The sequence below is a fragment of the Aulonocara stuartgranti genome (assembly GCF_965226115.1).
Source record: "Aulonocara stuartgranti genome assembly, chromosome: 5".
In the NCBI taxonomy this organism is placed as follows: domain Eukaryota; kingdom Metazoa; phylum Chordata; class Actinopteri; order Cichliformes; family Cichlidae; genus Aulonocara; species Aulonocara stuartgranti.
Window position 1 is genome coordinate 20,206,954 of NC_138943.1, and position 271,710 is coordinate 20,478,663.

Consider the following 271,710-nt stretch of genomic DNA (forward strand, 5'->3'; position numbering starts at 1 on the left):
ATAACGGGTATGGCGGTCCATTCTCCCTGCAGCACGGACTACACTGCCCATGAGGCAACATTCTTTAGGGCGATACCTGTAACACTCTGCCCATTAGCTTAGCACAACAACAACAACAACAAAAAGGCCTCTCTCACCCAGGAAACACACACTCGCAGAGAGAGCGGCACCCTGTAACCATGGCAACCATAACGTTGCCGCAGAACATAGCTGTCAAACAAAACCCAAACAGTCCTGACCCGCGACAATATAAAACAGGAAAATACCGCTGTGTAATCCATTTATTTCAACAATGTAACTGTATTCTAAATACCACATTTTTAAACGGTAACTGTAACGGAATACAGTTACTCATATTTTGTATTTTAAACACATTATCCCCCAACACTGACCAGTGATCTGTTGTAATAAAGGCTACCTTTAAAATAATTTTGTTACTATGTATTATATGATAACTTCCACAGACTTTGTTTATTTCTCAACATTTTTATTATTTACAAAAAAATATTATTTATAATATTATAGGGTATAATCAAATTTATCAATTTTCCATTTAAAATCTACAACTTTATTTATAGTTATTATTATCATGGTACATGTGGTGTTATCTTCTCAGCATTTTGAGTTAGAAGTCTCAGACCAACCCTAACCCTTATGTAACTTGAAATTTAGAAATTCTAAGTCCATTTTGACTTACGGGCACAAAAGACAGATATACAAACAAATATGTGTTTTTCTAAATAAAGAAAAGAAAACGTCAGTGGCAGAAGCAAACTTCTATGGCTGTTATTTCTTAGCTTTTTTTTTTTAATTGCACCTGCAGTGTTAAAAGATTAAAACTAACTAATTATAACATTAAAAAAAGAATCAAAACGAAAACTAAATCCTGCAAACGTGACAGCAAACAATGAGGCCATTTAACAGCGCCCAGCTCGTTGCGGTTCCGATGCAATTCATCCCGTTTAGTTAAGAGTTGAGAGGGTCTTTTACATCTTATTTTGAAAGGTTTGGCGGAAGTTGTGCTTATTGACGGAGCCCGACGCAGAGGTGGCCAGCAGCGGGCGGCTCTTGCGTCCCTGCGGGCGCTGAAACACAAAACCTTTCTTGGAAACAGATTCCGGGAACCTCTGTCCGGCTGAACAGAGCTGCTGTCTCCTCTGCGCCTCACTCAGTGAGGGGAGCGCTTCAGTCGCACATCCAGCGCTCAGCACGCTTATATATATTTGAATCATTTTGAAGGACTGAACCGAAAACTTTGGAGGACCGTTTATTATTATTTTATAAATAATATTATAAATATTCACTGCAGGGCTGTTTTTACACTGGTTTCAATCCTTATGGTTTTTCCTGATTTGAGGTAAGAACATTTCTAATATGATTTGGGTAATTATGGGTATTTTATTGCAGTATGCATGATTCAAAGTAAGGTACAAAATAAGCTGAAGAGACGAGTTATTATGAACTGGCGCAGTATAAATAAAGCTGGATTCAGCGTAACTGAATTGGCACATTTACTTGAGTTGTGCGTGTGTGTGTAAATATAGATGGGTGTCTTTTTAAAGGTGCTCTTTAACAGAGGTGTGGACTCGAGTCACATGACTTGGACTCAAGTCAGACTCGAGTCATTACTTTTATGACTTTAGACTTGACTTGAAAAAATGTTCTAAGACTTGTGACTTGACTTGGACTTTTACACCAATGACCTGGGACTTGAATTGGACTTGAACCGGTTTACTTGAAAAGACTTGATATTTCACCCCAAATATAAAATTTAACATGCATATTATATAGAGATTGAAAATGTGACGTCATTCAGGGGTAAAACCGCAAAGGATTCTGGGAACTCGTGGCAAGAGGTACTAGCGCACGCAGGCTTTCAATTGAAATCAGTCACACAGCGATAAAAAGAAACACAAAAATGTCAAGAAGCCGTTGTATTATTAACTGCAATAGCCGGTCGCATGACAGCCACGGGAAGCCGACGGGTAAAGAGATCGGTTGTTATCGGATTACGTCGTTGAAGAGAAATTGTTCGAGCCATGTTTCCGAAGTAACAAAGACGCGACGGATGGCCTGGATTGCAGCCATTCAAAGACCAAATATAACGTCCCAGAACACTCCAGCTCACATGTTAGTCTGCTCCAAGCATTTCCACAAAGGTCAGAGTTTTGTAGTAGTTAATACGTCATTTTCTTAACATAATTGGTGATATAGGTTACAAGCAAGTCTGGCGCTGAACAGAAATGGTCGCGCTATGCTCCTTTATTTATTGTGCATAAATAGTGAATTGTCCTGACACAATATTGCGTTTCTCCTCTGCTATTATGGTACATTGACAAAAACATATACTTTTATTCACAGGATAAAACAGTTGTTTTGTATCACTAATTGCCCAGTGCGATTACAACATACAGTACTATTGTCACTGCTACATTTCTGTAACGCGTACCAGAAATTATTTCCACTACTAATTAATTACCCTTGAGCTCAAAGGTCCTATTAATAAACGGTTAACGAATGTGTATTTATGACGACAATTTGTGAGACTGGTAAACTTATGATACGTACGATGGTCTTTCGTTCTACACGGTGCATTTCAAGGTCCTGCACCCATCCGTCGGTAAACTGTACCTGGGCTTGTTGCAGTGACCTGAAGTTACTAAACTTTCATGAGTGTGTGCACTCACTCCAAGAAGCGTATAATTATAAATATGCATATAAATATGCTACAATGAGATAGCTGACTTCATCTAACTAGCAAATGTTGTCCAGGCTACGTTGGTGATACAGTTTTTTTTAATGTGTATGATATTTTTTGTCATGCGATTTTAAAGCTGGTCCTACAACCACATCCAAGAATAACATGCAGCTTATCTCAGAACCGTCGGTGAAAATTATCCTTGGAGCTAGGTTTAATTGAGCTGCATTTAATAGAGGTGCAATTTCACAATTTGTGTATATTTTCTAAGTTCACTATTTTGTCATGTGTTGAGAAAAACACAGATTTAAAAATTACATGGTCTAATATTTACATTTAGCATAACTGCAACATTCTTTTTTCGTTTTTTTTTTTTAAAGACTCGAAAGTACTTGAAATTCAAAATTTCAGACTTGTGACTTTACTCGGACTTTTACACCAGTGACTTGAGACTCGACTCTGACTTGCCTGACATTACTTGAGACTTGACTTGAGACTTGAGGATAAAGACTTGAGACTTACTTGAGACTTGCAAAACAATGACTTGGTCCCACCTCTGCTCTTTAACCCTGTGGTGAGGGGACTCTGTTTGTAACCTTAGCGGCAGGCTTCACTGTAAATAAGCACAAAGGTTTTCTGACTGATCACTTTTCCCGTTGTCCTGATGGGAATGGTCACTTTCATGATTATAATGCTTCCATCAGTAGGGTGGTGGAGTGTCGACAGATCTCCAACCAGCTAACACTACGGGGAGATTTGGGACAGACATATTTGACATAAGCAACTCAATTCGCATTAATTAAGGGAATATAGTTCAGATGATCTCTTAGTTCCTACATGGTCATCGTCGTCTCCACAGGTGTGCTGTCAAGTCAGCAATGGTTGTACAGGCGGTGACCATTTTCCATCATGAGGAACAAAGAAAGTCATCCTGCTCGGATCCTGCCCCTTCATCCTGGGACCCAGCAGATGACCTCCGCTGCATCACCACCACCTTCCAGTATCTGCAGACTTCTGGTACGCCAGCCACATTTAAACACTTCTAGTGTCAGTGTCCATGTGGCTATTAAAAAACAAAAAACAAAAACACTAATAACTGAACTGTCTTCTTCCACAGGTTGGTACTGGGGTCCCATCTCAGCAAGTAAAGCTCGGGAAGCTCTCCTCACAAAGTCTGAAGGCACATTCCTGGTACGGGACAGCAGCCATCCACAGTACATGCTGGCTCTGTCAGTGAAGACTCGCTGTGGACCTACCAGCGTGCGTATAGAGTACAGCAAGGGCTGTTTCTGGCTGGACTCTGTCTCCCCTGGCCTGCCTCAGCTGCAGTCCTTCCCAGATGTTCTCACCCTTATACAGCACTACACCAGCTCAGGCCACGCAGCACAGGACAAGACATCTAGTGACATTCACCCCCAAATGGAACCTGACCCTTCCCAGCACGCAGCTAAAGACAGAGGAGTACCCCTGAAGCTGAAGCACCCGCTTCACAAACTGGAGGTTTTCCCTTCTTTGCAGCACCTGACACGCCTCACCATCAACAGGCACACTAACTGCCCCAACCAGCTGCCCCTCCCAAAGCCTCTGCTCTTCTACTTGCAGGACTATCCTTTCTCTATATAATACCTGCCCCTCAGCGACAGGACAGTCAGACTGGAATATGGTCGCGTCGTTGAGCGGATACTGTGAATCGGGGACTCTTTGATATATTTATGTATAATAAACCACTCTTGACCTCACTGCTCATGAATGAGCTTATTCTTACTGCACTGCTGCTGGTATTCTTCAATAAATATTCAATTATTTTTACATGCCGACCCCAGCTACTGTGAAATGTGCAATGCCAATATGTGAGTTGTTTTCTTTCCTTCTTTTTTTGATAATGTGGCCCAGTGAGAAGAAAGCAGCTCCTAAACCAGCTGTTTCGAGTGTTCTTCAATAAAGCAGCCTCCGCTTATAAATAATAAATCAGTGAAGAAAACATCTACTCTGTGCTTTGTTGCTCTAGCAGAGATGACAGTAATAATTTGGGGTTTCGTAACTTAAAAACAGTTTTTCTCCAGTGGAAGAGATTAAAACTCCAAAATACACACAAACAGATGTGTAAACTGCAAAACAAGACAAAACAACATGTGAGACAAATAAAGGAACCATGCAGAGTCTGTACCCAGAGTTCTGCTGTCAATTCAGTGTTTGCATATAATGTGATGTGGACTTCTTTAGTATTCACAATCCTGAGAGAAATCTGATATCTTTCATTTCCAGAAAGGAAACATAAACAAATCAAATGCTCTTCAACGAATGCAAAAGCCAACAAAGAGGGCCTGTTTGTAGCTTGTAGAAGAGGATTATAAATACCATTTCTGAGAATTAAATCTCGGAAATGTTTATTTTTCCAGCTGTTGTGTGTGTGTGTGTCTTTCCCTCCCTCCCCTCTTCTGAATTACTGGTCACTTGAGCACACAGATAAATGTGAGGTATTACTGTTTTCATGGAAGCGCATCTGAGCTCGTTTCCACGAGTTGGAACTGAGCAGCGCAGAAAAAGCCTCTTATCAGGATTAGAGTAAGTGCTGCGGTTATTAATACACTGCTGCACTGCCAGCTCACGCTCTGTTTGTGTGCCTTTCAGCTCCAACCTGCCGCCGAAAGGCTTAAATCGTTTCTCAGGCCACAGTTAAATGATCGGGATAAGCAGAATAAAATCTCTATCGAGATCACATTGATCTTTATCAGAATGAGGCTCCTTCATTGGGATTTACTGCAATATTAAATGAAGCCATGTGCCATTTAAGAGCTATATGCTGATACAGGAGGAGAGCTCAGGTTGAAGTAAATGTTGCAGCAGCTCAGTGTAGAAATACTTCATTACAATTTAAAATTCTATTTAAGTAGTGACTAAAGTAAATGACCTTAAAGGATCAGACCATTAATACTCATGATACAGATAAGTCAGTCTACAGCAAATTCTTACTGGCAGCTGGATGTCAGTAAAGTTACTGTAAAAAGTGACAGTAAAAACTTTTTACAGTAAAAAAAACCCTTCTGTAAATGATGTAATTGCATTTACAATAAAGTTGTTATAATTTGATTTTACAGTAATTTTTCTGTCATTTCTATATGCAACATTACTGTCATTGAATAAAGATCAGACTTCTACTATACTGTACTCTATAATCTCTTAAATCAGACTTTATAAGATGCTCATGTTTTTTGTAGTCTTTACAAAAGTGTATAACAGCATGAACACAGTGCTGTCATGGAAAAATGAGACTTCATCCACTGACATGAAAGCACTGATGGGCTGAACTTTATCTATGGATCTCAAAGCTGTGAAGCAGATTTATTAGAAGTGATCACAGAAAACATTTTGGCACGTCACCCTTTTTCCTGCTTCAGTTTCACGCTGTCAGGCGTGCCTGTGGCCTATTGAAAAGGACATTTAGTCGATGCATTGACTTTCATGGTGCGTACGCCTAAAATAGTTTAGGATTATTTAAAAATGTTGCAGCGTTACCTATCAAAAATCAGTTAGCAGACTAAATCCAGGTAATACTCTAGAAACAAAACTGAAAGCCAGCAATTGATTTTTACTCTAAATCCAACAAAGGTAAAAAAAAAAATTAAGACTGATAAGGATACCGATATTTGATCATTTTAAAATTACGATATTCGGAAATATCAGCTGGGATTGTTTTCATTTCAGACAAACAGATTTCCACAACACTTACATGTAGTTATTATTTACTCATTTAGGCCTTGATTATTCTCCATTGCAGACATGAACACAGACAGCTGGAAACCCGACAGCCAACTAGCCATTATTTATTATACTTCTCTGAAGTCCACTTAAAGTCCATGACCTTGGGTGCATGCATAGTTGATGCGCTGTAATATAAACAAAAAACAGGCAGGTACACAGACAACCACACTGACTCTCGTATTCACAGTCTGATGAGGAAATTTACGTCACGCTGACCCTAGTGGCTCATGGACATGGAAAGTGTAATCCCACCTTTACTCTTTGCCCCACTGCTCGGATCACTTTGTTGTCGTTGTTTGCAGACTTCAAAACAGGTGTTTCCAACAGGAAGTTGCCTCTGGTGGACAAACTATGAAACATCAACACTCAGAACCAGGTTGAAGGGTGTTTCTCGTGTCTGTCCTTTAATTTTTACAGTGTGTGTGTGTGTGATCTCTCTGTTCTTCCTATCTTGCATTTCCATATTCATTATGTTATGGAGTCCAATATATTCACTATCCCCCCTTTGCACCTGTCCAGAGTATCTCAGCTTTACCTCTAACTTTTTTCCAAAATGTTCAATCTCAGCTGACCCACTGATGTACTCCTTTCTGATATTGCTCATCCATAAATACACAAAAGAGGTAGAGGGGAAAATCCATGCAATATAAACTAATACACAGTTTTTATTTCACTCCCTCTAAACTTCATAGTATGAGTGTAACATCCAACGACCTATGTTGGACATGCAATCTAGACATGCAAACATTAGCACATGCTACTTGGAAATATAAGCAGGTATAGAGCTCAGAAGCTCAGATATGGATAAATTTGATAATACCCTTATTACCAAAATTATGTGTATTGGTAGGCTGATCAGTCCCACCCACAGCATCGAAATACAATTTAGCGGTGATAAAAGTAAGGGCAATCACAGTTGCAAGAAGAATTCTTAGTGCATGAAAAGACACATCCTCCCCAAACTTCAAATATTGGACCAAAGTTATATTAGAAATTGTATCACCTGGAAGAAAATTGTAAAGAGTCGATGATGATGATAATGACAACTCAGGCAGATCTTTGTAATAAAATGTTATTAACAATGTTGATGTTGCAGTTTGAAGATATAATTGCAGGTGTGAGTGTCAGTTCCTGCTTGAAATTTTTATAATGATGCTCTCTATTCAAGTTTAATACAGGAAATGCAAATTTCAATAACAGAAAGTAAAATACGAAAAAAAAAACCCCAATAATTATATGGTACTCTGTCCCACATATGTGTTTAATCTAATATATAAAAGAAGCTAATATATATGTTATTTTTATGTTGCTGTATACAAGTATTGATTAAAACAGTGATATTATTATTGTTGTTGTTGTTGTTATTGTTATTGTTATTGTTATTGTTATTATTATTATTGAGAAGAGTGGTGTTGTACTGTAGTACATTGTTGTGCGGTCCCCACCCCCTCACTTCCCTCCTGTTAATCCTTCATAGCGGCGCACAGTAAAGAAGCAGCGGCGGAAGCTAACAAAGCACTACTTGGGCTTCATTTGAGTAGATTTTTAACTAATAACTTGGTGAGTTGGAAATATTTTCAAGAATCCTGTAGCTGTTATATTTTCTAACACTTATTGTGGGTAATTATACTATTGTTCTGACTATAAATCTGTGTCTTCAATATTTCGCCTAGCCTAGCTAGTGAGCTAACGGACCGATAAAGTCATATAGACTTCCGTTATGCTAAGCTAAGTCTAGCTATCTAGCCTAGCAGGCTAAACCGGTACCGGTTTGTTACTGAAAGGAGAAGCAATGATTCCGGCTCAGCAGCTTGAAATAAACAACAAACACGACCTGAGTACATTATATCACACGTGTTGTACGCATTTACTGTAGCACCCCCGAGTTATGTTGTAAACATTCAAATTGAGCTTACAGGACACACACATCCGGCTAAGCTAACGCTCGATGATTAGCTAGCTTCAGTAAACACAACATCCTCCTAGACTAAATCTGGGTCAAACACCACTGCGGGGGTCCAAGTTATATTTCGCTGACATACATTTGCATGCTAATACGGCCAGTGTTGTAGTGATGGAATAAATGTTTGACGGGATATGTATGTGTATTTTTTTGTTCGAGCTTGATGCCGGAGAGGGTCAGAAACACCGGAGCGGAAACGTAACATCACAGTAGAGGGCTTCACTGTATGACTCTTAATTTGTAAGCCAACTATGTCGCGATGGGCCCTTGACAGTATGTACAGTATGGCTGATCAGGGGACCATGAAAAGCCATGATGGTGGTGATATTGTCGCAGAAAGCTGCACAGTTAGCCCCGGTGTTATTTTGTTTGGACTTTGCCAGCACAGCTGAAGGTTGCTGGCAGTTCATCGTTTATCACAGGCATAGTGTTAGAAAGTTGGACAATGCTTCAGTGTAATAAAATAAAATTACCCACTCTGATATAGATGACGTTCACGTGTTTTAATCAATCTTCTATATTTTTTCCTGAAGCTATGGCAGCAATCAGGAAAAAGCTGGTCATAGTGGGAGATGGAGCCTGTGGGAAGACCTGTTTGCTCATCGTGTTCAGTAAGGACCAGTTTCCAGAAGTCTACGTGCCCACAGTGTTTGAGAACTATGTTGCTGACATTGAAGTCGACAGCAAACAGGTAAGCAGTATTTATTTCTTCCCAGAATCGGTGTTTTGTAACTGGAGGACTCTAGTGGCTGCACTCATGTAATGCTAAACCTATAGACCAGGGTGGGCAGTTAATTTTCACAGGAGACCTACATGTTAGATCTAGTCTAACCTGCATGAGTTTGAATTATTGAGCAGATTGAGTTCTGCTTATTGGCAAAATTAATTGTCTGACCTGCCCACCTGCTACCGACTGTGCACTGCTCGAAGATATTTCAGCTTCTAAAAACTTTTGGCAGGTCGAGTTAGCACTCTGGGATACAGCAGGTCAAGAGGACTATGACAGACTGCGCCCGCTCTCCTATCCAGACACTGATGTCATTCTCATGTGTTTCTCCATTGACAGCCCTGACAGTCTTGGTAAGTAAAAACAGAGGAGACTCAGCAATGTTGCAGCTCATTTTTAATTTTAAATTATTATGACTAAACCACCAAAGGCTTTGTGGGAGGGGGAAAAAAGACTATTAAAAAAGGGAGGGGATAGCTCAGTAGTTAGAGTGTTCGCCCCATGATCAGAAAGTCGGGGGTTGAAATCCACCGAACGGCTACCTGAGTAAGGTACCATCCCTGCACACTGCTGCCTGGGCGCTGGATTGATAGCTGCCCACTGCTTTACTGAGTGAATGGGTGCAGAGAAGGCTCTCCTTGAGTTAAAACCTCTGGAGATTGTTTTGAAATCTGAAAGTCTTATGTGGGCCAGTTCTTTGTGTTTTCATTGGTGGTTAAAGGTGATTTTTGAACACCTTCTAGTTACTTCCACCACCTAGTTACCCCTACTCTATTTAAGGTCTTTGCCTTGTGTAGCACATAAAAGACAAATTCAGGATTCAAATATTGGCCTGAAAATTCAGAGTAAAATGTTTTTTACTTTCCATTTGTTTGTTTTACCTGATCAGCTTCTCTGTTAAACCTAAATGTTTAAATACAAGGGTTTCCATTAAAAAACTGTATTAGAAAAAATAAGATGGTAATACAGAAGAGGCAGGAGTTACGCGCTATATTATTACTATATATATTTAACAGTAGCGCCTGCGTTTTGAACCAGTACCTGGGTAAGAAGGAGTATTGACAATAATGTCACAGCAATCTTGCCAGGAATAAGACGAAATGTACTAGAGGATACTGGCTTTTAGCTGCTCCCTCATTCACATGGTGTCACCACAGTAGGTTGCCCCCCATGTTTGATTTGGCAGATTCACCGGATGCCCTTCCTGATGAATGTGTAAACCATAACACTATGGAGCCACTTTTTTTTTTTTTTAATATATGTGTATATTTATTGTAAATAATGGCTTGAGCACTTGCAATACCATTGGTAATGAGAAAAAAAGAGTTCACTGTAAACAGACCCGATGGAAATTCTTGAGATTTGGTCATAGCTTGAATAATCTAATATTAAGAATCAGAAACATAGAAAACAGCTGTTGGACACGGAGTCATGTTATGACTGTCTCCCACCATGAGTCTCAGTTTGCTCTCCTCTGTACATCACAGTGGACGCACATTTATCATGTGATCTGTACCATTACAGCACACCTTGTTCTCAAGTTTCTCCATCTAAAGTATCTGCTCTTCTTGATTCAAGTCCACACCACCTTATCTCGCATACAGCCCAGAGCTGCAACTTTTACAAGTTAAAAGAAAAGTCACTAGCAGTGATTTTAAGTTAAGACAAATAATCGTTTAATTTCTGCTTGCTGCCAAATGTCAGCATTTTATTTATTTTTGCATTGTTTGCACTAGGGCTGCTCGATTATGGCAAAAATGATAATCACGATTATTTTCACTGAAATTGAGATCACGATTATTTGACGATATTTATTTAACCCTTTAAGACCTACCATAGAACCAAGTCCACCAGAGCTTATATTATTTTTTTTTTTTTACATGCTGTAGTGCCATTTGTGGGAGCATTTCAAGTTGCTATACATCAATACAACTGTTATAGCCCATATTTTAATAATATGTATGCATTAAGTCCATAGTAATTACATAAATTGCAAAAAAGTGCAATAAACTACAAAAAAAATTGAAAATCGCTTTTGTTTTGTTTACATATATTTCTACTTGGAGAAATTTAAGAGGTTTATCCCTCAAAACTTTAAATACAATAAAGTTGCAAAAAAATAGTTTCCCACCACAGGAAATTTATTTTGAGTGTCTTCATAGTTTTATTTTGGAGATACAGCAATTTTTATATACTGCAGGAAAAACAAAAAACAATCCTATGATGCAAATTTGCAAAGAAAACAGCATGTGCATCATTTCACTGTGGGAAGTGTTACGAACAGCTGATAGTAACGGCAAAGCGTGTTTCTGGAATATTATGTTTTTGTTCCTGCAAGCGCTTTTTATGCAATTTTTGCAAAGCTATATGTGGAACGAAACCGTGACCGAGGACAAGCTGATGGCATCAGATGTAAGTACAACTCCTCCGGTTTCATATGCAAAACAAATTATTGCGCTAGCTTACACGGTTCAGATTCTACAGGGATTTAAAAATAGTTACGCAAAACGGAGCGTGCTGCTCTGACCGGCTTTAAAGGGTTAACAATGACTTTAAAAAAATAATATAAAATAGTGTGCAACACCACTGAAGTTTTTTTTTTTTTTTAACTCTCTTTTCAACCAACGGCAGTCACTCTCCAAATAACTTCTGCTTAGCTTTCCGAGCTTCCCTCGGGTCCTCTTAATCAGCGGTCTCCACCCTTTTTTGCGCCACGGACCAGTTTATACCCGACAATATTTTCACAGACGGCCTTTAAGGTGTCGCGGATAAATGAGGGAGGGGCTAATAATCGGCTCAGTCATTTTTAATGATCGTTGAAAGCCCAGATCGTAATCGTGATTAAAATTCGATTAATTGAGCAGCCCTAGTTTGCACAGCAAAACATGTTAAATGACATCCTCTTAGCCTATAGGAGTCTGTGATCATTAGTGTTTTCCTGCTGGGTTACAGAGCAACAGTACGGTAATCCATTAGGAAAATAATCAACAGCCGTGTGTCTCTGCTTTGAATGCTGCTATATTTGTCTCCTTATTCAGAGAACATCCCTGAGAAGTGGACCCCTGAAGTGAAACACTTCTGCCCTAATGTTCCCATTATACTAGTGGGAAACAAAAAGGATCTGCGTAATGATGAGCACACTCGGAGGGAACTTGCCAAAATGAAGCAGGTAAAACTTAACGCCCTGAGCAAGAAAACAAACAAACTTTGTCAGTGAAAGATTTTTTCCTAACATTGCTTCTTGACCTTTATATTTATTTTAGGAACCCGTTAAACCTGAGGATGGGCGGGACATGGCTAACAGGATTGGTGCCTTTGGATACATGGAGTGCTCTGCAAAAACAAAGGATGGTGTGAGGGAAGTATTCGAGATGGCTACCAGGGCTGCACTACAGGCCAGGCGGGGAAAGAAGAGTAATAAATGCGTCCTACTGTAAAAGGAGGCATGAGGACTGCTTCCTGGAGGGGGAAAGAAGGAGAATTAGGTCAAACCTACCCCCAACACACCCACCCAAAAGACTGTTCTCCCCAGTTTTTACTAAAGATGTAATGCTTTTACTTTTCTTTTATTTCTTTATTTCTTTTTGGTCTTAAGCAAAACTAGTCAGGTTCTGTCAGTATTCAACTTTGAAGTTATGGAAAATACTTTTTTTGTACTTAAACATAAGTAAATTTGCCATAATAATCAAACCTCCTTTATCCACACGTTCTATGTAATCAAAAAGGTCAGCGGGGGAACCGTAGTGTCAGCCTGCCAACTGCAGTTAAGTGCTAAAGCCCTGCGAACTGATCAGAGGAATGTTTCCACAGCCAACTAGGGTTGAAGTACCTGCTCACTGTGACCCGTAGTCCTTTAATTATTGACAAACTCGTGCACACAAAGTCAAAATTTGTTTGTGTTCTTCATAAACAAATCTGCATTATGATCACATGCACAATGCGAGACTGGAAAATCTTTTTGCTAAAATGCAAATGGAAACTTAGTGTTTTGTGTAATAAATTACTTTGTAAGAATCTGGATAACTTGCATCACTTGATTGAACACTGAATTAAACTGAACTAATGAATTAAAGCCCTGCCTAGGAACAGAATTCAACTTTATGCAGTGGTGAGGAAAATCAAAGGCCAGCCTATGCTTTAGGCTCCTCAGTTTATGGTGAACATTTTGGATTAATGCGGGCCACTCTTTGGCCGTTCCCCTGTGAGCTGAGCCTGAGTGCACACAAGCATGTCAATGAATCCCATTAATAGTTGTTAAAAAACTGACAGCCGAGATGTTTACTGATCAGGACAGTGAATGTGAAAAATAAACCTGCCCAGACTTTCTGGGGGTCAAACTGCCTCTACCTTCACTTTTTGTTCTAAGCACATATCAGTAATCATCTCTAGTTGAAGGTGATCTTTTTCCTGAATGGAAACATGAGCCAAAAGTAGTTTCAAACTTTTACTCAACATTTAAAGCAAACACAATTGAGAACCCCACTTCTTTGGTGTCTTTTCTGTTTTACATGTAAGAACTGAATTTTTGATTACAAATAATAATTATTAAACCTACTGAGCTTTATAAACAGTGAAAACAGAGGTATGTAACAAATATACAGTTAAACAATTCATTGGATGCACATAGCTAAAACTACTGCAGTTTCACTTATCAGTGTATTAAATCCAACCTTAATAATGCAAAGTTCTGAAGAGTGTTGAGCACTTAGTTTTGTCCAGGACTGTTGGATTCGACTGCATTTATTTTTAACTGGGTGAAAAACATTCAAGCTAAAAAAAACCCCAAACATATAATGGAAGGAACAACTTTGGTGAAGTAAAAATCTATATATTGCCAGTGAAACTGATGCATGCTGGATTAAATTTATTTAACCAAAAAACAAACCCATACACTCAATGTTTGTTTAAATCAACAACAACCCTTTGTGCAGGCTGTAACAAACTGGGGGGAAAAACTGGCAACACAAAACATCTGCAGCTCACCATCAGAAAATCTATAATCATCAGTTCAATAGTCATGCGTTCTTCTTGGCGGGAAGTCCTGAGCGGGCGAGAAATATCGGAAGAACAGCCAGCGCTCCTAGAGCTACTGCCACCAACGGTCGGTAATAAAGCCAGCCAAACCCAATAACGATAAGAGACAGCGAGCAGGAGACGCACAAGGCGAAGATCTTCAGTCCAATGGACACGAGCTCTCTAAGGACAGGAACCCAGTCCACTGCAGGAACACAACAGACAGGAAGTATGAATAATAGAAGCAAGGAAGGAAACTCACAACTGTACAGCAGCAGGGTTAATTTACCCAGCGTGTAGATGATTTGCATGCTCAGCTGGATACCAAGGAACATGAGGGCCCAGCCTGCAGCCCGGAGTCCCCAAGTCTTCATGCTGTTAAACTGGTGCTCCCTCGCAAACACCTCCTACAGATAACACAGAAATACGCTTTACCCAGATAGACGCACAGAAAGAGAATTTAAACCAACAAATGGAAATGAAGCCCACGCTGACCTCCGCAGAGAGCTCCTCCAGATAAAGGATCTCCAGAGTGTCTCCTGATCTGGTTTTAAATGGCAGCAGCTGCTCCCCTCTCTGCATGGCAACAATACTGACCTGAAAAACCGCATGTGAAGCAGAGTTAGAGACTTAGTTTTAATCTAATATAAATACATAAATGAGCAACTCTTTTGACAATATTTGTTCCTGCTCATATTTCATGGTAAACTGAACATTTGTTTGTTTGGGGCTTTTGGTTGGAATATAATAAACGGCACATTTGGCTGAAGAACATACATCTTTTTCCTCAACAAAACAACTTTTTTTTAATAATCCCATAAATGTAAGCAGCATGCCAAAGGAGACCAGAACTGTCCTCATGTTGATCTACTAAACTTTCAAAAAAAAAAAACAGCTGTGAAAAAGTTTTACCATGATTATTTGGTGCCGTGTAAATTTACTCATTTAACAGTATAGTACATTCTATATGTTTACAGTATACAATTTTTTATTTCATGTGCAGTTTTATAGTAGTACACAGGTACATTATAGATAAAAACAATCAAGAAAATATCCCACGTCATTCTGTTATGGATAAAACTTAAAAACAATATTAAGTTTCCATACCTCCACCAAAATATTCTAATAACTACTCATAAACAGTAAATGTTTGAAATACTTGATCATATATTTGACTATCCAAATTCTATTTGTATTAATAATCATTTAAAACACTACTTAAATTGATTTTTATGAAAGTTAATGATAAAATATTTTATTATTGAATGTTATAAATAGCAACATAAGAACATCATGTAGGTTGTGACCAAAGACAGTACATAAAAGATGGACATAGCTGTAGTGAAGTCAACTTCAGGAATAAGGGTTAGAGTTTACTGAGAATATTGCATGCTCATGACTATTATGTTCTACTGAAGATTTGATGCTAGCAACTGAGACCATAAACTTATTAGGAAAATGTTTACTGGGTAACAGTGAAATGAAAAGTAGGGTCACTTTTCCATAAACTTCTACACAATCAGACTTTGTTTTTAACCAGGAGTCTCCCCCTGGTGGCCATCAGAAAGAATGCAGGTTTAAGGCACTGAATTCACTTTTCAGATCCTGAAGGTACATCAGTCTCCTATAAACAGACTACAGTCAAGACCCAGTGCAAATGTAGGCAGAGAATGTGTTAATCAGACATTTGTAGCTTGTACCGTCTGAGCAGGGCCGTGGCGTGAGTTGTCACTGCTCAGTCCAGCGAAGGAGAACCTCACCCGCACGTCACCCACCTCATGAATTCAAACAAATTCAAAGTCAACAAGTGTGGAACGCATAACATATAACAGAGTGCAACACTGAGATTATTTGTGAGGCACTCACGACTAGATGCTCACCTCTGGCCTGCGTGGATTTGGAGTGTGATAGAAGTAGTCATCATGAATAGAGAGAAAAGGGTCCAAGTTAAAGACAGGAAAATCCCCCAAACTCAGTGTCTGGAAGTTATTTATCTGCTCCACCAGGCCTGATGATAACCAGGAAATTAACTGAGTACTAAAATCCAAACACATGAAACACAGCATATGTGTAGTGGCTGTGTGTTTGCTTAGACAAACCTTTAGACAGAATGAATGGCCCAGTTCGGACTTCAGGAGACACCACCATCACACTCTCAACAGCCATGGCACTGAAACACAAAGACTGAAGTGAGCATGGACTGGATGCACACACAAACACAAGAAGACCATATTAAATATGTTTTAGTACCTCGGGTTCTGGTGACCAATCTCCTTATCAAAATTACGACTGTTCACCAACTCTGGCTTCCACTCAGTGTCTACAAAAAAGGAGTTATAAAATATAACCTCTATGCACAGGCTGTGCTGTTACCAAAGATTACAGACTGCAAAAAAGAAACTCACTGTAGGTGTATGTAGTTTCTGTTTTGGTTTCACCGTTCTCCTGGTAATCCCTGAATTAAAACGTACAGTCAGCTGCATTCTAGCCAACATGTCCACACCCAGTCCCACCCTGAGTGCTGACAAGCCTTACCTGCTCTCATGGTACTCCACCCACTGATACATCTCCACCTGCCGCTTCAGCTTCACTGCATGCACCACCACTTTGTAGTTGGGGTCATACAGGGGCTGCACAGACACATCAAAATTTAACAGCAACAAACCAGATGAAAACACTTACCTGAAAACAACAACACTTCCACCTCTACTAATAATTATGATCAGCTGATTGGTGCATGCAAAATTCTTAATGCTGGATTATTAAACACGACAATGTCAAAGTCTGACAATGTAATGAGTACAATAATGCATTACTATAAACACAAACAAAAGAATTCAAGTGAAACTATATGAAGCTTCAGTATACAGATTAAACAATAAAACATTAGCAGAATCAAAACAAGGAAGCCAACTGGTGGCACATTTAAGTCCACAAAAAATAAATTAAAAATAGAATCAAATCCTAGCAAAAATATTTACATGTTGTACAACTCCTGAGGTTGTGTATTAATTTAACATAGATAAATACAACACTCTTTCTCACTGTCTGAGTCTCTCTCAACATTACCTTCTTTTGTCCTCCTCTGCAAAGATATGAGGGTAAACACAGCCAGATAACAGGCACCACCGCCTGTTTATCTAAACAAACTAAGGCAGCCCTGAACTTTTTAGACATCACCCAACAGAGATGCACGTGAGAAGGCAAACAGCCAGAGCAGAAACTCTTTAACCTGCCAGCCCCATGGAACAAAGTCTGCGTGATGTCCAATTGCATCCATGCGAGAAAAACATACATAATCGGTCACAGAGTTCAGAGCAAGCAAGCGGTCGTCCGCCCGAGCTGATTCCTCACCTAAACTGAAAGGAGTATGTTCCGACCCGATTCCCCCAACATTGCTCAGTTCTCTGCAATGGATCAATGGATGGATGTTCTTTTACCAAATGTACATACAAAGGTTATTAGGTTTCTATCACATATTTAAACAAATATGTAAATTGAGCTGTAGGGAACAAATAGTTAACTGAAATGACAATGAAAACTAGACTTGGAAAAAAACTAAAGCCAACTAAAATAAAAATAAAACATCTTCCAGAGTTGTCCTTTATTTTTAGTGTACTTGTCAGTTTGGTAAAATTCTGTTATCACAGAGTGCCTGATGGGGCATGAATACACATGTTGAACTACACTCTGGATGACATTACCGTGAGTCAACAAAGAGTTGTGTTTGTGTAATTCCTACACTGATTTTAATTCATTACATGAAAAGATTAAAAAACACTTCTTATCAAATGCAGTGTGCTACACACACTGCATTTGCTTGAGTGTTGTAGCTCAAGCAAATGCAGAATGATGGAAGTTCTTAAAATATCTGGATGTTCGATATCTGAGCACAGTTTCGGAGGCCTGCAGAAACCATAATTTTAGGGGTAGGGGACGCTAAAACTATACAGAAGGCACAAGTTTTGAAGTGCATCTCCACCTGAAATTTTGTCATGCAAATCTGTGACAGTCAGGTTAAAGGCTCCAGACAAATATCCTCCATATCTTAATAATTAAAAGACTGAAACTAATACAGAACCTTTGAACTTCTCTGTAAACTAACAGAAACTGAACTCAATAAAAAAAATTAAAAAAAAAAGCTAAAACATAATAAAAAATATACAAATCAGGGACACCGACACATACACGCTAGGGCAGACCACTGTTCAAAATACAGGCGAGCTCACCTCTGCAGTATGCAGCTTCGCAGACAGGTGAACTAAACGGCCGTTGTTTTGTGTGTCGAAGCTGATATACGGCCCCAGTGATACAACCTGGGAGAGACCTTCATCCAGGGACTTTGCTGTTTGCAGAGTCCGTCCCTGCACGAAGAAACCATCACAGATACAAAGTGCTGTCTTTAGTCTACTGTTAAATCATCGTGACCATGATGATCTGAGCTACTTAGAAGGAAATGTTTCCTACCTCATTGGTGAAGAGAACATAAATCGAGAGGAAAAACAGTCCCACACCAACAACTGCTCCTCCTGTAGTTTCACTTAAACGCTCCAGAAATCCAGGGTTGGACTTTGCAGACACTCGCTTGTGTTGGTCTGGAAACTGGACAAACATAAGAAAAACCTGAATAAACACGACATCAACAATTGGGCGACAGAACCAAGTTTTGGCTTCTCATTAGTTATTTTCTATATTCAATCTTTTAGTAATGACATGACCGTAACAAGACATAACCAGTAACTTAACAATAAACTGTCTTTTTAGTTTATATATATAATTATACACCAGGTGTTTATCTGAAAACATATGATGGTTTAAATACATGAATCTTAGAAAGCGAAGACACACATTCCTCTGATTTATTACAACTAATCCGGTACCAGCCAACTGCAGTTCTGGTGAGAAGTTTATATCCACTCATCATGGACATGAATGTAATTTTGAGCTTTTTGCTACGTATTTGAACTGTTCTGCTTTCAGGATGTAATCATTGTACAACATACATCTTTACTGACTTTAAAAAACAAGGATTGGGTGAACAAAGTTGGAATTTATTTGGGATTTTCTCTAATCCACACAAGGTCAAATATATACATAAACCCCCACCAATATTTGGTTAAATGTCTCTTGGTGTGTTGCACCTCAACCAGACACTTTTGATTACTCAATAAGTTTGTGTTATAATTCTGGCTGGGTATTTGACCATGCGTTTTGACAAAATTGGTAGAATTCATTTGAAACAGTCGGTTTCCTGGCATGGACATGGTTTTAAGCATAGTCCACAAATTTTCAATAGGGTTGAAGTTGGGGCTTTGGGGAGGCTATTCGATAAGATTAATGTTAGCCTGCTTTATCCATTCCAAACAGTCTTTGGTGTCTGCTTAAGATCATGCAACTGTGTCCAAGTTTAAACCATCTAACTGTTGATTTTGAGGTAAAGGTAGCCCTCCTCCTTTACTATTCCATCTACTTTGAACCAGTACTGCTTGCAGCAAAATTTGTTGTTTAGAAATGAGTTCAAGAGGCCTTCTTAACTTGTGTAAATCTGCAGTTCTTCTTAGATCATTATCAAGCTCCCCTTTCTTCTGGTCAATCATTGGATCGCTGTCCATTTTTATGCTGAGAAACTAGCATTTGTAGTTGATCTTGATAACCAGTGTAAAGTTAATAGGCCTTGGTTTATCAATTTAACAGACGCTGAAGATTCTTCAGTATCAAAATACAGTGAATGTATATTTATACTTGAGCCCGTAGAAAATCTAAATTATTTTCAAGCTTGTGCACCTAGTTCTTGGTTTTAAAGTCACCACCCTGGAAAAAAAAAAGAACAGTTCAAAGAAATCATTAAAAGCCCAAAATTATGACGTTCATGCCCGCGATGAGTGGATGTAAACTTCTGGCAGTAATTGTATGTGTCCCTACATGCAGCCTGTGGTCCCATGTCTCATCATGACTTAGGCGTGAAAGTGACACGCCCCTTTCACACTTCCTAATTTAATTTTCATGTCTGGGCGAAAAAATTAAGACTAAACGACGACTCACCGCTGTTGCCATTGTACGTACCAAATTAGAGCATTAGAAATGATTCGTCAGATTAAACTGACTGAAAAAAGGCGGCAGTTGAGGGTCTAACGCTGCAGCAAAGTTGTGTTAACTGCACACATAAATCCGGAAGGAGTTTACATTTATAAAGTAGAACCAAAGACCATTATTCGAGCCACCTACTGTCTGTGCTGAAGACATTTCTCTACTTTCTCGACCGCCAACTTTCAAGGAACACGAAGATGCTAGCAACCACAAACTGACACGCCAACGGCCAGTAAGCTTTCACTTTACTCTGGAGTATCCCGAAACTCGCCCAGAGAGGCGGACTATGTGAGATAATAAACTGTGGTTCCCGCCCAACTCGTCGGTTGCCCAAGTGATATTAAGCAATTGCTTTAAGGAAAAAAAAAACAGTTCCGGCACCGACCCGGAAATCTTTTTTCTCGAGGCTTCATGGGAAATGAAGTTTTTTTGGTGACTGTTGTCAATAGAGACGTGAGAAAGAAAAAAAAATACTAGAAATGTATTAGATATTTATTGATATTTAATTTGTTTTAACAGTTCAGAGGAAATAGTATACTGTAAACATATATAGAATGTACTATACTGTTACTGGAAAGAAAAACAAGCAGGCTCACTGAAACCCACATACAACATAAAGGAAAATATTGAAAAATATTTATTATATTTTAGTTTTATACAGAACATGAAACTTTATGGACGGATGTTGTTCATATTATGACACCTAGTGGTGATAAACAGGAGTACCTCAAGAATATGCACATTTGTACTTTTTCTCCACCACCTGGCATTTAGTTTCTTTTCAATTTATAACCACGATAGCGTATCATTAATATAGCTGTTTGTTTGTTGCTTGGTTGTTTTACAGATTGTAATCATATTACAAGAAAGCAGCATACTCTTTTTCCTTCAATAATATAATTTTTAACAAAATAAACAAACAAAAAACAGAAAAACAGACACATTAATTTGAAAATGTGACTTAGTATCATTACAACAGTGGGATATATTATATGTATAATAATACCTCAATCTGCAGTGACTGAGAAGCTCATAGAGCCAATCTCTCTCTATCACTCACACACACACACACACACACACACACACACACACTGCATAGATGGGTCTTAAGAGGATTATTGCAAAGGGGAACACCAAGCAATTGGTGTCACCTATCATCATCACACCTGTTTCTGTCTTACTACACACAGACCCACACTCATAGACTGTGACAGGCTGCGGAAACAAAGCACTGGTACTCAGTGAGGATGGAGCAAGAATATGATATTATCGTGCTTGGAACTGGACTGAAGGTACGAAATTTATATTTGCTGTAAAATCTAAAATGAAATAATCTCTTTTGAATCTCTCTATATATATGATTCTGTTGGTTAACAGGATTTTATGCCTACTTTATTGTCAGTACAAAGCTTGAACCCCGTGAACTGAGCAGGCCATCTTTTGTCATGTGGTCTGAGGTGGAAATGTTCTGAGCTGACCAAAACCAGAAACCCCGCTGTGAGCAAGATATATATTTTCTGCAAAGTGCTAAAAAAAAAGATGCCTCACAATAACTGCGACCTTACCAAAACAGTTCTCAAGCAGAGGCACAGTCCTTTTACTGAGCACTTGCAATCATGACTTCTTTCATTTCCTCTTTTCGCTCTTGATTCAATAAGTGATTAAAGTCTGTAAGTGACTGGACTTTCTGCCATGTTTTTCTCGCTTTTACTAATGATCCACGTGCAGACTTGTTAAGCTCTTGCTGGCTGCTAAGGAGGATTTATGGCAATTACCTCTTTAGTCTAGTCCTGATCTGTATACCTTAAACTACCAGCTGCTGATTCGGACACATTTGCCCCTCTGTTTTCTTCCTCATCTCTTTCAGGAATGCATCCTCTCTGGTTTAATGACTCTAAGTGGGAAAAAGGTTCTCCACATTGATAAGAATCCTTATTATGGAGGAGAGAGTGCATCCATTTCTCCCCTTGAGGAGGTGCAGGCAAACAAATACAAAACTCATGAGCATGCATGCACGTACCTTCATTTGAACACTGCTGATAATAAGGTGTTTCCTTTATTTGCAGCTGTACAAGAAGTTTAAGACTCCTGGTCCTCCAAAATCGATGGGCAGAGGGAAAGAGTGGAATGTTGACCTCATCTCCAAATTTTTTCTTTCCACCGGTGAAAGTTTACTGTTTATTGGCAGGTGTTTGTGCAATGTCTTGCTGATTGTTTTGATAGAAATGAGCATGCTTTAATTTTTGGGTGCTGTGGTTTGTGCAGGTCAGATGGTAAAAATCTTGTTGCACACCGAGGTTACTCGGTATCTGGACTTTAAAGTCGTAGAAGGCAGCTACGTATACAAAGGAGGAAAAGTGCACAAAGTCCCCGCCAGTGAAAAAGACGCAGATGCTTCAGGTGCCAAATCAAGTCATTCCACTTTTTAAGACAAGTTTCCAGACGGCCATAGCTTTATAACGCTGAAAAAAACATATTTTCAGATCTGATGGGCATGTTCGACAAGAGGAGGTTCAAGAAGCTGCTGCTCTTTGCTCTGAACTTTGACATAAGAAACCCTCGTACCCACCATGATGTGGATCCTCACAAAACGACCACAAGGGAATTGTTCCATCGCTACGACCTGGGACTTGATGTCATAGAGTTTATAGGTCACGCCATAGCCTTGCACAACAGTGAGAGGTCAGTTATAGGAACTTAAGTGAAACAACACTGAAAACAGATTAGTAGGCATGATTTAAACCTGTCTACCTGCCGTCCTCGCAGTTACCTGGACCGGCCCTGTGTGGAAACCATCAGTCGGATCAGGCTGTACTCCGATTCGCTGTCCTGTCGAAACACCAGTCCGTACCTCTACCCACTGTATGGTCTTGGGGAGATACCACAGGGTTTTGCCAGGTCAGGTTCTCACTAGTTCTTTGATTTATGTTCATCAACAGTTTAATTAGTTTAATTCGACTATTTTAATTCGAGTGCAAAAATCCTAGATATTTGCACTCTAGGATTCAGTGCAAGTATATCATCATCAGCCTCCAGCAAGCATGATCTTTAGTGGATGTTCTTCCACTGAAAGTTAAAAGTGGCCCCTTTTTTAAATTTCCATATTATCAGTCAGTCAGCATGATTCACAATTCAAAATTAATCTTATTTATCATATACCAAGCCCCTCAGTTCATCCTTTAACAAAGGCTTCCTTCCACGTCCCTTTAAGAAAACTTTCTTCTGATTGGTTGCTCCTGCAAACAAAAGGTTTGAGCAGCAGGTGGGTGGGGCTTATCTTCTCAAAGCTAGAGCTGCGTACCTGAAATGATCACATTAGGGAAATCCAGTCTTAATGACAACATTCAGAGCCAAGAGTGGGAAAAACTTTATAAAACCAAATATTCAGAGATGCTGATGTCTTTCTTTTAAACTTTTCTCATTTTTAATGTGAGCATGTGCCATTATAGCACTTTCTAGCACACATAAAGAAAAGCATAATAAAAGCTGTTTAAAGGAAACGTTCAGACATTCATGCTTGCACTTATAAGATCCAGTCCTCTTTGTGTTTCAGACTGAATGCAGAGTATGGAGGAACGTTCCTGCTGAACAGGGCAGTGGATGAAATTGTGATGGATAGTGGCAAAGTGAAAGCTGTGAAATCTGAGGGGAAGGTGGAGTAGACAAAATTAAGCCCTGCAGTCACTGTCCAGGAGGCATTTGTACTCCCACTGATGTGGTCTTTTTTTCTCTCCTTCTAACAGCTGTTCCACTGCAAACAGTTAATCTGTGATCCCAGCTACGTTCCCAATCGAGTGAGGAAAGTGGGGCGTGTCGTTAGGGCGATCTGTTTTCTAAATCATCCAGTTAAACACACTCATGATGTCAGCTCCTGTCAGATCATCATCCCTCAAACTCAGCTTAACAGGAAGTCAGGTACTAAGTTATACTACCACAATATCTAACATGTACAAAGTTGAACCCTCTGACCTGCTCTTCCTGGATTTGCTCCTCTACTACTTCCTCCTCCATGCAGACATTTATATATCTGTAGTGTCCTTTGCGCACAACGTGGCATCAGATGGGATGTACATCGCCACAGTCAGCACAACTGCAGAAACCACCAACCCAGAGAAAGAACTGCAGCCAGGACTCGAGCTCCTCGAACCCATCATGCACAAGTTAGTGACACTCTGAAGACTTAAATCTGACAGTTTGTGTTTTTGTGGTGTGATTTAATTCAGTGCAATTCCTTCTTGTTGAATTCAGATTTGTGTCTGTCAGCAATCTGCTAGTTCCAAATGAAGATGGAAAAAAGAGTCAGGTAATGATGGGGTTTCCCCAAAACTAAAGCAATGACACGACTGAAAATAGGATGGTGGCCTTAATTTTTTTTTAAATCTCTTCTGTCCTTTTAGATATTTGTGTCCCGCTCGTATGATGCAACAAACCACTTTGAGACTGAGTGTGAGGACATCAAAGACATGTACCAGCGACTCACAGGGACAGAGCTCAGCTTTGCAGGATCCAGGCACCAGTCTCATAACTCTGATGACGACTGAGGACAGCTTGATGTCAGCAGCTGGGAGGCCGTAAATGTATGTGGTGTATAATCATCATTCATGGATGATTATATGCCACAGCTGTAAAGCAGAGGGTGTGATGTAGGGTGTAGACTGAACAGAGAGTGTGCTACGTAACTGCCTGACGTCTCTTTTGCCTCTTAATTTGTTTGCTGTAATTTCTCTCTCGTGTGAAAATCTGCTAAATAATGATGTTGCTACTTTGTTATGAGAGAAGGTAATACACCAATATGACTTTTCTGCTGGATAGTTTTTACATCGGTTGTTTACACCAGAGTGAAACTTTTTATTTTATTTTATATTACTTATCAAGTTATATTGACTAAAAAACAGAAAATGTCGTGAAAGTATTGAATGTAGTGTCTACCTTCACATTCAATGTTTGTTTGCTCTTCAAATTCACTTATGTATGGCTGAATAATTTCTGCATAAGGAAAAGAGGTCGCCTAACTGGATGTCAGTCAATCAATCAATCAATCAATCAATCAATCAATCAATGCTTTATTCGCCACATGCAGGTTGCCCTGCAGTGAAATGGCCTTACACACACACACAACACAGACATCACATGGGGATACAGGTCAGAGATCGGTAGCGTTACAGAAAAAAACAACAAAAAAAACACTGAAATATACACTACAATAGGAAAGTACAAGAGGGGGAAAAAAAGAGACCTCTACTCATGCTGGGCTCCTGGGAGGACAGCATGAGAACAGGAGAAAAAAAACCTCCTCTGCACAAAAAGCACATAAATGTCCACAGCACAACATTATGGAACACGTGACAAGCAACAGGGATGGGTAACTTTAACCAAAGTTAAAGTTAATTAGATAGATTTTTTTTAAAGTGTTGATCAGTGAGAGTGTTTATGAGCTGCAACATGCAGCTTGTGAGCGATGAGGGTTTAAAGTGTTCAGCCTGACGCTGGGCATCTTCACCGAGACAGATGATTAGCGATGAATCACACTGATGTGTAAAGGATTACTGGACTCTCTTATCTGTGGGGCTTATGTGTGAGAAGGACAAAGCCAATAAATTAGATGCTGCACAAACAGCTTGTCAGTGGCAGCGTGCTGGATGCAGAGGACGGACAGACGCACGGAGTAAAGAGGCTTATCCAAATGAAGGACACTGGCCACCAGCACCTCTGGTAGCCACATTAAAATTATTTCTTTAACAAACGATCCCCTTTAACTGCTTCCCCAGATCACATTCAAAATGAAAACACTGCATGCTGAGGTGATCTTACTACTGATTTATTGTAAACAATAAAAATACATTACACTTATGCTGCGGTAAAGCATTTATATTTTTATACAAGCAAAACTTGTGTTTATATATAAGAACATGCTTACACTTTATTACAGTCTAATTCTGGATTCCTTGACTTGAGTCTTCTTTTAAACTCATGCACACAGAGCTATAAGCAGCTATAAGCAGAATTACAACGGTGATGTGAGACATTTTTATGTGCAACCACATGCTGACTGAAATGTGTGACAGGAAACCCAAAATCAGCATTCACTGGTACACAAACCTCACAGAGATCACTGGGTGAAGGTGGCTGCTACTGCGCTCGTTTACAGCTCTGTATTTATAGACTGTCAGATAGTTATGTTACACTGGGCCTTTGTGCAGCCCTCAGCTGTACGAATTAAGCTTTTAGCATTTTAGCTCCTCACCCTTGAGCTAGCTTCTCCTGACTGGCTGATCCTTCCAAACAGGTTTGAACAGCCAGAGGTGTGCGCCTTAGATGACCACATTAAAGGTATCAGCTCCCACTGACATCATCCAGAGACAAAGTTTAAAAAGAAGTTTTAAATGAACATCTTCTGGTACGACACTATAAATGTCAGGAAAAGCGTAAAAGAGTCACTTAACTTTGTCTATAAGGAAATAAGTGTTGTAATAAAGTGTTGGAGCTTGTTACTACTGGAGTTTTGTGCACAGGCAGATCATCAGTGAACTGCTGACCATTTGTAGTGATCACCTTCTACATGTTGTTGTTGTTCCCAAGGACTTCAAGTGCTGTGCTGGGTGATGGAGGGATCAGGCCTGCGGCTACAATTCTTCGCTCGCTCATTAGGAAGTTGAAGGTTGCACACGCGTTTGGCTGCAAATCAGAATAAATGAATGAAAAAAGACATAAAAGAAGACAATAAGAAGTATTCCAGTGTCTGTTAGCTCATGCCATGCTGTCAGAAAGAGAACAGGATCACTTGTATTTTACCGTGTCCTGCACCTCCACAGAGATGCCTTTACTCTTCAGAAGTGCGAGCACCGAGGGGTTGATTCGTTCCAGTCGTGCGCCTGTGCCCAGCACGAGAATCTCTTCACAAACCAGGAAGAACAGACAATGAGGCAGATAACATTAACAATAACATTTCAGTGGACACATAGAAGAGAGTGGACACTCTGGCAAGGACATTAATGTACCTCACTCAGTGGAACACAAATGATTCTCATGTACAAAGACTGAGCTGAAACAGACTGAGCTGAAACAGACTGAGCGCGCTCGCTGCCCGACTGTTAAAACAGGCAGACACATGAACAGACGTTTGCCAAAAGACAAGCGACTGTGCCAACAGTGTGGTGGAGCCATTATACAAACGGAGCTGCACTTTCTCACTGCCACTGCTCAGTTCCTCACACTTTCACAAGTCCACATACAGAGTGTTGGTGGTGCTGACTAATGAGCCAGAGCAGACTTTCAAGACGGGAACCATGACAGATAACCCAGCAAATGCTTTGGTTTTTTTAATAACTGTGGACCAACTCACTTTTCTCAGTATTTAGTTTTGGTTAAAAACTAGCTTAGAAAAGACAAACAAACAAAGAAAACATGTGCTAGTTCTGCTTTGACACTGTTGGTCATAACATTTTAATTCAAAGCCTTCATGATGCAGATGGTTTAACAGGTCCGGTCCTCGATTGGTTTTCATCACAATAATGAATCTTACCTTACAATACAAAGTGACCTGAGTCAACTGTTGTCGTTGTTGACTGTAGAAATAAAATTGAATTGTACTGAATCACACCTCCAAAAAAACTCCAAAAGTAAAAATTAATCAGGGGTTCCTCAGGGGTCTGCCCTTGGTTCTTTACCTCTTTAACCTTTAAATGTTCCTGTATGGTTCCATCTTTAAAGAAGACAGAATATATATTCTTATGCATGGTTCTACCTATCATTTCACATTGATGATCATTTTACTCTGAAAAATTACTGGATGTTTAGAACATTTTAGAACTAAGCAGAACAGACACAGATATTTGTTGTTGGTTCAGAAAGTCAGAGACAGAAGATTTGTTCACATGAATCAACTCTGTCTCTGAAAGACCTCAAACAAGTCAGAAACCATGGCATCATTTTGCAGTGAACTCAGCTTTGATAATCAAGGTTACCAGAACTGCTTTGTACCACTTAAAAAACTCATCTTTAACTGAATCTGTGAAATCGGTCCATACTTTCATATCAAGCAAGTTAGATTATTGTAATGTTCAATCATCAGTCATCTGTTTAAAGGTCTGCTTTAGTGCGTATATTGGTACCTATTTTTGGTTCAAGCATGTGGAAGAGTGAAACACTTTCTTCTGTGATATCTTTCGAACTTCCAATCTGCAGAGAGAGAAAACACACACATATATATAGTTGTTAAAATAAACTACAAAAAAAAAGAAAAAAAAGAGAGAATTTCATAAACTTTCACAAACTGCAAGGACAGACTAGAAAGCACTTTCACCTTCCACTGCAGGATAGCAGGAGGCAGCACGGCACAAGGCCCATACACCCTGTTTCCATCGATATTGAATCCTGCAGAGCTGTAGCTGTGGACGAGGACCCCATTGTCTACATCCTTCTGCATGACAGAGACTGTGGTGCGCTGGTACAACTCGTCATCGGAGGGTTCCAGTCTATGAGCTCGGGACAAAAATGGGCTAAAGAAAGACAACAAGACCCCCACAGTAAGTTAGAACCAGAACCATAAACAGTAGCAATTGTTTTCTATAGTACTGAAAAACTGTGGGTGTGAAACAGATAGAAATCTTTGCACTTTGAATTTCAAAAAACAGGCTGCACCACGGAGCTGCTGCCCAACGGCCCACTTTACACGCCAACCCACTGATAAGGATGTGAGCCAAAAGCTTTAGGCCTCGTTCTGCAAGCCAGGAGCCAAAATATCTGCTCGTCTAAGGAGCTGCAGCAAATGTTAGCCTGCTGTCACACTTTCTTTCCAGGCTATTCCAGAAAACTGAGCTAGATCAGCACTTCTTTGATTCTGAGCTTCTCTGGTCAGATGGAGTCTCACCAGCGGCTTTTAGCAGTGCGACTGGCAATATAAGCCCGGGAAACAGCATGTATGACAGGTAGGTATGAGATAGTAGTAGATTAGAGGTCTGCTGCCTCTGTTGTGTGGAGTGGAGCGGGTGTGGTGGGTTGTCCACGTGCAGTTTCTTCAGTGACCTCCTGTCGCTCAGTGACTCAGACAGCTCCAGATTCTGACCAATGATGGTTCCAGCCTTGTGAATTTGTTTGTTGGTCCTGCTGGCATATCTGGCACTAATGCTGCCAGCAGACAACAGGCTAAGAGAAGAGCTCCAGCATTCTGTTGCACAAATTGATCGTACCCTTCTTGCACAAAACATCAGTGTTGGTCCTCCATATGATGAACAAACGCAATAAATAAATAAGAATAATCTCAAATTTAAACCTGGATGAACTGCAGTTTAGGTTGATCTAAATTTCCCCATCAGCTGCATAGTTACACTCAAGTCAAGTGGCTTTATTGTCATTTCAATCATGTGTAGTGGTACAATACACAGTGAAGCGAGACAACGTTCCTCCAAGACCATGGTGGTACATATAACAGACAATCAATACATGATTACATAAAGTGCAAGTGTGCAAAAATTGCAAAAAAAAAACAAAACAAAGACAGTGCAACACCACCATCATCACATCCCAAAAGTGCTCTAATGGACTGAGATCTGGTAACTGTGATGTTTAAATGATGCTCAGCTGGTACTAGGTGGCCAAAAGTATGCCAGGTTCGACATACTGTGTACTTACAGATGCCTTTCTGCATGCCTCGGCTGCAGTAAGTGGTTATTTGATTTACTGCTGCCTTTCTGTCAACCACAAAGTTGGCCATTCTCCTACAATTCTCCTGCAACCTCTGACAAAAAGAAGGGATTTTCATCCAGAGAACTGCTAGTCAGAGGATTTTTTTTTTCTGGACTGTTCTTTGCAAACCGTAGAAACGGCTGTGTGGAAAAATCCCAGTAGACCAGCAGTTTCTGAAATATTCAGACTAGCCTGACAATCTGACACCAAGTCACATTTCCTCGCCATTATAGTGCTCAGGTTCAGGCTTCATGCTGTGTAACTATAAAATATGCTGCCCTGTGATACTATATCAAAGGGTCCTATAAAGCAGTCAGTTCATTCATGACATAAGCTTGCATAATTTCTATTACCTTTTTTTAAATCATTTTAGGCATGACAAACATTAAGCCGCTAAGCTTCTTTAATATAAGGATATGATCTTTTACCTTATATATCACAGTCAAATTAGATTTAGATGGTTTGCGGGATAAAAAAAAAAAAAAACTTCTTAAAGAAACTTGGTGACTACTTGGTGTTGAACAACTAATAATAGTCAAAACAATAGCAGGTTGTATGCTCATAAATACTTTGACAATGTAAGTTAATGAAACGTGAGCCTTAAAACGAAACACCGCCCTACCTCCTGAAAGCGGGCACCGCTCTGGAGGAGAACAGAAAGCCCTGGGTTGATTTCTGAAGGAGAAATCTGGCAAAAACCGCAGCAGTGGCCATGTTAACAGAGAAATGGAGAAATGACCCAACCGGTGGCAGGCTGGGGGGCATAACACAGTGTAACACCAGGCACTCGTTTCCGGTGCTGTGTAATGCAAAGTCGAACATCTTTCATTTATTCCTTTTTTGTTTATTCTTTAAAAAAAACATCGCGTTATCTTGTTTACATCACGCATTTAAGTTAATCAGATGCACAATAATAATAATAATAATAATAATAATACGTACTGAAGGAAAAAAAAGGGGAGAGGGCGAAATTAACGGGATAACGGCTAACAGTTGGTTACATACGCATGGAGGTAACTCTTACGTAAAAGTATAGATATTAAAATATTAATGTCATTTTTATTTCCGTTTTTGTCGCCTATATGTCGGGTGTTATCCGTATTTAGCTGAAATTTCAATGAAGTTGATATAAAATAAAATACTAAGTCAGCTCTGTCTTTGATTAAAATGTCTGGGGGGCGTGTTCGGTGGGATGTGACAGCGCCCTCCTACGGTGTTTACGGTAACAGTCGGGTCAGATGATCCGAGCTGCATTGTAAATAGACATGCCTTCGTAGCCGCTTTAAATCATCCCCAGCAAAGCAGATTTCGGCACTCGGGCACTGCTTATCTCCAGATAACCCTTCTCTGTCGTTATCGGGTCGTTTCGCTGTCTTAAAGTGTCATTAAAGTATGTACCGGTCTTTGTACGCCTTCCGATCCTCGGAGCCCAACTCGCTGCACTTCGCGGCCGGAGAAAGCTTTTTAATCCTGGAGAGGAGCAACAAACACTGGTGGCTGGGGTCCCACTGCAGCTCGGGGGAAACCGGCTACATCCCCGCCTCGTATATCGAAAAAATCCAGGTAAAAACAATGTTTGCAATGCTCACTTTCCCTCTTTGGTTTCAGTGAATGGCATCAGTGACCGAGCTGCACCCTGGGGTGACGTGAAATCCAGGGAATGCGTAGTAAAGCGGCTGAATTGATGCGATCAGACGGATTCAGTGTACCGCTATATGTGCTGCAGTGCAAGCCATGTTGAGGGTGTCAGGGTGGGGGAATGCATGCTTGCGAAATAATAAGCCATAAATTATTGCAAAGGTTGCAGTATGGAGGGACATGGGGTGGCTTTTTTTCTTCCTGCACTGCAGTTGCTGACTGCGACAGAGAGGAGCTTGCAGGAGGATGGGACAGGAAAAGAGTCAGGAAAGGATGCAATATAAGAGGATGACAAGGGGAAATACTGAGTAAGGATGAGAGATAGAGCAGATTCAAGGCCACCACCTCTGCCACACAGAGCCATTGTTTCTGCTCAGATTAACTAATCTCCTCCTGTGACTGTGTATCATTTTCCTTTTCTGCTCTCTCATTGTTTTCAAAAGTAGCTGTTCCTTCCACATAACTTTGATTCCCTCTCAGTCACACCCAGATGAGCTCAGCAGTCTCCAGACTCATAGTGAACTAGTCAGAGCATGTTATTTAAAAGAAAAAAAAGTGTCTCACAGGAGAGGAGCGCTGACTGTAATTAATGACATTGGCCTGAATGTGCAGCCTCAGTGAGCATGTGTGACTCTGGTTAAAAGGCTGTTTATGTTAGATAACCGTCCCAGTTTGTCTCACCCTCAGAGCCATATGGCTTGCCCGCTTTTGATCATTTTGTATGCCACTTAATATTTCATTGAGTTTATCCCCCGCCTCTCTCTCTCAGGCTCCAGAGCAGGATGAGGTACTGCAGTCCATCGACAGAGCGATCGAAGGAATCCACAATGTGGCCTTAAAGAATGGAGGCAAATACAATCTGGAGCAGCGGGATGTTCTGCAGTGAGTGAAGCTCTTTATGGAGATGGTGCAGCTCAGTGTTTCTCTGTGTGCTGTGTTTGAATCGCTGCCCTCCTCTGTCGCAGAAAGCTCATCCATCACAGAAAGGAGACCCTCGCTCGGCGAAGTTCGTCCTCCGCCAGTCACAAACAGGGCCTCCCATCTTCCAGCAGTGAGATATCGCTCAGTCAAACCCCTCCTCCACCCAATGGCCTTAGCAGAGACTATCAGCGACAGGGAAGCGTGCCGTTATCAGGAAGCATGGACAGTATGCAAGGACAACAGGGTTTTTATCAGGTAACAAGCAGGTGCAGTTTTTCTTACCTCATGCTCCAATTAATCTGTTAATATAAATGTGAATTATTAACATGAAAAAGCCTCGGTGCATGCAAGAGGTGCAGGGCATGGCAATCAATCTGATATATACATATAAATATTATTGTTTATTATTGTCTGCTCAGCTGTGATGCTGCTCTGGTGCATGTGCTGCGAAAAAGGAGTTTAAAGAGTGGAGTCAGAGCCGCTCTGTACCTGTCGGGTCGCATTTCTAAACAATGTTCTGAAAAAAAATGAAGAAAAGTTTCATGCTGGTGTTTGTGTATCATGCAGCACTGTGCAAAAGTCTTGAGCCACTCCTCATTTCTTTATATTTTGCTTTCAAGATGTCAGACGAAGTTTTTTTTAAGTGGTCTTAAGCAATAGTTCTCCAGGCTTTCTAAAGGTCTTTTAGAGTTTCTCTTTGAACATTTGCTGTTTTTTTTAACTTATTTTTAGTTCAATCCTTTTACCTGTAACCTGACTGTGAATCATTCAGGCATACAAAAGGCACCTAACTCACAGGATGAACCACCGTTGTGTCTACATATAACAGACAACACAGGAAAGAACCAGTTAGTGTGTACTTAATAAATATGAGGAAACTGGACAGGTGAAGAATAAAAGAGGAAGTGTCAGGTATTAAAAAAATCTATCTACAGCTGATGAACAGTATCTGAAAGTCATGGCCAACAGAAATGCAGCAAAGACCTGACACAGTACCTGAACAATGCATCTGACTCTGCAGTTGATCCATCAAAAATCAGTGGCAACAGCGGAGGGAGCGATGAATCCAAATTCAGACTCAACATTACTGAAGCTGTGTGCGATCACTTTGACAGAATCAAATAAAAGGCAGCCAAAAAGAGCTCTGAATGTCCTTCAAGAAGCCTGGAGAACTATTCCTGAAGACTGCTTAAAGAAACTAGAAGAAAGTTTGACTAAGAGAGTTCAGGCTGTGGCTCAGGACGTAGAGCAGGTCTTGTGCTAATAGGAAGGCCGGTGGTTCAGTCTGCATGCCAGATATCCTTGGGCAAGATACTGACCCTGAGTTGCTCTGTAATGCCTTCATGGGAGTATGAATTTGTGTGAATGTCAGACAGAAAGCACTTAACTGTAGAAAAAAGTGCTTGTATGAATGGGTCTGTGAGGCATGTTGTATAAAGCAGTTTGAGAAACTTGCTGTATTAGAACCATGATACCAAATATTGACTTTCAGGTGCATTTCAAGCACATAACGAATGAGGCGTTCCTCAAGACTTTTTGCATTATAATGCGTGTCCCAGTACTGATCTATTTGTGAAAGGCGATGATATTAGCCGGAGTGTAAATGAGTTTTCATGAAGCTCAGACAACAGGTTGATCTGCTCATTGGTTCCTCCACAGCGTGACCTGCTTTCAGTGTCTGTCTTGATTTTATACACAACATTTTTTTAACCCAACAATTTTTTATTATTTTTGTTAGTATAATTGTAAGTACACTTGGTCGTCTTTGTGATTGTGCCATTAATCTTTTTTAATATGTGCTGTTCAGGTTTCACAAGGGACCTGAAATGTGGGAGCTTTGTTTGTGAGCCCTTTTTTTTTTTTTTTTTTTTGCTACTAGTTGGTAATTACTGTGACCCATAATTATTTTGTAACAATAGACAACACGTTAATACCAATAAACCGCATTAGTTACTTATTTTTATCATTCCTGCTCCTTTTCTCACGCAGTGCTTCACCATCTGTTCATGGATAGACTTTGCTGTAAACACATTTTTTGTGAGGCATGTCTGCATGTGGCAGCAAAGATGAGCAGCAACGTGAATCTGGATCTTTCTCCTCTGTGAAGAAAAGATGAAATGTTAATTTGAGAATAAGAATAATCTGTGCACAAAAGAAAATATCACCGCATCAAAAAACACATTTTTTTAATATCTAATTTTATAGAAAAATAGGAACGCGAATGCATTTTTTCTGTGGATATTTTTGAGTGTTTGATGAGATTATTTTATCTTAAAAAGATTAGTTCTCTGAGTTCAATGTTAATGCTGAGCTGTGGAAGTTAAATCTCCATCAGCCAGCTGTGCTCCTCCTGGACCGCGAGATGACATGTTTGTTGTCTCCGTCCCTTCCATCAGGTGCCACCTCAGGCCCGGCGTGCTGCTCCGATCACTCCGCCTCCCCCTGAAAAGCAGAGGAACCACCGGCGTCCAGGTGACTTTAAGCCTTGCACTCGTCACCTAAAAACAGATTACGCTCTCAGTGTTTTCGCTCCTGCAGCTCTATTCTTAGTCATTCCTGTTTGCGCTCTCCTTTCTGTAACTGGAGCTCTCTTCCTCTCTCTCAGCAGAGCCAGAGGTCCCCTCCAGAGTGTCCTCTCTTCCCTCGTCCCCTGCTCCCTCCCTCTCGATCAGCACCACCTCCATAGACACGGGCTCCTCCCTCTCTCCGATCTCCTCTGAAGTCAGTCTGCCAAGTATTTCCAGCACCCCTCCTCCTCCTGTGCCGTCCCGTGTCAAGCCCCCCGGGCCGCCTCCGGACCTGCTGCCCTCTGACTCGTCTCCTCAGCCGGCTCCTGCAAAGAAAAGCCCCGCACCGCAGCCCCCCCAGCCTACCCCACCCTCCCAGCGCAGCACCCCTCCACAGCCTGCTGCTCCTGCTTCTCCTGCTGCTCCTGCTGCTCCTGCTGCTGAGGAGGACCAGCGGGAGCCTGAGTGGCCCGTCGCCCCCCCGTCTGTTGCTGAAAACCCTCCTGGCAGCTCCTCGACCTCTGAGGTGGTTCCCATGACCATTGGAGCTGAACTGATCGAGCTGGTGCGAAAGAACACGGGCTTGAGCTACGAGCTGTCGCGGGTCGCCGTCGGCGTGGTGGTCGCCCATCTGCAGACCACTTTGCCGCAGGCCTCCCCCGCTTTGGAGCAAGTCCTCGTCTCGTTGGTGGAGAGCAAGGTCAGATTTGTTTTCATCACATGGCGTGGCTCCAGCACACTGGCGCCCAGCCAGTTTAAGAGCAGAACGCCGGAGTCGTTTAGAGTTTCAGCTCCCGCTGCATTTAGCAGCGAGGGCAGTTCACACAGGATCACTCACACATCTTTAGATACAAGCGTCACGCTTTTCTGTTTCCACTGCTGTCAGGTGGAGATTGTGGTGGAGTGGGTAATGTGACCCCAAATCCCAGTAGATGCCAACTTGTGGCTCCATCCTGTGTTTACACGCTGACATGTGTGCACACATCCTGTCGAAGAGCTCGAATAGTCTGCGGTCTCATCAGGTTGTTTTAATATGTAAAACACTCAACTTAGAAGAAGAAGTTCAAACAAAATCAAAATTAGAGTCAGCCACAGTGTTAAACAGCCTGCCTTGTGTTGCTATGGCAACTTCGAACTCTCAGGACGTGAGTAGGGTGCTGTCCTGTGGTGTTTGGCAGCAGATCAGCTGGACTCAAGGGGGTGGAGCCTTCGTGGGTCTGGTTTGTTCTACTCCATGGCTTTGATTGTGATCCTGATTGGGAATTCCAGAAAGCAGGTTTAACAAACTCTGAATCAAACATTTAAATCTGAGATGGGAAACTTGAGTTCTCACTTCCAGAAAATCTTATCAGTCAACTCAGAGTATGTTCACCCCGAGTTAAGCACATGCAGGATTCACCATGGCAACAGGTAGATGAAGAGCGTCCAACAGAATCCAGTGGAATGTTAATTTGTGCCGATGCGGACCGTGATGAAGAAAGAGCAGGGGCAGAGAAATGATTCAGTGTCAACGCCCAACTTAAATGTTCATGATAGAAGTATTAAAGCCTCGGATATCATTATTCAGCTGAGAGGGACGAAGAACGTGGCAGATGAGACGCAGCTCATGTACCTTTGAAATCAGGAAGACTGATTTTGGTGATTTGTAGTGGAAAGGATCTTAGGGTTTAAAGTAAATATTGTTAGATTTTTTTTTATTGTTCTCAACAGCGTTTAAAATTTTTTCTTCCAGCCTGTCATCTGTTTTATGATGAAATGCTGCCACAAAGGTTCAGACCACCTGCAGCCTGGATTCAAAGTCCCACTTTAAACCACATTTCTTCCCATTTTAGAGTCTCAGCGCATCAGTGCACAGTCTTGACTCAAATATTTATATAAATTGTAACAAGATGCCATCTGTGAGCTGTGATATGAGCTTTGATGTGGACCGTGTGAGTGAGGAAATGAAACTGAATGTCAGATAGATGTTTCAGGTTCAGCAACGGAGGGGAGGGAGCAGACACAAACCTGCCAGAAAGCTGGTTAGATTCAGAGTTAGCTCAGAGTTAAGTCTCATACTGTGTTTAAAAAAATCAAATTTCACTAAACCTGCTTCCTGGACCAGGACTCGCGCCAGTGCCATTACCACGGGGGGGATGGGGGTCAGTGCTGGTAAAATCCAGATAAATACCAGTTTAATTTTGTGGCTCATCAGTTCATGCTGGCTTTAATGCTTTCTTAATGAACTGCGGAGGACAGCCTCTTTATAAAACAACCGTCAATGTGCCCAGCTGTGCTGCCCGCACACATCCAAGATCTTCATCGACTTCATTGGATTCTTCCTTTATGGGTCACCACATCAGGTCATCTGCCTTCCTATCATCCTCCTCTGGCACACCACTGCTCTGCACGTCCTCCTTCGCTGCATCCATGAATCTTTTCTGAGGTCTTCTTCTTTTCTTCAGTGTCTTTTGTATCCATCTCAGCCTTGCCTCCAAACCGCTCGACCTGAGCCGTCCCTCCAATGGACTCGTTTCTAATCCCGCTTAACCTCCAATGAAAATCTTTCAACTCAGCCACCTCTAGCTCGGCCCTGTGTGTTTCCGTTAGCGCACATCCAAGATGATTAACACAAACACCAAGAAAAAACTCTGGTCTTCACCTTTAAAGCTGCTCTGATAAATGTTTTTATATTTAAGGATGACATAACTAATAATTGTTTGGAGATACGTAATAGTGATGGTTTTCTTTATGTTACAGCAGCAGTGGGGAATAGTTTTTTATTTGGGTGTTTTTAGTCAAAGGGTTCCAGTAAATTCTTTGCTCGTGTGTCTCTGATCAAAAGGAAGAAGGAGGCTTCTCTTTGGAAGGTTTCAAACGCAGTGAAACGATTAGAAAATAAATGTTTTTCTCTCTTCATGGAGACAAGAACATAGAAACATGAGAGCGAAAGCCAGGTGACCTGAAATACAACTCCAGCCATCCACTAAACAGAAAACAAAAGTGTTGTTTCGTCTGTCCTTTAGTGTGAGCCTGTGTGTTCGCTGTAACGGGTTAAACAAACGCAGGCGTGTGCTGATGTTTCTTATCCGTCCCTGTAGGACCTGAGTGCGGCGCTGCCGCAGGGCCAGGTGTGTCACGATGAACAGCGGCTGGAGGTGATCTTCAGCGACCTCGCCCGTCACCGGGACGACTCCCAGCAGCGTAGCTGGGCGCTTCATGAAGATCACGCTCTCATCGCCTGCTACCTCGAGGAGCTGCTGAAGATACTGGTATGCGTTTCTGTTAAATATGCCAACGGGATTCATTTATAAAACTGTAACAAGCAAGAAGAAGAAGAAGAGCAAACATCCAAGGAAACTGGAAGGAAGTGGATTTAGGTCAGGAGAGGGAAGCTTTTCAATGTGTTTTTACATACCTAGTAGACAGGACTGATCTGTTGTTATGATTGTGATGTGAACATTTCCTCTGATAAGCCTGTGATGCGAACCCAGGACGCGTCCAGATGTTGTGTAGTAAATACCAGACGCGTCTGATGGGATCAGAGCGGCTCAGACGGCTCCCAAATCCAGCGACGCACTTAAAGACTGAATCTGGAACCGCTTCAGGCTGCTGAATGAGCTTTGTTGGCAGTTTGTGCTGAGCCACAGTGGGATGCCCAGATGAGCTGTTAATGGCGCTCCTGCGATGTGTGGGAGTCTGATTGTTTGGGGATTATGAAGTTTCATTGTTATGTAATGTGACTGCCTTTGCTTTGTGTCCTCAGACCGATGCAGATCCAGAGGTGTGTAAGAGGATGTGCAAGGCCAACGACTTTGAGAACGTGCTGTCCCTGGTTTCCTATTATCAGATGGTGAGATGTGATGTGAACACAACAAAGGATTTGATGTTTGACTCAAATAAAAATAAAGCATCAACCGTAAAATGTCGCGATGCCTCAGAAAGAACTGCGGCAAATATTGTGTGTTTGATATTTTTCATATTTTTGGTAAGAAGTTACACTGAATGTCATCATTTTGGGCTTTTAATTATTTATTTAAACTCTCCTTTTACCAGGATGGAATGATTGTACAGCATACATCTTTAATGGCTTTAAAAAACAAGAACTGGGTTCAACAAGTTTGGATTTATTTTGTATTTTCTCTGAAGGTCAAAAGTATAGATACACATCTGTAATCTTTTAATAAGTAGTGCTGAAGGTCCTACAGTGCTTTTTAACTTGCAAAGACCAAGGCCTCATAACGTGATTGTATCATGACTGATACGACTGGTAGTTTCTCTTTGCCTGCGTAAAAATTGATTCGTTTGACAGCGTTCGCTGGATTAACTCAGAACAACGGGAAAACCTTCTAGAGAAACGTTTGATGATCAGCTGTCAAACATGGTGGTGGTAGCATCACGCTCTGGACTGTTTTGTTTCCAGTGGTATTGGTACATTGCATAAAGTGGATGGAATAACGAAGGAGGACAATATGTCTGTGAAGGTTCTCAGTCATCCAGGTCATCGTAGTCAAAGGAGCTTGCAAAGAAAAGCGTCTGGACTTCTTTAAGTTGCTTGAAGACGTTTCACCTCTCATCCGAGAAGCTTCTTCAGTTCGAGAAGAAGGAGGACAACTACCTCCAAATTCTTCAACTTCACCTCAAATCAACAGCTAGATGACTGAAACTTGGACACAACCGGGTTTTCGGACAGGACACTGATCGCTGGTTTTGGCTAAAACAGGCTAGAATTAGTCATGTGGAAAAGCTTCTCAAAGGCCTGACCATAACCCTATTAATCATTTGCTGCACCTAAAAGTTGAGCCCATGCCAGGAACCAACCAGTTTAAATGAACTTTATCAATTCTTCCAAGAAGAAGAGCCCAGAGTTGTTCCAGAAGCTTTTTGATGGCTTCCAAAAGTGTCCGGTCTGTGCTGTACAATCATCTGACTCTGGACAAACAGTTCAAAGAAACTATTAAAAGCCCAAAATCAGCACGATGTTCGTGTTTGTGTAGTTGGATATCTGTGTGAAGCATCTGTCAGAGCCGCCCTTGTTCAGCCTGGCTGACCTCAGTCAGAGCTTTACTGTTGTTGTGCATGTTGTGTGGTGATCCGGTCTCGTTGTCGCCTTCGTGCAGGAGCACCGTGTGTCTTTGCGGCTGTTGCTGCTCAAAGTTTTTGGGGCGATGTGCAGCCTGGATGCTGCTCTCATCTCCGCCCTTCTCAACTCCATCCTCCCCATGGAGCTGGCAAGAGATCTTCAGACTGACACACAAGGTGAAAATGTCACTCATTGCAGTTCCTCTTGTTTTATAGTTCAGTTAAAAGTTACCCACGTTTGTCTGATTCACTCTTTTTTTTTTTTTATGTTTTTCCTTCAGAACACCAGAAGATGTGCTACACAGCTTTGCTGCTAACTATGATATTCTCAATGGGAGAGCAGGTTCCATATCATCACTACGGTATGTCTGCTCTCTCATCATTGGATGAATCTGCTGTGTGACACAAAGCAGTGCTTTGAGTTCAGCTTCCTGGCTGTGCTTTTGTCATCATTTCCAGCACATTATGAGAGGCTTATTCAAGCTAAACACATCAAGAAGTTTGACACGTGTGATTTAAAAGCTCAGCCTAAAGGCTATTGTGTGCAGTGCTGCGAGATCGATCAACTTCAGACCAGACAACAAACGACGGAGGCTCCGGAAAAGTGCAATCAAACGATGAGTTTTATTATCACAGGAGAACAACCAACCATCAGCATACGGATTGTTTTGCTCTGACAAGAATACACTGGGTTCTGGTTTTATAGGGTAAAATATCACACCTACGTCAATACAGTTCAAAAATACATGGTGACAGACGGGCAAAAGTTCAACCCGTGCAGACAAGGGTACATCACGTACACTTCTAATAACCATACACCGACATATAACTTCCCTTTTCTACATTACTTGCCTTTTAGGGTAATAACTTCAGGTCTCAGCATCTCTGAGAGCTAATAATGGACCCTCGTCATTAATCACTAAGTAGAGTACTTTGCAGCCAGTCTCAAAGAAGCAGAAGACGCTTAGGCCTTCGCTCAGACCTGCTACTAGATTAATATGTGTATCGTAAGCGTGCATGCAATTAACCTGCTATGTTCTCATCTCCCCTCAGCATGTATCATCTGGACACTCTCACCAGTGAAGCTTAAAACCTTCTAGAATGGAACATCAACTCTAACCAAGCACATTTATGCATTGTGTATAGAATGAACTCAACCTGTAAAAATAGAAAGGTCAATGTGATGACAGACATATTCAATGCAATATAAACCCTGTAGGAAATATTACTGATAAATGATACTGTAAAACATGTTATTAATACATTCTTCATAAGGCAAATTATATGGTAGCAATAAAAGAATCTCTGAATCCCAACATTCCCTCTTTTGACATTCCAACAGGAATGTCACCATACTTCATGTTGTATCACTCTAATAAAAAACACTGGACTCTCCCTGCTTGCAGAACACTTGAATGCCGAGTTTGTTCAGTTTCTGCTGGGTGTGGTGGAGGACGGGCATCCCTCTGATCCCACAGAGCAGCTGCCTGACATCTTCCTGAACCTCGTGCTTTCCTTCAACCTGCACCACACAGGTGAGAACGGCCTCCACAGATGCCTTTATCAGCGTTTTTGTACAAATCATAGCAGGAACCTGAAGGAGTTGGTTTTATTTGTAATTATAACAAATGGAGCAAGGCCATAATTTCAGTGTTCTCTGGATCATTTTTACCTTGAAATGGGTTTACGTAGAAAGAAGTTTAATAGTTGTGCTGCTTGATTGTGTCAAGCTCCCAGCAACAACGTGATCATGAACGAACTGAAGCAGAAAAACGTCAAGATCCTCTCAGAGAAAGTGCTGCTGCTCCTGAACAGAGGCGGTAAAAGAAACTATTTTTGGGAGCGTCCTCACTTTATCCTTCATAAATATTCTTCATGCGTCTTCTTTTTTTTTTTACATTTTTCATGTCCTTTCCCGCCCCCAGACGACCCCGTGTGCATGTTCAAACACACTCCGCCTGCACCGCACTCGGTGCTCAAGTTCCTGCAGGATGTTTTCGCCAGCCGAGAGACTGCCGACATCTTCTACCGCACCGACATGATGGTGATGATTGACATCGCCGTTCGACAGATATCTGACCTTTCACCTGGTGACAAGGTGGGACACTGAAAGCTGCTGATGTAATTAAGTTGCTGATAAGGAAGTGGGCTTTAGTGGGCCACTGTGGCTCTGGAAAGAGAGAGAGGGGTGATTCTGTTGTTTGCTTGTTTGGGTTACGGGATTCAAAGGCAAAACGTTTAAGTCAAACTGTCAAACAAAAGGAGGAAATCATATTTCATGGATGCATTGCATCCATATTTGTCAGGCACATGATTATTTTTTCTCCTTGTCCCTCCCTGTGAAGCTGCGGATGGAGTATCTCTCCCTCATGCACTCCATAATGCGCTCGACGGACTACCTCGAGCACCGGCACCGCCTGTCGGATCTGCAGGGGACGCTGCAGAGGATTCTCAGGGAGGAAGAAGATCCCGGCGAGGATGAAGGGAGCGCTACGGCGAAACAGATGGATAAGCTGATCGTGCAGCAGATCTACAAGGAGTTCCCACAGATCTGCGAGAACCAGGACTAACCGGTGCCAGTATCACAAACTGTAGTCTGCTCCCAGCTACTGCGGCGAGGTACGGTAAAGATTAAAAGAGGAAGAGCGGACGTTTGAAGACGACTCGTACCCCGCGCCGGCCCGTGCTGAGAGAAGCCGGTGTTTACTCCAGTGCTGCAGCGTGCGTGGGATGCTGAGTGTTATTTGAATAATGAGTGTGTGAGAGTGTGTGAGTGTTTAAGAAGGAAGAAATCTGACAAATGCACAAAAGGTTTGTGCCATATTTGGTGAATTAGTAAGTGGCCAATCCTTGAAGCTCATCTCAAAGCGAATCCTTAGCAATAATGTCCTTGTGAAGCTTACGTGGACTAACTGCATGCACCTAAAAGTATTGTTGAAATTAACTGACTAATAACCACAGGTAAACTCTATTCTAACCAAACTGACTGCAGTTTACAGATTTATAGCAGGAAGGCAAATCAGTGCTTACGTTAGATGATTTGAGGCCACAGCTTCAGCGTGGAGAGAAAGCTTTGAACCTTTACGTGCTTCCCTTTTAGTGGGACCAAACTACTGTGTGTTACTGACAGCGATATTTTCTCCACAGGTCACCGCACTCTTAAAACTGACTTCCTCTTTTATTCATATCCTCCATCCTAATTTAAGACGAGTAGAACAACTTGAGCAAGTTTACTTCTCTGGCGAGAAAAGCACAGTCTGACTCGCGCGTTGCCGATACTAAGCTTTTTGCTGATTAAGCTGCCGCTGCTTATTATCGAGTCTCTTCTCGCTCTGGTACTTTCCTCACAGCTTTTCGCTCTGTACCTGCAAAAGCGAAGCTCCTCAAGCATCACGCCTCATCGACCGTTTACAGCTTCTGTGCTGCAGTAAAGCAAAATTCTGACAACTGGCTTGTGAGCTGTGGCAGGAGTGTTATTACATTATCAGTGTTGTTGATTTCCAGCTTCTCATGTTCATACTTAAAGTCAAGAAGAAGAACTGTAATGCAGGACATTTATTTGATCTCACTGTGGTTTAAATACTTTCATACCTTCCCCCTGATTGTTTTTTTTTTTTTCCCCTCCTCTCAACACTGTAGTGATGATGTTGTTCATTATTATCTGATTTTTAATCTCTGGCATTGCTTCTCCTGACACGATCCAGAGGTGATATCAGACGTTTAGTGTGAGTGTTTCATTCTCTGGTTGACTGTGTGTGTCTCTTTACGGTGTATGTGCGTTCCTTTGTGCGCGTGCGAGTGGTGAACGTCTCCATGATTCACTTTGTCTGCAAATGTGCTGCGGCTGTGTTATAATGAAACTAATAAAGCTCTATTTTAACAGTGAACTGTATTTTTGAGAGTGTGATTGCGGGGCAGAATATCCTCATTCACAGTCTTCACTGCACTAACGACACAACAAATGTTGAAGTCAGATTTGGCTGTTTGTTTGTTTTATTCAGAGTTCAGAATCATTTAATTATTGTATTTGTTTTATATTTATTGTATTCAATTTATTTTAAACATTATTGCACAACTGAGGTGTTGGAAACATTGCTCTGAGATGTTGGTCCATACTGACATGACGGCATCGCAGAGTTGCTGCAGATTTGTCAGCTACACATCAGTGGTGAGACTCTCCCGTTCCATCACATCCTCAAGGTGCTCTGTTGGATGCATCTGGTGGCCATTTGAAAACAGTGAAATATTCATGTTCAAGAAACCAGTTTGAGATGATTTGAGCTTTGCGGCATGATGATCGTGGTAGAAGCAGCCACTGGATGATGGGAACACTGGGGTGACAGAAGGATGGATATGGTCAGTAACAATACCAAGCCAGGCTGTGGTGTTTAAACGATGCTCAGTTGGCACAAAGGGATCCAAAATGTGCAAAGAACATTTTCCCTACACCGTTACAGCTTTTATGCTTTCATTATATTCTGACCCAACCGTCTGAATGTTGCAGCAGAAATCAAAACTCATTAGACTCATTAGACATTTTTCCAATCTTCTATTGTCCAGTTTTAGTCAGCCTGTGTGAACTGTAGGCCGGTTGGTGGTGAGGTAACTAAGTAGGACAGATCAAAAGACACGCTGGAAGAAAAGAGAGCGAGAGGTGGCCACACTCTGTTTCTTCCCCATTCTCACGCTCTGTTTGAACTTCAGCAGGTCATTTTGATCATGCCCACAGGCATAAATGGACTGAGTTGCAGCCATGTGATTGGCTGATTAGATAGTTGAATTACGGAGCATCTGAACACTTGTACCTAATGAAGTGGCAGGTGAGTACACTTAGAAAACACATTTACCATGTTTGAGACTCCAACACTTCTCACTTCACTGAAATACAAGACAAGTGTATCATCTTTGATCCATCAGATTTTGAGACTTCTACATCATCAATGTAAAAAAAAATGAAACAAAGTGTACATTTATAATACATTTTTTAAGGAATAAATAGCAAACATTACACTCAAATTTTGTCAGAAGATTCCTTAAACACTTTTTAAGCCATGTTCTGACAATTATTTCTTTAAAGGGTTACAAAGATGTCAGGAGCTTGAATACTAAACGGCAGAGGGCAGGAGTACTTGTGTGCATCGAGTAGTCAGTCTGATAAAAACCAGTAGAAGAAGAATGCTCACCATTTCCGCCGGACAACAAACAGAAACGCACAGGAGTGCAGCAGTGTTGCAGTCAGATCGGTCCGGGTAAAGTGGGTCAAAGGTCCAGCAGACCGGAGCGGCTTCAGCTCTCGCAGATATCCGTCTCTCTCCCTTAGGAAAGCCCGAGCAGGTGAGGTGTTAGCGGCTGGCTCCGGCACCTCTGTGTTTCCTCTGCGCTTCATTCATTCCGCTTTCCTTCCTGCAGACTGTAAACATGTCCAAGCAGCCGCAGCCGATCAGCCCGCTGAAGAACTTCTTCGCTGGAGGCTTTGGAGGGGTTTGCCTGGTCTTCGCCGGACACCCACTGGACACGATCAAAGTAAACAATAAACAGCTGCGTGGGTTTATTTGCCACCGTGCTGTGCATGTATTAGACACACAGCAAGGGTGTGAGGTGTATGGGACACTTTGTGCAGGCCTCGGGGGTGTTAGTGAAACACAACCGTGAGTTCAGTGTGAGTGTTTCTGCAGCTCAGAGATTACCTTTGACCCACTTTCAGGCTGTGAAGTGACTCGGCTCACCTGGATACATGCAGGAGGGCTGTCACTGCGTCAGACACTCAAGATCAGATCAATACTGCTGATAATTCAATCAAGCCTGTGTGCTGTCCAGTTTCAGCCTGCATGAAGTCATGGCTTATCCTTGCAAAGACTGCTGAAACAAAGTCCTGTGGTGTTTGGCTATAATGCACCACACCATGTTACAAACAAGGCACAAACACCACATAGCACCTGTCAGCACGGTGGTGGAGGGTTAAAGTTTTGGTGCAAGCTACGTCATAAATAAAGCTTTAGCTCGTATGATGGGCTGATGTCGCGTGCGAACCGTGAACATCTCCATAAATCAGTAACAGCCCACCTGCATGCTTCCAGGTGAGCTGAGTCACTTCACAGCTTGAAAGTGGGTCAAAGGTCATCTCTGAGCTGCAGAAACACTCTTGCGCCCTTTAATTGGATAAGTGGTTCCTGCAACGGTATTGCTGTCACCTCACAGTAGGTGAAGGTGCTGGGTTTGAAGCCTGGCTGTGTGGAATTTCCTCCAAGAGCTCAGCTCCTGAAGACATGCATGTTAGGTTAATTAGTGATTCTGCACTGGCCATGGAGGGGAAGTAGATAAATTGCTTAAAGTGTATAGAACAAGGTGATGTTAACATGTGACTTGTAGTCTAAAGACTAGAAAAGCGCTATATAAATGGGAGTGCGCTACATTACAAAATGGATTATCAGTTAAAATCAAAAAAAGTAATGCGTACATATCTAACATTCAGATTCTGATATGAATGAAAAATCTCAAGCTGCCCTAAACTTGCATTTAAATTCAGTGGAAACAGCCTGTATGTAAAGTGTGTAGAAAAAAAATTCCACCCATTGCATGTCCTCTGTTATGCTGTAAATATTTTGGGTGTACATCATCTCTTTCATAAAATACATGTTTTCAGGTAAAGTGGGTCCTTAGGGAAGTTCCTTTCTACTCCAACATGCTATTTTTGGCTGCTCCTTTATTCACGAGGGGCCGTCACAGCAGGTAGCTTTACATGTTTGGCTTGGAGGCGTTCACTGTCGCAGGCAGAGAAGGGGGGTACACATGGGACAGGTTGTCGCAGGGGTAACACATTCACACCTATGGGCAGTTTAGAGTATCCCGGTAACCAAACATGCATGTTTTGGGGAGGAAAAGACCCCACACCCCCTCTTGTTCAAGAGTGCACACCACAGCACTACCCTGTCCCAAGTGTTTTTACCAAACAATCACACACAGACTGAGATGGAGTCCTCAGGGGTAATTCGGGCTTCTTGCCCAAGAATAATTTGACAAGCAGTCGAGGAGAGCCACAAATATACAAATTAGACTTAATTCACATAACCTCTTTCTGTAAAGATATGAAAATAACCAATCACTAAAAAGCAAAACCTTTCATTATATATGCCGTCACCGCGCAGAAGGTGACGTATTTGTCAATAACCTTCTGAAGTAGGGCTGTGCGATATGACCAAAATCTCATATCCCGATATAAGACATCTATCGTTCGATAACGATATAAATCACAAAAATGTAACATTTTCTGTAAATTCTGTGAATCTCGGGCAGCTCGACTTGCGTGAAGTGTTTCCAGCTGCGCGTCATGTAGCTGGAGTCGAGTGTTTTAACCGATGCATGAAACGATACATTTTTAGACATAAGTTGTAACAGCCGCTGTTTTCTTTGTATTTATTACACAGCGTGCTGCGGGGAAAAGCCTGTTCTAATGTTTGAGTCTAAGGTTTATTTTTTAGCACCTGGCGGCTCTTTTTTTAATTCTCATCCGTAAATAATCTGCTCTTTCACGTGATTCAGTTTATTTTGAAAAGTCTCAACAGGATCTTGAGCTTTATTGTGAAAGGTTTATGTGGACCATAAACAAGCGGATTGTTGCTAACCACAACGCATAAAAACAGGTGCTTGTCTGTCCATAGTGTGGTTATATAAAATATAAGAGAGAACTTTACGAAATTAATATAGCCACTACAGTGACCATCAAAACAATGAAAAAATATTGCCGTAAACAGTTTATTTTGCGACACCACGAAACAAACCATAGCATAAAATGAAACAATAGAGTTCCGATAGATACATGAACAGCCCTATTCTGAAGTCTCTTCCAACTATGAGGTCCATGTTCCCTGTTCTGTAGAAAGGCAGGTCAAAGGCAGGGTTTCACTTGTTTCACTTGATAAATGACATCTTAGATTATTAAGAATGGTTTTGTAAACAGGAGACACTGGAGTTGTTTTGGGGGGTTTCTCTCAGGGTGGCGTCCACCCGACCTCCCCGTACAGGATAGAGTGATGGGATCTGAAACTGTTTCCAGTGTTAAATCCAAGTCCTGAGATTGTGATACCCAGCAGAGCTCTGGCAGCAGCGTGCATGCAGATTACATTTGCATATTCAAAAACTGGTCAAACCTGCTGCTAAACCAGAGCAGCTGCTTTTTTTCTAAAACGAAACCCAACTGAGCTTTCAGCTTCCTCATCAGTTCCTTTTAAAGTAAACCAGGCAATTTTAATATTTCAGCTCCCGTTATCATCACGATAGTAAACCAGCACATCTAAGTTACCTGGGGTTTGGTGGTGTTTAGTGTTAAATGCCTTTAGTTAAATGATAAGTCTAATCAGACCCTTTTTAAATAGCTAAAATAATCAGATTTGAAGTTAGGCAGGGCTTTTTCACTAGAGGGCGCTGTTCCAGCTGAGTGCACAGTGTCAAACTGCAGCCAGGTGAAGAATATGACGTGAAACTACTATGAATGAATCGATTTTTTTTTTTTTAAAGAAAAGTAAACTGTTTTGATTGTTAATCATCTTTTCAGGTTCTGAAGTGCGCCCTGATCATGATACATGTTACACAAGTGATTTCATTGTTATCTTGGTCAGTGTGTCGTACTGATAGTTACTCTGTGATTCCCACCTTTTTCTTCCACTCATGCTCTTGAGCAGACAGTATAAGGAGGTTCAGAGGAAGACAGAGGTCCTTTCTAGTGCTCAGATTTGCAAAGGAGGCTACAGAAATATTTATAAATAAAGCAGATGCACACCTTAACACATGTGTAAAGTCAGTCAATGACCAGCTACATGTAAATCTGTTGTGTACTTTGTGTATCTGGTGGTCGTGTTTGGATTAAATCATGCACGCAGTCCACAAGAAGAAGAAAAGAGCACGTTTCCATGGAAACCTCAGGTTATTTGCACACTTCACATCCTTTTCTCGCTCCCTCTCTCTCAGGTGCGTTTACAAACTCAACCAAAACCCAAACCTGGCGAGAGCCTCCTGTATGCTGGGACCATAGACTGTTTTAAAAAAACTTTAGCCAAAGAGGTGAGCATGCACACTGATGCAAACTCTGGCATTTATTAACTAAAATATTGTTTTTGAGTCCTCAAACTGATGTTTCCTCCTCCTCGTCTTCCTTTACAGGGTATTAAAGGACTCTATAAAGGAATGGCAGCCCCCATAATCGGAGTCACGCCCATGTTTGCTGTCTGTTTCTTTGGGTTTGGGCTGGGAAAGAAACTGCAACAGAGAACTCCCGATGATATCCTTACGTAGGTCATTGCTTTGTCACGGGTGGCGACAGTTTGGGTTGAGACGCTCTGTGGTCGATTTCTGAGAGTATATCAGTCCCGTTCTCTTGTCTCCTGCAGGTATCCACAGCTGTTTGCTGCTGGGATGTTGTCTGGCGTGTTCACCACAGCCATCATGGCTCCTGGAGAGCGCATCAAATGTCTCCTACAGGTCAGAGGTTAAACATGCATCTGATTGCTCTCACTTTGTTACCTGAGTAGTTGATTCGACGTGTGGAAACGCCTAGTATTTCTTTCAGCCCCTCCTGTCAAAGGTTAGAAGTTATTATTTGGAACAAATCTTCAGTAAGTGTAAAATTATGCGTGTGTGTCTGCAGATTCAAGCTTCCACGGGGGAGGTGAAGTACGCAGGACCCATGGACTGCGTCAAACAGCTGTACAGAGAGTCTGGAATCAGGGGAGTCTACAAAGGCACCGCTCTGACCCTCATGAGAGGTGCTGCTTTACTTAAATATTCATTATTTGCTCTTCATTTCTTAGTAGATCAAATATTAACACTTCATGTCATGTCTTCACAAAGTTTCTGCTTACCTTAATTTTACTAACCAAATCCCTGGAGGCCTGACAAACATGCTCATGTAACCTTTCCCAAGATGTTTTTAAAGCTATTTTAAGTCCTCCATTGTTAATGTCGCTGTGTCTGCTGCCACATTGTTGCAGTGTTTGGTTCATGACCAGCACCACCATCAGAAAAACTCCTACCACATGACATAGAATGAGTGAAATTGATGTTTTTGCTTTGCCAGCAAGAACAAAGTTGCTTTAGTTGTTCTGTCGCACTGTGTGCATCTATCCACTCATCCACACAACATTAAAACCACCTTCCCAGTACTGTGTAAGATCAGATCGACTTTATTTATCCCAAAGTTGGGAGATTCCTCTGTTAGAGCCGATGAAAAAGTATAAATGGATAACATAAGAAGAATGGTATGAAACTCATTTTTTCCTTCTGATGCAAATCCAGTCATTTTGTTCTAAGAGCAAGCATGAAACATGACGGAAAGTGCTAGTTCAGAAAAGAGCTTCAAGGTTTTCTATATATAAGCTTTCCTGGGGTAAAGAGTTCATGTGGATGCCACTCAAAAAAGCAACAACACAATCTTGGAGATACAAAGTTGAACTTTCTGGATATTATCTCAAAATTCTGCAGTTATTTTCTCAGTTTGAGTTGGTAAGTTTTTCACTTGGCAAAAAAAACTAGATCTTTGTACTGGTAGAAACAAGATTCTATAGCACAATAAGGTAAAAACGTATCAGAAAGATTACAATAATGTAAAACTAAATAAAAGTATAAATGGGGTGGGGGTGTCCCGTGGTGTCTTCCACTGAGGCGTAGGCCTTTGATGCTTCGGGTCCTGTGGGTTGAGGGGTGGGGTATCTGTGGGGCAGGATTGTTTGGGTGCGGCCCACGGATCCTTGATGGGGTTGTGGTCTAGGCGGTTTGCAGGACTTGGGCTCTCTGTTGTGCATTGTTTATGGTGTGGTGAAGCGCATTGTCCTGCTGGGTGTTGGTCTGCGACAGTGTTTAGATGGGTCGCGTTTGAATGCCAACACTCTATTCGTGAGATACTTCTGGAGCATGCAGAGAAGCAGCTCGAGGCCACGTTAGCTGCTAACTCACACGAAACTGTCAGCAGCTGAGTCTCGCCGTGAGTGACACAGGCACCACGTTTTCATGAGGAAGAACAAACCAGCACACCCGAGGACGTGGAATTTAAAAAAACCAAAAAAACAAGATACTTCTGTATTCAAGTTCAGTGAAACTCATTCTGATTATCACCATGTCTCTGATGTGTAAAGATGAAAACCATCACAGGGCGATCTCTGCCTGAACGGCTAACTAGGGCTACCCTCCAAAAAACCCGAGATCTCTTCTAGTTTTGGTCAAACCACATCTGAGGGCTCAAAACTGAAGGAAAGGGTTAAACAGCTCTTACAGGCTTTCAGAAAACGTCAAACACTTGATCTTTAAATTAAAGTAATTATGACTTTAATCCATTTTATTAAATGTCATTGGGTAAAGTAGTCATATTTAAGTTGTTTGGGGTGTTAAAGTGGAAAATTATGAAGTTCAAACAGTGTGTGTGTGTGTGTGTGTGTGTGTGTGTGTGTGTGTGTGTGTGTGTATGTTTGTTTTGTAACTCAGATGTTCCAGCCAGTGGGATGTACTTCATGTCTTATGAGTGGTTGAAGAATCTCCTGACACCTGCAGGAAAAAGGTTCATATTTGCTCTGCCCTGCAGCATTTGCAGCTGTGTGTTTATATAAAACAGGCCGTCTGAGCATTGGGACTTGTACTCTTGTCTTCGCAGCCATAACGAGCTCAGTATTCCCAGCGTGCTGTTTGCAGGAGGGATAGCCGGCATCTGTAACTGGGCTGTCGCTATTCCCCCCGACGTACTCAAGTCGCGTTTCCAGACAGGTTGGTGTTTGTGATCAGTATCCATCCTAGTTTAGTGCTGCAGATCCTGGAGTTTGTTTGTTTTTTTCAATTCTGCTGATTTATATTTGAAGATTTTTGCACTTTTTGTATTTTAAGATCATCTTCAGTTTAATTTTGTTCAGTGATTTAAAAAAAAGAAAATTACATTCATGCGAAATGTAAGGATGCTCTGTAGCCTGTGGAAAGTTTGAAGCTGATTTTTCATCAGTCAGAAAAACTGAAGATGAGTCCTGTTTCTCTGTCCGCTGCCTGACCTCCTCCTGGTATAAGCAGCTTTGTCTTTTAAAACGTTGTCTGTGACCAAGTTAATAAAGTGTCTTTCTCTCAGCTCCTGAAGGGAAGTATCCCAACGGTTTCCGTGATGTCCTGCGGGAGCTGATCAGAGAGGAGGGCGTGGCCTCTCTGTATAAGGGCTTCAACGCTGTCATGCTTCGAGCTTTCCCTGCAAACGCGGTGAGTCTGCTTCACTTATTCTTCAGGCATGATTGATGCAAAAAGAGATAAATTACACTGGAATGGGAATAAAGTGATTTAAAAAAAAAATGTAGAACAGCCAGTTTGTGCGTGCTACTCTTGTTCGTGCCGTTTGTGCACTTCAGCCTTCTGCAGAGGCGAAGTGACAGCAAGCAAAAGCTGAAGCAGTCAAAGCAATGAGACGTTTTCACTGCAGCCACTGTTTGTGCTTCTCATGCAGCTTGTTTGATCTTTGTAAATCATGGTGAACTCCTCCATCACTCCCTTTCCTGTTCGGGCTCCCTGTGGAGCCGTTTTTCAGGACAACTGCACACAAGCACATCTGCTGCAAGTCCCTCATTCTTCATACACATTCATAAACACGTTTTTTGATTGTTATTTATGTTTTTTACCTCAGCTGTAAGAGGCTGATGGGGTATTGTCAAGGACATCAAGTTTGATAATGCGATAACTGCGATAAACAAATTTGAATCTCAGTGACTTCAATTTTAAGGTCACAGGTCAAATTTTCTGAAAATACTGTGAATGTGATAACTCAAGAACAAGGTGACAAAGGAATTTGAAATTGATAGTCTAGATGTGTCCACTGGGAGGCTGAGGTGGTTGCCAGTATTTTTCTACATATCAGCCCACTGCATCGTTTTAAATACAGTTTACAGTTTAACTCTTGGACCATAAACAAAGCCCAGATTCACTGTATTCATTTCCAAAACAGCAAATCTGCAAAATATCTGCCTACTGGCATCTTTAAAGATGATTAATTGGCACATTTTATCTCATACATGGAAAAACTACGTCTGGATACGACTTTTTTGTAGTATGAATAGCCTTTGGGGAGGTTGATATCAGCAGGAAAAGTTGTAAAAGTTATGAAAATAGAGTTAAAGTTTACACCCTCCTTCACATTTTCCAATGCTAACAAGTATCGGCTTACATGCAGATGACTGCTAACAAAGTGACACCACTTTAAAGTACACAGTAAGCGTCTGGTGTTAATTTCAACAGGGGAAGCACAGCGAGCCTCACTGTTCCACATAAAAATAACTCGAATAAAAGCCAGCTGATTATTTCTGCGTATCTGTGGTGAGCTTTACTTCCTCCCCGCTTCGTAGACTAAACAGTTTTTGTTTCTCGTCTTTTTGTTACCAGGCTTGTTTCTTAGGATTTGAGCTCGCAATGAAGTTCCTGAACTGGTTGGCACCAAACCTGTGACGGAGGCTCGGCGTCACCTCGTTTGTGATCCCTGGGAAACGCACGCACGGATCTGAAGAGATTTTAAAGAATTTCCAACTTTTTGATTGTTTCTGAAACATTTTGGTACAGTGCAACACGTGGATGGTTCAGACCTGCTGAGAGTCGATTGGAAAATGTTGATTGGAAAATCGTGATGGCTTGGCTGTAACCATGCCAACACACACACAACACACACACTCAGTCGAATGTTCTCACTCCTTTTGTTTTACTTTTTTTTTTTTTTTTTTTAATTGAGTTTTTTATGTTTTAAAAAAATGGAGTGAAGTGAACATGTGCCTTACCTTTTATCTGCGAGCTGGTGGACGTATCAGGGAAAAGGTGCATTCTCTCGTGCTTTGTGTGCCGGGCTCTCAGCAACACACACCTCTGAACTGTCTGCATCCTCAGTGATCGATAACACAACCTTCACTTTCTGTCTGACTAATGTGAAATTATAGGAATAGGCATAATGGCTGTGATCGAACAGCACATGAATGGCAACATCTGTAAAAATAAATAAATAAATCAGAATCCATAAACAACAAAAAAATTCCTGCTGTTTTTTTGTTGTTGTTTTTTCTGTCATGTCTCCAGTTTTTTTCCAGTTTTTACCAGTTCAGTGTGTGATTACTGTAGTTGGAGATGTTGGAAAAGCCCCAACTGCTCTCCTCCTGTCTGCATGTCTTTATTCAGGCTGGCAGCATATCATCAATTTCAAATAATCCTAAATAAGCAGTTTTGATATTTTGAGTTTTTTGAGGAAACCATACTGGGGTGGAGCAACTTCTATGTCCTTAAAATACATAAATGCATACAAATCATTTTTTTGTCTCATTTATATCTAAAAGTTGTCTTTGTTTTCTTAGAAGAGATAATGATACAATAAATAGTTGTATGCATTAACATTTAAACACGAGGACGGGGGCAGAAGAGTTCGAGCAGCCTCAGCAGAATAACTAAAGGCAGGTTTAGGGTCACCTGATGGAGCCAGAAGTGTGAACTTTCTGACAAAGACAAGTTTAAGCTTAATCTCAAAAGCAGGGAGGCTCCAGTGTATGAAAAAGTGTTTCCCTGCTTTTCATAATTTTGCTTCATGGTGCTGCTTCAACTACAACAAAAGCAAAGCATAAATATAAATTACTTATAATCATTGAAACAAATGTAAACAAGTAAAAAAAAATATGAAAGTATTATAAATCATCTTAATTAGTAATTGGAGGTTTTTCTTTGCAGTACCTGCTGCTTTACGTGTGAGATTCACCATCTGAAATCATATCAGCTTGGACTTTTGCGACATGCACACCCACAATCACAGTCGTCAACTTAAAGTGTATTTCTTCCTGGAGTAGAAACTCCTTGAGCCAGAAATGGCTGCACAAATTGCCAGATCGAAATTTAAACAATGATTTGCCTTATCGTCTTCAGCAGTTGCAGAGTCCCTTTAAGAGGTTAGAATAAAAATAAAAACCTCAGGCAGTTTTTCCCAAAAATAAACTCAGTGTAACTCTAAATTCGAGTTTCTCTTCTTCCTTCATCCATTTAAGTTATGCATGCAAAAAGTTCCCTTTTGTTTGAGTCATATTACCAAAACCATTTTGTACCATAACAGGGTTTTATGTTTGTACCGTGATACAAAATGAGGACAGGAAGAGGAAGATCATAAGATCATCAGAAGATCAGAATCATGTATCTTGTAGAATACAATAGTCAGTGTTGTAAAAGGAGGACGGGAGCAGAAGATCACAAGATCCTCAGAAGATCAGATATCAACCTCCAACCCCCCACAAACACCCCAGCCCCATCACCCGGGGAGCAGAGGAGCACAAAAGACTAATCAGTGTGTGTGAGGACACTTGCATTGAAGTTATTTTGTACTGTGATAGTTACTTTTTATTTTCCAGCGAAGTACTGCGTTTTTCATAACTGTGCTATATATTTATGAATATAAATGAAGACATTTGGACGTGAACACCAGCCTGACTTCCAGGATAAACTGTTAAAATCACTCTGCGTGTGTTGTTTCTTTGCCAGATCATCGTGCTCTGAGGCTTGATCCAGTGGACAGCCTTTAATTACATGTGATGTGAAAAGACCTGGTCAATACTTTCTGACAGGCTGTGCTAAATAAAAGAATCAATACAGGGCAGACTGGGAGAGGAGGAGGAGGAGGAGGTGGAGTCACTATGCTCCAGTGATGATGCTTCAGACAGAAAGTGTGTTTATCACATGCTGATTGCTGCATTTTGTTATTCCTGCCATCGTAAACTGAGGTTAATGGAAAAGAAGCTCTTATAGACTTTTTTTTTCCTCCATTAAAGCTCCTGACCTTTGAACCTGAATGATGAGCACTGTAGAGATACCAGCTGGTTTGAAAGAGCTGCTGCAGGGATACACGGTGGAAGTGCTTCGTCGCAGGCCTCCCAACTTGGCCGAGTTTGCTGTGCAGCATTTCACACGTATTCTGGAGAGCCAAAGAAATGACCAGCAAGACAAGAAACCCAACACTGAGTCTGTGCAGAAAGAAGTCACTTTTGAATCAGACACAGATGAACCCAACAAACATGAGGAAGAGGAGGAGGAGGAGGAGGAGGAAGAGGAGGAACCGGTCCCCGTTAGTGAGTATCTCACTATTAACACTGTTACGAGCACTTCTGGAGCTGTTACAGTGAAGTGTGCTAAGCCCTGGCTTTAAAAACACTCAGTGTAACGCTCTGACCTCTCTCTCTCTCTGCAGAGCGCCCCTCTGGAAAAACCAATCGCAGAACTGCAGGTCAGTAAGTGGAACGGCGTGAGTCAATGTGGCTACATGACTCCACTTTGTTCATTTGTTTGTCTTGCTGCAGTTTGTGCAGAGGCGTACAACCCAGATGATGATGAGGACGATGACACAGAGCCTCGGGTTGTGAATCCCAAAACAGACGAGCAGCGTCGCCGGCTTCAGGACGCATGCAGAGACATTTTACTGTTCAAGACATTAGAGCAGGTATAGCAGCTTAAATCAGGTTTTAAAAGAAGACGTGGTTTCCCTTGTGATGATCATAGACAGAGACCTGCAGGAACAATGTCCAAGACCAGAAAGTGCTGCAGACCACAGCACTCAGGTTTTAAATGTCATGTTACTGGCTTACTGTAGGTGACAAAGGGACTTTTTTATTTTTTTTTAAATGCAAAAGTCTGCTTCATTTTTCAGTTTTTTCAAATCAAGTTTGGCTTTTGCTCTCTATAATTTTGGCTTCACATCCTACACCGTGCCTGCCCTTTACTATCCTCTCTCAACTGTTCTTATATTTAAGCTTAAGCTCCACTTTTATATATGTTAAATCAGCTTCAAATGCCTTTTTTAAATATGCATTCTTAGAATTTGTTTCATAAAAAGAAACCTGTCTCGTTATGTTTTCCTCCAGGAGCAGTTCTCTGAGGTTTTAGACGCCATGTTTGAAGTGTTGGTCAAACCTCAGGATCACATCATAGACCAAGGAGAGGATGGGGACAATTTCTACGTCATAGAGAAGTGAGCGAGGTTTACCTTCTTTTCAATATTTAAACTAAACCTGCTCAAATCAATTTAATTTAGGTTATAATGCCAAGTCACAAGACAGAACTTTATTTTATAAGGTAAAGAACTTACAATATTACAGACAAAATCCCAACCATCAAGCACTTGGCAACAGTGGGAAGAAAAAACTCAGTTTTAACAGGAAACCTCTTGCAGAACCAGGCTCAGGGACAGGCAGCCATCTACTTTAACCAGTTGGGGTTGAGGGAAGGAAGAGAGGATAAAAGACACTGTGGAAGAGAGCCACAGATTAGTAGTAATTAGATTAATCCTGAATCCAAACTGGGAGCTGGTTCCACAGAAGAGGGGTGCGAAAGCTGAAGCCTCTGCCTCCCATTCGTCTTTTAAATATCATAGGAACCACAAGAAAGTCAACAGTCTGAGAGTGAAGCGCTTGAATGATGTGATACGGTACTATGAGGTCTTTAAGATAAGATGGGGCCTGATTATTCAACATGTATGCTATGCCTTCTAATGATAGTACCTAATGTATAATATATGCATAATGTAAACAGAATTGGTCCTAGTATAGAACCTTGTGGAACTCCATAATTAACTAGTATGTAAAGAGGACTTGCAATTCACATCTGCTCCCTCTCTTTCTCTGTCCAATCACTTCCAGAGGTGTCTACGATATTTTTGTACAGAAGGACGGTGTGAGCATTTGTGTTGGAAAATATGACAACAAGGGCAGTTTTGGAGAGCTGGCTCTCATGTACAACACGCCTCGAGCCGCCACAATCGTGGCGACACAGGACGGAGCCCTGTGGGGCCTGGTGAGTCTGACAGAAGAAGATGACCTTCATCCTCCGTAGCATTGTGCTGTATGTGACAGAGTGCGTGAAACAGGTTGTTCTTTGGTTGCTTCCCTTTCAGGATCGAGCCACATTTCACAGACTGATTGTGAAAAATAATGCAAAGAAGAGAAGGATGTATGAGGCCTTCATTGAATGCGTTCCTCTTCTGAAGTCTCTTGAGGTTTGCAGACACACACACGGCATTTAAAAAAAACAACAGGATATAAGAACATAGCCACCTTTTATTCAACGTTTATTTCACCTGCTTCGTTTTAGGTTTCTGAGAGAATGAAGATTGTTGATGTTCTGGGAGCTCGAGCATTCAAAGATGGAGACCGCATAATTACACAGGTATAGGCCTGCTTTATCTTGGGTTGTTTTTAGATTCAAGTTTATATATTAAGAACACTTTGGTTAAACTTAGTCTTTTCTGCTGCTTTTTCTTTTTGCAGGGTGACAAAGCTGAGTGTTTCTACATTGTGGAAACAGGAGAAGTGAAGATTATGATAAAAAGCAAAGTAAGCGCACTACTATTGCCAAACCTCTTAATTAACCATTTTATCTATTAATTTTTTAAATAATGTTTGTTTTACTGTATATCTCAGATGTATGAAATGACTGACAAGTTTCTTTATTGCAGACAAAGGCGACCCAGCAGGATAACGCAGAAGTGGAGGTAGCTCGCTGCTCCAGAGGGCAGTACTTTGGGGAGCTGGCGCTGGTCACCAACAAACCTCGTGCAGCAACAGTTTACGCTGTGGGAGAAACCAAATGTTTAGGTACATTAAATGCCCACAGATGTTGGTAATGTTAATTGAGTTTAGCAGGCATTTATTTATGCACAGCTCTCCTAAGGTCCCATCACAGCAACTTTACAATACTTTGGTATACAGACGAGTTCATGGTCAACTGAATGACTGCAAGGTGCTCAGGCCCTGTGGCTGAAAAAACAAGCCCTTCCACCACCATGCTTGATAGTTGATATGAGGTGCTTGCGCTGATATGGTGTGCTTAGCAGCACCTGGCTGCTATATACTTACTACTCGATGCCTGTGGAAACAGTGAGTTTTCAGTGTGTGATGGTTTGAGATCTGTGAAAACGTACTTTTTCCAAACATGACTGTGGGAAGAATGATGCAGCAGTCTGACACATGTACCATGTAAAACGCAAAAATACGAAAATGTCTGTGACATGAATCAAAATGTGTCTTTTTTTCCTTCCAGTAATTGACATCCAGGCTTTTGAGCGTTTGCTGGGTCCCTGCATTGACATCATGAAGAGAAACATCTCCCAGTACGAAGACCAGCTGGTGGCGCTGTTTGGCTCCAGTGATGATTTGAAACAATAGTACACATTTAAAGTTGCCAGTGTTTTATAAATCAAAAATAGAACCAGTGTATGTGATACTTTTATCTTCCTCTCGAGGTAAATACGGCTGCCTCAATTTGAAGTCATGTTTTGTTTTTTTAATGTGTTCAAGTTTAAAATTCACCATTTTTCATGTGTGATGATGTCAATACTTGTCCAAACAAAATTTGATGCATAAAATAAGATTCAGTCAACTGACTCACGAACAACCCATCAGACTGCAGCCTGGCTGGTGCATCATCTCTGTGTTGGTCAGATTGACATGACCACACAGGACACGCATGTAAATAAGTACCTGAAGGTAAACTCACTGCTTTCTGAACCACTCTTGATGTTATTAGTAACACTGTATTTGCTATGCCACAATATAATATTAAAAAGATGGGCAAACTTCTTCTTCACTTTGTTTTAACTAAAGTTATTTTCAGCATATAATCAGATTAACAGGTGGAAAAACTTGCTGTACAACTTTTGAGGGATTTTTCCCACCTTTGTTGGATTGAACAGTGAATATTAGAAAAATAGGGAGAGATAGCGGGGGATGATGTGAAATCAAATTTAAATTATTTGATTAAATGATAATTCTTATTTTTCTTGGCCTTCAGGCAATTACTCCGATTGATGCAGGCCAAAAAAATAATTCTAATTAAAACAAAACTGAACCTTTATTTAATTCTTCATATACTCCAAACTTGCATTCAAGATTTCAGCTCCTGCAGGGCAGTTAGATTTTCATTTAGTGAGCTCTTCTTTTCCTTTTGTATTTTCTGTGTAATGGACTCATTGTTCAATTGAATTTTTCATCTTTCTGAGCCTTCTTTGTACTGCTATGTGATATATTCAATTTACTAAGCTGTGTCATGTTCTGCGTGTCATTTAGCTCATACACCTGTTTCTGCACAGGAATGCATCTTCCAACTCAACACTGACAAATGAAGTGTTAAAATGGGGTTGTGCAAGCAGCCAAAAAACACAGGAAATACAATTTCAGTCTCAGAGTTGTGATTAAAACCTCAAATTTACTCATCCGATTTCTAAAGTTTTAGGTTGTTTTTATGTCATGAAGTACAAATGAACCCAAAAAAAAACCAAACTCTTGAGGTCTTCAGTATTAGAAGAAAGTGAAACACTTCAACCAAACCGAACCTCTTCAAGGCAGTGCATGGGGGGAAAAAAGATACACATCTTAGATATCCATGTTTCCTGGAGTTTATTTGAGTTACAAAATATGAAGTGCCATTAGCAGACTCCACTCACAAGAGCGTGCCAACCTTCTTCTGTTACAAGTATTTACACCCAAAAATTAAGAATCTGTCCATCTACATTTCCACACTCTGTGTTCTGGTACGTCCCAGAGTACCAGTCTCTCTGTTAAGCTGTCCATGTTGGGTCCGTGTTTTTTTTTTTTTTAAATTCCTTTTAAATATTTAAAATATTTACAAAGTCCCATGTTCAAAAACTCCCAAATCAAACTGTAGCTTGTTCAATGCAAAGGCAGGTGACAGAGGGGTAAACTGCTTCAGTAGTGTGAGAACATGAGCAGAGCTGGTGGAGTTAAACGAAAAGTCTTCTACAGGGTTAATCCTCCTTCCTCTAAAGAAAAGGCCTGGGCGAGGAAGTCTGTACAGAATTATTTAAAATTACATGCTGAAATGTCTGATCTGGTGCTGAGGTACCTCAAAGATCCTAATTTCTGAACCAATGATTAACAATCAATCAGGACAGATGAAAGAAACAGGCCCCTCAGAGAGTCGTTCATCAACCATCCTGACTTTTTTTCTTCCTTCCTTCCTTCTTCAGAGCATCTCCGAATATTAAAATAAAACTCCAATAAATAGAAATACAGCAGAGAAATGGTCAAGTAAGACTCATTCTGGTTTGATCCATCCCTGAGTTCTTTTGAGAAGGACAAATATACCAGACAGGAGTGACAAGAGAGGGGGAAAAACATAAAAAGAGGAAAAAAAAAAGACTGATGGGGAAAGAAAAAACAAAAATGTGTTGATAGGACTTATCCTACACATTCCCACTGTGTCCAGGAAAAAAAAGAAAAAATATTCCTCTGGCTTCCTGAGGCTCATCAACGAGAAGATCCATCCTCCCAGCAGTGGACGTCACACAGAGGTGATGACTATCATGAGATGTGGCGAGATGCTTGAAATCCTGTTGAGAAGGTCGGGGGCGAGCTGGGATAAGTGGCTCTCTGAAAACTCGCACGGAGGGAAAATCTGAAGCACATAGGCGGGCTGGGAAGTACAGAGACACATATCAGTTGCATGAAAATACTGAGATGGGCATGACTTTTTAATATTCAAAAGTGTCATTCAGTAACAAAGAAGTCAAAAAGTTTTTAATTTTTTCTGTCTCAAAGAGTGAGTGTGGGACTCAGTCCCCAGGTAGGCCACAAAAGTTTATTTTTTAAAATTAAATTTGTTTACAAAAATTATTCAGTCTTGTAAGGATTTCAAGATCTATTTATATCTATTTTTTAACAATAGATTGATCAAATATGACAGCGTCTGTTAAACAAAGAACAAAGAGATCCACAGGATACAATTCTTAGAGAATGAGTAAAGTCATTTAAAACTTTAATAGAAAAAAATCTATTGGACATTTCAGGAAAATTTTGTACAAAAAAAAAATAAATAAAAATAAAATAATAAAAAGCCAATGATTAAAAAAAAACTGCTACAGGGTGTCAGACTTGTGAAGTGTGTGCTAGAGATGCTGCTTTATTGAAATGAAAAGAAAACCTGTGCACTTCAACTCCTTCGGGTACAATATGAAAACGGGTAATATGCAAACGGAACCAGGTAAAGACAGTATGGCACAGGTCATGTGATCAGTCATTTACATGAACTGTGTGGGGCAGTTTCTGTCTGACAAGGATCCCTACAATAAATATGTTTCACGGCCTGTGAAAGTCCCATGTGAGTTATGCATATACACAAATGCACTTCCAAAGAAGCCTAAACCCTTTACTATATGGTAAGGACTCCACAAGTACTTTGGCCAAGTAAAATGTATGCCATCAATCCTGTAGAACCAGTTCTGTGTTTAAAATGAAGCCATCAAATGGTATTGAAGATCAGAAGATGATAAGCATCAAAACATGTTTGTTTTTTCTGTGCTGCATACTCCAGGAAAAAAAATTAGGGAAGATCAAACCAATGGCCTGATATGCAGCTGAGAAGCCCCTTCTGTGTGTTTAATACACTTAAACCAGCCTTTAAACTGTTGTATAAGCCAGCGTGAAATGTATGGTTTTCAGGGTTTTTAAATCGGTTTTCAGCGTTATTTTGTTATCGTTTTTATTGTTAACTCTGTTTTCCTGGGTCTTTTCACGTGTGTTATGAATAAATCTTTTTTTTTCGGTACCGGTACTAGTTTTATTTTGTTGTATTTATCTGCGACACCTTAAAGGCCGGTCCGTGAAAATATTGTCGGGCATAAACCGGTCCGTGGCGCAAAAAAGGTTGGGAACCGCTGGTATAAGCCACATAGGACAGACAATTAATAAAACAGTGATGACTTACCTGATTGGAACCTGGGTTGGGGATGTTGATAATACCAGCAGCCAACTTTGTCTGCAAGTAATTGATGAACGCTGCCTTAAGAGCTTGGGTCTGGTTCAGGACGTCATCTTGATCTCGTCCACAAGGCAGAGCAAGGAGGAGACAGTAGTCGGTGTCTCCCTGTGGAGAGCAAAAGGTTCATGTTATTAGCAGACAGAAACTTGTTTAAAACAGGGAAGTAAAGCAAAAAACGCACGTACAGTCATTCTTCTGGCTACACTCTCCAGTTGTGAAGCCTCCAGTCTCATCCTCTGGACAATCCTAAGCAGTGCACCTCCTTCTTGTAGGGGCAGTGATCGATGAGCCAAAGCTTTGTTGCCACAGACGAAATGCAGCTGGACTGCAGCGGTGTCGTTTTTAAGTGCAAGCAACCCTTGCCACACAATAGGGTATTTCTATTTAAATGAGGCAAAAACAAAAACAACAAATGAATGAGACGAGGCTAGCTCTTGCTCAGACCAACCACCTTGTTTAATCTGTTGGGAGATTTGCCTTACCGTGAGTAACTGCACCATATTAACAGGCTGTGTCATCTTGCCATCTTTTGCCTGGTGGTCCGCACCCTACAAATTCAAGAAACAGTTAAGAACAACAGTACAACTAATCTTTGCTTTAAAAATGTTTTCGTTTAAGGTTCAGTTTTCTTTCCTTCAGTTCTTATTTTAATTCATAATTATTCTGAAACCTGCAGTTCATGACAGTGTTAAACTGCTTTCTTATATTAAATGATAGGTTCTCCATGTAATCCACAGCCATTATGAGGCACTTGCTGTTATTAAGCTGTGCTTTTATTGTATAAACCAACTGCTAGTTATACACGTCCTTTGTACCAACACAGATCTGTCAATACTGATTATGTTGACTGTCTTTTTAAACATCACGCACTCACCGCAGCAGGTGTGACATTCATTGGCGGCTGGGTAAGTCCAACAGCAGACGCTTCTGGCATTTGAGAATGGATTCCTCTCGGGTTTGAGTACATCCCCGGGTAGTCTGTGAATGAACCACTAGGTCCAGGTGGCATCAGCTGAACCCTGTGGGGAGATGCCATTGCTTGTCCGGATTGTCTGATTCCCATCATTCCATCCTTAGGAAGTGGAGAGTGGGGCCTCTTTGCCTCTAAAGACTTTGTTATATCCTTATCGGACACACCTTTAGACAAAGCATGTGCTCTTGGAGATAGAGAGGTCTCCTGAATGTGTCCAGAATGAGAGTCTGCGGTTGAACGATCCCCCTGTTGATGCAAAAGAACACGCATGTCTCTCTGTGCTATGTATGTTTTGTCCAAATGGCCACTACTCCGCAAACTCCCACGAGGATCGGGCTGCAGAGTGTCCAGCTTCAGCTGTGCAGGAGATGACTCATGACTCCTCAAAGAACCTGGGTTTACTTTGAGAACCTTGTCTCTGCCAACAGCCTGAGGTGAGGTAGGCCGTGGCTGCATGGCACTAGACCAAGAGGAGCTGAGCGACTCACTGTGCATGCCGTAGCTCATCACAGAAAGAGGTGGAGTATTGACTCTGACATCTCCCTGGACCAGATGCCCCACTTGAATTGACTGAGTAACACAATGTGGAGACATTCGTCCCAAGCCTCCAGGCACACTATGAGGTGGCATGATAACAGACTGCTCGGGATGATGCACGCCAGCAATAAACTGTTGCATGGCAGGATGGCTAGTGGATAACATAACTGGAATACCCTTGGGTGATGAGGAACCAATGGGTGAAGACACAAATGGAGAGTGTGCGTGCCCTGACTTACGTGGGGACCGTGGTTCCTGCTTGACCCCACCGAGATGTGAAGGAGTTCTATCACTAAAACCTACGTGGTTTCCAGGTGGAGAGGGTAAATGGGGGCTTATTGCAGGGCTTATGGCAGAGGTCCAAGGCGGTTTGGTTCCATCTGTACCATGAGGATCAGCACTATCCATTTTCTTTGGATGTTTTAAAGGCATGTAATCTTGATGGTAACCTATTACCTGCTGGTTGCTTGGTGGCAGACGCTTCACTACTCCTTGAGGTCCAGATTGGTAAGCGGAATCCATCTTTTCCAAACCAGTGTTTTCTTGTTTGATTGAAGACAATCCTGACTGGTGTTTACTGGGATGCCCATGATCCATCTGTGATGAAGGCCCTTTTTGAAGCCCTGGCTGGGAATACAAATCCTGCTTGGGTATGGATACCAGTTGCTGAGATTCCATCTCACTTGGTGTTGCTGATGGGATCTGACTTATCTTTGCACTAATTCGCTGGGGTCCCTCTGTTTTTTGACCAGAATGGCTCAATACCACCACTCCTTCAGATGTATTTACTCTCAGACCTGGGCAAGATCCAGTGCTAAGAGTGGGGCTCTCAATAATGAAGCGTGTGGCACTTCCTCCTTCATCACCAGCAGGCAGCACAGGATATGACCCAGCATCATCTTTGCTGGGCCTATAACTTGGTTTGGCTATAGGAATGTCAACAATGTTCATGTTCACCTTATCCTCAGGCTCAGAAGGATTGCAAATACGGCTGATAACAGATGTGGCAGTGGATGCAATAACAGAGATCACAGACTTTGTCTCAGGAGTCGTTTGTGGAGGTCTAACAATAGGTGGGGCAGAATGCACTGATATTTTACTATCAGACAGTGATGACTTATTTGACACAATGGCTGTGAGCTGAGAATTACTTTCAGATAGGTTCTGATCTCGAAGGTTTGGCAGATTACTTGAAACAGAGCTGCTGCCTGTCTGTGAACTAGTTGTATGTTTCTTTAAAATCTGTCTCAAGTCACTTGTGCCATGATCAATATCCTTGTTTTCAGACTCTGATGGTAAAGGCTGGTTTTCCTTGGTTGGTAATGGCATGATTGGTAAGGAAGAGGCACTGGTATCTTTAGAATGATGGCGCCAGTCTGGTGGAGAAACAGGATTTCTGCTTGTTTGAGGGGGTCTGACATTTGGGTTGTTAGCTCGTGGTGACAGAGAAGGAGAGTTGCATTCAGATGGCAAGTGCTGTGGCTTTGTGCATATTGGACTCTTGGATTGCGGGTAAACAGACTTGAAATGCTGGATGTGTTCTTCTGAAGATGACTCTGTCTCTGCGTTTACATCTGTAGCTTTGACTGCTGAGGTTTCAGGCTCTGTCTTCCAAGTAGCAGGAGTAATAACTGCAGTAGTTGCAGCAGCAGCAGGTGTCTCAGAAAAAACCTTTGCATCAGAAGCTGTACTATCTGCTAATGGGGTTGCCGATTCCTCAGTTAACGAATGTCCATCTTTCAAATCCTTTCTTAATTGTTTCTGGCCTTTAGGAAAACGTTTAGGTGTTCTAGGTCTTCCCTTGGGGCCCTTTTTGGGTGTGTTTGGGAAAGCGGGTTCCTCCTGGACAGAAGATGTATTTGTTTCATCTTCCTTGATGTGCTGAACCAAGTCTTGAATCTCAGGTTCTGAGACTACATCTAGATTTGCTGGAGGTGCCTGGGTTATTGAATCAATAGCAGCCATCAGTTCTGACTCACTGGCAGGATTAGATGTTTTTTCTTCCTCTGGGTCACTTTTTACATCTGTATGAGGGACAGGCGGTGTTGGTTCTGTTGGAAAGGTTGGATCTGTTAGTTTAGCAATGTTCTCCACAGCTTGCTCCAGTTCCAGCTCCTGTGAAATTACATTTTTTGATGCTCCCAGGAGCTCCTTTTGGTCTGAAGCTGCATTTTCATTGTCTTCATTGCTGGAGCCTCCTTTGTTAGCATTTGTGCACTTTAAAACCTGTTCACTGTGGTCACCATGTCTAAGACTTTTTGACGAGTCTTCTGGAGTCCCAGGCTCTTCTTCTCCTAACTGAAGAAGGTCTTTCACCTCTGTTGCATGCAGTCTGATTTTGAGGTTCTTGAGGACTGGTGACTTGGAATTCCCTGCTTTTCCTCTAAGAGTTTTCTCTTTTTCTGACATGGTTTTCTCTTCCAGGTTGGAGGCATCTGCCTCTTTTCCATTTGATTTGTCATCATATACCTTTTCATGGAGAACATCTTTACCTTTGGCCAATTCTATGCCTTGTTTGACCATCTCCTCTTTCTTTTCATCAATTTTCAGCGATGGATCTTCTTTACCTGAAACTGATGACTCTTGCAAAGGCGAGGTATCTTCATACGTGAAATCATTTTCCTGACCATTATCATCAGCTGCCTCAGTTTTGTCCCCCTTCCTTGTTGATCCAGATCCTAGTGATGTGGGCATCTGATTTGATGAACCCTTTGTGTCATACGGTGGCGTTCTCCCTTTTGACATTCTTGGAATACGTTCACCACTTTCTGATTCATTTGAATCCGTGTCTTTACCATCCAGTTTAGATTTTTCTACTTTAGCAGTTGCAGTATCATCACCTTGCCTGCGATTCTTGGGAGGCCGACCACGTTTATTTGCATGTGTTGGAGTTGGTGGATCTGGTTCAGTATTTTGTTGTATGGCATCTTTGTCTGTACCACGTTTTCGGGCAGAGCGTGGCGACTCTGCAACATCCTTTCCGGAACGAACTGGTGTATCATCTTCAACTGGGGTGGCATAGACTGATTTAACATTTCTTCGTCTTGCTCTGCTTACTGGTATGCTGTGCTCAGAGGTATCGGGATCTGATCCATGGATTGGAGATTTGCCTGTGGACCTCGACTCACCTCTCGGGGATGAGCCACGTTTCAGCTTCTCTCTGTCAATGCGCTCACTCTTGCGTGTTGCTTGTTTCTCAGTACCTGGTGCAGACGCTACAGGAACAGAAGCAACTTGTGCAAGAGACTTATACTTCTTATTTTTTATTTCTTTTGTTTTATTTTCTTTCTGAGATAAGACTGGTTCATCATTTCTTTCACTGTCAACTGGTACCTGTACTTTACCAGCTTGAGATTTTATGTCACCTTCATTCTCTGATCCTAATTTACAAGTGGATGGAGTCTCTTTCTTGAATACTTCCAACTGCTCAACAAGACTAGGCTGTACTGGACTACTGGCTACAGGTACTTCTGGTTGTTTTGCCTCAGGATTCAGCTCTGGTTCAGAATTGCTAACAAGCTCATTGTGAGACTCGTGGCAAAGTTCTGTGAATGTAGGTTTTACATCCTCAATAACAATATCCAGCTTTGCCTCAGACGGAGAATGTCTCTCTCTATTCGCTGAATAGTTGGATTCAGATGCTGTAATGGGTACAGGCAGAGAATCTGACGTCTCAATTGGTGGGTGCTGCATGGAAACAACATGTTCCTGATCCGTTTCTTGTTCCTTTTTGACAGACACAGGGGGACATGGATCATGGGGTGGGTTTAGTAAAACACATATGTCATCAGGTGGAGGAACGTCTTTGATCACAGTTTGAGTGACAGACGCTGGTTCGAGTTTGGGTTCAGGAACTACATTTTCAGCAGGGGTAATTGGTTTAATTTCTGCCTCTGTGGTAGTTTCTGTTGTTTCAGGTGACTGCAGAGGTTGTTGCTCTTGAACAGGAGCTTTTTCTACTTTGTTTTCATTTGTGGGCATAGTGTCTTCTTTTGCCTCCTGTAGCTGCTGAGTTTTATTTTTCTGTTGCTGTAGTCGTGTTAGTTCCAAAAAACGACTATGGAAAAGGACAACAGGCCCTGAGTCAAGTTCACCATCTCCTGCTGCTTGCTGACTGTTTTGCTCAGGTTCCTCATGCTTGCGTTCCAGGTGCTGAAGTCGTCTCGAGTCCAGCTCAAAGACAGCGCTGTGAAGGAATCGGGAGGCAAATAGCTCCCTGCGTTCTTGTTCCTCTGGCTTAGGTTCCTCTTTCCTGTCATCAAGTTTATCTTCCGATCCAATTCGAGTCTTTTTCTTTTTCATATACCAGGAAGGTGTTGGTCTTGGTGCTGCTTCCACCTTTTCAGTGTCTTTTCTGTTACGCAAGTTTACAAAATGAGAATCGTAGTCTAAAAATGACCAGTTATCTTCTCTGGAAGATGACAGAGATTTTGCACGCTCAAGCAGAGCCTTTGTGTCAGGTGTGATAGTCTGGTCAAGTGCAAAGGAGTAGAATTTATTCTTCTCAAGCTGTGCTTGTTTAGGGTCTGAAAATCTGTCAGCTCTTGGTCTTTCAGAAAAAGGCATAGATGTGGAGGGCACAGGAGAGTGGGGTTTGGGCTCTCTGTCCTCTTCGGAGTCGGATCGTACTTCCCCAGGCTCCAAGTCATGACAAATAGCGTACTCCAAACGTTTGCGATTGTGAATGTTTTTATTTATATTTTGAGAAAAGTTCAGATCAGGTAACAAGCCTTGTTTAATTCTGCTTTCCCATCTCTTTTGTTTCTCGTCCTCCACAATGAGTAAAGGAGTGCCTGTCTTGTTAACTTGTGTGTTATGTGTCCTTTTGACTAATAACTCCAGATCTGATTGAGATTTTTCATCATTTCGGCTCAACTCTTTCTGAGGAGGATCTGCAAAGTCCTCATCTGGACGATTCGAGAAATGTCCTGGAGGGGAGCTGGTGGTCCAGTCTAGATCTTCACTTTTTTGTTTAAAGCTCCTGTACACACGCTCTCTCTTTATCCCTGACTCGGAGTCAATCTGGTCTGGTTTCTTTAATTTGTGGGACGGAAAATTATCTGTGACATCCTCAGGGGGTTTACCAACTTCATGCACGAGGCTCCGATGCTCCAAGTCCTCTGTTTCAGTTCCTTGGGGACTAGCTGGTTTGTCAGTTTTCTCAGACTCGCGCTGTTGCTGCTGCTGATGCAAACGTCTGTTTTGCTCCATCTGTTTGCGATAACTTTGAGAGGTATCAATGTCAATGTGGTCTTCTTTATTCTTGGCACTTTTGTTAATTTCAGAATTTTGACCAATTTTTACAGAAGTATGGTGGTCTGGTTCTCTTGTACTGTTTTGGTCTGCAATACCCTCTTGTGAAAATCGTCTGGAGGAAGGGTGCCCTAGATGTTGTTTGGACTCCAGTGGGTCCAAAGATCCCTCTGATTTCTCTCTTTGTACTTTAAGGTCCTCTTGACCATCTTTTGGAGTTCCACTTTTTTCATTTTTAGGTCTTGAATCTTTCCTCTGGGAATCTTTGTGTTTGTCTGTATCCATTTCTTTCAAATATGTTGTACCTGCACCAAAGTCAGAAGACTGATTACCATCCTCCTCCTCATGCCTGCTTCTCTTCTGACGAGCAGTCCTTCCTGCTCCAGAGTCACCAAAACGCCTTTTTCTTGCAGCACGGCGATCCAAATCTACTGCAGAATCTTTTCCATCAGTTTCAGACTTAACATGCTTCTTGAGTCGATTCCTTCCATCCAAGTCTGAACCATCACTTTTACTCATGTCAGATCGTTCACTTTTTGCTAACAGAGTACTAGTAAGAAGGTCGCCATCCCCTTTACATTTCTGTTTTTCATGGACATCCTGGTCTGATCCTCTTCCCCTTCCAGACCCTCCATCAAAACCAGTCTCAGGCTCTGTTTCAGGTAGTGGATTTGATGGGGATTGCCCCTTTGCTTTTCTTGATTTGATCTTTTCAGCTTTGTCGCCTTTCTCTTTCCGTTTTGCACGTTTGGGTTTCTCAGTTCCAGATAAACGATCCGACTGACTGCTCTTCTCGCTCTTGGAGGGATGTTCTAGCAGGGTCTTTTCAGATTTATCAAAATGTGGTGGTGACACTGAACTCACGCTGTCACTTCGTTCAGATGACTGGCTGTAAACTCGTCGTTCTGAGTCTCTAGGAACCCGCTCAGATGCTGAAGGTGATACTGTTGGACTAATAGGTCGCCTTGGATGGGAAGGGCTCCACCTGCTGCGATCAGCTTCAAAACGTTCTCGCTCCCTTTCTCGTTCCCTTTGAATATATGTGTACTTCCGGATGTCTTGCTCAAAGGGGTCTCTGTAATCCCTGTAGTCTCTAGGGTCTTCATGATAGCGTGGGTCAAAATGATCCCCTTGATAATGTTCAAGTTCAGGAAACCGGTCTCTGCTGCGGGCAGCATACTCTCTTCGAGTGTCCTCTGTATAGAGGCCAGGGGTTCGTATATTCTCATAGTAAGCCCTTTCTGCTGCAAATTCATGATACGGAGCTCTGCGATCCTCTCTATAGAGTTATGGAGAGAACACAAAGTGTAAAGTATTGAATCTAAATAATTAATTTGTAATTGAAATATTGTCACTAATGGAAGAGAGATTCAAAATATCACCACTTTCACTAGCAGCAAACATTTTCTATCTGCTTAATTTAAAAAAAGGCAAAGCAAATAAAGTCATTAAACAGAAACAATAACTGTATTCAGATAACAATACTGGTCGTTTACCGTCGTTCAGGAGGGATTTCATAGAAGTCTCTAATGTCTTGTCCAGATGCCTGCATGGATCGGTAGAAAGCCATCTGACTCTCTTGACTTGCAAAATCCACCTATCATAAGTGAATAAAACACAAAAAGATTTAAAAAGGGGGCAAAAAAACATTAGGATTACATTTTATTAGTTAAACCTTCACTTGATTTTTACCTTTATTTTATTGCCACCAATCTTCCAACCTTTGGTCTCTCTTACAGCTGTCTGAGCAAAGTCGGTGTTGTTGTACAAGATGAGAGCCATCCCCTTCAATCTATCAAACACCACCTTCAAAAAAGAAAAAAATTAAATCAGATTTATGGGAGTACTAAAATCAAAAGTATCAAATCTTAAGGAAGAGAAAAACATCACCTTACCTTAACTACATGTCCGTAGCGGCAGAAATGCCGCGTGAGGTATTGCTCTGTAATATTGGCTGATAACCCATCAAGCCAAACACATGTTGTAGGCATACTCTTTCCAAAACCGAGCTGCAAGGAAACAAGACACAAATATAGATATTATAAACACTCTAATCTATAATTTTGAAAATATACACATACACAGATGAGAAATGGTAAGATTGCTTAGTGTACAAACACTACCTTTAGTCTGTTGGCTCCCAGATACTCTCCATCCATCTTCTTTATAGCCTTGCAAACACTGGCAATATCAGAATACTGGACAAAGGCATACTGGGGAACTCCATTTACTTTCTTGATGTCAATGTCCTTGAGACAAAAAAGAGAGCAAATACAAAATGTTAAATGTAAAATATACAAACTTACGTGTGTAATTCAAAGTCAGATGGATGCTTACCACAATTTCACCAAAGCGTTGGAAAATGTCGAGAAGCTGTTGGTAACTGGTGGTCTTCTCCAGGTTCCCTATAAACAGTGTCCTTGTGGCCTTTGGATGGAATTCATCTATTCGCCCATCCAAAGGCCTGAACTCATTTTCACTTTCTGTTTCTGGAGGAAGAAACGGATTTATCATTAATATTACTCACATGCTATTTGAATTTTGGTTCAAGCCTGTGGAGGGAATTAATGTGTCTGCAAATCTGCCATATTTATCAGAAAAAATACAAATTTCTGTGACTTTTGTTGCAACCTACCTGGTCCATTCCAGGCAGTGACTTCAATAAGCATGCCAAAAAACAGCTTTCCTTTGGAGACACTAAGGGCTTTTTCTTGATCCTCTTGCTGTCTGAAGAATACCAACCCATAGCGGTCTTCTGATGTTCCATGGATCTGAACTGAAGTCACTTTCCCATGTTTCTTGAATTCATGGAAAAGTCCATCTTTCAAACTCGTGTCTGCATTGGAAAACAGAATTACTACAACACTACTAAAAACAACAGAATTCCCAACGACCTAAAGAAGAAATGACTCCCACTTTAATCTGTTGACAGGAAGAGGCTTTCATCTGGCTCAAATTATTTTTATTTCACAGCTTAGTTTGGTTTGCATACCACGAGCATGCTAAATGTGTAATCAAAAATAAAATTAGAAAACATCTGTATGTAAATGAAACAATAACTAATAAAGTGATCAATCTCTGTCACCACAAATCTATACAATGCCCTGCAGCAAACAGTAAAGGAAATAGTAATTTTATTTCATTAAACAACCACTCTTTACCATCAGAAACTCCCTTTTACAAGAGCCAAAAATTAAAGTTTTTAAACATGGCTACATTTAACTACCTGCAGCTAGTCCCCTACCTGCAAATAACTACCTCCTCATGTTTCAGATCATGTTGCCTGTAGGAAATGTACTTTCTAATGCCATTGAGGCAATAACAAATTCAAGGATATGGCAAGGTTATTGAGCAGAGAAAAGACTTAACTTGGTCCACTGAGAGGTAGATGAACATTAAAAACTCACCTGTTGAGCGTACTGGTAGATTTTGCACTTTAATGCCAAAGCTCCTACGGGGCTCTTCAGAGTCAAGCGCCATAGAGGACTGAGGTGGTGCGTGTGTAGCTGATGACTGAACAGAACGAGCCTGCGATCCATCACTTGAGCTGCTGTTTGAATCACTGTCAATGAAAGTGTAAAACGATTAGACACTTCTGTTTACACAAGTCTGAGTAAACGGATTATTTACAAATTGTCCAGCATAATCCCAATGCTTTGTCCATGGACAAATATTCATCCATCATTTGTAGATTAAAAAACGAAAAAAATTCCCACCTGCCACTGCCTGTGCTGCTTGTGCTGCTGACTGAATCAGAGCTTGAAGATCTGCTGTGAGATCGAGATCTCGGGCCTCTCCCAGGGGACAAAGGTGCTTTTTTAGGGGAATGAGGAGTTTTGAGGGGTTGCCCCGTGGTACGCTGAGGGGAGGGATGCCTTGACTGTGAGGAGTGAGACGATCGACTCCGACGGTGATGGTAAGTCCGATCGACACGCCGTCCTCTGTCATCTCGGTACAGGTCACGTCGTGAAGAGTTAGTAAGAGTAAAAGGGTCTCGGATTCTAGAGTCAAAGTGTGGGTCTGACGCCTCAAAGCTTCCCCCAACAGAACTGCTGCCTGGGCCAGCAGCAGTAAACACAGAGCGATCGCGGTAATAATCGGCGTTGTAGTGACGCTGTCTGTCAAAAGTACCACTGCGGTCATGATGTCCATATGGGCTGTGATCATATGCACGTTCACGGCTTTCTGAGCTACTGTAAATTAAGAACAGGACAGACATGAAAATAAAAAGTATTAATCAGACTCTTAACAAAAAAAAGAAAATAAGCATTTCACTTAAAAATGCACTACAGCAATAAATGGCCCAAATACTGGCACTGTCTGTAAAAGCTCTGAACAAAAAAAACCAAAACAGATTACATTTGTCACGCTTCTCCAAATCTAATAACCTATACATCTATGATGTAAATTCACAAACAGTCACAGGAAAACAAGCTGCCCACAAACTTTCAGAACTTTATTTCAGATTTAAGCTATGTTGCTCTTAGTCTCCAATTGTTTTTACTGGCACAGCAATAAACACTGAGGTTTCAGAGGTTGACTGTTCATGAATTATTATGAATATGGGGAGAAAATACAAATCTACATAAAACATTTCTCCCAAATATTCAAGTGGACATTTGTTCTAATGATCTATGTGGTATGGAGAAATGCCATGCAGGGTTTGGATCAGTGCATGAACTGGAAATAACAAGTCATAAAACTCAAAAAAAAACAAAAAAAAAAAACTGAGCAGATACATACATTTAATAAAATTTACTTTTTTCCCTTTCCCTAAAAGCAGTGCAAAACTATGATTAAACAAAGCACGAAGGAAGATTAGGAAAGAAAGTATGCAGAGGGCAGAGAAATACCAACCTTTTAGAAAAGAAGTTACCGAAACTAATCCAAATAAAATCTAGGTGGTCAGAATGTGAGAGACCTAGGCAAAAACGCTTCACGTATTCTCGCATTGCATGTTATGTTCATGTACTGAGCACCAGGGCAGTAGATTGTTGACGTATAATCCACAGTTGGGCTTATTTAATTCTCTTCACTGGATGGAAAAAGGAAGAAAAAAAAATATACAGAAATGGACCTTTATGAGTATTGCAACATGTAGAAAAAAAAAAATCATAGGAACATAAAACCTCAATAAATAAATATGGAATAAAATATTTTTTTAAAAAGATGATGAGCTTCAGGGTAATCGGCAGATTCCAGGTTGACTACTCAGTAAGTTGGAGCCTGAGAGAAAAAATACATCCAATGGGATCGGTCTCATTTCACTGTAATTTTTTAAAAGTTTTATAGTGGCAGGGGAAAAAAATATTCCATGGGTTAATGTTAAGTTATTTAACATCACGCAGGTCAGTAGACTCCAGACAAGTATCAGAGTAAATAATATCCTCCTGGACTGGTGGGCCGGATACAACTCCATAATCAGTGGGTGTCATCTTTGTTTACTGTCATGTTACTTAAAAAAATGTCTTCAGCTTCCTCTAAGATACTTGGAGTGCTTTTTCCTGATTGAGGTCTCAAACGGCTACATCCATACTTGAGTAATCCAAATGAATGGCAGCTACACCTATCCACATCAGTACATCCAGCACAGGGTATAATATTGCGTACATCCAGGGGGTTACATCCCAACTATCCACTCTTCATGTCTTCATGGCAAAAGCAAGAATAGCTCCACAAACGTTGTTGGTGGCCAGGTGGTTGGATCCTCTGTGTTCTTGTGAAATCTTCTCGGTGCAGCGTCCATATGCGGAACAAAACCTGTTTTTGATTAAGTTAATCTCATCCTAACATGACAATGATACCTTGGAACTACACCAGTCTTTCTTCTAATGTGTGATGACTGTAAGGTTTCTTCCATCCACTCGGTCAAAAGTTAAATCCAGAACAGGCTGTATCCACAAGTGCAAAGCGCAAAAAAAGAAAAAGGAAAAGTAATGAACAGTCCAGCAATTAGTCGTTGCCTTGAGAAAAAAAAATGATATCCCACGATGGAAGATTTCTTCAAGTGAGTGTATACCTATATAGATACTTCCAAAATACGTGTATCCATCATAACAGTGATGTACTTCCAGCTTCACGTGATTCCAGATTTTTTTTTTAAATTAAAGATAGATTCCATGTTGATTATAAAAAATATCCGCAAGCTCCCCAAGGTAGACTCCCACAAAATGTAATAAATCCACAACTCACCAGGATATTCCACACAGATGTAATATCCACATCAGATGTCAAACTCTCAATATATAGTTACCTTACCAAATGATAATGTGTAGTTAATTTACTTAGATCCAATGGGCAAGGCAAGTCAAATAGGATGAAAAGTGGAACGATCCCTAGATTACCTTTGTGTAACCCCTTGAGGCATCAATCCCTTACGGATACCCCCCACTATGTGTTTAGGTTTAACACCTGTGTGATACCTATGTTTCCCTGGATTCGAAGGGGACGCCGTGTCCACTTACCCATCTATTCTCCGTTCATAACGTCCCTCTCTGGAGTGAAGGGACACAGGTGGCCCAAACACTGGACCAACCGTTCCCCTAGAGAATCCTGTAACATCTCGACTGCTCGAGGGAGAGCTGTCTTCCAGGCCCCGAACAGCACTTGGGACTGACCCGGGTTCATTGTAGTCAGTCCGAAGGTCTCTGTCCCCCATCTTGTTGACAGCATTGTGAGCCTTCTGTGCACTTTTGATATCCACAAAATCCACAAAGGCTGCAACACCCCCCTCTGAACCGCGCTTTCGCAGAACTTTAACACTCTCCACACGACCATACCTGAAATGGAGACAAAGAGGAAATTACATATACACCGGCCAAGAATATAGAATGTGCCAGTTTTTAATCAGCAAGCTTGCAAATGGCACTGACTTTGAAGGCAGGACTTTATGATAACGAACCAGAGACCACACATCAGAGGTGAACTCTCTGAACTTAAAAGTGCTAGCAATTGATTATACTGGATGATCACATTTGGGAATACTTGGAAAAAGAGGAAGTTCTAAGCAGTATTGATGACATTTCTATAGGACGTAGGATATGTAAAAAAAAAACGCACCATGTTTAAACAGCAGACCACTACATGGGGTGTGCAGCAATAAATCCCATTAGCAGGAATGTTTGTTTTCCAACTACTTAAGTAGTGTTTACGCCGCGTAGCAAGAGATTAGACACCTAGTGTTAGCTACAAAGCTACAAATAACTCTTATGAACCCCGGAAGGCAGTTTGTGGTGTTGGTTTGTTTTACATTTAAGCACTAAAGGGTAGCAAAACCTGGTTTGCAGTTTACAATTTCACAAATGAACCCCAACAACACTGACTAACTTAGCTTAGTTTAAGCAGCTACACTTATGGGACCGGGCGTGAGGCAGCTCTCGTAAATTTCCTTCTATTAGCAATCGGTATATAACACTCTGACGACCAGATAAACAACAGAGTATGAGGTTTTTCCAGTGGCTAAACTAACCGAATGCATTTAATGCTACTCTGTGGTTAACGATAGCTGCCGTTAGGCTTGTACACATCGTGAAAACGTCTCGACTACCCACAAAATGGTTGGTTGGGTGGAAGCTTGGTGGCTAGCGAATCCAGCTAATTGCTCCTTGGCGTTCACAAAAGTTCGAGGAATGTTATAAATCGTTCACCTTGAGGCCCGAGCGGCTCTGCTTCACATATGACTTCAATTTCCATCACCACGCTGCCAATAATGTGCATTCAGCACACGAGAAATAGCAATACTAGTAAAACGTAAAATGCTAACATTAGCTGTGTTAGCATTGATAGCAACCGCCTACCGTTCGTAATGTTAGTGAGACAGCTAGCGCGCGCTGTTTGGAAAACACGTAACCTACCGTTTAAAATGCTCCACGATTTTCTCCTCTCGAACGTGTTCGGGTAAATTTCCCACCCAGAGGTGTCTGGTTTCCCGAACCATCTTGCGCTACTCTTTCCCCCTCCACACACATATGATCTCGCACGTTTCTAATCCCTGCCGGTCGGAGGTCCGCCTGAACAAAATGAACGACCCGGGCCCGATGGCCCTGCTAACCGTTTAGCTCTAGCTGCTGCGTCCTCGATCTGTCTTGCGTGGACGCGCATCAACCTCGCTCTGGATGATTTTGGTTGCGAGACGCGCGTCCCCGCGATCCCTGTGAAGCAGACGGCAGGCAGCGGGCGATTTTCTCCCAGGGGGATCAGGTCGTGGAAAAGATTAATTAAAACAGCGAAAAGTAGAATTTTTAATCACTTTAACACGTTTATTTAAAAATTTGTAACAGTTGTTGACTTGTTGAATTAAAGTTAAACGAATTCTGTAATAACTACTATGTGAAATAGAAAGTCACCAGTTTCATTCTTTGCAGCGCTCTATCGCTCTGCCAAACCGACAGATAAAGGCAGTGAAAAAATAGTCTGCTTTACAATGCAACGCCTTGTGAGTCCCATGCAGTCAGTGTTTTTCAGTTATTATTGGAATGTTTAGTGAAAACAAGGGCAACGCTAAAAATAAATGAATCTATTATATCTTATCGTAATCAAACTACTGTTTTGACTGTAAAAGGCCCAGAGGGTGCCAACAGAGGAAGTACTGCATGAGGAAGTCAGGACTGGCCGAGGAATATGCGAGGATGGTCCTGGACATGTATGAAGACAGCGGGACAGTGCGCTGTAGGAGTGACAGATGGGTTCAAAGTGGGGGTGGGATTACATCAGGGGTCTGCTCTTCTGGTTTGCTGTGGTAATGGAGAGGTTTGGTAGGAGTCTCAGTGGACTATGATGTTTGCAGACAACATTGTGATCCGTAGTGAGAGCAGGTAGCAGGCGGCAGAGAGCCTGGAGAGGTGGAGGTATGCTCTGGTGTCAAACAGATTGCGATCCCCTAGCTCATCTCTGTCCAAAAGTGGACTAAAATGACTTAACATCCAGCCTTTTTATGGGAAAAATGATACAGAATGTTAAAACGGAGTTAAACGGTTAATCATCCTTAATTCTAATCAAATTCTAATCAAGAATAAATCAAATCTATATGATGAGTAAGAAAATGTAGTTTGAGTAATGACATGATTTTGATGCCTGACTATTTCACCTAGATTCTGGGAGCATTGTTATGACTGTGCATGTCCTTGTCTCTCTCTCTCTCTGTGAATGAAAGCACTATGTAAACAGTGTGTAAAAGTCCTCATCGTGCATGATTCTGATTAAAATAAATTATATTAAGTATGCTGTGTTTGACAAACACATTCATAAAGATAAAAAGTATATTCACATGTGATGTGATTTTTAACTTTGCCTTAAATTATCTGGGTGAAAAGTCCGAAAGAGAGAGAGAAACAACAGCACGGGACTCACGGAGCAAGCCTTCTGGAAGGAGGTACTCACGATAGTACTCACGAGTAGTCACTGCACATTGCTGATCCATGTCCACATTAAGTGGAATATCCCCCTAAAGTGCAACAGCCAAAATACCTCTAATTTACCTCTTTCATGTCATGTCTGTCTATTCCTCCACGTACCTGTACCACTGTTAAAGCTGCTATTCTTTATTTATGATAGTAGAACATATTCTTTTTATTCTTTTGTTGTATGACTGTAGTATGACTGTTTATTTGTCTGTATAAGCCAAGTTCAGCTGTACTTCAAATTTCATTGGAAGACTTTGTATGGAGGACTGCTTCCTTATTGAATTATATCGACAGAAATAAGTGTGCCAGTGGCCAGAGTGTGCCCATTCTCCTCTCTCATTCCTCCCATGATCAATATTAGAAATCAGCATTAGCTCAGAGTACATTAATTAGTAGTATAAGTAGTATAATTCAAATGATTTGATTATTATTATTTGATTCATATTTTGCTTTCCTCCTTCTAAACTGCTTTAATAAAATATCCTGCATTCAAAAAGTCTAAATTGTGGAAGTTCCATTTTTAACCTTTTGTGAAACAGTAAAGGTAAACACTGTGTAAAAATATTGCACCTAGTTAAGGGTTCTTACAGGTTTCTCTAGCCTTAAAACTTAAGAGATCCTTGAGGTCTATTTTCCAGCCGCTTGTGGCAGATGGCTGCCCTCTCTGAGCCTGTTTCTGCTGGAAGTCTCTTCCTGTTAAAATAGTGTTTTTCCTTCCCCCCCATCACCATCACATCTGATTGTTAGGCTTTTCTCTCTAATATAGTACGGGCATTATCTTACAATAAAAAGCACATTGAGGCAACTGTTGTTGTTATTTTGCGCTATTTTGAGCTGTTGTTGATACCTGCAACATATTGCAGCCCCTGATTAACTAATGAAGAAAGTGAAGTGATAAACAGAAACAAAAATAACAAATATGTTTTTCATAAAACAATTTAATACATGTGTACGAGATATGAATTACACCAAGTTTTTTTTTGAGATAGTGACTATAAATAAAGCAATTTCACTGGAATCCGATTGAGACTTTGATACTATGCTGGATAACTTTGTTTTATTAAGGCAGAAGACAATGTTAAAAACAGTCTGCTTGATGATTACTTCGTACTTGTTAGTGGTTTGTCTGCTTGGTTTGATAATGTAGATGCAGTTTGAAGGCGAATAGAGATAAAATATATTAGATTACTTTTCTATCCTTTTTTCAAGTTAAAGTTGATTATTTATATGTTTGTATAATGACTGAGAAACAGCATACTGACTGGGGTTCCATTTATTCTCGTACATTTTTTGTAAAGTGAGTTGCAGGAATATAATTGTTGCTTTTGTAGATTGTATTAAGTGCAAAATGATGAAAAAGAAGAAGGTAATCTTCAGAAAGCATGATATACTGTAAAAATATAGTTTTTCTCTAGTGAAGGAAGCATTTAAGGCATTTGCACATTCATTCATAAAGGCACATGCGCAGTCTCCCAGCTCTTTGTTCAGTTTTTTCTTGTCTTGCTTGCTGTTCACGTGGGATTAGTGCTGACCAGAAGCCAGGTTCAGGTGACAGGGCTTGCAAAGCATCTTCCCGTCTAAAGGATAACAGCCATGCTCGTTCGGTTCAGGAGACAGTTGGATGGCGCAGACCTGCACACAATATGAAACAACATATTCCTGGTACTGAAATAATATCTGTCTGTGTGTTTGTATCCTTGTGAATGTGTCTGTGTAGTGAAGTGTTTCAGAATCAGAATACTTTATTAATCCCTAGGGAAATGATGACACACAAAACACCAACCTCACATCTGTAGCAGTTCTCATGGTAGGAACGCCCCAGACATTCAACTGTATAGCTGTCGGTACCATCTTCTTGTGGAATGATAAGCTGGTTACAGGCACTACACTTTGGAGCGTATTTCCTTTACAATGTTAGATGAAAAAGAAAAATTGATTACACTTGTAGACAAAGGGGTGGTTTATAATGCAACAAAAGCATTGTAATAACATGTCAAATGAAGTGGAACACAACTGTATATATTGATCCTTTACCTAAACCCTTTAAATAGTTTTTTCCCCTTCATACCTGTAATAGTCTTGAAGGCAGTAAACTTCTCCAACTTCTCCCTGGGCAAAAGCTTGCTCTCCAATTTGCCTCTTACATGTTGTGCAGGTGAAACAAGAAAGATGGTATGCTCGCTCGAGTGCGCGGATTATGTGATCTGTGATAGCCTCTCCACATGCCCAGCAGAGCTCCAAACTGGCCTAAGACATGGAGAAAGATACATCGTTAATTACCTTAAAAATTTACGTTTTAATCTGCTTTTTTTCTTTCTTTTTTTTGCATTGGGTCTGTTTCTGAAAATGTTTGAGGCATCAAACAGTGCAAGTTTACCAAGCTTGGTTGTTTTTATGAAAACATGAACCTGGACATCAGAGTGTGAATGTTAGACAGAGAGCGCTCAGGCTTAGAAAAAAATGTGTGTGTGTGTGTGTGTGTGTGTGTGTGTGTATGTGTGTGTGTGTGTGTGTGTGTGTGTGAGAATGGGTGAATGAGGCTTGTAGTATAAAGAGTAGAAAGGCGCTGTATAAGAACCATTTACCAGTCCTGTGAAACATTACATTGAGCTTAAAATATGCATGCACAAATGTAAAAAAAAACAACAAAAAAACAAAAAAACATGGCTTTGAGCTTTTTTTTTAACCACCTGAGACCCTGTGTCCTCATATGGGGATACATTTTGGGCTTTCTGCACCTTGTACTTCATTCTGCTCAGTATTTCAACACTTCAGAAATGTTCAGAAGTGGTGACATTGCTGTAAAATAAACCAGTTTTTAAAAAATCCTTTCTGTTCAACGGTGACTCATCAGGTCCAGCTAATCTCAAAAAGCTAGAAGAAACAGGAAAATTAAACCCAAAGAAGAGCTCAGGTTTCAGGAGGTTAAAGTTTGCATGTATATTCACAGCTTGGTTAACACGCTGCATTGCGCTACCTGGTAACAGTCTTCGCAGAGCGGGATCCCGGCCTTGTTGTAGTACTGTTTACCAGCCAGGGGAATGTGACAAGATCTACACTGGAAGCAGCCATCATGGTAAGTCCTGTTTAAGGCCTCTATCGCAGGTTCAGAAGGAGTCACTGGCTTTCGACAGAAGCCGCACAGATCTGCATTGTTCACACACACACACAGTCAAACCAGGTTATAATAATGTGGCACGCAGAGTGGCAAAATGTATAAAAAGAGATCAGGTTACCTTTGCTCTCTTTGTCTTGGCTGTTTTGGTGGATCCTGTGGATTTGGTCATCTGAGCTTAACCCACTAGATGGTGTTCTTGCTTTCACCTTAAATGTAAAGCGCATTATTAAACTGACAAGTTGAGTTTGGCCTACAGAGGCGAACTGCATAATTTAGCAGCGCTTGATTTTGAACACATGTGGGAGTTGTTTAAAAGTGGCTCTGAATGTGACAGGCGTAAGAAACACCAGAGTCATCCACAGCACATCATCAGGACCAAGCCACACAAACATTTTAATTTCACTGTGGTTTGAAGGTTTGGTTTAAAATGGGTGGTGAATACTATTTTTTTAATACTTCAAACATTTCAATTCTATTGAGTTTAACAGATTATTTCTAACCCTTTTCACCAGTCACATAAAGACCTTACCTTCTTTCGTGTAAAGACCTGCTGGTGATTCAAGGATGAGTTGTTGAGTTTAAGCGTTTTTAAAGGGAAACCTTTCAGCTTTTATTCAGTCAGTAAAATTCTCAGAAACCGGAGAGGAAGAAAGTAATTTAGCAGTCCCCCCCCCCCCCAAACTGATCTTTGTCTACACAGACATGGAGCAATAAAGTTTTTGTTTATTTACGGGAGCAGTTTGGAAGTTGGTGATTTTGTGAAAGCAAGTGTGCACACTTTTAGTAAGATGGTCATATAAGAGCCCTGTTCTTTATGTTTTGGTGATGGCGCTTTACAGCCACTGTGAAAGGCTTGTGGAAAAGCTGTGGAAAGCTAATCCTTCATTGCAGACAAAATAATTACTCGTGTGTTTAAAATAATTTAAGGCATTTTTTTTTATAGGAAATTTGGCACCACGTTTTCGAAGCTGCAAACTGGAAGATTTTAAATGTCATTTGTTATAGTGACACTGTAAGATAAGTCTGCATACCTCTGGGTTGTAAACTGGCTGCTGGCCTGGGGTCACGGGGTAGGGGAAAGACGCTTGGGCTGGAGGAGGTGGTGGAAGTGCTGATTCTTCAGAGGGCAACTCTCCCGGACATAGAGGTGGCGCATCAGAGGGAGGGGTAGGAGGAGGGAAAAGCTCTGTTTGGCATGAGAACAGTTTTAGATGATTTTGTAGCAGCATAGACAGCTGATTAAAAAAAAAACAGACTAATGACAAATTAGATGAAAAAACTGAATGTTTAATCACATGTACTGATGCGCTGTGCTGACATAGTTTTGGTCTACTTATCCTTTCAGAGTACATGTTTTAAAATCGAGACCCCCATGGCCCTTCACTGATTTTATTCTGGATCACTCATCACTTTAAATTCCCCATGCACTTTGGCCCTCCTGGTTGATACAGCAGTCTGCACAGTGACTTTTTGTTCACTGGTTCAGGTGTTACATGTTTGAGAGAAGATATGTAGGACATACATTTTACCTCAAGTTCAAGCGTATCTGTATAGTGTATATTTCCAGCACCTGATGTCAGTTTGACACTCTTGCTTTAGTAACTCTTGTCTAACGATAAAATATTTGTGTCCTGATGGGAGTTGTCTCTTCCAGGAATAAACTGTCCTTATCCACGGGGCAGGAGGGTGTAAAACACGGTTTGATGAATCATGGTTTATGGCCTACACGTTCACCTTATGTCATCCCAATTTCATATCTCCATGAGAACCACCATCATAAAAAAAGAAATAGATACAAATAGGGAACATCTTTTAGGAGAATCTGTTGATTCCTTCAGTAGAAGTCAAAGACTTGGAGGATCAATGCCAAGGAGAGCTGCAGCTGTTCTGGGGGCTCATAGTGACTGAAAAGCACATGGGCTCAGTTTCCCAGACATGAATTAAGCCTAGAAACTTTTCTGAGGAGATCCTCATTGATTTTTTTTTTCTTTAAGTCTAGGACAAGGCTCAATCCCTGTCTGGGAAACAGGCTGGAAATTTTTTTTGGCTCTTTTAAAAGTCTTTTAGATGTATAAAATCAATATTTTACATTTTGGGATCAGATATTTTGAAATGCAGGTCAGGAAATACATAAATTATCATTCTGATCTGGGGAGGACCCAATAAAGGGCCTTGCAGGGCCATTTTCTAATATTTTATAGATAGTCTTTTTAACTAAGAGAAAAAAAATCAAGTATATAATAAATACCTGATGAACTCCTCTGGTCATTTTTTTCTTGAAGCTGTGTTTTGCCTGGTTCATGTTTGGGGGGATTGTGGCTCTGTGGGCCTGAAACCAGGGCCGAGGACCCCGCATTAGTCAAGCCTTTGATCTTTAGGCCGCCATTAGACTCTGACGGCGGTGACTTGTCCTCTCTGCTGTGCCTGAGGGCAGGTATGCTGTCACCTGGGCTGACTCTTACAGCAGGATGCAGTTTCTCTCTAGCCGGGGCACTGTGGGCTTGAAGGGCGGGCTGCTGCTGTGGGGTCACGGTGGCTCGGTGAGGAGAAGCCAGAGTGATGAAGACAGAAGAAACCACCCTTTTTGGTGGAGCTGCTGATGCCATGAATGTACAAAAGTCTCACGCAGCCTGAAAGGAAGACAGAAGAATAAACTCATGACTGCTTGCGACAGAGAGAAACACAGCATAAACCACAGGCTCAGTTTATAATATCAGGCAACAATAAACTACAAGAACTCATACTGAAGACAAAACAGACATTTATTTCCTATCATGTTGATCTAATTTAATCTAGGTATAGTTGCACAGCTGTATTCACCCGCTTACAGCTCTCATTAACCATAATGAATGGTACTAGAGTCAAAAAGCACAAATGTGAATCATCTGTATGCTGTAAAACCACTCACACCGGCTGTGTCACATACCTGGAAGAAAATGGGCTTTCTCTTTGCTTCTTTCTTCTTTCCCGTTCTGTATCTCCCAAATCTCTGGTTTATTTTCTCTCCTATGAGCTGCCTCAGAGAGAAGACTTTACTCCGGTAGAGAGGGGCTGCTATCTGCAGAAGGCCACTCCTTTTCCTTCTGTACCTCCCTCCGTCAGTCGACCCCTCCTCCTCCTTCTCTGGCTGAATGACAACACCGCCTCCCTCCCGACCGTAAAAGGTGAACAGTTAATCTCGGACAAAGTGCAGTAAAAGACATGACACATTCATCTACTATGAAAACTTGGAAGGCTGCACACACACACACACAGACAAGAGTGCATGAACGTAGACACACACCCACACTGAGTTATGCAACATGTGTGCACTCATACCAAAATCACACAGCCTTTTTTTCTTTCTTTTTTTTTAACAAATGCAATACACAGTGCCATAAAGTTCCTCGTAAGGTTTTTACCCAGAAGCAAGCAGGCAGGCAGAGACACACACACACCTACACACACACAAGCAAACTCCCAGTTCTTTATCTCTCTGCATGCCAGCAGGATGTGACTGTACCTGCCTTTTCCAGCAAATTTCTATCTCAAACTGCCCTCTTTTTCTCCCCTGTGCAGTTCTCCCTCATTGTTCTGTCAGCTTTATTTTCCCTACCTCCCTGGTTGAGTCTGCCTCCCTTTTTTCTTTTCCCTCTTTCCTTCGTCCCTTCCCCCACAACATTATATCACTTAAGCCCTGACTCTCTATCAGTGTCTCATGGCACTGCTTCCATTTGGGACACAGAGTAGAAAACACTGTCCGATAATAGGTGCTGGACTTCATCGGGAGCTTTTGTGCTCAGCTTTCCAGGACCAGCGGCATTACGGTGCAGTGAATCAGGGCATTGTGCAAGAGGAGATGTTGGTATATTAGGAGAAGGGGGGCAGGGGGAGTACAGAGTGATGTCTATGGGTGCTATGAAGAAGTGCTTTGTTGTGTTTGCTGTTCCCCATCACAGTCAGTCTTAGTAATATCAGATGTGCTGATCAGCAAATATTATGATTACTCTCTTGAGCCAAAGCGTGTCTTGTCCCTCCTAAAAGTCAAACAGGAAGATGGAGCAAGAGACCGAGCGCTGAATAAAACTTTCCTGATTGATATGGGTCAGCCTGGAAGAAGAGAGGGAGAGGGAGGAATGCGCAGAGAGGGTTAACAGGAGATGGCGATGCGGAGAGTGATGGGGGTCTCTGTTGTTCCAGCTCTGTGGAAAGGAATGCTGCAGTGATGTCACGGCTGCAGGAGGGAGCATGCCTACTGATGACACAATCCCCAGACCTCCACGCTCCGCCTTCCAACAGCCCAAATCCTCATTAGACCCTCTGAACCTCCTCGTTGCTTTCAGCAGCTTGACTTTTCAATTTAATCACCAACACCACAGTGTCATTTTTATGTTTATGTGATTTCAAAGGGGTGGATTTTGCAGAACAGCAACAAAAGCTGAAAAGAATGAAAGGAAGTCAAAGGAACAGGAAGAAACATACAGATGGGAAAAAACAATTGCATGCTCACAAATACACTTTACACGCACACTGACTTTGTAAGTGCTAAGGCAGAAAAGTCAAGCTTTTACTCAGTAACGATTACTTTCATTAAATCTAAATGATGTTATGGGAGAGACAAAAAACGAAGCAGGAGACGGCAGCATAATCGGGCTGTTAGTCCTGAAAGATAAAGCTTCAAAACAGCTGATTCCTACAGTATTCACATTAACCCAGTTGGATATAGTTTCCTATCACCACCTCCTATGTGTCTTTTTCTTCTCTCTCTCTTTCTGTCCTTCGACAACTCTAGTTTGCAATGTAGGATTGTTTTGTTTCCAGATTTTTAAAAATCACTCCAGATTAACAGAACTCTGATCTGATGTTTGTGTTTGGAGTGCTCGTTTAACTTTCTGAGGCCTAAGTCATAACTGACAGTGATCCTAAACCTATGGAATCAATACGTTGGCCCGAGACTCAGCAAAAGTCTTGGTTCATATTTTGCTTCCAAGGAACTAGAGTTTTATTTTTAGTGGTCTTGAGCAATGTCTCGCCAGGATTTCTGAAAGTATTTTAAAGCTTTTCTTTGGACATTGGCTGCTTTTTCACTCATTTTCAGCCCAATCTTTGTACCTGACCATCTTCACAGGATTTTTTAAAATCTTTAAACCACTGAACCTATTACTCATTCAAATACTGAAAAGCAGTGTTGTGTTTACACATAACAGATAACTTAGCAAAAACAAAATCTTTAGGCACTTGTTTGACAGACATAAAATAGTATTTTTTTTGTTTGTTTCTTTGTTTTTATTTCAACCAATAAGGTGATTTTCAAGCGCTATTAGCTGAGCTCTCAGAATATCTCTACACTGTGTGTGGTGTATACTTGAAACATCTAAGGAAACTGGTCAAGTGTCAGGTCTAAAAACTACATTGAGCAGCACTGTATTTCCATGTTTGTTTGCACATTTCAATAAATTGCTGCACCCATTTTCCATTGTCCTAACAAAATCTAAAGAAACAAGATGTGACTCAATAGTTTTGCATGTATATATATTTTTTCAATTGTACTTCAAAGTCTTGGTAATCAGGGGACAAAACTAGAACATTTGTTCTAACTAGCACACACTGAATAGTATTTAAACTAGTTAACCTCACTGGGTTAATGCCCTGATTACAGCCATCCTTTAATGAACACATCACCAGTTTCTCTTCAGTTCATATAACAATAAAATGTAAATAACTGAATATTTTATGAAAGAAAATCACAGTAAACTTCACTGAAACACTATTGAATTATAATAAATGAGCTGTAACTAATCAGTACTTCTACAGTTCTCCAAAGTCGTGTGATCAGATAAGTGCCAAAAGCTTCTCTGTTATAGTAGCGAGCACTTTTATTGTTTCAGTCTCTGAACACACCTGGCTCCCATCATTTAAAACACATTATGGGTGGCACAGTGGTGCAGTGGTTACCACTGTTGTCTCTCTTTATGTGGAGCTTACATGTTCTGTGCCTGTGTTGGTTCTCTCTGGATTCTTCCCACAGTCCAAAGACAAGCAAGTAGGTCTCTCTGTGTTATCTTTGTGATAGACTGGCAAGCTGTCCGCCTCTCTCCCCATAAAAGCTGAGACAGACTCCAGCTCCCACACAAGCCTGACTTGGATTAGCGAAAAAAAAAAAAGGCTGGACATTAAATACTAAATCAGCTTATTTTTTATATTATTTCTGTTTAATATAAGACCCCAAACAACAAGAAGTCAATTAAAGCCTTTAAGCACAATATTATTTTACAACACAAAGTAATAGTGCATCTTTACAGGTGAGACAGTCAATGATAATCATTGTGGTGGAGTTTGAGTGCACCGTTATCTGCCACGTGATGATGTTTTAATTGTGGTTCCTTTGTGACCGGAGCACTCGTCACGTCTGCTCAAGCTTGATTCCTCTTTTTCTTCCTGAAAAGGAAACATGAGAATTCAACCTCCTGTCGTGTTATTTTCACAACTACAGCAACTAAAACATAACGAGGCAAAGACCAGACCTTCAGCAAAGCCTGCAGAAGATCCCAAGAAGGCAACAGACAGACTGCTTCTCCCAGAAACGCGATGAGGATTTGAAACACATCAGACCAGTATCCCATTGCAAGCATGAGGACGAGCAAGGCTCCCAGCCGCATAACTACAGAGTGTAGGAGGGCCGCTGTGCCTGTCTGCCGATGCTCATCCTCTGCAAGTACAGACAGAAAAGTTACACAATGATCCCAAAAAGCCTTGGCTTTGTGCTTACTGATTTTATAGGCTGTGTTTTTGCCATCAATTCTAAGTTTTTAATTAATATATGTTGCTTTTTACATTTATAGGGCTTCATTTCATCGCTTATGGTCTACTTTTATTTCTTAAATCCATATAATATTATTTAAATCTATTTAAATATTTTTATTATTACTTAACACTGCGTGGGTACTTTCCTCTCTGAGGATTAATTAAGTTCCACTCTCAGCAGCACTGACCATCACCTTGAATATACACGAGCAACATAATGTAACAGAGCGTCAGCAGAGTCCAGAACTTCATAGCATCCTTCTGGGACAGGAAGTGGTCATAAATCGTAGCGGTGGAAGCAACACTTGCTACAGCAAAAGCCAAGACAACCGCTCTTTGCAGTGAAGCCAGTATGGTGTGTCCGGAGGTTAGAAGAGTGATGCACTTCCCACAGTACTGTTTAGTGCTGTGCAGCGGGTAGAGTCTGGCCACATGCATCCACAGACTGTGGCTCAAGCTTGCCAGTTTCCAGCTGAGAGCAGCTGCCAGAAATAAGCTGAGGGAGCTGTGTGGAGCCCCCTGTTGGAGGAAGATCAGAGTGCCGGTGAGGCTACAACCCAGGGAGAACTGGCTCTGGATTAGGATCATGTCTAGACCTCTGCCACTGGCATCCTGCGTTAAGAGACGTGGATTAGAAATGTGTAATGAAAGAACACTCTAAAGCAGATACATAAAAGCATAAAACAATGCATAAATATAGCTGCAGTATTTGTTAAGGAGGAGCTCACCAGTCCAGCTGACGCCCAGGTAGAAACAGCCCTGAGGGAAAACTCCAGCACTATCAGGGAGAAAACCCTCGAGCCCATCAGAGAGAGGAGGACAGTCAGAATCCAGAACTGGAGGGATGATCTCCAGTTCCCTCTCAGAGACGTGCCCAGTGAGGATGACCTGGGTTTGCTTCCATTTCCAGAGTCAGAATCACTGTGTGCAGACAAAATAGAATAACTCCAACGCTCTTGAAAATCAAGCTATGCTTTCCCTTTTTCCTCTCAAAGGGTGAACTCACTTGGAATTTTGAACAAAATTGTAGACTCTCAGCAGGTTGTACAGCACTGATATTCCACATGCACCTACGAGCCCTTTAAGAAAACACAACCAAAAATAAGCCAGTAAAGAGGAGACATGACATTGAAAAGTGCTGAGAATTTAACCATAATCAGAGAAAACTTGTTATCAGACCTTGAAGAAAGCAATCAAATGGTTTTGAATCAAAAGGTGTCCATCCAGTGGTTCCCAGGATCAAGGGGAGAAACATCTTTATGGTGTTCTTGTAACGTTTCAGCAATAACACTCAAAGTGGTGCTACAAATTAGTGACTTTGCCCTTATTTCTTCGAGCTGATCAGGTTTTAGTAAGCTCCATCCACCCAAAGGTACAAAGGTGAAACGTGATATGGCTACAGCTTTTAGTCAAATCAATTCTTGATGAAAGGGGTTTCAAATCCTCTCAAGAAGAAACCTTTAACCCCAGTCAATTAAATCATTTCAAAGAAACAGAAAACACCACAGATTACAATGGTTTTAAAGCAGTGTATTCAAAAGATTCACCACCTATCCAGAGAACAAAAACAAACCAGACAGGTTTCTTACAAAAAATCTTTATTAGGACTATTCATTGCTTTTAAAGTTTTAAGTACCAGTAGGTTAAATTTCTGCACATAAAAAATTGAAATTACAAATGTCATTCTTGGCTTTAGTTACATAAGTTCAAGTCAGTGAATTTAAAAAAAGAAAATCCCATCAGGTTGTTTTTTTTTAAATACAACAGACAAGGCATCTAGACAGTGTAATAAACATGGCAAACAATTGTTTGCTTTAATGATGATGACTTGTTCTTCAAGTTGACCACATTCACACACTGATGAGTTAACAAGCAAATTCCTGCGAGACTTAAGCTTGAGGTATAAAAAAAACCCTAATCAAAAAATGTATACACTCGAGACATATTTTTAGAGAAAGATGTCTTCCAGTATGTGCCTAACATGCCAGTCTTGATTAAGTGCTTCAAGTGTTCATTTTCTGTGCTAGATGGGAGAGAAAAGCTTGCACTTAAAGTGTAAATAGTTTGACATTTTGTTCATGTTTCTTTCTGGAAAAGAGTAAGATCAGATGTTTGATATGGCACCCAGTGTCCGTTGGTTAAATATAAAGCCACAGCCAGCAGGCATGTGCTTAGCTTAGCATAAAGACTAAAAATGAAAGGCAACAGCTAGCTTGTCAGAGCTACCAGCAGCTATCAGTACCTCTAGTTTACCAGCATTTTATATCTGTGTGTTTAATAAAAACTGTTGAAACAACAGTTTGTTATTTTATATGCAATTATTATGCTTCTAAGGAGTTACCATTAACTATTTTATTAACTTTGCCCAGAGCTAAACTAGCTGTTTTTATGCTAAGATAAGTTAACCAGATGCTAGCTTCATATTAACCATAAAAACGTCCATGAACCATCTCATTTCACTCTCGGAAAGAAAAGTAAATAAGTTTACTTCCCAAAATGTCACACAGTTGCTTTAAATTCAGTGCTTCATTAACTGAGAGAGCACTCTAACAGCTGTAGCAGAGCCCAGTTGTGCTTTCAGTGTGCAAGTATGGGTGCTTCAGCTCTACTTATCCTTCACTGCTTGTTGCCTCATCAGATCCCAGAACAGCATGCTTAGCACCGTGTGCGGGGCCAGTCGCAGGAACACGGGGCCCATGCCTTTATACAAACCCAGCAGGCCCTCCGCTCTGCACACCTTCAGCATGCAGTCTGAAAATCCATGATACAGACGACCCTACAAAACAGATGTAAAAAACACAGCAAGTCTTTCGTGAACTGAAATAAGCTGAGTTCCTTTATAGTCACTCTACACAACACAATAAGATTCAAAGGCAGTTTCTCCTTAAATACATACCTAATATGAGAAAAAGATGAAATAATATATCTATAAAAATATATAAATTAGATGATAAAGGTCAATACAAATATATAATATAGATGAAATGATTTCATATTGCTTTTTTTAATGACGGTATGCTTTTTTTTTTAGATTGTGAAACTAATGAAAATGAGGACAACTGTGTTGAAGACAGACTCACCTTACGCAACTCATCCACCGGCTGGTTGTAGAGCCGAGTACTAATGACATCAAATGGTGTCATGGTAATGGCCACAGCAACTCCACTGACTGCAGCTGCCATCAAGACTGCGAGCCAGCTGTTTGGACTGAACCACTGAAAGGACACAAAGAAAGATGATCCGACTTTCAACGCATGGCAGCAGCTTGGTCACATATGACATAAAACCTTCGGCTCTTTAGATAACATTACCTGAGAATGTGACACCCATTCCTTAGCTGAGGTGAAGGTTGCCAGCTGGGCAGCTGATCCCACCATGACTCTAGGCACAGCCCCATTCACACCCCTCCAAAGACCAATTAAACCTTCTTTTCGATAGATGGTAACAAAGGCATCAGACACTCCCTGAAATAGAAGAAAACAAAGGCACTGGTGAGTAGAGGCTACAGATAATAACACTCAAAACCAGGTAACACTTTATAACACGGCTTGCAACTAAGGGTGTAATTCCCCTGTAATTAAATGGGATTTAAATTGCATTTAATTGCATTTACCTACAAATATTCAAAGGTAGGTACACTAGAATAAGAGGGTAACAAGTCAGGTTTTTACAGGAAAAAAAGAAATAATTATTCTGTAAGTTTATTCTTTATTTAAAATCTCTTTTTGTCACGGTTCTGGGTCTTTCTGACCCAGCTTTTTGAGTTCTTGTGTTTTTTCTTGGTCCTTTGTTGTACTGTCTTTGTTATTTCCCTAGGTTTCAGTTATGGTTATCATGAGTTTAGTTCTTAAGTTTAGTAATATGGCTTCACTGTGTTCCATGATGTCTACTGTGCCTTTCTGTACCATGTTTCAGGTTCCAATGTTCTGTCTCCCCAGTCCCTGTTAAGTTTACATGTCTGGAGTTCAGTCAGTGTGTTTCCTGTTTTACTTTGAAGGTCCGTGTCTCATGTCAGTGTTTCTAGTTTTGCTTCCCTTGTCTCGTCCAGCCTGATTACTCCCAGCTGTGCTCTCCTTCTGTGTCTCATTCCCTCGTTATCCCTCAGTGTATTTAAGCCCTGTGTTTCGCTTTGTCAGTGGTGTAGTCTCCCTCATGGCTGTGTGGCCATGTCCCTTAGTTAGCCATGTCCCTTAGTTAGCCATGTCCCTTAGTTAGCCATGTCCCTTAGTTAGCCATGTCCCTTAGTTAGCCATGTCCCTTAGTTAGCCATGTCCCTTAGTTAGCCATGTCCCAGTTTAGTTTTTGTGACATTCTGCAATAAAGCAGCTTTTTGAGTTTAATTCCTGTGTGGTAAGTTTTGCGTTTGGGTCCTTCTCCTGCCTGCACACAGCCAAAACATGACACTTTTACTAAAATTTGTGAACAAGAATTTGCGAAAATGAATACCTTAGTAAAAGTATTTGTCTAAAGCCAGAAATAAAGGTAATAATATTCAGGCAAAACATTCAGGCAGCCTGAAGTAACTTCATGCAACCCATTTAAATTTGCCTTGAATACATTAAGTCAGACCATCACTTTCTGTTTTTGTTAATTCTGCAGCTGATTTCAGGAGGAATTAGCTGCACATTTGAACATACACATGTATGTATGGAGCTGTATTTATTAACCTTTGATAATGCATTCATTTTGGCACTGTTTTTGATAGGCTTTTCAGTTGGAGCCTGATCAATCCTGGCATTGCCAACTTAGAATACAGGACATGCCACTGATAGCTGAACCTGGCCATTCAGTATATTCAGGTGACCTCATTCTTTGGGCACATATCACTGGTGTAGACTTGACCAGCTGAAGCATCTGCAGATTATAACACTGCCCCTGCAGGTTCTTGCAGCAGGCCCTGAGCAGGCATGATGGGTGCATCACTTCATCTGCCTCTCTTCTTACGTTGATGGAGACATCACTGGGGAAGAGGATAAATCTGGACTATTTAGACCACACGATCTGTTTCTATTGTTCCTGCCTTTTTTCCCCTGAGAGCACTCTTAGCACTTTTAATTTTAATTTTTATGTTTATTTAAGCATTGTCTGACAGTATGTTTGCACAAAATACCGCAGCAATTTCCTAATGTTGTAAACCTGCTCAACATTTGGCAATAAAACCCTTTCTGATTCTGATAAGCCTTAAAAAGATTCAGCGATTTGTTTTTAGTCCACCGAGTTTGCTTCACATCATGTGTGTTTGCAAATGTACTTTCAGTGTTAGACATATCCATGACTTGTGCTGATGACTTTTTTTATGATCTGATTTTACCAGATGTTTAAAGGATCTCCAATCACGATCACTTTTTTCCAACCACATTTCTTCCTTTTTTGATGATTCATCACTATCCTCCCAGGTCCTTTCAGCCCCTTTACAGCCTGAACCAGGAAATAACTGCCTGAAATTGCATGTTTTTTTTGAAAATTGAGTGTTTAATGAACCTTCTGAATAATAATAAAAAAAAATTAATATCAATTAGCATATTTTAGTTTTAATTTGCTAGCTCTGGCATTTCGGACAGCTTTTATCCAGGTTTTGGTAGTTTCAGTAATCACCTTAGTTGTCTTTGCTTGATGAAGGCAAATAATTTAACCCATCTTTTCCACAACCACATGATGCGTCTTCTGATATGGTTGTTTGAGAAATGAGAAGCAGCTCACTACATCAGTTAGGTTTAAATAACCTGTATCCAGCTTAGCCATATTAATTATTGCAGTAAATATCCAGTGGAAGGCTCTTATTGGTTTGCTTAAGTAAATATAGGTGGAGCCTTTTTCTTTTGGCCGGGCAGATTATATGATCTGATGGTTAAAGGGCAGACACGTACTGTTTAAACACCATGCGTCTGCAGTTTTACTGTGCTTCTCTATAATTTAACTTATACTTTTAGTTTTATACTCTCACCACACTGCATTTTAGAGAAAAATATTAAATACATGTCAAATACAAGTTGTATCCATTTTTTGTTGAAAACACAGGTACATAATGTTATTGATACGCAGTGCTTATAATGACCATTTTCTCCTCAGGTGCCAACAATTAACGTTTTCATTATCAGCTTTCTATCTTGGTATGTCATATTAATGGGAGTGTTATGGGCTTCAAATTTTAATTACCAAATGAACACCTGATAAAAAAAAAAAGCACAATTATTATACTATAGCACATAGTTTACACCATCCTGGCCAGTTATTGTACTTTAATACACCTGTACTGACATCTTTAAACATTAAAACAGCTGGTAAGATATTCTTGTGTTTTATGTGAAATGTGTCCGTCTTACCAGGTGGTTATGCTGGTGACCTACTGCAATGGCTGCCACAGTCTGAGCCTGCAGATGGGTTTTCACCTATGAAGAAAACACAGCAAGCACGTTTTAAAATGCATTCAGGCTTATGGTTAGTGTTCAGCAGCGAGTTTCACTTAATGCTTTGCTGAAACAGAGTTCAAAGTGCACAGAGCACCAGACTTGTCACCAAGTCATTTGTTAAAATGAGTTGTGTGAGGATACCCGACAACCCTGCTAATATTCACAGGAAGGAGTTACACAACGTGCAGATCGTCAGGAGCTGGTCAAATACAGGATTCGGTGATTCATTCGCACTTTCCTTGAAAAGGAAGTTTTTTTTCTTCTTGTGAAATCATGATACATTTCATGTAAAACAAAAACGCCTAAATAAAAAAGGAGAAGAAGCTTCATCGTTTCCTTCTTGATATCAGATATGGTGTCAGTAAAATAACCTTTACTGCCTGCCGGCAGCACACAGAAGGACCCACAACATACTGTATAGGTTTGGCAGCAGCAGGCGGAAAGAAAAACATTCAGGATATATTTAGTGACCGTGATATAAATACGTCATCAGACAGTATCGTCTTTCCATGACCGTCCAGAAAGCTTAAATGGACTTGGATGTATTGACTGGCAGCTGAGGCAGAAAAACAACAAAAAGAGTGGTACAGTTGTAGAAATGCAGAGGACATAAATCGAGTGATGGTGAAGTTTGACACTGGTGTGAAAGTGATGTTTTTTGGAGAGCATGTAGACGGACTGCTAAGAAAATGCACACTCTGATTTAAACTGGAGATCATACTGCGTTTTGAAGACTTTCTAAATGACCTAGATCTATGATCTATGAACATCTATGTGATCAAGCAAACACTGGGCAAAAACAGCTTGAAGACCTTTGAGGTGTCTTTGAAAATGGTCTGGGGTCTCTTTCTTTGCCCTTCAGTTCAAATGCAGACAGTTGGGTTTGTATTTTAGTTTTTCTTTTCTTTCAAGTTCATTTCATTTTACTGTCCTTTCATTAAGCCACTGAAATTTATTTTCCCCTCTTTAACTTTCCATTTAGTCAAGTTAGTCTGAAAGCGTTGCTGGTCTCTCACTAACCAGATTCCACCACATGATTTCAGGGGAATTTCCAAAGTTAGTCTTTTTGGAACACAATTCCCTAGTTGTATAATTATTCTGCTGCAGACGTTCAGGAAGGAAACAAAGGGTGGAGGGTGGGGGCAGATTTTATACTGGAAATACTGGAAAAACAATTCTTTGGAAGAATTTCACATCATTTCAAATGCAAGCTCCTAGAATTTTCTTCGAATAAACAATTTTTACAGCAACTGAAAATTGCTCCAATATAGACTTACTAGCCACTTCAAGTACACCTTGCTACTACTGGGCTGCAAACCTGTTTTGCCTTCTGAAGTGTCTTCATTCTTGCTTCTTGCACTGCAGGAAGCAGGCATAAGAACATGTCTACAATGTGGTCTTAAAGGGATGGACAAGAGAAGCAACAACATGCAGGCAGGCTGTGGTGTTTAAATGATGCCCCGTTGGTATATCCTCCACACTGTTACATCACCACCAGGTAGGATGAATCCACGCTTTCATGTTGTTTGCATTAAATTCTGACCCTACCATCTGAACATTGCAGCAGAAATGCAGTCTCAAAGACAAGGCAATGTTTTTTCAGTCTTCTGTGATTCAGTTTTGATAAACTTGTGTGAATTGTATCCCCAGAGATGCTCTTGTGCATATTTTGGGTTTAAAAGGTGGTTATTTGAGCTATTGTTGCCTTCCTTTCAGCTGAAACCGGTCTCCATTTTCACACAGAGAACTACAGCTCACTGGATATTTCTTTTTCAGACTATTCATTTTAAAGTCAAAAGATGGCTATGTGGGAAAATCCCAACAGATCAGCAGTACTCAGACCAGCTCGTCTGACACCAGTAACAACATTCAAAGTCATGTAAATCACTTTTCTTCCCAATGCTGAAGATCAGTTTGAACTTCACTCGGTCATCTGAACCACATCTACACCTACAGACCATGATGTATTTGAATGTTGAATGTGACTATTCCTTTAATGTATAAATATCCTGTTGCGTAATTAGGAAGTGAGCACAAAGGATGGGAGTTCACTTTTGTCTCTTCTTTTTTAAATCTATGGGCGAGTAGATGGTAAATATTTGTCTCTCTCCCTCTCTCCCCATATATGTAATTTAAAATTATTACATACATTTGCAATGTATGTGATTCTGTTCGTTTTTTGTTTGTTTTGTTTTTGTGCTAATAATGAATAAGAACTGTTGAATATCAAAAAAAGAGAGAAATATCCTGTTGTAACATATTACTCGTGTTTATGGAAAATCCTTTGTGTTACACTGTGATACAAGTTTAGAAGTGTGTTGATGTTTTTTTGCTGCGGATCACAGTTTAACAATGAGTGACCTAGTTAGTTCCTGAGAGTTTGTCATCCAGGCCACACATCTAGTGGGAGATCTAATGCTTCTGTTACTTCTGCTTTAACGTGATTAGAACACACTGTTTTCAGTCACTTTGAATAAAAAGACCTTTCTGGAAAAAATATCAGAGGACTGAATAAAAAGGATTTAAGAAAGTGCCACACATGAAGCAAACATGATTGTTTCTTCTCTTAATTCTCTCATATTTGGCGTCAGATGCCCAGACCACCTCAGCATTGGATAGATGGATTTGGCCTTTTCTTTTCATATGTTGAGACTGTACAGATTTGTCTTAAAAAATCATTAATGCAAAAGATCCTAAAAAGTCAATTCATTTACATTAATACATATTGTAATGGGGATGCTCACAGGTAGACACTTCATTTGAATTAAAAGAGTCACAAAAAAAACTTAACCAAAACAAAGCAGATATTTTAAATTAATTTTAATGATGCACAAAAGCCAAATCAGTGGCAGACCACTAAAGGAGTTTATCTCTATGGAGCTTCATGTTTTATTGAGATACCTTCCTCTGGAAACAATGACTATAGAAGAAACTATAAAAAGGAGAAACTTTAATAAACTTACCAGATAGGCAGGAGAAGCTATGAAGGCACCCAGAGCTCCAGCACCTGCCCCTGACAGCAGACTCCCCCCATGGAAAGAAGTGATCCCCAGAGCTTCACAGTAGGAGTACGAGCCCAGCCTCACACCGTTCATCACACCCTGGTAGATGAGCCCAGCTGAGAGCCCCTTCTGCAGGCCCCGTAGCCCATCCGTGCGGCCCACCACCCAGAGCGCCTGCAAGACCCCGCGGTAGTGTCTCTGGTAGGATCCCCGAGCACAAAGCTCCCCCTGTAGCTGCAGACGGGTTTTCACCACCTCCAGAGGATTGGTGAACACACAGGCTGCGCAGCAGGCAAGAGCGCCCAGGGCGAAGTCTAGTGGAGGCCAGACTGCAGGAGGCGGCGGCAAGGGGCCAAAGACCCCACAGGGGACCGTCAACACGGTGGGTGAAATCCTCTGGGAAGGCTGTGGAGCAAACACAGACTCTTCGGGCGAAGTGTTCAGCAGCTGAGTGCTACTCATCGCTGAGAAGTGATCTTCACAGTTTGCCTTAACAGTACTCATGATGGCTTTCCTCCCCTTGCCTCAGTGTGATAGGAGCAGGGAAAGTACTTGGTAGAGTACAGTAAAGTCAAAGACAGAAGCTACCGACTCCTGCGATTACTCATTTAGCATCTGCTTTACACGTTCGTCCTGTGACTCGCAGGCTCACAGTGTCCTCCTGGACTCACTTTCATTAACTTTCTTCACTGTCATTCTGTTCTAATGAGGCACCATCTGCAAGAGATCATGCAAACATTTTAAGCAAGCTTCAGGTATGACACCCAAATCCAGCCTTGCAAGTCAGGAGAGTGACTCTCCTTTTTTTCCAGGAAAGAAAAAGCTGTCAGATATATTTAGGTTCCTCCTTGCAGGACAAACATTGTAAAAGCCTCTCTCTTGTTCTTTGACTCTGGGAGCTTTCGGCACACTGAAGTTCATTCATTCAATACTACAACTGACCCAGAAACAGATTTAAGAGTAAACACACCAGATAATCTGACATTCATAAAACATACAAGCACACAAAAATGCTCAGAACAAGTATCAGAGACAGCCACGTGGAAATATAAAACTTTTCTGAGAGTCTTTTTCTGTGGTTATAAAAATCTTAGTTGATAATGACACTCACAGTTTTCATTGATCCCGTGCAGTTCCATTCTCCCTCTCTGCTCCATTCTTGTAAACATGTGTCTCAGCACATTCATTGTCACAGTCCCCTCCTTCTGAATCTGGTCAGAGCCAATAACGTTTCAGGCCTTTGTGCCACCTCACCATTTCCCTGAGTGCGCACGAATGGGTTGGCTGTGCTGTGAAACTGCCCCTGCTCTGGTCCTATAGGAGCTCTCTGGGTAAAAGGTTATTGTTGGTCAGAGAGAGGGAGAGCTGAAGCGTCTGAGGCCCGGGAGAGCAAATGCTGTGTGTGAGCTATCAAAACAAGGTTAAGCTGCTAAAGACCACATGGATAATCTTGGAAGCAAAACAAAGGGACATATGCACTGCTTTTACTTTTGCGCTTCTTCCATCTTGTATTTATCTTTTTATTTGTTTTAGAAAGTTTTTCAGTATTCAGATTTATTCAGTAGAGGAAAACTGATGTGGTTGATCGCTTTAAAATTGACGAACCCTCTGAAAAAGAAAAGAAAATGAGCCGTAAGTGCTAATTGGAGAAAGTTTTAAATCAATTATCTGCCGACTTTTTTGTGCTGTATGACAAAAACTCAGCCACTAGAGGCCGACTTTTTGTAAAGTTCAGATCAGACACCTGAGGTGGATCCAAGTTCCCTGTTCATCTTAATGAACCACCTGCCACCTTTAGTAATTTTTGGACCTTTTGTTTACATTAGTTTATGTAGCAGTCAGAGAGCAGCAGGCTTCTTCTTATAAAGGCTAAGAAGGGCCAACATTTAGAGGTTGTGATATCAGAATCAGAATACTTTATTGATCCCTGGGGGAAATTATTTTTTTGTTACAGTGCTCCATTATAAACAAACATTAACAAGACAGACAATACGCTAATTAAGAATAGTACAATATATATATATATATATATATATGTATATACATATATATATATACATATATATATATATACATAAAGTCACTTATTAATAAATAGCTGAAAAAAGTTGTAGCAGTAAACAGTATGTTAAGTGGATGCGTTGTACAGGGAGATGGCCACAGGCAGGAAAGATTTCCTGTGTCGTTCAGTGGTGCTTTTTGGTAATCTCAGTCTCTCACTGAACGTGCTCCTGTGACTGACCAGCATGTCATGGAGTGGGTGGGAGGTGTTATCCAACATTGTCTTTATTTTGGACAACATCCGCCTCTCCGACACCACCTTGAGGGAGTCCAGCTCCATCCCCACAACATTACTGGCCTTACGGATTAGTTTATTGAGTCTGTTGGCATCTGCTACCCTCAGCCTGCTCCCCCAGCATGCAACAGCATAGAGGATCGCACTGGCCACAACAGACTCATAGAAAATCCTAAGCATATAAAACCCACCTTATTTAGATGTGAAACCACTACTGAATTCACAATGTTGAAATGTATACCACTATGTTTTTTTGTCCACCCAACAGACACTTTATCAAGTACACCTTGCTTGTACTGGGCTAGACCCCCTTTTCTAGCCCAGTACAAGCAAGGTGCCTTTATCATCTTTGATATCAGGTAGGATGGATTAATGCTTTTATGTTGTTTGCACCAAATTAAAGCCCTACTAATCTTAATGTCCCAGCATAAGTCCACAGTCAACAGGCCAGGTAGTGTTTTTTCCCCAATTTTCTATTGTCCATTTTTAGCGAGTCCATGCAAACTTGTGCCTCTTCTTGGGAGTGATGCTCGGTGTGGTCGTATGCTGCTGTAGCCCATCTGCTTTAAGGTTTGTGCATTCATCATGTGTAATCAGTGGCTATTTGAATTACTGTTGCCTGCCTATCAGAGGAAATAAAAGTTAAAGATTCTAATTTTGACTCGACTTCTAATTAAAGTGAAGAAGTATTTAACTATTAGAAAAAAAAAATTAAACTTCACATTAATGGTTTCAGCTGTTTCCTTAGGTTTGTGTAACTTCAAAGTTTATTCTCCAGTTTGATGACAACTGCTGAAATGATCGAAAGCTTCAACACAATTATGACTGCAAGCTGAGCTTGTTTAAGCTACAACAGCAGCAATGTTTAAAGACAAACAAGAATTTTGAGACTGTCACTGAGCAGACATGGAGGCCTTTATTGTTTAACTATATTCATAGTACAGTGCCACATCTCTCATCCACTGTAGCCCCCGTCACACACATTAATCAACAACTTTTAACCACCATCGTGCACACACATACACATACACACACACACACTCACACTGTTTTCAATGTAAACATTGCAGGCTTAAAGAGTGATACAAAAAGCAGGTAGACAGTTTCTGTCAACAGCGTCCGCTCTTCCAGACGTACTCTAAGAGTTCAGAGGATGATGACACAAAAAATAAAAATTTTCTGGTTGTTCTTCTAGGGAACAAAAAAAAAAAAAAGAAGAAGTCAAATTTTCTCCCATCACTGTGGTCTCATACTCACACACTCACAGGATTCTCATTCAAGAAAATGGTTTTATCAAAGTGTACTTAAAGTGTTTTCTTTTGAATGCTTGCAGTAGGCAGAAGGGGGAAATAGTGAATTTCTGAAGTGAAATATCTAGCAATGATTATGTTCTTTATTCATAATCCTTCCTACAGGAAAAAGGCCTTGTGTGTCAGTTCCCTTGTGTGGTCACAGGATGAACATCTTCTCAATCCCGTCTGGAGCTGCATTACCTTTTAGCGCGTACAAAGTACAAGGCGTTGGTTTTAGGGTAGTATTTCACATTCTGTTTTTTGTCCATGAGGCCTCCAAAGATGATGAGCTCTCCCCTGCCCTGTACCACAGTGTGAAGGCTGGTCTCCGGTGGTCCTGTGACTGCAGGTGGAGTCCCGTTCCCATAAACTCTCCAAGACACTACCCCAGCAGACTTGGCTCGGGACACATCGAGCACATACATCTGCATGGGCTTGCAGTTGAGAGACTGGTACAGAGGTTTGCCTACGTTCAGGCTCTGCGGCGGATGATGACCGAGACGCCTCGCAATAGGCGGGATAGCATGTCCATCGGCTCCAGCCACCTGAGGAGGACTGGAGGAGGATGACGGAGGGGTTCCTGGAGGACCTGCTCCACCTCCAGGAGAAGGCCCCTGTGTCTGAAGGGAAGACGATGATGATGAAGACGGTACAGATGAGGAAGATTTGTTTTTCACTGCCTCCAGCCCTCGTCGTAAGGCAGCAGGGGACACTGCACCTGGTGGGGTGCATGGGGAGCCTGAGGGAGGTGTATGCAGGCCGTTGGTGCTGGGGACCTCAGGATGGTGAGCAGCAGAGGGGGGAGACTCCCATCCATAGTCAGTGGAGGAAGGCAGGTGAGGACGAGAGGGAGGAGATGCAGCCTGGGCTGGGCTGGTCCGTGGGGAAGGGGAGGATCCATTTATTAAGGGAGGAAGAGGAGGGCTTTCTGGGCCTTGTGAAGGAGATGGCTGCTGAGAGGAGGACGGGCTCCCGTCTCTGGCACCACCTCTCGCTGAAGGCCGAGGTCTCAGAGTGCCCCATCGGCCATTTACACACGGAGCCTCTTCAACAGCTCCCAGAACAACACCGGCAGCACCGCTCCGAACGGGAGACTGAGAGCGCAGGGAAGGAGGTTCAGGGCCCAGAGGGGCAGGTGTGGCACTTATGGGGGAGGGCCGAGAGTTAAGACTTGGGCTTAGCGGTGCCCGCCCAGATGGAGCCTGTGAGAAGACCACCACACACTGGCCCACCTTGTGTGTAAAAAAAGAACAAGTTGGGAAGAAGAAGCATTAGTGAACACTGTTTACAAGTATTCACAAAACTCAGGAGTGTACTATAAAGAGACATACTGGGTTAAGGAGGTATTTTGAAGGTAAAGTCAAAGAATGACTTTATGTTTTTTGTTTTTAACCTGGTCACAACAGTACCTTAAGATGAAGGCAGAACTGACCAGGGAACGTTTGTTTTAGAGTTTTCAAAAAAAAAAAAAAAAAAATCAGTTTCAAATGTCTCAACCTTTACCGATTACTTTCAAGGTAACCTGTTCCAAGTGCCATATAGATTATCTTAAACATACACCGATCAGAGGCATAACATTATGACCACCTGCCTAATACTGTGTTGGTCCCACTTTTGCCCTGACCCACCCACAGGCATGCACTTGACTACACCCGTCCTTTAAGTCTTGTAAGCTGTAAGGTGGGCCACCATGTGTAGGACATGTTTGTCCAACACATTGAACAGATGCTCGATCGGATTGAGATCTGGGGAATTTGGAGAGCAAGTTAACACCTCAAATTCGCCTTTTAGCTCCTCAAACCATTCCTGACCCATTTTTTCTTTGTGGCAGGGGTGGACAGGGGTCAGCATGAACACATTGACTGGTCTGCAGCTATACAGCCCCATGCGCAAAAACTGTGATCCTCTGTGTATCCTAACAACTTTGTCAGAACCTGCATCAGTGACCATAATATTATGCAGTGTATATTATACATGCAACCTACGTGCTTTGTAACACACACCTTTAATTGATGGCTAAGTCACACACACTCACCCTACATGCTGGGTGACACCACAACTCTGGGGCCCCATGGTCCTCGTTTTCCACCTGCAGCTGCTGCCACCTCCATGGTAGTGCATCCATGTGGAGAAGCCAGGCATCTTTAAGAAGCTATGATTAGGGGAAAAAACAAACAAATCAGTTCTCATGTTTAAAGGACCTGTTTTAAAACTGGAAAGAAAGAATAAAACTTACTGCATTCGGACCACCACATCCTCCCAAGATGAGCAGCGTCTGATCGTCTATCACAATCTAATGAATAAACATTTGAAGAGCATCATTTATTTCACATATAAAACATAGATGGACTTTTCTGGCACCTTTAGTAAATGCACAAAGAGACAAGTCAAAGTCAAAACTTCCACAGGGCTGTTAAAATGATTAAGCATCCCTGTTTAAATACTGAAGCCTTACTTGTGACTGGCCGCCTCGTGGGTGTGGTGATGGTCCAGATATGGGCGGTTTGGACCAGGACCACTGCTCCAGGTCGAGAACCCACACTTCATTACTCCTGTCATAACCAAAAGAGGACCAGTGGAAATTTTCATTCAGTAATACATCCCTGTTCATAACATCTAAATCTAAAAGGATTAGTAATCTATATTGAAATATAATTCCTGAGAGTCGAGTGTGGGAAGATTTACTGTACTTGGGAACAGTGATTACTGCCGTCTAAGATCACAGTCTGTACAACACATTGTTTCAGATCTAATTTAATTTGTTTCACATGTGTTAACCAACCAAGCGAAGCCTTTACAATGGCAACCTATTAACACCACTGTAGTTTAAATAAGCAAAAATTTAGACTAGTCTTTCTAATTGCATGCAGTCAATTACAAATAAAACCTTCTTACATCTGACGTGCTCCTAAAGATCCCCCGAACACTATCATGTTGTTTCCTATTACAGATGAAGAATGGCCTGCCATAGGTGGAGGTCCATGTGTCGTTACTATACAGTTCCACCTGAGACAGAGGAAAAAACAAAGTATATGGAAAAAGAAGACAATAATAATGAAATGTTTAAACTAGTTCATATTTGGCCACCATGTGTCAGTCACTCCTTCTCACCAGTTCTTTGAAGGAGAGTAGGTGTGGATTTCATCAAAAAAACGTTCTGGTTGGTGTAGTGGATAAGGGCTGGGGCGAGTCCATCCCCCAAACAGCACTAACAGATCTTTGTGCATCACTAGAGTCGCTCCAGCTTTAGGAGATGGATAAGAGCCTGTTTAAAGGAAATAAAACAATAATTATTGGAAAATAAGTATGCCAGATTTTTAAATAAGTCATCAATTACACATACATATCAGAAACTGTTTCCTCTTTGCTTTAACTCATACATTGTATAATTAAATCTGCTATTAAGCATCTGACTATTGTTCTCTCTAGCATGTCCTGCTGAATATGGGTGACTGGTCTTCAAAGATTTTTGACAGAAAATTGTGAAAGAGTGGAGTTTGACCCAAACCGTGAGATGAGATGTTATACCTCAAGGATGTAGCATTAATTATACAATAATTACATTTAGGAAAATAAAACAAATATAAACAGGCAGATCTGTAACCTAAACTCATCCAAACCAAACAATTTACCTGGCATCTCAACATGAAAAATCAGTTTTAAGATTAAAAACATGTTAACATAATGAGAATTATGGGAGCAGTAATTATGAGAAAATTGCCACCATGGATGGGACTAACAGTTTTGTCAAACTTTGTGCTGTAGCGGGGACACTTTAAATGACCATTAAAAACATGTTGAACTGTTTACTACACTCTATAAACCAAGGCAGAACCATTATGTTGCCATAGCAATACATCAAATAGGTAGGTTGCACTTTAGAGACTGGTTGGAGAACTATCCCCGTCCCCCACCCACCCACATCAACAGTAACCAGACAACTATGTTGGATATCTAGGTAAACCAAACTGTAACTACCCAAATGTATCTAAAAATCATAGCTTGTGTTCCCCAGGTTGAAATTCTGACCCAATCACATTTTCACCCAGATGTTGCTGACTTTTTCTCTTTATACTATCTCACTCCACTTCCTACAAGTATTTTCTCAGAGAGCCAACTCAACCTTTCAAGGAAACTGTCCCCACACAGCTCCCCTTACATAAGAAGCTACTTGTTTCCAGAACAGTTGTAAAAGGGGTTACAACCTCTGATTTGTGTTGTTCTTACCAGCCTGTGAAATTGTTACCTGAGGCCAAAGGGCGGATCCACTCCTTGCTGTTGAGGTCAAGTCTCCATAGGTCATTGAAGGCAGCATTGCAGCTACTCTGAGTGCAACCCCCAAACACATACATGGACTGATTTGAGTCATAATAACATGCACCTGCAACCCGCAAGAAGAGAGAATAAATACCCAGGGTGTATAGTTAAAGTCTCTGCACACAATGCTTTAAGGATCATCCTGTTCTTTATGAGATGGCACCAACAGCTTGTCTGACACTACATTTAAACCACTGTAATTAAAAGGGTTTATATTTGTATTACTCCAAGTGGCCTATTATGACAGTGACATAGCACAAATCAGCATTTTAAGATTTCAAAACAAAACTGATGAAAGAACATTTCACTTCAAATGCAGCTGGTGAAGAAAGAAAATGAAAAAAAATGAAGTTGCTAATAATCTATTTTAAGACGAGCAGTAGTCTATACGTGGATTAAATGTCTGATGCTGCTCTTTTCATGAGTCATCTACCACAGACTGAAAGCCCTTTTTAATTGCTGTACATTAAACTTATAATCTGATCCATACCTTAAATTACATCCAAACATTTAGAGGCTTCAGATCCATAAAAATGAAGTGGCATTTTATTTTGACTTGTAGGAAATAGACACACCAACCTATAAGTGGGACAAAATGCTTTTGACATGAACCATGGTAAAAGGGTCATATACTAACTGTGTGAAAAGCGCTGAGTGATGGGAGTTCCTGGATATGGGTATGTGCGACTTTCCCACTGGATATTACCCTCCTGGACAGCTCTCAAAAATCCATGGTAACACTGATAGGCAACACCTAGTTAGCAGAGAAAGTGTTCAAGAAACAGAAGGCAGAAAAGTGGAGAAAGCAGATTCTAAGCAAAGATAAACAAGCATCCACCTTATGATTAAATATTATGCAAACATGAGCGGCGTACCTTTAATGAGACGGTACCACTGCTTACAAACGAGTGCAGCGGTCTTGTGCTCCTGGTAAGGTGAGAGGAAGGACAGAATATACTCTAGAACTTCCTCCGGCAGCTCCACCATTGTCCTCCCTTCTCCTTTGGCACCACTGTCCATGTTCCCTTCTTGACAGGAGGACCCCATCTTTGCTTCCACTTCCTCCGTTATCCCAGCAGGCTCTGAACCTTCATCCTCTGTATCCATGGCAACATGTCCTCCTCCATCTTCATTGTCAGGGGAACGGGACATTATTGTCTGTTGAGACATTGGGAGACAGGCTATTGATGCTAAGGGGACTATTTTGAATCAACTAGATTTAATTGTGCTCTACACATTCTTACTGGAATCCACATTTTACAGATGCCTGTATGACTGATTCACTCAGCCTAAACATAGAGAGGGTGAAGGCTTTAAATTGGAAGAGATCTGCTCCTAGCCAAGAAACTCAATGACACTGCAAAGCTGCAATCAGCATAAAATTAGCGCTTGACGACCTTAAGTGTGATATCCACTGTTTAGAACGGTTGGAGTCCTTTCTTTGAGTATCTGGTCTGTCCACACCGGACGTTTCAGTTATATCATTAGCTACATCTAATTAGCTGCCGTTAGCCATCACATTATAATGCAATACTGGGTAGCTAGTGCTAATTATCGCCTAAAGCTAACTCACGATATTAGGGGAAGTAACGTCATATTTCATAAGGCTAAATGAGCTTTGATTTTTGCTACAAACTGCAATTTATCCAACTAACCAACCGGCTAATGGTACCGTATTGTGACCAAGAAAAAATATTTTGTGCTAGCTTTGGCTAACGCTAGTCAACTTGTCATGAGCATCCACGCTAACGTTAGCTAACATAAAAAGAACCTTTTGGCTAGCGGTGTCAAAGAAAAGGTGCATTTTCTCGACAACACCTCTGCTTTAAACAGCATAAAATCGCTCACTTCTTAGCTGTCTTGTCGACACGACATCCTCTCAGGTCAGCAGCCTTATTTGGTGTTACCACCCTCCTAACTGACGAGCTAGTCGAAACCTTCAGTCTTCTGCTAATAATCTTTGCTAACGCTAGCTCAACCACAGGCTATGTGTAATGTCAGTTTCCTTCTTTATTATACGCTGTCAGCTTCTCTCGGTGACTACGCCAGATTTGTCTTGTACCGTTGTTTAAGACGTATTCTTTTCAGGGCTCTGAGTGTGAAGCTTTCCTCTCCTCCTCCTCCCCGTTATCAGCTCCAAAGATTCCTCTGCAGCCTCCAAACAGTCGCCATCTTCCGCTGTGAACAGCGACCTCCTCCGCAGCTCAGCGACGCTCCGGTAGCCGCTAACCGTCTGTGGTACCAGGGTGGGTCCTCAGCCCCAAACAGCCGCCCAGGGCAACACGCTGTGTGTGACCTTTTTCAGCCATTCAATTATTAATTACTTTTTTTTTTTTTTAATTAAAAGCTAAGTTGAAATTTTGAGTAATTAAGTAAGAAAATGGAGAGCCATAACTACAAAAGTCTAAAATTTAAAATGCTAACTCAAAATGTAGTCTTTAGTCTAAAAGAATGTTCAGTTGCAGAAAAACCTTTCCATACCACTGTTAAGGTTTTTATAGTTGTATATTTATGTATTTTGTATATATATGTATAGTTTATTGAAGCAAAAAACAAAACAAAAACAGAAAACAAGAACAGAAGTCTTACCAAATAAGCCTGACATTCATAACAGCAGCATTATTAGATACACAACATAATGTAAGAAGATACCCAAAATAAAGTTTGAATTAAAACATATCTGGGGGAGATTTTCCTCAAGAGAAAAATAAATATATAAATATATGAAAAGATTAGAGATTAGATTAGATTGGATTAGATGCAACTTTATTAATCCCTCGGGTGGGTTCCTCCGGGAAATTCAGTTTCCAGTAGCAAAGCACAAAAGAAGTTGCATGTTACAGATACATTAAGGGGAATGAGAGTAAGGATATAAGCATAAATACACCATATATACACATATATAGATACAGAATATACAATATGGATAAATAGGATTACTCATTTGAGTGAGTATATTGCACAGTGATTATTGCACAGTCGAATATAAGAAAAAAAGACAAAACAAAAAACAAATATTTCACAGTGTAGAAAAGCACCTACAGCTCAGTTGTTCCCGCCCTCCCTTGTCCCCCTGTTTCCCCTCCCTCTCCCCTCCAGTGAGGAGTTAAACAGTTTGATGGCGTGTGGGACAAAGGAGTTTTTAAGTCTGTTGGTTTTTGACTTTGGGAGAAGCAGCCTGTCGCTGAATAGGCTCCTCTGATTGTTTACGACCGTGTGCAGAGGATGCCCGGCATTGTTCATAATGTCCATCAGTTTCTTTAAGGTCCTCTTCTCTGCCACTGTCACCAGAGTGTCCAGCTTCATGCCGACCACAGAGCCCGCCTTCCTGATTAGTTTCTCCAGCCTGGATGAGTCCTTCTTTGCTGTGCTGCTCCCCCAGCACACCACGCCATAGAAAAGTACTCCTGCGACCACCGACTGGTAAAACATCCTCAGGAGCTTCCTGCAGATGTTGAAAGACCTCAGCCTCCTGAGGAAGTACAGTCGGCTTTGGCCATTTTTATACAGGTGCTGTGTGTTGCATGACCAGTCCAGTTTGTTGTCCACCCACAGCCCGAGGTACTTGCATGTGTTGACCACCTCCACCTCCTCTCCCTCTATCTGAACTGGCAGTGGACCTGGTCTGGACCTCCCGAAATCCACAACCAGTTCCTTGGTCTTTGAAGTGTTGAGTTTCAGGTGGTTTGTGTGACTCCATGTGATAAAGTTCCTCACCAGGCTCCTGTACTCCTCTTCCTGGTCATCCCAGATACACCCCATGATGGCCGTGTCGTCTGCAAACTTCTGAATATGGCATAATTCAGAGTTGTAGCAAAAGTGCACTTTATTGCCAAATTTTAGTTGTTTAGTTGTTTTCGCAGCTTTCCAGTTGCTGGAGGTTGTAACAGTGTTGAGTTAAGATTTGAATTTTGCTGTAAAAAATTAAATAAAAGTTTCTTTTTGCTGAATTTACATTAATGAAATGTTGCAGCTTGAATGCATACCACGTTTTCCTGAACTTGAGCTTTAATTTTATTTATTTAATTGTTTTTTGCTTCTTTTTTTTTCCTGCTGGTACTGGCTGGTCTGAAGGTTCAACAGACCCATTTTTCAGTCTAGCTTTCCCCTGTGCATCTTCACACAGGATGACATTTTTCCGTGGGCTCGGGAAAGAACAACTCGTCCCACACATCTGTAAAAAAGAAACCTCTCCCCCAGGGTTTATACTGTTCACTCCAATGCAAGAGTTTGGCAGTCTTCGCAATCTGGGAAGCTTACTGGTTTCCAGCACCTATTGTATCTTGTATTTATTTAAAACAGTGAAAGGATAAAATGTGTCCTGTTGTTGTGATTAGAAAAATACATTTATATCACCAAAATACGAACATTTCCTTATTAGTGATCATTACATGTAACCTGAATACTTTTATCCTTCACAATTCACAATTAAACCTTCTGTATCTAAGGTACAATTAAAGTCACTGAATGACAGTAAAACATCTGTCATAGAAAACAGTTGATACCATTCTCTGTCAGTAGAAGGTGAAGGCATAACTATGCAGCAGTACTTATGCTGTCTTAGGTCAGCATTAGTACTGCTGTCAAGGCAAAGTACTGAATCATCCAATGAATAAAGAAATTGGCCTGTTCTTGTCTCAGGGTGATTTGGGGCATATTTTAAAGATATTAGGTGTAGAAATGTCTGCCTTTTCTTGAATGTAATGGAAATAAATGTTTTATCATGTTATGTTTTCTTCAGAAGATTGAAACAGGAGATGGGTGATGTTTAATAAAAGAGAAAAGAGTTCATATGTTCAAACAAAGAAGCAAACAAAACTTTACCAAAAGCAGTCTGCACTTGGCTGATGAGACTTTGATTGATGTATTTATTGAGACTTTGGATGTCTATAAGGCTGCGAGTCACTGTTATCATAACGTTCTTTTAATTGTTATGTATGTACTTTTCTTCCCAAAATTTTCCCAGAGTACAATATTAATTAATAAAGACTGAAACCAAGACTATAACTAAAAGAAGCTAAACTAAAACTAAACACTTTCAAAAAGATAAAAAAGTAAAACAAGAAAACTCACGCTGGAAACTAACTGAAATGAAACAGAATTAAAAGCAAAAAAACGTCCAAACGATATAAAAAATAAAACTAATTATGAATAACAAAATTATAATAACAGTGGTACAGACGCCTTCATTTGTTAAACCACTCCATTTGGAGGCAGCCTGTGGTTGACGTTACCTGTAGCTTACGTTATGACGTCATTTCCCTTCTTCGATTTGACGGTTAAACTTGAGAGGTGTAGTGAAGCTAAGTATTAAAGCATTGCAGGGACAGCGGTTTATAAAAACATAACGTCCAAGGGTGTTTGTTTTCCGTGTGAGCAGCAGCGGTGACCGGGGTTCATTTACTGAGGATTTTAAACAGCAGACAGCTGGTGGCGTTTGCTCTGAGTGTAGCTTTAAGCTAGCAGGCTAACACGAGGCCGGGGTAAAGGTTTGGGAATTTGTTTATCCAGCTTTTATCTCATCATAAAAAGGGACCCAGTGGCGGAGCTCCCTGTGGTTTGTACTTGAGCGCTTGCCGTCGTCTCATGCCCACTGTGGGGTACATTTAGCCGGTGAAGCGAAGAGAGCCAACCAGCTACCCAGCAGTCCCGTTTAAACATGGAGGATGAAGAGGTTGCAGAAAGCTGGGAAGAGGCGGCGGACAGCGGGGTGAGAGACGCTAACATACTGTGCTAAACAGGGATGTAACAGCACCCCGGCTTTAGTCTGACAGCCACCCAGGCACAGTGCAAGAGCTGTCGATAGAGTAGAGGCTTCCTGCGCCCAAAAACATTAGCGTTTTTTTTCCAGCCGAACTTCCTGGTTGAGTCTTGCAGGCCGTGCTGACACGGGACTGAGCACACCATCACATCAATTAATTTATCCAACTGTGGAAATAATCTGAGTAACGTCATTGTAGAAACAATATCGTAACATGTTCAGCTTTTTCCAGCAGCCCCCCCCCCCCCCCCCCCAAATGTGCCCTGAAATGAACCGTGTCAGCACCTTCGCAGTCTAGTGTGTGCCACTGATTGTAGAAAATAGTTTTATAAACAGCCGCTGGTTTGTACACATACATTTTTCTGTGTGTTTCCCAAAAAAATGAACCCTGCTAGATTTGATTGTGCTAAAGTGTAATGTGTCACTTGTGATCTAATTTGAGGTTCTCCGCAATAGCACCTAAGTGTCCTCGAAACACTGAGTTTGTGACTGTAGGGGGTTTCAATTAGTTTAGTAGCTTTTTTAAAAAGTTTTTTGTTTTTATCAGCTAAACACTACCTATGGATCTCAGCTTTATTGGTAAGCCTTTTTATGTGTTGTTTAGAAGAGTTTTCTGCCCTACTTTTGCATATTTGTTACACTCACGTAGAGTGTAATTGAGAAATTAATTTTTAATATTAGACATATTCAGAGCTGGAGTTGTTTGTGTATTTTGGATCATTGTCTTGCTGCATAATGCAAGTGAATTTGAGCTTTGGGGCATGAACTGATGGCAGGACATTCTCCTTCAGTCTTCCATGTTTGACTGTTGGTGTTATGTTGATTTTAGGAAGCGTTGTTAGTTTTATGGCAGATGTAACGGGACTCAAACCTTCCAAAAACTGAACTTTGGTCTCTACAGTCCACAGAATATTTTCCCAAAAGTCTTGGGTATCGTCAAGCTATTTTTAGGCAAATGTGAGATGAGCCTCTTTGCATTCTTTTTGGTCAGCAGTCATTTTTGGGGGCAATTAGGTCACAATCAAAACTGCAAGACAACATATATATGCATATATTAAGACTATCTTTAGGTTCTCCTCTACTGTTAAATACACATCCAAATTTCAGTTATCTCCTGTGCACCAACATGTTTTGGATACTTTCACATTTGTGTACTTTGTCATCTGGTTATGTGTGTATTTAGTTAGTTTATAATAATTATCATACTGCCAACAAAAAGCTAAAACACTGCACATTTACTATAGCAACAAAGACTTTCCCAGCATAAGGTATTTGATCAATTGCATGTGAGGCTGTCTTTGGTGATGAAGGTTTAATAAAGTCTGAAACACACAGAAAAGTTTTACCTGCTCTGCTGCGTTTGGTTGTCACTTAAGAGTGATTGTAGTAGGGTAATTGAGCCAGGATTGGAATGATATCCGGTCCAAATACCTGATAGGTGTATCTCTACAATGTGAACATGTTTGGTATACAGGATGATGTGAGGACAAAAGTAGAAATCGAGTTAATTATTGTATATATGTATTATATTTCCTCCTTCAGGAAATTGAGAGAAGACTTGAGGCAAAGCTGAAAATAAATCAGGAAGCAAAGTAAGTAACCAGAAGACAAAGTTACTGCTTTCTGCTTCTTTTTTCCCCAACAATATCTTTGTGAATATTTTTTTAAAACTTTATTGGCAAGACTAAAACTAAGGAAATGAAATTAACTTGAAACATGCCCAGACCTCTTCAAACACTAATGATTTTCTCATCTTTGCAGAAAGTCCAATTTGAAATCAGCCAGTTCACCTATACGAACTGCTGTCGTAGTCCAAGATGACTCTCTCCCAGCAGCACCACCACCTCAAATCCGAATTTTAAAGCGCCCTACAAATAACGGCAACACAGGAAACCCCGCTGCCTCGTCTCGTCCCGCTCAGCAGATGAAGTCTCTGGCCCAGAGAGAGGCAGAGTATGCAGAAGCCCGAAGGAGGATTTTGGGTAGTGCTTCTTCAGAAGAGACGCCTCAGGACAATCAGTGCAAGGACAGGTGAGTTGTAATGTCTGCAAAATCAACTGTGACAACAAAATGTTTTGAAGAAGACACCTAAAAGAGAAAAACACTGTTTTGTAATGTATTCTAATTTTTCTCTTACCATTATTAGGCCAGCTTGTATGAGTGTGCAGCAACCACTGGAACCAGTTCGTTCAAACAATCACGTGATCCGTCAACCCAACGGCCCGGATGGCACCTCAGGCTTCCGACTGTGCAGATAGGCAGGAGCTGCCTGATTCAAGACACGGATGTCTTCCTGAGAGGGCACAGAGGGTGCAGTGAGGAGTGTTGTGTGTGGTATGAAGAGCAGAGCGGTGGGACGAAATAAAATTTGACAGACGTTAGACATTTGAAGATGTAGCATGGATTTAGATGAACTTCTCCACCCTCTCTCTTCTCTGCTTACTGGTGTGGTCTTTGCCTTTTGCCTTGTCTTTTCCCTCTGTGGAAGCTTACAAGGGGCTGGCAGAGATCAGCCAAAGATCCGAAATCCTTTGTGTTCCACACTGTGAGCAGGCTTTCGCCTCACATTCCTACACACTGTGTTACTTTGACGTACCATGAGGTGCCCTATGATTTTAGGTCTGATTGGCCGGCCGAGTGCCAGGACATCAGGTGTCTGTCTCTTCAGGGAGAATACGGAGAGCTTGCAGATTTGTGGGACCTCCCCAGAAAAGGCAAGCACACGAGGTGGCCTTTCCACTGATGAAGCGTGGGTCATGGCTGGGTATCCACCGGGGTACTGGCCTTAATTTGTCGGGTTCATTTGGAATGAAATGCTTGACGGTGCCATAAATTTATTGCGTGTTCAGCAGCTTGAGTGAGCAGCAATAAAAAAAAATAAAAAAAAAATTGTACTGATGGAGCCTTTTGGTGCCTAGCAGTGTGCTTTTAATACTGTAGTCGATGGCAGTGGCTCAGGCCACAAGTGTCCACAATCCTCTGTAAGGCACAAGTGGCCCTTAAAGAAATGCCCGGTGGGCACACAGCCTGTGGCCAAAAAGAATAGAGCTGAAGGACAGTATCACTAAATCTAAGCTTATCTAAGCAATAATGATGAAATTACTCCCTTTTTTTCTTTCTCTTTTAAAATGTTGCCCTTTTTCTGTGCCGTTTCTTTTTGTTCACATATGGTTTTAAACACTTCATATTGTTCATGTGTTTCATTTCTGACACATAGTACGTATAAGTCAGGTGATCTGTAGTGTGTAAGAGCCTAGAAGATGTAGTCTGCATAGTCGTGTCATATTCAGTTATATCTAATTGGCAGAAGACATGAACTGAAAGTTTAAAGTGTGTTTAAAAAAAAAAAAAAAATGTTCCTGTGTTGTTCCTTTGCTGTTTCGGAGCAGCTCAGCTCTGGAGTTGATGATGATTTTGGTGGGTTTTCGTACCGGCTGCAGTTTGCTGATTTATTACCTACAGTTAAGAGTTGTATTAATTATTCAGAAATAATTATTTCAAGCTCAGCCTAGATGGGGATATCATCTAAAGTTTTGTGTTGGCAAATATTCTTCCAGGGCCAGGAAACCTTAAAGAAAATGGTGTTCTTTACCTAATATCATCTTACAGTGTGGTCTGCTTGTTTGGGACCAATTTAAAATAAGAGTTTGCCTGCAATAACATGATAGTATAGGCAAATCCTGATGAATAACCAGTGCTGACACTTGTAGTAAACAGTACATGAGCCTGCGGCAGGTTTTCAACCTTTCTACGCTGTTATGCCTTAAAAGATAAACAATCCTTGGTCTCCATCACACGCTCTCCAGCAGGTAGTGCTCATACATATTTGGAGCTTTCTGTGAAAGGTTATTTATGTCACAAGTAAACTGCAGCACAGCACAGGAGCACATTTATCAACATGGCTGGAAGTGTTGCATTTGTGCCACTTATTCCTGCTTCAAAAAGTAGAAGTTTTTGTTTTAGGAGATTATCTACAATGAAAAGGAGGACGTTTGGACCTACAACATCTAGATGATGTGCTACTAATACAGCGTTCCCTGGGATCCTATTCAATTATTGTAACAAAATCAGTTTCTAATCAGTTTAAACTGAAAAGGAGAAATAGTCATCCTGTACCTGTGTGATGTACCCATGATGCTTTGCTGAAGTCATTCATAGCCACCTGTCTAGTGTGAAGCTCATTTTATGTCATCATTGTTTTGAAGCTTTAGGGGGAAAAAGCTCATTAAATTTGAACACCCTTTAATAAACACACTCAGCGGTACAACTTGCTTCATGTGTTGTTATTTTAGAAAACACAGTAGTCTTTCATATGCTGCTCAGAATAATGAAGGGGGCACTGGATCAGCACAGTCTAAGATGGACTTCAGGGATATCAGTATGCGTGTGCGGAGGCACCAACAATCCATGATCAGATCCATGATCTGTTTATAACTATCCACTGCATCCGGTGAACTTTTGGGAAAACATGCAACAAACATGTGACTTTTTCTGCTCTAGCTTTTCACCCTCAATGGAAAAACAACCCACATGAAAATAATTTGCTACTATGACTGTCCCCATGGTGACAAATTAATCTAATATTAGAGGGAATGCAGGAAAATTTGCTTAACACTTCAAAGATTGGGTCACCAGTTTGTCTTCAAACAATCACTGAAAAAAGTTTAGTTTGCTGTAATATTTCCCATTTGTACTGGGCATGAAGAGATGAAAATGATTTTTAGGACAAACCTCACATAATGCATATTTTGTGTTATTTAGTACTGTGTAGTAATGTATTGTATCAGGAAGGAAATACATGAATTCACTGGCTTCTAATACATTTCGCACAGTAAGAAGGATTGAAATACGATATGTATCATTTTTTATAAGAGGAGAATAATTTCAGTGTTCTTATGGAAAACTTCCTGTTCTTTCTCTATTTATATACATTATACTGTTCTTTCTAGGCTATTCTAAGTTCTTATTGACAGACTGTGACGTACTCTTTAGGCGCTTATACATCCTGGCCGGAGGTGGCGCTGTTAAGGTCCGGTTAGCCTGGTTCAGCAGGACAGAGCCGAGGGTCCATTGAAAGTCGGAAGTTGGTTTTGGGTTAGCGAAACTTGACAAGATGGCAGAAGACAACAGCTACGAGTCAATGCTCTGTGTAAAGCCAGAGGTCCATGTTTACCGGATCCCGCCGCGGGCCTCTAACCGCGGATATCGGTACGTGCTAATGTTTTTAACTGGCGAGAGCAGCCAGACTTTTGATAGCGGGCTAATTTTGCAGGTATGCGCCCATTATCGGACAGCAGTTTGTCAGGATAGTTTGTTAGGTTTTTGTCATTCGATTACTGCTTTTACGGGTAGCCAATATATACTTTTAATATAAAAATATAATTTTAACTGTATCAGCTCACGGAAATGGGACTTCAACATCCTGTCGTCTTACCTGCGACTTGCACCTGTTGGCGTTTAAAAGCTTACTTCTCACGTCGATGACACGCAGATGTAACGCTGTAGCTTTGGTCTGATTGGCCGGCCAAAATGTTGATTTTAAGTATCTGTCCAATGATAGATGCAGATGCTCAACTTTAACGCTAGTAGAAAATTATTCTTGTTTTTAGTGTCTTAGTTTGAAATGTGTCGTTTGTTTTAGTGGAGTCACGTCTTTGCTCCTAAACAATTTGTTGAAAACGTCTTCTTACAAAAGGGAAAATCACACATTAAGTTCTTTTCTCAGTTAATTAGTTGTATAAGTACACAGTTTTAATGCCGTAGACACAACAGTTAACAACTACATTTTAATGGCTTTAACATCTGTAAGAGTAGATAGAGCTCATGTCTCATTTTAGTCTGACTTGAAGCTTTCATTTCCCTTCCTCCATCAAAAGTAGCAGCTGGCAGTGACTGGGTCAGCTGTTTTCATAGAGGATTACACCACTTTCACAAGTAGATATGTGTTTCCTGTTTTTCTAGTGCTGCAGACTGGAAGCTGGATGAACCTGCGTGGAGTGGAAGGTTGAAAATAACTGCCAAAGGAAAGATGGCCTACATTAAGTTAGAGGATAAAAATACAGGTAGGCAGAAAAAGGACTGCTTTAATTAGAGAAGTAAGAAAGAAGACTAAGAAGAAGGAAAAAAATTGGTAGTAAACCCCAAACTAGACTGTAGTAACTAGTTAACAGTTAGGTTTGTGTCTTCATAGTTGTGTCTTACAATACGTTGACGGTTTAAATATATGGTTCAAAACCAGTATTTAAAGTGGGATTTGGCAAAGGGGATCTGGTAAAGTGTAACAGCATGATTCACCTAGAAAGGAGTCTCATAGTTACTATAGTTTTCTATGCTGAGGTCCTGTAGGTTTGTTTTCATTGCGAACAGGCTGTGATTAGCTGACCTGTCCTGCTTTGGCTCTGACGTCTTCTCCTCTTAGTGGATTTATCCAACTGCATTTGACGATATACACTTGTGGTCACAAGTTCACGTAAATCATGAGTGTTAATGTCATGGTAATCTGGGGCATTTAATGATTTCTTTGAACTGTTCGTGTTCCAGGGTGGAATGATTACACAGTATACATCCTTAATTACTTTAAAAAACAACCTTAGGATGTGCAAGCTTGAATATAATTAGAATTCTTTTAAATATGTACATGCACCCCTACTAATAGGCTTGACCTCGGGGCTTTGGGAAAATCATTCCAGAAGCTTAATGTTAGCCTGCTTTACCAATTCCAAAACCAGTTTTGATGTGTGTTTGGGAACATTGTCCTTTTGGAACACCCAACTATGTTCACGTTTCGACCCTCCGGAAAGAAGGGTGGAAACTTGATCTGATCTGAAGTGATCCGAGATAAAGTTGAAGAATTTGGAGGTAGTCCTCTGTCTTCATTGTTCCATCTACTTTGTGCAATGTACTGGTATCACTGGCGGCAGAACAGCTCCAGAGAATGATGCTACCACTACAGTGTTTGACAGCTGGTATAATGTTCTCAGTTTAAAAGTCCCAGCTTTACTCCTCTAAACATAACTCTTGTCATTGTGGCCAAACAGCTCAGTCTTTATCTCATCTGACCCCAAACCTTTTCTCCAGAAGGCATTTTACTTGTCCGTGTGAGGAGCTGCAAATTTCAGTCGAGTTTGAAAGTGCTGATTTTGGAGCAGGGGCTTCTTTCTTGGTCGGCGTCCTCTCTGTGGTGATGTAAAACTGGTTTCACTATGGACAGCAATGCTGTTCCAGCAGATGTCAGTTCATGGCACGCTTGAACATTGGGGCTTTCTGGGTTTTTCCTGAACATCCTCACCAATTTCTTCTCATCTGAGGGTGAAAGTTTGGATTTTCTTCCAGTCCTTGGCAAAGTGGTGACACATCCAAAAAACTATTCAATTGCACTTGCATACAGTTGTTTAGTAGAGACCTTCCCAATGTGTGTAAATTTAGAATCCTCACATCTTTGCTGAGTTCTTTGGACTTTCCCATTATTTTTAGTATTGGTCAATACAATGAGTCTATAAAGGTCTATGTTGTACAATCATTACCCCCTGGAAACGGAACAAATCAAATAAACCATTAAAAGCCATAATTACTGTGACGTTCATGGCCACAATGAGTGTGTGTGCAACCTTCTGACCATAGCTGTGTGAACAAATGTTATTGACTTTCATGGTTGCTTTGCAACCTGTAGCCAATGAGTGTCAAAAATGCAAAGGAGTAGGTCCTGTTATTAAGAACTAGCTTGTGTCTTTGAACTATTTTACTTAGATTACCTTTGTCTTTGTTGCGCACTGAGATATAAAGCTGCACGTATAGAACCACAAATTACATCCAGCAAAAATAGTTTAAAGGGTTTTGGGAATACATTAAAACAGTTTGCAGTTTCGGTGATTGTTACCAGGTCAACCTTTTACATTACAGCATGACATATTTTTACAGGGTTATCAAAGCTCCTTTTCAGAAACCTTGCTGTCTTGTTTTGTTTTATTCAGTCATCTCAACTTGACAGCTTGTTGGTAACAGAAAATAACCCTGGGGCTTTGTTTGGTGTAAATTTACTCTTTGCAGGAGAGCTGTTTGCACAAGCTCCAGTCGAACAGTATCCAGGTTGTGTCGTGGAAGCAGTAACAGACTCCAGCAGGTATTTTGTGATCCGGATAGAGGATGGCAACGGTAAGACAAAGTATTTGGAACGGCATGTTTTGTTTCGTTAAGGGCATGCTCCACATTTTGTTGAGCTTGACTTAATCTCAGTATTTGTTTTGTACAACTTAACTTTTGTAATCTCATAGTCCCAGTTTCCTGTAAACTGTGTGCCCTGTAGTATGTGCGTTGTGATTTATAGATGTAAGGTTGAACCCGTGTGAACTAACTGTATAAATATCCTTTTTTTCCCCCCTTAAAGGACGTCATGCTTTTATTGGTCTGGGTTTTGCTGATCGTGGAGACTCATTTGACTTCAATGTCGCTTTACAAGACCATTTTAAGTAAGTCGCCATCTATTACGTTAGCTTTTTATTTTAATTTTATTGTCCAGTTTGGGCCAAGCTTTAGGTTTATTTGAGTCCCACATCATCACTCCTCTACCTCCGTGCTTCACAGTTCAACTGAGGTGTTTGATCTGTTGTGTTTGGGGCTTTTGCCACACAGCTCCACTTGTGTCTCTTATTTCCAGCAGACATTGTTCCAGAGGTATTGGGGTTTGTTTAGATGCAACTTTACAACCCCAAGCTGTGTTACTAAGTTCTTTTTAAAGGGAAGAGGCTTTCTGACATGTCTGACATTTTAACCCTTATTGACTGAAATGGTTCAAATGTAACTAGAAGTTAAGCATCTTAACTTCTAGTCTAATTTTTGTTTATGTGTATCAATAACCAGATTGATTTAGCAATAATAATTATTCTGCTTTCAATTTTTAAAGGTGGGTCAAACAAGAAGGTGAGCTCGCAAAACTGGAAGCTTCTCAGAGCGCAGCCCCTAAACTGGACCTGAGCTTCAAAGAGGGACAGACCATCAAAATCAGCATCGGGGTGAGCACACAGCGGAAGATTGCAGATTGAATGATGACGCGACAGGTTTCCCAGGGATTTAAAAAAGTTACTCGTTTACATTAATGAATGTATCATGCCTCAGCATTCAAACAGGCTTTTAAAGCACTGTAGGGGAAAAGTCACCACTCTGATTGTCAGCGTAGTTTCTGGATTATTTCCAGTCTTTAGGAATCAAAGTTGCTCAATTACATGAAAAATCATAAACTTGATTATTTAACTCTGTCTTTTAAGAAAAATAGTACTTGTTGTACCTCACAGACTCCTGTGTTTCCAAACAGATAAAACGGTTTTACGACTTTTGTTAATCAAAGTTTGAACCTTGCACAACTGAGTGCCTAAGAGGTCAAATACTTAAAAATACGACTCTCTGTTACAGAACATCAAGAAGAAGGACGCAGGTGGTGCCAAACCACGGCCCATGGCTGGTGGCCTGCTCCCTCCTCCACCTGGAGCAAAGGCTGGAGGTATCCTGCCACCTCCGGCAGGAGCACAGACAGTCCCGCTTGCACAGACGAACACCGGTGATCACGATGCTTCTCAACCGCAGCAGCTTTTTACACAAATACGTGCTAACTGTAACGATGTTTATACCAACACGGATTTCTTTTTGTCTCCAAATCCAGCTCCTCTTCTAGACTTCGGCTCGCCTGTCCCTGCACCCCAGCCCAGCTCCGACGTGTGGGGAGATTTCACATCCGCGGGTTCCAAGTAAGACATCACCTACACCTCTGTGTGCCTCAGCGTTACATCCATCCATCTTTGTTTGATTTCTTTATTTTATTTCTGTGTGTGTTCATCAATCTCCCATCCTTTACCCCACCCCTCTCATCCACAGCTCCAGTACAGATGCTGTCAAGTCAGGATGGGTGCAGTTTAGTTGAGCTGTAAGAAAACGTGCAGACACTCAGGTTCCAAACATTCCACGGACAGGACGATTGTGGTGAAAGATTTATAATTTTTCAAAAAAGAAAGTAAGAGGGGAACTGTTAGGAGACTCATTTGCTGCACTTACTCTCACTCCCTCTGACAGCACACTCTGGAAGAACAAACGTTAAAATGTGTATATTTTTACAATCTCCTGTTTCCCCACACTCTGCTATGCAGTAGGATCGATATTTTTAAATAGTCGGGTAACCACTGAAGTGTAAATGAAGTGTCCAAAAAGGTCGTCTCTTCACACTAACTTGATCAGCTGTTTCTCTATAGCTTTAAATCAGATGCTCCCATGTTTTCATCTTCAATCTGTCTATAATTATGAGTAGATTTGATTGTGCCTACGTGCTCTTGCGCTGTCCTTTAATGGTCTGATTTCACCAGCACCGTTTAGCTTAAGGTTTTTTGGTGGACATTTGAGAAAATAGTTGGAATGTCCCTGTTTTGTTTAGCTGTTTACAAAAATGTGTTGTTTTTCTGCTTATAGCTTCTCCCATCTTTCTGATTCTTCTTTTAGTACACCTGTTGAAGCTTTATTGAACATTTATAGTTAGTTTTACATTAACTTTCCTACGCCCTCATTATTATTATTTTTTTAATCATATGTCGGGGTAAAAAAAATCATTTCTGTCTGTCGTTCAAAGCGTCTATGTGTCTTGTTGGTGTGTTTGTCCTCCGTGTGTCTTTACCTCACGTTTTAAATTGTGCCTTTTACCCAGCTGAAACTTCCTTACCCCTGTTGGCAATTGCATCGACTGTTTGATTAAGTGCCTTCCTGAAAAAAGTATATTGTATAAAATATAAACCTATGTCTTCTTGTAAATAAACTATATATATTTCAGTGGTGTTGAGTTTTTGATTTTAAATAGGAAGGTTGGTGGTTCAGTCTCTGGCTGCTCCAGTCACAGAGCCTGTGAATGACACATGCTGTATAAAGTGCTTTGGGTAAACAAGTACAGTAGGAAGGTGCTTTATCGATGAAGTCGAGACCACTGTCAGGGTTAGGGATAGTTGTATAATTTTCAAGGTCTACAATCAAGAAGCGCTTTCATGTATGTAAACAGAGGATTTACATTAAGCTCCAAACCACTGTTTACACTCGAGAGCAGGAAGGACAGATAAGACTTTACCAGAAAACGCATAAAAGAGCCCGCACAGTGCTGAAAATGGATAAATCACTAGATGGATGAAGCCAAGATTAACTTGTGTCAGAATGATGGGAAGGAAAAAAAAACATGCACCAAACCTTACAGACACCAAACTGAAACAGATTCAGCTGAAAAACATTTAGACATTTAACGTTTCCTGTGAAGTAAGTGTGATCGGGATTTATTTACTAGACTACAGGTGTCTAATATCAGTTCATTAATACAGTTTGGCACAACACATGTCAGGGGTTGGTTTTAGCATGGGGGGGGGGGGGGCAGCCAGGACCCTTACTGGATACCACCGGCATGCAGGAATCGAACTTGCAACTCCTGCTCCAAAGGTGTGCAGTAACTACGCTGTCCAGCTGCTTGTTATTTTATATGTATTTATTTTTGTTATTAAAAAGTCGATGAATGGATGGATTGGATGTTAGATATTATTTTGATGCTTTTAAAAGATAAATGTCTCTCATTTTGGTTACTGAATTTTTTTTAAATATTTTATTTAAAAATAATATTGTTTTTATTAAATATATGGGAAAATGGATATGATTGGATGTTAGATATTAAAAATGTGAACTGAAAAAGTAAATGTCATATTATTTTGTTCATTTGAGATGATTATTTAAGAGAGGTTATTTAAAAATATTAATTTAATTCATTTTTTAAATTAAGCATTGGATATGATGATATGACTGGATTTTAGATAGTTAAAAGTGTTATTTTGTTCACTTAAAATGATTATTTATAAGATATTTTGAAATAAAATAATGAAGTGGTTAAATTCTTTCATTTAACCTTGGATAAATGTATATGCTCGGATTTTAGATATTATTTGAACGATAAACATCTGCATCACTAAAACATAAAACACTAAAAAAACACTAAAAACTAAAACATAAAACACTAAAACATACACACACTTTTTTTTAAGATACTCGTTTATTTGAGTGAATAACAGCGTTCATTCAAAATGCCAGCGCGTTATGGAGCTCGGTGTGATCATATGATAGACCCGCCGCTGATCTGTATGAACTGGAAGTCCCTCCCCGGAAAAAGCATGGAGAAGATTTCGAAACAAGGCGACCCTGCGTGCAGGGAGCCGACGGTCCGTTTGTAAGTGCCGGGATGAGCTTCGTGCCTGCTTTTGCTGTGTAAAAAGCCCACGCAGAGGAGAAATGGAGAGACGGCAGGAAAACGGTGAGCAGAACGAGCAGCCGAGGAGAGATGTTTATCAGACAGGGAAGCGGATGTTTTCACTGCTAAAGCTGCAGCAAACACGACATGATGTAGGTGTAGATGGTGTTTATATTCAGCCTCTTGTTTCCACAGCAGTCACGATCTCCTCCTCTGATGGTTGGGTTGCGAAAAAAGTCTCCGTTTAATTTTGGTTGGATGCTGCGCGGCTTAACGTGCAACCATCTCCCTCCTCCAACTCCTCCAACTCCTCAGACTTTTGAAAACTTGGGCGTGTCTTTGTGGATGTCGGTGGTTTCTGTGCTTAAAGAGGATGTTGGCGATGAATCGTTTGGCCGTGTTCTCCTTTATATGCACATAATAAACGAGAAGCGCAGAGGCATCTGCTCAGGAAATCAGTGATTTAAGGTCGGTGCAGAAGAAGTCCCGTTTGTTTAACGTGTGGGGAAGAGCGGACAGTTTGGGGGTGTGTTCGCATTTGGAGATTCAGGATGAACAATTGCGCAGACCGACAGATTTTTAAGGTTTAATTTCACTGAAGTCAGTACCAGTTATTTCCTGTCACACCAGTAGGGGGCGCCAAAGATATGAATAAGTTTAAACTGAACTTTTCGTTCCTGGGAAATGAAAATCTTTCATTTATTTCAGATTAGAATACTATGGTTTTACGCCAGCCACTTTATTAGTACACCCTGCTTGTGCGGGACCCCCGCCTTTAGAGCTGCTTTAATTCCTAGTGATCTTAGCTGACAGCAGTGTCTCCTGTCTCCTTCTGCATGTCTTGGTTGGAACAAGTAGTTATTGGAGGTACTGTTGCCTTCCTGTTATTCACCTCCGAGCTCTGGCATCTATGAGGCATCTTCTCCCAGAGAAGTGCTGCTCATTGGATATTTTCTCTTTTTAAATCCTAGAGATGGTTTTAAGGGAAAATCCCAAGAGATCAAAAGTTTCTGTCGCCACATCCAAAGTCACTTTAATCACCTTTGTTCCCCATTCTGATGCCACGTTTGAACATCAGCAGGTCGTCTTGACCGTGTCTATGTGGCTCAATAAACTGAATTACTTTCATGGGGCTGATTAGACATTTGCCTTAAAAGGTGTGCCTAATGAAGTGGTCGGTGAACGGGTGTCAGGCGTGACAGCATGACTGATGATGTCACAACACATCAGTGTTTTGTTGTTTATTCCTGTAAGTTTAAATTTCAGTCATTCAGAAATTTAAGTCAGCATTCACCAAAGTCATTACAGTCCAATGAAACTGTTGTTAAAAAAACAAAATAACTTTTTAATTAAAGGAAATAAAATCAAAGCTAGAGATTTTTTGAGGGGGAAAACCATCTGGAACAATGTTATTACCGTGTTATTACAGTCTACTGAGCATTGGGATGTCTAACACACTAAATCAACATCCTTTGGGAAGTGCTGTTTGTATTGCAACATCTATTCAGAACTTCTGAAAAACATGCCCCTATCAAATACTCTTAAAATTATAATAATGAATGTACAAAATTAAAAGTAAGAGTCAAATTACTAAAAGCTAAACTAAACAAAAAGACCAACTCTGAAATCTAACTTGATGAAAATAGAAAAACTCAGAAACTTGGGGGGGAAATCCCTGTAATAATAATAAAGCTGTAATAACTTTGAGTTTTGATGTTTATTCCTGTAAGTCCTTTTGTATTGGGCCTTTTTAAGGACATTTAATCTGGTAGTACTCGCTCCCCCAGGGCCCTGTGTGGTTTCAGGGGTTATAGGGTGGAGGGATGGTAATGTGTACTGTAAGAGAAAGTACTCAGAAGCATAGAAATGCAAATGGAGTGTGAGCGGGAGAGCTGGGTTAAGGCAGAGTGGGGGGTCTGGTATTGACACAATGATCCTCTTGTCTGTAACCTTGACAATTCAAACGCCACACAGTGCAGCACACACCCCGTCATCTTCAATGCCTGTGTCACAAAGCAAACAACAAAGCAGATGCTTTGTTTAACTTTGTGCTAAAGTTGCTAATGTATTAAAATTAAAAATGTTTAAACGCTAAAAGAAGAAGAAGGAGAAGCAGAAAACAAAGTCAAGTGTAAAGATACGAAATATTTGTGATTTTGTGAATTATTCCGATTACAGCTGCTTGAATGTAAAGATATAATAATGGAGAAGATGTCACCTCTTTGCTCCCCCAAAATTCCTGAGCAGGAACAATACCCTTCCCACAGAAAATATTTATCAGAAATGAATAAAGTGAAGAAAACTGTGGATACACCATAATGTTGTTACAATCCACGTATTCAGTGGGAGAAATGTTTTGTCACTCATCCAAGTGACTACAATAAATAAATAAAAAATAAATAAAATAAAGTAGATCTGTGAAACGGTACTTTAGTAAAGTATTTTAGTAAATGTACTAACTGTGCATGCTCTCATCCAGTGCACGCTGTGGGTTTTACAGTATTGTAGTCTGATTGCATTGGTGGGAGGGGGGTATCAGTAAGATTCAGTCATGCTGCCCCCTCTGGATGTACCCCTGCCCTTCAGAAATGAAGAAATACCCCAAACCCACTAGTGTAAAGCTATATCAAGATAACATTTTATACCTTCCCTTTTTTGATTTTGCAAACACGTATTCATAGTTTCATGAAGCAGATCCAAACTGTGATGACAGTCATCACCCTAACACCAAAAATACTGAACAGCACTAAAAGGAAAACTGAAACTGACTGAGGCAGCATATTTGGTTTTGTCTGGACTTGTCCAAACACTTTTTTAAAACTACTGACCTTAAATATGTTTTATGTCATGTTTAGACTACTTCACTGCATTTCAGAGGAAAATATGAAACCCTTATTCTACCATTTAAGTGACAGTCACAACTTTTCAAAGACATAAAAAAGTCACACACACACATCCATGTGCAGAGCACTTAACACGTAAAAATATAATACAAGTGTAAATGGATAGATCTGATCCTTTTTGTGTCATTAAAACTAAGAAGTGGCACAAATTATCTGGATTAATAATAATAATAATAATAATAATAATAATAATAATAATAATAATAATAACAATAATAATATGATTGCAGTGACAAGATGTTATTTGTTATAACTGCTTCTTTGACTGGCAATAATTTTGTACTTTTAATTAACCCCTTAAGCTGGAGGATATTTTTAATTATTTCTATTTTAGTTATTAATTTAAAAAGATCCTTAAAAACACTCAGTAACAGCTGCACTGCTGCACTGCCACTACTTATGCTTAATCGAAACAGGAAATTAGAGAGTAAACTCCAGCGCTTTGGTAGAAGCTTATGCTCTGTTGTTTTTTGTTTGTTTTTATTTTTAAACCCTCATATTCAAAAAGTGATTGCTGCTGTTTCTGTGGTTGTTGTTTTTTTTATTTTTTAGTAAAGTCCATTCTTTGCTTGTGTTGGTAAATAGACTGTAGTCAACTTGATTTATGAAAGGCTCATATCTTGGACAGGTCACTCTGAAATAACCTTTTAGTCTTAATGAGACCTTTGACCTGGATAAATAAAGGCTACATAAAAGTTACCTAAATGAGAGATGTTTCACAGATTTTGGGTCAACAAGTCAGTTGTAACAGACGGTCTGTGTTTTTGGCAGATGATCACTTTTTGGCACGACGCCGTAAAGGAGTTTAAAGATATCTGCTGCTTCTCTCGGTGGGCTCAGGAGTGCCGTAACTATCTGAATCAATATTAACATACTGACGTCACAAAAATCAGGTTAATTGTTCGGTATCTTCTCTCAACTGCGAGGCTCGAGAGTAGCTGGATATCAGTGACGTGTGGAGGGCTCTGAATGTGAGAAGTGGGAGTGTGGTGGAGGAGGTGGGGGTGTGCATTTTAAAACCTGCTAATCCTGCTGTCCTCAATCTCTGCCTCCCGGAGGAAGAGGAGGAGGAGGCGACGGGACGGACGCGCACTGCTCCTCTGCGACTAAACTTTGTCGGCTCATACCAAATAAGCAGCTAAGGCTCACAACTGTTTCATTTCCCCGCTCCTGCTGCAAAGCAACAGACCATCGCTGACACCGTGAAGACGTAGCATTTATTCGGAGTTAATCCTGTTACCCGGAGGATTTTAAATACCTGCCGGTGCGATGAGCGCTGCGGAAAACTCCGCAGAAAGCGACTCCAGCAGTAAACTGGAGTCTGTGATCCAGGTGAGGCTCGCCGGGCCCGCTCCAGCTCACTTGATCATTTCATTAAATGACACAGGTGTGGGGCAAATAATAGCGGCTCATCTGGGGTGTGCATGCGCTTGTTTCTGTTTGGGAGCAGTTTTGTGTATCTATTGCGCAGCAGTCGTGGTCCTGTGCCTGTCGTGGCACCGTTGGGTTTGTGGCACTTTTCAGACACATTATTGTGATCACTCGGTTTCTGTCATGTGTTGGGATTTTCTGTGTTTACAGCCTTATTTCATAGTTTCTCAGCTCTGTGTTGCTGATCTTTCTCTAAACGTCACAAACTAAATAAAAACGGCTGCGCCTGTCCTCCTCCACCAGAGGCTGGAGGAGAGCGTTCTGTCTGAGGAGAAGAGGCTGACAGTCCGGGGTCCTTCACCTGATGCCCCCCCTACATGTCTGCCAGCACGAGTGCGAGAGATTGTGACAAAGAACCTCAGCGACAACGGTGAGTTGCCACAGTCCTCTCTCCTTCACATCAACTCAGTGCCGTCTTTGCCTGACTTTGGCCTTTCTTTGAGCAGCAGGGGCCATGTCCTCGGTCATGTCCCTCCAGGAGGAGAACCGAGTACTGCAGGGGGAACTGGCGAGGTTGGAGGACCTGCTGGCACACAGCAGAGCCGACCGAGACGAGCTCGCCATCAAGTACGGTGCAATCAGTGAGAGGGTAAGGCAAGTCTCCAGGATGCCTGCAAACAGCACTTAGTGGTCATTTTGGTAGAATAGGTTGAGAGGTGGATGGAATCATTATAGCCTGTTAATCTCTTGCGACAAGTTCAAACACTCTTCAGGTGCTCTGGCTTTACACACATTTAAAGCTGAGGACCGTGCCACATTCCCTTTTCCTCATTTATGTGTTTTTTTGGGTCCTTCCTTTGTCTGAGATTTGCTCGTCTCCCAGGTGATGGGGGCTGGAATCAACTGAAGTGGAATGTTGCCATGGCGTCTGTCACCCTGGGTGACTGTAAACAGGGGCTTCAATGGCGAGGGGAGATGCAGTGTTGGGTGGGTGGGTGAGTTGGGTGCTACAGCTCATTTGGGGTGGGTTGAACATTACAAAAGGAATAACTGCAGCCTGCTTCCTAAAGCACGAAGAAACTGTGCCGGAGATCGTCCAAAGGAATCTTTTCTCTTTAAAGAATAAATAAATTTATATATGTATATTTTACTCTTGTAGGCTGTTGAGATGCCTGCTGCTTTAATGTCACACATAAAACAACCAATTTAAAGGAGAGTGTCCACCTTTTATAACTTAATGGACTCATTTCAAAAGTGTATTTAAAGTAATAACTGGTCTCCGCTTTGGGATACAGACACTCTGTAGTACTGAGCAGCTGGAATATATGTTAGTATGTGAGTCAGCTTTCTCTTAAATATAACGGAACTAAATGGCGCTCACCCTGTGCTGTTCAAAGTGCCAAAAAATGATTTATAAACTCAGCAGATGTGCCTCTGTCCAGATGTCACGATCAGGTTACACAAAATAATCCACAAACCTTCTTGTGAAGAGTTTCATTTAAGAGTGAACATCTATACAGCATAGAAAGAAAGATGTGGCTGAAAACAAAGTTAGTATTTCTTAAGTACTATGACCTCCATTTATGTAGTTTAAATGTAGTATTTTCCTTCATTTTATGCATTCATGTGAGGTTTCACAGGAAATGATCAGGATGTGTTTTGTACCAGTGCCATCAGTGTACGCACAAGCTGTCCAGAACAGCTGTTAAATGGTGAGATGGTTTGGGGAAATTCTGTTTTAAAGTCTGGAAAATAGTTCCCATCTCAAGTACTTAGCTCATTGAGAACATGTATATAGGTATTTTTGGATGCAGTCCAAACTTGGCAGTGCCATGCAGATCTGTCGTGAAGAAGTGTGAAATTAAACCCGACCCCTTGCCTCTTACCTTTCATTAAAACCACAGCTGGAGCAGGCGCTGCGTTTTGAAACAGGGGACGAAGACCACGATTCACCAGAGTCACGCAGCCTGGCTCAGCAGAATGTGGATTTGCGCAGGCGGCTGGACGAGGAACAGGCGGCCTACAAGCGCAAACTCACCGCATACCAGGAGGGGCAGCAGAGGCAGGCGCAGCTTGTGCAGAAGTTGCAGGCCAAGGTGCGTCTGTTTTATTTCCCTCTTCTGTTAAGTTGTTATTGATGAGGTTTGACTACTGGTGTTATTTCCTGCTCCTTCAGGTGCTTCAGTATAAAAAGAGGTGTGGTGATCTGGATCAGGCGCTGCAGGAGAAGTCATCTGAGTTGGAGAAAAACAGTGTAGGCGACCTCGAGTTTACTGTAAACATAAGGAAGCCGATTTTTATGCACAGGTTAAAAATAATATGTCCATGGTCATCTTTTGATTTTAGGGTCACAGCGAAACATCGAATGGTCGCCATCAAGATGAAGCAAGCAGCAACCTGGAGGATGCTTTAATCCGTCTGGAGGAGGAACAACAAAGGTGATGCATCATGAGAGAAGAGACATAAAATGATTTAGCTGTAAACCTGTAACGTCCTCAGACTGTTGAAAAGTATCAGTGCAGACAAACCAGAGATAACTCAGAGAAAATTCAATATTATTTATATAGTGCCAAATCAGAAAAAGGTAAAGATCCTGCAATATTAGAGAGAAAAACCCAACAATCAACCAGAGTAAACATCTGGTTAGACACCATGCTTTTAAAATTATTAGGGTTGAGTACAATAACCTCAGTTTTATCTGAAATTACAAGCAGAAGAGGTCATCCAGATCTTTGCTCCTTTAAGACATTCACACAGTTTAACTAATTGGTGTGTGTTATCTGGCTTCATGGATAGATAAAATTGTGTGTCATCTGCATATCAGTGAAAATGTATGCTATACCTTGCCTAAGGGAAGCATGTATAATGTAAACAGAATTGGTCCTAGCACTGAACCCTGTGGAACTCCATAATTAACCTTAGGGTGTGAAGAGGACCATTTACATGAACAAATTGGAGTCTATGAGATAGATATGATTCAAACCACCTCAGCACAGTACCTGTAATACCTACAGCGTGCTTTAATCTCTGTAGTAAAATGATGTACAATATTAAGATGTCAAATCAGAATCATTTGTAACCTCCACTAAAGCTGACGAGCTCTGAAACCTGTCAGGAACTCTTCAAATAAGCCATTCCTCTGCAGATGATCAGTTAGCTGTTTTACAACTACTATTTCAAGAGTTTTAAAGATAAAAGTTAGGTTGGAAATTGGCCTTTAATTTGTTAAAACAGCTAGCAGTGGTTTAATAAGTGTCATTGTAAAGAATTGTGGCACGTAGCCCATAAATAGAAACAGAAACATTAAAACCTGCACTAACACCATTTTTTTATGTCAAACTTTTTTTTTAAATTTATTTATTTTTTTTTTTAGCAAAGTCTAAGAGGAAATTATTTAACTGGTATTTAAATAACACATTTACACTGTGACCCACATTTATGACAGCTGTGGTTGTGGGGATAGAGTGAGATGTCTGCTAATCAGAGGGTCAGGGTTCAGTCCCAGTGTTGAAATGTGTCTAAATTAGTGTGCCTGCTAGGTAAAGCTACTTTTGTCTGCTCCTTTATTCACAAGGAAGCAGCTTAGCAGGTTTCTACGCGTGTCTCATTAGGCAGATTTGTTACACCAGACGCCTGTCCTTAACCCAAAATGACTTGTGACTCCTGCTGGGATCAAACCAGAGACTGCTGCACTATAGAGGCACTGTGTGTGTCTGTGTGATTGTTAAAAAGTGTTTAAGAGAGCGGGACAAAAAGCTTTATTAATGTAAGTGTGGCCTATGATGTAGCAGCACTTTGAGTAGTATGAGCAGAAGACGACTGTATAAGTCTGTTTACCACAAGCATTCATACAGTGCTTTATTTTGTGCACTTCAAGCGTGTTGTCTCTATCACACTCACACTTCAGTGGCTGTATCCAGGACAGTTTTCGGTTCATTTCATCATCTTGCCCACATCTTGCCTTCCAATTATTAGTTGAACCTCCTGAACCACAGCTAGGGTTGCACTGACTTTACAATGCTCTCAGTGCAACTTGAGCACCGGCAGTTTATTTAAAAAACTTAAATTCAGCAAGGTCGTCCTCTGAGATCAAATTCTGCTTTTGGGAACATCACACTATGATAGCTCCCTTTGAAGCTGCAAATAAATGTATATGGATTTATTACTTTAATTTTACATATGCAACAGTCTTTAAAAATGAATTTAATCAACTTATTCTTGTTTTGTTTTGTTATTGTAAGGTTCGATGGACAGAATTGATATAGATGGTATTGCACTCATGCAGGAACAGCGTATTTTCATGGCCTATGTATAGCAGATATGAATAGTTATCTAACTGCCAACATAAGCTGTTGGCCAGTTAGTCCACTGAGTTATTATTTTTAATTCTTTTTATTTAGGGACTGAAGATTTTTGTGAGACATTTTTGCACATGCAGCCAAAACTATTTTTACAGAAATGAGTCATGAGCTCATCTGTGATTGTGCTCCGTTGTAATTTGACTTTAACTTTTACACCAAAAACATAGGGAATATGAGAGTGAGCAGCCTTTTTTTAAAACCACGCAGACTCTAGTTAAGGAGGATTTCATGAATTCAGTCATGTATTATACCAAACATCTGCAGGCCTGATCAATCTTCTCCTTTGCGTTTTATTTAACCACTTTCTTTGTAAACAGCTTCAGCCTGAACTGCGTGTGTTATATTTGAGTGTTTCCATGTTGTGACTTCAGGAGCAGCAGTCTGTCTGCAGTGAATGCAATGCTGAGAGAGCAGTTGGAGCAGGCTGGTTTGGCCAACGAGGCTCTCAGCCAGGATATCCGCAGGCTCACTGCTGATTGGACAAAAGCCAGAGAGGAGCTAGAGCAAAAGGAGTCTGACTGGAGGAGAGAAGAAGAGGTGGGAGAGGGATGCTTCTTAAATATTAAAAGGAAATTCAGGAAAGTCTAAATTCAGAATAATCATTACTCGTTTTAATTTCCTTTGGCCTCCTGTTCAGTCTTTCCACAGCTACTTCAGCAGCGAGCACAGCCGACTGCTGACACTGTGGCGACAAGTGGTCGGGTTCAGGAGGCATGTCTGCGAAATGAAGAGCGCCACTGAAAGGTAAACTTTGTTCTCCTCAGTCTTATTTTATCTTTTGACTCGTGTTTTGTCTCTCACTCCTTCCCGCCTCTCTCCAATCTCCCGCAGGGACCTGTCAGATATGCGTAATGAGCTGGCTCGGACGTCCCACTCTGCTCAGGTGTCCTGGGCCGGTCTGTGTGCCACGCTGCAAAGTCGGGAGGGAGGAGCAGTTGTGGCTCTGGAGCAGGAGAAAGCTCTGAGGGTTCAGCTGGAGCAGCAGCTGAGAGGTCGAGTGGCAGAGATGATGAGCTTTCAGAGCAGGATGGACGCAGAGAGAAGCGAGCTCAACGTCAGGTCAGGGTGCCGAGCCGTCCTGCAGGCTTACAGTCGTATAAGTTGTTTTTAATCGAGCTGTCCAACAGGAGGAGCTAGTAAAAGTCCCCATTGTGTAACAGCAGGAAGACTTCCAGCACTTTTCATTTAAAACAACAAGAACTGACTCAAAGTGCAAAACTAAAGGTCCTTTTTACCGTCCGTGTGAGTTTAATTTCATATTGTCTGTTTTCGTTCTCAGGTTGTCCGATTTGGTGCGAGAAGGGGAGAGACTAAAGGGACAAATTGAAGAGCGTGACAGAGAAATTGCGACACTAACGAGGAAGCTCGAGGTGAGACACCAGTCACGGAGGCCATAATGGTTTCATACTGGTCTGCTTCATGTGCTTCATGTGAATCATTTCCCTTCAGGAGCAGAGCGGCAGTGATGAGACTGACATGCAGATGATGAGGACTCACACTGAGACGCTGTTAGACACACTGCGGGACATCGCTCAGGTAAACAACACACACATTTTTACATCAGCTGATTTCTCAGTGGGAACCCAGATGGAAGGGCTTCATTTTAACCTGCGTTTACAGACGGTTTCAGCAGACGGAGAATCGTCATCGTCAGAAGCAGATCAGGACAATTCTGGGGCTGGGATTCGTGACTCTTTCCCTCGAAGGCCGTCCTCTCCCACTCGACCCTCCTCGCTGTCTCCTCTCCCAGAGGCAGCGCTGTCTGCTCTCCGCTCTGCAGTCACAAACAAGACACTCCAGCTGCAGGTGACATGTTAATCTACAAACACAAAGGACCACACACAAACATGGAACTCTCTGACAGAGGTCACCGATTTTATTTGCCCCCCTTTTCTGGATGTTTAAGACAAGCTAAACGACTTAAAAATCAATGAAGCTCAGACATTAAGTGCTAAAATCTGTGGTGAGACTTTAAAATCTTTCATGTTGTAGGTGCTGTATCCTTGTAACACCGTCATCATCATTCCCTCCACTTGTCCGGTTGTGTTTGCAGGATGTTCGAAGCCGTCTGCTCTCTGCTCAGTCGTCTGTGCAGCAGTTACGAAAACAGCTTTCTGAGTCCGAGTCGGCTAAAAGAGACGCAGAACAGAGAAGCCAAACTCTGCAGCGGGAGAGGGACGCCGCTCAGAGAGAGAGAGAGGCCGCGCTGCGAGAACGGGACCGTGTGAAGCAGGAGAGAGACACGCTGGCCAGGTTTGCCAAACTTCACCTACAAAACTCGCCTCGAGACCCAACAGTGTATTTATCCTCAACTCTGCATTATATTCTCACACGCACACACACACATGTGGTGAATGTTGCAGCGAGAAGGTGAACCTGGAGAAGACGGTGCAGGCAGCGCAGAGCAGCAGCCAGCTCCTGCAGATGGACTGCGAGAAGCTTCAGCTGACCGTGGCGTCCGTGCAGCGAGAGCGAGACCACGAGAGGGAGGAGAAGGAGGCTGCCGTGCAGGAGAGAGACCGGGCGAAGGCAGAGACGCTGAGGGTGTAAGCTGGCTAATTCGTAGAGATTAAGTGAATGTGATGTGGGCACTAATCCACACGCTGCACATGCTCACAGTGTGCCATTCAAAAGATCTGCATCAGCTTCCTCTACATAAGCATCTCAGTCATTAACAAACTCCTCCCTGTACAGCCCCAACATCTCATATACAGCTTTTGTGTAAAAGTTTGACTCTGTTCACAACTATTGTGCTGTCCAGTCGTCCCTTCCTGCAATAGAACAACAAGCTTCACACACTAACAGATACACACCAAGAGTCCTGCCTGATTTTCAGTGAACAACACGTGTTGCCTCAAACAGACAGAAGCAGTTTGATCAGAGCGAGAGTCGAGCCTCTGCTCAGCGTGGCGAGTTGTCTGCAGTGAGGGAGACTCACCAGCAGGGGGAGGTTCAGAGGCAGCTGCTGGAGCAAGAAAAAACACAGCTGTCTGAGGCGCTGGCTCGGGTAAGAAAATAGTAATAGTCTGTGTATTTGTCAGAGGTGAAACGCTACTAGAGTACTGCCAGAGTGCAAGGGAGCGACACTCTGCCACTTTTTTGTTTTGGATGTATTTGTTGAGATGAAATTAAAGTTAGTCCATTAAAATTCAGTTGTCAGTTTCAAGGTTTTTCATGCGAGAAAGTTAATGAAGGCAAAACGAGTGGTGGAAGTGTTCATGATATTAAGGTGCAGATTTAGTAGCAGTGTCCCAAAAACAATAGAGCATGCTTCTTTCAGCGCTAAATGTAATGTTAGACTGTGTGTTGCAAATATCAGTAAATCAAGTATTTTAAATATTTTCCCTCTGGTGTTTTGTGGAAAGGAAAATCCTACAAATACATTTGCAATAAGGCCACTAAACAACCTGCAGTGTCTACGGCTTTCAGCTCCAAAGCTGATGCTGCACGTCTTCAGACAGCAGCTTTGTAACACCAAAAGGGGGAGTTATACGATTATTTTTGCAGCTGACCTCATAAATATATTTTTAGGAGTTTCCCTTTCGAAGCGCTGACTGTACGACTGTACATGTCGTCTGTGACACAGATTTCAGCTTTTTGAATAGTTTGTCATGAAGCAGCACTCCTCTGGAGCTCCTGCCTCCACGTGAGCTGTCTGATGTAACTAAAACTCAGAAGACTTTATGTTTTTAAGTTTAGTCAGACATTCTATTCAGTTATTCTTGAAAACTTTCAGATAAACTTGTGGTGCAATAGCCCGACTGCTTAAACAAATAGCACCTGTTTGACTGTGATTCTTCCCTCCAGGCTGAGAGCAAAAACACGGAGCTCTGTCTGCTGCTTAACAAGCTCCAGTCTGAGGATGCAGCTCTCAGAGACTCTCTGGCAAAGATGGGCAGCATGAACGAGGGTCTGGCACAGGACAAAGCAGCCCTGAACACCTACATCCTCAAGGTAAGGGAGCTGCAGTGCTATTTAAAACCTCCACATATGTAGTTTCAAGCCCATTTGATATGAAATACTCTTGTGTCTCTGTGGACGAGAGTTAATGCCAGTGTAAACAGAGTAATGTAGTTAGATTCAAATTCAGGTGTTGCAAAACTGTGATTGGTGTGCGTCATCACCCTTTTCCATCCCAGCCGAGTAAAATAAACAAACCTGTTCTAGATTTTAAGAGGTTTTCAGGCCTTTAATGTGACTTGCTCTCACCTCTGTGTCTAAGCTCGAGGAGGAGAAAGCCTTCCTGCAGACTCAGAAACGCGACGCTGAGCAGGAAAAGCTGACCATCAGAGATGAGCTGGTCCGGCTGGAGCAGGACAGGCTCGAGCTGGAGTCCGCCCGCATCACACTGCAGCAGTCGCTGCAGGACGCCGAGCTAAGCCGTGTGGGGATCGAGGTTGAGCTCCAGAGTCTCAGGGCTGAGAGACTTAAGCTGCAGGAGAAAGTCACCCAGGTACAACTACACATTACAGGGAGTGCAGAATTATTAGGCAAGTTGTATTTTTGAGGGATAATTTTATTATTGAACAACAACCATGTTCTCAATGAACCCAAAAAACTCATTAATATCAAAGCTGAATGTTTTTGGAAGTAGTTTTTAGTTTGTTTTTAGTTTTAGCTATTTTAGGGGGATATCTGTGTGTGCAGGTGACTATTACTGTGCATAATTATTAGGCAACTTAACAAAAAACAAATATATACCCATTTCAATGATTTATTTTTACCAGTGCCTTGAATGATGGATGTTGCATTCCTGTGCACATTGTCTTGTAAATAAGAGAACACTGGAAGATATTTCCTGTTTGGAAAACACCGGTCTATTACCAAAGCTTGGTGAAAAAGCAGTCGAAGCAAACAGAATTCAAAATCTGGCATTTTAACTATGACTGTTCATTTTTATAAACCCCAAAAGACGAATTTAAAATATTTAAAACACCCATTTTGGCCCATGTTGTTTGCAACATGGGCCTAAAGCGTTATTTTGAATGACCCAAAAATAAAGGCAGATAATACGACCACATGGCTGATTTCTCGCCTCAGTTATTTTAAAAACACATTTAAAAAAGGAAAGGAAAGTTTTTAAATCAGACAAACTGTTGGTTAAACTTTGAAACCCAGAAGAACGCAGCAGAGGAGAGACGTGTGTCCGGTGTGTGCAGGTTGGTTTTTGCAAGGTTGATGAGAGACCGCTCACATACGACACTGTGACATGCAGTACCTTTTCTGTTTTTGAATCATCATGTACTTCACACTAATTATAAATAAAAGTGGGCCTTGATATAAACCATGAAGCTGTCTGATATAACAGTATGAAGGTGTTTCAGCTCCTCTCTTTTTAAGGCTTTTGAAAGCCGTTCTCTGATTGGCTGAACTTTGCAAAGAGAGCTGTGGGCCTTAAATGACAGTGACAAGTACATCTCTTATAACTGACATAACAGAAACTGGGTGTTTATAGGACTCTGAAGTCTGAGCTTTTGGCTCACAGAGGTCACTTAACTGACCTCATCATTTTGTACTCGACAGCTTTGTGGCGAGGTGACCTCTTTGGGTTCTGAGTTAAGTCTCGCTAGAGGAGAAGGCCAGAGGAACGAGGTGGCCTTGGAGGAGGTCGGCCGCAGTCAGGCAGAGCTGGCCCGGGACAAAGCGGCCCTCGTGGTTCAGCTGACAGCATCTGAGAGGGAGAACGCCATGCTGTCTGAGGAACTGGCTGCTTTCAGGTATGTTTGGTTTCAGACTTGGTTAATTACTCAAAAGTGCTCAGTGCACGTGTGTGTAAGTTGTGGTTGTAACCTGCAGGTCGGAGCGTGAGTCCCTGGAGACCAGCCTGTTCGAAGTGCAGCAGCAGCTCGTTCAGGTGGAAACTCGCAGAGAGCAGCTGGAGACAGAGAACCAAACCCTCAGAGTCCGCTGTGAGACGGCTGCAGGTGAGAGGAGACGTGTTTTTTATAATTAAAGATAATAAAAGTTGGTCAATAACAGGAAAGCGTTGTATTTGTTTTCCTGATTGTGATTTCCAGCTGAACTAAGGCGCGTTCGCTCAGACGGGGAGATTGCGTTGGCCCAGGCTGAGCGGGAGAAGCAGACTCTGAGTCAGACTTTAAATGCGGCACAGCTGGAGGCGCAGCAGGCCTTGCGCAAGGCCTCCTCTGAGCATCAGGAGGAGGTGGAGAGACTGGTCTCAGAAAAGGTGAGTGGGTTCAGTGGATCACTGTTAGTTTAAATGGTATTTGTATGAATGTTTTTACACTTGGATGAATGTCATCATGGTGTTTTGCAGGAAGTTGTGCGGCACAGCTTGCTGATGGAGCATGAGGTCACGCTGAGAAAGCTCAGACAGGAGATGGAGGATCAGCTCAGCAGAGCAAAGAGAGAAAAAGAGGAGCTGCAGGATGAAATGCGGACTCTGCAGCACGATAGAGATCAGTGTCTCCTCCAGGCTGAGACGGAGAAACAACAGGTCTGATCCCAGCCTGTGAAACTATTCAGCGTCTAGAGCTGTATTTATTCATCAGATAGCATGTGTCATTTAAATCTTTGGTTTAAAACAGATTTCTTAAAATAATGTCTTTGTTAGAAATGCCAGCATGGCTCAGGCTGTTCCTTCCCCCCTTTTTAAACTTTGTTTTAGTGTTAACCAGACATTTTCTGTCCTCCCAGGCTCTTTCCTTGAAGGAAGCAGAGAAGACGGTTTTGTCTGAGCGGGTTTCCAGCCTGCAGGCTGAACTGTCAGCTGCAGCCCTCGAGACCGAGCGAGTGGCCAGAGAAGCAGCTCATTACAAAGAGCAGGAACAGGTGACGGGAGGAAACGTGGAGGGTTTCACTTCCTCTCCTGATTTGTATTTTGTTGCTGTTGTCGAGGCACGAATGAAAGATTAACTACAGCATCACCCTGTTTGTTTTCCTCAGATCAGAGTCGGCGCTCTGACCAGCGAGGTGCTGGAGCTTCGCTCTCAGCTGGAGGATGCAGCCTCCGCTCGTGAGAGGGAGCTCCACAGTCTACAAGAGACATGTAGTGATCTCCGCTCGCGTGCTGACATCGCTCTCAAAGAGGTAGATCATCCTCTACAAGAGCCAAAATGCATAATATCAGATACCAACATCCCAACATATACCTGGTTTCCACTGATGTGTCGAACCATGACTTGATGGCCCACATTTGAACGGATTTGAGAAACAAGAAGTTAGAAAATAAATTGCTATAAGAAGAACATCAAAGAGAGGAGAATCTGCCACTGACCATCAGTGTTTACAACTTTTTTGCATCTGTGGAAGGTTGTAGATATGGGCAGAGGTCAAATATGAAAACATAAAACAGTTTAATTAATTTGTTTTCATGCTGGAAACAAACAAATGTTCTGTCCAGTGACCTCATTTCATCTGATTTTCACCCACCAGCTGGAGCAGTGCAGAGCCGCCCTCGCAGCCACAGAGGAGAGCCGAGACCAGCTGAGGCGGGACTTGTTGGAGACTGAACGCCGCCTGAACCAAACTCAGGACTCAGCAGAGAGCTACAGGAGAGAGGGCACAGAGCTGCGCCGTGGCTTCAGTGATGTCACCAAGGAGAGAGAGGCTCTCAGCCAATCAAATACTTACCTGAGAGAAACTCTGCGAAGTGCAGAAACTGAAAGGATCAGGTATGCATGAGATTGGCAAAGTAACCAGGGACAGAGACACAGAGTAGATGAGATGTGTAAGCAGTGTGTGTGTGTTTTGTTAGTGTGAAGCGACAATGTGAGGAGAAGGAGCAAAAGCTGTCTGTGCTGGAGGAGAATTTGTCTTCCACTCAGAAGGAGGTGACAGAGCTGCGGAGCTGCCTGAGAGAAGTTGAGAGATCACGACTGGAGGCTCGGCGAGAGCTGCAGGAGCTCCGCAGACAGGTCAGGCATGCAGTCATCTCTCTCACATCTGAGCAGAACCTGGGAAATATGTTGCACACAGTTTTGCCTCTAAATGTAAATTTTCCTTTTGTCTGGCTCCAGCTGAAGGTCCTGGATGGAGAGAAGGAGCAGAAGGAGAGGGAGGTGGCAGAGCTGCAGACTCGCCTGTCGCTGGAGGAGCAAAGAGACGAGGAGAGAGGAAAAGAGGTTTTCACCCTCAAACAGAAGCTGGCTGAAGCCGAAACAGCCAGAGAGTCCCTCAAGAAAGAAGTGAGAGTGGAGCAAAGTGAAGAAATTTCCAGCTCTTTGTTAATCTTGCTGTCTTCAGTGTGTCACTGCTGTCTCTTCTGTCTTTTTTTTTATGTTAATGCAGCTTTCCATGACTCAGAAGCGTCTGCTTGAGTCTGAGTCGGGCTGGCGCAGCTGCGAGAGAGAGCTGACCGCTCAGCTGCAGGAGGCTCGAAGCTGCGAGAAGAAGCTTCAGGACGAAGCTAAGAACTTGTCCCTGCGTGCTCAGACGGCCCAGGACTCCGCCGCTCACTGCAGCCTGCAGCTGAGCGAGGCGCAGGGCCGGCTCGCCGCCACTGAGTCGGAGCTGACCCGAGCCGAAGCCACGAGGAGGGACCTGGAGTTTCGTCTGAGCAGCCTGCAGTCGGCGCTGACGCGGACGCTGGGCATTGGAGCGAGTGGCAGAGGACCCAGGGGGAGGAGCCCAGGAGGGAGCTCCACATCACCTGGCAGCATGTCACGCCACCACAGCGTCTCACCTCTGCGCTCCTCGCTGTCGCCTCCTAAAGGTGAGAAGCAAACACGAGGCCTTTGTTTCATTATTGTTGCAAAGTGTATTTAGCTCTGAGACAGGATGTTTCATCACTCTGATAAAAAATGACTCCAAGACTCTTCAAAATTTAGCATAATTATAGAAAAAAATTACTGCTTGCTGACACTCATAACGAATAACATGAGGAATTACTTTTTGCTGGTCTTGTCTCTGTAGCATTATAAGAACCCTCCTTCACTCCTTCAGCTATCTCAGCGTAACATCTTTCTGTTTCTCCTGTACAGAAATTCGAGGAAGCACCCCTGACAATACTTTGGGCTCAGGCGCTGTATCTCCTGAGAGAGGGGATACACCGGTGCCTCTTCTTCAGTCAGAGCTGGACTCCGAGACTGTGCGAAGCGGTCTCAGAGACTTCCTCCAGGAGCTGCGTGATGCACAGAAAGAGAGGGTAACGGGGCTGCGCGGCACGAAAATGACAGTACATAATAACTCGAGGATAATCTCTTTGTTTGTGTAGCTCAAGTCTTTGTTTATTGCTAATTTTGAAGGATGATGTCCATTGTCAGCTGGGGGCCGTGCAGCGGGAGCTGGAGGAGCTGAAGGTGGAGCGGGACTCTGCTATGAGTCGACTCACTCAGCTGCAGTACTCCATGCAGGAGTACCAAGAAGGTTAGAGAGTTTACCCAAGTTGTTTAGAAAGAAGGAGATTTTAGATGAGCTCAGGGAAACTTTTCGCTTTCAACAGTCCGCTTTCAAAACTCTGAAATAACCTTCATCTGCACAATGAAGGCAAGCTGCCCAAAACCCATTTCTGAGTAGAATTAAAATTAAGTCCGATAATCTACTGCAGGCTGTGTTGTTTGGATGTCTCATTATAGGGAAGCGTGGACTGGATGAGCGCCTCACCACCACCCAGATTTTGCTCCAGCAGCAAGAAGAGGCGGTGAGGAGAGGAGACAGAGAGCGGCGAGCTCTCAGCGACCGGGTGAAGGATTTAGAGCGAGCGCTGCAGGCCTCTGAGACGGATAAGAAGCACATACAGGTACTCCATGTTTTGTGTTGTCACTCACACAGCAGTGATCCCAGCTCGGCTACAGTCAACATATGGTAGCGCAACAGAAGGACAATAACGGGAAGCGTGCACTGTCGACAAATGTAATAACAACAGATGCTGGCGCACACTCAGTGTTGCACCACCTGTGGAGTCCCCTGCCAGCTCTCCATATGTTTGTTTTTAATGCCAGCACCTTTCAAAATGATTCACCTTCTGGGCTGTGTGTGCTACTGAGTGAATCTTTTATCTGTTGTATTTTTTAGAACAAACGTATTGAGAAGACAAGGAGATTGTTGAGCTGTGGCTCCTCTCTGTTTCTAATTGTCTGTTCAAACATAAGTGAACGTAGACTTAATATGACCCTTCTCCTCCATCCATCTCTGCAGGATCAGTTAAATAAGCAGCGTGCTGCCGAGATCCGCCTGGAGGTGGAGAGGAAGCGCCTGCGGGAGGCGCTAGAGGCAGCTGAAGCTCGCGCCACCAGGGTGGAGCTGGGGAGGCGCAGTCTGGAGGGGGAGCTGCAGAGACTCAAGCTGAGCCTGGGAGACCGAGAGGCTGAGAGTCAGGCCTCCCAGGAGCGCCGCGACTCTCTCGTCAAACGGGTACAGAGCTGTTTATTTATGACTCATGATCAGCTTAATGCGATTAGTTGGGCCTGAGAATTTCCTTCTAATACAGGAGATTTAATGTCACTGATCAGCTGGTGAACATTTAATTATGATTTAAGGCTATTATTTATTCTTATAGTCTGCCATTTAGCCAGACTGATGTACACTATAGTGTTTACATATACAAATAAAGCAACGACTTAAATACAAAAACATCAGAATTAAAAACTTAAAATCTAAAGAAACAAAGCAATCAGCGTCAGTAAAAGTTACCTTGAATTCATAAAAGTCCCATTAACTAAATATAAGAGATATAAGATGGATTTAGATTAACAGATTTTGCAGAAAGCGCACCAAGAAATCTTAGAAACAGTGCTGCTCTGTCTCCTCAACCATAGTCGACATCAGGTGAGATCTGCCGGGGCTGATGTCCTTGAGATAAAAAGCTTTGCTGTGGGGGGCAGCCTCTGCTCTGTCGCACCGTGGATATGTGAAAAATAGTTTCAGTTAATCCACCACTCACTCCTGGTTTCTGTTTCCAAGGAAACATTATTAGTTGTAGTGATTATTCACTAAAATAAAAGCATTATGCAGCAGCTGCACTTTATAGTTGCGGTCCTGGTCGCTGCACTACATTTGACAAAAAGCAGCACTGAAATCTCAATTTGATTAAAAGAAAAACAGTTTTTTTTGTTTTGGCCTGAAATAAACTGGTTTTGTACTAATTGCAGGTTACTGAAGGAGAAGCCCGCGTAGCTCTGCTGCAGAGAGAGGTGGAGATGCTGAGCCAGACTCTGCTCAAATCTCAAGAAGGTGAAACTTTACTCAGAGAAAAAATCACTTCTCTCAACCAGACGATTCAGGAGGCGGCGGCCCTTCAGAGCAGCACGCAGGGTCGTATGGCTGCCCTGCAGAAGACGCTCAGCATGGCTGAACAGGACAGAAGGCTCCTGCAGGTGAGAGAGAAAACAAAGGGCTTCAAACAGCGTGGCTCAGATGTGAATGTTGACGTGAGAATTATTCTATGCCGTTAAGGAACAAATGGATGCATCCCGAGCGTCATTAGCTGAGGCGAGGAGAAACACGGCCACCCTCACTGAGCGCGTGCAGAGCCTGCAGACCGAGCTGACCGAGAGTGAGCTGCGGCGAGAAGAAGTAGAGTCTGAGCTGAAGAGCGCTCAGGAGGTTAGAGACAAACAGATCGCCAGAGACGCTCGTCCACCTGCAGGGCTTCCGATCTGAAGCTGTAAAAGAGTAGATTCTGCACAATGCTGAACTCAGGCCGGTGTTCTTGATAGATTTCTGTCTTCCTCCGTCAGGCTCTGCGACAGCGCTCAGCCAGTCTTGCGGAGGCTCAGCGCAGCGCCCAGTCGGCTCAGACAGAGCGGGCCGCTGTGGAGGAGCGGCTACGTGCGCTGCAAAGAGCAGTCGCCATGCTGGAGACGGAGAAAAAAGATGCAGAGAGGCAGGCTGTGAGGCTGGAGAAAGACAAGAACGCACTGAGAAACACACTGGACAAGGTCAGCGCTGTGTCAACACGTGTTTGTTTCTTTGTTTGTTTTCTTTGTGACCATCTGACATTAAAGATATTAGATTTATATGCCAGTTAAGATTCAAAATGACCTGCAGAGCCTTATAGCTACACCACACACGCTGATGCATTAAAATTACTTTTAAATAAAATATCAAAACAGCCTGAGAGAAATAAAATGTTAAAAACGTCGGATAAGTACGAGCTCCTCTACAAAATTGCCTCCAAGCAAATTCTAATTGTATGATATCATTTATATAAATCATTATAAAAACATGAGAAGTTGATTCTTTTAGTATTCTAATAAATATTTAATATTTACTTCCCTTCATTTAAATAAATGTTTCCAGAAATTCTGAATAAGATATGACATTTATACACATATAAAGTGTTTCCTTTGTCTCTTAAACTATAGAACTGCACAAAAACACCGCTCACATACTGTGTTCACCATCTTGGATGAGTGTTTTAGTCACCACACCACCACACCAGCTCGCGTCCCTGTTTTGAACGGCTTGCTTCGCTGTTGTTACATGTCCATGGTTACATTTTTCATCAGGTTGAACGTCAGAAGCTGAAGTCTGAGGAGGGCACGATGCGGCTGTCTGCAGAGAAGAGTCGCCTGGATCGCTCTCTAAACACAGCCGAGCAGGAGCTGCAGGAAGCACAGCAGCAGATACTGATGCTGCAGGTAGGGAACGGCCGCTGATGGAGGCAAAAGACGACCAAACTGCTGCCGAATCCTGCTGAAAGATTTTGTTTACTTAGCTGTGGCTGGATACGTCTACTGGAAGTGAGGGTTTGTGCAGAAAGAGCGGGCGAGAAGAAAGCCAAGCAGATGTTTCACAGTGACAAAATAAACCTGAGTTCTCGACTTGAGCAATGAGCTTAAAAAGACTTTAAAATGATTTTTTTAACATGCAAGGTGACATAAATGTGTAATAATCTACATTTTTCCCGTGGATGTAAAAAACAAGATTAGTTTTAATGTTATATTGTAAAGTTTAAGTTCATAAAGTGACATCTGAGTAATTTTCACAGATAACCAAACGACTGGACCAAAGACATGAGATAGTTTTGGGAAAGCTTCATTTTAATGATGCTAAAGTCTTAACTATGTTTTTCTATTTACCACAGACATGCCAAAAACAAGCAAATAAATTAAGCTGCAGTGGGTTTTGGAGGAATTTTGAAACGCTCATTAAAGTTGTTTATTTCAGGCCGGTTTAACATTTCAGACTTCTCCTCTTTTCTCCTCATTCAAGCCAAACTTTTCCCAAGCTGCAGAAATGTGCTTTAACCGTCGCAGTAAATCCCAAAGCTTTAACGTTCGCTGCAGAGTTTTAAAGACTGTGAGGCTAACGGCCGTGTTTGGAGTCTTTTTTTTGTTGCGTATTCTTCGATTGCTGAAGTCTTAAAAAGAGGAAAACACTTTGTGTTGTGTGACCTGATTCCTGCTGCAGGTTTGTTTGCGTGAACCATCACTGATTTGGTGGAGGACTTTAAAAGTCCCAGGTGTCACTAGATACCAGATAATTTCATTTCTTTGAATTTACTTTTTCTAGTTCACAGATCTGGAATCAGATTTGGACGTGACTTTATTAGACTATGTGACGTCTTCTTTCATTAGGATGATTCACTTTTCCCGCATTTTGTCTTGCAAATGACACACAGCTTGTAGTTGACCTTGTTGGACAGCTGTTTTACATGTTCTTAGACAGGCTCGCTGCAGCGCTCCAAACGATATGCTTTATTATTATTATTATTAATTTTTTTTTTTACTCTGTTGTAACTCCATCCATAAAACTCCAGTCGTGTTGGCTTACCTCCAGATGTTCCTCTCCTTTTACATTTGGTTGTCTTCCCGTGTGTGTGTGTGTGTGTGTGTGTGTGTGTGTGTGTGTGTGTGTGTGTGTGTGTGTGTGTGTGTGTGTGTGTGTGTGTGTTTCATGAGTAGACTCAGCTGGCTGAGATGGAGCAGTCTCACAGTTTGTGCGAGAGTTTGGTGAGGCAGCGCGAGGAGGCCCAGCGGGAGGCGGAGAGGCTGAGGACGAGCTTTCGGGATATCGAACGGACGCTGGGCACTAGAGAGCGCGCTCACCGGCACAGAGTCAAAGGGCTGGAGGAGCAGGTGCTCACATTGTGCTGTGTTAAAAGCTTTTTTTCTCTTTTTTACCAAGTTCACCTGTAGACACACCTGATGCTGGTGTTTCTGTTGCTTTTAACAAAGTTGTTCAGAATATATATATAATCCATCCATCCGCTTTCGCTTATCAGGGTCGTGGGGGGCGCTGGAGCCTATCCCAGCCGTCATAGGGCGAGAGGCGGGGTACACCCTGGACAGGTCGCCAATCTGTCACAGGGCTAATACACAGAGACAGACAACCATTCGCACTCAAACCTATGGGCAGTTTAGATTAGTCAATTAACTTATCCCCACAAACTGCATGTCTTTGGACGGTGGGAAGAAGCCGAAGTACCCGGAGGGAACCCACGCAAACATGGGGAGAACATGCAAACTCCAAATGTTACTTAGCTGGATCCAAGTTTCATTGAGTATAATAGATATGATGGATCATATCTGTGGCACAGACACATCTGTGTTTCTTTCAACATCAATAATGTTGCTTCAGCACAACTGCTTAATCAGTCTCATTGTTTTTTACAGGAAAAAAAAACTAATAAAATGATGGTGCTTGGATTTTTTTTCAACAAAACTTCATCTTAAAATGTTGTGCAAACACAGATGGAACAATGCGATCATTAGTATGTTGAGGTGGGAAGTAACAAAAGTACAAATATCTGTAATTTCTGCTTCTTAGTTTTTAAAAACAGGCACGCTATTTTATGTTTAAAGCATCGGAGGGACGTTTTTGTTTCCCAGCACCACACGACTTCAAAACAAGGAGAAAACATATAGTTTATGTGTCATTTTTTGCACTATACTCAGTAAGTTAAGTTAAATTAAATTAAAAAGTAAGTAATTAAATACAGAACCTGTATTGGTGATACAGGTGCATCACTTCCTGAGCAGCCTTTCTGGTGTGCAAGTGTTCCTGAGCCCATGGAGTGATTTCAATGACTGAATCAGTTTTGAAGTTTTGATCAGTTTTGATTCCTCCAGATTCTTCAAATGTTTTGATGATATTATGTGCCACAGATGATATTTGAAGGTTTATGTTGAGGAACATCACATTTGCATTACATGCATTTGCAGACTGGTGAACCTCTGCCCATCTTCACTTCTGAAACGCTCTTTTTATATCCAGTCACATTAATAATCTGTTACTAATTAACCTAATCAGCTGCAAACAAGTTCCTCCAGCTGTTTGTTTTTAGCATCACTTAATTTTCCAGCCTTTTGTTACTGCCTTCAAAATCCCACTCTTCTGTCCACATCTGTAACCTGCGGACTGGATTTAAAATTGAATCATGTCATCAGATTTAAAAATTACATGTTTAACTTGTTTGTTGTCACCTTTATCATTACTGCAGGTGTCTACTCTAAAGGAGCAGCTTCAGCAGGAGATGAAGAGGCGGCAGCCGTCTCTCCCGTCCTCCGTGGTGTCGGCAGGGAACCGAGACGCAGCTTGAAACCAGAAACACCAGCAGGAAACTCCATCTTGAATGTCTCATAGCAACAACGCTACTCCACGGTTACTGTACTGTTTCAAAGATGTTTTATTTTGTGACACTGAATGAACACTATTGTAATTTTGAAGCCTTGTGTTTGTTTGTTTTTTTCATTTTGACTCAAGAGAGAATAGGTGGAGCATTATGATTCAGCCAGCTGTGCTGAAAACACCAGCGGCCGGCCTGATTACTGGCAGCCATCTGCACTCGATCTTTGTCCAGCATATTCCCAAATTTCTTGTTCTTATTCAAGAATCACCACAGGACTCTCCTCCAGACAGGCTGGAATGAAAATCTGCAGATTCCTCCATGTTCATGTGAACAGATGAGGACAGAAAGGGAGGACTTGGGTTTGTTAGGAAACAAACAAACTGAGCATAATGAAGGAATTGTACTGTATGTTCTCTCTGAAACAGATTTTACTGATTATCTGATATATATATATATATATATATATATATATATATATATATATATATATATTTAGACACTATTTTACCACTGAAGTCTGAGTGCTGCAGTGATGGTGCAGTTTTTTTATTAGGTTAGTTTTACTGCTTTTTACTTTATGTATAAATACTGACACTGGTGATTAATAAGGACAGAGTCACTCGTTTGGACGAAGGGAAGCCATGTTTCCTGGAAAATAAACTTGGCTGTGTGTCCTAACTCATGTCTGCTCATTAATACGCTTCAATACGCTGAGCTGCAGCCGGGAATCACACCTGAGTCAATGAGCTGATCAGCTGTAGTAAAAAAACAAAACAAAGTTTATTTTTTTTCTCAGTCTCTATAGTGACAGTTTTACAAAGCAGTAGTACAGAGGTCATTTGTGAGGTCACTCCTCATTACCTGTTTCATCACATATCTCATGATCTTGGATAGCGAGACAGCTGGCGGCTGGATATCGATTAGTTTTGTCTGATGTCAGTGCACTGCGGCCACCATTGATGAGCTAATCATGACAATGACTGCTTTTCAACACAAATACAGTAACGTACCAGTAAACACGAGAAGATTAATGTGATACGATATGCAAAAAATTAAAAAATAAAAATCGAGGATGTTCTGTGGCTTTATGTGCACCTCTAGAAGTTTTATAGCACCAGTGATTTATACAGTCATCAACGTCCTTTGGATTATACGTATCCTTACACACAGGATCTAGTGAGCAAACACACATGTGGAACATTTTAGACGAAGAGAAACATGCTGAAATGCAGAAGTGCTTTTCGCACAGGGGTAGCGGGGGTGTACAGAGGGAGAGGAGAGAGGGAGGAGGGCAAAGTAAGACAACGTGATGAGGGAGGTGAAAAAGCGGCAGTATCTGGGTGGGTGGTGTCCCTGATCATCAGCAGCTTCCGCAGCTCTTCCCACAGCTTCCTCCTAATGATGCACACTGGCCACTCAGCGCCGCCACTCCACAGCGAGAAAACTGATCGCGACACAGGTCCGCTAAACACACACAAGCACACACACACACACACACACACACACGGAAAAGTCCGTTAAAATCAATCTCATGATTCTTTCTCATATGAGCTATTGTCCAACACAGACAATTAAAATCATTAGAAAGTTATTTTCTATAAGCAGGCTTGTAGAACATTTTGGATAACAAGCCAAATTTATACCATCACTTTAGAATTTGTGTATACTTTACACGTGTTTCTCTTTCACTTATATTTATATTTATTTATATGCCTTTGAAGATTTGGTTTTATTCATTAATTTATTAACCTGCAAGATGAAAATTTGCCTGGCAAACCTGGAATATTTACAGGATGGGTTTAAGTGCTTGTGTTAATTAATATGCACTGCCCCTTTTAAATTAGTACATAAAATATCAAGGAGTAAATGCATGAACACAGGTTACGCGAATCCCACCTCTGAGCAGCTCCTCGTGTGCGCACACAGTCCTCACGCAGACCTCCTTGTTGACGACGTACACCCGCCGCAAACTGAACAAAAACACATGCAGAGGTCACACGTGCGGAGCCAGGAGCAGCTCACAGTCATCATGTCGGTCTTATCAGTCACAACTGCATCTACAGGCAACAGTCTATAGCCGATCTATACTGAATCAAATCCACTGTTGCCTATTTAGTGAGACACTGCACTTCATGGTGTTTCCTCATTACTGCTGAAGTTTATTTTGAGTCAGCACCACATACGAACTCATAAGAACTAAATAAGGGTTGATCCACGGCTGGATATTGTTCCCAACAAGTACACTATTTAGTCCTGTTTGAATAATGGAGTCTTTGAAATGATTGCTGAGAACAGGCTGTACAATCTTTATCCGGTGAGTTCTTGGAGAGCAGTTTGGCTCCTGGTTGCCTTTTTGTTAGACACCTTGAGACATCTGCATCGTATAAAACCTCATTCCTTTTGTTTTGGATCTGCATAAATGCACTATAGTTCCAGCACATTGTTAACATCAGAATTAACTGTGCTTCAGTGATATTTACATTAGAATAACAGACCAAAACTAGCACAGTGCACGTGAGGTAAATATCCATTCATCAAGACGAAATGAAGCCATGCAGTATTACTCGTAATCACTGCTTTCTGTTGCTATTGTGCTCCTTTAAAAGCACTTACCTGTAGAAACAGAGGCTGTTGAGACACTGCTTGCATGGCTTGTGAACTGAGTAGAGTCGGGTGCAGAGGTACTGCTCCTCTCTGCAATCTGGGAATCAAACAACAGAATCTTTTCTCCACTCTACGTAAAACAACTGGCTTTCTGTTCTCGTCTCTCTGAATCACTTACCGAGAGGTCCAGGCTCCGTGGGCTCTGTCAGGAATTCGGGATCTGTTTTTTTCAAATAGTATGAGACATGCGGCAATTTGCATTCATTCATTCAATCGTGACAGCACTGGGAGTAAATCTGTGACCGATGGGAGGAGAGCTAAGCAGACGTACCTGATTTTCCAGGACGGATCACGGGGTTGAGCTGAACCTGCTGCTGATAGCCTCCACGAGGAGGGTCTAAATAAGAGGAGAGAAACATTTTCCCACTTATACACTTGGCATAACATTTAGAAAATGAGGAAACTGAAAAAAAGAAAAGTAAATGTCTCACCTGTGGTGTACTCATACTCTTGGAATTCTTAAAACAAGCAAGAGAGAAAAATGTTTCATGAGATCAACTGTTAGTTTTAAAAAAAACCCCACAGAAAGTGCTGCACCATATAACGTGAACCACCTGCACGAGTTCACAAGCTTGTGAGTCAGTAATCATGACTTCATATGCAAGATGTTTAAAAATAATAAGATGCAGACTGGTCAAAGTGCTATTTACACTACAGTTCAGTTGCTATGCGAATGACAAACATATGAATCAGGAGAAAGACAGAGAGAGGGGGAGGGCGAACTCCTCGAGGGTGGGTGATACAGCAGAGGATAACGAGGAATTGAGAACAGATGTGGAGAGCGCTGATGTAAACCGATGCTGAGCAGGAACAATGTAGGCCAATATTCCCTTAATTAACTTACCGTTAAAGATATATGGATCCTGGTACTGGGGCTGGCTGAACAGCACAACTGTTGACATCGTAGACAAAGAGAGGAATCACAAAGAATGATGAGAGAAGTGCAGTCGGTGAAACACAAACAGCTCTATCACTGGTGTTTCCTAAGTCTTTTAAGATCACACTCATCTCCTTTAATAAGGCAGCTATGAAGTATGAAACGTTCGCACCTGATAATTATGTGGTTTTTACATCTTCAAGCTCTAGCTAGCACTACTGCAGGACCATTATTGCAAATGACAAGTCACAATCCCATCAAGCTCGGGAACGTGGGGAGAAAGACCGCACATGGCGTGAGGGGTTTGGGCAGGAAGCCTTTCTGCTTAAGCCTAACCATTAGTGAGTGAACACTGAGAAGAATAACACCATTACACCACTACCAGGAGCCTGAACAAGGATCCATGGATTCTTTGCGTTCATGTTGGTTATGCCAAATTCTGACCCTAACCTGAATAACACAGTAGAAATCGAGACTCATCACACCAGGCAGCGTTTTGGTGAGTCTGTGAGAACTCTAGTCTCAGCTTCAGCCATGGCACGTTCACCTATCTTTCTCATTCTGATGCTCGGTTTCAACTTCAGCAGGTCGTCTTGGTCATGACTACACGCCTAGATCCATTTGATTGGATGATTAAGTATTTGGGTTCAAGCAATGGAACAGGTGTACTTAAAAAATGCCAAGTGAGACTTTGTGCTGCTGTATCTCACTATTATTCAGAGCAGCATACATGTGTTATCTTTGCAGCTTTTTCTCAGTTTGACTAAATTTTGTTGCTATTCGAGGAATAGTGAACATAGTGAATAGTGAATAGGAATAGTGATCTTTGTTTTTTACAGTGGGCAGCAATTTTCTGTTAAAATTTGAAAAGTTTCGGGAGGTTTTTGGCATTTTTGGTCGAGAGCAAGGAGTGTGTGGGACTAAACTGGACAACGGTGATAACAGGTGCTGTTGGGGCTGTTTTGTTGTTGAGGTCTGAACATGAAATGAATAAAGGAATAAATAAATGAGTAGTTTGACATTTTTTTAAATGTTGGCAGGGCTTTGTTGTTACCTTTAGACTGAACTATTTATCTGTCATTTAATCTTATTTAAGTTGTTGATCGAGGAGCTTTTCATGCATGATACAGACATCAGAATGGTATCAGTTTCCTTACCTAACTTGAAGCAAGAAAGCAAATAAATCTATTATACCAAAATGTCCAAACATTTAGTATTGAGCCTTTGGTGTTACAGAGAACCGATTTGTTTTTTGAAGCTGTTTCAGCTGGTAGAGGCCTGTGGTGCAGTTACCTGGCATGCAGAGTAGCAGGAGGACTCTCATGGTCGCTCTGGGAGGTAGACTGACTTTAACACTGGAGGGAAAATGAGAGTATTAATCAAGACAAAACAACATGAGGGGGATAAAGTGCTCAGTGCTGGACACTGCTTTGGTCTCCTGAAAACTCGTCTCTTCTCTTTCCCCCGTCCTCCGTCACCTTTCCACCCCCCCATACTTCTGCCCCCCTTAAGCCATCATCCCCACTGTGACCAACACCACCACCTCCTCCACCGGGGAACTGTGGCAGCAAGAATGTGGCACGTCTTCCTCAGAACAAACTTTCTGTTTTACAGCTTTTCCTCGCAGCAGCACACAGTCCGCATTCCAGGAAAAGAAACAGAGGACCCCTCGACCCCACCCCACTCTCTTTCTCTCTGGGTTTTCTTCATACCTCCCTCTTTATGCCTCCTCATCCTTCATTTCCCTTCTGTCGCTCTCACTGGTCATTTCCTACCAGCCCCCCCTCCTTTCCCCCCTTTTCTTTCTTCTTTACCCGACCAAGCAACAGAGCTTTTTTAAAAAATAAAAAAACACTCTGAATCCGTCAGTGACATTCATGAAGTCACACTGTTACATACAGTAAAACTCATTACCTTACACTGACTAAAGTACTTTTCCACTTTGTGGAAAGTATGAACGCTCCTCCTCCACAGCTGCTGCTGCACTGTGGGCCACTTCATGCACTAAACCTGATTGTGTGGTACATACACAAAACCCACTCTTTTCTTTTCTCCCTCCCCTTTGTTTGTGTGTGTTTGTGTGTGTGTGTAACTAAATGCAGATTTTCTAGGTCACATTTGGACACAAAATCTGTGAGTAAAACACTTTTTGCACAAGTTGTGCATGCATGCCAATTTGTGCATCTTTGTGTGACACTAAAACACACACACACACACACACACACACACACACACACACACACACACACACAGTTCTTGGTGTGCATCACAGTGGCTTTGGGAAACCATATGTTTTCACATCACACATCTGGGAGCCATTACCCCCCCCCCCCCCCCCCCCACACACACATACACAAAAAAACCCCACAATCAGGAGATGCTCTGCTGTCATCCATTTTTGCACTATTTGGTTTTTTATAGTTAAAAAAGGGAACACTAATGAATCATTTCTGCATATGTCCTCATCGACCCCTATTCTCTGGAAGCAGCTCAATTTCCCCCCACTCAATGACAGAGAGGCTGGAGAGAGGGTTTAGTTTTCACCCTCTCACCAGTGCCATCGCTGCAGTCCCTCCTCCTCCTCCCTCGTCTTCTCTCCAGTGAAAACACAGGACCACATGTCAATTCTCAACAGCCATTAATATACACCCAGAATATCCTCGGCTATTTTTGGTTTGCATTAAGCAGACTGATAAGCGCCAGGAATGATTTGAAGTCCTTTTAAGACTCACCGCACTGCATGAAGTCTGTGCACAAAAAATGTCTCCTGATTTTTTTCCCCTCCTCCATAACCTTCAGCATAAATGCAGTTTAGATCAGGTAAAGTCTATAACTCATTTCATACTTGCATTTAGTAATAGTAATAATAAAAAAGAAACAAGAAAGTCAAACTAAACCAGTCATGCGACTTTTTTCAGAGATCTTACCCAACTTTGACTCAATTCGCTCCGACTTTCTGCCGCTCTCATGCGTCCTGTGAGTGCAGGAGGACTTCCAGCGCCACATTGTACCACCCCGCATCTGCAGTCTCCTCCCCGTCCAGTCCAGCCCCGGCCTCCAGCAACGACCAGCAACAACCCTGTCAGTGAAGAGCTATGCAGAAGTGGAAGCTATAAACTCTATGAAAGTATGAAATCGAAGGGTAAGTTCACATGATCCGTAGTGCTAATTTCCAGCTCCGTGTTTTATTCTTGTGCTTCCAGGATAGTTTAGCATGATTTACATTTCTAAAAATAATCCTCATTTTTCTTAATATGGGCACTGGTGCAGCCCTTTCATGTAGTTCATCTACTGCTTGAAACAAGACTTTTAGCTATCTTCCCATATTATTTTTAGATGGCTTTCTTCTGATTGGATGGCCTGTGCAAACAGAAGGTCTGGACAGCGGGTGGGTGGAGCTTCTGTGCTCACAGTCTGTGATGTCCCCCTTTTACTGATAAAACAAGTGACAAAAGTACAAAAAAAATTTTCACCCAGAGCAACTAATTGTTTATTACCTTGAACCTTTGGCAATGTTTAACACACATGTGAGCGCACACAAATGTACAGTATAACACTCCTAACATATCAGGGTTGAGTCACACCAGTTTTTTGGTCCTTTTTTCCTGGCATTGATGTCTTGTATATAATGTCAGCACATATAAATACCAGCCATGTTTTCCTTTATACAATACAACTGCATGTGGGTCCTTGTTAAATTCTGTACACATAGAAAGTTTTTAAATAATCAGGCCTCATCACATCTTAAAGACCTCGTAGATCGCTCCCAGACTGCAGGCTTAATTGTGGCAGAGCCTTCAGCTTTAAGGTCATTCTTCTGTGAAATCAGCTCCCAGCTTGGTTTTGGGAGACAGACCCCCTCTAAATTTTTAGATTTTAAGCTTTTTGGTAAAGTCAGGGCTCGATCAGGGGACCCTGCTGCTGCGATAGGCTCAGGCTGCTGGCAGACTTCCCATTATGCACTCTACTCCACTTTTTTTCTTCTTCTCTCTCCCACAGTTTGTTTCTTCTCTGTCCCATCATCCCACAGCTGGTCTCTTCCAGATGGCTGCCAGAGGCTTGTTGGGGTTTCACTCTAATATCACATTGTATGAATTTGCACTTTATAAAGCTGAACTCCTTTCTTGTGTAAATAAACTCCAGTTTATGCCAAAATTTATTTTAAAATGAGGTTTGTGGGCAGCGATAGCGTTTTCTGTCTCTGTACATACCCACAGCACTGAAAGCAAAGCTCTGCATTGAGTCCTCCAGAGATTAGTCTGCTGTACAGATGACAAACTCCATTTTACAACATAAAGCAGGATTTTAGTTCCCCTTTAATTACAGTCAACATACAATAAGAGTTTTATTGCTGGTTGAAAAAGCTTTGAAATGCTTCAGATGGTTCAACTCATTTGGCTCTGCTCAACAGTGACACCCAGAGGACACCGAGTCAACGTAGTAGGATGACAGGAGAAATAATCACAAGTGAAAGACCGCAACCAGAATTTAAACTTATTTATTTCCATCAAAACAAAGACTGATGTCAGTTTGCTGGAAGATCTGAGGGAACGTGCCTGTGAACCAGCTGCTAACATGAAAAGTAACGAGCTAAAAGACACACAAAGAAATGCCTGGATTTTACTCTGCAGCATCAAGTACACAAACACACAGTAGAGTTGGAGATAAACACCTATTTTATGGTACATGTAAGACTCAGACGCTCTCTCTCCTTCATACTGTACATGTGTGTTTATGTCACACCAAGTTCTCCAACCACACACACACACACTTCTGCTACAGCTGACTGCAGGATGTCGTGGTGGTGGTGGTGGTGATACATGGTGCACTGGCCCAACAGACCTGAAGAAGCATTTTTTGATCATTATATAACTTAGTCATGGAGGGATAAGAAGATCCAGAGGATAAATGAGGTTTCAGACAGCAGCTGCTGTCTTCTCCTTGTATGTGGCCATCATCTTCTTGATCTCAGCGATAGCTTTTCCTGGGTTCAGGCCCTGACAGGAAGAGCACAGAAAACACAAAAGCTTATTCACACATCTGAGTAGACTCTGTACGAAGCTGCTCAGATGTACCTGAAGTGTCAGCAGTGCAGAGAGCTTACCTTGGGACAGGTCTTGGTGCAGTTCATGATGGTGTGGCAACGGTAGAGCGAGAAAGGATCCTGCAGCTTGGACAACCGTTCTTCTGTGTACTCGTCTCGTGAGTCAATCATCCAGCGGTACGCCTGAAACACGACAAAGGTTTACTACACAGCCTTGCTGATTCAGACTATAACAGACCATCCTGCATATTAAAGTGCTCAAACACACACCTGCATGAGCACAGCAGGCCCGAGGTATTTGTCTCCGTTCCACCAGTAACTTGGGCAGCTGGTGCTGCAACAGGCGCACAGAATACACTCATACAGCCCGTCCTACATGGGAGAGAAGCAAGTAAAGATATGTTTCCTTAATGTGCTGGAAGCCTGAATGTTATGGGACAGTGAAAAAACAAACAAAGACAAATGTACCAGCTTCTGCCGGTCCTCCACAGACTGCAGGTACTGTTCCTTCCCTTCCTTGGACTCATCCTTCTTCTTCAGGTAGGGTTCGATGGACTTGTACTGGGCGTAGAAGTTACTCATGTCCTGCAAACACATTGCTACACTAATGAATCCACCAAACTGAACTGTCTACTCAGGTGGCTGCGGCTCAGATGATAGAGGTGGTCGACTACCAATCAAATGGATCAGCTGATCGATCTCAGGCTCCTCCAATCCACGTGTGGAAGTATGTGTGCGAATCACTCACATTTTATTGTAATTATAATTTTGGCTTCCAGTGACTATTATAGCAAGATAAGACCAATAAAACGTTTATTATCAGCCTAATTTTTATTTTCCTATTTATTTAAACTTTTTCTAAGTCTATCATCTTTAATAATCATTGAAGATCTTAAACAATATGAATGTGCAATTATGATTTATTGCTGTAATCAAGCAGCCTTACGTTCAAATGCTAAAAAACCCCTAAAAAAACCCCAAACTGATCTGCTATTATTAAACAAAATCTGCCTCAATTTACATTTTGCTGGCTTTTAGCTTCCACAGAGAAGCAGTGAGCAGTAGCTTCTTCACACCCAATCAGTTCAAAGCAACATTTAACAGTCGGGTCTACTGATCATTAAAAAGGGATGCCCAGGATTAGTCGACCACACAATTAAGCATTGCTGTCCTTGCTAGCTGGCGGCAGAAACACTAGTTGGTTAAACAAATTATTCAGATTTTATTTGTGCACGTCGCTGGTTAACAGCAGGGTTTTACATTCATCCAGCCACCCGACAAACAAGAACCACCCCTCTCCATCCCTCCTCCTCTCTGTGTTGGGAAGGTGTTAACAAGAAAGACGGAATGTCAGACAATGCAAATTCAGCCCCTTTATTAATCTCTTGAGTGTTTCTGATTTTTAGAACAGTCTGATTGATTTCTCCTTCTCCTGTTTAATCATCTAGAAAATTAAGAATCAGGAACATCCGCATCACATAATCTACAGCACCAACACTCCTAAAAAGACATCCACGCATCTGATTCATTAGATCTGGCTTAAAAAAGGTTGGAAATAAAACGAATAAAGAAAAATGTAACGGTTTTCATGAATGCTAATGTGTTTTTTCACTGTTAAAAACAAAACAGTGTAACATTTGTTATTGCAACACTAAATTTTGCACATGCAAAATAAAAAAAGCAACCAGCTGTTAATGACTTTAAACTCTTAGCACTTGTGTGTGATAATGTGATGGCTGTGCTAGCTTATAAAAGAGGACTGTGAAGTAAATGCTTCGTTCCAGATGTTCACAGATGTTCGGTGAAGCTGACTTACAGGTACCAGGTCCTTGACGACGTACATGTGTGGCAGAGGGTAAATCTTAGTCGGCTTGCTGAGGCTGGAGTCGATCTTGTTGAGGCAGGCGAGTGTGTTTCCTCCATTGATGTTCATCGCACAGGACCCACAAATACCTGGTTAAAGCAGAATAAAAATTATAATAACAACATTTATTATTGACATTTAACTTTTGAGGACAACAACAGATGTGGTACAACCGGTCTGTGTGCAACTCTTGCTTGTGGTGTTGTTGCTCGTCAACCAAACAGTGAAACTGAGTAATAAAAACAATGACAATGCTGTCTCTGCTTTTCATACTGTATTTCGTTTTTACCGTTAATGTTTTTTGGGGGGTTTTGCACTTCTTACTTTGAGCTGAAAAGATGGGCTTCTTAAAGATGGGCTTTGTCAGTCTTCAAGAGTATAAAAGCTTTGACTCAGGTGCTCTAGACTCTGTAAACCCCTTTTAAAGGTGCAACTCCAGCCCCTGTGTTACTGACCTTCTCTGCAGGAGCGACGAAATGTCAGAGTGGGGTCAATCTCATTCTTGATCTTAATGAGCACATCGAGAACCATTGGGCCACAGCTGGATGAAAAAAACAAACAAAAACACAGTAAGTTAAAAAAAAAAAAAAATCTGTAACATGAAATTGTCAAAGCAGCTTGTCTGATGTGTTTACTTGATCAGCTGAAACCCAGACAGATCATACGGCTGAGCAGCATTACTCAGCATTGAGCAGTGTCACGCTGACAAACATGAGCTGAGAGAGTTTAATAAAGCTGATTAGAGAACAGGTGAAGGAAGAGGACTGAAAATATGCCCGGCTGTCAGGGCCACCTGTTACTGTTACTGAAGCCACCAGAAAGCATTAGTTAGGCCATTAACAATGCCCTTTGTTTAGACCCGAATATATTCTCAGCAACATCCTAACCAACAAACATCCTAACCTGTGAAAAATGAAGACTCTGCTGGGATATCTGGGCTAAAATGGAAAGCTGCTGGACTGTTGGGTTTTAATAAAACTTTCTCTAATCAATGACAGGAAATTGCTCTGCCTGGATGCCAGATGTCCAAATCTATGACACTCACGTGTTGAGGTCAATCTCATAGGTCTGCATTCGGGGTTTGTCCCCTGGAGTTTCTGGATCCCATCTGTACACCTGGAACTTCTTTACCCTGGGCTGCCCTGCTGGAGCTGCTGCTGTCTGTGCATACCGTACCGCCTGATCACAGGGAAGACAGGCGAGAAATCAAATATAATAATAATTTCAAACAAACAAACACACACACACACACAGACTGTCCAAGCCGGGGCTCGAACCGGCAAACTTCCGATTACAAGGCGAACTCCCAACTCTTGAGCCACGATCGCCCGAAGTCCTCTTCAATCATGACCAGGATGAAGTACCTGCTCCAATCACTAAATTTAGCGTTGTCTAAATAACCTTTAATCAATACCAATAAATATCCTGTATTAATAGCTGTCAGACATGGTTTCATAAAACACAAACTTCATTGCAATAGAATAATGCCATCATTTTTTTCGGATTATCTTTTTTAATATATTTTTCTGCACAAAGCTCTATTATTATTTACTTTTAGTGTTAGACATACATTCCAACACATTTAGCGTTAACCAGCCGAACCATAATTAACTTAAGTTTAGCTAACAACTACACTATGTAACCCGGACTTCAGAACATAGACGGAACCCTCACGTAGAGAGCTGTAACCGGTCTAAACGCTGACACCGGGCCGGCTGATGACAGCAGCGGTTCACGATGAAACTATTTACTTTTCCATAATAACCGTCAACATACCAAGAGTCCTGCGGGAGAGCGGAATGCCAAAACACCGCACCGAGTCAAGGACGTAAAACTGGCGACCGACATTTTGAATGGTCTCTCCTTTGACCTCCGCAGCTCGCTAGCCCAGCATTCAACTCAGTGGGTGCGTTTGCTTTGTACACCGACGTGTTTCGCACTGACGCAAACACGTCCTTTAGAAAGTGTGTATTTTTACGGATCTGTTATCTAATGTTTGACATCTTATTTTCAGACTTTTGTTTTGTTTTTGTTTTGTGAACCGTAGCCGTCTGGTGCAATTGATGAAGTTGTTTGTGTTAAATTAGCCCGCGCGCCGCCTCTGACAGAATTTTAAATTGAACGTACCCAGAATGCGCCTCGGTTTGTCGACGTACGGCGTGCGGAGTTATTGAGCTCTCATAACACCGAGAGTGCTTGGTTGGAGGTCACTTATTACGTGTTTATTCGTTTGAAAGTGGACACTGCGGTGAGGTGACGGGGGGACTGAAATGGTGTTTTTGACGCTGTCTTGTTGGATCAGAAGCCGAGGACCCGACAGATACTGGAAGGTCCAGGAGGTCCTCAAGCATGCACGGGTACGTCTATTGCTATTTCCTGGAGTGATAGCTGCTAGAGCTCATTCATGATGTTTGTAGAAGCTGTGGTGTTTTGTTTATTGCATCCTCGTCGTGTTAAAGACTTGTAACAAGTGTTGTTGTCACGTCTCTGTCATTTCTTCCAACAGCACTTCAGAGGCAGGAAGAACCGCTGCTACAGCCTGGCCGTGCTGGCTGTCAGGAGGGCGTTCGTGTACGCCACCAAAGCTCGGAAACTTAAGAAGCGCAACATGAGGACGGTAAGAAGACCCAAATATTACTGCATGGCATTTGGATTTTTTTCCTGATAGTAGCAATCGTAGTCTAAGTAATAGACTTTTCAGCAGATTCTGGGTGCAAATATATTTAAAACAAACACTAATGATTGCTTTTTGCTTATCAAATGATTCCTGACTGGCGTCATGACCACCTAAAGGATCCCCAAGATAAATCAGGTGCACCACAAGATGTCTAAATTAAAGCATGTTGTTTAGATAACTGGTTATATTTTCTTTATTTTTTGGTCGGTTTAATCAAATACTTGATATTTTCACTCCATTAGTCCGCTATATAATAATTAAATAGAAAATAAAGCTTTGGGCTAGTTCCGCAGCAGTGTCTACATTACTAACAGGCCACTTCATTAGGGACACCTGTTCAACAGCTTGTTAACGCAAAATATTAGTAAGCCGATCACTTGACAGCAAACCAGTACATTCAGGTGTCTTGACATGGTGAAGATGACCAGCTCAGGTTCACACTGAACATCAGAATGGATGAAGGAGGGTGATTTCAGTGACTTTAAACATGTTGTGGCGTTTTGTGCCAGACAGGCTGGTCTGAATATTTCAGTTGAGCTGCTGGGATTTTCCAACACAACCATCTCTAGGGTTTACAGAAAAGGGTCCAAAAAAACCCAAGAGGAAACAATGCAGTGAGCGGCAGTTCTCTGTGTGAAAGTCCTTCGCCTGAGGTGATAGGAAGGCGAGATTAACTAAAATCACCTCGCATTACAATTAAGGGTTAGAGGATATCTAAATGAAGACGACCACAGGGGGTCCTGTCCACTAAGAGCAAGAAACTGAGACTATAATTTGCACAGGTTCAGCAAAATTTCACTGCAGAAGATCAAAAACACCTGGTCTGATGCATCTTGAATTCTGCCATGACATTTGGATGGTAGGGTCAGAATTTGGTGTGAACAACTTGGAAGCACTCCTTCCATGTCCACACATACACTGATAAACACAGTTCCACCCCCCATTTCAAGGATAAACCACCACTGTGCAATAACCCAAACTGTATATACATAACACTATTTATTTTTTTTACCAGATTGTATTTTTGTACACTTTATATTTTTTCCTGTAAATACTGCTCATATGCATATAGTGCTGCAGAAACTGTGCACCCCCCCCCCCCCCCCCCCCCCCATGTATCTCATTGTACATCTGTATAATGACAATAAAGTCATTCTATTCTATTCTATTCTATTCTAAAACCTCAGTTCTGCTCCATGCTGCTGACTTATTTTGATTAAATTGGGAGAATTTGAAGTCAGGTCAGCACTTTGGGCTCTTTGTCCTGATCATCGAGCTGTTCCTGAGCAATTTTTGTAGTGTGTTGGGGGGTGTTCTCTGGCTGGGTGAGGCCACTGCTGCGCACTTCCCAGCAGAACTTTGCAGTATAACAGGATGTTGTTCACTTCCTCTCTTTGGATTTAATATTGCAGCTGATTGGTGTGTGTGTAAGATTAGAAATCAGTTTGCTTCAGTATAATTGATCCTGTGTGTTGTCCCCTTGATTCATCAGCTCTGGATCTCACGGATTGCTGCAGCAACACGAGAGCACGGCATGAAATATCCCGCCCTCATGCACAATCTGACTAAGGTTGGCTTTACTAGATAGTTTTGCAGCTCATGTATTTTTAAAAATTCTGTTGGCTCACTCTTCCTTTTTCTCACCATATAGAGCAGCGTCCAGCTCAACCGTCGCGTCATCAGTGATCTGGCCGTTACAGAGCCTCGGTCGTTCCTCTCACTTGCAAAACTGGCAAGGGCTCGGCAACAAGAAGGCTTCAGGGCAGCACTGGGTGACGGCAAAGAGCCTTCTGGTGTGCTCTCCCGTGTAGTTATGCTGCAGTAAAGGACTTGCCACAGTTATGGATAAATGATTGTTTTTTTGGGGGGGCGGGGGGGTTAAAGAACAGCGTTTATTTAAAAAAAAAAAAAAAAATTGAACTGACACAGACACCTCATTTTAGGATTTCATCAAAATGTGTTTCTTGTATGATTCGTTTAAAGAATTGCATTTGTGTGTGGTGATTCATGATCGCTCGATCAGAGATCCGGCTTGAATTCGAGCTGTAACACAGGTTGTCTGTTTGGGGAAAAACAGGAATTTTACAGGCCGATCAAAAAGTAATCGGTTTTGTGACACTTCTGCTGGTCCTGTGCTTCTTGTTGGCTTTATATTTGAACAAGTCAATAAGGAGTCTCATGTTAACGAGCTTTCCACTGGTCTCTCGTAGAAATTATTTTTGGAGAGATTTTTAAAATAGTACCAACAGTGTATCATTCCTGAAGTAAACTTGCCTACAGCAGCACAGATCATTATGTGTGCAGTATTTTGACTCCTGAACTTCGAGATCAGTATCTCTGATTGTGTTCTTCATACGAACTTCATGTATAAAACCCGTAAATCCAACTTTCACTGGTATTTATCAATGGCTGCACAGAATCCCTGGCAGGAGGTAAACTTAAACTTCCTAAAACAGGAATGTGTTGCCAACATGTGGTGTCACCTCCTGATTACCTCCAGTGTCTTCACACATGGTCTTGTTATCATTTCCATAAACCTGTTTATCATATGCAACCTTGAGTTATGACTGAAAGTTTTTCTTTTTGTTTGTTTTTTAAGGTTGGCCTTTTTTTTGTTTCTGTGTAAATATGTGTTTTACCACCTTTTGTGGGTCGGTTGTCCTCTAAATGTTTAGCTCATTAAACATTTTTGATATATATTCTGGTTTGCTGTCTTTCGTCAGATTTTTTTATTTTAAGGATTTTATTTACTTTTGTCCTGATCAACAATAAGCTGAACTCGGTTCTGCTCAATATTTATTTTATCTTCTTACAACTTATTGGTGTGGGCCTGCACAGCAGCTTCTCATGTAGCCCCTTGGGAACATAAATTGCCCACTCTTGCTCTGGAGCATGAAGTTGTTGGAAAACAGAAGGTTAAAACTGAAGTGAGGAGATTGTTTTCAGTGCAGAGTGTTTGCTTTAAATTTTTAGATTTGAAGTTTAAGTAAATCAAAAATAGATTTGATATAGAAAACCTGGAAACAATCCTCTGACACTTCAATGACTTTCAAAAACAGAAACAGCCTGATGAAACCGGGGTAAACGTCCTTTCGAGTGAATTGTATGCTTTATGATCCTTCGGGGCTACCGTATCGAGTGTGGGCGGGGCTACGTCAATGACCTCTGCTGAGGACTACTACGTTGAGCGCCAATCAGAAGGAGAAGTACTTGTCCTGAGCCAATCCTGGCTGCGATTATTCAGCTAAACCTTGAGCTGTTTGGTGCGCATGCGCAGAAGCTTTCGGCGTGACACGCGTGTGGAGGAAGCGTAGTGACAGACCTGCGGCTGCTATCCTCTGTCCAACAGAACCGGTTTAACGGTGCTTTATTTGTTCTCGGCGAAATGTCGTGGCTGTTCGGCCTGAACAAGGGACAGCCGGAGGTGCCTCCCGGTTTACCGGCACAGCCTCCACCGCCGCCACCTCCGCCGGCCGGGGGCTCCAGCGGCGGTGGAGATAAACCCAAGGACAAATGGAGCAACTTCGATCCCACCGGGCTGGAGCGGGCTGCTCAGGCGGCTAAGGAGCTCGACATGTCCCGTAAGTATTCAAGGGCTTCGGGTGGGTCTCCTTAGAGGAGGTGTGTACAGATTATACAAACACGGCTGCTGTTGGAGAGCAGAGCTGCACCAGCATCTGCTGCTCACGGTGATGGTGGTGGTCGCCTCAGTGTAGCTGAAGAGGCCCTCACCGACATCCAGCACCGGTATAAATACTAAAGGTTTAACTCACGTGAAGTTAGGCTTACGGAACTGAGCTGCATCCACCTTCATCCAGAGAGAGAACAGAGTTCAAAGGTCACGGACGTTGCAGTCCGGCTCAGAACATCCAGACCTCACCCTCTAACACACACACACGTGTGCAACGATGCAACACATACTATTATTTGATTATTGATAATGATTTCATTCATTCATTCATTCATTCATTCATTCATTCAGGGCTGTTGTTTGGTAGTTAAGACTCAAAGGTGGATACAGTCAGTCACAGGGATCAGCAAAGACAGCAGGCCTCACAAACATAACGCTTTGAAGCAACTACATGCATCTTCATCTGTGTGTGTGTGTGCGTGTGCGTGTGTGTAGGACATGCCAAAGAAGCTCTGGAGCTTGCTCGAATGCAGGAGAATACCACTCAGCTGGAACACCAGAGTAAGATGAAGGTACAGTGAATACCTTTACTCACTATGTACTTCAAAAAAATGTGTTCATCACACAAATGTTAAACCAAGAAGCAACACAACCAGAAGATAAGTCACACAAGTAAAAAAATGAAAAAGAAAATCTGTTAATAAAAATAAAAGCAGAGCAGTGGATCACTCTGCATCTGCAGCAGGACACCGGGTACATCAGTCCGTTTCTATCAGCTTGATAATTCCTAGGTATTATAGACCTGCATTAGATGAAGCCGCAGTAGCCGTATTTTTCAGAAGTGGTCTTTATCAAAAGTTCTCCGGGCTTTCCAAAGCTCTGTCAGAGGCTGCTTTTTCACTCATTTTAAAATCAGTCCTTGTACAACTTGCCAAATAACTAATTTGAAGTTACTCACAGCTTACATGCATTAAATGGTATTTATTGTTTGCATCGTTGAGGTGATTCCTAAAGAGCTATTAGCTGAAAGCTTGGCATATTACAGCATGAGTCAATGGGTATGGAGAAGGTCAGGAGAGATTAACAACAGTGAATATATAACATGATGGAGGCTGTGCCATAGCATGCACACACTCTGTATGTTTGCATGTTACAGTGAATTACCGTACTGCACTTTTCCTAGCAAAATACAAAGAACTGTGTGATGTTGGCTTAAGACTTTTACACAGTACTGTATAAGAACTTGACTCAGATATTTACAAAGATGAGTAAGCACCACTGTAATGACCTTCCTGAGTATGTATAGGTGGAATAAGGCAGGGAGACCAGCACAGAGCAGGCATCAGAGATAGCAGGTGAGACCATAAAGATGAGATGTTTCAATGTGATGACTAGAAGAGTAGTCTCGAACTGGATCTGAAGTCATCTGATTGGGCGTTATAACAGCCGTGCTCTATTTAAGTAGGTATTCTTGCTCCTTTGATACTCGAGGACTTTGGTGGCATCTGTGTTCTGTGCTGCGATGAATTGTCGCTGTTCTCCAATGACCCAGTTGTGCTCTCACCTCACGCTTTAGGAATATGAAGCAGCAGTCGAACAGCTCAAAGGCGACCAGATACGCATCCAAGCTGAAGAGAGGAGGAAAACTCTCAATGAGGAGAGCAAGCAGCATCAAGCTGTAAGAGGGGAAAACATGAGCTTCTTTTCTTTTTCTTTAGAGGGAAGAGCACTGTGAGTATTACAGCAGTGAATTGTACCAAATTGTGTTTTTGTGGTTGTGTCCCATCAGCGAGCTCAATACCAAGACAAGCTGGCCAGGCAGCGATATGAGGACCAACTGAGGCAACAGGTGAGTTGTTAACCTCCAACTCCAGCTGTAACGTGCTGTGAAGTGGGATACAGTACTAAATGTCTTGTGCTTGTTTAATTAACAGCAAGCCATGAATGAAGAGAGCCTTCGCAAACAGGAGGAGTCTGTACAGAAGCAGGAGGCCATGAGGAAAGGTAAAGAAACGAGCGCGGTTATTGATGGGATGCTTTTAAATGTTTGACACGATGAGCTGAGGTTTATGTTTTTGTTTTTTCCTCTTTGTTGTTTAGCGACCATAGAGCACGAGATGGAGCTGAGACACAAGAATGAGCTGCTTCGTATTGAGGCAGAGTCCAAAGCTCGAGCCAAAGTTGAGAGGGAAAACGCCGATATAATCCGAGAGCAGATCCGCCTGAAGGCTGCAGAACACCGACAGACCGTTCTGGAGTCCATAAAGTAAATTGTTTTGCTCTGAGCTGTTTATAATGGTGTATCGCTGGTTTTTAAGGTCATGAATGATAATAATTGTTTTTTAATGCAGTTTCTTGTAAATGCATTTTCGCACCTGAGCTGCAGCCCTGAGCTTTTATAGAATTTACTCGACTGAGCTGTACGCGAGCACACAAATGTCTGACACGGCTGGATTGGGCATTAAATTGTCTTTAATATGTCAGCTTGTGTGTGTAAAGTCCAATTGTACTTATGTGAAAGGAGTTTAAATGAATTCACTGCTAGCGTGCGGCCGCCTGTATCACATCTGCAGACTGTATAAAAGATCGACTTATCTGTTTGACTCAGAAGACCCGGTCGCCATCTTTGTTTTTTGTTTTTAAAACAAGGACATTGTGCGTAACCTTGATAACCTGAGTAAATGTATTTATTTATTTTTTATATCTATCTATCGATCGATCGCAAAACTTCAGTACAGCTGGAAATCCCTTTGCAACCTGCTGGCTGTTAAAAGAATGCAGATTTAATGTCTTTTTCAAAGTTAGAAGCTGCGTCTGTCTTTTATACAGTCAACGTTCCTGCTTCCTGCACGCTCTACTCGAGTAGCACCCTCATCCAAACCAAACAGAGTACAGTAGCGCAAATTTCACTGATGCTGACTTTGTCCTGCTGTGTGCTGATTGTGAGAGAAGCAAATTTTCCTCCATTTTCTGGAGTTCATGCATGAAAACAGCTTAAGTTCAGTAAATGTTTAACAGTGTCAACATGGGCACTGTGACAGACTCTTAAAGGCGTGCTCACAGTTAACACGTGTTTGCTTTCAGGACTGCAGGTGCTGTGTTTGGAGAAGGATTCAGGGCCTTTGTGTCAGACTGGGACAAAGTGACTGCCACGGTGAGACACTCTGCTCCCATTCAAGGGAGAATTTGTCACTGAAATTCCAATGAAAACAAACATGAATATGCCTAAGGAGTACACTAAAGCACAGTTAGTTATGCTGTGTTCAAGTAACATAAATCAAACATTAATGTTTCTGTCGAAGTCAGACAAACAGGATTTGTTTTGCTTCTTAGCAAGATGGCAAAACAGAGCAATACCTTTTTGTGTGTGTGTGCTTTGAAATGCTGCTGCAGCACGTGCATGGATAGAGCCTGGTCTGTGAATTATATGCCATGCCCCGAATACATAACAGTGGCAGTACACGTTACACCTTTTACAGTTTTACTACCGTTTATGTTCACTGCCAACATCTCTGGTGGTAAACTCATTCATGGGGCTGCTCCAACTTTCTGAGTTGGAAATCCAAGTTTAGGGGTTATTCCAGATGAAGATTTTGACTGGAAACTCGTAAATACAGATTTCTAATTTAATCTGGAACGCAGCATTAAAAGGCCCAACATGTATGCATTCACAGATGTGCTAAACATTTCAATTGACTGTGTCCTTTTACTCCGTTGTATATACATCAAAGCAAATACTGCTTTTATGACACCTGTGGGTTTTCAAACACTTCCATTCTCAGAAACTCTATCTTAAAGGTATTTTTTCAAATTGTTTTTGGCTATAACTATGAAGATCTTATATCCCAGATGTTACCTCAACTATAAATATTATCTTCTGGGAAAAAAAAATGCTCTGCTTATCATTGCTCATAATGGAGTGTGAATTTAGTCTCCTGATCTATAATGGTTTCCTCTCTTCCCCAGGTGGCAGGGTTGACCCTCTTGGCTGTGGGAGTGTATTCAGCTCGAAATGCAACAGCAGTGGCCGGACGTTACATCGAGGCCAGGCTCGGAAAGCCGTCACTAGTCCGGGAAACTTCCCGATTCACTGTCGCAGAGGCAGTCAAGCATCCAGTCAAGGTAGCTAATGATGAATTCATAATTTTGCCATTTTTAAGCTGCAGAGTTTGTTGTACTTATAACTGCTTTGAAATTATTTAGACGACCAAGCGGCTGAAGAGTAAACCTCAGGATGCCCTGGAGGGAGTTGTGCTCAGTGTAAGTGGACATGTGGTATAAAAGTGCAAATCATTGCCGTTTTGTCTCAACTTGAAATAACAGCACTTTCCCATCTCTTAGCCTTCACTGGAGGAGCGTGTGCGTGACATTGCCATAGCAACAAGAAACACAAGGCAGAACAACGGCCTGTACAGGAACATCCTCATGTACGGTCCTCCGGGGACGGGCAAAACGCTGTTCGCTAAGGTACGCCAGAGAGCTAAAGCATGCTCAGGTGTCCAAAAATATAAACCAGTGCTTTGTCTGACTGGAGGATTTCTGTGTATGTGGAGTAGAAGCTGGCAGTGCATTCTGGGATGGATTACGCCATTATGACCGGTGGTGATGTAGCACCAATGGGCCGCGATGGTGTCACCGCCATGCACAAAGTGTTTGATTGGGCCAACACGAGTCGACGCGGGTATGATGCTCAAAATATGTCACCTAACATATTTGTTATTATATTTGCACCAATATCACGAAGTGCACCAGATGTAGCAAAACATGTCCTTTCTGCCATGTTTCCAATCACAGGCTGCTGCTGTTTGTTGATGAAGCCGACGCATTCCTCCGCAAGAGGGCCACCGTAAGTCTGCGTTTATTTCATTACTCAAAAAACCTGCCGGTTACATAAGAAAGAAGCAACTGTTCATTGCCTTATTTTGTTTTTACAATAGGAGAAAATCAGTGAAGACCTCAGAGCCACTCTCAATGCCTTTTTATATCGCACTGGAGAACAGAGCAACAAGTAAGAATCTATTTCACATGTTTACAACTGAACTTTCTTAACCACTGTGATTTACTTCCTACCTTTTATTAAGCTGCTTGACTCTTGTGTTTTTGTGTGTGTGTTTTTATGCAGGTTTATGTTGGTGCTGGCCAGTAACCAGCCGGAGCAGTTTGACTGGGCCATAAATGACCGTATAGATGAAATAGTGAATTTTGCGCTGCCGGGTCTTGAGGAGCGGGAGAGGCTGGTGCGGTTATACTTTGACAAATATGTGCTGGAGCCGGCCACTGGAGGGAGACAGTGAGTACACAAGAATAGAGCTGTTAAAGTGGCAATAGACAAGTCTCCTAGTAGCATGTCGGTGATGAGAGAGAACAGAGCGTGAAAACGAAGCTGTCAGGTTACCTCACCTATTACAAACAGCAGAAATTATCTTCCTCCAAAGGGTGGCGTGGCTGTCTTATAGTTGGGGTTAGGAGCTTGATCATTCCGGAGAGGATCCGAGTAGAGCGGCTACTCCTCCACATTAAAAAGAGCCAGTTGAGCCATCTGATTCAGAGTAAGATGCCTTATACTGGAGGTGTTTCTAGCATGTCCACCAGTGTAGGAACACTATACTGTGTAACAGTGGAAATTTCCTTCATGGCCTTTTCATGGTCTTATTCTGCTTTGTGTTTACAGGAGGCTGAAGCTGGCGCAGTTTGACTACGGGAAAAAGTGCTCTGAGATAGCGAAGCGGACAGAGGGCATGTCTGGACGAGAGATCTCCAAGCTGGGTGTGGCCTGGCAGGTACGAATCATCATATTATCTTTGCCTCCATAGCTGAAACCTTGTCATACCACTGGAGAGTGTATCTTAATTTCAAAATGAAAATGTTGTTTTCCTTCAGGCGGCAGCATATTCCTCTGAAGACGGCGTCCTGACAGAGGCCATGATCGACGCTCGGGTCGACGATGCCGTCAAGCAGCACCTTCAGAAGATGGACTGGCTGCGAGGAGAGGAGGCGGCGAAGAGCCTTACACCCCCACCAGCTGGGGTGACGAGCAGCGGAGGAAAAATGGGTTTTAATCTGCCCCTCAGCGAGACGCCTCAGGCCCAGGAGGTGATCGCTCCTGTCCTTGAGATTAATGAAAAGCAAGCACCTATGAACCTCTCGGCAGAGGGCCAAAGTGCCGACCGAGCTGGACACAACAGCACAGCAGAGAGTTCAGGTCAACCTCCTGCCTCCACTGACGGCAAGATGAGAGAAGACTCTCCTCCTAAAGATGGAACTCCAGTTTGAGTTCATTTTTCCCAGTGGTGCTACCTGGATAGGAAAATTTTAGCTTTCTGCCTCTTTGACTAGAAAGTTTCAATCTAAAGGCCTGTTGGGATTGTCTTTACGACAGAAGATGAGTTTCTAGCGTTAACCAATTAACTACAAAATACAAATGATGGCTGAGACTCTTTCGGTCTTATGCATCATGTACACAATGTAAACATTTACTTTACATGGAAACCAGTCGCTGTGTCTGTAATTACACTATATAAATGTACTAATTAAAGTGTCTCTGTTGAAACAATGAAACTGATCCATGTTTTCATAAAAAGTAAAGATTGTTACTACAATTGATGATTTGTGGTGTTTCTCTCAGAAGCCAGAAGTCTGAAAGGCTAAGAAAGAGTCGTACTGTGACACCTCCAACCTTTAAGGCAGAGACTTTAGAACCACACAATGCATAACGAATAGAAGGGCAATGATAAGACGAGTGGGTAGTTGTGTTCGATAGGAATCCATCTGGGATTTCAGTATTTCACTATAATAACAGAGTTCCCGTTGAAGCTTCATATTCAAAGGAAAGTCGAGGGCATGAAGCTGTCCATGGTTTGGAAAAGGCTGCATGATTAAATGCCCTGTCACATTTTATGGGACCCTCTTATGTAGCGTGATGTGCAGGTTTGCATGAGTAAGAAATCAATCTGGCATTCCTGACAGGGAAAGTGAAGGTTGTTTTAGACAGATGGGGATATGTTTGACTGATTTAAAAAAAACAAACATCTGGTTAAATCTTTTGTAGTATCATGCTGGGAGAGCTGTTTGAGCTACTTGCATAAGACCTGGTTGACCAGAAAAGTGGCCCTGAGCTCCTAAGAATGGGCTTAGCTCACACAAGCTGACTCCTTACCTCTGCTTTATATATATGTATTTATATTTTTATTAGTAAGTAGCAAGCACAGAAAAACACTGACAGTTGCAGAGGCAGTGTATAGCAACCAGTGTACAGTACATGTGTGTATAAGTAAGGCTTCTTAACCCCTTAAATGTTTCCATATCACAGAAACAGAGAAAACAGGCTGAGAAATGGCAGATCTGCTTCTACAAGATTTCCCTGAGGAAGTGTGCGTGTGTTGTTTTTTTTGTTTTTTTTTTTACATGCTGGTGGTTCTACTGGCTGCTAAAATATCATTATTACAACTGTTATTACATTCTGTTATATTTCAGTCAGAACTACAGTTTTATGTCAAGTGCTTCCATTAACTTGTGGCTCTATCTGCACCATGCTCCCGCTGGATTCCTTCGAGGGTTCAGGATGTGGACGCCTGAACACGTTCCTTATATTTCTGAATTTTGGCATCCATGATGGAAACGATCACCTGGAGATAAAAAATAAATAAAATAATAATTAGGAGTTAACACATTAGGAGTTAGGAGTTAACACACACACAGTAAAAAAATTTCAAACTGATAACTTAAAATAAGAAGCCTGTTTATAAAATACATTAACTACATTCTTACACGGTTTTGCACATAGACGCAAATAGAAATTGGCGCCCTCACTGCTTTTGAAGCTCGCATTACCCGACAGGGAGAAAATTACAGAGGGGTAAAAACGAGTTCGCCGTGGCAGCAGGATTACAGCCACAGAGAGCCAACAGTAATAGAAGAAGAGCTGAGGTTCAGTGGGCTGCGTGGATGTTACCTCCCGCAGAAGCACGGGCGGTAACCAGTCATCATGGTTACGGTCAGCATGCAGCTGAATATCAGCTGGACCTTATTTTCTTTCAACTCTGTGGACTGTGGGCAGTCCTAACATTTTTGTAATATTTATATTTTCTTCCAAAACTCACAGAATAGTTGAAATACGACTATCACTATCCGCAGTGGCGGTCCTAGCCTGTTTGGCGCCCTGGGCGAACACTCTCTCTGCCCCCCCCCCCCCCCCCCAAACACACACGTAAAACATATTAAGGATTGTACATTAACATAAAACTGTTGTCGGAACCATACTGAATTTCACCAGAGAAACACACACACATATATGAAGAGAGAGAGTATGCATAGTATGCAAACGGCTACCAAACAGCCATCATAATTCGTCATACAATGAAAACAGGACAAATCAACAATTGGCAATGACTAATTAATATTAAAATCTGCAACATATTGTTTGGAGTTTAGTCTGTTACTGTTACTATTTTTACCATTTCTTCTTGGAGCAACTGTAACCCACATAATAAAGGGATTAATAAAGTATTCTGACCTGCCATTATCCAATGACACATCTGCTTACCTGTATCTTTTCGTTTCTCCTCCTCTTCCTTTCTCTTTTTTCTAAACTGAGCACCTGATGACTTTGAACTTTTCTTGTCCATCTTCCATTGGTTTTAATTTTGCACTCCAGTATGAACATAAGTCCCCCAACTCGAGGATCACATCACAACGTAACCTAACAGACCTACACCTTCCCTCTTTTATATTTTCACTGATGAGCAGGGGCGTGTCTAAAATGTGTTTGGCCCCCAATCTAACTGTTATTCTCACAGTTTAATTATTTTTTTAAAATCTTCATCCACGATTTATTCATCCATGTATCCATGTCATTATTTTTTATATCTACTGAAATCCTTTATCCTCCTTTTTTTCTAACTGAGCTCTTAGCCACCTGAGCCATTTAATTCTGTGATAGTGCATTTCAGTGGACTCGTAACCCTACCCTTAGGGCGAGGGATTAGGGTTAGGCCTCCAGTGTGGGCTGGGGCCCCCTGGAGGGCCGCAAAGGTACTGCAGGTGGGTCGCATTAATAACAGAAATCCAGTTTGAAATTACTCACATGTACAGTCACATTTATATATATGTATTTATTTATATGAAAAGTGAATTAAAACAGGTGATTAATCATTACATTGAGTGATTTTTTAAATGCAATTTTCAAGTAAATTTATGAGGCTCTCTGTTTGACTAGAGCGAAAATTTAAGATTAGGTGGGCCCTGTGAGATTTTCTGGTTTCAGTGGGTTGCAGTACTCTTAATTTTGGGAATGTGTGTATTATTTTATTTTATTTACCTACTTTTTTAAAGGTGGAGTTTTGGCTTCTTTAACATGAATTTCCCCAAATATCCCAACTTCTGTATTATCTCATATTACCACTGGATTAAAGAATAGTAGTTGGATGTACCCAAGTATGTTAACTTCAGTACTTTACTCAGGTACACCTTCATTGTACTTTATATGTTATGCTGCTCTCTACTTCACTATATTTTGGATGCAATGTTTGTACTCCATACCATTCATGTTTGAACTTTATTAGCTTTTGCAGATTTCTAATTATAAATATACCAGTATTTCTACAGATCCACCACTGGGAGTATCCTCACTGCCATGCTGAAGGACCTACACCTTCAGCATGTGGTGAAGACATGCCCACCCTTGCAAATAGTATACAACCCACTCTACCACCCGAGCCTCTCCATGTTCTGTTCTGATATTTTAATATATTTGCTTTAGTCAAACTGAATCAATAATTCAAATCTAAATAAAGATCAGCCCATATTTTATATCCAATTCTGGTAATTTGTCCTCATCACTCATAAAACAGTCCTAACAGCGCTGTTAGTCTTCTAATACCCATTTTGTAATTAAATAACTCAGCAGGAACTAAATACTGATAAAGTCAAAAAAAGGGTCATGAACGATTTCTTAGAGAGGCTTCGTTCTTTAGTAGATTCATATGTACATACAGGAAAAAAGAAATATCAGGCACTCTGAGCCGAGCTCGCAGTTTGAAAATAAGTACAATGCTTCAGTTCAAGAAAAAAAAAAACTCAAAACAAAATACTGTGGCCAGAAATACAGCATCGAGTTTAAATATCAACACATATCTGAAACACACCCGATGAAAGCCTCAGAGGTCTAGGTTTGGTTATTCATTATTAATTAGCCCACCCACTTAAAACTTAATCCTAACTAAATCTACAAACACATGGTCGCACAGAAACAAGCATACACTTCAAATAATTCTCCTCCAGCATGTAAACACATGTACACCCTCCCAAATATTAAATAAATCTGGCATATATGCTTGAATTAATCATAGATCTAAGAAAAAAAACAAAAACATTCTGTGCCAAACAAAAATGAAAGTAACTGGAGGAGCTGTTGAATCTGGCCTGTGGGTGTTGTGGCTCTCCCTGAGGAGACATAGTTGAGTGATTTGACTGGACCTGTGATATTTGGAGGGATTAACCTTGGCCTGACCTTGATCTGGAGGAATGAAAGGCAGAGCAAGAGCAGCGAGTCCATCCTCTGCTTAGAGGAAAAACCCATTATCAACAATATGTCCAACAGCAGCCATTTGTTGGGTCCTGACCCAAAGCTATTTATGTGTGTCTGTGGTTGTGTAGGCACACAACCTGTATGCACTGAGTCATGGATGACTGAGGAGTATGATGCATGTGTGTCCATATACTTCTGTGTGATTGCTTCTGATCTCGGTCTGTGTTTATTGCAAATTGTTGCAGAGTCTTAGTAGAAGCAGACAGTGTGAAGGAAAGGCCTGTTGCTTTTGTCCTCAAACTCTTGTAGGAGCTCGTCAATTTCATTCTCCATGTCGTCGGTGTGCTGGATCTGCAGGGGTGCACAAGGGAAAGCTATCAAAACACCACCTGTGCACGCACACGCCTCATTTCCACCACTCACAAAGATCGTTTAACCTTTCTTTAGGTGCCAACTGAAACAGTGTTGCACATTATTTACGTGTATATTTATTAGTAATTTGTTTAAAAAAAATTAAATAAAATTGTAAGAAAACGCCTCGTCAAGAAGTTCTCAGATGCTGTCACTCACACATTGGCACAGCTCACAGATGAGGAAGGCGCCCAGTGTGGCTTCCTCGTGGTTATCCTGAATGTCTACATTGATTACATGCACGGGCTGCAGCGTCTCCTGCTCTCTGGAATTCAAATCTAGGAAACACATTAAAGACCAGGTAAAGGCAGGTAACAGTTGGAGAAGCAGCAAAGCGGTGGGTTTGTGAATGACTCCGAGTAATGTTACAAAACCTCACCCTCCACCACTTGGTCATAGACTCTCTCTTCACAGGTGATGACCAGGTCAAACTTGTCCTTGCAGTTCTGGAAGCGCTCTGGCTTTGATTTGATCCGCTTGTTGCGGTCCAGCATGTGCAGGATGCCGTTTTGTGTGTATCTGAAGAGCGAGGAGGGTCAAGGAATACACAGCACGAGGCAAGAAGGGGAAACCCCCCAAAACAAAACACTCAAAACAAAATAAAACTGATCAGAGCAACAGAGAGAGGATTTCAGTGTGCACCCAATTAGACTGAACTCACTGGTCCAAGCAGCATCTATATAAAGTGCATCTCGATCAAACTACACAAGGGGGCACGATGCACTTTTCAGTGACGTCTAGTTACATGAACTACATCGCCCTCTAGTGGTGCAGACTATTCACCAATGAGGGGTCAGAAAACAAGCTGAAAGGATGGATTTTCAGGAACATTGTTTACTTTTTTTTTTTTTTTTAAACAGCATTAAATCCAGAGTTTTAATATTAACAAGCCACACTGGTACTGCCAGGCTGATGCAGACAATGTCACCATTGTTTGTTTTTTATTTTCAAAAAATTTGATTATAAACTATACAACCCACTCACTACAAATGGGAAGAGATTGTCTAAATAAATAAATAAAAGTAGTTGTTGTGCACTACATCAGTGAGATATCCATGCAAAACAGCAGAAAATACAGAAAAAAAAATACAAGCACAGTGACTTAAGTTAATCATGTGTCACAGGGTAATTTTCTTATTTAGGAGAACAGATTTGTTACTTTACCTTAATGCAGGCTGGGAAAAAACACCTACAATACAGGACCAGCAGCAGCACAACAGTAAATGACACCTCAGAGAAAACTTGCCTGACCTTTGAACATGCAGGCCTCTACAACCAGATGAATTAAAGGCAGATTTCTGTTTTTAGCACATTTAAAAAAAAAACAAAAAGAAAGAAAGAAAATAAAAAAGTTGAACTAAAACAAAGGAAGGTTTAAATAGAAGGACCATGATTACTGGTTACTGATAGAAAATATGTGAACTTTATCATTAAAGTAAAAATAAATAAATAAAAGTCCTATGCATGCACAGTTAAAGTGCAGCCACTGAAGACTAACACACTTGTACTCTTTGTTGAACACCACTAATTATCTAATGTGTCTGAGTGCCTTGCATTAGCATAAACATCCCACATGCTAATGAGGAGAAACTGATAATCTTTAACTTACCTTGGGGCACTCAAGCCTACAGCTTAAAACAACCTCTTAGATTCATGGCCCTTATGCACCCCCCTCCCCCCCTCTGGGGTTAGTGGGTGTCATCCACTTGGGCAAACTCAGCCTCTTTGCTAATAGTTCATATTCTGTCCTTATCAAGTTTTACAATTTTGATAACTGAGACAATACTTATTCTCTACGACTAACTACAAAAGGCGAGTTTGTGTTACTTCAACAGTACAAATACTCTAAAGTATTGTTAAAATGCAATAATTGCATTAATCATTACACAGTAACGCTAAGCAGCCTCATCAAATTCACAAAAAACTGGTGTTTGTGGGGTAAACCCCCCCCCCTGAAAACAAAACACCCTCAAACCTTTTAGTTAACAGAATTTAAAATAAAACTGAACCAGTTTTATTAACTTAAAAGCTAAAGTAAACTTAAAAAAGAAAAAAACAAAACAAAAAACGTATACACAGGCAGACTGAGTTTTGTCTTTGTCAGTTTGGTAAAAACCTGCCTGACGAGGCTTCGCTGCACATTTATTGAGACTCTGGATGTGAGTTAACCCTCCTCAAAGTGTTGGGTTTGCATTTTCACACCAACTCTGAACTTATTTAAATGTTGCCTAAAACAAATATTACAATAACTAAAAGACTGAAACTACTTGAACTAAACATGTTAAAAAATAAACAGAAACAAGCAAAAACAGGAAACTTCAGTGAGCCAAATTACACCAATTTCAAATAAAAACAAATAAAATCCTAGCTCTTACCAAAGCAAACTTACTGCTGCACCGCTGCTGTATTGCAAGGCGTTTCTCCACACCCTACATGTTAAAGATTTAAAAACAAACCTTTTTACCATCATGTTTTTTTTTTCTTTTTAAATCCCTGCACGTGGTTTCATCTCCTTTCACTGCCCAGTGTCCAAAACAACTATCTAATCAAGACAGATACACGGCCCACGTTTACTTATCTGGCTCCTAGTATATGTGAGTGTAAGGATGTGTGTGATGTTGTGTGTGGGAAGGGGATACAGTTCCTTGTCCTTGCGGACCAAGTCGTTGTACATCTGTTCATATGTCGTTTTGAAGTCATACACATTTGGCTTATCCGGAGCAGGACCGGGTAGCTTCACATGAGACCCTGTCCCAAATGAACGCACATCAAATCCACGTTTGCTGCAGAGAGGAAAGGACAAGAGAGTGAATTATGAAACAACTTTGAGAAAATATTACGAAAGCACAAGGAAATAAGTCTTTCCACAGCAGTCACGTAACCTGTAAACCCAGCCCTGTAAACTGCCTCCTCACATATTTAGAATAAGACTTTATGAAACCCAAGACACCTCAAAATACCAATTTCCACCTCAGCTGACCATTTTAATTTTAAAAAAGGAAATTAAATATAAAAAAAATAAAATAGGTGACAGTTTGTCACCCTGGTCTGCAGATCTTTTTAACCCAGCCTGTTTTTCTAATCCAGTGCAGTTAGTAAGAATATATCTAAAGAGGGCTGAAAGGCTTTTTGGTAGTGACATCTGATCGACACAACACAAAACTCCATAAAATGTGGTGGATGAGGCAGCTGACGGAGCCTGCCGTCGCTGTGAAACCTCCAGACGCTCCCTCTCGGAGGATTCCCTACAGGGGGCGCTCTTGTTAAAATGTGGGGGGAGAATACAACCCAACAACTTGGGCCTTGGTGTGACTTCTCTAAAAATCAGTTTGACAGCAGAATCTTAGTTAAGACCATTCTAGGCGACCCTAAACCTGTGAAACACGGTCAGAAAGCTAGTTTTAGTCGAGCTGCAGCCTCGGTGTGGCGCTCTGAGCTCGAAGTCCATTGTTAAAAAGCGTCGAGGCCTGACGGGCTGTCACCGCATCGACACGGCTCAGAAAGCCGCACAGATTTCGATCACTTTTTGGCCGCCTTCCTTCTCTCTTCTTCCAGCCGTCTCATCTTTACCTGAGGATATTGTGCGCTTCCATACTGCGGTTCTGGTTGCTCGAGCACACAACCGCTACACGCAGCGGGTGGCTCGGCATCGCGACTCTCCGGCTGAAACTAACCGATATGAACTCAAAACCTAACTGAGGCTGTTACTTTTATCTCTATGAGAGAAATAAAGAATAAAAAACCAGTTGTTTGGATCAACGAAAACGCTTTTCGAGTGTAGATACAGCGCGACAAGCTCGTCTTCTATAGAAGCAGGAAGTTAAAATGGCGGAGCGGCACCTTGCCCTGGATACGGCTTTAAGTGATGTCATGTTGAGGGCGGAGCTTCGCAGCTCTCAGCGCAGTGAGGCCACGTAACGTCAGTAAGGAAAACATGCCGGAAGAGCTCGGCCTTCTCTTTTCGCCACAGTAGAAGTGGCTAAAATCTCTCGTACCATTAAAATCTTCAGTAAGCAGACACAGTCAACGGGCTTTTAGCAGCAGGGCATACAAACACAGGGACCATTAATTCCACATTTCATGTCTTACAACGTTTACTTTGTATTTAATATGTTCGTACAGTGCTGTGTTTTGGCTGCTGTCTACGACATTGCAAGGCTATTTCCAAACTGTTTTAAGGCCATCACTCTACAGCAGGATAAATCATTCACAAGTGGAAAACATTGGAGAATGCCGCAAGTGTTCAGGGTGGACTTCCCAGCAAAATCAAAGTCCTACATTTCAAACTCAGATATGTCCAGTTAGAAAAAGACTGAACAAGTATGGGCTGCTTGGGAGCCGGGAAAAAATGGTCATGACTTAGGTTTGTAAAATTGTATCTGAACAAGCCACAATAATCCCAAACATAGCAGCAAATCTAAAATAGAATAGCTGAAAAAGAAATCTGTCTGCCTGTCTACACATGAAAGAATGAAACTTAATAGCTAATCTTTTTGTAATATTTAAATCACCATCTTGTCTTTTTCTGTAGTTTTCATGCATTGTAATGTTTTGTGGGTCAATTTTATTTTTAATTTTTTTGGTTCTTGTTTTGTATGTGCACGCATACACACACACACACACACACACACACACACACACACACACACACACACACACACACACACACACACAGAAAAAGAAGAAGAAGAAAAAGGACAGCTTCTCAATATTAAAAATGACCTCATAGTACTTTATTCACTGACAGCAGGACAGAAAGGTGGTTTAACTGAAGATGTTTGGCACAGTATTTGGAGATTGTACACCAGATTGTATTGCCCTTCAGAAAATGACAAACAAAGCAAAAACAGTGCTGTTGTGACTGACTCGAGTGGAGAAATGTGTTAACTGGTAAAGTTTCATTTTTCGGTGTCCCATTAAGGACACTTTTACCGACTGTCCATTTAGCAAAACTCTTGTTTCTCATGTACTCAGAGCCATTTCATTATTGGTATTGCTGTAGACATGCTGCCCGATTCAATCCCCAGACAGCCTTGACCAAACGTGACACAGTAAACTGCCGTATTTACAAACTGCAGATAACCAGTAGGCTAATTTTGGTTCAGTGCATCCTCGCGAGGTTCAGAAGGCATGTTATTAGCAGAGCCACAGTAGATTGTGCTTCAGTTAGGTCATAACAGGATGAGTGTGTCATACTGGAAAAACGGAAAACAGGACTACTATAGATATTAACTATGACTGCGAGATTTATGGAAACTTGTTTCAGCAGCTGAGAAAACTCTTTTTGCCACTGAAAAAACAAAATTTTGGGTTATTATCGCAAAAACTGACTCAAAATTGAGAAAATAACTTGAAATATTGATACATGGATTACAAAAAAACCCTCTGTTCATTTTCCCCCCAGGGGCAGAAACAAGTCTCCACAGAGATAACACATGACCGCGGAGCGCGTTCATGTGGGTCATTTTAGTGCATCAGTGATGTGAGTGAGCGCGGTAGGAGTACGTATGCTGTGCCGCGGGGCTCATGATGTTTTCCGTGATGTACGCCACCAGCAGGCAGATGATGACCAACATCACGCAGATAGCCCCGCCCACCGTTGTCATGGCGATCACAATGTCTTGCATCCCGGACGGCGGCAGCGTGAACTCCACGCAGTCCCGCTGCTCCGGCCTCTCGGCTGGCTCGGAGCGGCCCAGGTTGCGCAGACAGATGCGGTACGGGATGTTCTCGTGCAGCTCGGTGAGCAGAAAGTCCCTGCAGCCCGACCCAAGATGGACACCGGCGCACTCAAACTGAGTGTAGCTGCCATTCCACCAGCAGCTTACCTCGTAGCCCCCGCGTCTGTGGCGTCGACCCCTGAAAACAGAGTCTGATCGCGGAGTTTCCTCCTCTGTCGCATTCGTCCCAGGACTGCTGGCCTCTTTAGTCTTTGTGGATTCGGACTCGTGGGTCCACTGTAACAGTACGCTGCCGTTGTTGAGAATATTTGCCACCAGCCTCCCGAAAGACACCGCACTCCTGCATTCTCCCTTAGAGCACTTGTACCCAAACAGAGTTTGCCGAAAGCACAGCTGCCCCCCAATGCCTCCCTCGATCACTCTGTAGGCGCACACCGGCGATGGCACGTCCTCTGGGCTCCATCTCGGTGCCCTGCCAGGGCTGTCAGATATCACAGTATTATTATTATTATTATTATTACTATTGCCTCGACTTGTGTTGAACAAGGAGCTCTTCACGTGGCCTGTTACCTCTTCATGCTTTGATGGTGGCCTGCTCTGATCGCTGGGAGTCACGTTAGTCTGTTTCAGCCAATTTTGGGTCACATTATTTCTGTCTCTCACCTCTGATGAGGGCGTCGATAATGATGATGATGATAATGATGAGCTATTGAGCTGATGAGAGCCAGCTGTCTGGGGTAGCGTGCAGAGCAGCAGTGCCGATAAGGCGAGCAGGGATGGTCGCTGCGGGTTTGTCATCTCACCGAGCTCTCGTCGAGTTATTTCCTCTCACAGTGGATCAGATGGGCGATGGCTGAAATGTCTGCCATAAGATGCGATCCAATTCAGTGCACGCGAAGAAAATCCGCGTGAAACGGGATCCATGGGCGACAGAAATAACATTGAGTCATGCGCCCCGTGCAGTTGGTGAGAGATCCGAGGGTGACCTTGCAGGATGAAGTTAATGCACCAGAAACGGCGATAAAAGTGGCCTCAGTGCAGCTCGCTGCTCCCGGACAGTTGGAGTGGACCGGAGGAGCAGGCTCGTGCCATCAGATTGGATTTCTTCTTCCCGTCTGGCTTGACGTAAATGGCTTTGATGCCTGCTGTGTTAGAGTGCACGTGCAGGAGCGCGCCCCGCGGAGTGCTGGGCAGCGTGGGTGCGTGCACAAAATATTTCTTGTCATCAGTGCTCGGTTTGTGAGTCATCAGCCCACACAGCGCTTCAGGTAGCTGTCAAGTCACCTGTGCGGACTCCCGAAAACAGCACTGATGGAGGGATTGAAGTCTGCCCACCTGCGCTGAGTGTATCCTTTATGACTTATGGTCGGGTCGCTGGAAGAAAATGTGCCCAGTTACAACGTTACAGCATCGATGCTCTTTTCATGGCTTCAGCCTGGAAAATGGTCAGATTGTCTGAGATGAAGTCAAACTGAGTTCAAAGCCAGAGTGTTGTGACCCTGTGTAAAATTAAATAAAAACGGAAAGATTTGCAAACCTCCCAAACCCATATTTTTTCCACAACAGAATAAAGAAAGCATATATTTGAAATGAAAGTATGTACACCTTTAAGAAAAAAATATCAGCTCATCTTTTTATTTGATGGTAGTAACACATATCAAAAAAGCAGAACAAAGCCACGTTTATCACTGTTTACATCCGCTCCTCTGCCTCTGTTAACAACAGCCTGGGAACATCTGGGAACTGAGGGGACCAGCTGTTCGAGTTTTGGGAGAGGAACATTGTCCCATTCTTGTCTGATGCAGAAGTCAAGCTGCTCAGCAGTCCTGGCTCTTCTTTCTCATATATATATATATATATATTAGGGGTGCAACATTTTTAAATGTAATGTTGCTAAAACAACAAAATTATTAAAAAATAAATAAATCTATCTGATCGAGAAATCACTCATCTTTGGAAAAGAGAGTTTATTACAGCGAAATGGCTCTTTCCAAAATAAAAGCTATACTATACGCTTCTTCTGGGCTATATTCTCAGCAGCATATTAAACATATCAGGTGCCCATAAGGAGAATCATGTGCTAACGGCTGTCTAAATGACTCGGGTAAAGTTTGTAGCATGTGTGCTTGTTGTTTTTGTCTGCTTCCACTTGTCTTTGAACTAGGATGATGTCGGCGTAAATGTGCAGTCATATTCGTTGTGTTCCCACTAGTTCTGTCAGCGTTACTGTTGTTAAAATGACTTTAACGCCATAACGCCGCAAATCACCGTTAACGTTATATGAAGTCATTCTTTTTTGAACAAAACTCAAAACAGAGGCTATTAATCTTTGAGTCATTTCTAAAGCCCCCCCACATGCGTACTACCCTTTAGGGCTAAGCCCCAGGTGTATCAAATGCCTGCCTCCGCCTCTGGTTCCCACCAGTTGAGCATTGCCTGGCACATCTGACATACTGTTTTACTTTTGTCCACGACGTGCTTACCATCAGGGTCATGCTTCACATGAAAACCAAGATAGTTCCAAACGCCAGATCTGAATGAGGGTGGGGGAGGTTCAATTTCGGGTAGCGTTGAGGAAGTTGCCATGTTGCAACGAGCTTAGCTTCTGTCTTGCTAGCTTGCGCTATGCTCAGTCGATCTGCACTCGACAGTGCAGCCTAGGCGGAGTAGTCGAACGCAGATCCACTGAGCGCTCAACACAGACAGCATCGTCAGAAGAAAAGTTGATAAAATAAATAAAACATTTTGTATTGTTCGATACATATGCACACCGAACCGAAAGCACTGTATCGAACGGTTCAATATGGATATGTGCACCTCTAATATATATTAGGGGTGCATAATTGCATATATTTGGTTCAAAATGAGCCAGATGTTTTCAGCTGGTGAAAGGTCTGGACTGCAGGCAGGCCCATCAGCACTCTGACACTTTTACTATGAAGCCATGCTGTCTCCCATCCAGACAGAAGATGCTGTCTGGATGCATATGTTGCTCCAAACCTGTATGTACCTTTCAGCACTGATGGTGCTTTTCCTGATGTGCATTAATGCCATTTCCTCTGGCACTAATCCACATCCAGACTATCACTGCAGGATTTTGAACTGACTCTTGATAACAAGCCCAAAGCTCTCACTCCTTTTGTTTTTTAGGCCAGATGATACAATGATAGAGTTTTAACCCAGATTTGTGGATTTCTCAACATGCTCCTGAGCCCATGCAGTGATTCATGACAGAATCATCACAGTTTGTAATGCAGTGCTGCCTGAGGGCCTGAAAATCACGGGCATCCAATATTGATTTTCAGCCTTGTTCCTTGCACACAGAGATTTCTCCCAATTTTCTGAATCCGTCGATGATATTACGCTCTGCACATGACGAGATATTCAAAGTCTTCACATTATTTCCTCCTTAATGTGAGGAAATAATGTTCCTCACATTAAGGAACATTATTTCTAAATTCTTCCACAAACATTTGGCTTAAACCTCTGCCCATCTTTACTACAAAATCTGCCTCTCAAAGACTCTTTTTATGCCAAATGACATTAATGACCTGTTGCTAAGTAACCTAATTAGTTGCAGTGTGGCTCCATAGTCCTTTACGTAGTTGTTAGGCAAGCAAAAGGTTGCTGACCTGGTTCCAGTCAGAGATATAATTCCCTTTTGGCTTGAGTCAGGAAGGACATCCAGTGTAAAACACTTTGTGATAAGGGAGCGGCTCAAGAGTAGTTAGATGCAGACTGATCCTCCAGCTGTTTCTTTTTAGTAACGCATTTTCCCCCCCATCCCAATTAGGGCATCAAATTCAAGTAAGCTGAAAATTGTCACACACTAGTAAAATGTCAAAGTTTACATATTTATATGTTTTCTGTGTTCTATTATAGATAAAGTGTAGGTTAATGAGATGTGCAAATCATTACATTCTGTTTCTATTTACGTTTTACACAGCGTGCCAACTTAAGCTAACATAAGAGTGCTTTTGATTGCATCCACGTTTGTATTAAATAGCCTACAGCTAAAATTTGTTTGGTCCGCGGTGTACTCGGGTTATAAAGCCACAGTCCAGCAATCTTATCATTCAGTATTTGTACTGTAATTATATACTTTGTAGTATATAATTTACTGTTGCTGGTCGCAGTTTTTGTCATATGAAAGAGCAGGAAGGCATACACTTTGCTCAGCATTAGATGACATAAAGCTGGGATATTTAATATTTAAGCACTTTGCATGTCTGTAAACTGACGAGTTTACACCGAGACTGATGACATGACACTCATGACACATCTTGTATTGATGTTCGAAACATGAGTATTAACAGGTTCTTCAAAGCAAAGTCACTGCTGCTGATTAAATGTGGTTCAAAATCCCATTAATGCACTTTGCATGTGCTCATAACATGTTGTTATATCCGCTTGTGAGTTTGGACTCTATTGATGCACGGCTACACTCTGATGCAGTCCTTCTTCTGTGAGAGTCGTAATGTTTGCTGTTGTTGAGACTGGTTCTGGGAGTTTGATGAACAACCTTTTGGTTACGAACATCTGACCTCCACATAATACAAGCCCCCCCCGCCCCAAAAAGAACTTTGTGTAGTCTACAGCAATATGCAGTGTAAATACAAAACAAAACAAATACATTAGTATTTTGGAGATTCATGGGTTCTCTTATGGAAACTCTCCTGATGATAAAAAACAGAAAACAAAGCGGAAAAAAATTCCACTGCTGATTCATAATGATGATGTTCGGTTCTCAGTGTACATTTAACTAAGATGTGCTTAGCTAAGAGTAATTGAGTTTTCTCAAGAGATTAACCGGTAAATAATTAACACCAAGGGAGTGAGTGTGAATGGCTGACTAAAAGATTTTAAGTGCTGAATCACTTGAACGTTTTCTTTCTGGTGCATTTGGTCACCTGTTACTTTATTGCCCTTTAGCTAAGCTTATCATGAGACAATAAAAACAAACAAATAATACCCAGGTCAGATTGCTAATCCATTGCAGAGTTATGTGCTGTGGTTAGTATGAGTAGTGACTTGCAGGTGTTCGTGTGTTGATGGGCAGCATGTTGAACTGCTCTGTGACGCATGGATAGCTGGAAAATGCGTACCTTCGTGCTCTCGCAGCGTCTAATGGTCAGATTAAATTGACCTTGAGACTGATCAGCAACATTTGTTTATGTGTGATGAATGTGTTTGTTTATCAGTGTGCGCATGTATAAAACACAATGAGAACTGTGAGGAGTAGAGCTCTTCAAGCTCACATACCAGCCTTTTGTTATAAAGAGAAGGAGAAGTACGTCGCCATGCAGAGGATGATACCATGTCAAAGGTCCTCACTGTAGAAGCGATTTTGTTTGGGGTCTTGGTGTTTTCTGGTATTTTGGGAAACATCCTGGTCATCTATGTGGTGAGAAAGCACACAGTATTTGGAGTGTGAAGTGGGCTGAATGTTTTGGTTTGAGTTGTTCTCAGTCTGTCTCGTTTTGCTATCAGGTGTTTCAGTCAGTCACTAAGACTCCACCTCGGAGACTCCCTCCTTCGGACCTTATTCTGGTGCACCTGTCCCTAGCAAACCTGCTGAGCTCACTTTTCCGCACAGTGCCTATTTTTGTGTCAGACCTGGGCTTGGATCTGTATTTGTCCTCCGGATGGTGCAGAGTCTTCATGCTGCTGTGGGTGTGGTGGCGAGCCGTGGGATGTTGGGTGACCCTGACGCTGAGTGCTTTTCAGTGCACCACACTGAGACGCCAAAATGTGGCCTTTGGACCTCTTACTGTCCAGAGGGAGAGGCGGCGGCTCTGGGTTGTCCTGGGGGTGGTGTGGGGGGCGAACCTGGCTTTCTCTGTCCCTGCACTGGTATACAGCGCTCATGTTAAAGGCAATGCCACAGTGGAGCTGATGGTGATCAGTTCCACCACCAGGCCTCTGCTAGGCTGCGTCTGGGAGTTTCCATCAGAAGAACAAGGCACGGTCTTCGCCTCTACTTCGCTGGCAGTGAACGAGGTGTTGCCGCTGGTGCTGATGGTTTGCACCAATGTTGCCACACTGCACGCTTTGGCCAAGCACATCCGAGCTGTTGCCTCAGGAGGGACCCACACCGAACTCGACAAACATCTGTCTAGCGAACGTAAGGCAGCTCAAGTAATCATGTCTCTGGTGTTGCTGTTTGTTGTCTGCTGGGTGCTACAGGTTGCTGCAGTAACGTACTACAACCACAACAGGGGGCACCATGCTGAAGGGCTGCTGACTGTTTCCCATTTTTCTTCTTCACTGTTTGTGGGATTCAGCCCCTTGGTGGTGGCCCTGGGACATGGAAAACTGAGGAGAAAAATCATGAGTATGATGCTAGGGTGAGCTACAATTCTTAAATGTCACAGTAAGGGTGCCGAAAAGCAGACTAAATCCCCAACGGCTACAGGAAAGAAAAAAACAGTTTTTGTTGTTCAAAGAGAGATGAAGGTCATAAAAGTGCAAGAGAAGATTATATAAAAATAAATTCTGAACAAGAGCACTCAGAGAAGAGCAAGGACTATACTAAAACTCTCATGTTTTATTATGTTTTTATTACAACACATTGAGGTGTGACCTTTGACTCATGACCTTAAAGCATTACATACTAAAATGGTGTCTTTATTTTATTGTCTTTACTCATATGTTTGGAGCAGAGTCGAATGAAATCTTTGGCTCCTATAAACGGTTAAATTTGGGATTTTCACATATATTCATGCGGTGTGGGATTTTGCAAAACTTTCTAGCGTCTTTGTGACATTAAATAAATAAAAAGAATGTTGTACAGCTCTCTTCAAGACCTTTCTATTTAAACTATTACTCAATATGGTTTTTTAATCATTTTTTAAGGTCATCTTTTATCTCAGGTGCTAACAATGAAGGTTGAGGTCGACTGCCAACCTAGATACTCATGTCCCTCAAGGTCTAGGATATTGTTTTGGGGCAATATTAATTTTCAATTTCACATTTGGTGTCACCTTGACATTGACCAAATTTTCATGAACTGAAGCGCAACATATTACAACATAGAAACATCCTCAATCAAAAATACACCAAAACTGTTCTTTGGAAACCTCTTCTTGGCTACAAACATACGTTTCTGAAGGTTAGCCTTGTGTTTTCCCACTCATTTAAAATTAGTGAGACAAAAAACATCACCAGAAGCCATAATGGTAATTAATGATGTTATACTGAACCAAAAACAAAATGCTTCAGCCACTGCCGTGGTACTTTTTTTCTTTCCTTTGGACCCTTTTGTCTATAATGAATACAAAAAAAAATAAAAAAATAAAAAAACAATAGATCATGATTAGTGATGGCATATTAGGTGCATCTCCAGAGCTTTTGCAGAGTACCATCAGTGCACGAGTGTGGACTTGATACAAGAACGAAGCTGCCGGTGGCCGACCGCCAGAATGACAGGTGACAAGGCAATGAAGATGATGTTGGCAAAACGAGCAATGACCATCAGATAATTGGCTGAGGAGCCACGGTTGTAGTTGAAGTAGTTGACAGAGATAACACTGGTCCCCCATGAGAGGATGAAGAGTAGTATGAGGGTGAGAATCACCTGGGAAAAAAAAGCACACAATTAAAAAGAAAGCCCTTTCAGAGTTCAAGACTTTGCTGAATTTGCTGTAGTGATTTACTCTTAAACACATCCAGTCACATAGCTCATATCTAAAAAGACTGATTTACAGCTGAGCTCATCACTCTATGCAAATACAGCAAACTGAAACAAAGAGTGATGACTCAGAAGAGACTGCAAGTGGTTGCTGGAGCGATTGAAACAGGAGGCAGGGCTGCAGTGGCACTCATATGTCACAGGGAGATATGAGAGAATTTGCACCTGAAACAAACCAGCACATTGGGAGGATGCGTTTGATGACAGTGTGAATGTGCAGCTGTCCCTTCTTGAGCTGATGTCCTTTTCTTTGAGGCAATGCATTTACATTTTTTAAAAGCAACTTATTACATTTAAAAATTAATTTACACAGCTCGCTGACTCCTTCATCTACCTCCAGTGCCCCCTTCTTCCTCACCTTGGCTGCTCGTTTCTCGGCTGGCACCCGCTTTAATACCGGTGCGTCTTTCTGTGGATTCCGACCATGGGTGTAGAGGGTGTAAAGCGAGGTTAGGTTTGTAATGGCCATCAAGATTAAAGGAATCATTTCATGTATCACCAAAGATGTGGTGGCGTAGGCCAGGCCAATGGTGGAGGGAAAGTTCCACACACAGCCCAGCAGAGGGCGTGTTGTGCTGCTCACCAGCATCAATGTCTGAGGAAAGAGCAGGGAGAGCAGAGGGTGGGTCATGTGCTCAGCCAGCAAGTCAGAGAGATTATTATTTTTCTAGATCATTGATAGATTTTGGCACTCAAAGCCGATAAGCCAAGAATCTGTGAACTCGTAATACATTCTTAATTTTTTAAAATAGAGTTGAGAGAAACAAAATAGAGAAAAAGTAAATCAAGCAAATGCTTATGGCAAAACCAATGGGACAAAACATATGCAGTACTGCAATACACAGTAATACTAGAATTACTGTAGTAGTTAAAATAATACCAAATGGTCTAGTCTGAGTTTAATGATGATTATGGTTGCTGATAATGTTTTAGATGACCTCATTTTGGTTCTTGTCTCTTTTAAAATATGTAATTATTATTATGGCCCTGATGAAATCAGAGGGGTTGGAAGAACAACACATACACTATACTAGGTACACCTTATTAGAAGTCACTCAGAGACTGTGGTCCACATTGAGATGGTAACATCACACAGTTGCTGCAGATTTGTCAGCTGCACATGTGGCATTTAAAGATGCTACAATGCCAAGGATGTGCCAAGAAATTATCCCTCACTCAGTTACACCACCATCAGCCTGACCCATGGATACAAAACAGGGTGGATCCATTTTTACATGTTATTTGAACTAACTTCTGACCCTGTCATCTGAATTCTGCAGCAGAAGTCAAAATTCATCAGATCAGTCAACATTTTTCCAATCACGTATTGTCCAATTTTGATGAGCCAGCGTTGACTGTACCCTCAGTTTCCAGTTGCTGCTGACAGTGTTGTCAGTGTTCTGCTGCTGTAGCTCATTGGCTTCAAGGTTTGACGTGTTGCCCAAAATTCTCTTCTGCATATCTCAGGTTTAACAAGTGGTTATCAAAAAAAGTCCTTTTTACAGAGAGAATTGCCGCTCACTCGGTATTTTCCTCTGTTAATTCTAGACTTGGTTTTGAAGGAAAGGCCCAGCAGATAAGCAGTTTCTGAAATACTCAGAGGAGCCCACACAACAATCATCCCCATGCTGATGCTTAGTTTAAACTTCAGAGGTCATCTGGACCTCATGTCAATGCCAAAATGATTGAAGTTGCCTATTAGATATTTGTTAATGACAAGTTAAACAGATGTACCTACTAAAATGGCAGATCTGTGTCTATGTAAAGATCTATATGACTGTTAAAATGTGAAATGCATTTATTCATTCTTTTTTTTGTAATTAAATGATAAATACAGTGTCAAAGATTTGATAACCATATGAGTATCATCAGTACATACAAAACTATTGCATTAGTTTTGAATACAAGCTAAGTATTTTTTACTAATTGTGTAATGTAATGTTTCAGACAGTCATTGTTATACGTGTCACTTTATGTGATAGAATAACGACAGGGAAAACATTGATTGATAAAATAATTTGAAAAATTACTATTCATGATGACAAATAAAAAGAAATAGACTACTTGGAAGGTCCTTGGCAGTGCCCCTCTCACCTCTGTAGTGTTCTTGTTCCCATTAGAGGAAAATATATGAGCTGGAATCGAGTAAATAAGGTTACCAATCCAGATGAGGCCCAGGCACATCAGGAGGGTCTTAGGAGCACCCCGGGGCCCATTTGTAGCACCAGGAGCCACACGCTTCAACGTCTGGAGGTGGAACGCACTGAGGAAAAGTGTTGACCACGCATTGACTGACCGCAGCCACACCGACATTCCCATTAGCAACTGACAAAACCCTTTGGCTGTATATATCTGTAACAACATAAGAGGGGCTTAAAGGTGTAAGCGCAAGGGGCTCACAAGTTAAATCTAGATTTAACTTGGTTAATTTGATCTTTCATGCATGTTTTCTGTGTAAAACACATCATTCGGTGAAACACAACCAACATAGAGTATTGAAAAAAAAAAGAAAGACTATGAAATGAGTGAAGAGTGAATTATGGACAATGACAATACCTGCAGTCCAAACTCTGAGATGATAAGGAGTGTGTTCCTCAGTAGTGATACCAGCAAGTTAGACATTGCCATGTTAATGATGATGATGTCCGAGTTACGTCCCCAGTTATGCTCCAAGATTATGCTCTTACCAATGACCAGAATCACAGTGGTATTGCCCAGAATTCCCATTATCACCAGGATAATGTAAAAGGCAGTTTGTGCAGGGGAAACAAAGATATGCATTCTCATCCCTGCAAGATCTTTTCTTTGGTCCGAGAGGCTGCTCATTGTTCCACAAATAAATAGACCAAGCTGTAAAGGAGTTTTAACAGCTCACGAAAAGTTCTGAAGAAATTTTCATCGTTGATTTGAATGAATATCAAGTGAAGATATATTAGTTATTATCCTCGAACAAGCTAGTAAGACGCTGGACTGTAGTTAACTGGCCTTTTGGTTGATTTTTTCAGTTTGAAGATGGAATCACCTGCGTTACTCCTCCATGGACTTACTGGAATAAAATGATCTTGCCTGTATCATTGGAGCTGTGCTCTTGTAACACAACCACTGTTCAGGCCACAGAACATTACAAAGCATCCACGATACTCGAGTCCTCGGAGAGCATGAGGTGTATATTAATGAAACACAGGAGATTAATCTACTTCCTTGCATAAACATGCTTCCCTTGCAAGTTTGCTACCATCATCCTAAGGGAAGTGAAGGCTGTTTAGCGTGTGGTCATGAAACCTACTAACAGATATTCCTAAAGAAAATCAATACTTTGCACCTTTGTTAGAATAAGTAACTTAGTGGGAATTCTTCTCTCCTTTTTTTTTTTTTTTTTTTGGCCTGTCCCGTTTGGCTCTTTTGCCCTCAGAATTGTTGTCTAAAGGCAAAGAAAGATGCCCAACGGATTTACTTTACCAAACTGACCATCCCAGCCTTGCCGTAATGGTCCATTTGATTCACCTTTTATTGTTTATTTTATTTTCACTTACTGAATACGGGACAGACTTGACTGGGGGAAAGAAGGGGAGAAAGAAAGAGGGAAAGAGAAACAGCTGAGAAGAGGGACGGGGGAGAAGGGCAAAAGACAAAAACCAACAGAACGGGCAGAGAAAAAAAAATGCATATATCGATCACCTGGATCACCTGCTGAGAAAGAAAAAAGAGAACAAGCAGAAGAGAACAAGAGTAATAGAATAAACAACATCACAATGATATATGGGAATATGACAGTAAATACTAAATGTTAAACATTATTGTGCAGCACATAAGATCAACAGAACACAGTGTGCTTTGAGGTAGGAGCCAAAAAGGGTGTAGTTTGTGGGTGTGATCACCCGTGTGTACACCTGTGAGCATGGACGCGCTTGTTTTTTGTTTTTTTAAAAGGTTCCTTCATGTAATAATCTGCTAGAAGGTGTGGGGGGGCCACAGCCCCGTTCTCCAGGGCGTGAAGCAGGTGTGGAGGAGATCAAAACTCCAGACATCCAGAGGCCCCCAGAACACAAGAGACCAAGGAAGACCAACAGAGGGGCAGCTGCGCCACTGTCCCGGAAAGAGCTGAGGAGAGTCCCAGATGAGGGCTCACTCAGCAGCCGCGGAGCAGAAGCCAGGGGGAGTTGCAGTGACGCGCCCGTGAGCTCCGCCGGCAGCCAGCTGCGCCTGAGTGACCGAGCCCCAGGCCGAGAGGCCGGGGGCACCCCACCTCCGAAGTGGCCCGAGCGAGCCCCAGGCTCCAGGCCCCGATAAGCGGCCGCCAAGGAGTGAGCCGGTGTGTACCTGGACGCCCATCCCCGGACACAAAGAACCACCAACGCACCGATGTCTGAGGGGGTCCGCCACTGGCAGGGGAAGTGGTGGTAGGGGGAGATAGGCCTCCAAACCTTGGAGGGCCTGAGATGTCCCCAGAGAGGTGGCGCCTGACACCCAACCTGACATATAGACACAGACATACAGGCACACACAGATACAAACATCCATTCCCACCCTCATGCTCTCATATGCACTTACTCCACACTCAACCAACGTGGAGACAGACATAAAGAGACGTTGTACACACGATCACACTCCCCAAGCGTACTCTACAAACCGGGTCTAGGTGCCCTCGCCCCTGGAGGGGGGAACTGCACTCAGACCCAGGTGGTGTTTCCCTTTTCCCTGCGGTGGGGGGAGGCAGACCGCCCCCGACTCCGCAGCAGCAGGAAGGCTCCACACTCCAGACCGGAATTCTTCTCTCCTTATTCAGGACATGTTGCAGTGTTCACCAGTAGAAATTTTACAGTTTCTTGGCACTCTAGGCAAAAATGCACAGAGGGTTTCTCCATTTATGTTATAAGGTTACGTTATAATGTATTTGATTCAAATCCAGGCCAAAGACTTTCTGCATGGTCTCTCTCCGCGTGCACCAGCTTTCTATTAAGGTCCAAGACAAGGCAGACATATTAGGTTAATTGGTGGTTCTAAATTGGGCCTACTTGTGAATATGAGTCGGCCTCTGTGTTAATCATGTAATGAATTGGCGACCTGTCAAGGATGTACCCCGCCTCTCACCCTGTGACAGCTGAGATAGACTCCAGCCCCATATCACTGAATTGGATTAGCAATTAAGGAAAGATAGATGGAGTATTTTTATCACCAACTGAGCGAGGCTTCCTTCTTATTTGTGTCATTAATGCTAGCAGCACCCGGCAGGGGGTATACTCATCTTTTTAAATTAGATGACAGGTTGCACTGAGTTAGCGTAACTGTAAGACAAGAAAAAAGAAAAAGTTTCTGAAATGTGAGATGTGCAACGACAAAATGCATTCTGCATTGCATCGAGGGATCAAATCAGTGCTCCAGTTAACATCTTTATCCCCTTTGTGAACGCATGAGTTACTTATTTATGAAGCAGAACATCACTTCTACTCATCCTAAATGAGTGCATTATGACAAGAGAACAGGAAGTTTCCCCATTTACTTAGTTTTCAGTATCTCAGTATCTGTAGGGCTGCGTCAGGAAGGTCATCTGGCATAAAGACTGAGCGGGTGAAAGTAGCCTCTTGATTACAGCTAATGACCACTAGATGGCGCCTTAAACAAACCAAATACAACACACAAGACAAAACAGCATAGTTTCTATTTATTTAATTCATTTTTTAAACAAATGTTTATTTACTCTGTACAGCATTAGTTAGTAGACAAAACTGTAAGTAAATTTAGTAGCGTTACATACAATGTCAGCACATTCAAAAAAAAAAAAAAAAAAAAATATTCACAGTAGCCTACATATGTCTGATCAGCACCTTTGGAGGCTAAAAATACAACTATCATCTTCATAATTTACAAGTATCAAATTTAATCCCATCAGCTTTAAAAACATTTTTATATACACATCACTTATGATAACGTGGAGACACATTCAACTGTGAGATGAGTGTGTCCATCAGAGAAAGGAAAATATAAAATATTGACTGTATATCGTCTGTTCGGTAACACTTTCTGACTCATTCATGATCAGAACATGTTGAACTGGTTTGATATAATAAACCATGTAACTAAAGAAAGATGATGAAAAATGCTCTGACACATCTCCTAATGTGTGTGTGTGTGTTTTGTTTTTTTTTTAAATGAAATCCTAAAATGAACGGGTGATTTTGCCAAACAAAGCTACAGCCCTGTTAAAGTAACGAAACTAAACAGTTTCTGATCATCTGCCAGAGAAAGTTTTCACGGATTACAAAATTTCAGCTGAGATCACAATCCTCTACCTTTTATTTAAAATTTCTCAAACTTTATTAGAATGATTTAATATGTGTTTTAAAAAAAAAAAAATCCAAGTGCATTTGTAAATGTAGCCATCATTAAATGGTAAAATAATGCAGTAAAGTGGTTTCAAGTTTTAGCTGAGCTGTGTAAAGACTTTCACAGAAGCTCCAGTCTTGTTACCGACCTGAATTGATGCCTGCATCTTGAGTAAGGAAGAGAAAACAAAATGCATCTCAGCCTGATTATCAGGGTAGTTCAGCTGCTCAGGTCACAGATGAATGGGGCACTTAAGTTCTTCATTTCACTGCAAGCATGCTTTCACTGGCGACTTCTCCAGCTGATCATAAAAACAGATCTTGCTCCAGGCACTGTAACCAAATCTCCATTCAGATTCTACTTAAAAATAACCCAAAAAGTAACTAATTTACAAACAGAAGACTAAAATTGTTGAATATACTTTTAAGAAAAACAAGAGCTTATTTCAAATGAACAAAAGTGCACTCACTTCACTAACTATCATACTAGCTCTCAATGCTGTCGACAGTTGTGGTCAGAAGTTTACATTCACTCACTGTGGGCATGAATGCCGTGGTAGTTTTGAGCTTTGAACGATTTCTTTTAACTGCTCTTTCTCCAGGGTGGAGTGATTGTACAGCATTCATCTTTAATGACTTGACAGAACAAGAACTGGATGCTCAAGTTTGAATTTATTTAGGTTTTTCTCTAATCTGCACAGGGTCAGAAATATACATACAGATGAGTTTCTCTTCATCAGTATAAAAAGGATTGTTTGACAGCAGTCATTGGATTGACCAATACTCAGAACAATGGCAAAGACCAAGGAACTCTAAGGAGAACTGTAGATTTACAGAAGTTAGGAGGGCCTCTTGGAGCCATTTCCAAACAAATGCAGATTCCAAGATCACAAGCTCAAAAAGTTGTGCATAAGTACAAGTTATTCAGATGTGTCTCCACTTTGGGTCATCTTTCAGACGTTGGCAACCTGTCACTCTCAGAAGAGAGTAAACATGTAATGACACTGAATCTGCTGAAACATCAGCATCACTGTCCACAGGGAAACTCGTTTTACATCACCATGGACTGAGCAGTGCCAACAAAGGAAAAAAATGGAAAATTTGTAGCTTCTGATGGTTAAACGAGACAAAGTTTGAGCTATTTGGCCACAATGACAAGAGGTAAATTTGAAGAAGTAAAGGTGAAGCTTTCAAGTATGTTGGTGGTAACATAATGCTCTGGGATGTTTTGATAGCAGTGGTACTGCAACATTACACAATGTGGATGGAATAATCAAGAAAGACAACTACCCTAAATTCACCTCCAATCAGTAGTTGGAGAGATGAAACTTGCTGTTTCAAGAGAACAATGATCCCAAACACACATTGAAAGTGGTTGTCGTTGTTTATTTTCAAGTTTCAACTTGGGTAGAAAAACAACAGAATATGAGTGAGGGTGTATGTATACTTTTGACCCTGTGTGGATTAAAGAAAATCCAAAATAATTTCAAGCTTGTGCACTCAGTTCTTGACTTTTTAAAGCCATTAAAAGGTGTATTGTGTTTAATCATTCCACCCTGGAAAAAGAACAGTTCATAGAAATGATTAAAAGTCCTAAATGAACATGACATGTATGTAAACATCTGAGCACAACTGTATGTGAGTGTGTGTACGTGAATGTATCTGTGACTGATACCTCTGACTGATATGGATAAACTCATGTGGCATGTCTGTGTAGGTTCTCAGTCAGCATGGTCATAGTAATCTGAGGAGCTTGGAAAGGAAAGCAACTACAACTTAAAGGAGTCTATTTGCTTTCTTTTCAAGCTCCTTGGATTACTCATGTGCAGTGATGGGAATAACGGCGTTACAAGTAACGGCGTTACTTTTTTCAGTAACGAGTAATCTAATTACTATTCCTATCGTTACAACGCCGTTACAGTTACTAACAAGAAAATGCGGTCCGTTACTATTTTTCAACAAACAGGCAGTTGAAGCTGTGTTCAGCTTACCGCATTTTATATCAGTTGCCGAAAGTAGCTGTAAGTAATCTGGATGCTACAGCTTTAAGCAGCTGCGCGCGCTCCCGCGGACGATAATCACGATCACTGTCTACAACACCTGCAAGAGTGCTGCTGTTTGACTGAGGAAGAATAAAGTAGTCGTGGTAAGCCAATCACATGACCACTTAAAGACAAAGCAACAAGGTGATATATACCAGTTTGTAAATTGTGTTGATAGGCCACGCAAAACCAGAGTCACGATAAACAATATATACGTGGCGTTTTTTCCTCAATAGTTTCATCACGTTTACTGTCTAAGGACAGCGCTAGCAAGCGCTCTCTGCTTATGCAGACATAAGCAGAGAGTAACAAAAAAACAAAACAAAACCGGGAAGTTTCAGGAGTGACGGCGAGAGAGAGAGAGAGAGAGGGGGAGAGAGAGAGTTTTGAGATGTGAGAGATTTGTGAAGTTTAGCGTGTTTGGAGTGTGTAGTTAATGTGTTGTCTTGTGTAGTTAGTGTGTAGTGTTGTGGATAGTTTTGTGTCGTGTGTCAGAACAATGAGGCGACTGCTGTCTCCAGGTAGAAAAAGGAGTGATACACCTGCTGCTGTCAGGCCTGCAGGTATCAGGCTGTGATGTTCTCCTTTATAGTGGACAGAAATTATTGTTTTGGAGTGGCACAAATAATTTGTGTGGCATCTTATTGAATGCAGAACAGCTGATTGTTCTGTAAATAGTTTGAAATGGTTATTTTTAAAAAAATCAAGGTAAAAAGTAAATGGATGCAAATAACTTTGTTGTTTGCAAAACTTGTGCATAGGATTTTAAAATTGACAATTTATATTTGCATTTAAAGTTCTGAAATATGATTCATTAAACATGTTTGTGGTTGTTACAGTACAAATATAACTTTTTCTACTCTGATTTTATGTTTTTGTCTGATTTTAGATCAATTGTGTTAATACAGTATGTCAAAATGAAAACAGGACTGCAAATTTAGACACGTGAGGTTGTGCTGAAAAGAATGAGACCAAACAAGGCAAAGTAAATAGTTTTTAAAGGTAAAATGTGGAGGGAAAATCAAAAGTAGTTAAAAATGGCCAATTATACCCTGGACCCCAGAGGGTTAAACATTTTTTTAAAGTAACGCAATAGTTACTTTTCAAGTAATGAATTACTTTTAGAATATTGTAACTCAGTTACTAACTCCGTTACTTTTTTTGAAGTAGTAACTAGTAACTATAATTAATTACTTTTTCATAGTAACTTGCCCAACACTGCTGATGTGGCATATTGTCTTCCCGCATTGCCTGGAAAAAAGATTTAAGTACGTGGCATGTGTATTTGTTCATCTTTGTTGGTGGTGGAGTTGTTGAAAAAACCTTTCCCTCACACTAGAATTAATTTCAAGATGAAATATTTGCATCCAACTTATTTAGTGCTTGAGTGGTTTGCTTTGGCTGCCTGATTGGTTTAGACTGGTTGTTAACCCCACTGTCTGGAATCTATCAGAGAAAAGAGACAGAAAAACATAAATTTGCACTTCCTTTAACCTTCTGCATGACCACAATTGCAGAGGGAAACATGCAAGTGGTGATAATTAGCCCAGCTAACCTCTGTGAGTCGTGGCAGTGCAGCACAGCCCGTCTCCTCGGCCCGAGCTGTAGATGGGGGACACACACACTCGACTGTTTGGTGCAAGATGGGTGAGCTGCGTTGAACGGGAGCTAGGAGGTAGGTACATTGAAGAGGTGGTGCTGTGGGGGTTTTCTGTCTCCCATTTGATCCAGTAGCCTCTTAATCCTCCCTGACTGGCTTGCCACTTTACTTGCATCTCCTCCACCCCCAAGTCCCGTCGTTTTACTGGTTCCAGCTGAAGGTCAATCAGAGCAGGCAGAGCTTCTGCAAGAGGGAACAGAGGCAAAGATTTAAGCAGCCTGGTAATAAGTAAGGCTGATACAGAATCTACAAATAGCAATTATTTAAAAACAACAAAAGAGCCTTTAAGTATCAACTTCTAAATGTCAGCTTCCAGTGCAGAGATGGGACTGAACTGGAAGAAGAAGGAATATCAGTACCTGCCAGTGTGCAGGCTCTCACAGACATAGCTCTTTCTTTTCCATCCACCTGCAGAGCAGTGACTGTAACCAGGTACTGAGTGCCCGGCTCCAGGCCGGTCAGTAAGGTTGAATTTTTCTGCCTGGGTAAGGTCACAGTGCGGACATGTGAACTGGGAATAGCTCCGTACTCCACTGTGTATTGCTGTACCCGAGCCAGCTGCAGAGGACCCCAGCTTACATGGATCTGATGAGGACCATGATCTGACAGGTGGACCACTGCTGGGCTTAAAACATCTGAGGAGTGCACAAGAAGAAGGGACACACACAGCAGCAGGTGAGAAGATGGCTTTCAGGATTCAATTTTAACTTTTGGTGCTAAAACACTGGTAGTATCAGTTTTAACTTCCTGTAGAAACCCTAGCATGCTTCAAACTACAACTGAATGAGTAAAATGGGGTATTGTAATATACTGGGCTTAAACGCTGTTTATAAGGTTGGGGAAACCTGCAGTCTGCTGAGACTGAAGAAGTCACTTGGATGAGTGACGAAACATTTCTCCAACTGAAAACACTACGTCCAGATGAACAGAATCAACTTTTGGAGAGTTCAAATGCCACATATTGACCAAGTCCTTTGGCTTTTGACGATGGGTTTCTTGTAAGGCACTATATAAATCTTATTTATTATTTATTATTATAAAAATTCATCTTCAGAGCTGCAAACTTCAAAAATACAGCAGTAAATAGCTTCAGACTTGCATGGAAACCTAAATAAAAGCAACATAATAACATCTGAAATCTGAATAAAAACCACTTAACAATTACTCTGTGAACATTGTCTAAGTAAGATTATGAGAAAAGAGCCAAAGCTCCTTAACTGGTGCCTTTGGTGAAAGATATGCCAGTGATTTCTACCAAGCTCTTCAATTATTTTTCATTTTAGGGAAGCATCACTGTATTATAGAATCACATGCATTAAAAGAGAATTTTCCCATTAAATGTTTTTTACCAGGAAAAGTAGTGAAGGTTACGGTGAGTGTATTAAACACTGCCTGGTTGGACTCTGGGCGGAGGGACGCTGTGTAGGTCGTGTCAGGCTGCAGATTTTTCAGCTCTGCCCTGCTGGAGTCTCCCGTTAAAGTACGTCTAATCTCACGACCTGGTTTGCTCACAGACTTATACCAGAGTTCATAATAACTACTGTTTTCACTCAGAACAGGGCGCCACTGCAACACAGCGCTGTGGGAGGTCAAATCAACCACACGCAGCCGTTCAGCACGAATGATTTCTACAGATGAGATAAGAGAGGGGAGGCAGGCATTAAACACGAAACTGGAGAAAATAATTCTGGAATTGAACGTCATTAACCATCTGCTGAGTCTACAATAGACCGCATACTGCATTTCAAACACACAAATGCACACCTATCATGGCCTTCCTCAGGTCCTCTGTGATGATGTCAATGTTGTCTATGTCCACAGAGTATAAGTGAGAGTCCAGCGGAGGTGTCACCACACGTTTTAGCACCTGGTAGTTCCCATGTACAGTTGACACTATTAACACGGAGACTCCCCGCGTCTTCAGCTCTGACATTGGTCTGTCCACGTCACCAGGCTGCACTCCGTCAGTCAGCCACAGGAGAATCTTTGGCACTTTCACATCCGTCTCCGTCAGCAGCTCGTGGGCAACGCCGAGCGCCGCCTCAGTGTTGGTGTCTCCTTTCAGCTGCCTGATGCCCTGCATGGCCGACTGCAGACTCTCCTGATTGCTGTGGACGTCGAGGCCGAACTCCAGGTGAGGGTCGGTGCCCACCTGCAGCAACCCCACTCTCACGTGCCCACGGCCCAGTGAAAATGGACGCAGCAAGTCGGCGGCGAAGAACAACAGACGAGAGAATTCATAGTTTGCTATACTTCCCGAGGAGTCCAGCAAAAGGAGAATGTCCCCCTCACAGCAGTTCAGCACTACACAGAAGAGGAGGAAAACTGGAAGGTTATTTTCAACATGTGGCAATGATCCTCCATCATAGAGAATTCAAACAAGTAGTAGCTGTATCATATTTAGTTATTTGGTTCATTAACTAAACCTGATGCACTTCCTTCACCATTTATTTATGTTCTTACCTGTTTAAATTTGTTATGCTGCTTTCCTGGGTATTCATTTTGTGTGCTCTACTCCTTCTTTCTTAGATAATCAGTGCCTTTATCCCTCGAGTCATCCTCTGCTTCCCTGCTTTGTGTCTTTTGTTGATTTTTACTTTTGCTTGTAGAATCATCACAGTTAACTGAAGTGTTTTTTAAGTTTTGGACTACATTTCCCATGTGTACATTTGGATCTTCTTGTGAATGCACTCAACAGAGCCATGAGAGCAAGCTTGTTAAGGAAAATATATTATAGGCATTATATTATCAATAAGACTGTTTAATTAAACATCGCACAGAAGTGCATAACACTATGTTTGTGTTACCTGAATCAAAACTGAATCAAAATCCTTCCCATATTTTATAGAAATATTTATAGCTCTAGTTTTCATCTTTACTAATCAAGTGTTTCGGTTTTTAGCTCCAATATGTTCATTAGCTGGTTGTTTTTGTGTGTCTCTGCTGCATCGATGAATGCCACAGAGAGCAGTGATGGCGAATCTAATTAGTTAAGGCCTGTAAACAACAAATCTCTAAAGTTAAAGACAACATAATCAAAGCGTCACGGATGATAAATGTGTGCGGGTTCTTTATTACATCTAACACCTCACATTTCATTAAACGCAACATGCCGACTTCAACTCATCGAGATATCAAGGAATCAATTGACTGTCAGCTCAAAATATTAAACACAGCTGAGGCTGATGGCACAGACTCAGCTTTGAGTCTGAGGCAAGAAGAAGAAAGCATTACCTCAGGGTTTCAAACAATTTGACAAATTTTATGCCAATGATTCCAGTAGTTGTTAAGCTACTTTAAATCGAAGTGATCTAGTTTTTCTTAGGAACTGCCAGTTTTAATTTTTTTTTTTTTAAAGTACATCTACTTTTCAGCTTTCTTTGGGGATCATCTAATTGAAAATACAATTTTATACCTGTGAAACTGGGTCATTTTTTAAATTTTTCATAAATGCATCTAAAGTAACACAAATAAATTCTGTTTACGTGACAGGCTGCTAGTATCAAAGAGCCTAAAGATATTGTTTAAAATGGGTTCTTTACTAAGTTGTCTGTTATGTGTAGACAACACTGGTTGACCTCAAGTTAGGAGTATTTTTAATGCTTTAATGATTCATAGGTCACACTGTTTATTAGGTTAACATGCAAACAAAAACATTCCTCTGAAAATAGTCAGAATCACAAAAGGAAGAAAATGAACCTTCATTCCTTGAAATATTTATTCAGAAAACAGTGACAGAAGGGACGTAAAACCGTTTCTCTGCTTCTCCTGGAATCTTTTCAGACAAATCTGAGATGGTCAAATGGGAAGCATTTGATGAAATGACATGAAATGACACTATATTTAAAAAAAATATTAGCAATAAAAGCAATATTAGCATAATTTGTGCAGGTTGAATGACAGCTCAGGCAGATAAATTTTTAGTTTTAATATAAAATGTTCCAAAAAAATTGTGTCTTAAAAGGTTGGCTCTTCCTCCTGAGAGAAAGTTTAAAATCTTGGCAGTGACAAATGACGCCATCATGACTCTATTAGTGTCAAATAAAAAAGCGACACTGCTTTCATGTAACCCATACAAAGCAGATCGTATCATTGTCACAGGTGCAGTTACTGTCCGCGGGGAGGCATTGATATAAAGTATGACATGGAGTTGGCGTATATGAGGTGTCTTATTTCATGCATAACTGAGAACAATCCTCTCTGCTGCTTCCAACACACGTCAGAAAAAACATTTCACCTAGAACACTTCAGGTGCAGCGATCGCAGAGGATTTATAATAGCAAGGAACCAACAGGATTGGTCACAGAAGGAGATTTATTATATGAAAGTGGAGATGGGTTTACACTGCAGATAAATCAGGGGAAAAAAGAGGAGAAGAAGAAGAACCAATGCGGTGAGAAAAAGGGAATATACATCCAGTTTCTATAGGATCTCTCGACTTGGACAAACACATATTGGTTGCTTTGCTTCTGAGAAGCAATTGTGGCGAATTTTGTCATCAAACAGGTGTCTTACTGGGATAATTTTAAACAAGAAAAAAAATCAATCCTAACTACAAGCACCATCCTGCCTGCATCCAGTTAATGATTGAGCCACTTATCTGCTCTGACAAACTATTGTGCTCTCTCTGCATGTGATTTCTCCTAAATTCATGCCTGTGGTTCACAAAATGCTCTATATTTGTAATATATCACATCTGTTGCAAATAGACTGACATTGGTTCTTAGCACAGTTTGGACAGAAGGTGATTCTACCCAAATAGAGTTAAGTCTATTTATCCCTCATATATCTGAGGTTTGTTAATGAAACAGTAATAACTTTTAGAGGGAAGGGCAGAAACTTTGATAAAGTGAAAGCACTGTGACAAATGTACACTGTGTCAGAAGGGAGAAGTCATAAGGATGGAAAAAAAGACCAAAAGTGAGACAGAAAGATGAGGGGAGATTGGACTTGCTTGTTGAGATGTACAGAAGTTGTACATCTCGGTGCATTCCTCAGAGGAGAAATGCATGCAAATGTGTGTGAGAGATTTGAGCGAATCATCTGTCATATAATTGGCTTCGAGCTGTGCCGGTGCCATATGCCATGACGCGGTGCTGCACGGATCAGTGACAGATATGCTCCCTGTGAGTCCAACAGACAGATGGCACAGTACCCGGTTCATGTCAGAGAAGAATCAACAAAGGCTACTTTCTAAACTCATCATGATCTAAAATATTTTACACACTATTCGTGCAATGCTCTTCAGCTTTTCAGGCAGTAAACGAAAAACCTCATTTTGATTAAAACTTGCTCTCATTCCATGTTTGCTTTCCAGATCTCAAACACAGCTAATCAGGTCAAATATTTACTTTTAATTAGATGTAGCCATCTGTAAGGACCACAGCTTTGACTATGTCCTTGTCAACATTGAGCACACTTGCAATCTGCCTGTATGCCATGACTTTTTGCAGCCCTCACGGTCTTCATGTGTACCATGAGCGTCCGCTTCCTGTCATTCCACACGGTCATGCGAAGGTACGTCACACCGTGTGAGTCGCTTGATACAGTGGGAAACTTTTGTTGCATGGCCCAAGCAAGAAAACCCCCCCAAAACAAACAAACAAACAAACAAACAAAAAAAACCCAAAACAAAACAGATAGTGTCGCACAACGCATGCCAGTAGACCCTGTGCACGAGAAAATGCTAGCTTCCTGGTTTGAGACCGGATGTAGGGTTGTACATTTCCGGTAGCTTTACTTTGCGGTCAATCGCTACTGCGAAGATATACTCCAAAATCATGTCCAAAACTCGAAAACGGAAAGATCGCGTTAAGTTACAAAGAGCAGAAGGTGGGAACACTCACCACTGTTGTGTCATAAAAAAAATATCTAATGATCAATTTTGACGTTTAAGGAGTTTAGATCGATCAGTTGTTTACATCGCTCAAAACAAGCAGAACTGCATTACAGAATCAGAAGACACATCGTCCACATTCAGAAGCACATCTCTGTATAGTGACTGGTCTTATGATTTAAATAGGCAAATGTTCAGCATTCACACTACAGGTGAACAATAGTCAAACCAGATGTTTCCCCCGTTATGTCGATATCAGCTAGTCAAGTACACACCTACACAGCATGTTAACAAACCGTGAAAAAAAGCCACACAAAAAATGAATGATTGCTGGTAACGGTTTCTATGCATTAGTATTTACAAAGGGTATGTTGTGACTTACCTTCAAAATTACAGCGGTCCCTCGCTAATAACGTGGTTCACCTTTCACCTGCTGTTTCGCAGATTTTTTAGTGCACGTTTGCATGCTTCTTTTTTTTTACATCACATTGTGTCCTGCTTCCTGATCGCTGCAGACGATCTCCTCCGTGACGTCTCTCCTGTACAGTACAGAATCGCTGCATCGATCGCTAGCAGTGTGACTCTGAAGTGCAGTACTGTATGTCCGCGAAACGTTTTGCACCGTCAAAAAATAAAATTGGCTACTTGATTTCACCTATCGCTGGTTATTTTTAGAACATAACACCCGCGATAAACGAGGGACAGCTGTTTATAGATACTGAGAAATATAAAATTTGAATACCTTTTCTCTTTTGCTCTGAGGCGCGGGGGAAAAATATCGACAAGTCGATGAACATCATTTACAGATATATTGGGTAAATGCCCAAGACATATATAGAAATGTAAATCGCCGCTTGATTCATTCATTTGCTAAACTTGTTTTGGACCGTAAACAAGGCGCGAATAGGACACCGGAAATAAAGCTCCCCACAGGAGTTTCTTAAGGCTCCAGCCTACATGCCTACGCAACCATCTGGCAACCACTGGTCAGGAGGGAAAAAATTGTAACACTTGAGTGATTGCTTCAAGTTGATGGTGTTCAACAGAAAAGTGATTGCTGAAGTCCCAATCGCACAGACCTGTTAACCAGTCAGTGACCCCCTGGCAACCGCCTGTTGCTAGGGAACAATATGTATTCTCTAACCAGTTGGAAAAAAGCTTGCTTGTAATTGCTTTGATTGCTAGCATAGTGCTGCGGTCACAGTCTGAATGGAAACCGTTGACAGCTCTGAGCTGAAGGGAGACTGGAGGCGCTTTGCCTTCAAAATAAAAGTTCCACATTTTGAAAAATGCTGGGTGTAGCACTGAAGCACAGCTTTTGCTTTGAAGGTGAAGTGTCTCCATTTTCCTTTACCATGATGTATTACCTCTGGGGTAGTAGTTAGCAAATAATTGCAGGAAAACATGGAAAAACTACTGGCAACATGGTAATCTGCTGGCAACCAAAGCAATATCTTGGTGGGTTTTTGGTGTAGCACTTTTTTCTTTTACAATCAATTTCAATGAGAACCTCCAGGAACCACTTTCCCTGTAGTTGGGGAAAACACTGTAATATGACGAACAGCTTGTGAGCAACGTGGACATGACATCACGCACGCACGCACGCACGCACACACACGATGATTCTTACCACTCCCATATTTGTGGTTCAAATGCAGTAAGAGCCTCCAGTTTGTTTGACTGGCCTGCTGTAATGACTTGAAATGGAGAGAAAACACTGACAAGTTTGGTTCTGTGGCAACAGACATCTGTAATGGAACGTCAAAAAAATGGTGGTGGAGGAGGTGCGTCGACAGGAGGAAACAGTAAGACATGCCAGAGCTGTAGCGCTGGCCGAGCAGGGTCGCTGGATGGATTGGGAGTGTGTGGAAAAGAGGAAACTCACATGGAGTGAAATCTGGGGAATGGAGTCTAATAGACTTTTTTTTTGGAAAGGACAGGCAGAGGACAGAGGCTGCAAGATCAAGGAGCGCCCATTGGAAGTGGGGTGCAGGGGCTTTGTTAACAATGCAACAGCAAAACTGCTTAGAGAGATTGGAATCAGAGGACAGGCGCAACAGCAGGCTATAAGAGAACTAGCTAACACTGCTGAGAGGACCAGTCACCGGCTATGGCTAAAGAGGGCTGACATCACTTGGGCAGCTAAGGCAGCCAGCTAACCGTGAGACACACGCCCAGGATTGATCAACCTGTGGTGGGCCTGCCTCAGTAGAGGGTGACAAAAGGGTAGAAAACCTAACACTAAAAATTTTGCTGGTTGACCCCAGGTCCTCTTGGGAGCCGTGCAGTTAACCTCATGGTAGTGAAACCTAAAGGAGGAATGAAAGAGAAAAAAGAAATGGAAAAATGTTCCGCTCTTCTCCCTTCTGCTTCTTCCCTTTTCTGGGAGGCAGTGGGGAGGTCGAGCGTACAGCCCGATCCGGCGGGGAGGTGTGGGACGCCAGATCAGGTGCCCCCCCCCCCCCCTTCCGGCTCTCCTCTCTGCTCTGCTCTCTCCTATCTTGTCTCTTTTGTCCTCTCTCTATCATCTTTTCTATACCTTTGAATAAGTGAGGTTCCATAAATATTAAAGAGGTAAGTATTACTTCTCAGTTGTAGTGAATTGATAGAAGAAAATAAATTGTAGAAAACTAAACAGAAGAAAGTAGTAAAGAAATAAAAAATTAACATAAACCATTGACACACTCTGGGGCCTGATCAACCCTGGCACGGCCTCCTTGGCACACCCGATGAATCCAAGGTCCACTACTGATGATGTCTCCTAAATTGTAATATGATAATCTAGATCAGATCTCTAATCCCTAAAGCTAACAAAGGAAGGTAAACGGTAAAAATGGCAGATTAGCTTGGGTAAAAAACAAAACACCCTGTGAAGCTGAGGCACACAACAATGCGTCCCCCTGGTAAAGTTTCTGGGCTGCCTTTCCTCATAACAGCCATCCCTCAAGACTTTCTCGATTCGAAGCAATGCCGTATCAGGGATTGTAGCATCTAGTCCTTTTACTGAATGAATTAAGAAGCTCACCACCTTGAGCACAGAAGCCCTGCCCAACTGTTTGCAATAGGCAGACAATCAGAAGAAAGCTGCCTTGAGGGGAGGGGCTTGTTTCAGTGGTGTGTTTGTCAGCAACTTTATCTTCAACAGTGATTGGAGCAGCCAAATTTGGCAGAAAGGTATATTTAGGAAGGTTTTTGTGAATATCAGATGTTGTGATGTCCTCACACTGCTTAGCAACCACTTAGCAACATGCAACAATGACGCATTCTTAGCATTTACGAACCTATAACGTCTCACTAAAGCATTGTATCGCTTTTATTTCCCAACAATAACATAAAGCAGAGTTATGCACAATATATTATGATACTAATATGTTGCCTGGCAACCATTTAATAACAGGCTAAAATGATCTGTTTTTAGCCTCCATGCACCTACAATGCCTTAAGAAAGCCTCATCTTAATTTCACAGCTATTAAAAAAAAATCTTTTTTATCCACAAAAGTTTAATTATAAATGCCTAGCAACCACCTAGCAACGGGTTAAAATGGCCCATTTTAGTACCTCAACAACCTATACATCTACTTTTCTCAGTGTGATGGCCAACAGCACAATCAGGCTAAATATTCCTAAAGCACAGACATGTACTAATATTATACTGATTATGTTGAACTATAAGAACATGGAGTTTACCCGTTTGTTTGACTTTGTTTTTTTCTTTACAGTTTTATGAATGTGTTTGTTTGATTTACCATTTTTCCAACTGTTATTTTTCTTTAACTTTGTCTAAAGTTTGGATTTATTGGCTGCAGCTCAGGAGTCAGACAGACTCTTTCCAGCAGCATCAGAAGTGCAGCAGAAAGGAAAAGCTCCAAAACCCATCAATTTTTAAAAACGCCCACACTTCTCCTGGCTCTATAGAGCGGCCAGTCAAGACACTTAAAGCTTGCATTAGTTTCTTCAACATGGCTGACATCCACGTTGGCTGGTGTCATACATTTCCATTGCTTGGTGAATTTAAATATCACTAAAAATAATAATTTGTTCCACAGCAAGGCTCAAAAACAACTTTAGTCCAGTTAAAGCCACCTGGACTTCATCAAGGGGAAAAGCCCCTTATCAGAATCACATTATTGGTTACATCAGTGCATCTTATTTCATTTGAAAGCCTTTAACTTATCTATAGGTGTACAAATACAATATGTATGTCTCAACTATGATGGAGAGCAAGCACTTAGTACTATTACACTGAATGTTTTGAGTACTAAAAGTTTTTTAGTTGATTAAAGGTTTCCTAAAAAAAAAATAAAACTCTGTTCTTTATAGTGACATTGCAGACAGCCTTTAGAAACCGTTATGATTATTATAGATAATTATACTGATTATATCGTTTTTCTTTACGGGCTCCTAAATTAAAAAGTAATAAAACATTGTTATGCAATAAACCACTAAATTCCCTGGGACACGCCATCCGTGTGACAGCTTGTTCAAACCAGACTGCATGTGGAAATGATTCCTGGTCTGCTACTCATGAAATGCCTGCGAAACAACTCAACACACATTAAAACAAAACATTGAACTCATTGTAAGAATTTTTTAAAACGCGCTTTCCGCCCACAATTCGATTTTTTAAAAAGTTATGTTTTCCTATTCTGGATCTAAAATGCCACTGCCAGCTTTCAGCTTGTGGATTATACCTGCGTGCTGCTGTTTATCTTTCACTCGGCGTCATACCTTCCCATCGTATCGGTGTGGTATCCCGAAGTCAGCGACTCACCTGTGGCAGGTACAGCAATCAGTTGTAACGTCACCCAGAAAAAAACGTAGTGAAGAAAAACGCTCTTCATCCTTCCCGATCGACCTCAAAATACATGAATGTGTTTAGAAACAGCACGGGCAGGTGAAATAACAGACTCGGGATCTGGTTACAGCGCCTTCCGTGCTCCTTCGGTCTGCGGAGGTGTGTGCAGCTCTCACGGCTGAAAGCTTCAGCGATCACCTGCGTCATGCGCACTCCTGTCTCAGGACAAGGTGTCGGACATCGTATCTCCTTAGCAGAGAAAAGCTTACTTTAGACTATTCTTCCACCAGCTGCAGAGCAGTGAAATTAAGCCTTAGGTTTTTTTTTCTGGACTTTGGTCTTTTATAGCTTTCATAACCAGAGGTGTGGACTCGAGTCACATGACTTGGACTCGAGTCAGACTCGAGTCATTAATTTTATGACTTTAGACTTGACTTGAAAAAATGTTCTAAGACTTGTGACTTGACTTGGACTTTTACACCAATGACTTGGGACTTGAATTGGACTTGAACCGGTTTACTTGAAAAGACTTGATATTTTACCCCAAATATAAAATTTAACATGCATATTATATAGAGATTGAAAATGTGACGTCATTCACGGGTAGAACCGCAAAGGATTCTGGGAACTCGTGGCAAGCGGTACTAGCGCACGCAGGCTTTCAATTAAAATCAGTTATACAGTGATAAAAAGAAACACAAAAATGTCAAGAAGCCGTTGTATTATTAACTGCAATAGCTGGTCGCATGACAGCCACGGGAAGCCGACGGGTAAAGAGATCGGTTGTTATCGGATTACGTCGTTGAAGAGAAATTGTTCAAGCCATGTTTCCGAAGTAACAAAGACGCGACGGATGGCCTGGATTGCAGCCATTCAAAGATCAAATATAACGTCCCAGAACACTCCAGCTCACAGGTTAGTCTGCTCCAAGCATTTACACGAAGGTCAGTGTTTTTTAGTAGTTAATGCGTCATTTTTCTTAACATAATTGGTGATATAGGTTACAAGCAAGTCTGGCGCTGAACAGAAATTGTCGCGCTATGCTCCTTTATTTATTGTGCATAAATAGTGAATTGTCCTGACACAATATTGCGTTTCGCTTCTGTTATTATGGTACATTGAGAAAAACATATACTTTTATTCACAGGATAAAACAGGTTTTTTGTATCACTAATTGCCCAGTACGATTACAGCATACAGTATTATTGTCACTGCTACATTTCTGTGATGGGTACCAGAAATTATTTCCACTGCTAATTAATTACCGTTGAGCTCAAAGGTCCTATTAATAAACGGTTAACGAATGTGTATTTATGACGACAATTTGTGAGACTGGTAAACTTATGATACGTACGATGGTCTTTCGTTCTACACGGTGCATTTCAAGGTCCTGCACCCATCCGTCGGTAAACTGTACCTGGGCTTGTTGCAGTGACCTGAAGTTACTAAACTTCATGAGTGTATGCACTCACTCCAAGAACCGTATGATTATAAATATGCATATAAATATGCTAAGATGAGATAGCTGACTTCATCTAACTAGCAAATGTTGTCCAGGCTACGTTGGTGATACAGTTTTTTTAATGTGTATGATATTTTTGTCATGCGATTTTAAAGCTGGTCCTACAACCGCATCCAAGAATAACATGCAGCTTATCTCAGAACTGTCGGTGAAAATTATTCTAGGAGCTAGGTTTAATTGAGCTGCATTTTAAAGAGGTGCAATTTCACAATTTGTGTATATTTTCTAAGTTCACTATTTTGTCATGTGTTGAGAAAAACACAGATTTTAAAATTACATGGTCTAATATTTACATTTAGCATAACTGCAACATTATTTTTTCGTTTTTTTTTTTTTAAAGACTCGAAAGGACTTGAAATTCAAAGTTTCAGACTTGTGACTTGACTCGGACTTTTACACCAGTGACTTGAGACTCGACTCTGACTTGCCTGACATTACTTGAGACTTGACTTGAGACTTGAGGATAAAGACTTGAGACTTACTTGAGACTTGCAAAACAATGACTTGGTCCCACCTCTGTTCATAACCAGGTCCAAAGGTCATCACGTATTCTGGCATAGTCCAAATCAGCAGCCATGTCCTGAAATGCTAATCATAAGCATTTTCTTGTGTCCGCGCTGGTTGCAAGAAAATGCGCTCACCTGTTTTCTCTGCAAATTAACAAACGCTGGATGATGTGATCTACAGTTTATTTGTCTTTTTTTTGTTAGCCCCCTTAGCTGACCACAAAATTGAACTCCACTTTCAGAGACAGAAAGACCGTGACGGGATCATAAGAAAATTAAAGCGAAGGCCAGTTCACATGTTTCTCTCAGATAAGTTTCCTGCCCCCCGTGTGTGAATGTGTACCCTTGTAACCAGATAAGGATCAATAAATGGAAAGCACCGGCTGAATGTGGCCTGTTGAGACACTGCCCTGTGTGAGCACGCTGCCAGGATGAAGCTGCTGTAGAGAAATAGCTCAAACATGACAATATTAATTCCTATGTGGTGGGTGGAATCCAAAGACGGAAAGATAATGTTTTAAAGAGGAAACATTTTTATTCTGTCTCGATACATACTGTATGGATGTGTGTATGAGAGAGAGAGAGAGGGAAATTGCTATTTATATATAACCATGACGTGAACCATGTCCTCGAAAGTGCAGTTTCGTGGTGTCTGTCAGTCTCTGGGATGGAAATGTGTGCCTGAGTAGGCTACTTCCGGTTTAAGCGTCACAGCATCCCAAGTTAAGCTTAATTTAGACTTCTGCAGGAGATCTACGTCCCAACTTACGTAGTAACCGGAAATTCTTTTTATCCCTACATCCCTCTCACACCATTCATGTTGTTATGGCATGCATCAACCTGATGTGTAGTTGTGTCGGAACTCATAAGTGATGTCACTCCCAGGTTATCTGGTTTCAGAAAAAGCTCAGCAATGTAGACCCATTCTAGCAGTATAGCATGATACTTATTTTGTTTTGCTTCTGCTTGATCAAACTACTTTCATTAGGTTATGTATTGGCTATGTATTGTTAATTTGAAAGGCTATAATCATGAGATGTCTAGATCAGACTACAGCACTTTGCGCAATCACTCATGACAATCCATTTTTAACAAAATAACAAATTTTTGCCACTCTGCAATTTTTACACTTTGCAAAGTCACCCAGTGGGACCTTTGGTGTAGTACATGTTTGACATCACTGGATTAAACAATAATTCAATTATAGTTAATAAGGCTAAGAGGCGCTGGCAGGCAGACTTTAATATTGTTGGACAGACACATGTTGAATAAAACATCTTTTATTTTTTGTCATATGCTTATGTCCCAGGTGTAAGTTTTTTGTTTTTGTATGTTGGTTTTTTTTTTCTTAAAGGTGAAGCAGTTGCGACCCATTGTGCTGTAACCTTTTGTTATATCCTTTCTCCTACTCCCCCCTTTGGCAGCTTTGACATTGTCTATAGAGAATCTATAGAGCTCATCTTTGAAAAGCAAATATGTTTGGTATAACAGTGCATTCAGATAATAATTTTGAGCAAATGCTTCCTCACAGGCAAATTGAGGGGGAAAAAGTTGATATCACAACAATAGAACATAGCTAGCTAAACTTCCAAAAGATTATACAGATACACGTGCTGTCAGATATCAATTATACAATAAGAAATCTTAATGGCCGATTAGCATCTTGCATGTGTATATGCCATTAATCAGACATCACATCTACCTTTTTACTCCTGTAAAAAAAATGAAAATTAAAAACAATTCCACAGGTCAGAACAACATAAGCACACATGTAAATATCCTTCAAGAATTTATACAGTTTCCCCCAAACAATCAATTGTATAAACCGCTAGTGCAAATAACATGGCAATTTTTAAAAATGACTTTCAAGAAGGGTTACTGCTCACTTACGTAGAAAACAAGTGAAAACAAATAATTTCCTTTAAAGAAGCACTCGGTAACTCTAAACCCCAAATGTTTGAAGTCTGACTCAAAAATGTGAATTTCTTTTGCAGCTTTGTAATGTTACTCTTGTCTAAATTTTCTCTGGCTCTCCTCCCCACTCATTTCATGTTAAATATTTGAGGCCACAATGTATGAAGCTGGAAATCCAGTGTGACTCCACACTCTTGAACTCACCAGACCCTTCCTAATTGAATTCAAACATTACACACACACACACACACACACACACACACACACGCACGGTGTGTGTGTGTTCTTTATTTAGATATAGTCTACTATGTAAATGGGAAGAGATGTGACATTTTGTCGTCCTTGAACACTTTTTCACATTTAAACTTTTCTTTTCAGTTTGTTGTGGATATTTCACATGTATACTTGGGTTTAATTCAGGAAATATTGTTAGAAACGTTTCTAACCTGTGTGTCAGAAATCTAATCAGTTTTCACTGGCTTTTGAATGTTTCTGGTAATTACAATTCAAATGTTGGATTTTCAGGTTAAGGGACAAAATGTGCAACTCCAGAAAGCAGGCAGAAAGTAACAAACCCCCCCCCCAAACACTCATCCAAAAATACACAAAGAAATAACAAATCCAGGAAACAATCAGGAAGATAAACAGACACTAAGACAAACACTAAAGGGAAGCGCTGGACTATATATATATATATATATATATATATATATATATATATATATATATATATATATATATATATATGAGGTAATCACGGAAGTGGAAACAGGAGGGGAACAAGATGCGGCTGCAACTAATTAAGACATTTACAAAGTGTGAATAAAAATGAAAGCAACAGTGAGACTATCTCATGGACTATCAAAATAAAACAGGAAACAACCAGAACAGGAACCACAAAACACAGAGGCAGGGGAAAGTCACACTTACAAAGGAAAAAAAAACGTTAGAAGAAAAACTAGAATACAAGAGTGGGGAAAAGTGAATAAAAAGAATAAATAAATTAAAACAACCCCATCATCAAAACCTATAGATCACACAGATCACGACAGATGGCTTACCCTGCTTCACATTTTAGGCATGCTAATATCAGTGAGACGGCTCGCTGTGATGGTCCCGGTGAAAACATCTCAACAGCTGTTGGCCCTGATGTTGTTGCACTTTGTGCTTTACTTCAGTTACAGACATTCCTTCATCTGCTCTGCATTTAGCAATGCAGGACAATAACCACAGCTTAGATTTACTGTAATGCTTTTAAGATGTAAATGATGCACTTTTACTCCACTGCATTATTTAGCATAACTTTTGATTCTTCAATAGTACCTCACAGTGCTGCCAGTGCTCAGGGAGCATGGTTTGGGATTCCAGTTATAATCCTTACAGTTTTATACTAAATCACTGCCGCAGCCTTACTTTCATTTTAATAATTATGTGCATGATAATGAGGACATTAGCTCCTCATGTTACATGTGTGTCTCCAAGATTTATACTCTACCTAACCCAGTGCTATAAGCTGTGCATGCTGTATTATAAATTCTGTTGGCGCCTGTGGCATGAAGATATTTTATCTGGATTTGATCAAAAACTACCAGCACTTTGTTCTCGGTGTTGTACTAAACAAAGCAGGACGGTGCATGATCAAACAGACGTTTTATTAAATGTGTTTATGTGCTCTGCTGATTGATATTGATTAATTTGAGTCAGACCTCTGCCTCTTCAGCACAATTAATAGGGCTTGTTATCACAGCAGTTATCTATCTATCTATCTGTCTGTCTGTCTGTCTGTCTATCTATCTGTATATCTATCTGTATATCTATCTATCTATCTGTATATCTATCTATCTATCTGTATATCTATCTATCTGTATATATATATGAAAAACAAAAGTGAAGTGCACATCTACATCTGAGCTGCCTCAGTGTTTTAAGGCTGGCAGAGAAAGCTGTCAAGGACGGCTTTGAACCGAAGGACTCTCTTGTAAAAAGAGGAAAAATGCAATATGTGCAGCACTTACAGACATTGATTAGAAGGCACTGACTCAAAGGACAAGTTACAAGGATGGAGATTTCCTTCCTTTGGTCTCGGTGTTCATCCACTGACTGGTGCATGTCCGGGCCTGCAGCATCACCAGCACGTCCTTTAAAAGACAAACCTGGAATTTCCCACAAAGTGAGTTTGCAAATGGTAGCTTTCACTACAACTGAACACAAATATATATGTGACGATGGATGGAAGGAGTATAATACGCACGTGTGAAAGTGGATGGGGGATTTTGTGTGCATTTACCTGACAAAGAGCTGCAAGGTGCAAAGACGCCTCATGCCTCAGAGCTTCACTGTTTTGCATCATGAAATACACCTAATACACTCAAGCTTCTAAGTGGTGTATCACAATCCACTTGCACTAATTATTATAGTGTGCCATTTTAATATTTAGTTTGCAAAATATCTAATTGATTATATATATATTTTTACCACTGCCATCCCAAATCCCCAAAGACTCCCCAAAAGAAAAAACGGTCTAGTGATTTAAACTCTATATTTAATTCAAAATCAGACATATACAACACATCAAATATCACAAAAAATTGTTCATATTGAATTGGATGCTAAATTCAACTTACAGTTTTTCTCAGTCGCTTTGGTGCATTTCTCACAACAGAATTGAACTCTCCACCACTACTAAGGCACTTCTCAAAACAATTAGTGCAAACTGCAAAACATGGTGGATAACTTGCAAAAGTGAGTCACTCCATCAAAAAGAAAAGTCAGGTGTCCAAAATAAGTTGTCAATGCATCAACAACAAATCCCTTGAGCAAAACAGACAATACATTCATCAAAAGCAAGTACTGATACCAAACAAAGTGTCAGGGCTGTCACAATTACAAGTCATTAGACCAGCACCTTTGGTCACAAAATCACATGGTCTGAACATGTTCCCATTGTGACGGATGTCTTTGTAGGTGCTTCCCAATGACATGTCAAGTCCGGACCGCATGCATGGCATGTTGAAAACCATAAATTGTAAAGGACAATCAAGACACTCCATATGCACTCTTGATAATATTTAATTGAAACTGTTCACAGCATTGTGCAAACTGGGGAAATACAGTAAATCAAACATTTTACAGCAAACAAACTCACCTAGACAGTAAACCTCACTGCAGTAGTTACGACTCAAAAAAAACAAACTGAAAAACAGACACTGCTGCATATCAATCATTGATATTTAGACGCTCCCGTCTGTCTGCCCACATATTTGCATCAACATCACAGCGTATGTCAGCTCTATCGATGCATCGGGGAAAGTATCTTCTGGAGTGTCGAATCCACCCTCTGCAGGACTCTGCTGTGATGTCATCACAAGCTGCATCCATAGCTGCTAGCAGGGTCATTTGGGTATGTGGATGCCTGTCATATACCTTCCACCTCCAGGAAGAGAAAAACTCCTCAATTGGATTCAGGAATGGACTGTAAGGAGGAAGAAACTCCATAAGCATCCTGTCGTGTGCTGCAAACCACTGCCTGACTACAGCAGAGTGATGGAAGCTTACATTATCCCAAACCACTACATACATTGTCCGATTGTCACCAGGATCATCCCTTCCATTTTGTGGGATCAGGTCCCTATGAAGAGCATCCAGAAAAGCCAACAGGTGTTGTGAATTGTATGCACCAATACGAGGAATATGGGTGTGAACACCATTCTCTGAGATTGCGGCACACATTGTAATATTCCCTCCTCGTTGGCCTGGGACATCAATGGTGGCTCTTTCTCCAATGTGATTCCGTCCACGCCGTCTGCCTTTTGCGAGATTGAATCCCGCTTCGTCAAGATATACAAACATGTGCAGGGGTTCCCTGGCCTCCAACTCCAGGATATGCTTTACAAAGGATGAGAATCAGACAGGTCTGTAATGGTGCATTTGGCAGAACAGATTGTACAGTTGGAATTGTACATAGGATTACAGTAACATGCATAAATGTAGGTTGAGTACATGGCCTAAACTGTTACAGTGAACAGAGGTACATATGCGAACATGTGTTACCTGTACATACTGGTGACGGAGCTCCTTCACTCGATCACTGTTCCGTTCAAATGGCACTCTGTACAATTGCTTCATGGACATTTCATTCCGTCTGAGGACTCTGTCTATGGTGGAAATTGATATTGACTGAATATTTCCGAAGATGGTGTCATCGTTTACGACAGTTCTTTGTATTTCTCTCAGTCTCAAAGCGTTGTTTGCAGCCACCATTGCACAAATTCTTTCCTCTTGCTGCGGAGTCATAAGTGGACCTCTTCCACCTCCTCTAGGTTGTCTGGCAGTCCTTTTTGAGATGCAGATGGGAAAACACACACATGTAAGCGCAAACATGCTTACAGTGATTGTCACAGGACTATCATTCAAAACTCCTTTCTTTACAGCATTACTGTATTGTACCACAGCACACTATGCCACACCTGGGCCAAGTCTGCGCTTCAGTTACAGTACGTCTATGTGTAAGGATCTGTAAGGTCATGTCCTAATGCAAGTCTCCTGTATGACTATGAAAGTGCAGAGCAAATTAGTTTGTGCTGCATACTGTAACTAGATTACGGTGTGCTCACCTGTTTTCCCGACGAAATGTCTGGATGATAGAACTTACAGTAGTTCTCCCAACATTTGGCTGCACCCTTCGACCAGCCTCGGCCATTGTGAGGCCATGGTTTATCACATGATCCACAAGTGTTGCCCTGATTTCGTCAGGAACGTGTCTATGTGGTTGGCCTCTTCTCACCCGGTTTTGTCCTCGTCCTCCACCGATCCTCACTCCTCTTCCACGAGGCTGACGTTCCATGTTCTGCTGTTTTGTAGATTCAGTATGCACCTCATGCCAATCCTGTCTGTTGGTTTACATTACAGTATATATGTACTTGTGGAGTGGGGGATGCTGTGCCGCGGTTCACCTGTGACTGGGTAGGAGAGGCTTTTCATTGGTTGCAAGTAGGAGTGACACACACCAATTTTCATTAGTGTGAGATAAGGTTCACCTGAGACATGTAGTTTATGGAGATTTTCATGGGAACTCCTCCAAAATAGGGTTTTCAAAATGGGTGTATGAATCGTTTGACAAGCTGTTCAGCAATTTTGAGTGCACTGACACAAGCAATGCAATGAAGACTATTAGTTGTAAGGACAATGACTATTCAGCCGGTACAAGTATGAATAATTGTGACATTCATGATGAAAGAAAGGAGATAGTGATGAATAGGAAGTCAAACGTGACCATTCTTTAGATATTTGTACTCACTCAACTGCTTCATGTCCAAAGGCATTTGCCTTTGGACGCAGTGAACGTGAAACCGCCACAGGGTTGTGCCAAAACGACTACATGTTGTGGTGGTTGAACTAACTGTTGTGCAATGTTTAATTCTGTTGTGAGAAATGCACCAAAGCGACTGAGAAAAACTGTAAAGACAACATTTTGGGTAGCAGGAGGTACTGTAATAACATGAAATTATGTTTTGTCATATTTCATATAAACTAGTCAAAAAATAGAAGCACAAGTTTGTGAATGAAATATATTTGTCGATGATCACTACTGAAAAAAAGGCCATGTTGGATTTATTTGATTCAATAGTGGACATTGGTTGCACACAAATGTTTTGCTTTGGCAGAAACTTAAACAACTGAGTTAAATCAACACAACTTTTTCATATTCAATAAACATTTGTGTTCATAAAACGCGATTGAAACATGTTTAGATGAAGTAAGTTGAGCTCTGGGAATATTTTAATTCTTCACAATTTTGTCATTTTATTTCAACACTATCCATCCATCTTCATCTGCTTTATCCGGGGCCGGGTCGCGGGGGCAGCAGCCTAAGCAAAGAGGCCCAGACCTCCCTCTCCCCAGCCACCTCCTCCAGCTTATCCGGGGGAATACCAAGGCGTTCCCAGGCCAGCCGAGAGATATAATCTCTCCAGCGTGTCCTGGGTCTGCCCCGGGGCCTCCTCCCGGTGGGACATGCCTGGAACACCTCACCCAGGAGGCGCCCAGGGGGCATCCTTGTCAGATGCCCGAACCACCTCAGCTGGCTCCTTTCGATGTGGAGCAGCAGCTGCTCTACTCTGAGCCCCTCCCGGATGGCCGAACTTCTCACCCTATATTTCAACACTATTCAATAACTAATGTTCAACAAAGTCTAGATTCATAAAAATTGAATGGATCTACAACAACTATCATCCTCCTATCTTTATCCTGGTTGCAAGGGGGCTGGGAAATAACCCTGAAGTGATAGGTTACAAGGTAGGGTACACCCTGGACAGCTCACAAGTCTATCACAAACAACCATGTGCACTTACATTGACAGGTAATTTAGAATCACCAATTAACCTAACTCTAATAACTGCATGAGTTTTGACTGTGGGAAGAAACCAGAACACCCAGAGAGAACACAGTGCAAACTAGCCAGATTGTGGATTTGAACCCAGGACCTTCATACTATGAAGCAACAGCACTAACCATCATGCCACCAATCCAGACTTAACTTGATTTTCCTGCAGTTTGACATCTTGTGCGATCTTGTGAATTTCATGAGTTCAGGCAACTAACCACTCTTACTAGATTGTATCATGTCATCTCAACAAGAACAAATTAAGTTGCTGAATTTCATGCAGATGCTACATGATTTAATTACGTTCACCATAGAAACATGAAATTATTTAGTTCAAATTACAAGCTTGAATCTTGTAACAACCACCCAATTTCATTTTTTTGAGTGTACTTTACATCATGTGTCCTACGCTACTATTTTCAAGTTTACAACGTTTCTTTAAATAAAGAATCTTTGAATCTTAATGTGTATTTAGACTTGACTGTTTTTCATTCATGACTGGACATATATCCCCAGTCATTAGATTTTTGCCATTTCATCGCCTGCACTTACTAAAAGCAAACGAGCGCCAAGGAACAACTGAAGGTCAAAAACAGCTGTTTCTGTTTCCTCAAACATATCAGCACAGATGTTCCTGAAGATGCTGCAGTCAAACACAGCATCTATGAAACTGAAATTCAGCACTAATAGGACTCGAAGATGAAAGCGTATTGAAGGCATTGGAGGGTTAGAAAAGTTAGACTAGCTGGCAAAAGGATCTGCCACCGCCTGCACATAGCTACATTCATGTTAGGCTAACATAAACACAGCAGCATTGGTAATGTGTGAGAAGGGGCATGGGTTAAACTGATGTTAAGCCTCATTAAGGCTCACTCACTCATCTAAGTGACTTCTTCAGTCTCGCTTCACTCACTTGGATGAGTAACGAAACGTTTCTCCCACTGAAAACGCTACGTCCAGATGAACAGAATCAACTTTTGGAGATTTACTTACCTGGATGATTGAGCATGCATCGAGACGATGACAATGAAATGCTTAATGACTTAAAAAATTAAATGACTATAAGAATCAATCGTTGTGGTGAAAAGCAGAAAAAGAATAGGGTCAGTTTCAGTTTCTCACTTCAGTCATCATTAAGTGTTTATCAATTTATGAGTGATCTCTGCACATGGTGTTATATTTCACGAAGAAAAAGACAAATCTCAACAGAACAGTGCACTCTTGTGTGCCTGTGTGCGTCCATTTGGCATAAATTAAAATCTAATCACTGGTCGGAAATTAGTCTGCTGCAATAAATAAAACCCTTCAGAATCAGAGCTTAGAGCACTAACGTTCACCTGCCTCATAAAGCACAGAGAAGTGCTCATGAATCCGTTTCAGGCTACAAGTGAAGGCCAAGGCCATTTAGCCATTTAGAGTATTCGGTCAGCGTATTCTGAAAGCACACTCCCATTCAGCCATTCATCTGGAGGCTGCCCCTGCTGACCGCTATAAAAGATATGATGGCAAGTTACTGATTCTAACAGCATTTAGCTAATAGAGCAGCTGAAGTCGAGCAGTTGAGTTTTAATGTTTGGAATTCAACTTTCTAATCAAATAAAAATATTACAACAGTCATTATGAAGAATGCTGCAGAAGCTTTAATAAAGGCTACAAGAAAGAGTGAGGGAGGGAAATCCTGCTGTAAAAAGAATACTGGGAGAGAAATCCGAGACTGAAACTGACGTGAAGCCAATACTAAGCAGCTTTCATTTTACACCGAACCTGGAAAACAAGCCTGGAAACAAACCGGAGAGAGAAATGTGTCTGAGAACCACTAAAACAGCATGAACACTTTGTTAGCTGTGATGATTATATGCATGTAGTCATAAATGCATTAATGTATTCATACATTTTCATGTTGAGTTTAAGGTCATGTAAGGCAAGACTTTAGGAGGAGTACTGAACCTCAGCTTTGAGTATGGGAGCTACATAAAGCCTGCAGTGTCTTTTAGTCCAAAGGAGTCATGTAACTATTACGAAACACTGAAACACACATTCTTCAGTAATGGAACAGCACAGCAATCGGAGCCCATTTTCCAGCAAAACTAAGGTTAGAGTGTTTATTTTGCCTTTTGTGGATCAATGGGCAGGACTTACATTTACATTTTATTTCATCATTTTTTTTATTTTAGACTTCAAACCTGGACAAGATGCCAAATTTATAATATTAAAACAAATAATATGTCTCTTAGATAGGAGGGGTTATATATACGAGTTCCAACATTTTACTTTTGGTTTATTAGAGGTGAAAACATAAGCCAGTAAAACAGTGAGACCTGCTGTGATGTATTGTTTGGAGATGGGATGTAAAGACTTGTAGTTAAGCTGGAAGTGTTAAGATTTTTCAATGAGGTTACACTCATGGATCTAATGAAGGACATGCAGGCGGTTGATGTGACAGAGAATGATGCTAGGGAGAGGGTCTGATGGAGGCAGATGATCTATGGTGACCCCTAAAGAAGAAGAAGGAGAAGGAAAATATGATATACCTAATGCTGTCAAGTAAACACTGCAATATTCTATACCTCAGTCACAGAGACCTAGGGACTGTTCAGTAACCTGGTGACCACTGGTTGTCAGGGAAACACTTTGTAATGTTTTATTTAAGTCCCTTAAAAGCTAATGAAAGCACATAAAGCTCAGAGAAACAAAAAAAACAGGAGTGTTTTCATTTCATGAAGCGCTTAACTGATGGATTGATTCTTCACAGCATTTTACAATCAACACCACTTCGTCATTATCCCCAGCAGACTTACCACAGGGCAGAAAATGACAAGCTTCTCTGTGATGTAGCAGATTTTCATTGCAGTAAGTGTTTTAAAAAGCTGCAGCTCATTTACATACATTTGTGCCCTCCACAGATAAATCACATTTCCTCCCTGATTTCTGGCAGCTTGCAGGTAATAACCACTATTACATCCATAAAAAACAGTAGCCAGGTCGATATCACGCAATATTCCATCATCTGTGCTGAAGCTGCAGGCGCACCAATGAATGCACTGATTCACCTTTGTTTAAAACATTGAGATGGAATTGACAGGAAAGAAAAATGAGCAGGAACATGTGAGACCTGCTGTGACCAGCTGATCAAGCCTCCAGAAACAAGATTGAAGGATCAGTTTGGTGTCTTTATCAAGGGCCATGCGTCAGAAATTGCAGTAACTCCAGGCAGACTCCAAAAGGGAGCCAATCCCCACAGAGTCCCAAATGATAAAACTTTACAGCATTAAAAGCTCGTTTACACCCTGGTAGAAAAACTCTTTCGGTGTTTTTTGTTTTGTTTTTTAAACAACTAATCCAGCTATTTGCTAGAGTTAGGGGTGTGGCCACTTTGACTGGCATCTGTAGGTGACATGAATGAATGTCTGCTAAGCCTCAACTTCGCTGTTTCAAGTTACTAAACTGGACCTCTTCACTGCGTGTGTGCTCCTGGAGCATTTTGCAGGTAAATTATTTTTTCTCGTGCATTTCTCTTAATGGAAATGAACCACTGAAAATTTAAAGCATGTTTTTAGGTGTTTTGTGAGGAATAAAGGCTAAAATTCAGATGAAGGGGGTCCTCTTTGTTCTTTGTCGCTGTGCTGTGTGCAGCTAGGTGGTGGGTCTGAGTATTTGGGGGGGGTTTTTTGTTCTTTTGTTCTTCAGCAAATTATTGTGTATTGGAATAACTTGAGCTTTACAGGACATCGACCTGGAGTTTTGCCTACAGAAGAAATCGAGCTCTTCGTCATGCCTGAGTGTATTTCAGGACTTCACTGAGGAAATCTTGTAAAGATTACATCTCTTGGCTGACTTGCTAATGTTTTGTTATCCCCCGTGAAGCCCTGGGTGGGGAAAAGGAAGTTGGGACTACCTGAATATGAGGCAGAAAAGGGATGGATGGAAGGGATCTAGTTATTGCTTCATGTTTCCACACATTTATTAACTGAGGTTTTCCTTTTTCACATCTATGAACTCAAGAGCTGAAAATTGCCTTCAGTGTTTTCAGCCAGCACTTGGTGACACTGTCAAATTATCTAATAGTTAATGACCACAGTTCAGTGAGGACGAGTGATGAAGGTCATCAAGATTGTGTCTGTCTCTAAGACATTAAGATCCAGTTTCTCTGTATCACAGAGCTCATTCATGTTTGAAGAGCTGCTGCTGTATTTTAGTCTCAAGCATCTGCTCAGATTAAATGAAGCCTTCAGGGTCCTTATTGCATTTCTCTTATTCACCGTCCCTGTCCTTGTAGTGCAGCCAGTATGCTGAAGTGCTTAGCACAGGAAGCAATTACTTTCATCCTGTTTAAGATGATTTCAGTAAGGTGAGAAGAAAATTACTTTGATACTTCCGGTGGTGTAATTACATTGATTTTTTCCCCAGTTTGTTTTGATTGACTTTTTATTTTGATTGAACATCATCAACAGCAAAAAAATATCCTTTGTTCCCCACCAGCTACATAATATAACAAATTATAGTCAAAGATGGATGACAAGGGAGTCAAAACTGTTTGCTGCTACATGCGTGATTGTTGGAGGAATGGAGGAATGATTTGAGGGAAATTGTTTTGCTCTTTTATCAAAAGCCAGATGAGAAGAGGGCGTCAATATTAATGGGAAGACAAGGATTGGTTTGTGCATCTTAGCATAAAAGATCCTGTAGCTAGGTTGTCTCTACTGGACCATCTATAATACATACTCTTATTGTTTTGTTTGGTCGTGTTTTATTCATTACTTTAAAATGCAGCAGTTTGAGTATTTCAGCATCTGTTGTTTTTTCAATAAATTCATAATATCCACCTGAAGCAGCCATTGCTTTAATAACATAATCCTTGAACACAAATGCGGCAATACCATTCATCTAATCCACGTAGCTCCAGTTTTCTCACAGATAGTATTAAGTTTATCTAACTATGGCGCTGTAATGAAAGGTATAACTAAACACCCTGAGCCTGGTTCTGCTGGAGGTTTCTTCCTGTTAAAAGGGAGTTTTTTCTTCCCACTGTCACCAAAGTGCTTGCTCACAGGGGTCATCTGACTGTTAGGGTTTGTTTTTTTCCTGTTTTGTTGTAGGGTCTTTACCTTACAATGTAAGGTGCCTTGAGGCAACTGCTGTTATATAAATAAAATTGAATTAAAATTAAACAATTATTGTACCACTTACTGCTCACAACTTGTTTATCTTAAAACAAATACCAATAAAGGAGTTAGGGAGTAAAAACAAACAAACAAACAAACAAAAAAACACAGTGAGGCCTGAAAAAATTTTTTTTTTTCAATCAAATATGACAAACTTGGCATTACAAGGCTAATCGATTAGTTGTTTGACATTCATGTTCTGATTAAATGCTTTCCTCCCTATATAGTTTACATTAAATATACTTGGTTTTGAGTTGTTAGTTGAACAGCAACAACAACAAAAACAAATGCACAAACATCACAGTGAGTTTGGGGAATCTGCATTCTGTGCTTTTATAAGCTAGTGATACATTAACACATTGCTAATGAAAAGAGCTGGTAAGTCGACCACAATCCTGCAGATCGAGTTGTCTGTCGTTCCTATAGCGCACAACAGAAACTCTGCAATGATGATGACAAAAACAATGCTTCTGTCACAGCTTACTGTGCATGCTCGATTATCATGCATTCATTTACCTCTGTCAGGATTGTAAACGTGTAAATCTGGGGCCGCTTTTCCCTCTTTTCTGCAAATTTTATACATTTAGGGCCAATACACAATAACTTCCAGAAACATCCAGAAACCTCATCATGTGTGAGGACTGCAGAGCCTCATAACCAAAACAAAAAGGAAGAATCTGAAACATGGCAGGCCCAGGATTGTTGTATTTAACACCATTTGCTTTGTCTTTCATCTTAATCCAAAAAGTTCTGCATCACCACCATCAGCTAATGTGCGCTTAGATCCATGAAGTAGATATGCAGTTTCGCCAGATGTTTCCATGCTCTGTATGCTGAACAGATCACAGGAAGATAACAGCCTCCTGCTGCATTTGGTCATCTGGATTTCACTTCTTCCCCCTCACGTGGCCTTTCCTCTCATCTGACCTTTCCACTCCTCTCAACCTCATTCTTAATTTCCACTCTCACCTCACTGTCTCTGATGTCTTTCACCTGCATCCAGCTCATCAGGATTTCTCTTTCATCTGCCCCTGGGGGCAAACTCAAAAGTGTAGCTCCACATTCAGGGTTGCACATCAGGAGGGAAGCAGCAAGTTTATTTTTGGGTGCTGTCTGGAGAACAGGAGAGTTCTCTCAGGCATTTATTGTGTGTGGTGATGATGGCTGTTTTCTACTGTAGCAGGAAAATGTGTCAAAACACCATTACTGCCGAGAGGGTATGCACAGCAGCAGAAGGACCCTCAGCTGTATACTTGACTCAGGTGAAAATAGACAAGTGAGACAGAACAGGAATAGATTCAAGGTGTGACTCGGGAGTGAGCAGATGTTAGATGCATCGTCTATGAATCATCTATGAAAAGGTTTCACCCAGATCTGAAGATCAGAGCTAAACACAAAATCCCGTACAGCTTCAACTGCAGTGTGGCTTGAATCATCTGTGTGCTGTGCTGTGTATGCACACATTCATTCTACATTTGACACTAGAGATGCCTTTTAAGGACAACACTGTGCAAGGGGATTTCAGGTGGAGCTAGAAAGTTTTACATGGGGGGGGGGGGGGGGGGCAAGAAGGGGCAAAAGGACTAGGGAGGGCGGCACATACCTCTTCAGCGAAGTATGTGAAAATCCCCTTTATATAAATTGAGTCAACAATATATCCACAAAAACACTTTAAAACTATTTATTGTATCATTGTATCAGAAAACTTTTTTTAAATAAAAGGTGTAAATGGCCCCTCTCGTCCCTGTGTGAATCCGCCCCTGACTGACAAAGTAGTATTTTCAAAGTGAGTTTAATGGAATACGGTTTAATAAAAGTCACACATGAGCTGTTTGAGAATTACATAAATTTCTATAAATGGTCCTTCACTTTCAGAAGGACAAAAGTAACTGTCCAAGTGAGTGAAAAGCAGTTTCATGGGCTGGTGGGGTCTGTTCCTGTCTTATTGTTTCACAAATTAAAGTGATCAAAGCTCTGGAGTTGATTAACTCTGGCAGTTGCTCACAGAAACATGAATTATGAGGTCCAATGAGATGTCGATGAAAGTGAACTCAGCCAACAGTAGGCTGGAAAAAACCAAAACAAATGAACAAAACACACACACACACACACACACACACACACACACACACACACACACACACAAAAACCTTTTTAGAAATCAGAAGCGACCATAATAACAGTCTGGTGCATTTTTAAAAATAATAAGTGTTTTGACCAGCTCAATCACATCAAAAGACCACAGAGGACAACTAAAGAGGACGATCGCAGAATTATTTCCTTGACTGACAAAAACAACTTCATAGCTAATCAACTGTATAATCATCAAAGTTTATTATCAAGAGATTCATTTAGAAATAGAAATGCAGAGGGCGCATTCGGTGATTTGGTCGGTGTTTATAAAGTATTGAGGCAGCTAGAGAAAGTGGTTACAAAGTACTTTTAATATAAAAACACTTTACATCAGAGACTGTTGGATATTTATATAAAAGTACTATAATAGTAATATAAAAGTACTTACAAGTACTAGTGACATGTACCTAATGAAAGTGTCTTGATTGTACATCCTGGTTGACTTTTACAACTCAATCCTGAGTGCATCTATTTTTTAAAATTTTCCACCTTTTTCTCTCACACACTGTCTATTTATGGATGCGTGTATGTCTGCTGATAACAAAACACAAAAAGAACACGATAATATTTTATACATATTATTTTAAAGATATTTGGATTGAGAGGATGGAGCTTTGGGGAGAGAGTAAGGATGAGTCTTCACGTTTTGGTTTTTGCAGAACCTTTTAGGAACTGCTCGCCCGTGGGCCTAAACATCAGATATATTTTTGGATCAGCGCACGTTCCTGCGAGTTAATGTGCAGAGTCAGTGATATAGCCTGCACTGCCACACAGATTTATCACACAGTGTCATGGTTTCAGATTCAGTTTATTTTCTCAGGTCTCTTTACCTGTTACCAGATATACAATATGTGCATCTCCACAGGTCTGCTTTGCTTTGGCTGGGTCTTAGATGATTGGGATGAAGCATGAGGTTTCAACAGGTCAGAGATATACTGGGGAGCTTCACCGTGCAGAGCTCTAAAAGTTACAACTAAAATTTTAAAATGAACTCTAAAATTTACTGGCAACCAATGAAGTGAAGCCAAAACTGGAGTAATGTGTGACCCTTTGTTTGTGCCAGTTAAAACTCTTGCCGCGGCATTCTGTGCAGTCTGAAGGCGATCCAGAGCTGATTTGTTGAGACAAGTAAAAAGACCATTACAATAATCCAAACGAGAAGAGATAAAAGCATGAATAATCATCTCAAGTTCTGCCTTTACCTCAGTAGTCTGAGTTTAGAAATGTTTCTTAGATGATAAAAACAGTTCTGGACAGGCCGTCTAAGAAGTCAGTACATTTTTTGCCAGGCTATGTTATTCAGTGTGTATATTAGACAAGTTAGATGCTAAAAAATTTGTTCATATATTGCTGTTAGATATTACTTTCGATGGCCACACTTCCCTAAGCCTGGTCTGCCAGAGGTTTCTTCCTGTTAAAAGGGAGTTTTTCCATCCCACTGTCGCCATAGTACTTGGGTCATGTGATTGTTATTGTTTTCTCTCTATTATTGTAGGATGTTTAACTTACAAAGTAAAGCATCTTGAGGCAACTATTTGCTTTTTCCGCTCCAGTTTTTGCCTTCTGTATGATCAGAACCTCATAGACTGAGCCTTAATGTGTACTTAACATCAGTTTAACCCACGCCCCTTCTCACACATTACCAAGGCTGCTGTGTTTATGTTAGCCTAACGTGAATGTAGCTATGTGCAGGCGGTGGCAGATTCTTTTGCCAGCTAGTCTAACTTTTCTAACCCTCCAATGCCTTCAATACGCTTTCATCTTCGAGTCCTATTAGTAGGGATGGGTACCAGTATCCGGTGCCATTATGGCACCTACATAAACGGTAGTAACCAGACCGAAAAGCAGCACACATTTCAGTGCTTTATTTTAATCTGATGAAACACCCCCAAAAACCCGAAGAGGAGAGTCCTGGCCCCTAGCCCTGCCAGTGTAGCAGAAATGATGACGGATGATGATGGCAGCAGCAGCCGTTCTTCTCTGCATGTTCCCCGTGTGTAATTTACGTTGAGTACGCTAACCACGTTATTACATTAATGCAGGTAAGGTGAACTAGCAAACACCGTCGTAGTTACATGGCTGTCTTCTTGTTTGATGGCAGATACTCCCTTCACCCTGGCCAAAAAGGCTAAAATGACCAAAGAAAAAGTGAAAAACAGTTAAACATGAGAGGTTTTTGGACCAATTTTGTGTTCTCCATTCTTTAAGCACCGGTTCGAGCACCGTTTAAGCACCGGCACCGTTTCAAAAGTACCGGTATATATATATATATATATATATATATATACAAGTTGAACAGCGACAAGGGGCAGTACCCTCCATGGAGAAGGAGGCTAGAGGGCAAGATCAAAGTAGCACGGAGGGAGGTTAGCCAACTAACGGAGTTGCAGAAAGGTGCGACAAATAAGGTGCCTAAGAAATACAGCAAGCTGTCCATACCTGAGGCCTTGGAAACTGCCAAGCAAAGACTCACAGCCTTGGCCAGCCGCTTGAGGAGGTACACCAGAGAGATAGAAGGCAGGAGAATAAACCAGCTGTTCTCCACAGAACCAGCAAAGGTGTACTCTCAGTGGCAAGGGAACAATAAGAGAACAGCACCACCAAGGCTGGAGACGGAGCAATACTGGAAGAGCATATGGGAGAAGGATGCAACCCATAACGGCAATGCTCAGTGGCTAGAGGATCTGAGGGCTGACCACAGCGACCTCCCTGAACAGGGTCCAGTAACCATCACAGTGGCAGATATCCAAGAAAGGGTCTCCAGTATGAAGAGTTGGACAGCACCAGGGCCCGACATGGTTCACGCCTACTGGCTGAAGAAGCTGACTGCACTCCACGAGCGTCTGGCAGCACAAATGAACCAGCTGCTAGTTAACGAGAGACACCCGGAATGGCTAACTGAAGGCCGGACGGTCCTGATCCCCAAGGACCCCAAGAAGGGACCGGTCCCCTCCAACTACCGACCAATAACCTGCCTCAGTACTACATGGAAGCTCCTGTCAGGCATCATATCGGCTAAGATGAACAGGCACATGGGTCAATACATGAGCGGGACACAGAAAGGAATTGGCAAGAATACCAGAGGCGCAAAACACCAGCTACTGGTAGACAGAACAATCAGCCGAGACTGCAAGACCAGACTGACCAACCTGTGCACTGCCTGGATTGATTACAAGAAGGCCTATGACTCAATGCCCCACAGCTGGATACTGGAATGCTTAGAATTGTACAAGATCAATGGGACCCTAAGAGCCTTCATCAGGAACTCAATGGGGATGTGGCGTACAACACTAGAGGCCAACTCCAAGCCCATAGCACAAGTCACCATCAAGTGCGGGATCTACCAAGGAGATGCTCTGTCCCCACTGCTGTTCTGCATAGGCCTGAACCCCCTCAGTGAGATCATTAACAAGACTGGCTACGGATACCGACTACAGAACGGAGCAGTTGTCAGCCACCTCCTGTACATGGATGACATCAAGCTGTATGCCAAGAGTGAACGAGACATCGATTCACTGATCCACACTACCAGGCTATACAGCAATGACATTGGAATGTCATTCGGACTGGAGAAGTGTAGTCGGATGGTAACAAAGAGAGGGAAGGTAGTCAGAACTGAGGGGATTGAACTACCAGAAGGCAACATTGCAGACATAGAGGACAGTTACAAGTACTTGGGGATCCCACAGGCGAATGGGAACCATGAAGAGGCCGCTAGAAAAGCTGCAACCACCAAGTACCTGCAGAGGGTCAGGCAAGTCCTGAGGAGTCAGCTGAATGGTAAGAACAAGATCCGGGCCATCAACACGTACGCCCTGCCCGTGATCAGGTACCCTGCTGGGGTAATAGACTGGCCAAAGGAGGAGATAGAAGCCACTGACATAAAGACAAGAAAGCTCCTTACCATGCATGGAGGGTTTCACCCCAAATCCAGCACCCTGAGGCTGTACGCTAAGCGGAAGGAAGGGGGCCGGGGACTGGTGAGTGTCAGCACCACAGTCCAGGATGAGACAACGAACATCCAAGAATACATTAGGAAGATGGCCCCAACTGACCGAGTGCTCAGTGAATACCTCAGGCAACAGAAACCCAAGAAAGAGGAGGGAGACGAGGAACCATCATGGAAGGACAGGCCCTTGCACGGTATGTACCACCGGCAGATAGAGGAGGTGGCTGATATCCAGAAATCCTACCAGTGGCTGGACAAAGCTGGACTGAAAGACAGCACAGAGGCACTAATCATGGCAGCACAAGAACAAGCTCTGAGCACAAGATCCATAGAGGCTGGGGTCTATCACACCAGGCAAGACCCCAGGTGCAGGCTGTGTAAAGATGCCCCAGAGACAATCCAGCACATAACAGCAGGGTGCAAGATGCTAGCAGGCAAGGCATACATGGAACGCCATAACCAAGTGGCCGGCATAGTGTACAGGAACATCTGTGCCGAGTATAACCTGGAAGTCCCGAGGTCAAAATGGGAGATGCCCCCAAGGGTGGTGGAGAATGACCGAGCTAAGATCCTGTGGGACTTCCAGATACAGACGGACAAAATGGTGGTGGCTAACCAACCGGACATAGTGGTGGTAGACAAACAGAAGAAGATGGCCGTAGTGATCGATGTAGCGGTTCCGAATGACAGCAATATCAGGAAGAAGGAACACGAGAAGCTGGAGAAATACCAAGGGCTCAGAGAAGAGCTCGAGAGGATGTGGAGGGTGAAGGTAACGGTGGTCCCCGTGGTAATCGGAGCACTAGGTGCGGTGACTCCCAAGCTAGGCGAGTGGCTCCAGCAGATCCCAGGAACAACATCGGAGATCTCTGTCCAGAAGAGCGCAGTCCTGGGAACAGCTAAGATACTGCGCAGGACCCTCAAGCTCCCAGGCCTCTGGTAGAGGACCCGAGCTTGAGGGATAAACCGCCCGCAGGGGCGTGCTGGGTGTTTTTTTATATATATATATATATATATATATATATATATATATATATATACATATATACACACATACATATATAGCCATATTGTCTTCCTGGTGTTCCTGGTTGTCTAAGCACCACTGGGTCTGCACCACCTGTCTGTAGAGTCTCATCATTGTCTGATATCAGACCCACTATGATGGCTCTTTAAACTACTTTGAAACAGCAATAATGAAGTAGCACACCTGCTAACCCCTCAGACTGCAGTCCATCTATTAGTTTCTCCTGCAAAGTCACCAATTGCTCGTTTTATCGATTACAACATTACTGCATCCCATTAAACAGAACACAGAAATTGACCACCCACACATGCACATTTACGAATAATTCATGACTGAGTTATTGGATAATATTAGTGTTTTTTGTTAATGTTGTTTTAATAAGCTTTTAATGACATTCGGTGAATCAGGCTGAGATGATAATGACACTCAGCCACCAGTGACGATCTCCAGCTAAAAGCCATAGTCTGCACATTTAACAGTGACATCACGGGCTGGCAAGATGGCGTCGTAGCGCGACCACCCGTCTCGCTGTGCTCCGGTGAGGTCCCCCGATTATCCGTCTAAAATACGTGTTCACCTGGTGAAACGTTACAAATGTGCGTGGGAGTAACTCTATAATGAGTCTGGACGACTATTTTTCTAAAATGCCTAACGTCAGGTCTAAGAAAAAGACAGCTCCGGTTGTGCAAGCTAGCGACATTGTGGGTCCTATGGCGGCTGAGCCTGAAGAAGCTAACGCCAGCGACACAGAAATCTCCGCTGACGCTGAGGAAACTGGGAGTGATATCGACCCGAATATCCTTGCGGCTCTGAGTAAGATAACTGACAGCATTACAACTTTATTGGATGTTAAAGTTGATACTGTGCTGGCCGCAATCCGTGAACAGACGTCTCGGATCCAGGCTCTGGCAACACGGGTGGGAGACGCCGAGATACGGATTTCAGGCGTGGAAGACACGGCAGGTGTATTGCAGGCGAAAGTGGCTCGACTCGAAAAACAAGTAACTGACATGGCAGACCACATGGACGATTTAGAGAACCGCAGCCGCAGATGTAACCTTCGCCTGGTCGGGCTTCCCGAGAGCACGGAGGGAAATGATGTTGTCGCCTTCATGGAGTCATGGCTCCCCTCCTATCTCGAGCTCACAACTAAAAATGGGAAGATCAAACTAGACCGCGCTCACCGCTCTCTAGCACCGAGGCCGGGCCCCAGCCAGCGCGCCAGACCCATCATTATGAAGCTTCACAACTTTGCTGATAAACAACGTGTGATGGCCGCAGCTCGGCGCCTGGCTACGCAGCCGAACCAACCAACAAGTCGGATCAAAGTCTCCTTCTTTAATGATTATTCAGCGGCGGTAGCCAAGAAACGCAAGGCTTTCGACGAGGTGAAAAGCTGCCTGAGGAAGAAGAATGTGGATTATGCGCTTCTCTACCCCGCCACACTGAGGCTGTTTGCCAACGGCAAGGAGAAGAGATTTAACACACCGGAGGCAGCTGCGTCCTACGCGGACTCGCTGCCCTGAATCCCCGTAACCACCGGAGTACTCCTTTTCTTCACACTATGCCTTAATTAACCGGTGTGAGTACTTGCCGAATCTAGGCGTATATGACTCTTTTTTTTTTCGTCCTCGCTGCTTATAAGCGACCAGGTGAAATCTCCCACCCCATCGGGCACCGGACGGACTGTGTTTTCGTCTATGGGTAGGCGTGAGTTACGCGCGTGCAATGCCCTTCGGCTTTCCCGACGGGCAGGAGGAGATTGGTTTTTCCCTACATGTTTAGTAGGGCTGTTGCCAAATCACTGTTCTTTGAATGTTCCGTCACACAGCTCTTTCATGCCTTTTTTATTTTTATTTTATTTATTTATTTTTTCAACCAGGGTGTGGTGAACCCTTTGGCTCAATATGCTTTGTGTGATACATGAATAAGTCTAATAATGAGTAGGCTGCGAATATGCACCTGGAATGTACGAGGGGTTCACAGCCCTATTAAGAGGAGGAAGATATTTACTTGTCTAAGAAAGGACGGTGTAGATGTTGCTATGTTACAAGAGACACATCTTGATAATAATGAACACTTGAAGTTGCAACAAGAATTATATGGACAAGTGTTTTTTTCATCCTTCACTACAAGAAGTAGAGGAGTGGCAGTGTTGATTAGGAAAAATGTACCTTTTGTAGTAACTGATTGCGTTAAGGATCTGAAGGGCCGCTACGTGATAGTCAAAGGGATTTTGCAAGGCCAAAATATCTTATTACTGAATGTTTATTTTCCACCTGCCCACCCAACTACCTTTCTTACCAAAATGTTTCTGGAATTAGCCCCATTTCTTTCTAACTCTACCGTTATTATTGGTGGTGATTTCAACTTAATGTTAAATCCGCTTATGGACAGATTTCCACACAGCATTGCAACTCCTTCTCCTCAGGCCAAAGCGCTTCATGCTCTATGCGACGAGTTTGGACTTGTGGATGCTTGGAGATATACTCACCCCTCCGATAAGCAATACACATTTTTTTCGGCTCCGCATAGGTCCCAAACTAGAATTGATTACTTTTTTCTCCCGAAAACTGACTTAGGTTCAGTAGTATCGTGCGACATAACAAGTATAATCATCTCAGATCACGCTAGGGTAATCATGGATCTCGATCTTAAAGCTGCGCTTCATAGGTCCCGCCACTGGAGGCTTAATACCATTAGTCTTAAGGATGAGGAATTTACCTCTCACTTCTCTGCAGAATTTAAAGCGTTTTTGGATATCAACACCCCCTCAGCTACTACTGCCTCTGTTTTGTGGGAAACATGCAAAGCTTATGCGAGGGGCCTAATTATTTCGTATTCTGCGACAAAGAAGCGACAACGGATGGAGGAACAAAAATCTTTAGAGAGCGAATTGATGGATAAGGAGAAAACATATATTGCCTCCCCATCACCACCATTATGGCAAGAAATAACCGCACTCAGGTCAGCGCTGAATTGCCTTCTTACCAGAGATGCAGAGAAGAAACTTAAATACACCAGACAGAGGTTCTACGAGCATGGAGATAAGGCCGGTAAATGTCTGGCGTACTATGTTAAGAAGCGCGCAGAATCGAATACCATTGCAGCGATATCTGATGAAGGTGGCCACAAGATATATGAAAACAAACTGATAAATGACTGTGTTAAGAAGTTCTACGAAGCCTTGTACTCTTCTCAACAAGTCCCGGAGGGGGTGCAGCTGATGCATAATTTCTTCACCCAATTCGACTTACCAAATTTGTCAGAGGAACAGAAGACTGCCCTTAACAGCCCTATAACTAAGACCGAAGTGTTTAAGGCTATTAAATCACTGCGAAGTGGAAAGTCGCCAGGGCCTGATGGCTTCTGTTGTGAATTTTATAAACAGTTTCGGGATATTATTGTGGAACCGCTTCTTGATATGTTCAACCACTCCTTCATTACGGGTGAATTCCCGCAGACACTGAAGGAAGCCAACATTTCCCTAATTCTAAAGAAAGGGAAGTGTCCTGATTTGTGCGGATCCTATAGACCTATAGCCCTCTTGAATGTAGATAGGAAACTGCTTTCTAAAATTCTGGCCACCCGCTTAGAAAATTTTTTACCTGTGCTGATAAGGGAGGACCAGACAGGCTTTATAAAGGGTCGAAACTCAGCCACCAATGTTAGACGCTTACTGAACGCTATTGTAGCTTTCAAGCAAAAATCTATTGACGGCCTGGTGCTTTCTCTCGATGCGGAGAAAGCATTTGACAGAATTGAGTGGTCTTATTTGTTGTATACTCTGGGCAAATTCGGCTTAGGGGAGAATTTTATAAAATGGGTCAAAGTTATCTACAATAATCCACAGGCAGCAGTCCTGACTAATGGACTTAGGTCTGATTACTTCAACACTCATAGGGGAGTTATGCAGGGCTGCCCCTTATCGCCCCTTCTATTCGCTCTGGCCATAGAGCCTCTTGCTGAGGCCATAAGGGCGACGCCCACAATACGTAGTTTAGAGATTGGACAGCTGTGTCATAAAATAACCTTATACGCGGACGACATCTTGATTCTTTTGACTAACCCTGTAACATCCGTACCCAGTCTCATTGAGGTGATTGACAGGTTTAGCCATTTCTCTGGCTATAGAATCAATTTGGCTAAGTCAGAGGCCATGCCTCTCGGTACTCTTTTCACAATGCCGGCTACTGTTCCTTCCTTTCCTTTTAAATGGTCTCCTAATGGATTTGTGTATTTGGGGATCTTTATTACCCTGTCTCTCGACCAATTGTACAAAGCCAACTTCACACCCTTATTTGGCAAACTCAAACAGGACCTAGAGCGGTGGGCGTCACTTCCTGTCTCCTGGCTAGGACGCATTGCCCTGATCAAAATGAATGTGCTGCCCAGGCTATTGTATCCTATCCAAATGATCCCCGTCTTGTTCTCTAAGAGAGTACTGAAGGACATAAATGGTTGGCTCACCTCTTTCATCTGGAACAAGCGCAGACCCAGACTCAAGATGGCAGTGTTGCATCTGCCAAGCTCCAGGGGCGGCTTGGATCTACCTAATATTAGATTGTATCAGCTTTCTGCCCATTTAAGATTTGTGAGCGACTGGGTTAGGGGTAAAACCTCAATCTGGTCGGATATTGAGACAGCTCTGTCACAATGCAAACTGAGCGATCTATTATTTTGTAATGATTTTAACGGAATTAAGGCCCTTTGTACAAATCCTGTAACAATCAACACCCTAAAAGCGTGGCGAATTGTCCGCCGTCTTGAGGGAAGATCGAGAATAACATCAACCTTTACCCCTATAATGAATAACCCTGCTTTCCCTCCGGGTTCTTTGGACCCCGGCTTTCAACGATGGTCTGATAAGAATATTAAGTCTCTTGGTGACCTTTTCTCGGGTGGTGAACTCATGTCGTTTGAACAGCTTACCAACAGTTACGGCTTGCCTAGACAGGATTTCTTTCGTTTTTTGCAAATACGACACTATATCACTCACAATACAACCCTTGCTGAGCACCCTGAAGTATCTGATGTTGAGAGGGTTTTGTTTGGGCAACAGCTGACGGTGTCTCTGAGTTCATTTTACCATGTGCTTAATGCTTTGACTACCACTGATGCGCAGGGGATTAGAGGTGTGTGGGAGAGGGAACTGTCGGTAACCATAGATGAAGATAAGTGGGATACCGTTTGGTCTCTCGCAAAAAGGATTTCAATTTGTACTCGGACAAGAGCAATCCAATTTAAGATTTTACACAGATTACACGTATCCCCTCACCGCAGACACCTCTTCAGCCGCTCTCTTTCCCCTGTGTGTCTTAAGTGCAAAACTGATGTAGGGACTTTAACTCACTGTTTTTGGTCCTGTTATAAGCTTCAAGAATACTGGGCTGACATTACAGGTGAACTGGGGAAAATCTTCCACGTTGATATAGAGATGGACCCTTTGTCCCTGATTCTAGGTCTTCCAAGTGACCGCCTAAAAGCGGCGGCCAACAAAAGATTGTATAACACTCTAACATTTGCAGCCAGGAAAAATATCCTCTTACAATGGATCAACGATAGGACTCCCACTGTCTGTGGCTGGCGCAAAATAGTTTTTGAACTGATTCCTCTGGAATACCTCACACACGTTATACACCACAGTGTGGGTCAGTTCTATGGGATGTGGCACCCCTTTTTGGACTATATTGGACCGGACCTTTCCGCTATCTTATTCAAAGGACTACTACACACGTGATCACCACCCGGGCGCTGTAAGACTGACTCACCACCTCTTGTATGTTATATTTTGTATTTTGTATCTTGTATTATGCCTTATTTAAGAGCTGTTGTGTACGTTTTGTGTTTGTACTGTTTTGTTGTTCTGTGTCTACTGTCGAGACACTGTCGTGTTAAAGGAAAATCTGCAATAAAAACAATGATGAAAAAAAAGAAAAAAAAAAAACCAAAAAACAGTGACATCACACATTGGTCTGTGAAGTCAGCTTTCAAAGCCTTTTGCCTGTTGAGTGTTTGTTTTTTTAAAATTGGATGTGATAAGCCAGAGATGGATCTGAGTGAGAAACTGCATGTCATTTGGGAGTTACTTGTCTTTAACAAGGGCCCGGCCTAAAATATGCCGCCGCTTTATCTTTTCTGACTCTAAACTAGCTGCTGACCCTTTTAACTTACCAGGAAAACACCGCTTTCATGTTCAGCGATGAAAGCCTTCTCACTGCTCTGTTTGGAAAATTCAGTAAAACTTCTTTTTTCTACAGTAATCTATTATTTTGTATCATCTAAACCAAGCAGATCACCCCATTCATTAAAGTTTGTGGTTTGTAAGGACTTTGTTTAAACATTGACTTGAATCCCATAGCTGGACATCAACCTGAGGTTAAGACCTGACCAAAGTCTGAAAGAATAATCTTCTCAGGAGTCTGAAGGCCTGTACAAAATGTCATCTTAATCCTTTCAATTTCAGCTGAGGCACTTCATGAACTGACTGAGAGAGACTGCAGAAACACAGATATGAAGCTAAAAGACTATGCTCTTATGTATGAATATCCAACAGTCTCTGATGTAAAGTGTTTTTATATTAACAGAGCCCTTTTACATGAGTATGGAGAAAACACTGACAGCTCCACCATTTGATTTTTTTGAAATGGAGTAAATGCAAAAGGAAATTTATTCACAAAGCGCTCTTTTTGCTTGTTTTGTTCAACTTCATTCATGGTTCTTGAGCTGGAAGCATTACCCGGTGCTTCTGCTGTTAACCATATTAATATTTATGCAGTAAACACTTGCCGTCACAGTGTGTTTGTTCCAGACTTCCCTCCACAGCTGACCACACATCTGCAGCCTTTTTGTTTTCCTCCAATTTTTTCCTCCAATTTTAAAACATCTCCCTTTCCATCCTCTCCTCTTTGTTGCTACCTGGAACCTTTAAATTGTCCTCAGGATACCCGGGGACTCTTTTGGCCTAACACCTTTTGGGGAGAAAAGACAAAAAATGTTTTTCTTATTAAGGTGTAAATTTGGTTTCCATCACATCACCTCAGGTAAAACTTATTTATATACATTTATTTTCTTTTGAACAAACCAAGTTTACCATACAGATCTATGTTTTAATTCCTGCTGTTTATACAAGTAATGGAAAACACAGAGTCAAGCATGTGGTCTTACATTCCTCATTCCCACATTTGGTGTGAAAAAGCTAACCAATAAAAATTAGTTCTCAGTTGCTTTTAATCAAAACACTGATTCAGCTGAACCGATGAAATGAGGAACGACCTTAGAAGTGTGGTTGTACAGAGCAGGCGTCATCAGATGATCTGAGACACCGGCTGCTGAAATAAGGTCTCAGCAGGGCTGCTACATACACAGGAGTTCAGCTATGTAGGGATTTATATGTAACAAGAGTCTTGAATTTAATTTGTAAACACTTTTTATTACACAGTCAGTAGTCGGCCACATTATCAAGTGTTACAAAGATTTCTAAATTTCACTGGAAGCATGAAGTAATGAATAGATGTCAATATAATTTATACTGAAAAAAAAAAATTTCAAATGTTTTTCTTGTGTCAAAGGTATTCTTGCTACTGACAGACACGACAGTGATCCCAGAGATCTCCAGCCATACAGCAGCCGCTCAGTTCATCTGTCAGTGCAGGAATGTGCAGGCATACCTCGATGTGAAAGTACACAAAGAAAGCCAGGGCCCCTGAGACCTGAGATCATCATCCTCTATCAGTCACATCTGAGGATAATGGACTAGCTTTCCTCGCTTATCAAGGATGTCACTGTTAAAGCAGTGATGTTGCAGCAGCACAGATTCTCACTGTCTTATGATGGTTAGCTTAGCTCAGCTCAAAGACTGGAAGCATATGGAAATATTTAGCAAACACTTTAAACACCTGAACTGTATTATATAAATATCCATCCATCCATCCATCTTCATCCGCTTATCCGAGGTCGGGTCGCGGGGGTAGCAGCCTAAGCAAAGAGGTCCAGACCTCCCTCTCCCCAGCCACCTCCTCCAGCTTGTCCGGGGGAATACCAAGGCGTTCCCAGGCCAGCCGAGAGATATAATCTCTCCAGCGTGTCCTGGGTCTGCCCCGGGGCCTCCTCCCGGTGGGACATGCCTGGAACACCTCGCCCAGGAGGCGCCCAGGGGGCATCCTTGCCAGATGCCCGAACCACCTCAGCTGGCTCCTTTCGATGTGGAGCAGCAGCTGCTCTACTCTAAGCCCCTCCCGGATGGCCGAACTTCTCACCCTATCTCTAAGGGAGAGGCCAGCCACCCTTCGGAGGAAGCTCATTTCCGCCGCTTGTATCCGCGATCTCGTTCTTTCGGTCACTACCCACAGCTCGTGGCCATAGGTGAGGGTAGGGACGTAGATCGACCGGTAAATTGAGAGCTTCGCTTTTACACTCAGCTCCCTCTTCACCACGACTGACCGGTGCAGCGTCCGCATTACTGCAGCCGCAGCCCCAATCCGTCTGTCGATCTCCAGCTCCCTTCTCCCATCACTCGCGAACAAGACCCCGAGATACTTGAACTCCTCCACTTGGGGCAGGAACTCATCCCCGACCCGGAGTGGGCACTCCACCCTTTTCCGGCTGAGAACCATGGCCTCAGATTTGGAGGTGCTGATCCTCATTCCCGCTGCGTTACACTCGGCTGCGAACCGCTCCAGTGCGAGCTGGAGGCCCTCACCCGATGAAGCCAACAGAACCACATCATCCGCAAAAATCAGAGATGAGATTCTGAGGCCACCAAAGCGAAAGCCCTCCGCCACTTGGCTGCGCCTAGAAATCCTGTCCATAAAAATTATGAACAGAACCGGAGACAAAGGGCAGCCCTGGCGGAGCCCATCACCCACCGGGAACGAGTCCGACTTATTGCCGGCAATGCGAACCAAGCTCTTGCAACGATTGTATAGGGATTGAATGGCCCGTAGCAATGGGCCAGACACCCCATACTCGCGCAACACCTCCCACAGGACGCCCCGAGGGACACGGTCGAATGCCTTCTCCAGGTCCACAAAACACATGTAGACTGGTTGGGCAAACTCCCATGCACCCTCAAGTATCCTCGAGAGGACAAAGAGCTGGTCCAGTGTTCCGCGACCAGGACGAAAACCGCATTGTTCCTCCTGTATCCGAGGTTCGACTAGCGGACGAACCCTCCTCTCCAGCACCCTGGCATAGACTTTCCCGGGGAGGCTGAGGAGTGTGATCCCCCTGTAGTTGGAACACACCCTCCGGTCCCCCTTCTTGAAGATGGGGACCACCACCCCGGTCTGCCAGTCCACAGGTACTGCCCCTGATCTCCACGCAACATTGCAGAGACGTGTCAACCAAGACAGCCCTACAACGTCCAGAGCCTTCAGGAACTCGGGGCGGACCTCATCGACACCAGGGGCTCTGCCACCAAGGAGTTGTTTAACTGCCTCAGTGACCTCGCCCCCGGAAATCGGTGGGTCACACCCCTCATCCCCAGACTCTGCTTCCTCCCCTCTTCCTCTGCTTTTATAAACACATTTATTAAATATGACCATGTTGTTTCTTTGAAATGAATAAACATTGTGTCACTGTACACGATTGTGTCATTAACCATGTAAAGTATCCTCAGTGCCATATTGTATGCATTTGTATGAAGTTTAAGTATTTCCATGGCGTGCACACAGTCAGTTGTGTCATGTGTTGGCGGCCACTGCTCTGGGATAAAAAACTCTTCCTGCGTTTTTGTTCTTAGTGTTCAGAACCATTTGCCAGATGACTTCAAACAGAGAATGTCCGGGGTGTGTCCTGTCCTCACTGATACTGTCTGCCTTCCTCATCCTGATAGCATATAGATGGAGTCCAGATGTGGGAGCGCCATCCCAACAATTGGCTGTGCTGCCCTCACCTCTTGATGTAGATGTTTCCCCTGTAAAGCTGTTTCCCCATTTGTCAGCATGGATTCCACTGTACTCCTGAAGTTTGGCATCAGTTTAATGTCTCTAAAATTAGAAACATCTTGTATCAGAGTGATGCTGAAAAACTAATTTGTGCATTTTGTTTTTACTTCTATTATAATTTATTATTATCAGGTTGTTCTAAAAGCTCTCTGAAAAACCTTCAGTTTACTCACAGAGAGCATATTTCTCCCATATTGGCTTCTCTCCACCTGGTAAATCCAGAATTGAATTTAAAATCCTTCTCTTCACATATAACGTCTTGAATAATCAGGAGCCATCTAACCTTAGTGACCTTATAGTACCTTATCACCTCATCAGAGCACTTCACTCTCAGACTGTGAGCTTAATTGTTGTTTCTAGAAAATTTAAAAGTAGAATGGGAGGCAGAGCCTTCAGCTTTCAGGCTTTCAGGCTTTCTTCTGTGGAACCAGATCCCAGTTTGGATTCGGGAGTCACACCCCCTCTCTACTTTTAAGATTAGGGCTTAGAACTTTCCTTTTTGATAAAGCATATAGTTAGGGCTGGATCACGTGACCTGGGCCACCCTTAGTTCTGCTATATTAGACCTATGCTGTTGAGGGCATCCCATGATGCACTGAACGTTTCTTCTTCACTCACCTTCTTTCCATCTGTGTTTATATACCACTCTGCATTTAATCTTAAATTATTATTAATGTTTTGTCCTACTTCTTCCCCGTGGCTTCCTGAGCCTGGTTTGCTGGAGGTCTTCCCGTCAAAAGGGAGTTTTTCCTTCCCACTGTTGCCAAGTGCTTGCTGATAGGGGCTGTGAGATCATTGAGCTTTTCTCTCTATTATTGTAGAGTCTTTACCTTATTATATAAAGCGGCTTGAGGCAAATGCTATGATTTGGTCCTATAAAAATAAAATTGAATTGAACAACAGCACTATCATTCTGAGCAGCGTGGTTAATGACAATATTCCTGTATCAGCAGACACTGCAGTATATTAGTATTTCTATATATAAATCCTCTTATGTAGCATCTACATTTTTGATGGTCATTTAAGCAGGTCATTACTCTATATGCACCTCTGCATAATGCTCAGTTATTGCCAACTCATTATGCAATACTTTGGGTGCATTACATAACTGTCACACATGTGGACAACAGATAAATGCACTATATAAATGTGAGTAATTTCACACACAGTGCCCACATTCACCTTTAGTTTCAGCACTTAATCTATGTTACCTAATTAAAATGGAGATTAATCTGATCTGTTGTGGCCTAATTGAGATGGACACTCAGGTTGTGTTATATTACTGGCTGATCGGACAACACCTGTTTTTTGTGGTCATCAATATTAAGAATCATTAGGCAGATTTGAAGACATCACTTATCTAAATGAGCATCATGGATCCTAATGCAGGAAATCCCATTTATCATTTTGGCTTGTTGAAGGAATTAAAAAATGTTTTATTCTGAATAATTAAAGGGTTCAAAATTACTTCACATATCTAATTAATGCATAACTGAGTGAAATAATCATCTACAGGTGCAGTCCACCGCTATCATTCAGTGAATACACACAAATCTCCCTGTTTTTTATTACACTGCACAGAGATGATTACCCACCTCTGTGATTTCTGTGATATGGCCTGAGTGGCCCCATGAGGTGCAGTGTAATCCCCTCTTGCCTGCTCCATGTCTCCTGCAGAAGATGAAATTAGTGTTCATGAAAAGCCTGTGTTGATTCCAGCCACAGGGGATGAGGAATAAGCTATAATAAGGCAAGAGCGGAACAAAGGAAAATGGATTTTAATTTTCTGAAAATAGGAAGAGGCCGAGGGAGAACAGTAGCACTCAGTAAAGACCCAAAGTACCAAGCTATGAACTGAGGAGAGTTATGAGAAGGTGGAGGAGAGGGGAAAGATAATATGTGCTGCTCTCTCCTGTGGGGGGTAATGAGAGAAGAAGCATAGGTGACGCCAGGGCAGACACTGTTGTGTTCATTTGGGGAGGAAAAACAAAGCAGAATGGCAGCTGTCTGGAAAGATGAGCATACTTCATAATCCAGGAAAAGGCAGTAAATTAAAAGCCTGCAGACATTTATATGGGTTGTAGGACACCCTGTTTGATCATCCAAGAGGGGAAAATGTTTACAGCTGTTCTGAACTGGGATAACATGAGGATAACATGTTTTAAGAAATCCTCCGCTGGAAGGCAGTCATAAAGCCGTACTTGGCAGCATACACAAAAGCTGACTGCAGTAATTGTCATTCCAAATCTACCTCTTTGTTGAACTGTCAATTTCAGAAAGATGCAGACATTTTTGGACCCAACCTGTACAATTCCCACCTCAGAAGGGGAGCTTTGGGTAGACATACCAGTGCCTTAAGAGCATAAACCTATTTAAACTCTGATGCTGTACATGAACAGAACAAAGCATCCCTTTGAGCTATATCCAAACACATGCCAACCCTCTTAGATCTCACTCATGGATATAATCATAGATATTTACATACCTCAGAGGCCACCATGTCTTCCTTCTACTTACATGTGAAAAAATACATTTTCTGACTTTTCATTTGTTTGATTTCATACAGACGTTGCAAAGAATAGCAGGTATGTCTCTATATTTAACTTGCAACTAACATATGTAATTAATTTATAGGACATGGATATGCTCATACTACAGTACTGTTCTGCCTTTTTGTGTTGTTGGCTGTGAAATCAAAGTGTCCCAATGCTGTCCATTAGTAAGCTCTTACAGATTGATAATCGCTTATAATGCCTGATTTTAGCCTGTTGCTAGATGGGTGCTAGTCAAAATGATGTTATAATATAAACACAGGACAAAAAGTAACAAAATTGGGAAAGAAGAGTGCAAGCTCTCAGGTGCTGCAAATCAAGCGCCAATCAGCTGTTAGCACCTGTGTTACCAGAAGTTGAAAAGAAGCATCAAAAGCAGAATAAGCTTTTTGGTATTGGCAGTGAAGATTTGACAAGTTTTTCATGTGCAATCCACATTCTCAGCTCTGCTGGTTGACCCACAAATGCCTTTTGCTTATAAATATGGCACCATTTAAGAAAAAAAGAAAAAAAAGAACAGGCTTTCCACTATAAGACTTATTGTAAAGAAGCATTGTTACAACAAAGAAATACTCAGCAAATTTCCTCACTTTATGTGCTAGGTTTAAGATGTAAAGGCCTAATTTAACTTTTGTGCAAATAAATGAAATGTTACTGTTGTTACTGGAAAAAAACAACAACCTTGGTATCCTTTCATAGGGTGTACTCCATGAAGCCTAAAAATAGGTCAACACAGGTTGCCAGGCAATGTGATGGTCTCATAGTGTATTGTGCACAATTCAACTTTTGTTGATATAAATTAGATGGTACTGTCATGAAAGCTTTTATGAGCCATTATACCTGCATAATTGATAAAAAATGTTTCATTGTAGCCCATTGCTAGGTTGATGTACATATATGATGTATAATTCAGCTTTTGTGGACATGAGACGTTATTATCAGGGAACAAACAGGGTGCTTTCCAAATTGCTCCAAGTGCATAAATGCTGCTGCTGTTGTAGCCTATTGCTCAGTGGTTGCTAGGCAACATAATAATGCCAGAATATCTGATATAGATAAGAATCTACGAGGACCCAAGATGCACCTGTGTGCCAAGCTTGGTTGCTCAATTTACTTATCATCCAGGAGTAATTTGCAGACAGTCTGAGATTTCATGTATTATAGTAAGTTGCAGTTCTTTTACTGTTTGGTAAATCAGCTTCTGTTTTATACTTTTGATAAAAAAGTGAAAGATTACATACACTTTGGTAGGCTTCACATTTCACGCTTCATATTTCTCTTTCTGAACGACATTTTAAATTAAATAGAAAACATATTATTCATTGCAGTCTGGCTCATAAGCCGCAACATAAAATGCAGACTGACAGCAGTGTTTTTAAAAACATACATTCTAACCAATCAATCTGACGGCTTTATATAAGTGGAAAAAGTAAAGTGTGTGTTTAAGTGTGTTTAAATATGTAATCACACATTTTCTCTCCATTTAGCAGTTACACAAGTGTACTCACTCACTTGTGTTAACTTGAAAGAATGGCTAAAATGGCTATTGGTTGCAGGTTAATGATTTTGACTTTTTTTCCACTAGATTTCCAAAATCGAGAACAAAGAGGATATTATTTTCTGAATTTCACTATAATAAAACATCAGCAAAGAAGCCAGAGTTTTATAGCTATTTGGCCATTCTCTAAAGTACTTCACAAATAAAAACGATATAGCTATACCTGATGGTAAGTATTAAAAAGATGAGGTTAAAACATACTTTTTAATGTTTTTGTATAATTATGTGTGTGCAATTTCCTAAAGATTTACTCGCTAACCTAAAACTGAGATGGTGAGTAAAAATGGCAATTTTTTGCACGAGACGATGGTAAAGAGAAGAAAAATAATATTTTTTTCCAAGTAGTTATCAGAAATAAACAAAAGTGCCTGCTCAGGACAGAGAGGAATACAAAGAGTGATTTTACAGATGGTAGATGGGATGGTAAATACTGAGAGAAGTGTAATTTCTGTTGCATGAGTGTGAGGCTGAGTGCGCGAGATAGTAAAAAAGTGAAAAATGGATCGAGAGCCTGATGTAAATGGCTCACAGGACAGGTTCATTTTCACAAGAGTGCTTCAAACAGCAGCAGAGAAAGAGAACGAGAGTGAAAACCAATGAGGCAAAAATCATGAGGATGGCAGAAAACCACATCTGTTTCTGTGAGCTTTTTTTTTTTTTTTTACCGCCAGATGTAATGTTTCTGACGACAACATATTTAAAACATTATTTCTTCTTTTTTTAAATCACGGTTCTGTTGCTGACATTTTGAACCTCACAAAGCTTCTATGGAAAAGATGAGGAATGTCACACCAGGCATCCCTGTGAATGTTCTGGTGATTGCCTGTGATTTGTGAATAAGCAGTGAGCTTGATTAGCCCTGATTAACAGAGTAAACCTAAAAATGGAAGACACGACTCCATCATCATAAAGCGCTGGAAGAAAATCTTTTGCATTTTACAAGCGCTCTGCTAAAGATCACACAGGAAGAGAAATCAGACCACCAGCCATGATTGGGAACCCTGGAGGAGATATAACTGACTTTGACAGCATAATCTTTCAGGTGTTAGACTCCTGCATCTGTAAGGATCAGGTTATATACACAGAGGGCTAGAATAAAATGTAGACTGTTCTTTTCATTTTGCCTATGCACTCCAACATGGTGTGTTTTAAAATCCAACCATAAAAAGTGGTTTGAGAAGTAACGAACAAGCAGCTTCATGGCAGGTGAGGCCTGTTACTTCATTATTTCATGACAACAGATGAAAAATCTGGAGTTGATGACAAGTAATGAACAAATCACAATTAAAGTGTTTCATTGGAACTCTCGATATGAGGTCCAGATAAATGGTAAAAATGAAAGCAGAAAAGAACATATGATCCTGTTAGAGAGACAGCAGAAACTTTACAAGTGGCCAAGTCAACAATTGGATACCAAAGGAATGAACTGGCCAGCTCAGCACCATCAAAAGGCCTTAAAGACCACAGATGACATCTGAAGTGGATGATGACAGAATTATTCCCATAGTTAAGAAAAATTCTCAATAACATCTAGAAAAAGCAAGGAGGTAGGTGTCTTGATGCATGCCCAGTCATCCAGGTAAGGATACCCCCAAAAAGTTAATTCTGTTCATTTGGAAAATGCTACGTCCAGATGAATAGAATCAACTTTTGGGAAAGAGGTTGATGTATCTCTGTCAAAGTCTGCAATCAAGAGACGCCTTGGTTTGCAACAAAGTGCAAACAACTGGTTACGTTCAAGGACTTAGCTTGCTCATAGGTGGTCGTAGGACACTGGGAACACAAAAACATTCCTTTGAACAGCAGGTTCAGTGAGAGGCAGCCGTGTCCGGCCATGGGTGATGGGAAAGAGAAGAGAGCAGGTTCAGACATAACTGGAGATAAACTACAGGCGAGAGAAAGCCAGAGTATATTACTAATGATTAAATGCAGAGTATGTGACACAAGAATGAAAAGATGTGAGTGAAAAAGGCATGAACTGCATCATGGGAAGCCCCCAGAAGCTTATGCCTATTGGATTGTAGCCAAAGGAGGGTTCAGCCCAAACTACAAGCTTCATCAAACAGGCAAGTTTTAAGCCTAATCTTAAAAGTAGAGAGTGTGTCTATCTCGAAATTCCAACTGGGAGCTGATTCTGCCTCCCATTCTACTTTTGAAAAATGTAGGAACCACAAATAAACCAGCAGTCTGGGAGCAAAGTGCTCCATTAGGATAATTTGGCACTAGAACCCCTGATAACACTTGAAAGTAGCCCAACCCATAAACCCCAAGTTGTCATGACATTTGCCTCTGAACCACAAATGTCAGCCTCAAGGTGGAAGGAGATGAAGGGGCTGGGGATCAACAAAGCCAAAGGGTTTCATTGTCTGGCCAAAGCCTGTAGTATATTTAATATCACAAAACATTTTGTGTTGTGACAATAAAAGAATGCTGCTCAGGGTTGATTAAAACAACTTCGGGGCAAAACCAGAATCTCTGGGTTGCTCCTGAGTGACTTGTGTTCCTGAGATTATTATGGCATAAGCTGATTCATTGTCATCTTAATTAAGGATATGCTCCATGGATTCATAACAACAGAAAGATAGGGTTAGATGTATCAGAATATTGTTTTAATACAAAACCCATAATTTAGGCACAACTGCACCTTTAAGGCCCTTGAAAAACCAAAATCAGACTAATTGCTTTCCACTTTACTCCATCTATCTGTATCTCTGTAGTTTTACAAATATTTGGACACACTGCACATCATGCTGAGATATGGCTCTTTGGGAATGCAAAATACTATTTTATCCCTCTCAAACCAATCTTTGGTTATCTTAGATTTTGTTAAAGAAAAGGAATGAATGTGCTTTTGCGACAGGCTGCTAGTAATACTGTTACCCCGGCTGAAGACCAGAGAAGACCGTGCCTTTGCCATTGCCGCACCCAAATTATGGAATAATCTTCCCCTTGACATTCGCGCATCAGATTCTATTCAATCTTTTAACTAAAACCATTTTATTACCAGAAAAACACAAAAAGGTGCACAGTAGTTAGGAGTGCTGTGCCGCTGCACACGTCCATACGCGCCGCTATCTTTCTGCTGTTAACTAGATGTGCTACTTGAAGCCCTGCTTCTTTCTGGATGGCTGAGCACTGACTCAGGTCCTGGTTGGTGGTAGCAGCTGGCTCACAAGTTTGGCTTCAATGTTGCCACCCCCAGCTCTTGACACCACCTCCCACTTTTCCTCCAGAGGTCTTCAGACTGTTCATCCCACCTATAACGTAGCAGATAGTTGGATTAGTGTGTATACATAAACCTCATGTGAGAAAAGGCTCATTGTGCCAAATAAAAGCCATCACCTCTTCACACCCTCGTCCTGTCCTGGATGTGTAGTCTCCTCTGACAGCATGCTGTGAGCGCCACGCCTCACTGCCTGTTGGCAATTATTCCTCTGTGTTCCTGTGCTTTATCAGCAGCAGTTGGCCACCACAGGATGTGCAGAGAAAATGAGGAATCTGAAAGTGTTTGCTCATTTGTGGCCGTGAACATCTGTGTACTCGCAAAGTAGTTATTTGCTTGGCCATTCGTGCCCACAACAGAGGCACAGAGCTGGGTGCAGGTCCAAAACAAACATATTGGACTGCATGCACATTGTAAGTAGAAAAGCACACACACCCATATATATCACTGACATTAAAACACACAAACTGCTGCCATAGAGACAGATTAGGCAAAGAGCGCAGTGTTCGTTCTGCAGCCACTTGCAGTACATTTTAACCTTCAGTGGCTTCACCCAGGAAACCAGCCTGTTTTTTATTTTTACGTTTTTAAATAGAGATAATGATGGCTTATTTGGGAGCACTGTTCAGGTAGAAGAAGAAAATTGCGGGACCAGAGGATGCAGAGGGAGGAGGGTCACAAACAAACTCACTGCTGCCTCTACCTTCACAAACAAACTGCTGCTGCCAAAAGCATCAGCCTCATCTAATCCTGTTGTGTTTGATGAAGCCAGGATCAGTGTTTAGGCTTTTGAAATATTTGCAGATTAATGTGTTGACAGTGTGTAATTGTCAGCGCTCGTTTGCTCTACACTGAATTCAGGAAGCCTCGGTTTCAGCACAGAAGGGCTACGGAGGCTTTTCATGTGGCAATAATAGCGAGTGTATTCAGGGTGCAGGAAGACAGTTACGTCTGCATCATGATGACTGAGGTCAGTAATTTGCATCTTTAAAGGAACGATTTTCACTTCAATGGGGGAACAAACCACTCATGCCTTTTAACAGTGGAGATTCAGCTAGGAGTCAATGAGCTTAGAGCAGTGGGAACATCGAACATGGCTCTGTTCAGAGTTTAAAGATCTGCCCACACTTCTCTAATGAAACACACTGTATCTCTGTTCTTTGCTTTTAGTGGAAGGATTTACATCCACATCAGCGCAGGATGTGTATCTAATTGTACTTTGGCATGAAAAAGTGTTTGATCCTTTCCTGATTTCTTTGAATTTTTGGATATTCATCATATTTGCATGTTCGAGATCAAACAATTTTTAATATTATAGAAATATAAATATTACAAATATTAAACAAATATAAAAAACCTAATACCCTAAACCTAAGAACTGATCTTTCCCAACCATTTGAAAGAACTTGTCTCACAGTGTGAAGTTGGCTAAAAGATCTGAAGAAACAGCAGAGAAACAAAATGCCATGTTTTTCCGTTCCTGTCCCTGAGTCCATGTTCCTTCCTCCTGGGCAGATGTCTGTGTTCCCAGGCAGCATTTAAAGACCAGCTCTAGCTTCCAGTCTTTGCCAGATCATCTGCTGCCTCGGTGGTAAATCATCTCCCATGATACTGCTCAGTGTTCTTGTTCGTCATGTCAATACTGGGTACTCACCTGCCTCTCGGTTGATCTTCCAGTGCTGGCCGGCTCAGTCTCCATGTTTCCTGTTGGACACTTACCCGCCTCTCCTCCTGCTCGCAACAATCCTGTGAAAAGGGTTGGACATCTTAGCTACTCCACTCCACCATCCACTCTCTCATCTACCTGGCTGACTCCGCCACTGTTCTCCGTCTCTCCAAGTAAGCAATTCAGTTCTTATCATTCTGAAAATTCTCACCTCAACGTCCCTGCTCACATTCACTGGATTAATCCACCTTTTCCTCTCTTTTAGTGAACTCACCCCCTATGGCGCTCGCTCCTCGTAAAACTCCTTGTCTTGGTCCTCTGCACACGGCCATAAACAACCAGAAGAGTCTGTTCAGTGACAGGTTGCTTCTCCCCAAGACAAGAACTAACAGACTTAAAAACTCCTTTGTCCCACACGCCATCAAACTGTTTAACTCCTCTCTGGAGGGGAGAGGGAGGGGAAACAGGAGGACAAAGGAGGGGGGAACAACTAAGCTGTAGTGCCTCTTCACCTCACTGTACAATACCTTGTGCAATACTTTTTGTAAATAGTCAACAGTGCAATAGACTCAATACTTGAAATGTGCAATTCACTTGTATTTTTATTTTTTATTCCTATTTATTCTATTTATCCCCTTTGTATATTTTATTTATATTTGTCTCTGTATTTATATATGTGTGTGTGTGTGTGTATATATATATATATATATATATATATATATATATATATATACATATATATATATATATATATATATATATATATATATATATATATATATATATATATATATAACAATTCTGTAACTGTAACTTCGGTCGTTGCTGTGCTTTTTGGAAGTCGAATTTCCCAGAGGAACCCACCCGAGGGATTAATAAAGTTCTATCTTATCTTATCTTATCTTATCTAACTCTATCCATTAAGATTTTATTTTTCTAAAGAAACAGTTGTCCATTGGGTCTGCATTTGGATCCAAGCTTTGATGCACACCCCTTTTTAATGTTTTCATGTTTAATTCAGTGACATTTATCAGTCTGGAAAGTCAGACTACCAAAATTACTCATTTAAGGGTTGACAGTGTTAAAATGTAAGTATTCCTAACTTTAGCAAATAAGTAGATTTGAATTCTAAAACCCTTAGTCAACCCTTCGTTTAGTCAAAACGGCTCGCCTTATTTCTTCTGTTTTTTAATGGGTTTTGTTGTTAGAACATTTCCATTTATCAGGTCAGCAAACATTTCTGACTTCTTCCATTTCCTCTCTAAGTGGAAAAGCAAGCAGATTTTTTCCAGTAATTCACTTTAGAACACAAGGACATTGCTCTGAATGGGATTTAAATTACAGTACAAACAGCATGTTCATAAAAACAGCAGGATTATTGCTGAGAAGCAGGGAAGTAAAAAATTTATGTTTAGAACCTACCCATGTACATCCAGAAGAATAACTGAGGTTAAATGGGGCCACTTCAGATCAAACACTTGAGTCCCAAAGATTTGTAAATGTACAAATATTAACCAGAATGCTTAGCAGATTAGTTGTTTGTCCATTTATGTCTGAGAAGAACGACGGGGAGCAGCTGACTGCCTGAGGACATGCTGGTCTTACCTTTTTTTATCTTCTTGCATTGCGTCTGCTATTCAGCAAACAACCAGCCAGGTAAACAACTGTCTCAGACAATCAGTACCTTTAAAAGGGACATCTGCCCTCCGATTGGCTATTAAGTAAAACAATACTTCTCTGTGGAAAAAAGTCCACGTGGCATGTTTATTACTCCGAGGTCTGAGCTGTTTGAGACCAAAAATAGACACATTAACTTCATGTGCCATGCTGTTATAACAAATATGCTCACTTTAGAAACAATTTGTTTCTTCAAATCCAGATAACTAAACATCATACCATTTAAGTGGCGTCCACACACGCAATCACACTACAACAGTGGGTGAAACATTCACTACGATCTTAAGCGGTCAGGCTGAGTTAAACTTTTCTCAAATCTGAGGCGAATGACCGGTGTCATATTGTTAATTTACATATAATGGGGTATTAAATGCATAAAGGGTTACCTAGTGATCAGTGACAAAGAGATGCACAACTAACATCCACAGGCTTCCTGTGTGGACGCCCCTTTACATACACCAATTTTGGCATTATGACTTCTTTGAATAACTTCCCAACAGACTGATTAAAAATAGAAGTCATCTAAACAGATATATTCATCACAAAAGTCTACTTTCTTTTAAAAGTAGACTCCCACCCACTCCATGACATGTTGGTCAGTCACAGGAGCTCGTTCAGTGAGAGACTGAGATTACCGAAAAGCACCACTGAACGACACAGGAAATCATTCCTGCCTGTGGCCATCTCCCTGTACAACGCATCCACTTAACACACTGTTTGCTGCTACAACTACACATGTTTCTTTTCCAAATATTTATTTATAAGTGACTTATGTATGTATGTATGTATATATATGTATATATTGTACTATTCTTAGTTAGCGTATTGTCTGTCTTGTCTTAATGTTGGTTTAAAATGGAGCACTGTAACAAAAAATAATTTCCCCCAGGGATCAATAAAGTATTCTGATTCTGATTCTGATTCTGATTCTGAAAATCGCAGGTGACATTGTGTTGAACAAGTGATCTCAACCATTAAAAAGGTCTATGCTTTGCACTGCTGAAATAAAGATATTATCTATGCTAGGGACTACTGTAACCACAGGCCTGTGGTTTTGTACATGCATTTATCACACCCAGAAGATAAAGCTTTACAGTCTTTGCTGTTAATGTCACAATCTGTAGGCAGACTGAATGGAGTGCGAATGAAGCCAAAAAAAAAAAACAGATGTGGAAAGCAAACTGATTACAAGAAAAAGCTGATTGCAGATAATCCAAACGGGAAAACCAAAAACTATAAACTACTGGGACATGAAGGGGGGCCAGCTGGAATACACAAAGTACCACACTGACCACAAGAACAGACTCTGACAAAGACTAAGGGGATAACAGCACTATATATACCCTCAGAAGAACAATCAGGAGAGTGAGACAGCTGGGGAAAACGAGACACAGCTGAACAAAATAAGATAACAAGACAAGGGACATAAAAGTTGAAGCAAGGCACAAAGAACAAATAACTATCAAAATAAAGCAGTGAATGAGAAGTGAACTGAACAGGGAAATGTCGACACATGAATGAAGTAGGCACTGGGAGGAACTGACACGAGAGGTGGAAAAAGAAATACTGAGAGAAGAACTAAACTCTATACTCAGAACTATGAGGAAAAATATAAACACTTGAAAGTCCAAAAACAGAGCACCGACAACCCAGGACCAAGACAATTAACTTCTTCTATCACCTCACCAAGGTTCAGTTGTGTTTTTATGTAACTAAGTGAACTGAATCTGTGAATTCATTAAAGGTCCAACTCAATTACTAAAAAGCTAAATAATGTTGCATCATATTTTTTTGATTTCTAAGTCACGATGAAGTATTATACTTTGAAATAAAACAATAAAAATGCTCTACTGTAAAGAATACAGATTCTTGGAGTTAGGATTTTCATGAATTTACCGTTTTCATTAAATAAATAAATACATTTCTTGTTCATATTGTGGATAACTTATCATAACTCTGGTGTCAAACTTTGCTTCCACACATCATAAGTCCCTTTTCATAAAAACAGAGGATTAAACAATAAAAATCTACCATTTCTAACTCCTTGTTTCATTCGGGAACTTTGCCATGTCAAAAGATTATTGGACCTGCCACGACATTCACATTAGCACTTTGGTGAGTAAAATTTAGTACAGTAACACTTGGAGCTGTGAAGTCTTGCACACCAATAGAAGCATGCACTGCGCATCCCCTGTTTTTCTGTTTAATGGCACTTTCCCTGCATTTTTGTCTCTACCAGTACTAATGAAACTGAATATATAAATAAGAGAAGAAATGAAAAATACACATTTTCACACAAACAAAATTGCCATTATCTCCTCTTAACACATGGAAATATTCACAGCCTCAGTTCAGCATTGCATATTAAAATAAATGTCCTTCAAAATTATTAAAACAAATCCTTCAAAATTTCCATTTGGAAAATAATCAATGATGAAAATCAGATATGAAGCATTGTCTAGAGGAGATATCAGGATTTCAAATATATAATAATAGCTTGATTATTATGTTTTGTTTTGTTTTATTATTAGCAGTAAACCAGAGCCCTTTCTGTCATGGCTTCTGGCTTTCAGAGCTCAATCTCCGCTCCACCCTCCCACAATTTCCTCCCTATATTGGACATCTTTTCTAATTGCCAAGCACTTAACAGCAGAAAATGGCAGAAAATTGTGCAACAGATTGACTTATGGTAGATGTCAATTTTCCCTGTAGCATGCTCCGCTGAGGAAGTGGAGCATGCGAAAGGGGAACACTAAAGCTCACATGATCCACCTAGTTAATCTAAATGGGAAAAAAGTTAACCATGACCATCTGGCAAATATGTGAAGGTGATAAACTTTAAAGACAACAAGATGGATCCATAGAACTGGGCATGTGTGGAGTCAGCACAGACCAAGTCTGAATGTTGCTTAAAGTTTCAGATTTTTAAAAGACAGTCATTTCCATGGTGAAATGAAATCCCTTCACAACAGCCAGCCATGTGAACAACACTCTCCAGGAGGTAGGCGCATCAATATCCAAGTGTACGACAAAGAGAAGACTGAAAAAAAAAAATCTAAAACAGCCAGCACAGTACTGGAAAAACGTTCAGAAAAAAGTACAGGAGAAGACGTAGAACATCTCGTGATCCAAAGCATATCACACCATCTGTAAAACATGGCGGAGGGAGTGTGATGGCTTGGACGTGCATGGCTGCCAGTGGAACTGAGACATTAGTGTTTATTGAAGATGTGACACAGGTCAGGAGCAGCGAATGAATTCTGAGGTGTTCAGAGACATACTGTCTGCTCAAATCCAGCTACAAGCAGTCAAATTGATATGGCGGTGTTTCATAATACAGATGGACAATGACCCAAAAACATACAGCCAAAACAACCCAGGAGTTTAAGCAAAGAAGTGGAATATTCTTGAATGGCTGAGTCAGTCACCTGATCTCTTGTTAAAGGATAAACTTCACAAAGAAATGGCCACAAACAGCAATTGCAGTAAAGGCCTGACAGAGCATTAAAAAGTAGAAAACCCTGCATTTGGTGAAGTCCACGAGTTCAAGACTTCAGGCTGTCATTACCAGCCATGGGTTTTCAACCAAGTGAACATTTTATTTTGAGCTATTTAATTTGTCCAAATACTGAAATGACGGGATTGTTAAAATGCTTTAGTTCCTCACATTTGTATGCAATCTTTTTGTTCATCCCACTGAATTAAAGCTGAAGGCCTGCACTTCAGAGTTATATTTATGGACTGGATGATTGCGGCTTGATTTACTGCCCACACTGGGCGACTACTCAGAACCTTTCACATGTTTTAGACCTTGAGCCGATTTTACTGAAACAGAGTTCTTTCCCAATTCTAATGACTAACTTTTTTTGTTTCTGTTTGTCATGAAAGCGTCACAAATCTCCGAAATTTTACTATAGCACACATTTACCCTCAGTGGTGATATGGTCCAGCTTTTACTTGTTTGAATAATAATTTTCATGTCCAATTTTAGTATAGTATGTTAATTTAGGAACACTTCACTCTTTTTTTATGACTATTATTGAATCATGGCTGTTTCTACAGATGTAATACTTCTTTTCTTTACTTCTTTAGTCTATATAATTGCATTTTTTGTGTGTGATTGATCATCCTTTGAGCTAGCATTAGGTAATACAATGTGCCACTGGAAAAAAAAAGGTGAATGTGGGCTGAAAATGAGCCCCTGCAGCATTTGGAGAAAACTACTGGGTCACCAACACATTACACCTTCAGGAGCTCTGCAGTAATATTAGTGCACATTGTCTTGCAAAGTTTACTTCTTAGTATTATCCTTTTTATTGTCATTAAACAGCAGATCTTCAATAAATTTAGAAGCTGCTCAGCCACGGAAACCCATTTGAGGCAACCCATAAAGCTCCCAGTGCACAATTTTCATGTTGATGTTAATGCCAGAGGAGGCTTAAAACGCACCACAGGGTTGTCAACTTCTATTCACTATTCATCTAAGTACTCGGAGAACATGGCCTGTCACTTTATGTGGTCTGCTATTATATGGCTAAGTTGCTGTGCTTCCTGAATGCCTCCACTTTGCAATAATGACACTTACTGATTGAGTAAAGAATATCTAGGAGGGAAGAGAGTTTGTGAACTGACTTGTTGCAATGGTGGCATCCCGTTACAGTGCCATACTTGAATTCAGTGAGCTTTTCAAAAGGACCCGTGCTTTTACAAATGTCTGCCTTTATTGTTTTTGGTGAAAATGTATTACTGAGTAAACCAGCAGTGAGACGACACTGCGCTAAAACCATGCGGCATGGCTAAACACGTTTTAAGATTCCAGACTTAGCCCAGACTATTTTATTTTGACTAATTCAAGCAAAATTACATCCTTTAGATACTGAAGATTGCTTTTGCAAATTGCAAGATAAACATTCATCCTACTGAAAGCAGACGCATGTCAGCACTTCAGGCCGCAGGATAGTTTTAATTTGTCAATATGAAGAGTGCTGAACTGCATTAATGGGCAGCATAAATCATGAGAACAGACTGGACGAAAACATAATCAGAGGCAACATTTTCCTTTAATTAGCTCATTTGCTCTGTTGATCTGCACAGAGTTTTATCGCAGACTTTATCATATTGTTTTCCTCAGAAATGAGTGTGATAGTGTCCTCTTAGTATCCAAGTGTGTGCTCTGCTTGTGAGCTTGAGAGAAAGTGAGAAGTAAATGTTACTACCCTATCTTCAAAGCTTTCCAACCTTCAAAAACGGGTCACAACACAAAAGAGACATGCCGACAAAGAGATGTCCTCTTTTTTTATTGATGGAAGGTCAGAACATGCTGTTTTGTTGATAACACCAAAGTTCACTTTGAACAAAAAAATAAATAAACCTCAATTAGCTGCTGCAATTTTCCCAGTAATTTGCTTCAGATGTGGTATACAACCCTGTGACATTAAAAAAAACTATTTCAGCCTTTTTCCTACACGGTTCTCCAAAACACTGGTCTTAACTTCGATCCATTCTTTATCTGGCTGGATTAACAGAGCACATTCAGATTAATAAACACAAACAAAACACACAAATAAATAAGCTAAAAAATACATATAATTTAGCATGATACAAGTGGCAGAGGATGAATAATCAATGCCCATCATTAAATATGATTTATTTCTTCCTTCTGAAAGGCAAAGCCACAAGTCTGAACACTTAGCTATGGAGCAAGGACACAGATAAAAGGGTTTGCAGCGTGTCACTGGTGAATTTAAAGGACCGGAAAGCAAAGAGGCAACACAATGAACTCCTGATGTGATGATTCAAATCCCTCTTTAACAGTCTGATCCCACGGAAAGGCAATTACTTTGTCATGCTGTCGACTTTAGTTGTGTTCACGAAGAGGGGTGTTTTTTTATGGCACAATGTGATCTAAAAGAAGCATTAAAATGAAATATGTTTCATATCGCCCCCACATTCACAAGGTATGACTGCTGATGATGCTACATTGGGTAAAACTCCTTGGGAATAAACTTTACTGTCAATTTAAGTCTTTGTGAAAGTTTTTTATGCCACTGGGTGGGCGTTTATGATTCCATGTGAACATCATGAAGGAACTGCTTCATATTTTTGGCACAAAAACTCGCTTCGACTCAAGGATGATCCTCATAATCAAAGCTTTGATGTTCCTCGTGACACTTTAGGCCATAACTTACAAAAATGTCTAATAGGAAAAAATCCTATTAGATGTCGTCAAAATAATGACAACATCATATTCTGCAAAAACCGCAAGAGAGTAATTCTAGTTATAATGCATTTCACAAGATTCGCCTTGTTTTTAAGGGTCTCCTAAAAGCCCCATCGCAGGTGAGCGATTGAAGCACCTATAAATGAGAAGGCAGGAATGCCGTTGATTGACACATGACAACGATATGAGCTACAGAACTTTGGAAAAGTCTCAAGCCACCCATTGTTTCTTTTTATTTTGCTGAGAAAATTGCAAATGGGTGCAATAATTTATCGAAACATGTGCAAGCAAACATAGAAATGCAGTGTATGGAGCTTGTACAATTCTATTTGAACTGAACTTTCTTGTTTTCTTGTAATTTCTTTAAGTAGTCTTCAGGAAAGGTTCTGCAGGCTTCTTAAAGGCCATTCAATGCTCTTCTTTGGATGTTGGCTACCTTCTGTTCTCTGTGAAGATGATCCCACACTGCTTCAGTGTGTTTCATTGCGTGCTTTTCTAGCCAGGTTTGCTTTTACTGAATTAGAGGTGTGTTTGGGATCACTGAAAAATCTGATGCTTTTCTGATGGTTCCAACACCACTTGCTGAAATGCATCCCCAAACCATGACAGCGCCTCCACTGTTTTGCAGATGGCTGCAGACACTCACTGTTGTTCATCTCTCCTGACCTCCTCTCTATATACTGATGATTTGAATGAATTATCTTGAATGAACAGTAGATGGATCAACTGAAGGGATAGATGCATCACTCAGATCCTGTGTCAGGTCTTTGCTGCAGTTTTCCTTTTTTCTAGATATGCCAAATCTTTAGCTAATAGCACTTTGGGTATTACCTTGTTGGTGCAAAAATGCCTTCAAACTTTGATATCTTTGGCATTTTTATAGCTTCAACTGAAAATGAGTGGGGAAAAAAACAAAAAAACAACAACAAAACTGATGTTCAAGAAAATGTTTTAAAAATTACTATCAAGTTTGGCTTTTTGGAAGCAAAACATAAAGAAATGAAGGGTGGGCCAAGACTTTTGCACAACACTGTACATTAGAGGGTAACCTAGGCAACCTGGAATGTCCGCTAGTGACCAACTGTCAGAGACAAAGCCGGGAGTGAAACGAACAAATTGTTCCCTGTGTGGACGGGGCTTTAATCGCATGCTTGGAAAAACTGTTTTTCTTATTTAGAGAGTTCTCAAGTGCAACCACAAATACAACCTTCTGAGAAGGTCTCACATTTAAACACATCCATGTAGTTCGCAAACAGGCAATACAAAATCACAACAATATGAGCTTTTGTACAAAATCATAGTTAAACTGGTGTTTGATGTGTCCTCAAAATAAACCAACAAGGAGCTGTTAAAGCTTGCGTGAATACCCTGCAGGTATCCTTCACTCTCCAAGAAGTTTGCATGTTTTTTTTTCTCGTCTGTTCTAATATGCATCTGGTTTACTTCAATAATGAGCCCGTAATGTGTTTTGCTTTAAGATTCTTGTAAGATGGCACTACATATCTAAGAAAACTGGTCTGTTTCTGTGTAAAAGCCACACAAACCCAACAAACCCTCATCTAGGGTCATTTTCAAAAAAACAAAACAAAAAAAAACAATTCACAAAATTACCCAGAATGGGCCGCGAGTAGCCAAATGAATAAAAAGAAATATGTGACACAATAACACAGGTCTTGGTCTTGAAAGAACAGTTTGACATTTTAGAAGTTACACTTTTGTATTCTGTCTGAGAGATCAGTGAGAGGTGACTGCACTCTCAAAGAGGAGGCTGAAGGCAGATGGCTGTTTGATAAGCACAAATCCCAGCAACATCTAGCTGGAAAGGCTAATTTAATCTTCCTACTGTCACCTCTAAAGCTCTGGAATATCTTTTTAGGTGGTTTATATTAATGTATGTGTTTTGGGTTTCACCCTGAATCGAAGTTTTCAGTCTTTATCCCGTTCTAAGTTAATTATCTGGTCTTTGCAGCTTCAATATCACCACACAGACATGAGGGTGATATTGATTTTCTCACCAAAACTAACAGGAGAAAAGAGGACTCGAATATTTCTAAAATGTCAAACATTTTTACAACCATTGACAAAGTAAGTATTAGCTGTATGACTGTCTTATCGACTATAATGATGTTTCTATTTTTGCAAAACATCTGTAACCCTCAGGTTCGTCTTGCACAAATCAATCTTTCCGATCACTGTGACCCTCAGCACCACCTTCTCTGTTGTGATCAAACCCAGGCGTGGATGCTGCCCGCCCAGTCCAGCAGCCTCCCTCTGTACCAGGCGCGCTTGATTGGCTGAATGAAAAGCAGGAGTCGAAACTTTCGGAGCAGCCCGCAGAAGACTGCCGCCGCCACAATCACGAGCGGAGACATCATCACAAAGCCCAGGATGATGAGGGCAGAGCAGCTGTTGTCATCGAGATAATGGCAGATGGCAGAGGGTGCATCAAGGACCTGCAAGGACAAACACAGGAGGGAGAGTAGATGAGACAGAGGTGCTCCAAAACATGTGATGAGCACTTTGGCTTCAGCAGAAGCTCCATCTCATCTGTGAAAAAGCAAATAGGCAGGATTTGTATTCATTAAATATGAGGCGTGTTTGGATGTGTGCTGAGGGTGCAGTAGTGGGACTGTGTGGGCAGTGGGGCGTGACAGAGTTTCTCCCTGCCTCGCTCTTTCTCTCTGCAAGATAAGAGTGTGCTCAGTGCTGTCAGTAAACCTCAGAGCTGTCAGTCACCTGCAAGCGAGAGGAGGAGGAGGACAGCAGGTGGTCAGATAGTAAAAGTCAGAAGCTTGCAAAAAGCAGAGAGACAAAGCTAGCAGCAAAGTTAGCAGCTGAAACTCACACCTGTGTGAGGACGCAGTGACATTGTTACAAGAGCTTACAATTCAGACACATCTGATGACCACTTTTTACTAAATGGTTTTTCAATTTGAAAAGAAAGTAAATGTCACTGTTTTTCTTCTTAAAACATACAGCACTTCATGTGTTCCACATTTTTGTTGTGTTACAGCCTTTTTCAAAACGGATTTAATTCATTTTTCACCTCACATTTTGACACACAAACACAAAATGAAAAATTCTTGGAAATGTACTACAAAGAAAAAATAAAAATATAACACGTACATTTTTATAAATATTCACAGCCTTTTCACAGGTAAAGTCAGGTGATTGGACATGATTTGGAAAGACACACACCTGCCTATATAAGGTCCCATAGCTGACAGTGCGCGTCAGAGCACCAACCAAGGCATGAAGTTCAAGGAATGGTCTGTAGGCCTATAAACAAGATTGTATCAAGGCATGCGTGTGGGGAAGAGTACAGTGTGAGTACACGAAGTGGGAAACTAGTCAGGGTGGATGGAAAGATGAACATCCTTAATGATAACCTGCTTCAGAGAGCTCTGGACCTTGGATGGGGCAAAAATGTATCTTCCAACAGGACAACGATCCTAAGCACACGGCCAAGATAACAAAGGAGTGGCTCAGCCATAGCCTAGGTTTGAACTCAACTGAACTTTAGTCAAGAGATCTGAAATTCACACCCATCCAGCCTGATTGGAGCTTGAGAGGTTTTGCAAAGAAGCACAGGGCACCTCTGTGATGTGGTGGGGAGATTAACATCATGGTTATACAGCCAACAACTCTGCAGCAACTGTGTGATGCTATCATGTTGACATGGAGCAAAATATCTGAGGAACATTTCCAGCACCTTGTTGAATTGATACCCCCAAGAAGCAATCATCAACGATTATTATTATTATTCAGGCAAAAGGGGGTCCAACCCAGTATTAGCAAGCTGAAATAAAGTGTCCAGTGAGTGTACATCGCATACTTGTCTCACACAAATCTGTTAGAAAAATGCAAGCGGAGACACTTTCATGACTAAATCGCATGTTAAGGCATATTAAATGTAAAGAGTCACTCTCATTTTACTATTGTTTCTATTTCTTTTGCACAAGTGATTCTGATTCTAAGCTAAAAGTTGTTTTTTCTAAATGCACTGTAGCAACAGCGGTGTTTAATACACACCTGCAAGCGCACACACCCCTCCGCGAAGTGTAAAGTGATGCTTTCACTGAGTACATTTCCTTCCTTGACAGTGTGTCTGTGCACAGCTGGTGCTGGCACCAAATCAGACTGTCTTGTCTTCCCTCGCTTCGTGCTCTGCTGCCACAAGAGGAAGAAGTCTGACTGACATTGTCTGTAATTGCTTGGCCTGTTCTGACATTCACTCTGGCCTAATCGTGATTATATTCTCGTTCTGTGTCCCCTTGTTGCATGTTTTTAATTCATGTGCAGTGCCCTACATGGCTGTGCACAAATCACTCCTAACTGAGACAACCAGGGTCTTCAGCCGGGCTTTGATTTTATGACCTATCGGGTAAGCTAAGGACCGAACTGTAGCTCTCTCCTGCCTGACTTGGTACGATGCCCAGGTCCACTGCTCTTTACTGATTTAACTGCATTTCGTCTATCTCACACAAGAAGAGCCGCACCTGTCAGAAATGCTGACAAACTCCAACATTCAAACTCAAGTTACCGTGTTTGTTTTGCTGTGCAAACCCAGAGAATATGTCTGAACACCTCTGAGGGGAAGGTGTGAGGTACACATGTAGAAAATGCTGCCAAGAAGACTTGGCCTGAAGGCTGACTGTTTGCCTTCTCCAGGTTCCAGAGCCAACCTTAATGACAGATAATCCTCCTATTGTTTACAAATGGCATGGGCTTACTTGCCTAAACTTCCAGAGAAGTTAAAGAAGACTCAGTGGCAGAGCAGATTCCTTCTCTCAAATGATTTGAACTGACTCTTAGACTTGTATGCAAATATTTGGGCAGCCCTGAGCAGATATCTTGTTGGTTGTTTAATGAAAAGAAGTACATACTACCCTGCAGCAACAGATTCAAACACTTATTTTAGCTTAATTGTTTTATTTAATTAAAAAGAAATAGGACAAAATAATAGACTGTGCCAAATATTACAGCCAGGTAACAGAGGCTCTCTGTGCAGGGATTTTCACCCACTCCTCTTGCAGATCACTTTTTATCTCACCGGAGATTTTCAATGATGGTCAGGTCCATGGAAGTCCAGGGCCACTCTCAACACTTTAGCTGATGTTTCATGAAGTCGTGCATTGTTCCATTTTGGATCATCATCCTTTCGGAGAAGTAACCCTCTTTACACTTAGGTTTTTCTTCCTTGATTGGCTGCAGGATTAATTTTGTGATATTTCTCTCAAAAAGGCTTGTTTGTGTTGGTGCAGCATAACCTCGAAGCAGAATATTTATTCGCCTGTTTGAACAAGATGCTCCAAAAGCTGCATCTCCTGTTTTTTTCTTCATAACCTAAAAACCTCAGTTTTAACTCTGAAATGACTCAGACTTGTTTGTGTTTCTTTAGGTGCTTTACAGGTTACAATTTTTCTTCTGCTGACTCTCCTATGCTAACCCTGCGTGCGCATCAACCCTCCCCAATGGAAAGGTGCACCACGAGGCCTGTGTCAGTCCCTCATGTTTATCTTTTCGTCCATCAGACGTCCATTTCTTGCTTTTCAAAGTGTTGGCATGACTTCTGTGCCTGCCTTCAAAGAAGTTTCTATGCTGCTTTGTAGTAGTCATTTCCAGCTCCTCTGTCAGTTTTACTTCAGAAGTGCTTGTCAGATGTTACTGCAGGGTTTGAAGAGTCGGAGTCTCTGATAACTCCTAGTAATTCTTCACCTGCCTTGCAAATGCCAGGAAGTAAATTAAAGCCCTGAGCACTAATGGAGCGCTAAGCCTTTACAAGTAAATGTGTGCCTGAAACATTTGTTTTGCAGGGTCTGTTTTTGTCTTCTTTTCACTTCATAAATACAAACAAAATATGTATTTTTAACCAAATACATTTGTACACTTAGATAAGTACTAGCCTCTTGTGCCTGCGTTATAAACGTGGAGGCACCAGACATACACTATATTGCCAAAAGTATTCACTCATCCATCCAAATCATTATATTTAGGTGTTACAATCACTTTCATGGTCACATGTGTGTAAAATCAAGCGCCTAGGCATGCAGTCTGCTTCTACAAACATTTGTGAAAGAATGGGTCGGTCTCAGGAGCTCAGTGAATTCCAGCGTGGTGCTGTGATAAGACGCCGCCTGTGCAACAAGTCCAGCTGTAAAGTTTCCACACTACTAAATACTCCATAGTCAGCTGTTAGTGTTGCTATAACAAAGTGGAAGCGATTGGGAATGACAGCAACTCAGCCATGAAGTGGTAGGTCATGTAAAATCACAGAGCATGGTCAGCGGATGCTGAGGTGCATAGTGTGCCGAGACCTACAAACTTCATGTGGCCTTCAGATCAGCTCAAGAAAAGTGTGTAGAGAACTTCATTAAATGGGTTTCCATGGCCGAGCAGCTGCATCAGACGCAGTGGTTTAAAGCATACCTCCACTGGACTCTAGAGCAGTGGAGACGTGTCCTCTGGAGTGACAAATCACATTTCTTCATCTGTCAGTCTGAGTTTGTTGGTTCCAAGGGGAACAGTACTTGTCTGAGAGTATTGTGCCAAATGTAAAGTTTGGTGGAGGAAGGATTATGGTGTGGGGTTGTTTTTTAGGAGTTGGGGTCGGCCCCTTAGTTCCAGCAACAGGAACTGTTAAAGCTTCAGCAATCCAAGACATTTTGTACAATTTCATATCCAGTTCCTGTTCCAACATGACTGAGCACCAGTGCAGAAAGACATGGATGAGCGAGTTTAGTGTGGAAGAACTTGACTAGCCTGCACAGAGTCCTGACCTCAGCCTGACAGAACACCTCTGTGAGCCAGGCCTTCTCTTCCAACAACTGTGTCCGACATCACAAATGTACTTCTGGAAGAAAAATCAAAAATTCCCATGAACACTCCTAAACCTGTGGAAGGCATACCGGGAAAAGTTTGATGCTATTAGAGTTGCAAAGGCACAACATCAAATTAAACCTTATGGATTAAGAATTGGATGTCATTCAAGTTCATACGCGTGTGAAGGCAGATGAGGGAATACGTTTGGCGATATGATGTAAGTAACAAACGCAACACTAATGTTGTCACTTAATAAACAGCAGCTTATCAATTCAGCTAATAGAAATGGAGCAACGTCACCATTTATCTGGAGCCATGACTTAATAAATCCACTGTAGATTAATTATCAGGTGTCTGTTTTGACTCAAAGGTCTCTCAAGGGAAATACCTCTTTAGTTGCTAAATTCTACTTGCTACAGAAAATATTGTAATTGCATCTCTGCACGTAAGCATGTTTCTTCAAAATTATAAACATGTTAAAATAACGGCTCTCCTTATTGTCTGTCATATATGTACCGTTAGTGCTGTGGACACTCAGATTAAACATGGCCAATAGAGACGTCAGCGTATGAACAACTGATCCCTGTGAAACAGAAGCTTGGGGTTTTTTTTCTACTCTTGGCTCTGTGTGATGTCATCTAAGGCTACCAGTTCTGTGCAAACCTTTTGTTCATGAGGTAGACCGGTCAGAAGAAAGTCAGCTTAGAGGATGGAGAAATTGAGCTAAAACAGCTTGTTTTAGACAGAGGATAGACTGAGGGACTGCCCTAATGTCCTGTACCAGATAAACAAGGATTATGCAAGGTCTGATAGAGCCCGAGAATAGAAACATGGAGCTGGAAATGAGCATAACAAGTCCCCTTGAAAATGAATGAACTCTTCCAAACATACAGTTACAGAAAGCAGACTGTTTACTGTGCCTGCGTCTGTGTCCAGTAAATCAGGACAGTGTACAAGTTATACAGAAGCAGTTGTTCCAGTTCGTTTAGTGTGTGTGTGCATGTGTGTGTGTGTTTGCAGTGTGACAGATGGTTCCCTCAGTCTACTTGGCAAGATAGAGAGAGAGAGGAAACTCTTACAATATAAAAGGACTGTTGGGGGACATAATCTGTGTTGAAGGGGTGTAAAAATAAAAAATTCAGTGCATAACTTGGCTATCTAAATTTCCATTATCTTGCATTGTTAAAGTGCTGCCCGATGGGGCCCATTGTGATTCCCAACACCACTAAACAGCATCCTGTGTCCAACGTTATAGTTTTAACCCTTTGGCCCTGTGTCTCTATCAACTTTTGCTAAGTATTCTCTGAAATTTCATCCGCAGGCATGACTAACTCAGATAAGACTTTGCAATCTAACATGTGGTGATAAATGGCACTCTCTGCTACAGATTTTTACAGCTTACCCTGGAGTGGCAGAGGAAACCAGCATACAGCAGCAGCCCTGCAGGCAGGAGCACCACAGAGAAGACCACAGCCAGGAGCAGAGCGCTGGCTAAGACCACGCACAGGTTCCAGAGGATGAGAGCCGCCCCGCAGGCCACGCAGCCACACCTTCCCCTACGGCTGCCCCAAGCGCTGCCCCCGCTGTGAGCCACAGGCGGGGGAAGCATCTTCACGCCCTCTCCGATCCAGAAATCTTCCTCTTTCTCCTCCTCGGCAGAACCGCCGTCGTCCAGGTCCACGTCCATACCGCACATCCTGTGAGACAGCGTCTGATCGAGTTAATGTTTTACTTTACGAGCTACGGAATGACGCTGTGCTGCAGGAGTCCTTTTTTTAAAAAAAAAATCTTGCACATCATTACTGTGGCTATTTAAACTGAGCCTATTTTACATTCATGGACAATATCTGCATGTTTTAACCAGTCCATTTCTTTTTATTTATCACCACTATTATGTTGACTCAAACAACCATACGTAGCTAAAGTATCCTCTCCAGGCTGGATGCTGTAATTATATATGCATGCCTGCTGAATTTTGAAACTTAAATTAAATAATTGAGGTGCAAACAGAGCTCTGTCCCTGAATTGCCTCCTTTTCCTTTTCCATTCAACGAGCCAATAGCCCATCAGACCATGGAAATGGGAACTTAAAGCCTATATTGACTTCACCTATACACACATACTGTATCCACACTTTTTCAGTATCTTCCCGTCACTCGTCTGGTCGATCTCTTCGATCACGTCTTTGTCACTAAAGCCAAAAAGAAATACATTTCTTTTTTTACTTGAATGACTAAATCCTTAAAGCTTAAACGACCTGCTGCTGAGCTAGAGGCACAAACCACATATGGACATCCATGTAGGTGGCAAATTAGAGGAAAATAAAAGACCCTTAAACAGAGTCTGTTTTGCTGTGGATGCAAATTGTTTTTGTCTACTTGTATCCCTCTGTACCAACGTTTAAATGATTACACACTCCTCCAGGAGGAAAATGCCCCTCATCCACAGGGCACCAGGGCTCACTGACTGGTTTGATGAGTAAGAAAATGATTTGACCCATGTGACCTTACAGTCACCGCATCTCAATACAAATGAACCGATATGGGTGACTCTGGACAGATTTGTAAGCCAGTGTTGGTAGAGGAAGCATGGACACCATATTATCCAAAACACATCTTTTGGTGTTTTGGTTAATATGGTGTCCATGCTTCCTCTACCAATCAATGCTAATGTGCACCGCAGCAGTTCTCATGACCCAACACCTTACCAAGACTTTCAGTTTTCCTTTAATTTGTCAGCCACTGGTATGTTCTGCTTCCTCTCAGTTTTATTGACTCCACTAAAATCATTTTTATTTTTTATTTTAGCTTCACACTGGTTTTTCTTCTAATCACACGCACTAAACAAGCAGAATTATTTTTTCTTACCTTGATGTAGCTGTAAACCGCGGTAATCCCTGTGTGTTTGAGAAAATTCTCTCCCAGCAATCGACTCTGAACTTTTAGTTTCCGAGCAAATATAACGGCAGGTGCCAGTTCAAGAGCAGAGCAGCGGCAGAGGAGCACCTGTGAGTCGGACTCAAGTGATGCTGCTGCGCTCTCGGGATCCTCTGTGCGCCCGCGGAAGCGAGCGACTCCGGAGCGCGCTCTCCAATGTTAAAGTGCGCGCTCACGCGGTTGCTTGACAGCTTGGACTATTTTTCCTAAGTGTTTGTATAGTAGGGGGTGGGGGGACAGTGTGTCACAAGACCCCTTTATCAACGACAAAGTAAAGTGAACAGGGAGGGCCACAGAGGAGGAGGAGGATGGTGTCATGGTTACACGTCACCGCTGTTGCTACATTTTCTCTATAAAGTTTCACTTAAAAACGTGATCTACTATTTAAACATTAGTTGCTCATACTTAGTTGCCAGTTTGTGGAAAATCGTTCTCTTTTCATCTGCTTTGTGATTTACATTCGTCTCAGCGATGCACTGTTGATGCAGAAAATTTGATCCAAAACATTTAGTGATGTTTGATGTTTATAAGCTTTACTTACCAAAGGCTGAGCGATCATTTCTTTACATCTCGAAATACTCCTAACAGGCAAAGCGCAGATACTGAACAGTTTGAGTTTACCTTAAGATCAGAGGTGGGAAGTAACAGAGTACTACTTTGTTACTGTACTCAAGTAGAATTTTTAGATATATGTACTTTACTTGAGTTTTTATTTTTCAGGATAGAAACTATGAAAAGATTGCATATCTCACATACAAAGCCGTTACTTAAGCCATTAGTTACAAATGAGAAAACCTCCATAAATGGCGAACACATACACTGACGGGACACTTCATGAGGTACAATGTATTTAACAGCCTATTTACACAAATATCCAATCAGTCAATCACAATGCAACAACTCAGGGCATTTGGGCATGTAGACATGGTTAAGACGACCTGCTGAGGTCCAAGCTGACCGTCAAAATGACAAATAACAAAGATGAGATTTTCACCCACATAAAATCTCATGTTGATGCCAGAGGTCGGAAGAGAATGATGAGACTCTAACTCAAATAACAGCTTATTACAACCAAGGTGAGCACAAGAGCAAGTCTGAATGCACAACATGTCAAACCTTCAAGCTGATGGGCTACAACAGCAGAAGACTGAGGTTACAATTCACACAGGCTCACCAAATTCTGTGATCATATGATGAGCCTCAATTTCTGCTGCAACACTCGGATTGTAGGGTCAGGATTTAGAGTTAATGGCATGAAAGCATGGATCCCTCCTGGCTTTTATCATTGTTCAGTCTGGTGGGGGTATAATGATGTTCGTGGGTATTTTTTGGCACACTTTGGGTCCCTTAGTACTAACACAGCCTACCTAAGTTTTGTTCCTGACCATGTTCACACTTTTATAACCACAGTGTACCCATCTTCCGGTCACTGCTTCCAGCAGGATAATGCACCATATCGCAAAACTCAGTAACATGTTGACCTGGTTTGGTCAACATGTTACTGAGTTCCCTGTACTCATGAATCTGTGCCATGAGGAACTAAATCAGCTCTGAAGACAAAAGAGAGGTCAGCACGGCACTAGCAAGCTATACCTAATAAATTGTCTGAGTATTTACAGAAATATATGTGTTTACTATATTTGTAAGCTTAAAACAGCATAATTAAAAGATATATTTAGACCACAGATACGTCAGTTTTCATGCTCACAGACCACTTTTTTTCTCTCTGTGATGCAGAAATGTGCTCCAGGGTGTGGTCAGTGTCAGAAGTCAGAGTTGTTTCTTTCAAACAAATCATCTACATCTTTAAATAAAGTCTTTGTGTTGTTTATGTTCTTCATTATTACATTTGTAAATGATAGCTAATATCTAATAAAGAGAGTGGACAGTGGTAGCACCATGTATTTTTTATCAGTTTTTAAACAGTTGTACTACATCATTGGCTACTCACAGCCCAGACCTGTTTATCTTGGTGTCTGTCCAATCAAGTGACCTTTGCTGTAGTTTATAGAAGTGAATGTAAGCCAGTCTTGTCAGATAATCAGATAAAATCTCAGGAAAATCAGATTAGGGTGAGCTTAAATTCATAGAACTGAAAACAACCAGAGGACACGCCTACACATCCTCTACAGGCAAAAAAAAGAAGCTCCAGTCATCCAGTGCAGCTAAACAAGGTCAGAAAATGCATACAATAAAAGAACAGTTAAGAGCTTATTACATAAGAGAAGTGTTTGCCTTTGCTTTGTATATGAGCTTGAAAACAGAACACATTTAAAGCTGAATGGGGGGAAAGAAGGCTGTGATACGTCCACAAATATCCCTGCGAGTTTCTCCCTCTGCAGTCCTCAGAACATTGTCAGCTGTGTGGCTGCAGATAAGAAGATAATCGATTTGTTTTCCAGCACAGACAGACAGTCAACCTTTCGCTGCTCAAATTTAATTACACC

General features: G+C 41.6%; 27 protein-coding genes across 38 annotated transcripts; 12 read left to right on the forward strand and 15 right to left on the reverse strand.

Annotated features, from left to right (window-relative positions):
- Positions 1 to 1,042: 1,042 nt before the first annotated feature.
- On the forward strand, positions 1,043 to 5,788 carry LOC309706988 (cytokine-inducible SH2-containing protein-like). Of its 2 annotated transcripts, none has more exons than XM_082534049.1 (3): positions 1,043 to 1,357; positions 3,558 to 3,715; positions 3,816 to 5,788. In XM_082534049.1, the coding sequence occupies exons 1-3, from the start codon at positions 1,338 to 1,340 to the stop codon at positions 4,319 to 4,321; spliced, it is 684 nt and encodes a 227-aa protein (XP_082390175.1). In that variant the 5' UTR covers positions 1,043 to 1,337; the 3' UTR covers positions 4,322 to 5,788. The 2 variants fall into 2 exon arrangements, with proteins under 2 accessions (XP_082390175.1, XP_082390176.1); XM_082534050.1 differs by lacking the exon at positions 1,043 to 1,357 and adding an exon at positions 1,420 to 2,159.
- Positions 5,789 to 7,907: 2,119 nt separating this feature from the next.
- LOC309706024 (rho-related GTP-binding protein RhoA-B) lies at positions 7,908 to 13,491 on the forward strand. Its single transcript, XM_082532203.1, has 5 exons — positions 7,908 to 8,020; positions 8,957 to 9,114; positions 9,383 to 9,503; positions 12,189 to 12,319; positions 12,414 to 13,491. Exons 2-5 carry the CDS (start codon positions 8,959 to 8,961, stop codon positions 12,585 to 12,587), a joined length of 582 nt encoding a protein of 193 aa, XP_082388329.1. The 5' UTR covers positions 7,908 to 8,020; positions 8,957 to 8,958; the 3' UTR covers positions 12,588 to 13,491.
- An 89-nt stretch (positions 13,492 to 13,580) lies between these two features.
- Positions 13,581 to 20,600, reverse strand: tmem43 (transmembrane protein 43). The gene is made up of 12 exons (XM_082532202.1): positions 20,389 to 20,600; positions 18,631 to 18,765; positions 18,393 to 18,527; positions 16,699 to 16,793; positions 16,569 to 16,618; positions 16,414 to 16,483; positions 16,263 to 16,333; positions 16,044 to 16,171; positions 15,864 to 15,938; positions 14,659 to 14,760; positions 14,453 to 14,570; positions 13,581 to 14,368 (listed from the first exon to the last, which is right to left on the reverse strand). The coding sequence occupies exons 1-12, from the start codon at positions 20,404 to 20,406 to the stop codon at positions 14,166 to 14,168; spliced, it is 1,200 nt and encodes a 399-aa protein (XP_082388328.1). The 5' UTR covers positions 20,407 to 20,600; the 3' UTR covers positions 13,581 to 14,165.
- A 796-nt stretch (positions 20,601 to 21,396) lies between these two features.
- Positions 21,397 to 26,100, forward strand: LOC309706575 (rab GDP dissociation inhibitor beta). Its single transcript, XM_082533234.1, has 11 exons — positions 21,397 to 21,542; positions 22,118 to 22,225; positions 22,317 to 22,413; positions 22,516 to 22,650; positions 22,734 to 22,932; positions 23,017 to 23,148; positions 23,804 to 23,903; positions 23,994 to 24,165; positions 24,266 to 24,410; positions 24,499 to 24,553; positions 24,648 to 26,100. Exons 1-11 carry the CDS (start codon positions 21,498 to 21,500, stop codon positions 24,789 to 24,791), a joined length of 1,332 nt encoding a protein of 443 aa, XP_082389360.1. The 5' UTR covers positions 21,397 to 21,497; the 3' UTR covers positions 24,792 to 26,100.
- Positions 26,053 to 33,721, reverse strand: ndufaf3 (NADH:ubiquinone oxidoreductase complex assembly factor). 2 transcript variants are annotated; one of them, XM_082533236.1, is made up of 5 exons: positions 33,490 to 33,721; positions 28,553 to 28,748; positions 28,362 to 28,428; positions 27,043 to 27,143; positions 26,053 to 26,925 (listed from the first exon to the last, which is right to left on the reverse strand). In XM_082533236.1, the coding sequence occupies exons 1-5, from the start codon at positions 33,576 to 33,578 to the stop codon at positions 26,806 to 26,808; spliced, it is 573 nt and encodes a 190-aa protein (XP_082389362.1). In that variant the 5' UTR covers positions 33,579 to 33,721; the 3' UTR covers positions 26,053 to 26,805. The 2 variants fall into 2 exon arrangements, with proteins under 2 accessions (XP_082389362.1, XP_082389361.1); XM_082533235.1 differs by lacking the exon at positions 33,490 to 33,721 and adding an exon at positions 30,557 to 30,845.
- nckipsd (NCK interacting protein with SH3 domain) lies at positions 31,133 to 43,948 on the forward strand. Of its 2 annotated transcripts, none has more exons than XM_082533232.1 (13): positions 31,133 to 31,497; positions 32,342 to 32,454; positions 32,538 to 32,748; positions 34,890 to 34,965; positions 35,102 to 35,700; positions 38,081 to 38,251; positions 38,746 to 38,832; positions 40,100 to 40,238; positions 40,343 to 40,423; positions 41,468 to 41,596; positions 41,792 to 41,881; positions 41,987 to 42,159; positions 42,407 to 43,948. In XM_082533232.1, exons 1-13 carry the CDS (start codon positions 31,327 to 31,329, stop codon positions 42,629 to 42,631), a joined length of 2,265 nt encoding a protein of 754 aa, XP_082389358.1. In that variant the 5' UTR covers positions 31,133 to 31,326; the 3' UTR covers positions 42,632 to 43,948. The 2 variants fall into 2 exon arrangements, with proteins under 2 accessions (XP_082389358.1, XP_082389357.1); XM_082533231.1 differs by having other exon boundaries at positions 31,139 to 31,497; positions 35,099 to 35,700.
- A 1,316-nt stretch (positions 43,949 to 45,264) lies between these two features.
- On the forward strand, positions 45,265 to 54,092 carry slc25a20 (solute carrier family 25 member 20). The gene is made up of 10 exons (XM_082534616.1): positions 45,265 to 45,395; positions 45,471 to 45,584; positions 49,026 to 49,118; positions 49,218 to 49,345; positions 49,445 to 49,535; positions 49,702 to 49,819; positions 51,531 to 51,603; positions 51,697 to 51,806; positions 52,156 to 52,280; positions 53,451 to 54,092. Exons 2-10 carry the CDS (start codon positions 45,480 to 45,482, stop codon positions 53,511 to 53,513), a joined length of 906 nt encoding a protein of 301 aa, XP_082390742.1. The 5' UTR covers positions 45,265 to 45,395; positions 45,471 to 45,479; the 3' UTR covers positions 53,514 to 54,092.
- Positions 54,093 to 55,734: 1,642 nt separating this feature from the next.
- Positions 55,735 to 59,657, forward strand: prkar2ab (protein kinase, cAMP-dependent, regulatory, type II, alpha, B). The gene is made up of 10 exons (XM_082533823.1): positions 55,735 to 56,149; positions 56,269 to 56,304; positions 56,378 to 56,517; positions 56,939 to 57,045; positions 57,713 to 57,866; positions 57,967 to 58,068; positions 58,164 to 58,238; positions 58,340 to 58,405; positions 58,528 to 58,666; positions 59,112 to 59,657. The coding sequence occupies exons 1-10, from the start codon at positions 55,873 to 55,875 to the stop codon at positions 59,234 to 59,236; spliced, it is 1,221 nt and encodes a 406-aa protein (XP_082389949.1). The 5' UTR covers positions 55,735 to 55,872; the 3' UTR covers positions 59,237 to 59,657.
- Positions 59,658 to 60,449: 792 nt separating this feature from the next.
- On the reverse strand, positions 60,450 to 77,751 carry LOC309706866 (msx2-interacting protein). Of its 4 annotated transcripts, none has more exons than XM_082533820.1 (15): positions 77,463 to 77,751; positions 76,074 to 76,388; positions 73,326 to 73,799; positions 73,017 to 73,171; positions 72,245 to 72,445; positions 71,947 to 72,098; positions 71,733 to 71,858; positions 71,505 to 71,618; positions 71,302 to 71,415; positions 71,106 to 71,206; positions 63,721 to 70,888; positions 63,329 to 63,394; positions 63,032 to 63,226; positions 62,793 to 62,951; positions 60,450 to 61,502 (listed from the first exon to the last, which is right to left on the reverse strand). In XM_082533820.1, exons 1-15 carry the CDS (start codon positions 77,543 to 77,545, stop codon positions 61,371 to 61,373), a joined length of 9,555 nt encoding a protein of 3,184 aa, XP_082389946.1. In that variant the 5' UTR covers positions 77,546 to 77,751; the 3' UTR covers positions 60,450 to 61,370. The 4 variants fall into 4 exon arrangements, with proteins under 4 accessions (XP_082389946.1, XP_082389945.1, XP_082389948.1 ...); XM_082533819.1 differs by having other exon boundaries at positions 73,326 to 73,802; XM_082533822.1 differs by lacking the exons at positions 76,074 to 76,388; positions 77,463 to 77,751 and adding an exon at positions 74,467 to 76,047.
- A 2,514-nt stretch (positions 77,752 to 80,265) lies between these two features.
- On the reverse strand, positions 80,266 to 85,275 carry fblim1 (filamin binding LIM protein 1). The gene is made up of 8 exons (XM_082532267.1): positions 85,055 to 85,275; positions 84,377 to 84,758; positions 83,160 to 83,314; positions 82,247 to 82,334; positions 81,988 to 82,157; positions 81,079 to 81,257; positions 80,794 to 80,914; positions 80,266 to 80,642 (listed from the first exon to the last, which is right to left on the reverse strand). Exons 2-8 carry the CDS (start codon positions 84,732 to 84,734, stop codon positions 80,532 to 80,534), a joined length of 1,182 nt encoding a protein of 393 aa, XP_082388393.1. The 5' UTR covers positions 84,735 to 84,758; positions 85,055 to 85,275; the 3' UTR covers positions 80,266 to 80,531.
- A 3,048-nt stretch (positions 85,276 to 88,323) lies between these two features.
- LOC309706098 (transmembrane protein 82-like) lies at positions 88,324 to 90,382 on the reverse strand. The gene is made up of 6 exons (XM_082532334.1): positions 90,091 to 90,382; positions 89,918 to 89,990; positions 89,640 to 89,832; positions 89,100 to 89,523; positions 88,632 to 88,816; positions 88,324 to 88,545 (listed from the first exon to the last, which is right to left on the reverse strand). Exons 1-6 carry the CDS (start codon positions 90,164 to 90,166, stop codon positions 88,456 to 88,458), a joined length of 1,041 nt encoding a protein of 346 aa, XP_082388460.1. The 5' UTR covers positions 90,167 to 90,382; the 3' UTR covers positions 88,324 to 88,455.
- Positions 90,383 to 90,516: 134 nt separating this feature from the next.
- slc25a34 (solute carrier family 25 member 34) lies at positions 90,517 to 99,523 on the reverse strand. Its single transcript, XM_082532333.1, has 6 exons — positions 99,435 to 99,523; positions 98,285 to 99,040; positions 95,235 to 95,300; positions 92,223 to 92,375; positions 91,992 to 92,126; positions 90,517 to 91,687 (listed from the first exon to the last, which is right to left on the reverse strand). The coding sequence occupies exons 2-6, from the start codon at positions 98,825 to 98,827 to the stop codon at positions 91,517 to 91,519; spliced, it is 1,068 nt and encodes a 355-aa protein (XP_082388459.1). The 5' UTR covers positions 98,828 to 99,040; positions 99,435 to 99,523; the 3' UTR covers positions 90,517 to 91,516.
- A 1,993-nt stretch (positions 99,524 to 101,516) lies between these two features.
- Positions 101,517 to 108,512, reverse strand: fbxo42 (F-box protein 42). 2 transcript variants are annotated; one of them, XM_082532998.1, is made up of 10 exons: positions 108,291 to 108,512; positions 107,104 to 107,386; positions 106,866 to 106,982; positions 106,158 to 106,292; positions 105,023 to 105,176; positions 104,807 to 104,917; positions 104,367 to 104,463; positions 104,148 to 104,204; positions 103,947 to 104,063; positions 101,517 to 103,143 (listed from the first exon to the last, which is right to left on the reverse strand). In XM_082532998.1, the coding sequence occupies exons 2-10, from the start codon at positions 107,378 to 107,380 to the stop codon at positions 102,109 to 102,111; spliced, it is 2,100 nt and encodes a 699-aa protein (XP_082389124.1). In that variant the 5' UTR covers positions 107,381 to 107,386; positions 108,291 to 108,512; the 3' UTR covers positions 101,517 to 102,108. The 2 variants fall into 2 exon arrangements, with proteins under 2 accessions (XP_082389124.1, XP_082389125.1); XM_082532999.1 differs by lacking the exon at positions 108,291 to 108,512 and adding an exon at positions 108,077 to 108,283.
- Positions 108,513 to 111,446: 2,934 nt separating this feature from the next.
- On the forward strand, positions 111,447 to 116,256 carry LOC309706037 (SUZ RNA-binding domain-containing-like). The gene is made up of 4 exons (XM_082532236.1): positions 111,447 to 111,938; positions 113,532 to 113,581; positions 113,751 to 114,020; positions 114,136 to 116,256. Exons 1-4 carry the CDS (start codon positions 111,888 to 111,890, stop codon positions 114,245 to 114,247), a joined length of 483 nt encoding a protein of 160 aa, XP_082388362.1. The 5' UTR covers positions 111,447 to 111,887; the 3' UTR covers positions 114,248 to 116,256.
- A 788-nt stretch (positions 116,257 to 117,044) lies between these two features.
- Positions 117,045 to 122,792, forward strand: necap2 (NECAP endocytosis associated 2). The gene is made up of 8 exons (XM_082532235.1): positions 117,045 to 117,197; positions 117,951 to 118,051; positions 120,036 to 120,140; positions 120,373 to 120,454; positions 120,889 to 120,997; positions 121,395 to 121,539; positions 121,642 to 121,726; positions 121,854 to 122,792. The coding sequence occupies exons 1-8, from the start codon at positions 117,103 to 117,105 to the stop codon at positions 121,897 to 121,899; spliced, it is 768 nt and encodes a 255-aa protein (XP_082388361.1). The 5' UTR covers positions 117,045 to 117,102; the 3' UTR covers positions 121,900 to 122,792.
- A 1,283-nt stretch (positions 122,793 to 124,075) lies between these two features.
- On the forward strand, positions 124,076 to 148,443 carry crocc (ciliary rootlet coiled-coil, rootletin). Of its 4 annotated transcripts, none has more exons than XM_082534487.1 (37): positions 124,076 to 124,388; positions 128,814 to 128,940; positions 129,017 to 129,159; positions 130,415 to 130,606; positions 130,687 to 130,764; positions 130,857 to 130,948; positions 133,243 to 133,408; positions 133,509 to 133,615; positions 133,703 to 133,930; positions 134,151 to 134,241; positions 134,321 to 134,407; positions 134,492 to 134,677; positions 134,925 to 135,124; positions 135,235 to 135,417; positions 135,734 to 135,878; positions 136,679 to 136,825; positions 137,094 to 137,324; positions 138,395 to 138,588; positions 138,668 to 138,795; positions 138,889 to 139,058; positions 139,149 to 139,328; positions 139,529 to 139,663; positions 139,778 to 139,921; positions 140,267 to 140,505; positions 140,589 to 140,748; positions 140,851 to 141,018; positions 141,122 to 141,545; positions 141,814 to 141,977; positions 142,078 to 142,198; positions 142,408 to 142,571; positions 142,970 to 143,185; positions 143,923 to 144,147; positions 144,227 to 144,376; positions 144,511 to 144,711; positions 145,282 to 145,413; positions 146,680 to 146,853; positions 148,218 to 148,443. In XM_082534487.1, exons 1-37 carry the CDS (start codon positions 124,278 to 124,280, stop codon positions 148,314 to 148,316), a joined length of 6,102 nt encoding a protein of 2,033 aa, XP_082390613.1. In that variant the 5' UTR covers positions 124,076 to 124,277; the 3' UTR covers positions 148,317 to 148,443. The 4 variants fall into 4 exon arrangements, with proteins under 4 accessions (XP_082390613.1, XP_082390615.1, XP_082390616.1 ...); XM_082534489.1 differs by having other exon boundaries at positions 124,079 to 124,299; XM_082534490.1 differs by lacking the exon at positions 124,076 to 124,388 and adding an exon at positions 124,607 to 124,704.
- A 659-nt stretch (positions 148,444 to 149,102) lies between these two features.
- mfap2 (microfibril associated protein 2) lies at positions 149,103 to 154,937 on the reverse strand. Its single transcript, XM_082534503.1, has 9 exons — positions 154,815 to 154,937; positions 153,181 to 153,242; positions 151,855 to 151,902; positions 151,442 to 151,468; positions 151,282 to 151,347; positions 151,129 to 151,170; positions 150,960 to 151,047; positions 150,243 to 150,316; positions 149,103 to 149,810 (listed from the first exon to the last, which is right to left on the reverse strand). The coding sequence occupies exons 2-9, from the start codon at positions 153,209 to 153,211 to the stop codon at positions 149,707 to 149,709; spliced, it is 480 nt and encodes a 159-aa protein (XP_082390629.1). The 5' UTR covers positions 153,212 to 153,242; positions 154,815 to 154,937; the 3' UTR covers positions 149,103 to 149,706.
- Positions 154,938 to 156,369: 1,432 nt separating this feature from the next.
- On the reverse strand, positions 156,370 to 160,704 carry sdhb (succinate dehydrogenase complex, subunit B, iron sulfur (Ip)). The gene is made up of 8 exons (XM_082534497.1): positions 160,572 to 160,704; positions 159,841 to 159,974; positions 159,251 to 159,336; positions 158,748 to 158,884; positions 157,400 to 157,516; positions 157,202 to 157,303; positions 156,992 to 157,114; positions 156,370 to 156,884 (listed from the first exon to the last, which is right to left on the reverse strand). The coding sequence occupies exons 1-8, from the start codon at positions 160,641 to 160,643 to the stop codon at positions 156,804 to 156,806; spliced, it is 852 nt and encodes a 283-aa protein (XP_082390623.1). The 5' UTR covers positions 160,644 to 160,704; the 3' UTR covers positions 156,370 to 156,803.
- A 211-nt stretch (positions 160,705 to 160,915) lies between these two features.
- mrpl20 (mitochondrial ribosomal protein L20) lies at positions 160,916 to 164,171 on the forward strand. The gene is made up of 4 exons (XM_082534504.1): positions 160,916 to 161,152; positions 161,302 to 161,412; positions 162,965 to 163,042; positions 163,124 to 164,171. Exons 1-4 carry the CDS (start codon positions 161,066 to 161,068, stop codon positions 163,295 to 163,297), a joined length of 450 nt encoding a protein of 149 aa, XP_082390630.1. The 5' UTR covers positions 160,916 to 161,065; the 3' UTR covers positions 163,298 to 164,171.
- A 554-nt stretch (positions 164,172 to 164,725) lies between these two features.
- atad3 (ATPase family AAA domain containing 3) lies at positions 164,726 to 171,706 on the forward strand. The gene is made up of 16 exons (XM_082534492.1): positions 164,726 to 165,053; positions 165,599 to 165,675; positions 166,680 to 166,781; positions 166,893 to 166,952; positions 167,038 to 167,107; positions 167,204 to 167,369; positions 168,188 to 168,257; positions 169,070 to 169,225; positions 169,307 to 169,363; positions 169,445 to 169,570; positions 169,660 to 169,784; positions 169,898 to 169,949; positions 170,041 to 170,111; positions 170,226 to 170,393; positions 170,775 to 170,883; positions 170,984 to 171,706. The coding sequence occupies exons 1-16, from the start codon at positions 164,858 to 164,860 to the stop codon at positions 171,374 to 171,376; spliced, it is 1,998 nt and encodes a 665-aa protein (XP_082390618.1). The 5' UTR covers positions 164,726 to 164,857; the 3' UTR covers positions 171,377 to 171,706.
- Positions 171,707 to 175,835: 4,129 nt separating this feature from the next.
- ssu72 (SSU72 homolog, RNA polymerase II CTD phosphatase) lies at positions 175,836 to 179,906 on the reverse strand. The gene is made up of 5 exons (XM_082534499.1): positions 179,610 to 179,906; positions 178,679 to 178,822; positions 176,419 to 176,558; positions 176,199 to 176,317; positions 175,836 to 175,979 (listed from the first exon to the last, which is right to left on the reverse strand). The coding sequence occupies exons 1-5, from the start codon at positions 179,687 to 179,689 to the stop codon at positions 175,878 to 175,880; spliced, it is 585 nt and encodes a 194-aa protein (XP_082390625.1). The 5' UTR covers positions 179,690 to 179,906; the 3' UTR covers positions 175,836 to 175,877.
- An 844-nt stretch (positions 179,907 to 180,750) lies between these two features.
- Positions 180,751 to 182,372, reverse strand: fndc10 (fibronectin type III domain containing 10). Its single transcript, XM_082534494.1, has 2 exons — positions 182,291 to 182,372; positions 180,751 to 182,201 (listed from the first exon to the last, which is right to left on the reverse strand). The coding sequence occupies exons 1-2, from the start codon at positions 182,296 to 182,298 to the stop codon at positions 181,514 to 181,516; spliced, it is 696 nt and encodes a 231-aa protein (XP_082390620.1). The 5' UTR covers positions 182,299 to 182,372; the 3' UTR covers positions 180,751 to 181,513.
- A 4,645-nt stretch (positions 182,373 to 187,017) lies between these two features.
- On the forward strand, positions 187,018 to 188,071 carry ora4 (olfactory receptor class A related 4; the record flags this gene model as incomplete). Its single annotated transcript, XM_082534495.1, has 2 exons — positions 187,018 to 187,124; positions 187,211 to 188,071. The coding sequence occupies exons 1-2, from the start codon at positions 187,038 to 187,040 to the stop codon at positions 188,069 to 188,071; spliced, it is 948 nt and encodes a 315-aa protein (XP_082390621.1). The 5' UTR covers positions 187,018 to 187,037.
- Positions 188,072 to 189,083: 1,012 nt separating this feature from the next.
- On the reverse strand, positions 189,084 to 192,236 carry ora3.1 (olfactory receptor class A related 3, tandem duplicate 1; the record flags this gene model as incomplete). Its single annotated transcript, XM_082534496.1, has 4 exons — positions 189,084 to 189,296; positions 189,769 to 190,005; positions 191,505 to 191,762; positions 191,967 to 192,236. The coding sequence occupies 4 exons, from the start codon at positions 192,234 to 192,236 to the stop codon at positions 189,084 to 189,086; spliced, it is 978 nt and encodes a 325-aa protein (XP_082390622.1).
- Positions 192,237 to 195,047: 2,811 nt separating this feature from the next.
- LOC309707267 (von Willebrand factor A domain-containing protein 1-like) lies at positions 195,048 to 210,149 on the reverse strand. Its single transcript, XM_082534493.1, has 6 exons — positions 210,044 to 210,149; positions 201,200 to 201,739; positions 200,785 to 201,063; positions 199,795 to 200,070; positions 199,331 to 199,618; positions 195,048 to 199,221 (listed from the first exon to the last, which is right to left on the reverse strand). The coding sequence occupies exons 1-6, from the start codon at positions 210,111 to 210,113 to the stop codon at positions 199,202 to 199,204; spliced, it is 1,473 nt and encodes a 490-aa protein (XP_082390619.1). The 5' UTR covers positions 210,114 to 210,149; the 3' UTR covers positions 195,048 to 199,201.
- Positions 210,150 to 217,225: 7,076 nt separating this feature from the next.
- On the reverse strand, positions 217,226 to 219,458 carry LOC309707370 (uncharacterized protein; the record flags this gene model as incomplete). The annotated part of the gene is made up of 3 exons (XM_082534682.1): positions 218,623 to 219,458; positions 218,060 to 218,342; positions 217,226 to 217,894 (listed from the first exon to the last, which is right to left on the reverse strand). The coding sequence occupies exons 1-3, from the start codon at positions 218,850 to 218,852 to the stop codon at positions 217,226 to 217,228; spliced, it is 1,182 nt and encodes a 393-aa protein (XP_082390808.1). The 5' UTR covers positions 218,853 to 219,458.
- A 40,307-nt stretch (positions 219,459 to 259,765) lies between these two features.
- Positions 259,766 to 269,379, reverse strand: tmem88bl (transmembrane protein 88b-like). Of its 2 annotated transcripts, XM_082534502.1 has the most exons (4): positions 269,195 to 269,379; positions 268,451 to 268,518; positions 267,730 to 268,024; positions 259,766 to 261,958 (listed from the first exon to the last, which is right to left on the reverse strand). In XM_082534502.1, exons 3-4 carry the CDS (start codon positions 268,021 to 268,023, stop codon positions 261,731 to 261,733), a joined length of 522 nt encoding a protein of 173 aa, XP_082390628.1. In that variant the 5' UTR covers position 268,024; positions 268,451 to 268,518; positions 269,195 to 269,379; the 3' UTR covers positions 259,766 to 261,730. The 2 variants fall into 2 exon arrangements, with proteins under 2 accessions (XP_082390628.1, XP_082390627.1); XM_082534501.1 differs by lacking the exon at positions 268,451 to 268,518.
- Positions 269,380 to 271,710: the final 2,331 nt, after the last annotated feature.

Coding starts and splice junctions, on each gene's coding strand:
- LOC309706988 (XM_082534049.1), top strand. CDS start 1,338: ATGGTTTTTCCTGATTTGAG. Junction 1,358..3,557: donor ATGGTTTTTCCTGATTTGAG/GTAAGAACATTT, acceptor TCGTCTCCACAG/GTGTGCTGTCAAGTCAGCAA. Junction 3,716..3,815: donor CCAGTATCTGCAGACTTCTG/GTACGCCAGCCA, acceptor CTTCTTCCACAG/GTTGGTACTGGGGTCCCATC.
- LOC309706024 (XM_082532203.1), top strand. CDS start 8,959: ATGGCAGCAATCAGGAAAAAGCTGGTCATAGTGGGAGATGGAGCCTGT. Junction 9,115..9,382: donor TTGAAGTCGACAGCAAACAG/GTAAGCAGTATT, acceptor AACTTTTGGCAG/GTCGAGTTAGCACTCTGGGA. Junction 9,504..12,188: donor TGACAGCCCTGACAGTCTTG/GTAAGTAAAAAC, acceptor CTCCTTATTCAG/AGAACATCCCTGAGAAGTGG.
- tmem43 (XM_082532202.1), bottom strand. Junction 16,794..18,392: donor CGAAGCTGCATACTGCAGAG/GTGAGCTCGCCT, acceptor GTGTCTGTGCAG/CCCCTGTATGACCCCAACTA. Junction 15,939..16,043: donor CAAATCCACGCAGGCCAGAG/GTGAGCATCTAG, acceptor TGAATTCATGAG/GTGGGTGACGTGCGGGTGAG.
- LOC309706575 (XM_082533234.1), top strand. CDS start 21,498: ATGGAGCAAGAATATGATATTATCGTGCTTGGAACTGGACTGAAG. Junction 23,904..23,993: donor CTGTGAAATCTGAGGGGAAG/GTGGAGTAGACA, acceptor TCCTTCTAACAG/CTGTTCCACTGCAAACAGTT. Junction 24,166..24,265: donor TCAGCTTAACAGGAAGTCAG/GTACTAAGTTAT, acceptor TCCTCCATGCAG/ACATTTATATATCTGTAGTG.
- ndufaf3 (XM_082533235.1), bottom strand. CDS start 30,756: ATGTTCGACTTTGCATTACACAGCACCGGAAACGAGTGCCTGGTGTTA. Junction 27,144..28,361: donor CATGCTTGAACCAAAAATAG/GTACCAATATAC, acceptor TGGTTTGTGAAG/AGATTCTCGTGCTGGGCACA. Junction 26,926..27,042: donor CTGTGGAGGTGCAGGACACG/GTAAAATACAAG, acceptor TCTGATTTGCAG/CCAAACGCGTGTGCAACCTT.
- nckipsd (XM_082533231.1), top strand. CDS start 31,327: ATGTACCGGTCTTTGTACGCCTTCCGATCCTCGGAGCCCAACTCGCTG. Junction 32,455..32,537: donor GAGCAGCGGGATGTTCTGCA/GTGAGTGAAGCT, acceptor CCTCTGTCGCAG/AAAGCTCATCCATCACAGAA. Junction 38,252..38,745: donor AGGAGCTGCTGAAGATACTG/GTATGCGTTTCT, acceptor TTGTGTCCTCAG/ACCGATGCAGATCCAGAGGT.
- slc25a20 (XM_082534616.1), top strand. CDS start 45,480: ATGTCCAAGCAGCCGCAGCCGATCAGCCCGCTGAAGAACTTCTTCGCT. Junction 49,820..51,530: donor CGCTCTGACCCTCATGAGAG/GTGCTGCTTTAC, acceptor TTTGTAACTCAG/ATGTTCCAGCCAGTGGGATG. Junction 51,807..52,155: donor CAAGTCGCGTTTCCAGACAG/GTTGGTGTTTGT, acceptor TCTTTCTCTCAG/CTCCTGAAGGGAAGTATCCC.
- prkar2ab (XM_082533823.1), top strand. CDS start 55,873: ATGATGAGCACTGTAGAGATACCAGCTGGTTTGAAAGAGCTGCTGCAG. Junction 56,518..56,938: donor TGTTCAAGACATTAGAGCAG/GTATAGCAGCTT, acceptor GTTTTCCTCCAG/GAGCAGTTCTCTGAGGTTTT. Junction 58,406..58,527: donor AGATTATGATAAAAAGCAAA/GTAAGCGCACTA, acceptor TCTTTATTGCAG/ACAAAGGCGACCCAGCAGGA.
- LOC309706866 (XM_082533819.1), bottom strand. CDS start 77,545: ATGGTTCGGGAAACCAGACACCTCTGGGTGGGAAATTTACCCGAACAC. Junction 73,803..76,073: donor TATGAACGGAGAATAGATGG/GTAAGTGGACAC, acceptor CTTAATTTACAG/TAGCTCAGAAAGCCGTGAAC. Junction 61,503..62,792: donor CCAACCCAGGTTCCAATCAG/GTAAGTCATCAC, acceptor TGTACTTCCCAG/CCCGCCTATGTGCTTCAGAT.
- fblim1 (XM_082532267.1), bottom strand. CDS start 84,734: ATGGCATCAGCAGCTCCACCAAAAAGGGTGGTTTCTTCTGTCTTCATC. Junction 83,315..84,376: donor TGACCAGAGGAGTTCATCAG/GTATTTATTATA, acceptor CATGCCAAACAG/AGCTTTTCCCTCCTCCTACC. Junction 80,915..81,078: donor TGCCTTCAAGACTATTACAG/GTATGAAGGGGA, acceptor AACATTGTAAAG/GAAATACGCTCCAAAGTGTA.
- LOC309706098 (XM_082532334.1), bottom strand. CDS start 90,166: ATGTTTCTCCCCTTGATCCTGGGAACCACTGGATGGACACCTTTTGAT. Junction 89,991..90,090: donor ATTTGATTGCTTTCTTCAAG/GTCTGATAACAA, acceptor GTTTTCTTAAAG/GGCTCGTAGGTGCATGTGGA. Junction 88,546..88,631: donor TTCTGCAGGCTTTGCTGAAG/GTCTGGTCTTTG, acceptor TTTCCTTTTCAG/GAAGAAAAAGAGGAATCAAG.
- slc25a34 (XM_082532333.1), bottom strand. CDS start 98,827: ATGAGTACTGTTAAGGCAAACTGTGAAGATCACTTCTCAGCGATGAGT. Junction 92,376..95,234: donor GTCACCAGCATAACCACCTG/GTAAGACGGACA, acceptor CTTCTATTTCAG/GGAGTGTCTGATGCCTTTGT. Junction 92,127..92,222: donor AATGGGTGTCACATTCTCAG/GTAATGTTATCT, acceptor GTGTCCTTTCAG/TGGTTCAGTCCAAACAGCTG.
- fbxo42 (XM_082532998.1), bottom strand. CDS start 107,380: ATGTCCCGTTCCCCTGACAATGAAGATGGAGGAGGACATGTTGCCATG. Junction 106,293..106,865: donor CACTCAGCGCTTTTCACACA/GTTAGTATATGA, acceptor TGCGGGTTGCAG/GTGCATGTTATTATGACTCA. Junction 104,205..104,366: donor CACGAGGCGGCCAGTCACAA/GTAAGGCTTCAG, acceptor TTTATTCATTAG/ATTGTGATAGACGATCAGAC.
- LOC309706037 (XM_082532236.1), top strand. CDS start 111,888: ATGGAGGATGAAGAGGTTGCAGAAAGCTGGGAAGAGGCGGCGGACAGC. Junction 113,582..113,750: donor AAAATAAATCAGGAAGCAAA/GTAAGTAACCAG, acceptor TCATCTTTGCAG/AAAGTCCAATTTGAAATCAG. Junction 114,021..114,135: donor GACAATCAGTGCAAGGACAG/GTGAGTTGTAAT, acceptor TACCATTATTAG/GCCAGCTTGTATGAGTGTGC.
- necap2 (XM_082532235.1), top strand. CDS start 117,103: ATGGCAGAAGACAACAGCTACGAGTCAATGCTCTGTGTAAAGCCAGAG. Junction 120,141..120,372: donor CCGGATAGAGGATGGCAACG/GTAAGACAAAGT, acceptor CCCCCCTTAAAG/GACGTCATGCTTTTATTGGT. Junction 121,540..121,641: donor GCTTGCACAGACGAACACCG/GTGATCACGATG, acceptor CTCCAAATCCAG/CTCCTCTTCTAGACTTCGGC.
- crocc (XM_082534487.1), top strand. CDS start 124,278: ATGGAGAGACGGCAGGAAAACGGTGAGCAGAACGAGCAGCCGAGGAGA. Junction 134,242..134,320: donor CACTAACGAGGAAGCTCGAG/GTGAGACACCAG, acceptor ATTTCCCTTCAG/GAGCAGAGCGGCAGTGATGA. Junction 143,186..143,922: donor GCGACTCTCTCGTCAAACGG/GTACAGAGCTGT, acceptor TACTAATTGCAG/GTTACTGAAGGAGAAGCCCG.
- mfap2 (XM_082534503.1), bottom strand. CDS start 153,211: ATGAGAGTCCTCCTGCTACTCTGCATGCCAG. Junction 151,903..153,180: donor CCTGCTACTCTGCATGCCAG/GTAACTGCACCA, acceptor CGATGTCAACAG/TTGTGCTGTTCAGCCAGCCC. Junction 149,811..150,242: donor ACACGAGGAGCTGCTCAGAG/GTGGGATTCGCG, acceptor GTGTGTGTTTAG/CGGACCTGTGTCGCGATCAG.
- sdhb (XM_082534497.1), bottom strand. CDS start 160,643: ATGTCGGTCGCCAGTTTTACGTCCTTGACTCGGTGCGGTGTTTTGGCA. Junction 157,517..158,747: donor TCGTCAAGGACCTGGTACCT/GTAAGTCAGCTT, acceptor ATGTGTTTGCAG/GACATGAGTAACTTCTACGC. Junction 157,115..157,201: donor GGCCTGCTGTGCTCATGCAG/GTGTGTGTTTGA, acceptor GTCGTGTTTCAG/GCGTACCGCTGGATGATTGA.
- mrpl20 (XM_082534504.1), top strand. CDS start 161,066: ATGGTGTTTTTGACGCTGTCTTGTTGGATCAGAAGCCGAGGACCCGAC. Junction 161,153..161,301: donor AGGTCCTCAAGCATGCACGG/GTACGTCTATTG, acceptor TTCTTCCAACAG/CACTTCAGAGGCAGGAAGAA. Junction 161,413..162,964: donor AGAAGCGCAACATGAGGACG/GTAAGAAGACCC, acceptor TTGATTCATCAG/CTCTGGATCTCACGGATTGC.
- atad3 (XM_082534492.1), top strand. CDS start 164,858: ATGTCGTGGCTGTTCGGCCTGAACAAGGGACAGCCGGAGGTGCCTCCC. Junction 169,571..169,659: donor GCAAAACGCTGTTCGCTAAG/GTACGCCAGAGA, acceptor TATGTGGAGTAG/AAGCTGGCAGTGCATTCTGG. Junction 169,785..169,897: donor GCCAACACGAGTCGACGCGG/GTATGATGCTCA, acceptor TTCCAATCACAG/GCTGCTGCTGTTTGTTGATG.
- ssu72 (XM_082534499.1), bottom strand. CDS start 179,689: ATGCCGAGCCACCCGCTGCGTGTAGCGGTTGTGTGCTCGAGCAACCAG. Junction 176,318..176,418: donor CTATGACCAAGTGGTGGAGG/GTGAGGTTTTGT, acceptor TGTGTTTCCTAG/ATTTGAATTCCAGAGAGCAG. Junction 175,980..176,198: donor TCTGTGAGCTGTGCCAATGT/GTGAGTGACAGC, acceptor GCACCCCTGCAG/ATCCAGCACACCGACGACAT.
- LOC309707267 (XM_082534493.1), bottom strand. CDS start 210,113: ATGAAGAGCGTTTTTCTTCACTACGTTTTTTTCTGGGTGACGTTACAA. Junction 201,064..201,199: donor CCTGAGGAAGGCCATGATAG/GTGTGCATTTGT, acceptor TCTCATCTGTAG/AAATCATTCGTGCTGAACGG. Junction 199,619..199,794: donor GAGAGCCTGCACACTGGCAG/GTACTGATATTC, acceptor TCCCTCTTGCAG/AAGCTCTGCCTGCTCTGATT.
- tmem88bl (XM_082534501.1), bottom strand. CDS start 268,023: ATGTGCGGTATGGACGTGGACCTGGACGACGGCGGTTCTGCCGAGGAG. Junction 261,959..267,729: donor GTTTCCTCTGCCACTCCAGG/GTAAGCTGTAAA, acceptor TTGTCCTTGCAG/GTCCTTGATGCACCCTCTGC.